The sequence below is a fragment of the Microcaecilia unicolor genome, chromosome 1 (genome assembly GCF_901765095.1).
Source record: "Microcaecilia unicolor chromosome 1, aMicUni1.1, whole genome shotgun sequence".
In the NCBI taxonomy this organism is placed as follows: domain Eukaryota; kingdom Metazoa; phylum Chordata; class Amphibia; order Gymnophiona; family Siphonopidae; genus Microcaecilia; species Microcaecilia unicolor.
Window position 1 is genome coordinate 389,256,585 of NC_044031.1, and position 288,358 is coordinate 389,544,942.

Consider the following 288,358-nt stretch of genomic DNA (forward strand, 5'->3'; position numbering starts at 1 on the left):
ATTAGGATAGGAAGTCATGAAATCTAACATATGGCCTTTTGCATGAGTTGCACCCTTGGAGAATGTAGTTAGTTCGCAGTCCTTCAGGAATTATTTGAAGTTGTGGACATTGGTGTCCACATCATTTTCCAAGTGTAGGTTTAAGTCTCCCAGGAAGATAATCCTAGAAAATTGGGACATGGCAGAGGAAGTAATCTCTACAAGTTGAGGTTCTGCCTTGGACCAAGCTCCTGGAGGTTGTTAAATGAGGAGCAGGGCGATTTGATTTGCCTCTTTTGAATCATCGCAGAATTTGCACAGCATATATTCCAGTTCAGGGAAAACCCCAGAACTAACTAAAGACACATGGAAAAAACTCTTAATTATAAGAGCAAGTCCGCCATCTTTTTTACTATGTCTTGGAGAGTGAAGAATACCATAACCGGGTGGATACGTGTGAGGCAATACTGGACTATCAGCTTCTGTGAGCCATGTTTCTGAGATAAACAGAAAGCCCAAATCTGAAGATTGTAGCAGATCCCTTAGTAAGAGAGCCTTGTTTCCCACAGACCTGGCATTGATATAAATGGCGGGGACAGGAGTGAGTTGAGACTTGTATTCCAAAGGGGAGACTTGTTTGGGTAATTTCAAAAGGTAACAAGTTTTTTTAGGCTGTCAAATATTAGCCATTTGGTTCTGGTCTGAAACCATAGTAGTGTTCTGATGGTATATATTGGCATTGTGTAGCAGGTATCTGACATTACAGTTAGGGTATACAGTGTTTTCTAGACGGATTGTAGAATACGGGGATAGGATTAGGCATTAGGTTATCTGGTAGGTTGCCACCTGACGAGCTCAAAAGGGCTAAGCAAATCCATGTGAGCCACTTTATGGTGATAGCTTTTGGAGCTAATTTAAGTGTCGGGTTTAGCGCTCTTTATCAGTCCTAAATGTGCGCTGTTAAAGACTTCAGAACAGAGTCCTCCCTGAGGGTAGAAGCCACCAATGGTGAGGAGAGGTCATGGTGTCTCAGGAGCTCATGAGGTGGGGAGGTGTGGATGTGCCGTTTTGGCAGACTCCAAAATGATGCTATGACTAGCTGCTGTTATTAGGTAAGGTTCCTCTTTCAAGCTGCCATTCTTCCATAGTCAGTCGTGCAGCGGTAAGGGAAACTTTAGAGTGTGCGAGAGGCCACAGTGTAGCTCTCATGTTATAGAATTGTCAATTTCCTTTGTTTGCTGTTTGAATTATGGCTACAAGTACAGAGCTGAGCAAGACAGGTATTTCTATGACAGAGGAGAGTAATTTACCTTAAGCACTCCTTGGGTTTCTCTTTCAGGCGGTGTGCTCAGAAAAGACCAATGTGGGTATATTCTGAACACCCATGGATTCAACACTCTTTGCCATTCATTCATTGCACACAGTGTCCATAGTCAACCCAGGACCTGTCTGAAGATACATTTTGGTTGTTTTGAAGTTTTATGCATTATTGTGGACTATTGATGCTGTGTTAATATTCTTTGTATAAAGTACAGTTTTTGAACTATGTTGACTATGGACAATGTGTGCAGTGACTGAATGGCGAAGAGCGTTGAATCCATGAGAGTTTAGCATATACCCGCATTGGTCTCTTCTTGAGTACACACATATGATATACAAAAATGTATTCATTACAATATACCATTAGGTGAATATATATGGACTGTGGTTTTTTTTTCTTTGTTGTGAGTAATGTAAATAAATAACCCTGGCAGTTTCCTTCTGCTCCTTTTTTGCTTCCAGCTCAACCAGAACCAGGGCTGGGAAATGGATCCAAGAGCCTTCATTTCCAGTTATGTGTGGATTCCTGCCCTGGTTTATTGTCTACCACTTCATTTTAGCTCACAGGCAGTTGATTGAAAGCCTTGCGCTGTTCCAAACAGCGCTCTAAATAGCACTGGAACAGTGTGGGGCTTTACTGTCCCTATGATCAGAGATAACAGCATGCAGATTTATGTGCACTATTATCTCTGATCATAAGGTAAAATGTGGGAGGATTGTGCTCTATCTTTGTAGCCAGGCTTCAGTGGTAAAAAACACAGGTGACAACAGGAACCAAGGTTTCTCAGATGGTAAAATGTCTGAAGTGTATTGCGGTTTGTGTTGTTATGCATGTTCATGCTATCAGAGTTTGTGTGGAATTTGGTTCTTGGTGAGATATGTTTTTTTTTTTTAAATCCTAGGGCTGCCAAATTTATTGAAACAAGTAGTCTTAGAAAAGGGTGTCTAGTATATGGGATTAACCTGAAAGCATAATCTAAACTAAGCGTCAGTCTCTTGCATACTCTAGAGTCCTTCTCAGAGATGCTTTCTCCCCTGCTACTGGGTTGGCTCTTCTTCACTGGTCGCCTGATGTCCTTCCATAAAGCCACTTTTCCCTTGTTCTGTTTGACTGATTGCAGTTGTTTCATTTTCATCATCTTGTAAATATAGAGGTGTACTTGATCCTTCTTGGCCACTTTCTTCAGACTTCTCTTCAACTAAGTATGCCTTTGTCTCTTCAACAAAATTTCCTTTGTGCTCTTCTAAAGTTTCTGTATTCAGCTTCGTCTCTTTCAAAGTAATTATTATTTCACCATCATCACTTAATTCATCTTTTTGTGTACTACTGGTTTCCAGTTCCTCTGGCTCTTCCACAGTGAATCCATGTTCAGTTAAAGTCTCTATATTGGCTTCAGGATATTTATCTTCTCGTTCCTCATCAGGTTCACTGGCACCATCTTGCTTCTCTGCTGTGCTTTTTCTCTGTCCTTCCATAACCCCTGTTACCATCATGTCCAGTCCCTCATATGCTGTCCCAACAGATACTTCTAGGTCAATTTCTTGATTGTCCTTAGAGACGTCTAGATAAACGTTTTGAGCCAATTTCATTTTCTTAATTTCTTTTCTTTCCAAGTGCCCTCTATATGCAGCCTGGATTATTGTGCTAGCCTTCATCTTAATTTGGTAATTTTGGCTTGTCTGGTCCTCTTTAAAACAGTAGTTGTTGTAAAAGCTATCTTCTAACTTAGTTCCCATTCTGTAGGATCAAAGCCTGTTTCCTGTCATTTTTTCAGCAGCTCTGCAAAATATTTGGCAGCAAAATCTGATATATCTTTAGGTTGTTCTCTTAAGACTTCTTTGGTCAGCCCTTCCAGAAGATTTCCAAAGCCTCTTGGAATATGATAATAGGTGTTTGAGAATGGAATGGCCATATTCTCTACTATCTGTTTTCTTTCTTACAATGCATTGTAATTACGGGAGGAGGGGGCGCGCAAAGATCCCAAGTCACACGCATTCGATGATTGGTCTCCCCTCCACATGGTCTACCATCTCTCCCTCTCTCTTGCGCTCTCCTCGGTTTACCGTCTCTCCCTGTCCGCGATCCGGCACCTCTACCTCAAATACTCCACCAACAAACTCAAACCTCAGGTTACTAACCTCTTTGTGAGATATCTAACTTTTCTACTTTTTGACATTGGGGATTGATTTAGGGAGACACTGGGGGCAAAGGGGGAATGGAAGTCATATTGGCAGGGGGGAGAAGGGAGAGCAAATCAGTATATTAGCAGCTGCCCACCCTAAAGAATACCAACAGTAGCTGAGTCACAATTTAATTTTTTCATAGATGTAAAGGGGAGCCACAGTGAAATGGGACAGCCAACTTGAAAAAATGTTAATAGTGACATTCAGCATGAGATAAGATGAAGGTTCAGACACAAAATAGATGGCCATCAAGCTGGGCCTAAGAGGCACTGCAGTATCATGTACTCCAGTCACCCATACGCAGTCTCCATGCAGTGTCGTACCTGGCGAGGCTGAAGGGCTGGAAGAAGCAGGCTACTGCAGAAGTAGGGCTGCAGAGCCAGGTATAGATTGCCTTGGATTCACAAGTAGGGTGAGTGATTCATAACTGTACAAAATAAATAAATAATACATAAGTACATACATCACAGCACTGGACTGCAGAGCCACACATAGAAGGGAAGGGATTTAGCTCACACCTTTCTCAGTTATTCAAGATGAGCAGGAAGGAGGCCAGATGAGCAGAGGTGCTGGAGGACATATCCCAGGAGTCTGTTGGTCCAGCAATGGTCTGTCTCCACTGCTATCATCATATACTGTCTGCAGTCAGCACACCCTGCAGTGGAACGATAGAGCCCTCCAAAGGTGTGTCCAATTTCCTGGCAACCAGAGGTCAACACCCCCTGGTCTTTTGTTTTGTTTTTGGTGGCTCTGCTTCAGGCTCTGCTCCCTACAATTGCCAGTTCAAGGCCAATCAGCCCTGATCCACTAATTCAAGTTTCTTCACTCTCCCATTGCAGTTCATTATGTGAATATGATTATTTTGTTTGTTTTATTTATGTTTGTGGATGATATTATTATTCCAAATGTTTTATTGTGCGCCACTTAGAACCTCTAGAGATGAATGCATCATACATATTTTCAATAACATAGATTAAATAATTCATGGTGGGTGTAGGAGCATAAGACCACACTACCACGCAACCTGAAAACGATCTACGAACTAACCAACTTCCGCAAATCATTGAAAACCCATCTCTTTGATAAAATTTACTGAAAGGATCAAAACACATGAAGTCCACACACACTGTTAGTCATGCAACAATACATTCTCTTCTGAATTCCCATCCCCCATAATTTTACTACATTTATACCTCTACTCACAGAAAAATGTTATACCGAATTGTTCTCCTACTATTGTTTAGTTGCCCTATCAGTTTCCCGTTGTTTCTTTCCATTGTTCTTCTCCATTGTTCTATTCCCTTAACGATACTTTGACTTTGTTTTCGCATAACTCCTCACAATGTAATCCATAACTGAGTTGTAACAAATTGTATTTCCACCATTCACAATGTATTGTAAGCCACACTGAACCCGCAAATAGGTGGGAAAATGTGGGATACAAATGCAATAAATAATAAATAATTGTCATGTTCTTTTATAATGCAAGATAACATCACCAACATAATGATTTCTGTGAGGCTCCCAAGCAGGATTGATTTTCTATTCTAAGCCATGACCCAAATGCAGATCAAAGTCAGCATCAAAGGCTTGGCTGCTGTTATATGTGACTCTCATCTTCTCTACCCTTACTAGTTGTTGGTACATAAAAATATCTCAGTCTACATCTATATTAATATATATGTGTATATATTTATATTTATATTCAGTGCTATTTAACCAGATAGGAGCGGCTCCTATCTGTTAAATAGCACTGACCCCTTCCCAGCGAGTGGCACTTAACTGGAGCATGCCGCTGAGTCTCAGCACAGACTGCTACAGTGCTATCCAGTTAGAGCAGGGGTGGTCCATGGGTAGTTCCAGTGCATAGATAACTATCTGGGCAAGTTGGACTGTATAAAAAGCTGCCTGTACTCATCCCGGTAGTAATCTGGGTCCCGGCAGTGAGTATCGGCATCGCCTGGATACCTTTTGGGGTTTGCCACAGACCTAGATATTCAGGGCTGGGAGCTGCATATGGTCTGGCACTGAATATCAGTGCTGCTCAAAAACGCTGACCGCCACACACCGAATATTGACCTGATCATTTTTCACCATGCCGATCCTTTCTTAAAGTGCCCCAAGCTTAGAGGAGCAGTTTGGTGCTGGAGGTGATTGGTAATCCAGGCAGGGGACAATCGCACATAGATTCAGACTAATCTGAAATTGGAAGGGAAAGAAAACAAACCCCAAAGCATTCTTTCTCCAAAATCAAAAGCTTCATCATCTTTATTTTCACCATTCAAGATTTACAAAAAGAACAAAAAAGACACATCGAGTTCACAGGTGTACAAAAAGCCACAGAGAAAAACAGAGCTTTGAAGAGCAAGCAAGAGGCTGGAAGAGAGAAAGTGAGGGGGGTGAATCAGAGGAGGCAATAAAGAGATTGGGGGGGGGGGGGGGGGGGAGGAGAGCTGGGGATTAGGAAAGAGAGCACGAGCTGTGAGCATTACTTCATTTACACCAGGGGCGTAGCCAGACAGCAGATTTTGGGTGGGCCCAGGCAAGAAGTGGGTGGGCACCAAGTGTTCTCCCCCTCCCCCCCCCCAAGAAAATATCTGAGCTAGTGGAAAAATGTTTCTCTCCACCTTGGCAGTCTGCAGCAGGCATGCGCTGAAACTGAGCATTCACAGGTGCCAGTAATGTGGAGCAGACCATTTTCATTACCATCAGGGGGAAGTCTTCAGCTGGTAGAGCTTGGAATCCCCATCAGCCACTGCTAAACATGTGCTACTGTTGGGTGGGCCTGAGTCCTAAGTGGGTGGGCCCTGGCCCACCCAGGCCCACCTGTGGCTACGCCACTGATTTACACTGTTCAAGAAGTCACTGGGAGAACACCAATGGTCTGGGAAATCCCACACAGCTCCTTGCTTATCCTGTGACACGTGCGAAAAGGAGGCAGTCAGTTTGGTGTGTAGTGCATTGTGTAAGTGCTAAGCATGGTGCACATGGCCCTAAGTAGAAATGAAACATGAAACAGGTTCCCCTGTCACACAGAAACCATGATCAGAGCACCAGAGAACAGAGCAGGAGATAGAAATCAGTTCACACTTTTGACACAGTCTGTGCCATCATCTGACCCGGCCAATAAAAATAATTTTTTTAAAATGTCACCTTCATTTAATTTGTACAGCAGCCTTTTTGCTTTGCTGTGCTTTGACTCATTCACCCTGCTGGGTTCCACCTGCCCACTTGCTGGGTCTACCTACCCACCTTTGTTTATCAAAAGTAGTTTTGTTTTTTTTATAAAGACTTCCCTTCTTTTTTTTTCTGCATTGTTTTGCTGGGTTTGGTTTGGGAGTTAGGTGGATGCATTTTGACTCTGTTCGAAGTGACTGGTGGAGTTGTCATTGAATGGGACATCTTTAGGTCACCATGTATAATCAGTTCAAATATCACAGTATAACAGCTGTGATACTCTTATGGGCCAAGACCAGAAGAAAGTGGCACAGAATAGTTTCCACTCCCTTCCAGAAGTGGGCTACATACATAGGTGAACCCAAGAGCGGGACTCCCACCATCACATCTGCATGGCAAGGGAGGGACTGTATATAAACACCCCCCCCCCCCCAACACACACTTTTCTCTCTAAGCTGAGCAGGAATCCTCTAGCTGCATTGTTGCCAGTGGGTGGTGGTGCTTCAATATCATGTTTTCAATTGCTAGAGACAGGCAGGTTCCCTGGAGTCCTCCAGGGCTTGCCTGGCCCTCACTATTGAAAATGTGATAGTGAAACAGCACCCCCAATGACAGGACTGTAGGTGGAGAATTCCAGCTCAGCTTAGAGGGAACAGTGCCCCTCCCCCCAAAAAAAGAGAAGGGAGAAGTATGAGGATGTAGTAGAATTGGCACAGACTTTCTACTATGCCAGTCTCCTTGTGTGGGCATCTGAATTGTACCTAGCCATACCAGACATGGGAAAGGAGAGGGAGATGAGAAAAAAAAGGAGGATTTTCTATCACAGTGTGGGGCTGGAGGAGAAGAACTGCAGAGACACCAAGGGTGGCCCATCCCAATGCTGAAGATTGAAGGCAAATGAGTGAGGGTTTTCCTGCGGGCCCCTGCCATGTCTAAAACTAGTTCTGGCAGATGCACATTCCAAAAACTGATATATTCCAATCAAACAGAAAATGCAATTCTTTTACTACCTTTGTTGTCTTGTTATTTTATTTTTGTTATAGTATTGGTCATAGTCTCTGGTTTCTGCTTTCCTCTAGCTTGCTAGAGTCTCCTTGTCCATTTGGCACTTCTTTTCTTTCCATATCCACCATCCATCTTCTCTCTGCATCCCTATCTATATGACCCAGCATTATCCCTCTCTTCCCGCCATATTGATCATCACCCATCTCTGTGAACCTATTCTTGCCCTGTCCAACATAACTGTTCTGTGTCCCTATTCGCCCCCCCCCCCCCCATCGTACCAGCATCTCTCTCTCTTTTCCTTCCCTCTTGTCTCCTGGCCAGCCTCTCCCTCTCTTCCCTCCCTCTGCCCCCCCCCCCCCAGGGGTCTTACAAGTGTTGTTCTTTCTCCCCTTGCTCCTGTTCCGTCTCCCCTTTGCAGGATCAGCACCTCTCCCTCTTCCTTCTTTCCCCGTTGGTCCTGGCATCTCTCTCTTTTCTTGTCCTACCCTCCCCCAAATCCTGCACCTATTTCCCTCTCTGTGCCCCCTCTCTTCCTCCCCCCACCTGAGGATTTCTCCCCTACCTGACCTCCCTGTCCAGCACCTCTCACCCTCCTTGCACCCACCCCTGATGCAGCACCTCTCTCCCTCTTGCCCCCTCCCAATGCAGCACCTCTCTCCCCTCTTTGTCCTCCCCCCACCCTCACACATTCTTCTCTTCTCCGCTTGCCTCAATTAAGCTGTATTTGTGCAGTGACGGCACCCTCAGCAATAGCAGGCTGCTTCAGCCAATCCCGAGGGCCTTTCTTCAGCAAGCTGAAGGAAGGCGCTCAGGATTGGCTAAAATGCGGGCACTGCACAAACAGATTAATCGCGGCAGGAGAAGAGGAGATGTACTGGAGTGTGTGGGGGCGGTGGAGTACAGAGAGGTGCTGCACTCGAGGGGGGGTGGGGTGGGAAGAGATGCCTGACCCACAGGAGGGGAGGGGAAGATGCCAGTGCGGGAGATCGGGCCCCTTAAGCATGTGAGCTGGAGATTGGGCCCATGTGTGTGTGTCACACGCCGAATGCACGTGACTTGGCACGTCTGGAACTGCCAAACTCTGATAGTCCTGATATGCAACCCAGACCAAAGGAAAGAACTTCCTACCTCATCAGTACATAACCAGAACAATTGTGGAACAGGGTGTCTGGTACGAGCCTATTCTGTAAAGGAAAGTAACGTAACCTGGTGTACACGTGTGAGCCAGCCATAGAGCAGGTGTAAATACTGGCACCTCAGTGCCAGAGGTATACTCATAAGTCACGTATATGTGGGAGTCCCACCCTGGCTCCACCCCTGCATATTCCCCCTTGCAAACAGGCACTGTCCAAGACGTGTATTTACCAAATAGTGCTTAGGTGGAATATTGGCATGTTAAGTGTTGTCACCTGCATGAACATCCACATAACTGTTAGTGCCTGTGTTATAGAACTGCACCCAATGTCCAAATCAGCCAAATGGAGAAATTAAGGGGCCGAAAGGGTGCATGCTCGGTTTTAGTGAAACCGAGCATGCGCAAAGTTGCGCATGCTCATTTTCACTAAATCAGAGCCTGCACGTGATGTGAGAGGAAGCAGGGCAGGCAATACGCAGAGAGAACAGCGCTGGAGAAAGGCTTCAGCTGGTGGGGGTTGAGGACCCCCAACAGCCAAACCAGGGGCCCCGGATCCCAAGACCCTGTGTAACTACGCCACTGGTTCAGGGGGTGGAGCCAGAACTTGTTCAGTGAAGTGCCACTATTCAGGATTTAACCAACCAGGTTAATCACATAGAAGTCAGTCCTATCTTTATGTGGTAACTCATAGCCGGTTAAGTGCTGAATATTGCACTTAATTGGCTATGCATTAGCCGGCTCCAGAAACCTGGAAATTCAATGCTGGCGCCCAGACATGGCCCAGCATTGAATTTCTGGGTTTAACACCAGCAGTGGTCAGCATAATGCTGAGCACCACTGACAGACTATCGGGCCCTAAGTGGCTGTTTCTCACTGTTTAGCATGGAGTCAGGCTTCACCCACATCCCTATGCCATTGTTCTTCCTTTTGGCAGGGCTGCCAAATGCCGAGAGCCAAAGCTAGGGGTGGGGCGTGGTTGCCCCCCTCTGGGCCGCCCCCCCCTCTGAGTCTACAAAATCAGAACTGCAATTTGACCGTCACTGCATCTGCTCTTCCTGTCTATCTCTCTCCTGCTCCTGTATGTTAAGACTCGGGTTATTGTGGCTGCTATAGGTTCTTCCTGCCATGTCCCCTCCTCCCTATGTGGAAAGAGGAAGCACTTCACACAGGAGGAAGGGGGATGAGGCAGGAAGAAGGACCTGGAATGGCAGAGCTGCTTTAACGTGATAACCTGGGTCCTGGCACGCAGGAGGAGGAAAGAGACAGACCAAGGGAGAGAGCAGATGCAATAAGTGATGGTCAAACTGCAGTCCAACCTTCTTCCTGTGTGCCTGCCTGCGTGCCACCCATGGTGCCGGGCCTCTCTTGGAGACCGGGCCCAGGGGAATCTTGCCCCTCCCCTCCCGGCAGCCTTGCATTTTGGACAAGAATATCATAATGATTCCCCTTTTCACTCTGTCTATTCACTGCTTATCCTTATCTTGTTGGGCTGTCAGCAGCCTCTGTTTAGCCCTGGCTCTACCAGATTCATGCAGAGGGTTCTAGTCCTACTGTCCTTAGGAAAATCAGAACTACATCTCCCTGCATGCAATATGCAACAAATAAGCTTACTGGGAATAAAAATGATGGTGACTGAGGATCTGCAGTGCAGGCAAGAATCACACTGATAGGTTGGATGTATGAGAGTTGCTCCAGGAAAAAAGTGTTTGAAAGTTCTGGGATATAGCTTGGAGAAATGCAAACCTTTTACTCCAAGAAGGTGTAAAATGATACATATGCTGGGGGGGGGGGGGGGGGGAGGAAGGAGGATTGGGCACAGAAAGCCAAAGATATTTTAAAGATTATAACTAGTACTGTGCTTTAAGAGAAGAGAAGGTTGAGGTTTTACTATAACCAGAAAGTGATGGTTAGTTCGCAGTCAGTTCAGTTTCCTTGAGGATCTGCACAAGTCACCTGAGTTCTCAAATGATGCGTCTTCTTCAGGCATAACATTTCGGCCTCAGTGACTTGCAGAAACCAGTGGGGCAATAGCTGGCTGTACAGAAAGAAAAAGCAGGTGGTGAAATCAGGCATTTGCTCAGGGCTGCCTGGGAAAGGTCGCTCTTGGCTTTCTGCTTCTTTGCAGTGCTACCTGGGATGTCAGTTACTAACAGCACCACACTCTTCCATATGGCCCATAGGAGTAAAATAGTCCCTGCAGCAGATAGTGCGTTAGTAAATGACTCCTATGAACTATTGGCAGCAGACCACTGCGTATGTGTTGCATTAATTAGTGATTCACAAATTCTCCCATAGAGCTTTATCCTTATCAGCCTCTATATATTCCCCTCTCTGGGTAAAATGACTACCTCAAGTCTATTTTGAAAGAAAAGGTAAAGAAAAAACATAATTTTCTGATCTGACAGAATTTCTACTTCTCTCTGTGGTCTTCACCACAGTAATGTCTTTACATGATGGCTGCTATTCTGGTCTTGGGGCGCAGACTAAACGCTAGGCCTTCAGGGTCACAATTGGGTCTGGCTTATGGGACATCCACTGTGAACAATGCAGTGGCTCAAGTACTTGGTCAGTTTATATGCTTTTGCTAAAAACCAGACCAACTTATGACCCCTCAAACAATGTTACCATTATATTCCGCCACCCAACAAGACCAAAATACTATTTTGAACAATTTGACTGGAGGAAGACCTGAGAGCAAAGCAGTTAAAAGTGTCAATGGCAGCTTCACTAGGTGTTAAATATCAAGTTGTTACTAAAAATATCATTTTTTTCCTGATAAACTGGATTTAGCAGTGTTTCCTGTACGTTGTTGTCCAGAGTAGTTACTTATCTGTGTAAGGGAAAGCATACAAAAAGCAGTGTGATGCATCTGTTGGCTTCATTGCAAGGGTTGAAAGTCGAGAAGGCCCCTGTTGCTGTCGCTCATGGCTTTGATCGCTCCTCGCAGCTCTTGAAGGGCCGTTTGCTGGCACCACCGAAGACCTCTACCTGCTTGTCGTCCCACTGGATCATGTTTCCAGAAAGGGGATGGGTGCAATTGGCAATGCCAAGGATTTCGGCAGGTGTCAGGATACGATCCCACATGTTCAACTGTGCAATTTCGCCTACAAAAGCCTGGGTGGCATCGAATCGGCCACCTAGTATATCCTGTGTAGTAGTGAGACAGAGAGGAGAGGAAGGAAAAAGACAGACAATCAAAGGAATTATGTGGTACATTTTGGAATGGGGTGGAGAGGCTGCAAGAGAATTAAGGTTGATTTGCATGGTAGAAACTTTAAAGTAAATAACTTAAAAGAATTCTGCAGCAAGGGCTCAGCATTGCATTAGAGGGCACTGCATTTTTGACAAGTGAGTATTTTAGCTAAGGTCCTGGCTACTCTATAGCAGGAATGGATCGCATGTTTGTGGGCTCCTGGCCCAGCTAACACATAGCCCCCCCCCTTCTCCTTCCTGGCCTGAACTGCCAAGTACATAGTGTTACTACCCATCACACAAGGAAAACAATATATGTGCCATTGTGCAAGTGTTTTAAATTTATACAAGCGCACGTATAACATCACGTTACTGATAGTGTTATAGGATATTAAAACAAGTGTTAATAGATGGTAAACATAAGGGTTTTGGAAGAGTTTATAAATAGATTTATCACATTCCTAAAAAATACAACTACTGGACTGTGCGGGTAGGCTGCTACTCAAAGCCCAACTTGATAATGAGAAGGGTCCTCCCAATTTATGTCAAATTAAAGAATGATAAAATTCACTTTCTATACAGTGCATACATTATAACACTGAATTGATAGAATTTGCGGTGCCCTCCACTTCAAAGAGCTTACAATGTAAGTTTTGAGAAAAAGGATGTTAATAGTAAATTTTCAGTGGCCTGCTTGATTGCAATGTTCCACATAAATGTAGGGATAAACCCCCTACAATGGCATTATGGAGCACTACATGTTACCATATAACAAAGTTATATGGGATTATAATACATGGCACAATTAAAATTTACTTTAAAAATACGAACTCTGGCTAACTTCATCTTTCATGCATAGGCCGATTGCTTTTTAGGCCTCAGACTTTATTCAGACACAGTCTACAGGCACTGAGCTAGATCAGCTAAGGACTATTGATAACAGGGCTGACACAATGGCTGGACAATTGGGACAACACCTGCATGTTGTTTGCAGGAACCAGGAATTCATGGTTAGAATGACCATGCTGTATTACGCATGTGGCACAGTGTTATGTTCCTCACATCACAACACTGGGAATCAGCAAACCTGTAGCTCCAGACTTTGAGTCTCCTTTTCACCCAAGAAATGCACATTGTTTACTGGAACAATTACTTCATGATTAAGGTGCCCCTTCACTGTGATGCAAATGGGATAGTACCATGGCTTCCACAGTCATAACATCTGAGACAAAGTTGTTATGATAAACATTGGAAGTTGTGCATTGATAGCAATGCACATAATGCATATCACCAAACTAGCTACAGCCTGCCATTTCTGCATAAAAGAGGCTCATACCTGAGGCAAAGGGCTGCTTGCATTACATTTGATCTGAAGTGCAGCCCCTGCTCTGCCTGTCTGACTGGTCTGCCTGAGGAACACTCTGCCACCTCCTAGACCTCTGGTGCCATCCACATCCAGGTTGTATAGTTGCCATGTAATTGCTGTGTTATTGCTATGGGGCTAGGATAGCTGGCTATATTAAAAGCCTTTGCTCTGAGTTATTCTAATGATAAAACTGTCTTTATCATTATTCTTGCCTTTTCATTTTGTTCTTGCTGCTATGTAAATAAATAAGCAATCAATTTTTATGATACCTTGGAGTGTTTGTCAGTATTTGTTAGCATATATTTGGGCATGAGGACTCAGGTCTATAGATAAAGGGAATGTCAGACAATACACTTTCTAATACCAAAGAGTCACTGTTTCATATTTTTCCATAATTCATAATAAGAGTCATGTTCCCCAGTTACTCTCAAAAAGAGTGTAATCTGTGTATGACCCACATGTATAGGTATAAGTATAGGTCATGCATTTGATATACCACCTTCCTGTGGTACAAATCGATACTTTTAAGCACGTGCCAAAAAGCACAATGTTGAAAAAGGAGGCATTTAAAGAACTGGGTTTGCATATCAGGTTTTTGTACAATAGCAAGTATGAATGGACCTTTACCCATTTCAGATCTATGTTATAACTTATGCATATTGCTGATGTGCTGGCGACATGCCTATATTTGAAAATTTAAGCTGTGCAGTCAGATTTGTAACACCATCCTAAAACCACCCCAAAAGAATGTCTCTTGTTTATGCAGCATGATGTATGCATATGAACCTAAACTTGTAGGGAGTTGAAAATCCACTTAAACACTTTCAGCCATTGTATGTTGTGATAAGTAAGAGGGTGTCCTATAGGGTGTAGGCCACTAGAGGGTGCTAGAAGAAGGTGGAGGTCGGTAGGACCGGGGAGAGCCCTGGGAGGTCCACAGGTGCAGGAGATTATGGGCTGGGTCCTGGGTGGCTAATTAACCACTTGATACCCCACCTGAGTTGTGAAAGGAGGGAAGTGAGCTAGCAGCAGCAGCAGAAGAAGAAGAAGAAGAAGAAGAGAGAGAGAGAGAGAGAGAGAGAGAGAGAGCCCCTGAAAGATACTGGCTAACCTTATGGATTGGGGGTGGACTGGGTGTCCAAAGGAGATCAGCAGGCTGAAAGTTCTGGGGTAAGAAGTCCCTAAAGCATTAGAGTTTGACTGTGTGTCTAGAACTGTGTGTTCAAAGAGGGACTGTGTGTCCAGGAAGAAAAGACTGTGTGTCTTCAACTGTGTGTTCAAAGGAGAGACTGTGTGTCTAAAGGACTGAGAGAAGCAGGCTGCAAAGCCTGGGGTTCAGAGTCCCCAAAGTATTGGTATAGTACTGAGCCCATGTATCTGTGTGGGGAGGCTCAGGGTGAAGACCTATGAAAGTATAAAGTGTTAAGCTAGAAGAAGTGTGCCCAGGGGCTGGAATAAAGAGTTGCCTGAGAAATATGCCGTTGGTGAGACCTGCTTAATTTGCTGAGTGGAAACCACCCTGAGTGAGAAGGGGTAGCACACTAATCTGCATATGATTTGCATATTGAGAACCAGGTCACCCTGAGTGAGAAGGGGGATATCACAATGTGTAGAGCTTCTTATTTTATGAGTGTGGGTTCTGACTAAGGGGGGTAGTTACTACGCTGTGGCAAATAATGGTGTATTTAAATAAGGTGTGTCAGTGGCATACGCACCCCCCCCCCCCCTGTCAGATCTGGCCCCTGCCTCCCCTTTAAAATCCTGTCTGCAATGCTGCAGTCTTCATCAGGGCAGTGGCACCCATAGGCTGCCCACGGCCTGCACTGGAACTTTCTTCCTGAACAGTCTGGACTGTTCAGGGAGGAAGTTCTGGTGCAGGCCGCAGGTGAAGACTACAGCACTGTAGACACGATTTTAAGGTACGAGGAGAGGGGAAGGCAGTGGCACAGCAAGACATGGGTGAAGACACACCCTGTAAAAATTTTCTGCCTACGCCCTTGGCAATAGCATATTTTACTGGAGGAGTCACTAAACTGCGGTACCTTTGTATCGCAGGTTAATAACTTATGTGCTAAATTTCTTTTTATGCTACTGTAGCCAGGAACATCACATACTCCTAGCTGCAGTAATGTAAAGATAGTGAGCCCTAAGTTGGGCCTGTTAGCTTTTAAAGAGACCAGCGATCTACTACATCACCTGCCCTCACTCTTAGAGTACCCCTCAAATCTGCCCATTAGACAACTCTCCACTGAATCCAGCCCCCAAACCCCAGCATCTACAGGGTCTCCCTGGTGTCTAATAGAGGTGGCAGGAACGATCCCCAGTTATTCCTACCCCATAGGCTCTTGTAATCAAAATGGTGTCTCTGAACCACTAACAGTAGTTTTGCATTAGTACTGCTGAAGGTCAAGCTGCCAAATAAGGGTGTGTGATACTGAGGTAACACAGATTAGTGGGTCCTGGAGGTAAATTTTCTTGTAGTAAAACACACAAATGTGCAATTGTGCTATGGGTTAGTAAACAGAGGCCTAAATTTGTTACGATGGGGGAATACCTCAAGGAGTTGTTAACTGGGTAGGAAAATCTAGGGGAAGTAGAAGAGCAGTGAGCAAAACTGAAATGAGATATTGTAAGTGGTTTATAAATTATGCAAGTAAATAAAGAGCAACAATGCTTTTTGTTAGGAATATAAATAAAGGGAAGAGGAAATAAAGAAGGCCATAATTCTCTAGTAACTCAAAAGAGGTTATCCTTCATAAACCAGATTAATTCACAGAAAGGGGAAGACAGGAAACAATATCTGGAAAAGCTAAGAGAAGCTGATAGAGTAGTCAGGAAAGCAAAGATGCAAATGGAAGAAAAATAGCCAATATGGTAAAATGGGGAGACAAGACATTTTTTAGATAGAAGGAAGTGCAAAAGTGGCATTGTGAGACTCAAAGGTGAAAGGGAGGACTATGTAGAAGCTGATAAAGATAATGTGGAATTACTTAACAAATATTTCTGTTCTTTGTTCACAGCTGAAGAGCTGGGAGCAGGATCGCAGAAGACAAAACACACATAGGAATGGAGGGGTGGTAGTCCCTGAATGATTTTCAGAGGACTGTGTTTGTGAGGAGCTGGCTAAAGGTGGGAAAAAGCGATGGGGCCAGATGGGATGGCATACATCTGAGGGCACTGAAGGACCTTAGGGAAGTTCTAGCAGCTCCGCTTGCTGACCTTTTCAATGCTTGTGTAGCGTTGGTAGTGGTCCTGGAGGATGGATAGAAGGGTGAATGTCCTCTCTCTCCAAAAAAACAGAAATAAAGAGGAGGTTGGGAACTCCAGGCTGGTTAATCTGACCTTTGTTGTAAGTAAATTAATTGAAACACTTCTAAAACAGAGAATAGTGAGATTTCTGGAATCCAATGGATTGCAGGACCTGAGGCAGCATAGCTTTACTAGAGCCAGGTCTCCTCAGACAAATCTGATTAATTTCTTTGACTGGGTGACCAGAGAAGTGGATCAGGGGAGAGCGGTGTATGTAGATTTCAGCAAGGTTTCTGACATGAATACTTATAACTGTGAACTTTTGCTGAAATGTAAAGTGACCTGACTGGGCTACAAACTGGTTGAGTGGGAAGTGATAAAGTGTAGTGATACAGGAATTTACTTCAAGGAAAATGGCATTGCTACAGAGCTGCCAAGAGGTCCCAATTTATGAGAGGGAGATTTTAGTACATGCCCCTTGCCCCACCTCCTCTGCCTTGGCCCCACGCATTGTACCTCATGGGTCCACCCCTGGCACTCCTCAATTCTACAGCCGTTCCAGAAAATATTTTATTTACACCAGTGACAGCAGGGATGGGTAAGAGGGAATGTTTCATTTCACTCTATTACACCCCCTATCCAGCATCTATTCCCCCCAGGGGTATAAGTGCAAGGGGGCCTCAGCCCCCCCAATTTGAGCTTAAGCCCACTCCAAAAGTTTTGCACAGGTTGAATCGTTGGCGGAGATACCCAAGAGTCCACTGCATAAGCCCCTTATCATGCTGTTTGATCAGTGCAGCAGTTGGCAGTGTGCTTCAGCCGCCAATGTTGGCTCTTCCGCATATGCTCAGTTCAGGCACTTGAAAAAGGAAAATAAAATACCTTTTTCAATTAGCTTTCAGAGGCCAAAACCTCCTTCCCCATTATCCTCTCCTGACTTGAGGAAAGAAGAGTTGGTCTACGAAGGCTAGTCAAAAATGTATTAAAATTAGCCCAATATAAAGGTATCACCTTATTTTCTACTAGTAAAACAGGCCCGTTTCTGACACAAATGAAACGGGCGCTAGCAAGGTTTTCCATGGAGAGTGTGTGTTTGAGAGAGTATGTGTGAGACTGACTGTGTGTGAGAGAGAGAGAGTGAATGTGTGTGTGTGTGTGACAGAGTGAGACTGCTGGGTGCGAGTGTGTCTCCTCTGTCCCCCCCTCCAACCACCCAGTGATTCTCCTCTCTCCCCTGCTCCCCCTCCAGCCACCCAGTGATTCTACTTTTCCCTTGCCTCCCTCCAGCCACCCAGCGATTCTCCTGTGTCCCCTGCCCCCCTCCAGCCACCCAGCGAATCTCCTCGCCCCCCTCCAGCCACTCTTCCACTTTAATCAGCATATATTAAATTCCCCCATGTGCTACAGAAAAGCACCGAGCACATCCTATATAATAAAATGCACCTCCAACGTTCTGAAGCCGAGAAAGTGAAGCCTTCAAGCCTTGAAGCATTCGTGCACTCTGTAAGGCTCCATCTCCTCAATTGACGACACGTAGTTCCGGAACGTTGCAGGAATGCTTCAAGGCTTGAAGGCTTCACTTTCTCGGCTTCAGAACATTGGAGGTGCGTTTTATTATATAGGATTATGTGTTTTAATTGTATTTAACCTTTATTAACACAGCTACCCCATTACTTTATCCTAAATTAAAAATAAATGATTTTCTCTACCTTTGTTGTCTGGCCATTTACTTTTTTCAATTGTTTTGGTCCTGTTCTCTTGTTTTTGCTTTCCTTCGTCTTCTGTTAATTCTCTTGCCAGGGTTTCCTGTCCATTTGTCATTTTTCTTTCTCCTTTTCTTCAATTTATTTTTCTGCCTCTCTGTCCAGATTTAATTCATTCTTACTATCCAGTCTTTAATTTCCCTCTTTATACTTTATCTACGTATAGCTTTTTATCTTTTCCTCACCCTTGTTCTTCCCTATGTCCCTTCCTCCTATTCTCCAGTTTTTTTACTAACTCTATCCTCTCCCTCTTTCCATCCAACATCTACCCTTTTTCTCGTCCTACCCTTCCTTCCAATGTCTCACTCTCTTTCTCCCTACATTCTTCTTCCAGCATTGCATCTGTTTCTCTAACTACCCTTCCACCCAGCATCTTCCCTCTTTCTCTCCCTTCCCTTCCACCCAACATCTCCCCTTTCTCCCAATCCTTCCATCCAGTGTCTCTCTCTCTACCCGTTTTCATTCAGTGTGTCCCCTCTCTCTCCCCATCATTCCAGTATCTCCCCTTTTTCTCTCTGCATCCTTCCAAGGCCCTGCAACCCTGACAGAGTGACCGACTACCAGCATGAGGAACAGTGGAATTGGAAAAGGTGCAGTGAAGGGTGACTAAAATTATAGCGGGGATGGGACGACTTCCTATGAAGAAAGACTAAGGAGGCTAGGGCTTTTCAGCTTGGAGAAGAGACGGCCGAGGGGAGACATGATAGAGGTATATAAAATAATGAGTGGAGTGGAACAGGTGGATGTGAAGCGTCTGTTCACGCTTTCCAAAAATACTAGGACTAGGGGGCATGCGATGAAACTACAGTGTAGTAAATTTAAAACAAATCAGAGAAAAATTTTCTTCACCCAACGCGTAATTAAACTCTGGAATTCGTTGCCAGAGAACTTGGTGGAGGCGGTTAGCTTGGCAGAGTTTAAAAAGGGGTTGGACGGTTTCCTAAAGGACAAGTCCATAAACCGCTACTAAATGGACTTGGGAAAAATCCATAATTCTAGGAATAACGTATAGAATGTTTGTACGTTTGGGAAGCTTGCCAGGTGCCCTTGGCCTGGATTGGCCACTGTCGTGGACAGGATGCTGGGCTCGATGGACCCTTGGTCTTTTCCCAGTGTGGCATTACTTATGTACTGAGCTGCCATCTTTCCACACAGTATGCCTGAGTATGCATGCGGAACTGCAGTTTTTAAACCTTGCCACTGAAGCCCATTCATTGATCAATATTCACTGACCGCTCTGGCAGAATTATTCCCAGATATTCAATGTCAGGCCATATCCAGGCACTACTACTACTACTATTTATCATTTCTATAGCGCTACAAGGCATACGCAGCGCTGTACACCATACATAAAAAGACAGTCCCTGCTCAAAGAGCTTACAATATAGATAAGACTGCCATTGAATATCTGGGACCATGCTGGCCGCTGAATCTTATACAAATTGGGGCTGATATTCAGCCAGGACCCACATAATGGGAAGCAGGTGCCCCTTCAAGTCCACCCTCCCTCCAACCCCGAAGACAAGCCCCTCACCAGGCCTCCACACTTTCCCCATCCCTTATAGGCCTCTTCTTTAGGCACTTTTTCTATCCCTGGTGGTTAAGGAGGTCCTAAGAGCAGCAGCAATATCCACTCACTCCTTCCCACTGCAGCTCTGGACTCAAAAACCATGAGACTGCCACTAGAGTTCACAGTGGCCATTTTGAGGCCGAAGCCTCAAAGGACAGGAGCAAGTGTGCATCACTCCAGCCCTTATGATCCTCTAGACCACCCAGGCTAGAAAAAGTAGGCCTGGGAGGGGGCTTATAGGAGGTGGACCTGGTCAGGGGCTTGTTCTCTTTGGGAGGAGGGAGGGGATGTGGCAGTTAACTGGCACCGGCTAATATTCAGACCGGTGTCTGGTTAGCTCTGCGGATAAAGTTAGGAATGCCTTTTTGCTCATGCTCTGCCTCTGCACTAGCTGGACAGTACAATGCTAGTTAGTGCTGATATTCAGCGGCACTGTCTGGTTAAGTGCCGCTGGATGTCAGTGGATAGGCAAGCACAAGTGATTTAACCAGGCAGGAGGCTCTCCCGCCTGCCCAAATCACTGAGAATAAATGGGCAATCGCTTACTCCATTATTGTTTTTCCTTTGTGCTTAGGATTCTTTTCTGCTAAAGGTGAATCTTCTGCCCAGACTGGAACAAGGTTTCTTCCAGGATCTGCCAGGACTCACACATGCTGTTTCCTTTGTAAAGCAGACACTTATTGAGAGGACAGGTTTCTTTATTATTTCCTTCAATTAAGCTGGTAAAGCATGTAAGACAGTTTTCATCTTCTCTCTTCCTTATGGAATTCTCTTCCCTTGTTTGTTTGTTATTTAACAAATTATTTGTTGCTTCATAAGCACCGTAAAGCTATTTTGTTTAAGAAATATGTGGGATGATGATATAAGGTTCATTGTGTGATTTAGTTTTTTTGTAAATTCCCAGCTGTATGTGCTTTTTTGTGATCTGCATGGATCTGTGGAGGACATTGCTGAATATAAGACTGAGTGTAATGTAATCCATCTTTCCCTCAAACGTTTACAAGCCTCCCTGACCCTAGTGCTGCAAAGTGTCCCCGCAACATAATGTTTATGCGACACGTGGAGGCAGATTTTAGGACAGGATCTGCCCCCATGAATGGTCATATATACGTCAGTTATGTGTGGCAGAAGCATCTGTTTTAGAAACATAAATGCCAGCACATACACATTTATGTTATGAAATAGTGACATAAGCACCGCCATACTGGGAAAAGACCAAGGGTCCATCAAGCCCAGCATCCTGTCTCTGACAGCGGCTAATCCAGGCTTCAAGAACTCAGCAAACCCCCTCCCCCCAAAAAATCTAATAATGTTCAATGGACTTTTCCTTCAGGAATCTGTCCAAATCCCCCTTAAACTCCATAAGGCCAGCTGCTGTCACTACATTCTCCGGCAACGAGTTTGAGTCCAACTACACGCTGAGTAAAGAAAAACTTTTGCCTATTTGTTTTAAGTCTACCATATTCTAGCTTCATTTATGTTAGCTATTTTAGAAACATACCACCCTATATTCAAAATGATTTAAGTTGGCAGAAGAGGCTACTACCAAAGTATCATGAGCCTTCTGCTACAGGTTGCAGCAACCATTTTGGATCGCAGCTTCTAGAGGCAGCAGAGAATGGGCTTCACTCCTGTCCCCATTGCCCTACTAGACCAACAGGGACTTGGGGGGGGGGGGGGGGTATCCTAAGTGGAGAGAGGGCCAGGAGGGGATGTCAACCATTGTGGGGGGCTATCCTTGTACGTTAGGGGGGTGCGAGATGGGGGGAGGAATTGGGAGGAGCACAGGGCACTTTTTTTAATGCAGGCCCTGGCTGAATATTGGTCGGGACCCGCATAAACTCTGGCTGCCAGCAGCTATGCAATTAGCCTCGGATATTCAGTGCCGGTGCCTGCACATTGCTCGGCACTGAATATCTGGGGCTAATTTAGCTGGTGACAGCGTTTTAAAAAAATGTTTATTTTTCCTGAAGCTGTAACAGAATCCAGTAGGCCTTTCTAGTTTTGTTTCTGGGGGTGAGGGTGGGACATCAACCACTGCAGGATTAAGGGGTGACCTTCCATTATCTCTCTAGTAGAGTGCAGGTCAGTATGAGCACTCTTCTGAAACCTACATATCCTGGTAGTAGCTGTAAATCCTGATCTGGGATTCTGCCAGGTACTTGTGATCTGAATTGGCTATTGTTGGAAGCAGGATACTGGACTAGATGGACCTTTGGTCTGACCAAGTATGGCAATTGTTATGTTCTCACATTGACTTGTCTGGACATAGACAAGTCTTCCCCTTCTGAAATGGGGGCATTTTTGGCTCAGTATCCCTCCACAACTGGAGAAGCCTTTGACTGGCTGGTGAGGATGCACAATCCTTGCCAGCTGATATCCACTGCCAGAACTGTCTCAGTGCTGTATTCAGTTGGAAGAAGTTGACGGCCTCCTTCCTGTTGCCAATATTGCCACTCCTCAAGCATGCTTGGTTTATGCATGAAATAAGCAAACACAAGGAGTGCTGATGTCGGAGGCAGTAAGGGAGGCAGCCAACTTCTTCCCTACTGGGGCAGTTCTAACAACGGATCTCATCGGCTGGCAGGCATTGAACATCTTCACCACCAAAGGTAAGGAATGCGGTGGGGGGGGGGGGGGGGGGGGGGAGAGGGGGAGAAAATGCACTCCCCTCCCCCAAGTCCACCCCTAAAAATCTAATGCTGGCTATGCCCTGATTTACCCTAATCCTAGCCCCACCCAACGAATGCCCATACCATGCCCCCTTGCCATGAATTTTAGATGTGTATATCTGGGCCCTGTAATATTAGGATTTAGATGTTTATGCAATATAAACTACTAAATGCAGATATACGCATGTCTAAAACCCAAACAGTGCTTCTAAAATAAGCACCATATTGTTAGCAACAAGACCAAAAAATATTATCAGACCAGAAGATTTTCTGCATGCATACACTTGCCCCCTAAATGTTTCTTTACAAATGTTTTGCAGCCCATGGCTTCCCTTTTACATCAAGTGCACGGCCTATTTTTATAAAGAATATTGTTCTATTTTTATATTGCTTGATTTTGTTAGGGATTTCTAAGAAGCTTTTCCTTTCCAATACTGAGCCCGTGGTAGTCAGTGAAACTAAAGGCACTGACCTCCATGGACCGAATATGACCCTGATATTCAATGCTGGGCACAATTTGGATCATAGTTGGCTGCTGGAATAACCTGGATGCCAGGTGATATTCAGACTGGTGCCAGTTTCAGGCTGCAATAACTTTATCCAGGCACTTTCCCAGCAGTGTACCTACCTTATATGACACCCGAAGGGGGGGGGGGGGAGTGTACGCACCCCCCTCTGGGCAGACAGTGCACCCCCCAGGGCAGCGTACACCCTTCTCCTCCAAGCAAGGGGGTGCACGGAGCAGGCACATGGCTGTCAGCTCGGTCGGTTCCCTGCCCTCTCTGAAATCAACTTTCTGTTCCAGGGCAGGGGACCGGCAGAGCCAACATCTTCGCAACTACTCCAAGCACCCCCCTCAATGCCGGCACCTGAGGTGGGCCACCCCCACTGCCCTGCCCTACTTATGCTAGAGCACTTACCTGGTTAGCAGACTGGAATATGCTGCAACCTGGTAAGTTTTGGCTCTGTCCTGACTCTGCCCCAAATCACCCCAGCACTAACTGGATTGTGCCCAGCAGCCAGAGCACATAGTCAGTGGCACTAGCCAGTTTACCTGTGGCGTATTTATTCCAGGTGTGTGTTATATACACCCCCCCTGTCAGACCCCTGCCCCCCTTCGCCTGTGCCTTAAAATCATCTCCCTCTGATCTTTGCCCAGGCAGCAGCCATGGCACTCATAGGCTGCCTGCGCCTGCACCAGGACTTTCTCTGTGAACCATCCCTCCCCTTCTGGCAGGGAAGTGACCCCTGGAGGCTCCTCCTGAAGACAAGACCAGCTTACCAGGAAGACAAGGGGACCCAGCAGCAGAACACACTCAGGGCAAGGAGATCCCTGGGAGCACACTCAAGGCAACGAGCCCTTGGGACTGCAATCGGCACTCAAAGGCTGGGCAGGCAAGGCCAGGGGCATAGCCAGACAACAGATTTTGGGTGGGCACCAAGTGTTCTCTCCCCCCCCCCCCCCACCCTCCAAAACAAATCTCAGCTGGTGGGAAAACGCTTCTTTCCACCTTGGCAGCAGGAATGCACTGAAAACTGAGCATGTCGTGGAGAGTAGTGTTTTTGTTACCATCAGGGGGAAATCTTCAGCTGGCAGAGCTTGGGATTCCCACCAGTTACCACTAAACATGTGCTACTGTTGGGTGGGCCTGAGTCATAAATGGGTGGGCCCCGGGCCACCCAAGCCTACCTGTAGCTACGCCACTGGGCCAGGCTAACTCAGATCATCCTTGGATGTCCAGCAGCCACCAGTCCAGAGTCCAGGACAGGGGGATAGACTCAGTGAAGGAACAGAGGGACATAGGCAATACTGCTATTTTTATTCAAAATATGTAAATGAAGGAACAGAGAGATATGTTTGAAGCTGTCACATTGGTAAAGAGACTGACCTGTGTAAAGGTTAGTTAATTGGTTGTTTATCAAATACTTTGCATCAAGAATGCTTAACGAGTTGCTTACCAAAATACTTTTCATAAAGCAGATGTCTTATAAAAGTTGTAAACAGTTAAATAAACTGTTTAATCAGTTCAGTTCTGCCAGCCTTGTTCACAGGGGTATTTGGGGGGGGGGGGGGGGGGGGTTCCCTGCAGGGAAAGGAGGGAATTCCCACCCACTAACACCTTTCTTCCTGGTGGAGGCGCCAGGCACCAAGGGAGACTCCTGTTAGGTCAGGCCCAGGCTTAGGGATGCACACAAGGGGGTGCTGCACTAGCATATGCTAGTATTCTACACATTTCTATATATCGTGCCTAGCGTTTGCGCCTAAATCTAAGCATATTCCTTAACAATGCACATAATTTAATTTGCATAACAGGCAAATTAGCATTGCTAATAGCACTTAAACAATAATAAGCACTAATTGGCAAAAATTTGAATTTACATGCATAACCCGCTAAGCATATACTGTAATGAACTGTGCCTAAATACTAAAGTGCGCAGTTCAAAAGGGGTGTGGCCATGGGCAGGGAAATTGGCATTTTATGGGCATTCCCAAATTTAGGTGTTTTGTTATAGAATATGGCCCAGTCCATGAAAATCTACATGCAGGGATTCACGCCATGTTTTCGTTGGTGTAAATGGATGCGCGTAGTTTTAGGCACTGGGATATCAACTAAGCATGTTCTGTATACTGCACCTACATCTTATAGAATACGCTTAGGCGGACATGGTTTTCTTGGCGTCATATTTTGAATCTACCCCATAATGGGGTGTTCGATATACGTCGCTGTTAAGGCACCTAAAAACTGGGCACTTAGCCAGTATTCTTTAACAGCAGAGTTCCACGCCAAGTTTGTTATAGGATGCTAGTGTAAGCCTGCAGTAACATGCCAAACTTTAGGTACGACCATGTATGCCATGGTGGTGCCTCATTATGGCAGTTGGACACGTAAATGCAATTATTCTATAAAGTGTATGCAAGAATCGTTGGAATGCCCCTGATGTGCTCAGGCCTCTCCCACGTTAACACCTCCTTTGCATTTGTGCGCAAGAGAAGTTAGGTGCACTATTTATAGAATAGGGGCATATGTCTGTTACCCCCACAATGGTAAATGTCGATTATTGGTGTTTATCACCAACTTAGTGCCAATTTGTTAATTATGTTATGTTCGTAACTGACCCTGATCTATAACTATACACAGGGGCGGCCCATCCATTAGGCCACCTGAGGCGGGGGCCTCAGGCGGCACTCTTCAGGGAGCGGCATCTCCCCACTCTTTAAGGAGCGGCATCTCCCCCATCCTTCCTCCACCCCGTTTGCGGCGTTTACCTGTTTTGTCACTTTCCAAACCTGGCAGCAGCAGCAATTCCCATACACTGCCTTCTGCCAGCACCCGCCTCTTCCTTTTACAGCGGCTGCCTCTCCGATGTAACTTCCTGTTTTGTCAGAGGCTCAGGCAGCTGCAGTAAGGGGAAGAGGCAGATGCCTGCAAGCAGGACAGCATATGGGAATCGCTGCTGGTTTTGGAACGTAATGAAACAGGCAAATGCCATGAATGGGCTGGAGGTAGGAAGGGGGGGAGCATCTCGGCTCTGGAAGGGGAGGCATGTCAGCGTGGGGGGGGGGGGGGCAGCATCTTGACCTGGGGGGACTGGCATCTCAGCCTGGGGGGGTGGCATCTTGCCTCCGTCTCAGGTGGCATCTTGCCTTGGGCCAGCACTGACTGTACGTCGTATTGTGTGCCTAACTTTGGGCACCATTTAAAGATTTGGGGAGAATGAGCCTGTATATGTTAGCACCTAGGTTGTAGAACTGCCCAACATGGCACCACTGAGTGGGAGTCCTCCAACTGCATTTTCACCAGTAGGGAGTGGTGCTTCAATATTGTGTTTTCAATCACCAGGAACAGTCAAGTTCCCTGGCGTCCTGCAGAACTATTACTATTGAAAATGTGATGGTTAAACAGCTCCCCCCACTGGCAGGACTGTAAGTGGAGGAATCCCATTCAGTTTATAGGGAACAGTACATGGCATGTCAAATTTTACAGTTCTCTCCTCTGACAGCTGCATTGCGCTTTCATAGTGTGTGGTAAAGCATAGATATAAGTCCTCTTTCTGTAGGAGAGTTACTCCTAGGACTGCTCTCTGGGACTCATTCTTTGGGATTTCTTGTTCAATGTTTCTAGATGTGAGATATTTTGGTATTTACCTGCTCCTGGCCCAGGATGATTACACCACCTGATTTGATGGGGTGCCATGCTGAGAGGTTCTCACTACTGCCACGCTTTTCACCGTCCTCGAAAGCCGCCCATATTCCATCGCGTGTGGTCCAGGAGACACAGATGTGATGCCACTGCCCATCCTTCAAGCTCAGTGGGAGCTGAGTGATCTAAATTATATTCAAACAGCCACATGAAAACAGGATGTCTGGATGAACACGGATCATTCTCTACCTAGTTCTGCATTTTATCTTTGTTCAAGTCATTCGTGGGTTTTTAGGAAATAGTGCTCAAGTCCTGGGTGTGTAACTCGCTTCCTGAAAGTACTTTGGGGGCAGTAGCCCCTGCCTTTCCTATTACGACAATAGGAGTTCAGATCCCAGAAGGCTCTGGGAACAGATTCTTGATCACTAAAATTAGATTAAATCTGCTGCACATCATTTGCTTGGGCTGGAGAATTATTTGTAACATTTTGTGCTTAGGACGGGAGGAGGGCGGAGGGGAAAAACCCAGATTGTACTGATGCTGGTCTTTCACCATGCCTTTCTCAAGTTTAGGATGAGTCATGTGTATTACTAGTGTTCAAGTGTATCATGGGACAAATGTATTACTTCATTCAGGCAATTTTTGGTGAACATAAGCACATCCTTTGAATCTTTGCAATTACATTACAGGCAATACTTCTATGCTGCAAGTAACCATAAGTGGATCAATGTGGCTTACGTTATATGAAATAGGACATACTCCTAGAAAGTACAATATTATTAAAAGGCCTAAAACAATTTAAACCTCAGAAACAAAATGGCAAGCTAGTTAAAACTGTAAACATTTACGAAAGGTGTCATGTACTATTGCCCAGACAATACCAATTTCTGAAACAACCAGGTTTTCAGGACTTTCTGGAAAGGTTCATAGTCATATTGATGACTAATATATTTCAGCAACTTATTCCACCATTTGGTTGCTTGGTAGGTGAAAGACGCCTCTAAATCAGATTTATATTTTACTCCTTGGGGTGAAGGGAATTGTAGGCACAAGTAATATCTCAAAGTAGATGTATAATTTTTACCCAATAAAATCAATGATAGCATGTATGATGGAGCTAAACTGTGCAAGAGATGAAAAATCAGACCACATGCGTAGCTTAAAAATTGAATGGGTTTCAACAGGTAAGCCAGTGAAGATTTACCAAGAGCGGTTTGGCACTTTTGAACCTGGATGCCCTAAAAATCAATTGAGCTGCTATATTTTGAAATACTTGTAGTTGCCTACGGATGACTGCAGAGCATCCTACATAAATGATGTTACAATAGTCTAAGGGGTGTGCATTTTCGATATGACATATATGTTGTGCTTTGGACATTTTGCGTTAAATGTCCCAAATAGGAAATATGGCCATTTTCGAAACTGCAAAATGTCTTATGTTTTGTGTTGTTTTTTTCAAAATGGCTACATGCAAGATGTTTATGTGCTCTGTGCATTTATCTTTTTGGTCCATTTTTGAAAAAAAAAAGTCCAAGTGCAAAACTCACAAAATCAAGCCATTGGGATGTAGGAGGAGCCAGTGCTTTTAGTAAACTGGCCACCCAGACATCTCAGAGAGCAGTGGGGCACCCTAGGGGCACTACTGTGGACTTCATATAAAAGTTCCCAGGTACACATCTCACCTTTATCCCCTTATCTTGTCTGCTGAGCCCTCCAAAACCCACCCAGAACCTACTGCCCCCAACTGTACACCACTACAATAGCCCTTATAGGTGAAGGGGTCACGTATATATGGGAACAGTAGGTTTTTGGTCAGTTTTGGAGGGCTCACACTTTCCACCACATGTATGACAGGTAGAGTGGGATATGGGCCTGGGTCCCCTTCTCTACAGTGCACTGCACCAACCACTACACTACTTCAGGGGCCTGCTTTCTGCTCTAATACAAGTGGCTATATCATCTGAAACTGTCATAGAGGCTGATAAGTACTATTTTATTCATGTCTTTGGGGTGTGGGGGGGGGGGGGGTCAGTGACCACTAGGGGAGTAAGGGGGGCCATCCCTGATTCTCTCCATCATCTGCTTATTTAGTTGTTAATCTGATCATGAGCCCTTGAGCCTAGGCCGAGGCTTAGGAAGGACCTTGGCCAAGGCCTAGGGTAGACCAAACAGACGCTAAGCAATACCATGGGTCACAAAGCCCCGCACACTCAGGACAATCAACAAACACCACCAGAAAAGGTGGGAAAATGTGGGGTACAAATGCAACAAATAAATAAGATAGACCACTTAGGCGGGCTGCAAGGCCGATCTGGAGCCCACTCGTACAGAGTCCAAGCATACGGGCCTCATGGCTGAACTGGAACTGAATCATACACTAGGGAAGGGAAAAGAGCAATGAGGGGTCCCCGAAGAGACTGGAGCTCAAGCAATGCATACGGCACTAGCCAGTGACACTAAGGGAAGGGCGACAGACAAAACTGGCAGATACAGCCTACAACCAGAGGGAGAGAATACAAACAAAGGCTATACAGAAACTCAGGTAGCGGAGGGCAAAGCCCACAGGGAAAAAGGGAAAGCCGGGGACAGAATGGGACACTATAGACATGGACTCTACAAAAGCGAAGCTCCACAGGAATGGCTAAACAGGGAAAAACAGGCTGAAGGAAAAGGCTGCTTTCAAATAAGGATAGGAAAGAAGCAGGCACACAAGAGCACAGAAAGGGATAAGGCAGACACCAGAGAACGGCTGCCTAACGGAGGCAGCGCTCACAGAAGACAAATACCTAGCACTGCACATAAAGGGTTAACACTGAGTAAAGGGAAACTTAAGCAAACAAGCAGGAACGAGCTTACCACGGATAGAAAGGCTGCCTAAGAGAGGCAGGGCTTACAGAAGGCAAATACCAAGCTCTGCACATAAAGGGTTAACACTGAGTAAAGGGAAACTTAAACAAACAGGAATGAGCTTACCACGGACAAAACAACACCAGAGCCAGGCAGGGAGAAACTAGGCAGAGGACAGAGCCAGGTGCAGTGCAGTGAAGCAATCAAGGACATGCTGGTAACAACCAGCACACACAGAAACCACAAGCAATGAGAAGCGCAAGCAAACTCCAAAGAGTACACACTGTGCCACAAGCACAGACTGAGTGAGGGAACCAGGCTCAGCTGACAGGAATTAACGCTAGAGCGTATGCTGTAGGGAGAGGTAAGTTTAAATAGGTCTGACTTCTGACATCTGCTGCTTCAGACGTCAGCTCAATCCCTGACGGGCCATTCAGAAGCGCACCATCAGTGCACCTTCTTATACCTTATTCGTTCTAAAAACAGGTCTAGATTAAAATGTTGAAGTTTTAGCCCTAGACGTTTTTGTTTTATTCCATTATGGCTATAAAATGTCCAAGTGTAAGAATGCCCTAAGCCTACTCTAATCCCACTCCCAACACATCTCCTTGTGATTTGGATGCACTGCAGATGAATTGTGTAGATAAACGTCTGCAAAATAGGTTTCAAAAATAACGATTTGGATGTTTTGAGAAGAAATTTATCCAAATACTGCTTTATGACGTTTTTTGGACATTTTTCTCTTTCAAAAATGAGAGCCCCTAAGACCTAACATGAGTGTCTGAACAAGCAAATGAAATACATCAGTTTTAAATACAACCATATATGTCTTGAGTTTCCAGAGAAGACGAAATACCTTAGTTGACAACATATAAACATGAGGTTCAAAAGAGAGTACTGTCTAAGGTTACCCCCAGTATTTTCAATTGTGATTCTAACTTGTAGGTAGTTCTGTCAATTGCAAAATTATCAGTTAAATTTGGTTTTTGAGGATGAGTGATTAGCAAAAACTTGGTCTTTTCTGAGTTCGTTTTCAGTTTGGTAGACCTTGCCCAAGATTGTAAACAATCCAACACATCTTTGATCTTAGTTGTTAAGTGGGCAAAAATTAATTCACTATATGCACTTGGGAACTGAAACCATCACCTGATGCCTCTCTCTGGAACCTCCTCTCTTCCCCGCTCCCCCCATTAAGTTCTCTCTGTCCCACCCTACTTCCTTTACCTTATCATTAATCAGAAGCTCCATGGGGTTGTGGCCCCACTCCAGCAGCACAATCTCATTAGGCTGACCAGTGACTGAGTATGAGAAAGGGGTCCCGACGCCAGATGAGGCCTTGGATTTCAGCCACATGCACATGGTGAAAGCATAGAGCTGCGGTAGGGTCTTCTTCATCCGGGCATACATATAGTTTGTGCGCACAGGAAATGTGACCTTGTATCCATCAGGAAGCGTATAAGATGGAACACCTACAATGGAAGACACCCAGTTTGTTACTCATTTGCAAAAGCTTATAAACTACGGGTCTGATTTTCATCAGGGACAGCCAGCATTTAAAGTTAAACCCTGCACCTGGAGCTTACCTTTATACATAACATTCAATGGCACTATCAGTTTAAATATAGGTGGTGACCATCCATTTAATTTAGGCATGCTTTTCAGCAGGACTAAATTATAGCAGATAATAAGTTATTCATTAGCAACTGAATATCACTACTAAATACAGAGCTGTTGGTTTCATCTCTGCTTCCCTCTTATTATCTGGCTAAAATCTGGTCATTTAAGAACCAGGTGATTCCACTTCTCCAGGACCCCTCCCAATAGCTATGTTCCGGTTTCATGCTGTGCATCATCATCTAATAAAACTCATACTTGAAGTGAGGACTTTCAGAGCAGGACAAATCTTCATTGGTCAGTTACAGTATTTGCTAGGAAATTGCTTTTAAACTTGGTAAAAGGTAGATTTAGAGTTAAATAGGTTATCTCAGTGTCTTTATTTTAAAGTTACTCTACTTATTTAGCAAAGATAGTTTAACCCATTATTGCCCATATGGGATTTTATTATGGGAACATTGGGCATTCATGGGTTAAGGAGTTTAGGGTTTTCTTTGTTTAGCATTTAAAGTCTCTATCACAGTTTCATAGACTAGCAGTTAAGGGACTATTCTAGAGTTTACAATAGCATCAGTATAGAGCAGAACTGATAGTCACAGGAAACCCCAATTTAGAAATTTAACTTTAGTTTTGCAGCATAGCTTAGTTTCCATAGTATAAAACCCTTTCCCCTATAACTTTAAAACTTGAACTTTCTGCCACAGCCTACAACATTAACAGATAGCCTCTAGAAGGCACAGCAGGGCCTAGTTTAGTTTTCAGTTCCACCCACCCTTCCCAGCTCCCACCCACCCCTAACAAAGCCCCACATTTGTAGTCAGTTATTCTAATTAGGATAACAAGGGACGAGTTGTCTTACAGAATTTTAATTACATTTCATTACTTTCTAAGAAGAAAATACTAAATAAATCATAAAATATAGCAAATAAGCTATATCTTTAGTACCTTAGCAAGTTTTAAAGTATTGAAAAACTCAAAAATACTAAGATGGAGATAGCAGTCCAGCAGCGAGAAGGGTGCTATCCAGTTTTTTGAATTGAGTGTCACATTTATGATTATCTTCCAGTGGGTGAGAGGTTATATGTGTGTGCCCAATGAAAAGAGCACAAAGAGTTCTTTTGAGGCTAGAGGAGCTGAGGGAGACAGAGAGGTACATAGAGGAGACCTAAAGGGACATTGTAGAGAAGTTCCATCTGCAGTCTGGCAGCCCCTGTGCTGCCTTGGAGGAGGGGTCTCCTAGAAGGACAACAGCACCCTGGTGAAGTAGGAGGTACTCCCGTAGAGAAGCCGCTCACCAGGAGATGCACTATCCTCTCACACCGAGGATATGTGTCCAAGAACTTCTGCCAAGGCGGAAAGGGTTAGAACAGCAGCTGTAGATAGTGATTCGATCATTAGGCATGTAGATAGCTGGGTGGATGATGGACGTGAGGATCTCCTGGTCACTTGCCTGCCTGGTGGGAAGGTGGAGGACCTCATGCGTCACCTAGAAATGATCTTAGATAGCCGGGAGCCAGTTGTCTTGCTACATGTGGTTACTATTGACATAGGAAAATGTGAAGGGGAGATTCTGGAAGCCAAATTTAGACTTAGGTAGAAAGCTGAAGTCCAGATCCTCCAGGGTAGCATTTTCAGAAATGCTCCCTGTTACACGCACAGAACCCAAAAGGCAGGCAGAGCTCCAAAGTCTCAATGTGTGGCTCAGTCAATGGTGCAGGGATGAGGGATTTAAATTTGTTAGGAACTGGGCAACATTCTGGGAAAGGGGGAGACTGTTCCGAAAGGATGGGCTCCACCTTAACTGAAATGGAACCAAGCTGCTGGTTCTAACTTTTAAAAAGGAGATAAAGCAGCTTTTAAGCTAGAATGGGAGGGGGGCATGGAAGCCGACAGTCGCCCAGGAACGTATAATTCGGTGTGGAGTATCCTTGAAGGATACTATTAGTACATAAGTACATAAGTATTGCCATACTGGGACAGACCGAAGATCCATCAAGCCCAGCATCCTGTTTCCAACAGTGGCCAATCCAGGTCACAAGTACCTGGCAAGATCCGAAAACAGTACAAAACATTTTATGCTGCTTATTCTAGAAATAAGCAGTGGTTTTTCTCCAAGTCCATTTTAATAATGGTCTAGGGACTTTTCCTTTAGGAAGCCATCTAAACCTTTTTTAAACCCCGCTAAGTGAACTGCTTTTACTACATTCTCTGGCAACAAATTCCAGAGTTTAATTACACGTTGAGTAAAGAAATATTTTCTCTGATTCATTTTAAATTTACTACTTTGTAGCTTCATTGTGTGCCTCCTAGACCTAGTATTTTTGGAAAGAGTAAACAAGTGATTCATGTCTACCCATTCCACTCCACTCATTATTTTATAAACCTATATCATATCTCCTCTCAGCCATCTTTTCTCCAAGCTGAAGAGCCCTAGCCACTTAGCCTTTCTTCATAGGGAAGTCGTCCCATCCCCTTTATCATTTTTGTCACCCTTCTCTTTACCGTTTCCAATTCCACTATATCTTTTTTGAGATGCGGTGACCAGAATTGTACACAATATTCAAGGTGCGGTTGCACCATGGAGCAATATAAAGGCATTATAACATTGCTCACATTAAACATCATCTACCATTTAGATGCCCAGATTCCAGGTCCTCTTGTAATTTGTCTCAATTCTCTTGTGATTTAATAACTTTGAATAACTTTGTGTCATCAGCAAATTTAATTACCTCACTAGTTACTCCCATCTCTAGATCATTTATAAATATGTTAAAAAGCAGAAGTCCCAGAACAGACCCCTGGGGAACTCCACTATCTACCCTTCTCCATTGAGAATACTGACCATTTAACCCTACTCTACGTTTTCTATCCTTTAACCAGTTTTTAATGCACAATAGGACACTACCTCCTATCCCATGACTCTCCAATTCCTTCTGGAGTCTTTCATGAGGTACTTTGCCAAACACCTTTTGAAAATCCAGATACACAATATCGACTGGCTCACCTTTATCCACATTTTTGTTCACCCCTTCATAGAAATGTAATAGATTGGTGAGGCAAGATTTCCCTTCACTAAATCCATGTTGGCTTTGTCTCATTAATCCATGCTTTTGAATATGCTCTGTAATTTTGTTCTTTATAATACTCTCTACCATTTTGCCTGGCACTGACATTAGGCTCACCGGTCTATAATTTCCTGGATCTCCTCTGGAACCTTTTAAAAAAGTTGGCATTACAGTGGCCACCCTCCAATCTTCTGGTATCATGCTTGATTTTAAAGATAAATTACATATTACTAACAATATTGACAGCAGCAATGACCCTAAGCCACTGATGCCAGCACCCCACACATGCTTAGCTGTCGATGACTCAAGGATGCTGTTGCCAGAGCTTGGTACAAGGGAGTTCTGGCTGCCTTTGGAGGAGGTCCTTAGCTGGGGATGCCTGGGAATCCTCACCAGCTATATAGCAAGGGTTAGGACTGGTGTTAGACCTGCTTGGGCCCAGGTCAGAAAATAAAGGAGGGCTCCCCTCCCCGATTCCCTCTCCTCTTTGCCTCCCCTCCAGTTTCCCACCTGCCATTACTATCACACCAACAGACCCCACCAAATACAGAACAAGGAATCACAAATTAGAAATAAAAATATTTAGAAAAAAATTGAAAGGGAACCCCAAGAAGTTAAACATAGCATTACTGCACTACTGGAAACATAAAACAGAAATGCATTTCCTTTTCTACAGAACACAATACAAAGGCATTTGCTATGCACATTTCCAAAAGCTAACATATTCCATTTAAAACATTGAAAATAAAATGCTTTGTTTCTACCTTTGTTGTCTGGACATTTTATTTTTCCATCTTGCTGGTTCCAATTTCTCTTTTCTGCTTTCCTCTCTGTCGTCTGCAATTTCTTCAAGTGGCTGCAGTCCATTTGTCTTTTCTCCTCTCTCCTGGCTGTTCCCTCACTTTTCCTGCCTCTGACATATTGATCATTCCTTTTTAGCTCTTTTCTGCCTCTCTCTCACCCTTCTTCGCCTCCTTTTTACTTTTCAACTACCTATCAAATTTCCATCTTCTTCTTTCACCCACTAACTCTCCCATTCCCCATCTTACTCCTCCTCATCCCTACTTTCTCTTTAATCTTCTACTACTACTATTTATCATTTCTATAGTGCTACAAGGCATACGCAGCACTGTACACCATACACAAAAAGAGACAGTCCCTGCTCAAACAGCTTACAATCTAGATAAGACAGGAATACAGAACAATTAAGGGTAAGGGAATAAAGAGGTGAGGATAAAGGGCAGGGCAAGTGAGTAATGGTTAGGAGTCAAAAGCAGTGGTAAAGAGGTGGGCTTTAAGTCTGGACTTGAAAACGGCCAAAGACGGGGCTAGACGTACAGGCTCGGGAAGTCTATTCCAGGCGTGAGGTTCAGCAAGATAAAAGGAACGGAGTCTAGAATTAGCAGTAGGAGAGAAGGGGACGGATAAGAGAGATTTTTCTACAGAACGGAGTACCCGAGGGGGGGCGTAGGGAGAGACGAGAGTGGAGAGGTACTGGGGATCGGCAGAGTGAATGCACTTATAGGTCAATAAGAGAAGCTTGAACTGAATACGGAAACGGATAGGGAGCCAGTGAAGTGAATTAAGGAGAGGGCTAATGTGAGCATAGCGACTTTGGCAGAAAATGAGCCCTGCAGCAGAGTTTTGGATTGATTGAAGAGGAGACAGATGGCTAAGAGGGAGGCCGGTGAGAAGCAGGTTACAATAATCAAGACGAGAGGTGATAAGAGTGTGGACGAGGGTCCTAGTAGAGTGCTCAGAGATGAAGGGATGAATTTTGCTAATGTTATAGAGACAGAAACGACAGGTTTTGGCAATCTGTTGAATATGAGCAGAGAAGGAGAGAGAGAAGTCAAAGATGACCCCAAGGTTACAAGCTGATGAGACAGGGAGAATGAGAGTGTTATCCACAGAAATAGGGAAAGGGGGGAGAGGAGAGGTAGGTTTAAGAGGAAAGATGAGAAGCTCGGTTTTGGCCATGTTAAGTTTCAGATGACGTTGAGACAACCAGGCAGCGATATCAGATAGGCAGGCTGAAACATTGGTCTGGATGCTGGTTGAGATTTCATGGGTAGAGAGGTAAATTTGGGAGTCATCAGCATAAAGATGGTATTGAAAGCCATGAGATGATATCAGAGAGCCAAGGGAAGAAGTGTAGATGGAGAACAGGAGAGGACCGAGAACAGAACCCTGAGATACACCAATAGGTAGAGAGATAGAAGTGGAAGAGGATCCACCAGAGTGTACACTAAAGGTACGAAGCGAGAGGTAGGAGGATAACCAGGAAAGAACAGAGCCATGGAATCCAAATGAAAACAGCATATCAAGGAGTAGGCTGTGATCAACAGTGTCAAAAGCGGCGGATAGATCGAGAAGGATGAGGATAGAATAGAGACCTTTGGATTTGGCCAGGAACAGGTCGTTGGGAACTTTTGCAAGTGCAGTTTCAATTGAATGAAGAGGGCGAAAGCCAGATTGGAGTGGGTCAAGAACAGGATCTACTCCCCATTACCATATTTCTACCCTCTGTAATCACTATCTCTCATTCATTTCCTTGCCACCTCTCCTCCCCCTCTTGGCCTCTCCCACAGGGTTCCACCATTTCCATCGTCTTTCTCCCTCCACCCTTCTAACCAGCATCTGATCCCCTCCCCACCCCACCTGGTAGCCTTATATTTTCCTGCCCCTTCTCTCTTCATTCCTGTCCTCTCCCCCATGGCCCAGCATTTTCCCTCTTTCTCCCCTCGCCGCCTACTGTGTACCTTTTCCTCTCTCTTATCCACCCCCATGTCCATCTCCCCCTCTCATTCCCACTGTCCACCATCTCTCTCTCCCTCTCCTTTGTGTTCTGGGTCCAACATCTCTCTCCCCTTCCCATGCAGCATCTCTCCCTCCCGTCTACCATCATGTCTAACATTTCTCCAGTGGCGTACCAAGGGGGGGGGGGGCGGTGGGGGCGGTCTGCCCCGGGTGCACGCCGCTGGAGGGGTTCCGCGCGCCGGTCAGCGTCGTTGGTTTCCATGCTCCCTCTGCCCCGGAACATTCCTGTTCCGGAGCAGAGGGAGCATGGAAACCAACGACGCTGACCGGTGCGCGGCACCCCCCCCAGCGGCGTGCACCCAGGGGGGGGTCTTTTGCCGGGGTGGGGGGTGTCCCTTCGCCGGGGAGGGGGGTCATGCTGCACGGAGGGGGGGGGGTGCTGCACCTGGGGGGGGGGGCGGGGTGCATCGGCGATCCGCCCTGGGTGTCAGCGCCCCTCGGAACTCCACTGCATTTCTCCCTTCCCTCCACCCCTATGCCCACCATTTCTCCATCCTCTCCACCCCTATGTTCAACATTTCTCACCCTCTCACCACCTGTCCCCTCTCTATGCAGCATGTCTGCCTTCCCTCCACCTCATATGCAGCCAAGACTTCTCTGTTCCTCACCCCTCCACCCCTTTGCTGCATCTCTCCCTTCTTCCCCGTGCAGCATCTCCCCCCTCCACATTGCCTCATCTTTCCATCTTCCCTCCCCCCTGTGCAGCATCTTTCCTTCCATCTTCCCTCCCCCATGCTACATCTTTTCCCCATCATCCCTTCCCCCGTGCAGCATCTTACCTCACCCCTGTGTAGAATCTTTCGTTCCCTTCCCTTCTTTTCTCCTTGTCGCTGGCAGCGCCAGCGATTTCCAGACACCGCCTACTGTTCAATGACCTCCTTGCAGCCGCTAAGCGCTAACCCGGAAGCCTCTCCTCTGCCGCATCTTCACTGGGCAGAAACTGGAAGTTGTGGCAGAGGAGAGGCTTCTCGGTTAGCGCTTAATAGCTGCAAGGAGATTGTTGAGCGGCAGGCAGCGTGTGGGAATCGCTGCGAGGTGAGCCTGCGACCATCACCAGTGGAACACTGCTGCTGGGTGGGCCTGAACCCAAATTGGGTGGGCCCAGGCCCACCCGTGGCTATGCCCCTGGGTGAAGGGCTCCCGCTCAGCTTAGAGGGACAGTGGCATTTACTGTCGTAAATGGTGGTGACTAAATGTGGCAGTTGGGCATGTAAATGAAACTATTCCATAAAGTACACACAAGGTTAGTCAGAATGCCCCCGATGCATCATTACCCTCGCAGAAAATGCTTCCTTTGCATTAGCACACAACAGAAGTTAGGTGCACTGTTTAAAGAATAGTGGCAGAAGTCTGTTATATATGCAACTACAAATTAGCTCTAATTAGTGCTTATCACCACAAATTATTTACCACGTTAGTGCCAATTAGTTAATTATTTTATGTGGGTAACTGGCCCTGTTCGATAATGCGTCCAATCATGTGCCTTTGTTTGGCCGCCATTTATAGAATTTGGGGGATAATGCACCACCCCTTCTGTTCCCACTTTTGAGTCCTGCACTCTTTCAGCACTTTTCTCCCGCTCCACCCACCCCCTTGCAGTGCTCACCCTTCTCCAGTTCAGTAATGCGATTCTGGAGGACGTTCAGGTCCTTCTCCATGCTCTGGTGCTGCTTGCTGTTGTCACTGGAGATGGACGATCGTTCCTTCTCCAGCTCCATGAGTTTTGCCAGCAGCTCACCTTCCAGCTCTTCCATCTTGGAATGCAGTGAGTCGCGGGCCGGAAAAGGAGTGGAGGTGGAGGAGTGTGAGGAGACATTGCGAATTCGCTGTTGGATTTCTTGCTGCATTTAGTATAGGTAACAGGAGAGATAAGGGGAGGGAAAGAAATATGTCAGTGCTATAAAAATAAACATGCAGTAATGCACACACAAACATACTTAATGCTGACATAGGCTCATTTCCAGATTAGATTTTCAGTTTTAAATATGAAAATTTGGATTCTTTTTTAGATTGGCAAGTTACAATTCTCTAGTTATATCCCTATCCTAGAGGGCTTACAATCTAAGTTGTACCTGAGGCAATGGAGTGGGAAGTGACCTTCCCAAGATCTGAAGCAATGGTGCTGTCTGGGTTTATAACCTGTTTCTCCAACCACTAGGCTACTCCTTTTCTGAAAATGAGCAGGGCCGCCGAGAGACAGAGCTGGGCCTGGGGCAGCCCCTCGGGCCGCCCCCACTCCCTCCCCACTTGGCCAGCTGCCACCCCCCCCCCCACCCCTTACCTTCCTGCATCTGCTGCTCCCTAGGTCTGTCACTCCTGCTCCTCTGTGGGATCTGGGCAATTGTGTTAATGTAATTACCTGGGTCCTGACACACTGGAGCAGGAGAGAGTTAGACCTCAGCTGGGCCCTCCTTGGATGTCAGGTCCAGGGAATCTTGCCCTCCCTGCCCCTCCCCCTTTCAGCAGCCCTGGTCTGAAAAAGAGATCAGCTTTTAAGAAATTCCAGGGCATGAGGACATCATGTAAAGAGCATCGATTTAAAAATATTACTTGACACTCCTAAGATTGTCTTGTGTGTGAATACCACTGTGCCAGGAACAGAAATGGTGATATCACACCTCTTTCAGCTATTTCTTCTCAGCTGCTTCCTGCAGCTCTGCCCCCCCCCCCCCCCCAGTGGATTCTTTTTGCTTCTGCTATTCTGTGCTTGCTGGGGAGGATGGAGGGGGCTGTACAGTAGCAGTGAATGTTTATATAACATGGCACATCTGTCAGGGTAAGGACTGTCCCAGGATACACTTGTGATCAGTTGAGGCATAGAGCCCGCCCTTGGAGAGCACCATCTTCAAATACCATCACCCAGGGAAATTCATTGTTTGAAAACTGTGATCTACGTGGTCCTGGAACTCAGGAGCATGCTTAGGGCAGGAAACAACATGCTTAGATTTAATTTTCAAATCTACAAGTTTTATTTCTAAAGGGAAAAAGTACATGTAGAAAAAGGCAGATGCAAATCATTGAATGATTTTCCTCAGGCAATTTTCAAAGGGAAAGGATGCTCATACTTTCATTTTGAAAACTGGTACAAATTCAGTGACTATGTTAGCTATTATTAAAATGATCCTTGTAAGCCTATATTTTAACATATCTTGTAACCCAAGGACGTTTGATAACAGGAGAAGGCAATGCATGAGCTTTATTTGGCCCATTATGTGGGCTGAAGCCAGTAGGTGGAGCTTGACACCCTATTAATTTCATTGTTTTGAGTGCAAGATGGCAATAGCTGTATTGGGGAGAATTAAAACCTCATTGGGTGGAGTGAGTGGAGACTGGCATCAGCCTTGTGACATCATGCTATCTCCTTGCTGTAACCTGAGGCAGGCTAGCACAGGGCACTTGACAGAAGAGAGGATCCAGGGACGATAGAGAACAAAAAGAGAAGGGATAGTAGCTCTTCTCTGATTGGCTGATTGGGGTTTGGTACCCAATAGGAGTGTGTACTGGTCTGCTAAAGTGGGTCTTTGTCAAAGGCAAGAAATATTGCAAGGGACTGTTTTGCTCTCGTTTGACTAGGTGGGAAGGATTACACAGTGTGAGCTCTTGTGTGTTGTACTGTCAAGCGCTGTGAATCTTGCACAAGAAATAGCTATACCACCAGCACCAAAAACAAAGGAGAACTGCTAAAAAAATCCAGAGAACCAGAGGCAACTATAGAAATTACACCAGATGTGACTATGTTTTGCCCAAATGGACTGCATCAGGGGTCATATAACATCAAAAAGGATACTGTTCACTCAAGCCATAGAAAAAAAACAGAAACCTAAGATACAACTGTCACTTCCTCAGAGCAACATTATCCTGCTGCTTTTCAGCGCTAGATGTAATCTACTTGGACTTCAGCAAAGCCTTTGACATGGTTCCTCATAGGAGGCTCTTGAAAAAAATTGACAGGCTGAAGTTAGGACCCAAAGTGGTGAACTGGATTTGAAACTGGTTGACAGATGCCACAGGGTGGTGGTCAATGGAATTCAATCGGAGGAAGGAAAGGTGAGTAGTGGACTGCCTCAAAGGATCTATGTTGGGGCCAGTTCTGTACAATAGAGCTTCCTGACTCAGAACTATTGAAAAGCACTGCACGACTAAAGCTAAATTTGTGTTCTGGATTGTTTGATAAATTCTAAACTGCTCTCTTCTCTGTGTGCCCCTTCCTTTAACCTTCCTTTCCTCTGACTTGGAGCTTTACTGGTTTCTAGTTTTATATTTCTGTCCTCTGACTTTATGGTCCCTCCCATCCACCCCTAGGCTAACTCTCTCTCTGTATAGGAAAACCAAGAGTCATCGAATGGCAGGCAGCAGTGATCGAGAGACACTGCTCTGCTGGCCATGGGTCCTTCTTTCTGCTGTGCCCCGTCTCCTGTGCAGTAACTTCTTATTTCCGCATAGGTGTGTGGGGGGTGGGGGGGGGGGGGGTGGGATGGAAGGAAAAACACTAGATCTCACCTGTGCTTCCCCTCAGTAGCCCTGTCCTAAATGGATGTGCCCAGTTGTAGAATTGCCCCCATAATTGTTATTAGAGATGTGTCTTCATTTGAAATAACCTGGGAAATGTTGTAAACTGTGCAATCTTCATGAAGACTGTACACCATTTACAATACTGCTCCTGAAATGCAAAAAACTGAAAAGCAAAATGAAAAAAATGACATGGGAAATGCAACCAAATGAAAAATAGTTGGGCTGCACACCTCTTATATTTATATAATATGTGAAAACAATACTAACCGAGAACAAAATTGAAGTCATAAAACAGCAGGGGAAGTTTTGTCAATACTAGCACAGGTATTTATAATATTTAGTGACAGAAGTATTGTAGGGGATATGAAGGTGCCTTGGAATGATATGGTTTGTGCTAATAGGAAGCAATTTAGGGAAAATGTTGACATGATAGATTTGTTGCAGTGGGTATAGATTACAACAGACAAGGCTGAACACATATTGGAACTGTCTGTGAGTCACAGTGCTTCGGGTGAGGCTCATTCATATCAGAGAAGCTTTGGTAGAAGACGTTCCCTGCTGGTCAGGTCACCCTGTGGTCTACTGTGATACAGTAGGGATGAGAGAGCCATCTTCTGCTTTGTGTGAACAGTGTGCAGTACTATCCTGTCCTATGTTGGACAGCAAGGAAGGAAGACTGTGTAAGGGCTGGTAGAGATATGGAAAAAGAAGGTGAGGAAAGGTGCAGGTACTGAAAGGGCGGAATGCCTCTTGAGTCATTGATGAGTTGAAGGCTTTAAAAAGAGGGTAAGGAAAAATGAGTCATGGCACCGACAAAAACTGTAGGAAAGTAAACATACATGTAAGGTTCAGGATACCTGTTACACAAGAAAGTAAAAAAAAAAAAAAAAGCAAGAGTAAAGTCTTTTCATCTCAAACAATTGTGCAAAATAGGAATAAAACCCAGAACCCTTTTAGAATGGTGGAGCTGTTGGAGGAAGTGACGTCATCGGGAGAGATGGCAGCCTAGCCTGAGAGCTCCGTCTCCTCGCGCTTGATTTACGCTTTAAACAGCTATAAAAAACGGCAGCGAGCGTGAGAACCTAGCGAAACCAGCTTATTAAACGCTCCCTTCAACAAAATCGGCGATGAGCAAAACTCCCGCTACGCGAAAAAAAGAGAGCGAGCGGTCTGAGCGAATCATGGCGGGAAAAAGCGCCAAACGCCACGAGTCACCAGAGCGGGCCTCGCGCTCCGACTCCGAATCGGCCCAGTCGCAGGCCGAGCAGCGACACCCGCCCTCCAAAAAAAGTATCCCAACTGAACTGCGGAGGTTTTTAGCGAACATTCAGGCGGAGATAAAGCAGTCGAAGGATGAAATCTTGGAACGCATGGATTCCTTGAGCACAGACCTCCGTGAGTTGGGGGGGCGGGTGGAAGACGCAGAACTTAAGCTAGAGGAACAGGCAGAGACACTGCTTAAGCATAATGAGAAGCTGCTTGCACTGGACAAACACCGATTGGACTTAGAATATAAGATAGATGACTTGGAAAACCGAGGGAGGCGGAACAACCTTAGGTTTCGAGGGGTGCCAGAAGGAGGAGAAACAGAGAATGTTACACAGATCGTGCAGACAATCTGTGCCTCTTTACTTGGCCCAGAAGCGGGAGAGAATACTGTGGAGCTGGACAGAGCACATAGAGCGCTTGGAGTTCGCAAAGAACAGCAGCAGCGAGATATTATTGTCCGCTTCCACAAATACGAAACCAAGGAATTGATCATGACTAAGGCGCGGAAGGCGCAGAACCTGGAGTTTGGAGGCGCAAAAGTACTGGTGTATCAAGATTTGTCGCAATATACCTTGCAGCAACGACGGCAAATGAAGCCAGCCCTAGACATACTAACAAAACATCAAGTGCAATACAGATGGGGTTTCCCGTTCTCTCTGAACTTTGCCCTGAAGGGTAGCAAATACCGTGTGAGATCCCTACAAGAAGCATGGGAGGCCCTACACGCAGCAGAGCTGGTGAACTCGGCTATCCCACCAGGTGAGCTGGCCTCATCCACCATGGCCAAGCTTCAGGGCTGGCAAAGAGCATCGGGGCCAGTGCGACGAGGCAGCAACAAGAGATGACTGGACAGACTCCAGGAGAGACAAGAGACATTTGGACTGAGTAACTGGACAAAGACATGTGCCACTATGTCAGATTACCATTGGTCCGCCAGGAACTGTTCTAACTGGCGACCAAGTTTGCTGTATGACCAGCTAATTCTTGATGTGAGGTGAGGCCTGTGGGACTGTAGGACTGATCGGATTGCATGAATGACACGACGCGGCTGGCTGAAGCTGGAAGTGTATAGATACACTTTACAGGAAATAACACTATGTTGAAGGGGGATGGGCAGGAGGGCATACAATAGCGGTTGAATGCTGGAAAGCACTTGGGCGGGGGGAGGGGATGTCTGGCTGAGGTGTCGGGAGTGTTGTGACTCACTTACTCGGATCCCATCTAGGGGTTTTATACTCCTGGCTGGTGTAACAGGGGGGAGATGTGGGGGGAGGGACTGGGATAGAGGGATAAGGGTGGGTTGTGGGAGGAGGGAAGATATAGGTAATAATTATTGCTCTACTGACCTGTGCTGCTCACAAGGGGGAGGTGCATTGCTTTTACACTTTGCAGATATTAGCTGTCTTTTACACGATAAGACATGTGTCCTGAGCTGAAGATAGTCTCCTATAATGTCAAGGGACTTAACATGCCTCAAAAAAGACAGAAGCTTTATGGAGAACTCCACCAGTTAAAACCACACATAGTTTTATTGCAAGAAACACACCTGCGTCGCAAACACGAGAAATTTCTCTCCTGCCCTGGTTACTCAGGAGTCTACTGCGCATCCGGGGCGGACTCCAGGAGGGGAGGAGTGGCGATACTGCTGCAATCTTCACTGGGGGCCCAGGTGATGCAGACTAAAAGGGACCCTGGGGGGCGTTTTTTATTTCTACAACTTAAGATAGACCAAGTAATCCTCACGGTGGCATCAATATATGCCCCAAATTCTGGACAAGGGGAATTTTTTAACAAAATACAAGCCTTATTGGGGACCTTCACTACAGGGGCGCTTATACTTGGGGGTGATTTCAATGCTGTTATGAGCCCAGGACAAGATCGCTCTGGGCCTGTCAGGACGGAGGGGCACAAAGAAGCACGATCGCTGGTCTCGTTGGCCTATTCCCTGGGGCTCTTAGATCTTTGGAGGTTGACACACCATACAGAAAGGGACTATACATATTACTCTCCAGTGCACGAAACATACTCCCGTATTGACTACATCTTCTTAGACACCACGCTAGTGGAATTAGGCCCAAATGCTGGAATTGGTAGTATGACGATATCTGATCACGCCCCAATATGGGTCACTCTCCCAAATATTCAAACTGAAGTGAAAGATAGACGCTGGTCTCTGAACACAAGCCTGTTGCAGGATGAGCAGGTGGTGGAGGGCTATAAACAGGTGTTTAAAGAATACCTTGAGCACAACCTAGCTTCTGGCCCACCGATGCATGTGGTGTGGGACGCTTTAAAAGCGGTGTCCAGAGGACATTTTTTGCAATTGGCTAGTACTCGAGCAAGAGCCCGTAGATCCCGCTTAAACACATGCATAGGGCGGATACAGGCATTGGAACAACAGCACAAAGCTGGTCCCACGCCGCAAATCTGGGATGCCCTGTGTAGGGAGAGAATGGCACTGAATCTGATGTACTCGGAACAACTCGAGTTAATAAGGGCGAGACAAGGGGTACAATCGTACGAATTAACTAATAAAGCTGGGCGCCTACTGGCAATGCGACTGCGAAGACAGAAAGTTGATAGAATGATTAAGCAGGTGAAAGACAGAGGGGGTGATTTGTTGCGTCATTCGGCTTTCATCCGTGAGCGCTTTAGAGAATATTATAAGAAGCTCTACGAGCAGGAGATCGATCCTCCTGGGGAAAAAATAGACAACTATCTGCAAGATAGTGATCTCATCCCTTTAGCTAGGCAACACCAGGAATTGTTGGAGAAGCCTGTTACACCTAAAGAGGTCCAGGAGGCGATTGGAGGTATGCCCTCAAATAAGTCTCCGGGGCTTGACGGCTTTCCCAACGAGTTTTATCGGACATTCGCCGTTGAATTGGCCCCCCTGCTTGCTGATATGTTCAACCAGGTGGGGGTGGGGGGAAATCTGCCGTGGACAATGTTGGAGGCCTGGATAGCGGTGATCCCAAAACCCGGCAAAGATACCACTGACTGTGGCTCTTATAGGCCCATATCTGTCCTAAATGCCGACGTCAAGATTCTGGCTAAGGTCCTTGCCAATAGGCTTGCACCGTTGATGCCAACCCTAGTGCACCCTGACCAAGTGGGCTTTGTTTCCTACCGAAAGGCGATGGACAACATCAGACGCACCTTAGATCTTATATATCTGGCCAAGCGAAATCAGAGACCATTATGCCTCTTAAGCCTAGATGCAGAAAAGGCCTTTGACAGGGTCCACTGGCCTTTTATGTATAGGACCTTGGAGATCTTGGGGTTTGGTACGCGGTTTAAGGGCTGGATACAAGCATTTTACTCCTCCCCTAGAGCCTGCATTAAGATCAATGGCAGTCACTCAGACTCTTTCTCCTTGCATAGGGGCACACGACAGGGCTGCCCTCTCTCCCCCCTTTTGTTTGCACTTGTTATGGAACCATTTGCCTCTAGGGTTCGGAAAGACCCGCTGATGGCAGGGCCTACTGTGGCAGGGAGAATGCATAAAATGGCACTCTTTGCGGATGATGTTTTGCTGTATATAACCCGTCCCCGTGACGCGTTCCCTAGACTTGCTCAGCTTATTGAGGAGTATTCTGTAGTATCGGGTTTTAAAGTCAATATGACAAAATCCGAGGCCCTAAATATCTCCCTACCGGAAGCTACAGTTGCAGAACTTAAAGTTGCTCATGCTTTTCGGTGGGCGGGTAGACACATTAGATATTTGGGGGTGAATCTCACTTCCAACCTGTCTGATCTATTCTCTGCCAACTATAGAGGCCTGGTTCGAGCCCTTGCAGCAGATATGGAACGATGGGGTGATTTAGAGGTCTCCTGGTTTGGCCGTATAGCAATTCTTAAGATGAACGTTTTACCTCGAATCTTATACTTATTCCAGGTGCTGCCTGTAATGATGCCCAGGCGATTTCTAGCCTCATTGCAAGATAAAATTGTGCGTTTCGTCTGGGCAGGAAAGCATCCTAGGTTGTCCCGTGCCCTGTTGTACCAAGGAAGACGCCGCGGGGGACTGGCGGTCCCGAATGTCTTCTGGTACTATCGGGCGGCCCAGGGAAAGGTAGCTTTGGAGTGGTATCAGGCATATCCAGACAGACAGTGGGTGCACTTGGAACAACATTCCGCAGGTACGACACCGCTGGGAGCGCTTATGTGGTTACCAAAGACATTTCGCAAGCTTGACGAGAGCGTTTGTCCCTCGGTGGAGGTTACCCTTCATTACTGGGACAAGTTGTTTCCGGGGGGTAAATGTACCTTGACTCGTTTGGCCCCTATAGCACACAACCCATTATTCCTGCCAGGGACGACGGAGGGTTTGGTCATGCGGTGGTACAGGGAAGGGCTACGAACATGGGACCAGCTGTTTGATGGGGACACTCTTCTTGAATTTGGAGAGCTGCAGTCACGAAACCCTGGGGTGTTGAGAGATGATTTTGCATACTACCAATTAACTCACTTCCTGCGCACCAAGGCCGTTGCCACGGTAATCCAGCGGACCAAGGGCTACTTAGAGGAGATATGTGATAAGTTAACCACTTCTAGAGGCCTGATAGGTACACTTTACAAGTACATTACTATGCAGCACCCTGTGTATGAATGTCATAGGAGAGGTTGGGAGAGGGAGCTGGGGTTGACACTGGATGTGCCGGGGAGGGAGAGAATAGAACGTGAAGCGACAAAGGTTTCCACACATGTCCCGCTAAAGGAAAATGCTGTGAAGGTGCTATACAGATGGTACCTTACCCCTGATCGCCTCCAGCGCATATACCCAAACACATCAGGTCTCTGCTGGAGGGGGTGCGGCATGAGGGGGACGATGGGGCACCTCTGGTGGAACTGCCATAAAGTGAGAGCTTTCTGGAAAGCGGTTCAAAACAGGTTGCAGAGCTGGTTACAAACGCCCATTCCGTGGGCCCCGACGGTGTTTCTTTTTGCTGCAAAAGTAGAGGGCATGCCGGCAGCGCAGCATAAGCTGCTGAGGCAGGCGGTGTGTGTTGCACGAGTAACCATTGCTCAGCACTGGAAGCACCACGGGGTCCCGTCGGTTAAGAGATGGCACAATAAACTGAAACATGTGTGTGAGATGGAAAGACTCTTGGCAGTCAGGAGACATCAACTGCACAAGTGGCATGATATATGGCAGTTTTTTGCTACTGCAGTAGGTAATTACTAGCATAGATGCACGGGAAAAATCTGTATGATGCAAAGTGAGACAGCCATGAAGGGCAGGGAAGAAAACAGGGGGAGGGAGGGATTAGGTAGGTCTTAATTTTGGAAAGGGCGACTGTTGAGAGGAGGGTTAGGGGGAGGGGAATGTTTCCTTATTAAAACATAATAATACAAAGTTGAAGTTTCTACAGTTATATTTTACTGTTGTACGGTAGCAGTTCATTGTTCTACTTGGACTTCACCTTGCTGAGACTATATTGTAAACACTCCAATGTAGAGCGATGATTATTGTACATTGTTTATTGCAAATTTTCAATAAAAGACTTCTTACAAATAAAAAAAAAAAAAGAATGGTGGAGCTGTTTACTGAGGATAGAAATTCAAGTTGGAGGGTGAACATGAGAAATGTGACAAGTTGGCATCTGAAGAGATGCTGAGAGAGGGACTGCTGAGGGGTTGAAACTTCACTGCTGTATCTTACCTGCTGGAAATTGCATTCAAACTTGGGGTTGAATAGGTAATCCCTTGAGATTCCCTGTGATAGTTGTGACCACTACATTTTATCTCTGTTTTACTGTTCTGTTCGTCTATCCTCTCTCTTTGTTAGAATGAATGTGCGCCTTTCCTGTCATTAATGGAGTTCTTTTCTTTTCTACATTTTTAGATTGTATACCGCTCTGCTCTGTCATGGCAGTTAGAACAGTATAGCAAGTTTTAATAAATCATAAACCATAATTTAATTTAATTTAATATTCAGAAGCATTTAACTAGCCAGGATTTTCACCTGGCTGGTTAAATGCCCCATAACTGGCTATCTGTGAATTTTCAGTGGGACATGGCCAGCCACTGAAAATTCACAGTTAGCAGATAGCCAGTTATACCACACAATTTAACCAGCTATCCACCGATTTTCAGCATATCGTCTGCTATGTTTGGTGGCCATATTTGGCCATGTGAATACCAGGCCTATCTTTGGCCAGTTCCAACTTAATCGGCCAGTGCTGAATATCGACTTGGCCGGTTAAGTTTGAACTAACCGAAAATAAATCGGATATTCAATGCTGGTCACTGGAAACGACCCGGCATTGAATATTTGGGCTCAGCGCTGACCATGGGAGTTAGCTGGGCTAACTCCTGCGGATTGAATATTGGGCCCGTTGTCTTTTTTTATTAAATTGCTCTACTTGTTTAGCAAAGCCAGTTTAGACAATAGTGTAGTGTAGCCTTTTAAGTCTCTGTTAAGGTTTTATATAAGTAGAGGCTGGTATTCATCCAACGGGAGGCAGCCCTCCTAAGTGCTGCGATCTACGCTGACCCTGGGTATTCAATGCCGGGCCATTTCCAGTGACCGGCATTGATTTTTCTTTTTTTTTTTGGCCAGCTCAAACAACCGGCTATGTCAATATTCAGCACTGGCCAGTTAAGCTTATAGTGGCAAAGATAGGACTGCTATTTAGGTGGTCCAATTTGGCCACTAAACTTTGCCGGTCAGTGCTGGATATTGCTGGCTATCGCGTGATATAGCAAGTTATCTTTCTAGAGTTAACCAGCAATATTCAGCAGAGATAACTGGTTATCTCATGCTCAATATTAGCAGTTAGGCACCTGAAAAGCTATTTAACTGGTCAGTGGCCATTTCTGGATGGTTAAAAAGTGCTGAATATCGAGGGGGGGGGGGGGGGGCGGATAGTGTTATAGAGTTGTAATGAGTGCTGTGCCTGATTTATTTATTTTAGAAATGGGTTTATTTGAATTCTAATTTTATATTGCTGGGAAAACTGTTGCTGTATTTTTTTTATCTTAGGATTTAGTTTAATTTTCTCATTAATGAGTGTCTTTGCTTGCTTGGTCCAGGATTTCATTTTTACCTCCATTTCAAAAGGAGAGGTGACCTAAATAATCTCTTTTGAAGTCCCCGCACTTCTGAGGGTTAAAATTTATACAAAAGAAGACAGCTGCTACTTTTAGCCTACTGGACAGCTGAGGAAAAGTTGGGTACTTAGGTAGAGCTGTTTTCTTTCTACAGGTGCAAATACTTCTGCAAATGCAGTATGGCTGTGAAACAACGTATCACCAAAGCTGTTGCCCCAATTACAGCTTCTACCTCTTTGCAGACAGAAAATGTGATCTCAGGAGAGGAGCTGGTTCCATGTGCACGATGCCTTCAGCCTGAATCACTCGTGAAAGAAGTGAAAGAACTGAGAGAGAAGGTGGCGAGGTTGAGAAGCATCTGTGAAAATGAGAAATACATTGATGAAATGCTTCATGAAGCATCAAAGATTTCCAGCATTGGGGAAAAAGAAGCTGTGCTGAAAGAGGACAACTGGATTCATATCACGAGACCCTGCAGGATCGATACCATGACTCCACCTGCCCTCGAACTGAAGAACCAATATGCAACCCTGGAAGTGGAGGCGGTGAGAGCATCCCAGAGAAAGGAGGCATAGGAGCTCAGAAGCCCTAAATATTGATGGATCAGTGGCCACTAAGAGGAGAAAGGTAGTGGTGCTTGGAGATTCTCTTCTGAGGGTACAGAGGTGTCCATCTGCAGACCAGACATGTTGTCCCGGGAGGTGTGCTGTCTGCCAGCTGCCAAAATTCAAGATATTACAGAGAGCTTGCCGAGACTCATCAAGTCTAATGGCTGACTATTATCCAAAGCTGCTCATCCATGTTGGCACAAATGATACTGCTAGGTACCCCTCCAAATGTATCAAAAGTGACTTCATGGTTTTGGGAGAGAGGGTGAAGCAGACAAGTGTACAGGCGATGTTCTCGATAATTCTCCCAGTTGAGGGTAAAGGCCAAGATGGAGATGAATATGTGGCTGTGCAGATAGTATCATCAAGAGCATTTTGGCTTCCTGGACCATGGGGTGCTTTTCCAATTCAGCAGAAATAGTGTCTATCTATTAAAGAAGGGAAGAAGTGTTTTCAGCAGCAGATTGGCTAACCTACTGAACAGAGATTTAAACTAGAATCATTGGGGCAGGGTGATCAAAGCTTTCAGGTAAGTGCAAGCCCTCAGGTAAGTGAAGCATTAAATACCTCTACACAAATGGGGAAAAAGGGCAACATCTGGAAAGCAGTATATACAGTACCCAAAGTATGGGACATAAGGTTTTAGATCTTGAAACTGTGATGGAATAGGCTGATTTGAATTTAGTGGTGATCACAGAGACATGGTTCACAGCGAACCATGACTGGGACATACTTATACCAGGCTATAATCTATTCAAGAAAGACAGGGTAGGAAGGAAGAAAGAAAGGGGGAATGGCATTATATGTTAAAGATAATATTAAAGCCACACAATTACAGGACCTACAGGGTAAGAAAGAGGCATTGTGGGTCAATCTGGAAAGAGAGAATGGCAAATGTAGTAACATTGATGTGATATACAGGCCTCCTTCACAGACAGAAGAAGTGGACAGAGATTTAATTGAACATATTCAAAAATTAGTTGTGAAAGGGGAAGTACTACTAGTAGGTGATTTTAATATGCCAGATGTTGATTGAGGTATCCCTATTGTGGGGTCTTTAGAAGCAGGGAGATCCTGGATTCTCTACAGGGTGAATTATTCTAGCAGTTGGTAATGGAACCCACATGGGATGGGGCCAAACTGGACTTGGTGCTTACTAATAGAGAGAGTGTTTCTCATGTTATAGGTGATCATCTGGCATCCAGTGATCACCAGATTGTGTGGTTTAATATTAAGATAGGTGTGTAGAGAGTTCATTCAAAAGTGAAGGTTCTAGACTTCAAAAAAACTAACTTTACTAAGATGGGGGATTACCTCAAGGAATTGTTGTCTGGATGGGAACATCTGGAAGAAGTTGGAAAGCAGTGGGCAAAATAGAAAGGAGCTATCTTAAGGGCAACAAACCTTTGTGTAAGGAAAGTAAACAAAAGTAAGAGGAAAAGGAGGCTGCTTTGGTTCTCAAAAGGTAAGGAAAAAGAAGTCAGCCTTTATAAACTACAAGAAATCACAGAAAGAGGAAGACAGGTGGCAATATCTGGAAAAACTAAGAGAAGCTGGTAAAGTAGTTAGGAAAGCAAAGATGTAAATGGAAGAAAAATAGCCAATACAGTAAAATGGGAGGACAAGACATTTTTTAGATATGTAGGTAAAAACTATTTTACCTTCTCTAGCAGCTTGTCAGTGTCTTTTTATTTTAAACCGCTCTGAAGCCATATTTTGGCATTTGGTGGTATATCAAGCCTTGCAAATTATAATAAATAAATCAATAGGAGGATGTGCAAAAGTGGCATTGTGAGACTCAAAGATGAAAGAGAAGAATATGTAGAAGCTGATAAAGATAAGGCGGAATTGCTTAACAAATATTTCTGTTCTGTGTTCACAGCTGAAGGGCCAGGAGTAGGCCCGCAGAAGACAAACACACATAGGAATGGAGAGGTGGTAGTCCCTGAACAATTTTCACAGGACTGTGTTCATGAGGAGCATGGTAAACTAAAGGTGGGCACAGGGCTGCTGAGATGGGGCTGGATAGTGTCAGTCTAGAAGGCGGCTATTATGTCGGGGTGCCTACTAAAATGGTTAATGGTCTTCGTCATAAAGCATATGGGGACAGACTTAAAGATCTCAATATATATTTTTTGGAAGAAATGTGGGAGAAAGGAGATATGATAGAGTCATTTAAATATCTATGTGGCATAATTGCTCAGGAGGCAAGTCTCTTTCAATTAAAAGGAAGCTGTGAAGCAAGTGGGCATAGGATGAAGGTGGAAGGGGATAGACTTAGAAGTAACCTGAGGAAATACTTCTTCATGGAAAGGATGGTGAATCGTGGAACGGCCTCCCAGTGGAAGTGGTGGAGAGAACAGTCTCTGAATTCAAGAGAGTTTGGGACAAGTATGTAAGATCTCTAAGGAAGTGCACGGGAGTAGATAGCATGGATGGCATGGATAGACCATATGAGCTTTATCTGCCTGCATTTGTAATGGGATGGGAGGTTGCTGGAGGAAGAAGAGTAGTTAGTGTGAGTATAGGTTAGGAAAGAAGCGGGAGGAAGAGGTTGATTACCTTGAATTTGTTGAGGGGATGGGTAAGGGCTGTAGTCAGGAAGAATGAAGGACAATTTCTTTGATTGCAGATATTGGAAGGAATCTTTATGAAATTGCATTCCTCATGTTGTAAGGAAGACTCCTGTCCTTGTTGAACCCTACTATAGAGGTTAGTGCTGTAGTGCACATGCCCCCTCAGGAAGGTGTATTTCCAGGAGTTTTAAAAAGATAACCATTAGGCCATTATTGAAGCAAATGGGACTGGATCAAGAACGGTCTGATTACTGGCATGTCTCTACAGTCATTTACTATGTTTAGGTAAACTTATTGAGAAGGTGCTACTGAATCAGCTGGTAGACTTTGTGATAGCAGATACTAAGTGACTATCAAACAGATTTTCAAAGATTGCAAGACACCGAGATGGTGATTGTCTCAGTGTTAGATGATCTTCATAGATGATCAGATTAAGATGAGGGAGTTGTGATTATTTTCTTAGACTTAACTTCTGTGTTTGATATGGCTAGCAATGGCACAGTTCTGAAAGATAGCTATTTAGAATAATGTACTTCTCTAGTTGGATTTGTGTTTGATACATGGCCTACAGTGAGTAGTATTACGATCATATTGCTCCTCTGAGTAAGAGATGGGATGCAGAGTACCAAAGCAATCTCTGTTATCATTCTATCTTTTTAATCTGTATGTACAGCTATAGTGGACAGTTCCTAACAAAGCAGGACTGAAATATTTTTTTCCATACCAGTGATATTTAGATCTTGGGTCTGGTGAATCAGGAGTAGAGTGGTAATCAATGACTGAATGTGCATATGGAAGAGGCACTATGTTGGCTGCATCAGGCTAGGTCAATGCTGAATGTGGCTAAATCAGAGGCCTTCTGAGTGGGTATGCAGGGGTCAAAACAGATAATGTTAGAAGGGGTCTCCTGACCATGGTCAGGAAGGTGAAAGATCTAGGAGTCTGATAAGACTCAGAACTGGAAATGTAATCTCAAGTCAATTCCGTTGTGCCAATTGAATTCTATTTATTTATTTATTTTAAAAACGTATTACCAGTTCTATCCACAGATCTAGGTGGGATACAATAAGAGAAACATAAAACAAGGCAAAGAGTACATACACGATGCCTTATTGTTCTTCAGTTCAGTAACTGGACATAGTAACAGCATAAGACCAAAAGCAGTAACTAAACTTCAAGATGTCATAAAACTGCTAAAAACCTTAAGAAACCAAAAAATTCTTCAGCTGCTTCTGAAAGCAACAATAGTTAGTCTGATTCCTAATTTCCGCAGGCAAGTTGTTCCACTCAAAAGGGCCCACCAATCATAAAGGAATGATTACCTATCTCCAAAAGACAATACAAATTAGCAGAAGAGGTCTACAACAACCTGTCCTTCCAAGACTGAAGTACTTAGTTACTTAGGGCCTCTTTTACCAAGCTGCGGCAAAAGGGGGCCTGCACTGACGTTGTTGCATGTTTTTCACATATGCCGAAGCCCCCTTTTACCGCAGTTGGTAAAAGGGAAGTCTCTCTTTCCTGCAGGAAATGGCTGTGCGGCAAGTAAAGCACTTGCCGTGCGGCCATTTTGGGGAGAGGGGGGGAGCCCTTACCACCACCCATTGAGGTGGTGGTAAGGGCTCCTGCGCTAACCTGGTGGTAACCGGGCAGTGTATGGCACTGCCCGATTACTGCCGGGTACACTCCGGTTCTACAAAAATAAATATATTTTTGTAGCATTGGATATGACGACGTGCTAGGGGTGGGAAGTACTGTTGGGCTGCTGTGGTACTTCCTATTCAGCGAGTGATAAGCCCGTTGCTTGGTTAATGATGTAAATGGTATAAAAATAAATAAATACCTCAGTGGCATTAATGTACAAGAGGTGGGTCTCAAATGAAGGAAAACTCTGGAATGAGAGGGCATATGATGAAGTTAAGAGGAAATAGGCTTAGGAGTAATCTGAGGAAATACTCTTTCACAGAAAGGGTGGTGAATGCATGGAATGGCTTCCTGGTGGAGGTCGTAGAGACAAGGACTGTGTCAGAATTTAAGAAAGTGCGGGACAGGCATGTGGGATCTCTTAGAAAAAGGAGGAAATACAGATTACTGAGGACTGGCAAACTGGATGGGCTATTTGGCCCTTATCTGCTGTCATGTTTCTATGTTTCTATCTATTATATTGGTTGCTTGTAGTTTGAGACTCCAATATGATGTAGTTATGCTCACATTTAAGATTCTACATGGCATGGGAACATGTTACTTGTGGGAGAGGTTAGAGGTTGACATCTGTGGGGTGAATCAAGGTCTCAGGGGCTAGAGCGTGGATGCTAGGCTGACCCTCATTTATGGAAGGGGTGGGGCTTGGGGGAGGGCTATAGAGAGCTTTATATAATTTTTCCTCCTACATTGGAGCTGTGGGATGAGTGTCAGGCTCCCTGGGTCACCAGGGAGGTCCATCCAGAAGAGGGAGTCAGGTGGTCCTCTGATTCAGACTGATGGGCCCTTTAAATGTTTGCTACTGTTGCCATGCAAAAGGTCACTTTTCCCCTTTGGCAGCTCTAGAAAAAGAGGTCAAAGCCTTTTATGCATGCTAGTGTTCACATTTCTTGCATTAATGACCAGCTTTGCATGATTTACGTCACAGAACCTCAGTAATGCAAAATTTACATAAATATTTGTGCAAAGTGGATTTTATGTGAAAGTTTACAGTTGCGAAGTATACTGTTGTGAAATGATTTCACACAAAAATAGTACAAGAAACTTAATATTGGTGATTTTGTAAGTCTCTAGGCATTTTGCACTATCTTTTAAATGTGAAGTGAATTTTTGCAAAGCAGGGCTGGCTCAAGGTTTTGTGGCACCCTGAGACAACTTTTGCATTGGTTTCCCCATTTTGGGGCTTGATCAGCCCCCCTCCTGCTTGCATCAAATCCCTTCCAGCCAGCTCCAGCCAGTGGTGTGCTGGTAAGTTTTTAACAATGGGCTCTCACTCCAGGCATAGCCAGCCCTTCAATTTTTTTTTTTTTGGGGGGGGGGGGGAGGCAGGGGGGCCAATGCATTCCTCTCTTTCCCCCCACCCCCCATGCTAGTGTGCTAGGCATACCTTTCTGACAGGGATGCCAAACCCCGCCAGCCAAATAAATGGACTGCCTCTGCTCCCCGCTGCTTGTTTCTGGCTCTGGGCAGCATGCCAGGACTTCTTGTGCATGCATGCTGCTCAGAGCCAGAAACAAGAAGTGGGGAATAGTGGCAGCTATTTATTCGGCTGGCAGGACTCGGCATTCCCGCCAGCAAAGTAAAAAGGAGTTCAGGAGGGGGCCCAAGCCCAAATTTTGGGAGCCGGTTATTAAAGTAGCCACCGGCACCTTCTTTAACAACGAGCTCCCAAAATTCTTTGTTAAGTTTTTTGGGAGCTGGTTGTTAAAGTTTGTTAATGTCTCTCATAAGCCAGCTCCAACACACCACTGGCTCCGGCGGCCCAATTGCCCATCAGCATGAATGCATGAGCTCTTTGCCTTATACGTTAAAGGGCAGCAAGGGTGTGTTGCTTTGCTGTCGCTTCTGTGCTCTCTTCGATGTACTGCCACCCGCTCCACTGGAGGTTTAAATACTTAGAGTATCTAAGCATAACTCACCTTGAGCGTCTATTGAAATGATGTGAGCTAAGTCCAAATAAATCCAAATATGCAGGGTAGTGTGGCAAATACAGGGAGTAGTTTTCGGGGATTGGGCAGTTTGTGGGGGTGGAATGTTTCACGGTCTTGCCTGCTCTGAGCATTTGGCACTAGCAGCAAGTGCAGGCACTAGTCCGGCGCTAATGGCATCTAGCACCCACATTTGCTTTTGAGCATCAGGGCATAAGTTAGCGCCTAACTGTCTGATGCTGAAAAGCAAATGTGGGTGCTGGAGGCCATTATTCATTGTTGGACCATGTCTGGACAGTGGCTTTGAATATCCAGTTCTATGTTGGCCGATAAGCCTTATGCAGTTGAGTGCAATATTCAGACCTTGACTGCATAAGCTGAACTGCTTAAGATAGGACTGCTATTTATGTGGCCCAATTTAAGTGGTTTTCTCAGTGGCATACTGAGGGCGAGGCAGTGGGGGCGGTCTGCCCCAGGTGCACGCTGCAGGAGGGGTGCTGGGAGCAGCTGCGCGGCTGTCAGCTCCACTGGTTCCCTGCTCCCTCTGCTGTTACTTCCTGTTCCAAGGCAGAGGGAGCAGGAAACCGGTGGAGCCAACAGCAGCGCGGCTGCTCCCAGCAACACCCCAGCAGGCAAGAAGAATGCACCCGGGGAGGGGGGGGCTTGGAGGTGATGCGCTGGGGGGGGGGGGTGTCATGCTGCATCCGGGGGGGGGGGGGGGGTGCACAGCAGCAGCGATCCACCTTGGGTGCCAACCAACCAAGGAATGCCACTGGGCAGGGGCGTAGCTACGGGTGGGCCTGGATGGGCCCAGGCCCACCCAGTTTAGCCTCAGGCCCGCCCCACCCAGAAGCAGAGTCCGTCAGCTCCCAGACCCCGACAACAGCTTGCAACCGCCGATCGCGATTCCGTCTACCCCCTCTCTTCCTCCCTTCCTCCGGCGCTGCAGTCTTTAATCTATCTAGGATCCCGGCAGCATTAGCGATGTATCCACGCTGCCTTCGCACTGCCCCGGAAGCCTTCTCTTAAAGAAAAACTGCACATGAATGAAGAAAATAGGCAGAAGCTGGATCCACTGGACAGTCAAGTCTGCGGAGGACCCAGCTTTTACTTACGGATATAGAGCAAGAAATGAAGAAGAAAGGCGGAAAGTAAAGAAATAAATGGAAAGGAAGCCCTGGAAACGGAGTTAAGAGGACAGATAGCAGCAGAATCGGATACTGGACCAGCATGATCAGAAAAAGTCACTAGACAACAAAGGTAGAAAAAATCATTTTATTTTCATTATAGTGTTTGGAATATGTCCATTTTGAGAATCAGGTGCTCAACGTTAAAAGTTTATATTTATTTACTTATTTATGGCATTTTATCCCACATTAAACATGAATTAGATTGGAACCTGGGCTCATTTAATGTTTTTTTTCCTGGAGAGAGTAATGCATTGCCTCCCCCCCCCCAAGGCTCTCTCCCCGGCTATAGCCAGCTCTGCAATTTTGAGGGGAGGTGGACGGGGGGGGGGGGGGGGGGGGGGCGGGGAGGTGGACCGGGGAGAGAGCCTGTTGTTAAACATTTACCAGCATACCACTGTTAAGTGCCCACCCATCCAACCTGTTGGCCCACCCAAAAATTGACTTCCTGCTACACCACTGCCACTGGGTTATCTTATGCAGTCAAGGACTGAATATCAGCACATAACCACATAAGTGCCAACTCTGCCCTCAGAACGCCTACAGGTTAGCTGGTTTTGTCTCAAGTGCTAACCGTGAATATTCAGCAGCACTAGCCTTTCTTGCCTGCTTAAATTGCTTTGAATAATGACCAGTTTGTGTACAATTCTTTCCAACTTCTGTTGGGTTGGAAAGAATAAAAATTATTTTCAATGACAAAGCTGAAAAGAATAGGATGAGAAAAGTCCTGACACAGCCACGTTTCAGGAAAGCACCTGCTTTAAAGGAAAATGCATTGAAAAATAAATATTTAAATCAAAGATCTACTCAGACTTGTGTTTCTTGAGCAAGTGCATACTTGTGTAAAGATTAATAAAACTAACAGTGACGTGCCATGTTGAGACAGCGGCTCCTGCTACGGAAGGACTGCTGAGAGACTTGGTGGATGTTAGCTTAGATCTGGTCTCGTAGAGCCCGGAACAGAGGCCGACCCTCTGCAACCTGGAAGTGTGCTCACGGTACCTTTGAGAACGAGTTCCCTTTCACTGAAAAACAAAAGGTCTTCTCAAAAAAGCAGTAAACACTTAAAGGGAAAGAACCTCAGAAATGACCGCTGTTGATCTTATGCAACATTGCTCATTCATCAGCATTCATTGTGGTTAGATCTCATTTATTGGTCCAAAAACCCTTTCAATTTTATTTATTTTATTTTCTTAAACTTCTGGATAACTTCTTTTCATAATGTGAATCATGAGAAGTTTAAGAAAATAAAAGACCTTTTGTTTTTCTGTTATTCGATCTTGTGGATCTTGGTAGCTCTACTTTGATTTGAGTATTAGTTAACGAGTTCCCTTTCCCAAGCAGTTTTTGGGAAAGTTTCCCAAGGAGGGAATGCCAAATTGGAGCCTGATAGAGCCTGTTCGGCAGTGGAGAGATCTGGTCCGCGAGAAGTTGGAGTGGAGGAGATCCCTTCTGGAAGTAACATACTGGGGGGGGGGAGCTTAAGAAATCGACTGTAGTGATTTTGGATACTCTTTGGCAGGCTATCAAAGTCATGGACACCAACCTGAAACAGACATTGTCAGAGATTAAGTTGGATTGTGGGGCTATGTCTTCCAAGATGGAGAAACAAGGATATTTGTTAACCTCACATGGAGAACAACTGAAAAAGCAGGTGGAACAATTGGCAGAAGTGAAACAACTTGATCTATCATTATTAAAAGAAAGATCTTTGATGGCCCTGGTTATCTCACCCATGGAAATGGTACGGAGATACTTTCAAGAGGTTCTGCTAATACCATCTGAAAATATATCTCCACTAGTAAGAACTCAATATTTGACTTTGGGAGGAAAACCTGATAGTTTGACTCCTGTTGGTGCAAGGGGTGAGAGGCCATAAGAATTAGATTTAACAGCTTTTCTGGAAAGCTCCTTGGAGGTTATAACAGTTAGAATGACTCTCCTAGTGACATTTTTCCTTGGAACATGATGGGGATTATGTCTTGAAGCTATATTTTCGACATTTAAATGAACAGTTTTTGGGTTCAAATATTTGTGTATTTTCTGATTTTTCACAAGCTCCGCAGAGGTGTAGGAAAGAATTTTTGATCCTTAGGCCAAAAGTATTGGCTTTGCGAGTCACATTTATTTTTAAATTTCCTGTTAAGTGTTGTATTTTTTTTTCAATCTAAGAATTTCCTTTTTTTTTTAACCCAAACAATTGAATGATTTTATAGTGGCCAAAGAAGGAATTGGTGTAGTAGTGGGATTGAGTGGCCCACCTTAGAGTTAATGTGAACCGGCTGCAGGAGTTTGCTTAAGTTGCTTCCTTTTGGGGAGGTTTTCTTTCCTTTTTCTTCTATTATTTTTCTTATTTGACCTCTAAATATTGTGGACTAAATAATAAATAGTTTTCTTTGTTTTTCTTATTTCTCTCTTTTTATCTTTTTATGAGGGTTCTATTTTTCTGATTCCTTTCAGGGTTATGGATTATTGAATACCTGATTAATAAATGTAAATATATATTAAAAAAATTAAAACAAATAATAAACCAAGGATCTGTAAAAGTTCTTATCATGTATAGGTCTGACACGTCAAGCAGTTTAAATTGTAAGCCACTTTGAACCAAAATTTGTTTTTGAATAGTAGTGGGATACAAGAATGCATAAATAAAAAATAAATCCAATACTGAAGATGCAGCTCACATTCAGCTAATCAAAATAGCAGGACATTTTCAAACTCTTAGAGGCTTCTAACCAGGTAAAAAATATTCTGTCAGCACCACTGTGACTGTACAGTACAGTTTCGATTATCTGACCTTCAGTAATCTGACCATCCAGAATATCTGACAGACCCCCCCACCCCGGTGTTGTCATTGCATTGCCATTAAGAAATGCGCAGGTTCTCTTCTTGTTTTCCAGCTTCACAATCTGCTGGTTAGTGTTGATAATCAATACTGTATTTTAAATACAGATACCCTATCCCCCCCCCTTTCCCGGTGACATCATTGCATTGCCATTAAGAAGTGCGCATGTTCTCTTCCTGTTTTCCAGCAACACATGCTATAATCAATACTGTATTTTAAATACAGATACCCTATGCCTATTGTTTATGCATAACGTTTTCTGTGCATTTTTTAAGGGGTTACCATTATTTTTCATATTATCTGACTTTTCAATTATCCTACAACAGCTCGGTCCTGTTTATGTCAGATAATCGAGACTGTACTGTATCTGAAAAATGCATTTAATATGTAGAGGAAAGCACAGTATGTTCCTATATGTGCAACTAAGCAGAAAGGGATGTAACAAATCATGTTTTCTCTGCTGTCTGCATTTTAGGTTTGTGCTCTGCCTGTGCTGTTCTCTGTATTTCACTGTGGATGCTCGTGCTTTTCCTGTTTTTGTCTGAGAAGTCCCCATTGTCCATGCAGTCGGAAAATTTTCATGTCAATTTCCCATGTCATGTATCGCATCAGTTTGTATCAGTATTTTACCAACAGGAACTCTCTGTGAGGGAGAGTGACAAAGCTAGGCCAATTATCCCTTGGCTGTTGGAATAGTGAAGCCATGTCAGGGACAGGCTACTGAAACTGGGATAAAGCTGTCTGCATATTGAAATGTGGAGCCATGTCAGGGACAAGCTATTGAAACTGGGACTGTGCTTGAAGAGACTTTATTAGAAGTACCAAGCCTGTGAGAAAACAAGCCTATATTTCCTTTGCGTACATAAATAAAGTGTTTTGAATTTTACCTGACTGCAGCCTATGTGTGAGTGTGCCACATTTGTGTGTGGTCCTGTATCCAGCCACTACTCACACTGCCACACCCTCCCTCTGATTTGTGAGAGCATACAGGCCCTCTGCTTCCTGCCTGCTTTCTACCTCACAACTGGAGGCTTAATGTAATCAAAAAGTTAAAATGTTGTTTTGTTTTTTTATCTGGGGGGGGGGGGGCAGGATTTGGAGGAGGCATCTGAAGTGCCCATGGGTGGGGGGCTGCGTGATTTGCGGTCCAGCTGCGGGTGGTCCCTATTTTGTCAGGGGGAGGGGGAGCTGTTCCTGAGCCACTGGGAGCTTGCTTGAAGTGGAGAAGGTCAGGCGGGAACAGCCCCAGTACAGCTGAAAATTGGAGTTGGGCCGGGGAGTCTCTATGCACGCACGTGACATCATCACACATGTGTGGCACTGATGTCATGGGCCGCACTTGCACAGAGATCCCGTTTTCAGCCTGGGAGCTGGCAAATAAAAATAAATGTTTGGGGGTCCGGAGACCCAAATTCGTAATTAAATAAAGGGGCCATGGGGCAGGTAATGGCCCAAATTAGAGGGGTTTCATGGTGCCCCAATTGCAGTCATGATCTTCGTGATTGTGTAATTGTGTGTGCACAGTGATGTGAATTTTTGTGGAAGATGGCTTAAATGCATGTTGAGAGCTTGGGGGAGGGGCTAAAGAGAGTCACAATCACCCCAAAATGGCACAAATTTTCAGTCATGCCCAGTTCTCTTAAAGTAGACTGGCAAGGACAACTTTATTTAAAAATAAGTTATTTAAAGTATTTGTAAGGCTTGGACAGTGTTGTAAATTAAAGGATTTAACCCCCCTGTTTACTAAGCCTCGCTAGTGGCTGCCATGCACTAATGCCGACATTGCTGTGTGGCTTAGTAAACGGGGGTAAGTGTCCAGAGGTGCCAGGAATGTGTTATGACCCTTTTTGATGAAGTTTTAACTGTGAAACGCTAAAAACCGCTAGGTTCTCATTGTGTGTTTAAAAGAGGTTTAAAAGTGCTGTTTTTCACATAAATCTACTTAAAACATGGTTGGTTGAAAGATAGTCCCGCCGCGGGAAAAGGAAATGACGTCAGAATGACGTCAAAAGGCGGGACTAAGGGCGCGAACTGAACTCCTAAGAAGCAAGCAGGGAAGGCAGCTGGAGATGGGCAGCAGGCAGGCCTTAAATAATGCGGCGCTTGGAGGCAGGTAATTGAAACTGACGGATGTGAGCGGCAGGGGAGGATGGGGGGCGAAGGACATCGCTACACATGGATGGGAGCGGGAGGTGTTAATAATAATGAACAGAAATATAATGAGAAACTGTTGAATAGTGTGAAGTTCCTATGGTCAAAGAATTAAGGCAAACGAGATATGAGTCACAGCCCTGTGAATACAATAAGGGAGTCATAGAATTAACCTTGAAGAGCAGCTTGTGTGAAGCAGAGACAGTCTTTGCTGGACAGAAAGAATGTGTTTGTAGATAAGAAATGTAATGTGAGAACGAGCTTCAAAGAGAGAGGGTTGATGACGTGTACATATTGGGTGCAGTGTGTTTGTAAGTGTATTTAAACTGAGGGAGACAATCAGTATCTCGAGCAAAGCAATATCAAAGCTGAGCAAATATATCTCTGTATTCCTGCTAAGCATATATATATCTTTGTATCCTTGATAAAAATAGTCTTTGCTCCCATCTGGGCGTTCCCCAGATGCTTCTGTCCAACGGGGGGCAGTCGATAAAAATAAAACTTTTTTGATTATTCTTTTTATAACAGGTGTCAGTTTCTTTATTTACACACATATAGGGTGTAAATCATCAAATTGGCGACCGCGGCAGGACACGGTTGCCGTCGTTTGGATTAAGTTTTTGGATTTTGTTATCGTGTGACTTTCTTTCCTATGATCTCCAGAAATGGCCAGCCTGGATTGAGTAGGTTATAGACTGTCAGTCAGCTGAACCGTGAGTATATCTTGGAGCAAAGTCTTTTGAAAAATTGCTTCTTTATTTTTATTCTTGTATCTTTCATTATTTATATTATTGTTTGCTGTGTATTTTGCTAGCTTAGGCATTGTTTGTTATTATATCATGAGACCTTTTCAGTCTAAGAACGAACTTTCCTCTCAACCCGCTGCAGAGGGTCAGGGAGAAACATCTATCACTCCTTATGTTTTGTATGTAGATAGCCGAAAGAATTGCTCACCCATTGTGCATGTTAAAGATACTTTTCCCTTTGAAGCTCCTGTTATTCAAAAGGTTTGTGAGAAATGGGCAGGATATGCAACTAAAGACCCATTCCTGGCATGGCCAGGCACGGGATCTTTTGCTCGTCCCCAAATATTGTCAGTTCAAAAGTACATTCAACAGCACAAAAAGGGTAAATCCCTTCAGAAACATCTGCATGTCCTTAATCTTTTTATGGTAACAGCAGATTTGTTTCACTCTGATAAAATGAAAATAGATACACAAGCACGTGAAACCGCATGCATGCAGGCAAACGAGGACAGCCATAAGCTGCCCCCACCTTATCAAACTTCGCTGACTTTGGGTTGATACTGCTGGACGCGTATGCCTCAGGGTTTTACTGATAGCCCTACTGTCTTTTCAAAACAGCTCATGTCTGATCTCACTGACTTCATTTCACTTTTACCTTCAAATGTTTCCCTGTTTGTAATATATTCTGACAGTTCTTATGTTATTAGCTCATTGCAGTACCATCTCCTGAAATGGCAACGTAGAGGTTTTATTACATCTAATGGTAAAACTTTACAGCACCTCCGTTATTGGGAATTGCTTTTTGATTTACTTCAGGCTCGTGAGGCTGTAGGGGTTAAGACAGCGTTTATTTGGGTCCCTGCACATACAGGAGCTAACAGTTTTGAAGCCCGTGGAAATTCAGCTTGCTGATACAGCGACTACGGAAGTTGTTAGTTCTCAGGCTATTCCCTAATGCATGGTTGTTACACGCACTGGTAAAAGTACCGCTCAGACTATTTTACCCCCCACACCATTGGAGCAAGCAATCTGGAAAAATACAGGGTGTATCTCTACTTCTACTGGCTGGATACATCCTTCTGGAAAAACTTGTTTGTCCACAGCTGAAGCCATTACTAAACTTACTGCAATACATAGTGAGCACCATGATTCTATTTCAGCTTTGGTAGATTCTTTATCTTTACTGTATTGGAACCCCAATCTTAGAGAATTGGCTGAATCTATTGTTAAAACATGTCTTTCTTGTGCTGTGACCATTCCCCGTAGAGGTCCAGCAATACCCACAGGATGTTTGCCTACCCCAACAGGACCAGGTATTGAATGGCATATTGACTTTACTGATATGATTCACCCCATCCAAGGTAAACGCTATATCCTTTTATGGGTCGATGCTTTTTCAAGATGGGTGGAAGCATTTCCCTGTACTAAGGAGACAGCTCATGTGGTTGTACAATCTTTAATTCGACATATCATGCCAGCACATGGTTGTCCACATAAAATTGTTTCAGATAATGGTTCACATTTTAACAATGTACTTATGCAGGAATTGCAGACTATCTTGAATATTACTCACCGCAAGGTGTCAGTATATAGCCCGACCTCTAATGGTCTGGTGGAACGATACAATGGTATACTGAAAACTAAATTGAGAACATTGTTGCATGACTTGGAGTCTGTGGCTCCACATAATAAGTACAATTGGTATGATCTACTTCCAGTGGCTCTCATGTCTATACGTAGCTCGCCACTGAGTAAATTAAAAATTTCACCTTTTCAATTACAAACAGGCAGACATATGAGAACGCCTGTTGTTACGCCGTTGCATACGCCGCAAGTCTACTGGCAGCAATTGCAACCTGTTATGGAACTGGTTCAGTCTTTAGCTAACCCAACTCAGAAACAGTCTCGTAGGGACAGAGGTGATGATCTCTCTCTTTCCTTTTCCATAGGACAGCAGGTCTTAAGAAAAAACTTCACTCACAAAACCTGGAAGGATCCAGTTTATGTGGGACCATTTACTATCACTGATTTAACTCACACAGCAGCAAAATTGTCAGACCACACCACCTGGATACATCTATCTGATTTACGCAAGGCTCCTGATCCAGGACCACCTGAGCAAATAGAAACCACCATTGTACCCCCAGAAGGCATTGATTAACAACATCATTAGTGCAAAAGAATTATGAAGGTTTTTGTAATCTGTCTGCTGGTAGGACTTACTTATGGACTCAATACATATGTTGAGAGAATTCAACATGCCTCAAAGACTCTTAATCAGACTAACTGTATTGTTTGCACTCCACTTGTCACTTCTGTAACTACCATTCCAGCACATGTTCACCCTTATACTATGATTAAGTTGCAAGGTATTCATAACTGTTTCAGTAATGGTACCTGTTATTTGGGTCTGGGTCATGAGCACAGGCAATATTGGACCAATGTTACTGCTCAACGCCTGCCTTCTTTGTTTGCTCATACTATTCCTGCATTAAACTATTGGTGTCTGATAAATTCTAGTTCACTTCAGGGTAAGAAACCTAATGTTTTATGTAATTACACTTATGACATACAATCCCGGAATTGGACTGTGTTACAGGGATCCTATGTCATAAATCAGACTGCAACATCTATAGCCTGTGCTAACAAAACAACTTGTCACCGGACACTGACAACCTCTTATGTGACCTCTACTAACCTTACTCTCACAAATTTGACTTTCTTCTTTTCATTATGTCAATTTAATGCCTCTTCCATGCAAGCTATTACTGCTGTACCTACTGCTTGTTCTTCAGTTAAGGAACCAAATAATCCTATTTTTCCTTTTTCTCAAACATATGCTTTATATCATAACCTAACTTCTCTACAGTCTTTACGGTTAGGGGATTATTTGTTATGTGATAATATCCTGTACACTTATCTTCCATCATGTTATAAGTTCTGCACTCTTGTTCAACTAAATTTATTTGATTTGATCATTCCCTTAAATGCCACATCACATGGTTCTAATAGTCAGAAACAAAGTAAAAGAGATGTTTCCAGTACCTCCTTTAATGCTTTAACAGGAGATGATCAAGCTTTACAATTAGCATTAGATTATATTAACAGTACATATCCTATGACCAAGAAACGTCTAGATGCCTTGTCAGCCACTGGATGGCTTCCATTTGCAGGATCTGCCATTGCAGCTGAAATGGGTATGTCAATCAGACGCTTACAATCACTATTACATGTTGTAACACATGAATAAATGCAATGCAGCGCATTCTTTCTCTAGCAAGAATTCAAGTAAGTGATTATGAAGGGATATTGGACACGTCATGGTGGGATACCATAAAAAAATTGGTTTGGAGGATTAGGCCCATGGTTAAGAGGGATTGTGACTGGATGTATTGTTTTCATATGTGTTGCAGGACTCTTATTATGTTGTTTGCCTTGTTTACTTAGTTGCTGGAGACGAACATGCCAAGATTCATTGAAAATGACCATGGTAACTCAGATACAAAATATAATACCTGATACCAGTGACTATGAACCAAACTGTCCTGGGTTACTGATGACTCCCAGAAATTCTGTGGTTTGATAGAAAATGTTTGTCATTGCCAGGACGGCCTGAGGTGTTACCTATTTATAGGATGATGCCCAGTCTAACAGTGATGAAAACTATAACCATGAAATTTTTGGTGAACCTTGTTCTGCAAGGTTCAAGGGAGGATTTGTTAATAATAATGAACAGAAATATAATGAGAAACTGTTGAATAGTGTGAAGTTCCTATGGTCAAAGAATTAAGGCAAACGAGATATGAGTCACAGCCCTGTGAATACAATAAGGGAGTCATAGAATTAACCTTGAAGAGCAGCTTGTGTGAAGCAGAGACAGTCTTTGCTGGACAGAAAGAATGTGTTTGTAGATAAGAAATGTAATGTGAGAACGAGCTTCAAAGAGAGAGGGTTGATGACGTGTACATATTGGGTGCAGTGTGTTTGTAAGTGTATTTAAACTGAGGGAGAAAATCAGTATCTCGAGCAAAGCAGAGCAAAGCAATATCAAAGCTGAGCAAATATATCTCTGTATTCCTGCTAAGCATATATATATCTTTGTATCCTTGATAAAAATAGTCTTTGCTCCCATCTGGGCGTTCCCCAGATGCTTCTGTCCAACGGGGGGCAGTCGATAAAAATAAAACTTTTTTGATTATTCTTTTTATAACAGGTGTCAGTTTCTTTATTTACACACATATAGGGTGTAAATCATCAGAGGGGAGGTAAGCATGGCGCCCTCCTGCCATGCTTACCTCGTGCAATGGAGCCGGCTCGCCCCGTACAACAACCGGCTCACAAGAGCTGTCAAAATTTAACAAGCGGCTCTTGCGAGCCGGTGCGAGCCGGCTCCAGCACACCACTGTGTGCAGGGCTCCGTTTTGGCAATTTATCTCCAAAGAGATTTACATAGCTTGGACCTGATTGGCTGTACAGCTCACAGAAGGAACCTGTTTTCTGGGGATTTTTCTAGAGTCTTGGGGGAGAAGACTGGTGGGGCTATGAAGAAGGAGGCTAACAGGCTTATTTTCGAAAGAGAAGGGCGCCCATCTTTCGACACAAATCGGGAGATAGGCGTCCTTCTCCCAGGGTCGCCTAAATCGGCATAATCGAAAGCCGATTTTGGGCGTCCTTAACTGCTTTCCGTCGCGGGGATGACCAAAGTTCATGGGGGCATGTCGGAAGCATAGCGAAGGCGGGACTGGGGCGTGCTTAACACATGGGCGTCCTCGGCCGATAATGGAAAAAAGAAGGGTGTCCCTGACGAACACTTGGCTGACTTTACTTGGTCCTTTTTTTTTTTACGACCAAGCCACAAAAATGTGCCCTAAATGACCAGATGACCACCGGAGGGAATCAGGAATGACCTCCCCCTATTCCCCCAGTGGTTACTAACCCCCTCCCACCCTTAAAAAAATTTTTTAAAATATTTTTCCAGCCTCTATGCCAGCCTCAAATATCATACCCAGCTCCATGACAGCAGTATGCAGGTCCCTGGAGCATTTTTAGTGGGTACTGCAGTGCACTTCAGGCAGGTGGATCCAGGCCCATCCCCCCCTACCTGTTACACTTGTGGTGGTAAATGTGAGCCCTCCAAAACCGACCACAAACTCACTGTACCCACACCTAGGTGCCCCCCTTCATCCCTATGGTAGTGGTGTACAGTTGTGGGGAGTGGGGTTTGGGGGGGTTGGGGGGCTCAGCACACAAGGTAAGGGAGCTATGCACCTGGGAGCTTTTTCTGAAGTCCACAGCAGTGTCCCCTAGGGTATCCCGGTTGGTGTCCTGGCATGTGAGGGGGACCAGTGCACTACGAATGCTGGCTCCTCCCATGACCAAATGGCTTGGATTTGGTAGTTCTTGGTTTCCATTATCGCCGAAAATCGGGGACGACCATCTCTAAGGTCGACCTAAATGTTGAGATTTGGGCGTCCCTGACCGTATTATCGAAACGAAAGATGGACGCCCATCTTGATTTGATAATACGAGTTTCCCCGCCCCTTCATGGGGACATCCTGCGAGGACGCCCTCAGGAAAACTTGGGCGCCCTGTTTGATTATGCCCCTCTAAGTGACTGTGGTCAGTATGATTTGTGGGAGAGAGAATTTGAGAAAAAGTAAATTTGAGATTTATAACATGAAAAGGATAAAGGAAAATTAATTCATATTTCAGGAAAGTGTTTTGGTAATAAATTTAGGTTCTTTCCTGAATTTGATAGGATTTTTCCTCTCCAAGATTGAGAGCCAAATTACTTCAGTGGAGTGAAGAAATTTCTGAGACTTTGATAAAATTTACTGATAGATTTGTCAGTGTCCAGATCATAGGTGGTTGTTTGTTTGGGGAGGCTAAAGGGGGTGGGGCCAGGGGCAAGCCCTATATCCATAACTGCCTGACAACAGCAGAAAAAAGGGTAAGTAAAAAGGGAGGGAAGGAAGATGCTGGACCAGAGTGCAAAGATGCTAAGGGTGGTCCATCCCAAATAGTGAAAAGTACCACCCTAATTAATGAGATTGAAGCCTAGCGAGTGAGGGTTTTCTCATAGTGCATTCTGTGTATATAATTTGTAATGGCAGAGAAGAGACTGAAAGTGTATACAATTTGTCATGTTGGAGAAGGGCTGTTGGTTACTGATAAGTAATGTTTTCATGTGCATTTAAAAATGGATTTATATATCATAAATGACATATATTTTAAATCTCAATTATTTCAAGCACTTACCAACACTAAACCACATACACATCTATGGAACAATTCAACATCAGATCCTGCAAAATATTATAAAACCACTAAAATTAAATTCGTGTTGATGTCACCTCAGTAAGGCCAACACACAACCCCTCCACTGCAAAACACTATACACAAACTTGTGCAAACACACACTCAGAACCTTACTGCACTATAACAGCACTAACTCCCAGGAATCAAAGAGCAGCAACCTTATGCATGAAAAGACAGCACTGTAAATATTACACTGGGCAGGCCCTAATACACCAATACACCACCACCCAATGAGAAAACAGAACAAACAGGACTGCAATAAGATCTCTACATAGATTACATGCTAGCAGAATACCGCACCTTGGTCACATAAGCAAAACATAAACAGATCCTCAACAATATGAAACAAGGAACCACAGATCAGTACTAGAGATATGAAGGCAAAAACACTGAACTGAAAACTTCATGAAATCACACTCTGCATATACTATAAATATAGAAACTGAAATCCAAAAGATTGGAATGCACATTTTCAAAGGCTAATATAACAAAACATCAAGGATGACCTAGAAAGAGTCAAAGTAATCCAAGAATGAGTGCTAAAAACTTGTAGTGGACATTAATAAAGCACATTTTTTTCAACTAGAAGTACATTTCAAAGTGCAAACATCCAACGATTGCAAGACAATGGTCTCAACAGGAGAGCAAAGACTCAACACGGCGAAGGCAGGGTCCAGCATCGTCATCATCCACACATTGTGTGCTCCCTGGCACAGGAACAGCTGCCAAACAGCGCAATTACCTTCATTTACTCTATTCAAGTTCATGAACGTGTGATATCAAGATTTTTGATTGGATTATATGAATCTTGATGCTGACGTTTTTGCTGAAATACAGTCATGTCAAGTCTTTGACCTCCAATTGAAACCCTGTTCTGCAGTCGTTGGATGTTTGTACTTTATTACTACATGACTGTGGCGGACTTGTCGTGTGCATTAATAAAGCACATTTTTTTAACAAAGTTTTTGACTCTGATCCTTGGATTACTCTGATTCTAAGTCATCCGCCCTGGTTTTTTTTTTAATATTGACTACTTTGTGAGGGCTTTCTTCTTTTTTTGTTTACATTTCCAAAAGCTAACATATTCCAATTAATACATTCTAAATAAAATACTTTTTTCTGCCTTTGTTGTCTGAGCATTTCATGTTTCTATTTGCTTTAGTCCCAGGGTCTCTTTCCTGCTTTTCTCTGTTTTTTTCCCCGTCTTTGCAGGGTCTTCTGTCCATTTGACATTTCCTCTCTCTCCATGTCAACCATTCATCTTCCCTCTGTGTCCCTATCTGTCCTGTCCAGTATCTCCACTCTGTGTCCCTGACCCTGTCCCTTCTTCCATGTTCAGAATCTCCTCCTAGTGTCCCTATCCTGTCCTATATTCAGCATCCCCTCTGTGTGCCTACCTTGACTTATCCTGCATTTCCCCCATGTCCCTATCTCCCTGTGATCAGCAATTTGCCCCTGTGTCCCTATTCCCCCTACATGTCCAGCATTGTTCCTGTATGGCCCTATCCCCTCTCTGACCCAGCATTGCCCTTCTGTGTCCCTGTCCTTATACTGCCTCCATGCCCAGCATCTCTTCTCTGTCTCTGTGACTCTACTCTTTCTCCTACATCCCTTATTCTAGGGGCAGTATCTCTTCTTCTCGAGTCCCACTACCCCTTCACAGTCCAATATTTCTCCCTCTTGTGTCCAGTGTCTCTCTCTCTTTTCCATCCAACATATTTTCCCCTCCCCCAGTCCAGTTATCTTTCTCTCTCTCTCCCCTCCTCCTCCCCTGCTGGTCCACCTGACTCCACTCTCCATCCTAAGTTCAGAACCTCTTCCTGTCTGTCCCTCCCCCCCTACTCTGGGGTCAGTGTCTGTCCCTCTCTTCTATTCCATCCAGCATCCTTCCCTCTCACTTCCCCCCTAGTCTAGCCATTTTTCCTGTCCCTTCCCCACCCTGGTCCATCAGAGCAGCACTTATATATCTCCCTCTCCCACTTCCTTCCTCCCCTCCAGGTCAGTGTCTATTCCATCCAGCATCTTTTCCTGTCCCCTGGTCCGTCACAGCAGCACTTGCATATCTGTCTCCCTCTTCCTCCCTCCCCCCCAAGGTTAGTGTCCATTCCATCTAGTATCTTTCTCTGTCATAACATAGTAACATAGTAAATGACGTCAGATAAAGAGCTGTATGGTCCATCCAGTCTACCCAACAAGATAAACTCATTTTACATGGTATGTGATACTTTATATGTATACTCTTCTCTTGCCCCCCCAGGCCTCCCCAGTTCCAGTCTCTCCCTAGTCGTACTCTTTCCCTCCCCCAAAGAAACAGTCCTGCACTTGCCTTGGATGTCTTCCTGCTGCAATGTGTAGTGCTACCGGTAGTGGTCTGCGCTCTAGCTATCACAGCAGACCTGCCTCTAGGACTCAGCCTTCTTCCTGTGATATGTCCCACCCTCATGGAAGCAGGAAGTTGTGTCAGAGGAGGCGGGACATGTCATGGGGAGAAGGCTGAATCACCGAGGCAGGCATGCTGCAATTGTTACAGTGCTGACCACTACAGTATGTGAGAGATGGCGGTGTAGAAATCCGAAGAATATGACAGGTCCCACAGGCTGCAGCACTAATGGATTCTTGCTTTGTCTTTCCTGTTGTGTTGTGCTGCGCAGCACTGCACGGTACTGTGAGGAGGCTTAGCCTCCGCAAGCCTCTTATACCGGGTGCCTATGGTCCAGATATAGAGATTTTCTGGCAATTCCTAGAAAAAGTTAGTCAGTGAGTGTGTAGACTTAAGCAGACATATTAAAGTCTTTGGTTTCTACATAAACATTTAAAGTATTTGTGATTCTAATCTGAAAAAGAAGAGGTTCTGCTATTGAATGTTGAAGGTTTTAGAACATTCTCTGAGGTAAATTTAATTCTTAGTTGAAGAATTTCAGTCCTTGAAAGAACTAGAAGTAAAAGTAAAAGGACTAGAAAAGAAATTTAAAGTGGCTAAATTACAAATCGTCTTGAACAAAATAAGGTGGCATTTAGAGTAATCTGTACAAGTAAGAGGCTTTGACCTGAGGAAATTTTGAACTGATAGTGATACAGTTATTACTGAGTGCTAAACAGAGATTTAATGGAAGACAATATTCCTTTGTGAGATAGTATGAAAATTTTATTATCCAGCTCTTATTTCTTTGGGGTTTTTTTTTTTTGAACTTACTGGTTATAAATTAATGAGAATTCAATGTGATGAGAGTGGGAGTTGAATGTGAAGAAACTTTTCTGTGAAGACAAATAGAATAGACTAGGGAATAAAAGATGAAAGGGATTTAAATAATTATCTTTTTATTTTAAGTTAGAATCTTCACACAGTACATGTATCTGGGTGCATCTGGCAGGAACACATAGATAGTATGTAGGTATCCAGAGTTTTTCTTATAGAACACAGAGATAGGCAGACAGCGTTTGTTCTTTTATTTCTTTAAAAATAGTCACAGGTATTGAAGATCGTCATCTGAAGAAAGAAGAACAAAGGCCAGCCCCAACCTGGAAGAAAAGAAAGAGAAACTGGAAGTCAGGTAAGTCTTCTTCATCAGTGCTCCCACATCACATGTAAAGACTGAATCAAAGTACTCTTCTAAGAGTGTTTTCACACAATTAAATGAAAGACTCTGAGTAAAAGAGAAATTAGATACTTGCCTGAGAGAAAAAAAAAGGTTAACCCTGAATATTTACTTGCATAGGGTTATTTGCTTGAAGGGAAGCTTGCCATTCTCCTGCAAAGAAAGCAGGACACATAAGAAAAAGAATTGATTTTTTTTTTTTTAAGGTAACATTATCTGGAGGGAAGAGATAAAATTTTCAGCTTTAACAAAATTGGTTATACTTAGCTGATATTTAGGTGTATTCCTTGTGGAAGAAATCTTCATAACTACATTGAGGATAAAAGCTGTTCTGTGAGAATTTAAAGTGAAAAGGTTTTGTAAGAGAGTTTCAATGCAGTTTCTGTAAAACTTCAGCTGAATTTATTTATATATCCTTTGATTGCTGAGGTTTACATTTTTGTCTGGTTTACCTTTAGATTCGGCTTTAACAGTTTACATATTTCAACTAGAGGCTCTGTTTACTAAGCTGCATTTTAGGCACGTTAGCATTTTTAGCGCACGTTAACCATGTACGTGCGTTAACCCTGTATGCGCCTACAATATCCCTATAGGTACCTACACAGTACGCACGATAATTGTAGGCGCATTAAAAACGCTTACGTGCCTTAGTAAACAGGGCCCTGGTTTGTTCTTCTGTGCACATATGTTCAGCAAACTTCTGTAGTTACTTAACATTTCAACTAGTTTATAATGATTAAACTACTTTGATTAGAATAAAAACTGGTCATTTAAAACACTCACTCGTCATCTTGCATTACTCTATATCCGAAATCTGTACAAATATTTATATTGATTGTTACATCTTTTCTCTTTGAGAAACTAATTTACTTATTTTTCCTCTCAAGTTTTTTAAAATGGACCTTGAGATGTGGTTAGTGTTTTAATGAAGCATCTCCCATATTTTAAAAAGAATACTCATGACATATTCAAATCATATTCAGGTAAAAGTAGGATAGAGTCTGTTCCTGTGAATGGGGGAATTACATTTCTTTGAATCTATTAATTAGGGACTCAAAGTATCTGAGAACATGTGCCAGAGAGGATTTTCATTCAGATCACCCCCTCCTCCACCACCTTCTTCCCAGACCTCTGCCCCAGAGACCCATTAGATTAAATGATTGACATCTCAGTCAGCAGAAAAGAACAAAAGTTCTCCTTTTCCTTTCCCTGGCCTGTTTTCAGTTTATCATTCTCCTGTCTACTCTATCAGAGACATGCTTAAACTTTAATCCCTTTGGGTTGAGATCACTTAGATGCTGATGCAGAAGCTACCGGAAGTGTGAGGTTCAGAATGGACATGTTATTGGACAAACAGTGCACAAAGGGGCTCAGTACAGAATCTAACACATGTGTAACCAGGCTTGTCCTGCAGTCTGGGCTGCTGGCTGAGCTCCCCAGGTCAGGTACCTGGGACCAGGGCTCACAAAACAGTTTAGACTTCAGCTGGGCGCAGGCCAGGACTGGACTAAATCGCAGTAGGCCGAAGGGTAATCTTTCTCTGGACACTTTAAGTCGACTGACATTCAAAAACAACCAGCAGTTGTTGAATTAAATTTCATCTGGCTTTATTTATTTATTTTATTTCTGCTCTTGTATCCCACATTTTCCCACCTGTTGGTAGGCTCAGTGTGGCTCAGCATAAGTTGGTTACAATAACAAGTTGGAAAACAGTTCAAAACCACAAATTGATATGTACAAGTCAGGGCATACGATATTTTCAGGTCAGCTTCAGATGCAATCTCCTTCAGTTGCCAAAAAAATACAGTTATCAACCATCCTCAAAGTAATTCCTCTTACGCCTTTGTTCCATCTTGGATCAGGATTCCTCCGAGCATCAATGAATATCCTGCCAGAAGTGAGGCTCCCCCCCCCCCCCCCCCCCCCCCCCCCCCCCCCCCCCCGCTTCCACTTCTCCTACCCAGGGTGTCTTTTCTCCTGGGAACTCCTTCTCATTCCAAAGTCAGGAACTCACAGCAGACACCCTATGCCCTGTGGCAGGGGCTTCATTCACTGCATGCTATAAATTCCTCCTCTTTAGGCCCAAGACTCTACTACTACTACTTATCATTTCTATAGCGCTACTAGACATAGGCAGCGCTGTACACTTGAACATGAAGAGACAGTCCCTGCTCGGCAGAGCTTACAATCTAATTAGGATGGACAAACACGAGATAAGGGAATATTAAAGTGAGGATGATAAAATAAGGATTCTGAACAAGTGAATAAGGGTTAGGAGTTAAAAAGCAGCATCCAAAAGGTGGGCTTTTAGCTTAGATTTGAAGACAGACAGAGATGGAGCTTGACGTACCGGCTCAGGAAGTCTATTCCAGGCATATGGTGCAGCAAGATAAAAAGAACGGAGCCTGGAGTTAGCAGTGGAGGAGAAGGGTGCAGATAAGAGAGATTTACCCAGTGAACATAGTTCCCGGGGAGGAATGTGGGGAGAGATGAGAGTGGAGAGGTATTCTCCCCTTGGTACTTGGGCCTTGGTGGGGGTGGGCAACCAAAGCCCACGGTTTTCTCAATGCCCAGGAGCGGGCTAGTGCCTCCCAAGACCACCCACCAGGTTGGCAATCCCAGCCCTTGTTGTCTTAATGATCTCCCTGAAAACCCTCCCTCCCACTGCTCTAAAGCAGGGACACTTTTCAGGGGATTCACACGTGGTACACATGAGTGCACGGTATATTAAAAATGGAGTTAATGAGTCCATTAGATGTTTTGTCACAATGCATGGAAATAAATGGGATTTTAAAGGATGCACAATGCGAGAAATTCACCGTCAGGTCCGAGGCAATGTAGAAGGGTTAATCGAGAGAATTTAAGGCCAGGTTTTGGGATTTAATGCAGGTTTTTTCTTTTTTTTTCTGTGACCATAACATGTGCCTGCAACTTGTTTTGAATAGTTTTGTGTGCACTTGTGTCTGAAAAAAGCGCAAGAGTTTTTTGTGAGGCTAATATCTGTCCAGAGAATGACCCTTCAGTTCATGCGCAGATGTGTGTTTTCTTCGGACATATGCTACTACTACTACTACTATTTAACATTTCTAAAGCGCTACTAGGATTATGCAGCGCTGTACAATTTAACATAGAAGGACAGTCCCTGCTCAAAGAGCTTACAATCTAAAGAATGTACAGTCAGACAAGTAGGGGTCGTCAAACTGGGGCAGTCTAGATTTCCTGAAAGGTATAAAGGTTAGGTGCCGAAAGCAACATTGAAGAGGTGGGCTTTGAGTAAGGATTTGAAGATGGGTAGGGAGGGGGCTTGGCGTAGGGGCTCAGGAAGTTTATTCCAAGCATAGGGTGAGGCGAGGCAGAATGGGCAGAGCCTGGAATTGGCGGTGGTGGAGAAGGGTACTGAGAGGAGGGATTTGTCCTGTGAGCGGAGGTTTCGGGCGGGAGATGAGGGTAGAGAGTTAATGAGGGGCTGCAGACTGAGTGCATTTGTAGGTAAGAAGGAGAAGCTTGAACTGTATGCGGTATGCACAGTGAAGGTGCTCTTACCGCAGGATCTTGTGCATATGTGTCTAACAGCCTTTCCCTGATTAGAGTACAAGTCCTACATGCTTTGAATTTGCATCTCATTAGCATACTGAATGGCTGTGGTTTCTTTTCTTGCTAATTTTGTGGTAGAAATCGTGCACTTAGCCATCAGCTACCAGGTGGCTTTCTGCTTCGACTCCTTAATGTCGGGGTTTACCCACTCTTTTCATACTGATGGTTGTGCATCTGTTGACTATCCAGCAGACATCGTCTTTGAGGAATGGATAGGTTTTCAGTCTAGAGGCTGTAAGCAAGCTTGAGAGCTTTTCCTTGCTCTTTACCTCTGCATGCTAGTTCACCCTGCTGTTGTTGGCTAACAGTAATGCACACAAAAGGGAGAGGCTTTGTGAATGTAGACTTGACATGTGGGGTTCACTCAATGCGCTCTGTAAAAGCCATTTCAGTTCAAGGACTCTGGAGAACAAGCCAGGAAAGTGCTGCATATCATTCACATTCTCTTCACTCTGAAACAAACATGCTTTGGTTGTTTTCAGCATTTATTGCTACACTATGAACAAAGCTGAACAGAAATCATATCCCATGACCTGCCATTAGGTGATTCCTTAGTGCAGGTACAGGTAGAGCTGGATTAACCATTAGGCAAGACTAGGTGGTTGCTAAACTGAGATTTAATTGAAGACAATATTCCTTGGAGGCCTGGGCCCGGGACAAAATTCCCCGGGCCCAGGCCTCCAAGGGGGGCCCGGCACTGCAGTCCCACCCGTCTTCCGTCGTCGACCGTCTGCCACTGGGCCAGGCCCCCTGCATTGAAATCACAGTGCCTCTCACCTCCGTGTGAAAGCGCTGCAGGCAGCAGGGCAGCAGATCGCCTCCCTTCGGGCCTTCTTCCCTCCCTGTGTCCCGCCCTCGTCTGACATAACTTCCGCGAGGGCGGGACTCAAGGAGGAAAGGAGGGCCGAAGGGAGGTGATCTGCTGCCCTGCTACTTGCAGCGCTTTCACACGGAGGTGAGAGGCGCTGTGATTTCAATGCAGGGGGCCTGACCTGGTGGCAGACGGAGGGGGGCGGGTGGAGGGGGGGAGCGGCGGGGACTTCGTGGGGGGGAGGCCTTACCCTGGGCCCGGCCCTGTCTCTCGGTGGCCCTGCAGCAGATCACTGGGGCACCCTAGGGGGCACTGCAATGGATTTGACATAAAAGGTCCTAGGTACACATCTCACCATTACCCAGTGCCCCAGCTCCCTCTGTCCCGGAACAGGTTACTTCCTGTTCCGGCCGGGGCAGAGGGAGGTGCAGCGAAGTTAGCGAACTCAGCTGACAGGCACGCGCCGCAGCACCCCCCCCCCCAGCGGCTTGCACCCAGGGGGGTGTCATTTCGCCTGGGGGGGGTGCGCTGCACCCGGGGGGGGGGGGCGCATCGGCGATCCGCCCCGGGTGTCATGCTAGCTGGGATCGCCACTGCCATTACCCCCTTATATTGTATGGTGAGCCCTTCAAACCCCACAAAAAACCTGTACCCAACTATATATCACTACAATAGCCCTTATAGCTGCAGGTTTCACCTATATTTATTTATTAGGATTTATTTACTGCCTGTTTGAAGGAATTCACTCAAGGTGGTGTACAGTAAGAATAGATCAAACATGAGCAATAGACAATTACAGCAGTAAAAAAATACTCAAATGACAATACAAAGTATGGCATGGTATACCACTTGCAAGGTCAACACAATACTTAATAGAACATTTTAATTGATAGTGAAGGGTAAAGCAAAGATGTAACATATAGATAGGTAAGAGTAAGAAGAGTTATAAAGTAAGGTGACTGATTTAAGAAAAGTTGCACACGAGGTCAGCGAGATGGTTAAATATTATCTCAGCTAGGGTAGGAGTGGATAAACATGTTCTGATGCAGTATGTGCAACCCCAGTCACTCCTTGTGTGTGTGAGTGAGACTAACAACTTAGTCACTTCTTCCATTAAAGGCCTGGTTGAAGAGCCAAGCTTCCACCTGTGTCCTGAAGTAGAAATAGTCTTACGTTAAGTGGAGCCTTTCAGGCAGTGCATTCCAGAGTGGGAGGGGGGGGGGGCTACTCCGTGGAAGGCTCGCTTGCGGGTATCACATCGTGTAATGTCTTTTGGAGAGGGTGTGGTTAGTGATAGTCCTTGAGAGGACCTTAGTGTCCTTGGCAGTGTGTGGAGGATAATCCTATTCTTCAGATACTTGGGGCCATTCCCTTTCAGGGCCTTGAAGATCAGACATAGAGTTTTAAAGTTAGCCCTGTATTGTACTGGTAGCCAATGAAGTTTGTGGGTACAGTAGGTTTTCGGTATTTTTTGGGGGGGGGGCTGACACTTTCCACCACAAGTGTAATAGTTAGAGTGGATTATGGGTCTCGGCCACCTTCTCTACAGTGCACTCAGTGGCGTACCAAGGGGGGGGGGCCGTGGGGGCGGTCCGCCCGGGTGTCAGTGGGTGGGGGGGTGATCCGCTTCGCTCCTGCTGCTCCCACCCTACCTTAAAAAAATTTTTTTTTGAATCGTCGTTGCAGGCAGAGCCTCGCGTCTGCCCTGCTTGTAAAAGAAGTAAATCTCTTCGCTTCGTCATCGTCGGGCCTTACTATGTCCCGCCCTCCTCTGAGGTAACTTCCTATTTCTGCGAGGGTGGGACATAGTGAGGCCCGACGACGATGAAGCGAAGAGATTTACTTCTTTTACAAGCAGGGCAGACGCGAGGCGCTGCCTGCAATGACGCTTCAAAAAATTTTTTTTAAAGGTAGGGTGGGAGCAGGAGATTCAGGGAGGGGAGGGGAGGGGTCCTCAGATGGGAAAGGGGTATTGTGGGGGTTCTCACTTGGGGAGGGGAGGGGGTTTTCATATGGGAGAAGGGGACTGAGTGGGGAGGGGTTCTCAGATGGGAGAGGGGTGTTGTGGGGGTTCTCACATGGGGAGGGGAGGGGGTTTTCATATGGGAGAAGGGGACTGGAGTGGAGAGGGGGCTCTCAGATGGGAGAGAGGTGTTGTGGGGGTTCTCACATGGGGAGTAGAAGGGGTTTTTATATGGGAGAAGGGGACTGGGGTGGGGAGGGGGTTCTCAGATGGGAGAGGGGTGTTGTGGGGGTTCTCATATGGGGAGGGGAAGGGGTTTTTATATGGGAGAAGGGGACTGAGGTGGGGAGGGAGTTCTCAGATGGGAGAGGGGTGTTGTGGGGGTTCTCACATGGGGAGGGGAAGGGGTTTTTATATGGCAGAAGGGGACTGGGGTGGGGAGGGGGTTCTCAGATAGGAGAGGGGTGTTGTGGGGGTTCTCACATGGGGAGGGGAGGGGGTTTTCATATGGAGGAAGGGGATTGGGGTGGGGAGGGGGTTCTCAGATGGGAGAGGGGTGTTGTGGGGGTTCTCATATGGGGAGGGGAAGGGGTTTTTATATGGGAGAAGGGGACTGAGGTGGGGAGGGAGTTCTCAGATGGGAGAGGGGTGTTGTGGGGGTTCTCACATGGGGAGGGGAGGGGGTTTTCATATGGGAGAAGGGGACTGGGGTGGGGAGGGGGTTCTCAGATGGGAGAGGGGTGTTGTGGGGGTTCTCACATGGGGAGGGGAGGGGTTTTTATATGGGAGAAGGGGACTGGGGTGGGGAGGGGGTTCTCAGATGGGAGAGGCGTGTTGTGGGGGTTCTTAGATGGGGAGGGAGTTTTCAGATGGGAGAAGGGGACTGGAGTGGGAAGGGGGTTTCCAGATGGGAAAAGGGGACTGGGGTGGGGAGGGGGTTCTCAGATGGGAGGACTGGGGTGGGGAAGGGGTTCTCAGATGGGAGAAGGGGACTGGGGTGGGGGTTCTCAGATGGGGAGGGGAGGGGTGGGTGGGGTTCTCAGATGGGAGGAGGGGGCTCTCAAATGGGAGAAGGGGCTGGAACTGGGGTCTGAGAAGGGGTCATGACGGAAAATGGGGCATGCCTGGGTCAGGTGGGAGAATGGGTCGGGCTGAAAAGGGGGGCAAGGCATGTGGATGAAGGGGGCTGAAACTGGGGGCTGAAAGGAGGGTAGGTGGGATAAGGGGGCTAGTACTGGGACTGGGGGCTGAAAGGCGGCAGGGGCTGAAATTGTAGGGACTGGGGGCTGAAAAGGAGACAGGGAGAAGTGGCTGGGGCTGAAGCTCAGGACTGGTGAGAGAAAAGGGCTGGGGTTGAAACTGGGGGCTAAAAAGGGGACAGGGAGAAGTGGCTGGGGGCTAAAGCTCGGGACTGGTGGGAGAAAAGGACTGGGGCTGAAACTGGGGACTGGTGGGATAGTGGGGCTGGAACTGGGGGCTGAAAAAAAGGGGCAGAGAGAGGGGACAGATCCTGGATGGAAGGGGGAGGAGAGGGAGGGCAGGCCCTGGATGGATGGGAGAGGGAAGGCAAATGGTGGATTGAAGGGGGCAGAGAGAAAGGGCAGACAGTGGATGGAAGGGATAGAAAGGGCAGACAGTGAATGGAAGGGGGGGAGAGAGAGGGCAGACAGGGGCAGATGTAGATGGAAGAAGCAGGGAGAGAGGGCAGACATTGGATGGAGGGGACAGCAGAGAGGGCAGACACTGGATGGCAGAGAGAGAACAAAGACAGATGCTGGATGGAAGGAAGACAGTGAAAAGAAGATGAAGAAAGCAGAAACCAGAGACAACAAACTGTAAATAAAATATATATTTTTATTTTTTTTGCTTTAGGATAAAGTAGTATTGTAGCTGTGTTAATGTTTATAATAGAATATGTAAACAAGGTAATCTTTTTATTGGACTAATTTTAATACATTTTGGCTAACCTTCGGAGAACAAAACCCCCTTCCTCAGGTCCGGATAGGATATTGTAACAGCACTATACTGTATTGACCTGAGGAAGGATGTTTTGGCCTCTGAAAGCTAAATGTATTAGTCCAATAAAATGGTATTTTATTTTCTATATTTGTTTTATTTCTATTTGTTAATTTGTAAAGTGGTGATTGGTACTTGTTAGTTTTTTCAAATTTACATCTGCTGTCTTTATGTTTTGCACAGTACTAGAGGACATTTTCTATTTCTGTGGTGTTGCATTGTATGCAGAGTCTGGCATCTTGGGGGTTCAGTTTAATTTTTGTCTAAATAGAAAGTTTATTATTGCTTATTCTATAGTGGATTAGGGTGTATCTGTGTTTGTGAAAAAGACATGGCTTTCGGTTGGCAATGACTGTGCAAGATGGACGATCTGTGTTATTCTGCCTGGTTTCGTTTTACAGTAGGTGAATTGATGTTCTAGTGCTCACTGTAGTGTTTAAGATGCTTCCTGGATGGTTTTGTTTTGTTCCATATGGCAGAAAAATGTCCAAATGTTAGGAACACCCAGATCCCACCCTTAACATGCCCCTGACCAGTGGCGTTGTCAGACAGCCAATTTTGTATGGGCCTAAGCCCAAAGTGGGTAGGCAAAATATTTGCTCTGCCCTACACTACCCTGACTGCAAAATATAAATACATTAGCTAATAAGGATCCTCAGGCTCTGTCAGCTGAAGACTTTCTCTGAAGGTGGCCAGAACTCCCTTTTACCAAGCTTGGCAGGCAGCACCAATGTCCCTAAGCCACTGATGCCAGCACCCTATGCATGCTTAGCTGTCGGTGACTCAAGGATGCTGTCACTGACTGCAGAGCTTGGTAGAAGGAAGTTCTGGCCGTCTTTGGAGGAGGTCCTCAGCCTGGGAGGCTTGGGATCCCTATCAGCTATACAGCAAGGGTCAGAACTGTTGTTAGACATGCTAGGCCCTCATCCCTGATCCCCTCTCCTCTCTGCCTTCCCTTCAATTTCCCCACCTGCCATTACTGTCACATTGACAGACCCTCACCTTTTCTCTTCCCTCCTGCCCTCACCCCCATGTTCCAACATTTCTCACTCTCACTTTCCGGCATCTCTCCATCACTCCCTTCTGCTTCTGGATCCAACATCTCCTCCTTTCTTCCCTCTCCACTTCCTGTGTATCTCTCTCTCTCTCTCATCCATCCCCAGGTCCAACATATCTCCCACTTTCTACCATCTCTCCCTTTATTGCGCCATGGGCCCAACACTTCTCTTCCCCCTCCCCCCATGCAGCATTCTCTCCCTTCCTTCCACTGCCATGTCCAACATTTCTGCCTCTCTCCCACTGTCCACCATGCCTCTCTCTCCCTCCCTTGTGCCCTGTCCAACATCTCTCGCTTCCACCCTACAGCATCTCTTCCTCCCCTCCACCATCATGTCCAACATTTCACCATATCCCCCTCCTTGCCACCCCATGTCCAACATTTACCATCTCTTCCTCCCCACTACCCCTATATCCCTTTCTCCCTCTCTCGTCCCTCTCCCCTCTCTATGCAACATGACCCTCTCCCCTCCTCTCCACCACAATATGCAAGATTTTTTTCCTTTCTTAACCTTCTCCACCCTATGTACCACAATTCTCTCTCTCTTGCCCCTCCCCACCTCATGCCCCCCCCCCCCATGCAGCATTTCTCTTTCGGAAAGAGACTTCCCCCCCAACTCTCCCTCTCACTTCAATGGGGCAGCACCCTTAACAGCACCAATATTGGAGGAAGCAGGCTGAGCTCCCTTGATCCTGCATCTGCCTCCCTCTCAGCGGTAGCAGTATTGATTCCCACACTCTGCCTACTGCCACTAACCCGGAAGCATCTTCTCTGCCACGTCCTGCCCCAGCAGAAACAGGAAGTTGCGAAAAAGGGGACAGGATGTAGCAGAGGATACGGTAGCGGCGGTAGGCAGCGTGTGGGAATCACTACCACTGCCACTGAGAGGGAGGCAGATGCAGGATCATGGGAGCTCAGCCTGCTCTCTCCACTGCTGGCACTGTTAAGGGTGCTCCACTGCTGGGTGGGCCTGAGTCAAATCTGGGTGGGCCTAGGCCCACCCAGACCCACCCGTGGCTATGCCCCTGCCCTTGACACGCATCCCTGTGATTTGGACACAGTTCTGATGAACTTCATAAAAAGAATCTAAAAATTGGTTTTGAAAATACCAATTTGGGCATTTTTGTGAGAAAAATGTCAAATGCAGATTTTTTGGATGTTTTTCTTTTTTGAAAATGAGCCCCCCAGTCTCTGGCAGTAGGTCTGTTGAACTCTCAACCGTGGGAAAGGTTTTTTACAGTAAGTTGTTGTTTTTTTTAATAGTCCCTGTCTCTCTTTCTGGACTCCAGTTCCAGAGAGGGGTTGCTATGAGGTTGGTTTCTTTCTCAGGGAGCTGGACTGTTTGAGCCTTCGGGTACAGAGTACTGATAGAGGATCCTTTCCCCAATGCAAGCACCCTACTGGGGTCTCCGTTCTGGTGCTTCTTCTGGATGTATGTTTCCACTGCTCTTCTCCTTATTTCTTCTGTGAAGGTAGTATTGGTGGTCTGGTCCCCATTTCAGACCCACCTGGAATCAGTGCTGCAATGATGTAGGTTCTGTTACTGTTTCCCTCACCCCTTCTCTCCCCTGTGCACTGGCTGTGTTAGTCACAAGCTCTCACCTACTTAATGGTGCAGAGGCCAAGTGAGAAAAAAGCCCAAAACAAAAACCCCCCACGAGGGCTTGGTATTTATAACACCTCAGAGATTTCCTTCAAAGGGTTTCTCTTCCCACTACTATCAGACTGAAGAAAACACCCTTTGGGGGATATGCATCAACCAAACGTTAAAAAATCTAAATCGTAAAAGTGCTTAACGAATTTGAAACAACGAAGAATGCACAAAAAAAACAACTCAGAAATGTTCGGTGCGGTATTGAAAAGTACAATGTATCATACGTTTGTAATCCCCGTCGGTAATTGGCCCCTTAAGCATGCGCAGAGCAGCCAAGCGTTATGCTGGCAGCCCTGCGCATGCCACAAACAGTTAAAACAAAAAAAACACGTGGCTCCCAAAATAAAAACAAAAATCAAAAAAGGATCGGGAGGGGGCAAAGGCACTCGTCGAGAGCGTCCTGTATGGACGGCCTTGCCCCCCCACCCTGCCCGAGGTCGCCGCTGCTCCCCTCTTCCCCCTGCATTATAAATTAAAAAGCAAAACAAAAATCAACAGCCCCGGCCGGCCCCCCTCCCTTCCTCTCTACTCTTTCGCCCCATAGCTCCGCCTCCCGACATCCTCTGCCCTGTGCCCCGCCCCCTCCACCCCCTCCTGGGGTCGTCGCCACCATTCCCCCCTCCACCGGGCCCCCCTCCCTCTTACCGGCCCGTGCAGCGCTGTGTGAAGGCGCTGCACGGGCAAGAAGAACAGCTGATGGCTCTGTCTGTGCCCAGTCTTCCTTCGCGTCTCTCTCCTCTTGGGCCCGCCCCCGTCTGACGTAAGTAACCAACATAGGTTACTTACGTCAGACAAGGGCGGGCCCAGGAGCAAAGGAGGATGTCCTTTCCTCTTGGGCCCGCCCTTGTCTGACGTAAGTAACCTACGTTGGTTACTTACGTCAGACGGGGGCGGGCCCAAGAGGAGAGAGACGCGAAGAAAGACCGACCGAACACATGGCATCAGCTGTTCTTCTTGCCCGTGCAGCGCCTTCACACAGGCGCTGCACTGGCCGGTAAGAGGGAGGGGGGCCCGGTGGAGGGGGGGAATGGCGGCGACAACCCCAGGAGGGGGCGGGGCACAGGGTGGAGGATGTCGGGAGGCGGAGCTGTGGGGCAAAAGAGTACAGAGGAAGGGAGGGGGGGCCAGCCGGGGCTGCTAAAGTAATGATTTTTGTTTTGCTTTTTAATTTATAATGCAGGGGGAAGCAGGGAGCAGCGGCGACCTCGGGCAGGGTGGGGGGGGGGGGGCAAGGCCGTCCATATAGGACGCTCCTGACGAGCACCTTTGCCCCCTCCTGATCCTTTTTTTTTTGTATTGCTGCATTTTTTTTTACATTTTAGTTTTTAGCCGGACAGCCCTAACGAGAGGTAGAGACCTCTCGTTAGATTTCTCGGCGTTTCGTTCGGTTTTCCTGCGTTAAACAAATCGGAAAAGGTTAGTGCATGTCATTTCAATAGGGTTTCTACACTAATTTCTCATCTGCATTCCGTTTTCGTTAGCTGCTACCATCGTCGGAAAATGGGCTTTAGTGCATGCAACGGTTTGAAAATTCTTCCTTAAAGGCTCATTTTTGGCTCGTTAAAGCTTAGTGCATCTGGCTCTTTGTTCTGGAAACTGTGAGGTCTTTCCAAGTCAAAAGTTTGCACACCTAACACTAGTAGAGGTGGTAGAGATCACTGCCCAGCTGTTTCTACCAGGCAGAATCTCTATGCCCTCAACATTTACAATAGGATTTGAGTTTGCTAGATCATTTACAGACAAAGGGGGGAAACTGAGCATGCTCTGACCTGGATGTCTCAGTTCACATCTCGATGACTTGTCTAAAATGAACCTCAAGGGAAGGAATGGGTTACACACCTTGTAAGTTTGTGTGTAGTACTGAACCCTTATTTCTAGCTTCTTTCTCTTTCTCATTTTCTTTGGTTTCTTTATGGAAAATGAGGGGGGGGGGGGGGGTTACAAGGCCTCTCCTTAAAACCCCCTCACCCCCATGAAACTGGTTTAAACAAAGTGACAGAGGAGAGAAATAGTTAACTGTTACTCATGCTGCCTTCAATTGCTTTGGATCCAGACACCTCTCACAGCTGCAACAGGCATCAGCCAGCTGCATCACACTGCCTTGCACATTTTTTTAAATGCCTTTGGGAGGAAAGATACTCAGTATATCATGTTCCCTGAAATGGAGGAGCTGCAGCAACAAACAATGTCTGATTTCTATAGGCTGGCACATTCCCCACTATCCTTCGGGCCATAGACTGCACACGTGTTCTGTCTTTCCATCAGACCACCTTCTGGAAAGAAGCATATATACAGAACTGAAAAGCATTCCATTCCTTAAACATGCAGGTCGTCTGCGACTCTGCAAATATCATAATGGATGTCTGTATGTGGTACCCAGACTTACGCAATGATTTATATATATTGTGTTAATCTGGAATATAAGACTGTTTTGATTGAGGCAAGATAACTGGTGGATGGCTGCTATAAAGGCTTACAACAACCATCTTCACCTAAACCAGTAGCATTGTTTCCCTCCCCCTCCCCCCCCCCCCCCCCCCCCCACAATATCTGTAGTAGGCAATTACTGTTGCTGCCAACCTCTGGAATAGAGGCTGACTGAATTGTGGTTTTGGTTTTGGATTTGGTGCCAAAACCAGCCCGAAATTCAAATTTGGCCTTGTTTCAGTTGTGGCCAAAAATGTCACTGCATTTTCAGCTGAAACCGAAACTCTCCCTCCCCCAACCAAAAGTGGGCCCTCTCCTGACCCCTCTGAATAAAATTGGCCCCCTACCCATAGGTCCCCTGGGCCTACTTTACAAATCCTGGTGGTCTAATGGTCTCATTGGGTCTGGAGTGAGCCCCAGCTTTACAGTCAAAATGGTTGCCATGGTTTCCCGTTGCAAAATGTCAGCCATTTTGAGATTGATGCTGGTATGGGCAGGAGCAACTTGGATCACTCCTACCAATGCTGGTTCCAATTCCAAAATGGCTGTTGCTATTGCTGCAGGACGTTGAGGCTACCATTTTGACTGCAGAGATTACATGAGTAGGAACAACTGGGGATCGCTCCTGCACTGACTAGACCATCAGGGTTTGTAAGGTAGGTCTGAGTCATACGGGTGGGGGCTCGCTTTGGTTTTGGGGGGAATGGGACCTGTTTTTGTTCAGGGGGATGGAGTGTAGGGTTACCATATGGTCCCCTGGGCCTACTTTACAAATCCTGGTGGTCTAATGGTCTCATTGGGTCTGGAGTGAGCCCCAGCTTTACAGTCAAAATGGCTGCCATGGTTTCCCGTTGCAAAATGTCAGCCATTTTGAGATTGATGCTGGTATGGGCAGGAGCAACTTGGATCACTCCTACCAATGCTGGTTCCAATTCCAAAATGGCTGTTGCTATTGCTGCAGGACGTTGAGGCTACCATTTTGACTGCAGAGCTTACATGAGTAGGAACAACTGGGGATCGCTCCTGCACTGACTAGACCATCAGGGTTTGTAAGGTAGGTCTGAGTCATACGGGTGGGGGCTCGCTTTGGTTTTGGGGGGAATGGGACCTGTTTTTGTTCAGGGGGATGGAGTGTAGGGTTACCATATGGCTCCAGAAAAAGGAGGACAGATTGAGCCAGTCTTACTTCCACAACTCACCAAACTAATAATCACCAAAACAAAGGAAGAATTCCTACATGGGGATACCACCAACCAACTGGAAAGACATGCCATAACAAACACACACCAGCCAGGGAACGGCAATTAACAAATATCAACATATCACTAATTATAGAAGCCCCATACCAAAATGTCCAAGTGGGCTACATCAATGCTAGATCCGTAGTAAACAAAATATCAATAATAACAGACTGGATCACGTCCGAAAACCTCGATCTACTTTTTATCAATGAAACCTGGATCCTTGATCAAAAGGATCCTATAATCCTCGACCTTTGCCCCCCAGGTTACAAAATTACTCATTGGACCAGGAAGGAAAAGAGAGGTGGCGGCATAACCCTAATTCAGCATTCCCATTTCACCACTGAAACTATTGCCGAGTCCATAACAACTCAGTTAGAAATTGCCTCAATCAGAATTTATAACAAATCCTTGCTTAATCACCTGAACTACGTCCTGTTCTACAGACCACCCAGAAACTGGAACGAATGCTAGTCTAACTTCATGGACTTCATTTCTGTTGCGTAACCAACACTAACATATTAATACTAGGTGACGTAAACCTCCACCTAGAAGACCTGAACTCTACTAATGCACAAGATTGCATGGATTTCCTCCACTCATGGGATCTTAAATGGCCACCAATGCAAGCTTACCCACATTAAAGGGCATACAGTGGACCTCCTATCTTACAACCTGTCCACAGATCACAACATATCAGTAACAGATACCAAATGGTCAGTGACACCTTGGACCGATCATTATAAACTTAACCTATCTCTATATTGGCAGAAGAAAGAATTATACCATACACAAAAACACACAACCTACACTACTCGAGGCCAAATAGACCCAATATAATTCTGGCAACAGATTTACGACCAGGAATGGCAAACACGTACTGACTCCATATATTACCTCTCTGATTGGGATGAAAGATGCAAAAGCATACTAGACGAAATTGCACTCATAAGAACAAGAGTAACAAGAAGACAAAACTCGATCCCATGGTTCAATGATGAACTAAAAAAACTCAAAACACAAACCAGGAAACTCGAACGAGCATGGAAAAAAACAAAAGATGAGCACTCACTTATCACGTGGAAACAAGCATAAAAAAAAACAAATATGCAATAAGACAGTCCAAGAGATCCTACTATAAAACTAAAATAGGACCAGATTATAAGGACTTGAAGAAACTATTTCAACTCGTTAACAAGATCCTAGACACCACCCCAATTACCACAACCAACTCAGACATTCCATCCGCACACAAACTTGCAAAATACTTCAAGGATAAAATAATAAAATTAAGCAATACACTTCCTCAGAACAATACTGACATCAAAGCTTCATCAATGAACTGGACCCAGCCCCTGGAGAATGCCCAGCAGACCGTAGTTGGACAAAATTCTCTCTTCTCACCATTGAATCAGTTACCCAAGCAACTCTTAGATTCTCCAAAACCCACTGCAAATTGGACATCTGTCCCAGCCATGTACTCTAATCCGCCCCCAATCGCTTCATAGAAGACCTCACATCCTACTGTGTATTTCCATCTCTTAGCCCCCCCAGGGAGGGAAAACACAGGTAAGAAAGAGAACTTAGACTCCATTAGGCGCAGTCAGGAAATTACCTTTATTAGCTTGTCACAGAGCCAAAAAATACAAATAATAGTTCTCTCTCTTGGAGCAGGTTGTCAGTCAGCAGTGCACATCCTGAAAAACAAACTGCCCCCCTAACACCTCCCGGACATCACATATATACTGTTGCAAATTCCATTTCTCATAAATCATGTGATTTCCCATAAACTAGCACCATTAGGTTGCCTTCTACCATATATGGATTGTTCCTGTATTCTATCAGTCTCTCCTGATGGGAGTTCACGTGCAAAATCGGTACCTATTGGCTAGTCAATTATCTGTTCTGCGTGCACAGTCAGAACAATACCCTTGTATCCTCTCTCTGTCTCTCTCCACAAATGCAACATACTGGTAGGCTTCACTGTGTCCTCAGTCCCTTAGCAACTATCAAGGTTACATCCACCTTATATGAAAAAACATACTCAGCTGCAAACAAATGTTATGAAGTATCAGTTCTCAGCTCCTTAGAAGGCAATGATTGTTACACAAGATACTGAGTTAGTAGGCTAACTTGTGAGAACCAAACTGACTGTACAGGCCTTAGGCCTAGCCCTTAGTCATAGGCCAAGCATAGGAAGGCATATACACTATCTAAATTACATGCTCCAACAAGGTCTTTTCCCTGAAGAACATGGCAATATCTTACTCACCCCTTTACCAAAGGATACAAAGAAAAAAAACAAATGATCTCACCAACTATCGCCCAGTCACATCTATCCCACTAGTAGTCAAACTAATGGAGAGCTTGGTGACCAAAACACAAAAAAAGGCGGAAGACAAACCAAAACAGACCAAAAACAAGGGAGTTAGAGTGCCAGAAAAGTTTAATAGGACCCTACACGGTCCGTGTTTCGGCCAGCAGGCCTTCCTCAGGGGTCCTGAATCTGACATTTACAGGTACACCTCCAAGATATTCATGAAACAAAAACCAAAAATACAAAAGGATCCCCGGCCACTCGCACCGGCCTCTTCCTGTCCAGATCGGAGAGGCTCCTTGCTTGGTGACCAAACAGCTCTTTGACTACGTGGACAAGTTCTCACTATTACATGAATCTCAATCAGGATTCTGCCCATCCCATAGTACCGAAACTGTATTGGTCACTCTCCTGGCCAAATTCAAGAATTAAATAACTATAGGTAAAAGCATACTTCTCCTCCAATTCGACATGTCGAGTGCATTCGATTTGGTAAACCACAATATACTTCTTTGACTTCTAAATCACTTTGGGATTGGTGGAAAGATACTTAGTTGGATCAAGAGTTTCCTAACTACCAGAACATACCAAGTAAAATCTAATACAAACTTATCTCCAACGTGGAAATGAGACTGCGGAGTACCTCAAGGTTCACCATTGTCACCAATACTTTTCAATATACTGATGATTCCTCTGGCCAAGTCCTTATCCAGCCAAGGTGGAGTGGACGAGTGGCCTTGTGGTTAGGGTGGTGGACGTTAGTCCTGGGGAACTGAGGAACTGAGTTCGATTCCCACTTCAGGCACAGGCAGCTCCTTGTAATTCTGGGCAAGTCACTTAACCCTCCATTGCCCCATGTAAGCTGCATTGAGCCTGCCATGAGTGGGAAAGTGTGGGGTACAAATGTAACAAAAAAAAAAAAAAAGGTCTCCACCTGTTCATCTATGCCAACAATGTCACTATCTACATCCTTTTCAAACATGATCTACTAGAAATCTCCAATGAAATCAAGCGTGTTTTGAACACCTTGGACTCATGGGCAAACTCATTTCAACTGAAATTGAACACTGATAAAACACACTGCCTCATCCTCTCATTCCAACATAATAATTACAAACCCACAACCTTAACCACCTCAGATCACAGCCTCCCCATCTCAGACAGTCTCAAAATATTAGGCGTTACAATTGACCGTAATCTTACACTTGAGACCCAAGTAAACTCAACTGTAAAGAAATTGTTTTATTTATCAATTCTTTATTGTCATTTTCAAGAATTTACAAAACATAATCCCTTGAAAAGGAAAAACAGTTTCAAAAAGTTTCAAAGTACTCCTCCATGTCCAGCGTCTTCTGTGATGTCAGTGGGAGGCTGAAAGCTGCCGGACGTGCTGCGGGTGAGGTTTCCAGTGAGGGCCTCAAGCCATTTCGAGGTATGCTACATGATATGACTCTAGGAGCAGCAGGAACTCTCTGCTGCACCCACGGAGGTGACACTGGCGACTATATGATCAATGCTTCAAAGATTAGACTCAATGCTTGTTAAATCGTCAGGAGAGGTAAGAGTTTTAGCTATCAAGTTTGAAGGTCTTTCTAAGACTTTTGAGACTGCTAAGGAAGATATCTCTGGGTTAGGCAGGTACAGGAAGATGTGAAACAAAGCCAAGAGTTTAAGACAGTAAGCCATAGAAAAATTCAGCAGATAGAGCATTTCAGTAGGTATTTAAATCTCCATCTCCAGAACTTTCCTAAAACTCCTGGGATTTTGCCAATGGATTTGTTTAAGAGATACCTGATGGACAATTTAAAAATGCCTCTGGACTCTACTCCTCCTGTTAACAAGGTTTATTATTTGCCAACTAAGAGTTCCCAGGGGAAAAGGGAAGGAGATAATAGGGTAGAGATGAATTTTGATGTGAATATGTGCTATATTGGAACAATCTGTTGAAGATACTACTGAGAGGGCTACGTTGCTTGTTTCTTTTGTGTTTGAGCAAGACTTAAATGTGATTTTAAGACTTTTCTTCAATCATTCGCATACTCCTTTTGGTGGACAAATATTTTGGATTTATCCTGATGTTACTAAATCAACCCAGGGACGGAGGAACATTTTCCTGTCGATGAGACAGGAAACTTTGAACCTTGGCACATCCTTTTTGCTGACTTAACCCTGTAAATGCCTGCTGTGGTATGGGGGGGGGGAGGGGGAACTAAATATGTTTTTTATGCCCCTAAGCAATTAAATGCCTTTTTGGATTTGAAAAAGATTACCTAAGAATTAGTTGGAATATAATGTACATGGTTTATGGGGTTTCGTGCTAAACCTTTATTTTGTTTCTTATTCGATGTGCTAATTTTTATTGGTGCTTATTTAGCTCCTATTTACTCTTTGCCACTTTCCCGCTTTGTTGTGGTCTAAGGAAGCTTATTACCTTTAGTTTCTATTTGATTCTATTTTTCCTTATTTGTTGTTTTGCTGAGCAACTTGTAACAAGAGTTTGTCCTGTGAATATATTGTTAAATTAAATAAAATAAAAATTAATACAAAATGTCTTTACTGAACCTCAACAATATGACAGTCAAAAGTGGTTTTAGGAAACAAATTTGTACAGTTTGGTTAGGGGCGTCCAGGTAGCATGAGTCATTATCAGACAGAACTGACAGAAAAAACTGTCCAAAATATACATGATATTGTTTGAAATGTACTTCTTCTCTTTGGTGTAAGCCATACATAGACACTTCTGTCTAACAGTTTTGATTTCTTTTTATTGCCTTGTGTTGCAGTTGAGTCAGAGCAGTGACATTAAGAGGTGTAACCAGCCCAGAGGGTAGTTTTGGTTACATGTTCTCTGTTCTGTAGGACAATAGAGCATCCTTCAAATACACGTTTGATTAATGGTTTCATTATCAGACAAGTAGCTCGCTTTCTCTTTGTCTGTCTTTCTGATCATTTTGTTAAAAAAGATACTTATATCTGTTGAACAACTTCAAAGAGGCAAGATGCCTCATTGGGGAGATTTTAGAATGTAGCTCATATTAGCAATGTGCTTTCACTGGAAATAGGGAATTTCAACATTTCCTATCTCATTTTCTTTAATTTTTAACATGAAATGAAAGAAAAAATTTTGATTTTTCTTTTTTTAGTTTCAAATAGTTCACCCATCCCCACTGTGAAACCTACCCCCCCCCCCCCAGACCCTCTACCCTTCCGACCTCTGCATCTTACCCTGAAACTTCGTTCATGGGGACTTTAGCTATGCATTCCTAATAAAATTGACAGGATTGTCCCCTCTGGAAGTCTGCAGTTCCTGCTTCTCTCTGTCTGAGCTGTGTCACCTACCCCTTATTGTATGGACGGAAGAGCTGCAGGTTTCTGTTTGTTCTTGAGCTGAATTAAGCCATTATTTTAACATAAAATAATAGGTCTATAATCTCCTAAGTGTCAAATACAGCTTCTTTTCTATCTGTCTTGATGTTTCTGTCTTTCTACTCTTCCTATTCAATTTTTCCCTTTTTGTAATCTCTGTCTTCCCATTTTCAGCAGAAATTGTGTATGCACTGCAGATATTTATCAGTGCGCTGGAGAAAAGATAGCTGAGGGGAGATATGATAGAGGTCTATAAAATAATGAGTGGAGTGGAATGGGTAGATGTGAAGCGTCTGTTTACACTTTCCAAAAATACAAGGACTAGGGGGCATGCGATGAAGCTACAAGTAGTAAATTTAAAACGAATCGGAGAAACTTTTTCTTCACTCAATGTATAATTCAACTCTGAAATTTGTTGCCAGAAAATGTGGTAAAGGTGGTTAGCTTAGCAGAGTTTTAAAAAGGTTTGGACGGCTTCCCAAAGGAAAAGTTCATAGACCATTATTAAATTGGACTTGGGGAAAATATTTCTGGGACAAGCAGCATAAAATGTTTTGTACTTTTTTGGGATCTTGCCAGGTATTTGTGACCTGCATTGGCCACTGTTGGAAACAGGATGCTGGGCTTGATGGACCTTTGGTCTGTCCCAGTATGGCATGTACTTATGCACTTATTTCATCTCTCCTTTTGATTTTTTATGCTTGTACTCCCTCTCCAACTACAGTTCTAACCAGTGGCATACCTAGGGTTTTTGACACCCAGGGCAAATCATCTTTTAATATCCCCTCCTCTATGCCCATGCTTTTGGCTCTGCTGATAATCTGCCCCGGAACAGGAAGTTGACATCAGAGGAGGCAGAGGATCAGCAGAGCTGACAGCGCTGTCATGGAGACTGGGGCCCCATGACTGCTTGATGCATCCCTTCATTGCCTGCACCCAGGCAGACCACTCTCCACTAGTTCTGTTCAGCATACACTACCTCTGTCCTCTCCTGTCCCCTTATTTCTCTCCCTCTCCTTCCCCCTACTTCTTCCTGTTCCCAGAGATACTTTGACGTGGTCTTCCATTTCTTTTCTCTTTCTCATATCTCCCTCTTTCCACTGTCACAGTGGATCCGGGGGAGGGGGGGGGGGTGGTGGTGGTAGTGGTGTTCTCTTGTGGGAGTTTCCATTTGGGGCGGGAGCTGGAAGGCCTTGCATACACCAGGGTTGTAAGGTAGGCCTGGGAGGGGTGTTCTCTTTATAATGGGGCCGGGATGGGAGTGAATAAGGGAAATTGCACTTAAAAGGAGTGATATTATAAAAAGAGTTGATCAAGGCATTCACTTAACCGGAGTATGCAATTATCGCCGGTGTGCTCAACCAGAGTAAGTTTACATCAGAATGAATGGAAAACATTTGGGACTGTAATAGGTGGAGTGCACTTATCTGATGTGCACTTAAGTGGAGTGCACTGTAATTCCTCATATTATTGTGAATTGTTTGTTTGTGAACTGCCTTGAACCTCAAGCTGGGAGTAGTGCGGTGTACAAATCTCAGATTCGATTTGATTCGATAAAGGTGGCACTTTAGCGTATAGCATGAATGTGCACATACCCCACCCACGTGAACATCTCCTTGGCATTTGCACACTTTCCAAGTTGCGCGCTAAGATTGTAGAATACAGATTAGCGCTCAACTAGCTCTTCAATGCAGATCTGAGACATTCATGTACATACGTGCTTGTATTCTAGAATCTAACGTTCAAAGTACCTGTACAATTGTATGTAAACTGCCTCGACTCGTTCTCGAAAGAGGCAGTATATCAAATTAATAAACGATAAACAGTGCTTATATTTAGGTACTAAGGGCCCGATATTCAGCAGGCAGCAATCATGATTTTGCTGACCAGCACTGTCATTACACTCAGAAATTAAATACTGGGCCATGTCTGGACTTCAGCATTGAATTTCTGGGTATCCGGAACCGGTGAAAACATAGCCGGTTAAGTGTGATATTTGGCACTTAACCAGCTATGGCAAACCGCATAACGATAGGACTGTGTTTTATGCGGTCCTATTTAGGCAGTTATCTTAGCTGGTTAAGTACTTAAAATCAGCACTTAACCGACTAAGAGCTTCTTTTACAAAGTGAATAAGCTGTGTCGGCATTACTGCACCAGCAGCCGCCAGCGCAGATTTGTAAAAGGGGGCCTAAGTGTTGACTCCATTCCCAGAATGCTTCCAAAATAGCCGGTTTTTGGGTTGGGCTCTAACACTGAAAAGCCCTCACCAAATATTGAACAAGAGGATATTAATTATAATCAGATATATGTGGAAAAAATTGTTTTTGTCCACTTTGTGCTCAACCCCCCCCCCCCCCCCCCCCACTCCTGTTTTCTGCAACCTAGAGGAAAGTAGGAAACAGGAAGGAGGGACTGGATTAGGAAGCATGAGTCTTCTGTACTTTCTGTCTACTGAATTCTCTGGTTCTGCCTTCCTTTCCTGCACATTGCTTGGGAGGGGAAGGTTGGAGTAGGAAGCAGAAGACTGCTCTCTGTTGCCTGAGATTTAGGCCACAGACTAATAGCCTCACTGGGTCACAACCATGTCTACTAATGCCTAGCAAAGCCCTGGGTGCTGCTTCCAAAACTGCTGTGCCCCAGGCAGGGGCAGTCTGCTACCTGAGGTGAGGGGTGCGATGGCAGCACCTTCCAAGGCACCTAAAAGGGAGGGCCCTCTCAGAATTCTAGTCATGGAGCAGGGTGAGGATCCCCTCATTTAAAACACTGGTCAGGTAGTTTCCCCAAGAAAAAAGAACACATCTTATGTTCTTAGTTTATATACTACCAAAATGCAGGGCCAGCCCTATCACTTACATGGACTAGGTATTTGCCTAGGGTAGCACAAATATGCTGTGTTCTGCCCCCTTTCTAATGCATAGAACTAGAACATTTCCCCATGTAATTCACCATATGAAAAAGTGCCTGATTCTGATTTCATCTTAGTAACAGCAACTTAAAACTTCTCCAGCACCAGGCATATTATGATATAATACAAGCCCTACAAATGTCACTCAGGACCTATAGAAAAAATCTACCATTCCATAACAGCACCTGCAAAGACCTACCTAGGAAAAGGCAGCACCATAAATATTGCAGTGAGCCCTAACATTAAGCAGAGTGAGGTGTTTTTTTTTGGCTCCTCAAGAGCAAACTGGAACAAGAACCATGCCCAGTTTTCAGCACATGCAGCCTGTGATAAATTTCTGAGATACCCCAAACAAACGTTTCCAAGGTAAGGGGAAGACAACATAGACACAGGGTCAAAAGTAAACCATTTTGGCACTTTAATCTCAAAATAATATGGAGGGTATCACAAGAAAACTGCAGTCTTACTGTTGGGCATGACCTAAATAAAAATAAATAAATAAATAGGTAAATGAACAAGTTGGAAGAAAATGTTTTCTGTATAGACCAGTAGTATTCACTTCCATCCTCGAGGATCACCAACAGGTCAGGGTTTCAGGATATCCTTTATAAATATGCATGAGAGGGATTTGCATATGGTGGAGTTATGCATGCAAATCTATCGCATACATATTCATTATATAAATTGTATTTGGGCTTATCATAAAAACTTATAAATCAACTAATAACTTCTCCAAAGATATTCCTCAAAATTCTGAGTACAAAAATTGCTCCTAGCCCACCGTCTCCTCTCATTGGTGGCGGTAAAGTGGGTGAGGCGAAAAGGCACCAGTGGACAAGTCACAGAGGGCACAGTTATATCTTGGAACGGTCCTGCCTGGAATCACAAAACCCATGAAGGAGACGAGGCTTGCTCAGGGCAGAAAGTGAGATTTCAGATGTGGAATGTGTCAGAAGTTTTCGTCAGATACTACCAAACCCATACTTTTCCTTCTTTGAATTCTGAATGCCAGAGAATATGCTATCTGTTCCTTTTATAAAGCCAATCCCAGGAATATTAATGGGACGGTTTTCAGTAGGCCACCCAGATGCAGGGTCTGCATGTGCAAAACTATCTGGGTAGTTTTTCTCTGAAAACTTAGCCATAAGTTATGTGGGAGAAAACGTGCCCCTGCATTCTGCACCTGCTATTTCTGTGGGCTGTCTACATACTGGAAAATACATGGGGAGGATTTAGAAATCAAATCTACAGGCATTCATTCTTTCCCCTAGCCTAAGTCTGCTTCCCAGAACCCCCGTGTTCTAAGCATCTAAACCAATACAGCTGTTATCCAGCTGCTGTGCCGGGACAAATATCTTAAACTGGATAGGTGGCAATCTGCATGATTTGGAGCCCCAACCCTTTGCAAATGGACCTCTTCATTTTTAAATTGGATTGCAAATGTTTTTTGGGAAAAAATGCTAAGTTACACATGTCTGAGTCATTCTCCCATCTTCTCAAATGTATTTATGGTAAAAAAAACATGTAAGACGTGAAAAGTTAATTGCTTTGTCTACTGATCTGTCAAAGCGTCCCATCTGTTCAAAATCCAAATCTCTCAGCTCTTTGCCCAAGACTTGGGCGTCATTTGGATTTATTTTATTTATTTATAAACTAGTAAAAAAGGCCCGTTTCTGACACAAATGAAACGGGCGCTAGCAAGGTTTTCCTCGGAGTGTGTATGTTTGAGAGAGTGTGTGTGAGAGTGACTGTGTGTGAGAGAGAGAGAGTGAATGTGCGAGTGTGTGTGTGTGACAGAGAGAGAGTGAGACTGGGTGCAAGTGTGTCTGTGAGAGAGAGAGTGTGTGTGTGGAATGAGAGTGTGTGCCAGGGGCCCCCCCTCCCTCCCTCCCTTCCTTCCTCTCAGTTCCAGGGTCCCTTCTCCCTCCCTCCGAGTTCTAGGGTCATCCCCCTCCCTCCCTCCGAGTTCCAAGGTCGTCCCCCTCCCTCCCTCCGAGTTCCAGGGTCATCCCCCCTCATCCCCCCTCCCCCCCTCTGAGTTCCAGGGTCGTCCCCCCTCCCTCCCTCCCTCCGTCTCCACAGTGCTGCCTGCACTGCCTGAAGTGAGGAGAAGGAGAACGTCATTGAGAGAGCCGAGCTCTCTCAACGGCGTTCTCCTTCTCCTCGCTTCAAGCAGTGCAGGCAGCACCGTGGGGGTGGGGGCCAAGGCCCAGGGCCCTCCTCAGCTCAAGCATGGCTGGCTCGGTGTGTGTGGTGCAGGCTGTTCAGCACTTGGCCTCCGCTGTTTGAGCTGTTCTTCTCTGACTGCTGGCTGTACTGGGGTAAGGGACCATTCCACGGCGCGTGCTGGCTGGCTCACTGACTGTGTGTATGTGCTGCTGGGGATGGAATTGGAACGGGTTCCGTGGCTTGTGTGCGGCTGCGGGGAGTGTCCATTGGGGGAGGAGGGTGAGTGAGGGGGGCTCTGGGCAGCAGACAGGTTGAGGAGAGGGAGGTTGGCGGGATGGCTTCTGTGTGGCTGCGGGGAGTGTCCATCGGGGAGGAGGGTGAGTGAGTGTGGCTCTGGGCGAGGTACGGGTTCCAGTGGCGACTCGGGAGGGGCGAGGGAGAGAGCAGCGCGTCCCCTTCACACTCAAGTGTTCAGCCCTCGACATCATAACGTTATGATGAGAGGGCGGGACAGTGAGACAGATGGTTACAGGCAGCACGAACCCATCAGTGCCACGGGGAATCAGCTTCAGAATGTTGGAGTTGGAAATTATTATTGTATAGACCGTCAATCTACAGTTCTAGGCGGTTCACAGTGTACAAACAAAAGTACTTTCCAATTCTTCACTCATGTTAACACTTCAAGTGACCACATTAAAAGCACTCTGATATAAATAGGTTTTTAAAGCTTTCTTAAATTGATCAAGCTTATCAATCACTCTTAGAGTCCTTTTTACTAAGTTGCTGTAAAAGGGGCCCTGCACTAGCGCTAGTACGAGTTTTTGCCATTCACAGAGTCCCCTTTCACCACAGCGGGTAAAAAGGCGGAAAAAAGAAATGGCTGTTTGGTATGTTCATACTTGTCGTGCGGCCATTTCGAGGACAGCATTTACCGCCACCCATTGAGGTGGTGGTAAGGGCTCCCGCACTATCCCGGCAGTAACAGGGCAGCACACGGCACTGCCAGATTACCGTCGAGTAACCCCTGCGCTAGAAAATCAGACTTGACTTTCTGTAGCACCAGAAATGACCTGCGCTGGGGGTGAAACTGCCACCAGCATCTGCAGCAACCCTTTAGTAAAAGGGCCCCTTAGTGACAAAGGGAGATCGTGCCATAAAATAGGTCCTATGACATCGAAAATGGCGCATCTATATTCCTCCAGTCAGATCTTCTTAAAGGAAGACACATCTAACATCTTCAATGTCTGCTCCAGCAAAACTGTTCTAGAGCCCCTTCCTCCCTGGCTCCACTTTAAGGCGGGGAAGGGTTATTTTAGAAAGGTTTTCTACATGTAAGTCCTGTAATAAATGCAGACAAAAGGCTTGTATAAAGCTGTTGAAACGTAGGCAAAGGGAAAGATGCCTTCTTTTAAGCGATCTGCACATAGGCATTCCCAGCCTGGCAGCACAGTTTGGATGGGGCAAAGGCAGTGGTGATGCACGTGCATACTTGTAAAACACACGGATACTTACCCGGAGTACAAAGACACATTTACACCTCTCTCAGAGCAGTGTAAATTTGTGTGTGTGTGTGTGGGGGGGGGGGGGGGGGGGTTGCACCCTATTGGAAGTGGACTCTAGGGATCTAATATATAGACACATTGGAGCCTATGTTGCAGTTATTTATTTATTAATGTATTTATACCCCCACATTTTCCCCACAGACATACAGGCTCAATGTGGCTTACATAAAGCAGAGAGAGAGAGAGAGAGATCTCCGGGTGATATCAGATACAAATGAGAATAATAGAGTAGAAGGGCAAGAAAGAAAGAATACTTTACATAGAACAGTACAGAAGAATAGGACTAAACAGGATCGCATGTGCCAGCTGGCAGAGGCCAGAGTCCCAGTGGCGTTCCTAGAGGGGCTGACACCCGGGGCGGATCGCCGATGCGCCCCGTCCCCTGGGTGCAGCGCCCCCCCTGGTGAAGCGTGACCCCCCCGGCGAAAGGACACCCCCCCACCCCAGCGAAAGAACCCCCCCCCGGGTGCACGCCGCTGGGGGGGGGTGCCGCGCGCCGGTCAGCATCGTTCGTTTCCATGCTCCCTCTGCCCCGGAACAGGTTCCTGTTCTGGGGCAGAGGGAGCATGGAAACGAACAACGCTGACCGGTGCGCGGCATCCCCCCCAGCGGCGTGCACCCGGGGCAGACCGCCCCCACTGCCCCCCCCCTTGGTACGCCACTGCAGAGTCCTACATTGTTCCCGGTCAAAATGCTTTGGTAAACAGATGTGTTTTCAGTGCCTTGCGAAAGGTAAGGTAGTCTCTCAGACTGGTGATGTCTCTAGGAAGTGCATTCCATAGTTGTGCGCTGATGAAGTGAAAGCTTGCACCTGAACAGATCGGTGCTTACAGCCTTTCCAACTGGGGTAGTGCAAGGTGAGAAGTAATCTTGAGGACGGGTCAGTATTTCTGGCTGGCATGTCAACCAGGTTCAGCATGTAACTTGGGACAACCCCGTGGAGGATTTTGTGAACCATGGTGCAAACCTTGAATTCAATGCGCTTTTTGATCGGAAGACAGTGAAGTTTTACAAGAAGCGATGTCGCGCTATCAAACCGGGCTTTATTGAAGACAAGCCTCACTGCCTTATTTTGTACAGTCTGCAGTTTTCGCAAGACAAAGCCCTTACATCCTGCCAATGTACCATTGCAGTTATAAAATAATGCAGCAACCTAATAAATTTATAGCAAAAATCACTTGTGCAATTTAGATCATTCACTTCAAACATATGTGCATTCTTGTGCGTCACCAGTTTTGTCAGACGTTATTGTGTATCTGTCGATAAGTGCATTTATAAATTATCCCAATTTGCCAGGTCGTTAAATATGGATTGGCCTTGAAAGCCGGAACCAGGCAAACAGTTGCAGGTGTGCAGCCCTGAGCCAGCACACATTTTATTCATTGTGCAAAAGCATCAGTATGCCCTGGGGTAAAAGATGTGCATAAAACACCAAGGGCTGGTGAAGGTTTTGTTTAATTTATTTATTGCAATACTGTTCCTTATTACTAGCAAACTAGAATGGTTTAAATACAAACACTAAATGATATAAAACAAATTAATTCAACTAAAAATTAAAAATAGAAATGCCATTAAATATAGAAAAGAACTGACAAAACTTGCATTTGAAGAACAATTACACCATACAAATCTCAATCTTACAACATATAGTATAGATATAATACCTCTTCTCCTGGCCAGAAACCTGCCATAGCTCTCTTAACGAAGAGTACCAGATCTAGATCTCGAAAGCATTTTGGAAAAAGTGTATTTTTAGTGCCGTTTGGAAAGAAGCATATGATGTTTCCAATCTGATCTGCTGTGGTAATGAATTCAATAATGCGGGAGATAAAAAATAAAATGCAGCTGCACGGGTAGATTCCCACCTAGCTCTGGTGGGCGAGGGAATTGTCAATCTATTGTCTTGAGTGAGCAGAGAGTACGGCCGGGTGTGTATTGAAAAGTTCGAGTTGCAAGATATACTGGAGTAGCACTATGAACTGCCTTACGTGTTAGAATGAGAACTTTGAATTTAATTCTATATTCAGTCGGGATTCAATAAAGACAATGTAGGAGCAGAGTAACCCTGTTGAATTTTAAGCTGTGCCTCAACCTATTGCCCTTAGTATCTGCGCCCTGCAGTCCTGTGGCTCCACACCAGAGCTGTCACGGCACTAGGGGTTCAATTGGCCCCTGCTCAGGACTGGGGTGCCTCCAGCACCGGGTTTAGGAATCACTGCCTTAGCGCATGGGAAAACCTCCCATAAGGGCCTGCTAAGACCAATGTTTGCCGCAGCTTAGTAAAAGGACCCCAAACTAAATGATAGCAGATGTAAACTTGTATGATCCATCCAGTCTGCCCAACAGCATAGCTCAAATTATGTATTTATTTATTAGGATTTATTTACCGCCTTTTTGAAGGAATTCACTCAAGGTGGTGTACAGTAAGAATAAATCAAACATGAGCAATAGATAATTACAGCAGTAAAAATATTCAAATAACAATACAAAGTATGGCGTGTTATACTACTTACAATGTCAACACAATACGTAATAGAACATTTTAATTGATAGTGAAGGGTAAAGCAAAGATGTAACATATAGATAGGTAAAAGAGTAAGAGGAGTTAGAAAGTAAGGTGACTGATTTAAAGAAAGTACATGAAGTCAGCATACAAAAGAGTGTGCCATTAAATCCATCCCTATACAATGCCTAACTGCAGGGTGGGCTAGCCTCAGAATCACACAGTTAAAATATCTGAAAGCTACAGACTTTTGAATTATTTTCCAGAATTAAAATATAAAAGCATTTGTATGGACCCTAGAAGTCTCTGTATGATGCCATCTTTTCACTTAACCAAGATTACCGTTAAAGCACTAGTCCCACAATCATGCCACTTATCCAAGTCTTCAACTGCCCCCCCCCCCCCCCCGCCATTCCTTCCAAGTCTGGGGGTCATTATATGCCTTTTTCCCACGCTCTGTCCTCAGTTGTCATCCATTAAAGATGTGGGCTGCGTATTCCACTGGCAAATTCCTGCAACTTTGTTGAGCATGGATTAGCCTCTAGATAAATGGCAATTTGCTCTAAGGAGCCTTTTTACTAAGCTGTGGTAAAACGCGGCCTGTGGTAGTGTAGGTGCGTGTATTGGGCGTGCGCTGGGCCAGTTTTTGCCGCATCTACAAAAAATGGGATGGGAAAACGGTCTGCGGTAAAAATGAAACCAACGTGCACCCAAAACCGGCTTCAGCCCTTAACGCCACCCATTGATCTAGTGGAATTCATTGCCGGAGAATGTGGTAAAGGCGGTTAGCTTAGCAGAGTTTTAAAAAGGTTTGGACGGCTTCCTAAAGGAAAAGTCCATAGACTATTATTAAATTGGACTTCGGGAAAATCCACTGTTTATGGGATAAGCAGTATAAAATATTTAGTACTTTTCTGGGATCTTGCCAGGTATTTGTGACCTGGATTGGCCACTGTTGGAAACAGGTTGCTGGGCTTGATGGACCTTTGCTCTGTCACAGTATGGCAATACTTATGGTAAAGGCTCACGTGCTACACATGTGGTGACTGGCCGGCGTGTGCCAAGTGCCGATCTTACTACCAGCGCGCGTAGGAGTAAGTAATTAAATAATTCATCCACACGTTTTGGGCACATGCCAAATCTGAAATTAATACCTTTCAAGTCTTTAAACTTCTGTATCTTATCTCCCCTGTCCCTCTTTTCCTGTAGGCCAGGGTGGGCAACCATGGTCCTTGAGGGCTGCAGCCCAGGCAGGTTTTCATGAGTTCCTCTTCTTGTGTTCTGTATTTCTTGAATGCCTCGTTTGCCTTTATTTTTTCAGCCACTTGTTTGGAAAACAATATCAGCTTCCTTTTTATCTTGCTTTTGTTTACTTTCCTTACATAAAGATTTGTTCTATTTTTATAGCTTCTTTAAGCTTGGGCTACTGTGCTTCCACTATTCTCATGTCTACCGATCCCATCAGCTCTTTCTTCAGATACTCTCCCATTCTGCTAAAGTCAGCATGCTGACTTTTTTGCGTGTCTGCACTCTGCTTTAGCTCTTATATCAAACTGTATTGTGTGATGATCACTACTGCCTAGGTCAGGGGTAGGCAACTCCAGTCCTCGAGAGCCGCAGGCAGGTCAGGTTTTCAGGATATCCACAATGAATATGCAGGAGATAGATTTGCAAGCACTGCCTCCATGGTATGCAAATCTATCTCCTGCATATTCATTGTGGATATCCTGAAAACCTGACCTGCCTGCGGCTCTCGAGGACCGGAGTTGCCCACCCCTGGCCTAGGTGAACACCCACTCGGATGCTAGAAACACCTTTTCCATTTGTGAGCGCAAGATCCAGCGTTACCCCTTCCCTTGTGAGTTCCATCACGCTTGCCTGAGCAAAGCACTTTGGCAGGCATCCACCATCTCGCTGCTTCTTTTTGATTCTGCAGATAAGAGGTTCCAATCCATATCTGGCAAGTCGAAAAACCCAGCAACAGCACCTCCCCTGTCATTTCCAGCTTTTGGATATCTATGTTCAGATCCTTGTCCGACTTCTCCATTTGTACTGGAGGTCTGTAGATAACACCCATGTGGATATAAGTTTCATCTTCTCTTTCCAAAACAATCCATATTGCTTCCTCCTTTCCCTGGTCCCCTGTATTTCAGCTGCTTTAATATTGTTTTTTTACACCCCTTTCTGCCATCCTCATCCTTCCTATAGAATTATAGCCTGGTATGGTTGTGTCCCATTCATGAGAATCATTGAACCATGTTTCGGTGATAGCATCAATATTCAAGTCTGCCTCAAACATCAAGGCTTGCAGATCCTGAACCTTGTTATTTAGTCTGTGAGCTCTTAAGCAGCCCTGCTCCTAGGGAACTGTGGAAAAAAAATCAGCATCAGTACACATAGAAAAGCTCTTCTCTGCTGCCAACAAAAAAATGAAACGCCGTAAGGAAGGCAGTCATGCATCCAGATGAAACAAACATCCCATTTTCCATCTGCACACTCTTCATTTTCTTTACCTGATTAAATGCTGTCCTCCTTATTAATGTGTAATAGTGGTTACTCTGATGGCAAAATCAATCTTTCCTTTACTTAGAAGATCTGCCTGCATCTGCAGGTGGTGCAAAACAGAGCAATAAGAATCATATGTCCTCCTACAAGATACAGTCATTCACTTTTCTCTTTTTCCAACACCATCAGCCACCTATTCCATATAGAATCCAATATAAGATCCTCACACTTACCCACAATGGCTCTTCTTCCTATCTTTTCTCTCTGCATATTGCACACTTCTTACAAAGAACACTGTGTTCACTTCATGATAGTCATCTTCAGGGCTGCCGTCGAGAGACAAAGCCAGGCCTGGGGCACATAATCTTAAGGGGCCGCCCCCCACCGTTGCCCCGCCCCCTGGTCCTCTACTTGCCTGAACTCATTGAATGGCAGACAGCAGTGATCAAGAGACACTGCTCTGCCGGCCACAGGTCCTTCTTCCTGCCATGTCCCGCCTCCTGTGAAGTAACTTCCTGTTTCTGCATAGGCAGGTCGCAGCAGGAAGAAGGGGATGTAGTGCTTTCTTTTTTTGCTGCTCCCTCATTTTGGAACTCAATCCTATGTCCATTTGAATGGAAGAGTCTTTCCCCAAATTTGAAACAGCCATAATTACTCTATCTTTAAGCTGGCCTACCCGAGCTTATGCCTGAACTCCTGGCTTATCTACTTTAGCCGATTACTGTGCCCTCTGTGGCAGTGCTCACATAGTTAGACATTGTCTATTTACAAATGTTTATACTTATTCTATTTATCATATCTGTCTTCTCTTTTCCTCTATTCTGTCAAACAAAATGGTGTTCCTTTGTAACTTACAACAATTGTTTTTTGTGAACCACCTTGTCATGTTGGCAGGAAGGGCAATGTATTTAAAACAATAATAAACCTAAATCTAATGGCCAACCATAGTCTGACATTCTCAGTCTGCCTTTAGGACACAATAGTTCCAGCCTACCTTAACATGGAGATAACAGGAAATCTAAAATAAAGGGCAGGGACCAGGGGGGAAGGAGTGACTGGAAATCACTCCTGTCCCTCTAATAGCCAACAGGGAGACCTGAAGTAGGTGTCAGAAGGACCAAGTGGTTGAGGCAAATAATCTTTTGAAGAAGGGAGTCAGGGTGGGTGGATTTTTAAGAAGGGGGATTTAAAAAGAAGCATCAGAGGTGGGGGTTACTTTTGTACAGGTCTGACTCTTTAAAAGAAAACAGGCCTAACTTGGGACCTGCTGTCTGTGTGCTGCTGCTGCATTAATGCAAAAGTCAATGTACTGCATGAGTTACTGTCTTGTGCTTCTAAGGTACTACATATCAGTGATTCATGTGGTAAATTTCACAGCAGTAAAATATAAGGAGCCTTCAAGATAGGGGTTGTCAACTTGAGTTGACGTCCCCTATCTTGAAGGCTCCTTGTGCTTTTGTTCCCTACTCTGGCATGAGTGTACCTTGGTTTCCCTCTCCTGCGTTTACAGCAGTAAAATATCACATTTTACCATAGCTTAGTGTTTATTAGGATTAGGATTTATTTACTGCCTTTTTGAAGGAATTCACTCAAGGTGGTGTACAAGGCTGATCAAACATGAGTAATACACAATTACAGCAGTAAAAATATTCAAAAACAATACAGAGTATGGCATGGTATACTATTTACAATGTCAACACAATACGTAATAGAACATTTTAATAGACAGTGAAGGGTATAAGCAAAGATGGAACATATAGAAGGGTAAGAAAGTAGGAAGAGTTAGAAAGTATGGTGACTGACTTAAAGAAATTTGCTCATGAGGTCAGAGAAATGGTTAAATGTTATCTCAGCTAGGGTAGGAGTGGATAAACATGCCCTGCTGCAGTATATGCAGCCTGAGTCACTCGTGTGTGTGAGTGAGACTAACGAGTTAGTTACTTCTTCCAGTAAAGGCCTGGTTGAAGAGCCATTGGTTGCTACCATGTACAACCAATCTTGAAACCCCCCCCCCCCCCCCCCAAAATCTGTAGGTAATTTTTTCAGTGGTGTTTCTTCCAATCCCCCACTTTCCTCCCCAATGATTTCAATCATCCCAGCAAGGTGCAATCATTAGGAACAGAACACAGTGGTCCTCATTCCCACTAAACTGTTATTACTACATATCTTATATAGCCCAAGTATAAATAAAACCTGAGTAACTACTCCTTTCAGACCGACCAGCCTTTACCACTGCTCCTGATCTGGGGGGTGTTACAGGGCATTTCCCTCCCTTTGTATGGGAAGGCTATTTGTAGACTCTGGGAGCCCCTGTTGTTAGAGATGAGCCCCAGGAGTATATTGGTTTGTCAGGTGAGTGCCATGATGAGATTTTATATTTCTTTATCTGCTAGATTCATAAATCACTCTATCAGGATAAGTCCAGAATACAGACCTGCATGGGAATGGGGTTAGCGGGAATCCCATGGTTCCAGTGGGACTCCTGCAGGGATCCCTTCCAGGTCCACAGGACTCCCGTGGGAATGGATGCAGGTCCTGTGGGGTTTCCGTGAAAGTGTACTACCAGTCTAGGCTACCTATTCTTTTTTTGTGCCATGGCAATTATAATAGCACTAAAAAAATGAATGGCTAAGGTTGATAGCACTGGAATCCCCATAAGCACTGAGAAGGGAAGTTATCAACACGGGCAACTGTTAAGTTGAATTATTTTACCACAAATCGGATTATTTAATCACAGGGGATGGGCTGGGATGAAGGAGATTCCAATGAAGATGGGCGGAGATGGGTTAGATTCCAGCGGGGATGGGCAGGAATGGGTGAAATTTCTGTCCCCGTCCAACTCTCTAGTCCAGAGGGATATATGTATGCCCTAGAATTAACCAGTCTGCTTTTCAGGACATCAGCATGAATATGCATGAGAAAATTTGGATACAATGGAAGTGATACATGCAAATCTCTCTCATGCATATTCATTGTGGAAATCTTGAAACCTGACTGGCTAGCGGTGTCACAAGGACCGACCTCCCAATTCTAGAAAATTCACCCAGAATTGTGTGCATGTAATCTAATTGAATAACGAGCTAATTAGTACCAATAATTGGCTTTTTAACATGCAATTATTGGCACTTAATTGGCATTTATGCGTATAAATTTAGGCATGGGATCTGCGCCTAAAATTTACACATGGTCTGAAAAAGGAGGCATGGAAATGGGAGGGTCCTGGGCAGAACAGGGGCGTTCCTAAAATTAACGCGCATTGTTATAGGATAATGGGGATATGCGCCTAATACAAGCATGTACATTTGCAACACGTGGCTGTGCCTGAAGTTAAAAGAGATTGTCAGGCATAAGTGCTGTTCTATAATCCACACCTAACTTTAAACTTGGCTCATAGAACAACGCTTTTTTCAGTGCTATATATACAATCTAGCTCTAAATGTGTATTTGCAGATATTGCCCCAATGTACTAAAGTGCAAACGTTTTTCACAAATGGGGCTTGACGCACTAAACAGCACAAAACTCTGGCAAATTGATACAAATGCATAAATGCAGGTGTTTAAAGGCTGTTTAACATTTTGCAAAAAAGGCTGCCACAGGAGTAAACTTCTGTATGAATTCTATTTTCCCAAAATGTACGCAGACTGCATATTAATGAGCTGCTGGGATGCAAATACATGCAAAGCTGCTTATTCATGTTTACTTTGACTAAAACGGGCACACAAGAAAGGCTTCAGAGGTACAGTTTTGGAAAAGGAATAATTATATTTCAGTGAGCCCCTGGTGTGCTTTTTCCATTACAAAAGCTCCATCATCACCATCATCAACTTTATTTGATAAACTGCAAAGTCAACAAGGTATCTAAGCAGTTCACAATGAAAGGCAAATAAAGGGAAAAAGACAAGTCCCCAAAAAGAGACAATAGGTATTAGAATATAATCAATGAAAAACAAAACAAACAAATAATGTTTTAAAACAACCTCTGCAAAGATCTTTAAAGGAGCCACTGATAGGGATGGGCTGTCCTTTGCAACGCCACAGGAAATAGCAACGACTTATCCTACATTGTTGCATGTCATTACCAAATGAAAATGAGCAGAAAAGCATGACATTTTCTGTTTTGTTGTTCATTGATAATAGGTGGAAAGAGGGCACATTCTTTCCCTATACTGGAACCACCACACATGCACAAACCATTGTGCAAACCAGCACAAGTGCACAAGCTTGTGTATGCTTGCACCTATCAGGAAAAGAGTGTGCCTTCTTTCTGAAACAGTGCACCCCTTTTCTGCCTAGTTTGCACTATTCCCAGAGTATACACTATAATCAGAAACTGGCAAAATGAAAGAATGGCCAGAAAAACCCAGATAAAATAAAAAGTCATGCAAACAATATAGGAAATGACATGAAAACACTTTTCTGGTTGCACCTACCTTGCCACTGACTGTGACTCTTTTGTGGGCCAGTAACCCACTCCCTGTCCCCAGCCCCTCTCCTGTAGCCTGTAAGTAAAAAAAATGTGCTCCCCTCCTGAGGTTGTTTACAGAACCATGGTTCCTAGGGGTCTTTAATTATTAACTCCCCTCTACCCTGTTCCACAGCTCAAAGTGGAAAAGTAAGTCCTCAAAGCCCCATTCTCCTTGAAAGCTCAGTCCTATGAAAGCCAAAACCTTTGGCCTGGATTCTCTTATCTCCCCCCCCCCCCCCCCTCCTATCCTTCCATTCACTCAAAAGCATCGCCCTCACTGCCTCCTGCCCCAAGATCCACCATGTTCAAAAATAGTTGTGTCTGTTCCATAGTGGAATGTGCCAGTAGGGGGTCAGTCTTCCAAATAAGCAAGCAGGGCTTGGAGGCCTATGTTTTTACTTTGAGTCCCTGAATGGGACTTAGGAAGGGAGATTAAGGGTCAATTAAATTCTGAGGAATTAGCAGTTGCTGGAGGATGAGCTACTAATGAGTGGAGGAGTGGCCTAGTGGTTAGCTTGGTGGCCTTTGGTCCTGGGGAACTGGGTTCAATTCCCAGTGCAGTCACAGGCAGCTCCTTGTGACTCTGGGCAAGTCACTTAACCCTCCATTGCCCCAGGTATAAATAAGTACCTGTATATAATATGCAAGCCACATTGAACGTACTATGAGTGAGAAAGCACGGGGTACAAATGTAACAAAAATAAATTTAAAATAATACAATCCTTGAGTTGGGGTATATGTTTTAATTAGACTCCCTGGAGCAGTGCAAGGGGGAGAGGGTGACTCACTGACTGATCAGGGAGTTGAAGCACTCCTGGGGGTGCTGCATTTGGAATCCGTTTCAATGACCCTTTTATACTGCTGCCATCACCATTTTACAATGGGGATCTTTTTTTTTTTTTTTTTTTTTTTTACAGATTTTTTCAAGCTAAGCCATGGCTGGGAATTTATGAAGTTCTTGGGCATGGCAAAGTACAAACGATTTCTTGCAAAATATGGCTACGAGTTGCAAATGAGAGTTCATTTTCGTTCTCTAGCTACATTTCACCCAAACAAAACAAGACAGCCACTAAACTCCAAATTGTTATGTGAGTTAGTACACTGGCCCATTTCTGTGCCTGTCAGGCCTGCTGGTGTGCTCAGTGCTCCTTAGAACTCTTTGATGCATCACAGTCTGACCTTATTAACTGCAGACCTGCTGTTTGCATCTTTCAAGTTTAGGTCTGCCGTAACAAGTATAGGAGCGTAGTTATCAACATGGGCAGCTGTTACAGACATGTTATTTTACCACTAATGTGTGCTATTTTATGCAATGAGACCTGATTACTAATAACTGGGGATAACAGTAGGAGGAGTGGCCTAGTGGTTAGGGTGGTGGACTTTGGTCCTGAGGAACTGAGTTCAATTCCTACTTCAGGCACAGGCAGTTCCTTGTGACTCTGGGCAAGTCACTTAACCCTCCATTGCCCCATGTAAGCCACATTGAGCCTGCCATGAGTGGGAAAGTGCAGGTACAAATGTAACAAAAAATAAAATAGCCCATCTTAACAGTAGCCTAAAGAGAACTTGCCCACATAAACCTCACTGTGAAGACTTTTATCTATTTTACAATTACAAATACTCTTGCATTCCGCAAACACCATGATGTTATACGTGGATTCCAATTAAGATGACCAAGTGGACCTTGAGAAGAAATATACTGATATAAAAAAATGATTATATCATGTCTGCAAAGATTTTATAAAGAAAAATGATTTCAAAGCTTTTCTAATTGACAAATAATTGTGTATCATCCTAATATTTAAAGGAAGTAAATTTCAAACCACAGGTGCTTGATAAACCAATCCTGAGGTAAACACACTCTTATAACGTAACCCTTTAGGATCTGGAAAATATATCTGCCTACTATTTTGCAATGTTTTGATTCTTTTCAGCAAACAAATTACATCTAACAGATAAGCCAGAGCCCTCCCATAGTATATTTTATATATCACTAGTAAAAAAGCCCCGTTTCTGATGCAAATGAAACAGGGGCTAGCAATGTTTTCTTCTGTGTGCATGTGGGAGTGTGTGTGTCCCTGCCCTCTGGCCTCTCTCCCCTCCCCCCTCTGAGTCCTTCACTGTTACAGAGGCAGCGATTTGATTTCGTGCTCTGCTGTTTTCCTTCACTGACTGTGTTACAGAGAGGGCGGGGCAGACACTCATAGGGAAACCGGATATCTCGCCCCCTTCACACTTCTGGCTGGAGGCTTCATAGAACGTTGGTTTTGCCTTTTATATAGAGAGATAGTACAAATTTTAAATTGGAATCAAGCCTCAATATGCAACCAGTGGAGGTCCATGAACAATGGGGTAATTCTAGCATGTCTATGAACAGAATATATTGAGCAGACTGCTGTGTTCTGAATAGTTTGCAATTTCTTTAGTAGTTAAGTATGACAGCCTGCATACAGAACATTACTGTGATCAAGTTGAGACTAGTTGGAAGACTATGATCTAAGAAACTGCAAATTCTCCTTAACTTTCTGTGACTTTAGGTGGTTTTCAACATACAGGGGCTTCTTTTAGAAGTGCTATTTGTGTTTTAGATGTGTGTAAGCCAGAACTTAAACATTTATATTGCATAAATGTCTAAATCCTGATTTTACAAAGCCGGGATACATATAAAACCAAAAAATGTGCACATGGCAAGGGGGCATGGTCTAGGCATGTTTTGTGTGGGACTAGGGTGGGGCTAGAAAATAAAGGTGCATTCCGCATTTCAGAAGGGAAATGTAGGTCTATGTCATGGAAAACTGTTCCAGTTGAGCAGCGCTCCACTGGAGGGAACAAAGGAGGTCACCCCCAAGTGATTAATATCTCCCCTGAGAGCAAAATTGACAAGAGATACTGGGATCCGTAACACCTTTAGGAAAAATGAATGTTTATGTTTCTAAAATGTTCCAGAAGGGCCTTCAAGATTAGGTTGTCAACTCAGAAAGTTTATTAATAAGACCCAATACAGTCTGTGTTTTGGCAAATCTGCCTGCGTCAGGGGTCTTACAGATGTAAACAGGTTCAATTATAGCAACCCTTCAAGGGAGAATGTCAATTTTTGGGTCACTAGAACACCAACAAAAAAGCACAAACACGCCAAATTGAAAATTCTCTTGTGGTACACACTCTGCTATGCATTTTTCTGCTTCTTTAGCGTGACGCAGGGATCAGCATTGGGACCTATTTAATGTATTTATAAATGATATGAAAATCAGAACGATGAGTGAGGTTATTAAATTTGCAGATGACACAAAATTATTCAAGATTGTTAAAACATGAGCGGACTGTGAAATATTGCAGGAAGACCTTAGGAAATTGGAAGGCTGGGCATCCAAATGGCAGATGAAATTTAATGTGGACAAATGCAAGGTGATGCATATTGGAAAGAATAATCCGAATCATAGTTACCTGATGCTAGAGTTCACCTTGGAGGTCAGCATGCAAGAAAAAGATCTAGGTGTCGTCGTAGATAATACGCTGAAATCTTCTGCTCAGTGTGTGGCGGCGGTGGCCAAAAAAGCAAATAGGATGCCAGGAATTATTAGGAAAGGGATGGTGAATTAGTCCAAAATTACTAATGCCTCTGTATCGCTCCATGGTGCGACCTCACCTTGAATATTGTGTTCAGTTCTGGTCGCCGTATCTCAAAAAAGATATAGCAAAATTAGAAAAGATTCAAAGAAGAGTGACCAAAATGATAAAGGAGTTGGAACTCCTCTCATATGAGGAAAGGCTAAAAAGGTTAGGGCTCTTCAGCTTGGAAAAGAGATGGTTGAGGGGAGATAAGATTGAGGTCTACAAAATCCTTAGTGGTGTAGAACGAGTAGAAGTAAATCAATTTTTTACTCGTTCCAAAGACTAGAGGACATGGAAATACTTTAAAACAAATAAGAGGAAATATTTTTTCACTCAACGAATAGTTAAGCTCTGGAACTCTTTGCTGGAGGATGTAGTAACAGCGGTCAGCGTATCTGGGTTTAAAAAAGATCCAAACAAGTTCCTGGAGGAAAAGTCTATAGTCTATTATTGAGATAGACATGGAGGAAGGCCCTGCTCGCCCTGGGATTGGTAGCATGGAATGTTGCCACGATTTGGGTTTCTGCCAGGTACTTGTGACCTGGATTGGCCACTGTTGGAAGCAGGATACTGGGCTAGATGGACCATTGCTCTGACCCAGTATAGCTACTCTTATGTTCTTATGTACCACCTAGAAAATAGGTGTCAGTATGTGCTCATCTGCTAATGGCCATGCGCTAATGTGAAAATTAACACGTGGCCATTAATGGGAATTATGGAAAATCAGCCACTTTACTGCTACACTAAAAGTGGCCTCAGCATGCGGGAAAGACCCACGCTGGTGATAGCCCTGTCCATTTTTTGTACAGGTTAGTAAAAAGTCCCCTTAACCTATTGCCCCATGTACAAACTAAATACCTGTATATAATATGTAAACCGCTTTGATTGTAACCACAGAAAAGCAGTTTATCACATCCCATCCCCTTCCTTACTATAAATACATAGTCAAAATAGCAAATTATAATAACAAGGAATAAAAACAATAAAGGTAGAAAGCTGTGCAATTAATCAAAGTCCAATACATATGAAATCTATTTCCAGATGTATTGCTAAGTGATACCTCATTCTGTAAACAGTTATCAGTTGGATGAATGCTTGATTAAATAATCAATCTTTACATAGTTTTCTAAGTGACAAATGCTATGTTCAGATGTACAGGTTTGATCTCGATCTCTTTTCCTTATGTGTGCTTTCTGTTTATCTTTTGCTTCTGTGTTTTGGGCATGGTGTACCACTGTTTGCAAAGGAAACTGTTTATTGTAGCACGATTGTTCTGAAATCAATAAAGCCTGTACTGTCTTTAGTTTATTTCTCTTGAGGTACCACCAAAGCAGCTAACAAATGGCAAACAAACTGTTCAAAACAAAAGAACTACAGTTAAAGATAAACAATACATCAGTTGTGGAAAAGAAGGAGGGCAGAGTTGCATGACATTTTGGAAGATCCAAAAGAGGGAAATTAGAAAAGAAAAGTCTATAAATCCTATTTTGCACAGATCGTTTAGGTAGGAAAAGGGACTTCAGAGTCTGGCTGTGCAGTTTCCTGAGTATTTTATAGAAGGCTCACCATACATGGAGCCTTTTGCAATGTAAGTATAAGAATACAAGAACATACGAACAGCCATACTAGGTCAGATCAACGGTCCATCTAGCCCAGTATCCTGCTTCTAACAGTGGCCATTCCAGGACACAAGTACCAGACGGAAACCCAATTAGTAGCTCCCATCCATGCTACCAATCCCAGGGTAAGCAGTGGCAGTGGCTTCCCCATGTCTGTCTCAATAGCAGAGTATGGACTTTTCCTCCAGAAACTTGTCCACACCTTTTTTAAACCCAGATACATTAACCGCTGTTACCACATGGACATGGTAAAAATACATGTAGGCTGCAGCACCTACTTAAAACAGCCATTTTTAGGAAGGAACATCTTCAAAAAACAGAGTAGCATTACTCCATGTTTGAAATGTGTAAGTGCTGGCCTTTATAGGCAGAAATGCCAGAGTTTCCAAATCTGGACATCCAAGGGGAGCTGAGCCAGTTAAGGAAATAACTCTTTTTAGTGAAGTTTTGATGGGGTTTAAACACCAGACAGGTAAAGCATGATTGCCCCCTCTGTCAGTCCTGCAAACCCTGGTCCAGAAGAGCAGTTTGCTGCCTTGGAGGAGGTGTAAACTTCTGGATTTTGTAGAGTACGCAGTCACAGAAGAGAGGGTAAAAACAGCATATAAGCATAAACAGAAGCAGTAAAACAGCAACAGTGGGCCTTCAGGATAGAGATAACGGTTGTCCTTTAATCTGAAAGTGACCCGACACGGGCCGTGTTTCGGCGTACAAACACCTGCCTCAGGGGTCAGAATGGTTCTTATGTGTTTAATATGGAATAATGGAAATGAACCACAAAGTTAGGGCATATTGCCCACTACGTTGTGATTGTCCTATTAATCAAACAGAACGCCGTGGTTTTCAGGATATCTAAAATGAATATGCATGAGCTTGATTTGCATACACTGCTTCCATTATATGCAAATCTCTTTCATACATATTCATTGTGGATATCCTAAAACCCTTACTGGCAAGAGCTGGAGTTGGGAAACACTGCTGTAAAGTATGCACCTATCTGGCATTTAGGCATCTCCATTTCCAACAGCTCATGGCTAAATATCGCAGGTATATCTACCCTGTTACAGTAGTATTCTCTAAAGCAGGGATTCTCAATCCAGTCCTCAGGACACACCCAGCCAGTCAGATTTTCAGGATACCCACAATGAATATGCATGAGATAAATTTGCACGCACTGCCTCCATTGTGTACAACCCTATCTCATAAATATGCATTGTGGATAGCTTTAAAACCTGACTGGCTGGGTGTGTCATGAGGGCTGGATTTAGAACCCCTGGTTTAAAGGAACAAAGCCGCCTATTTTCCTTTAGAGAATCAGCTCCTATCAAGTGCTTTGTCGTGGAATTGTCCTTTTGCGCATCCAGTCATATGGTATTCTTTCTATCTCTGTTTCCACTACTCTGCTTTTTCCTTGTTCTGTCATTTCTTTTGTTCAGCATAGACAGATTCAGCAGCGTACCTAACTTATATGGCACCCGGGTTAGAGCACACCCCTCTGGGCAGATTGCATGCGCACACCCTCCCTCTTCCAAGCAATGGGGTGCATGGAGCAGACACACACTGGCGGCTCTGCTGGTCCCCTGCCCCCTCAGATGTGAACTTCCTGTTCTGGGGCAGGGGACCGGCAGAGCTGACAGCGTGTGCCTGCTCCATGCACCACCTTGCTGCCAGCGCCTGGGATAGACCACTCCCACCGCCCCGCCCTATGCACGCTAGAGGACAGATCACACAGTTCCCCTGATAAAGGGATCACTTCCTCCAGTCCAAGGTTTGACAGCAGTGAGGAAGTGCATAACCTGGAATAAGATTACTGACCCTTTCGGATGTCAAGTTGTGTCTACTGGTTAACACGCTCGCTTTCTGTCTTCATCGTGATAGAAATCTGTAGAGGATAATTCCTACCTTGCCTTCTCTCCTTTTCAGCCCTACTTTGAAAGCTGGATAAAGGACACAAGTTGGAGGATTCCCTTTCCTAGGAAATGCCAAGATGGACTTGGGGGTTTCCAGCAAGGACACACCCTTTAAAAGGGTGAAAGGAAATAAAAGCAATTTTTAAAAATTGAGGGGCCCTTTTACAAAGGCACATAAGGGTCTAAGTGCATCTAGCATATGTCAAATTGGCATTACATTCTGGCTACCGTGTGTCCTGGCATGTGTCAAAAACATGCGGTAGAAAATATTTTCTATTTTCTACCATGGAGCGCCTACCCAGCAGTAAATGACAGTTGTCGTGCGCTGCATGCTTACCACCAGGGTAGTGCGTGAGACCTTACTGCTTGGTCAATGGGTGGTGGTAAGGTCTCAGGCTGAAAATGGGCACGTGATGGTTTCAATTTTAATGCATGTCCATTTTCCAGCCCCTTAAAAAGACCCTTTTTCCTAGACACAGTAAAAAATAGCCCAAAAGATGCACTTGCACTACCGCAGGCCACTTTTTACCGTGGCTTAGTAAAAGAACCTTTGAATAAATTTACAAAATAGATTTGCCTAAATATACTGCATTGCGGATGCTCCTAATTTTTAATATTCTAATTTCAATCAGCAACAGATGTTTACAGACTTGTTCACAGAAAACCAATTGAAGTGAACGCTGCAGTCTGTTTTGCAACTTCAGTTTCCATCATTTAGGTACAAAAAGTTGATGCCATCATCCCCCGGATTCTACAAATGGCACAGCAATTTCTGCACAATCCAGAGATGTGCTCACAACTAAATTGGCTAACGAGCCAATTAGTGCCAATAATTGGGTGCTAGCAATTAATTATTGGGAGCTAATTGGCAACAATTTGGATTTGTGCATGCATCTTGCTATGCCCTATTCTGCAAAGATCTGCATGCAAATTTTTACTGCACAACTCAAAAGGGAGTGTGGCCATGGGAGGGGCAAGGGCAGATCAGGGGCATTCACTAAAGATGCGCATTGTATTATAGAATACCAGGGATCTGCGCCTAACTTTCATGCCAGGATTTCTACCTGGTTTCATTTGTTGTAAATCCTGATGCCCAAAGCTGTATGCAGATTCCGACACCCTTTATAGAATACCATTCAGTGCCGATTTTTTTTTCCGTCATCGACTTTTGTGCACCATTTACTGAATCTAGTCCTATATGTGCTCTGATGCAAAGGAGGGTCAACACTTCAAAGAAAAAGAATGCAGGGTAAATTCTGTGGCAAGAGTTGGAAAATTCTGTGGTAAATGTCGGGCACATGTCCATAAATCTGAATATGACACATTAAATAATGTAAATGTTTTTATTAAAATAAACAAATCATTTTCTGAGATATCTTGTGTGTTCAGTTCATTTAGTGGGTTCCTTTCTTATAGAAAAAAGGGATCATCTTAATTGGTGCTGGGAAGGGAGGAGAGCGATAGAGAAAAGGGATAGGGGTCTGAGTGATGGGAGAGTGAGGGGGACCCAGAGGAGGGAAATGGAGAAGAAACCTCAGGCAGGAGGGTTAAAAAGACAGTGGATGGAGAAGCAGAGAAAAGGGAGGGGGAACAAGGAGGAGAGGGAAAAGGAATGAGGAGATCAGAGGGGGAGAGGAGAAATAAAAGATCCTGAATTGGAGAGGGGCTCCAGGATCAGGAGAGGGAGGAATGTACCACTTATATCCCACAGCCTCTCTGATCCCCTGCCTTATAACCATAACCCCTTGATCTTCTCAGTCATGCTCCACAGTTTGTCTCCCCCACACACACAACCAACTTTTCTAGTCCACTCATTCATTCTCGCCTCACAACTTCTCTGATGCACCCACTCTCTCCCATCCTGAATGAACTCCTCACTCAAGCACGCCTTCCTCTAATCCTCTCACACCCCACAGGTTGTTCAGTCCCCTTGCTCACTCTTCTCCTACATTCCCTCCAATCCTCTCATCACTCATATCCTCTCTCATCACTACCCTTTTTGTCCCCACATACCCTAACTCATTCTCCTTCTGATCTCCTCACTCATCCACCCAGCCTGGTATCATACTTAAGGTTGCATCTTCCTCATGCTCCTCTGTCCATGGAGGATGCCATAGTGTTGTGTGATTCAAATGTGATACACCAAACATAGCAGCAGAGAAGGAGTACCCACCCTGAGGCACCCCATTACTTCTGCCCTCCTCTCAACAAGCTGAGAATGGCATAAGATGAAGAGTGGGTTGAGATATGAATGCTGTCCCTGTCATCTGGTTCCTACTCTTCCGTGGCAATTCAATGGGGAATGGAGAACTGCAGAATTACAGTAGTCTAGGGTCTTGGCTATAAATGTTCAAGAAAAATTCTTGCTCATTTAAAACATCAAGGGAGGGCCTACCATAATAAAAACAAGGAAAACCTTGGAACTAATAATCCATTGAGTACTGTTCAGCCAAGCATAAAAACAACCTGACCCCCTCCCTCTCCCCGAAAAAAGACCTTCAGTCCCTCCCACTGTGAATGAATTATTAAAAGAAATAATCCCTACTCGTCCTGGTCTAGACATTCAGTAACCACTGAATCTGTAGCAAAATGTGGTGAGAAGCAAGCTTCAAACAGAAAGTCAAAAAGAAGAAAATGTCACAAAACCTGCAAGATGCCACTTTTTATTTATTTATTTGCTACATCTGTACCCCACATTTTCCCACCTATTTGCAGGCTCAATGTGGCTTACATTATATTGCAAAAGATATAGTTATGAACAGAGTAAGAAGTTTGTTCTAAATTAACATATTACTATGTAAGAATTAAGGAAGATATGTCTGTGGAATAATTTACATAACACATAATGAAAAAGAAACAAATATGATAATATGGCTAATATAATCAGTTGTTCTTTATATTATCCAGTGCAGAAAATGTGAAGAGGTATGCTAAATTAGTGAAACAGGTCACAAGACAAGAATAAACCATCACAGAGAAAAACAAGGCGATGATTCAATAGAACTGATTCAAATCGTTATGAATCTAGAAGAAGTGCCTAAAGCATACTGGATAATTAAATTGCAATAAATCTCTATGATCTGATAGTATTTGCCCCAGAATTCTGAAGTAAATCAGATATCAAGTTGGAGATCTGCTATTCATAATATGTAAACTGTCATTAAATCCGCCACTATATCTGAGAATTGGAAAGGATTCTGAGGTGATTCAGGACACTATAGACCCGTCATCTTGATACTGGTGCTGGGAAAATGGTGTCACAGTTGTTAGGAATAGAATAACAGGTCTTATGGGAAAACAAAGCTTAATAGGGAAGAGCTGACAAGTATATAACAAAGAAAATTCATATTTTCTAATCTATTAGAATTCTTGGAAGGTGTAAACTACTACTACTACTTATCATTTCTGTAAACACGTGGATAAAGAAGAGTTAGTTGATTTGGAGCCTTACTTCATGTAGAATGTTGAGACTGGAATGGAGATACCCAGGTTGGAATGAGGCCATTTCTGGTGTTATTTTAGAAAATACTCTATTGGCACAGCACCTTGTTTGTAAAGTACTCTCAGGAGTACGTGTATTTGTCAGCCCATGCCGCCTAAGCAGCCATTTTACAAACATACATGTTGAAAAAATGAACAGCATGGACCAAGCAGCTTCCAAGTAGATGTGTCAGAACGTATATACGGCGATGATAATTTTTAAGACCTTATATAAATGGGACCAGTTGAGTAGTGAAGTCACAAATTGAAAGTGGCAATAAATTACATGGGATTAAGGAGAATGACTCTCTTAATCCCTCATGTAAAGTTCTGTAATCCTTATATATGACTTTCAGCCAGTGTAAAACCTGATGGATAATTTTCCCCATGCCCATTTAGTCCCTCTATAAAATGGGGACGATACATATATAGATTTTAGAACTGCCTAGTCACACCCAAACTATGCCCAACCCATTCCCCCTTGAAATTTCTGTGTGGTGTAGATCTCCATGTGCAAATGACGGCTTTCTGAAATAAATATTTACACTTGTATGCAATATTCACATGCAAATGCCATTATTTACATATATGGACATCTTAAAATATCTAGATGGACATCCACGTACTTGAAATGTCCAAATCCCAATTTTGCAAAGGCAGAAAAGGGATGTCCAACACTGCAGTACATCCAAAGAGCAAGGGGGCATGTTGTAGGTGTGTTTTGGACGGGACTAGGGAGGCCCAAAATCAGGATGCCCAACAGTGATTACCTAACAGAAAGAAATGTCCAAGCCTATAAATAAGGGCGTCCTAAGTTAGATCTGTTTCAGCCATGTCCAGAATACAAAAAGGTGTTCTGATTGAGCAGCTCACCAAAGGAGGGATTAAGGCATGACACCTCCTTAATTCCCCAGTGATTGCATTCCCCCGCCCTCTCCCCTGAAAATGAAACTGAAAGGGGATACCAGATTCTATCAGAGCTTCAGGTATTATGGGCATTCTTAACAAAGCAAGAAACAAGTCTGAGGTGTGGTCTAGTGGCTAGTACAATGGACTATAAACCAGAGGACCCAAATTCAAATTCCACTTTAACTCTTTTAATTTTTTTTTTATTGTGAGCCCTCCAGAAACAGAAAAATACCTACTGTGCTTAAATATATAAGCCACCTGCAAGCCTGAAGGCTATTGATGTGGTGTATATCTCCCCTTAGCTGTCTCTTTTCCAAGCTGAAGAGTCCTTACCTCTTTAGTCTTTCCTCATATGAGAGGAGTTCCATCCCTTTTATTATTGTGGTCACTCTTTGAACCTTGTCTAATTCCGCTATTTCTTTTTTGAGATACGGCGACCAGAATTGAATGCAATACTCAAGGTGAGGTCGCATCATGGAGCAACACAGAGGCATTATAATATTCTTGTTCTTATTTTACATCCCATTCCTAATAATTATTAGCATCCTGTTTGCTTTTTTGGCCGCTGCTGCACACTGGGTGGAAGATTTCAGCATATTGTCTACAATGACATCTAGATCTTTTTGTTGAATGCTGACTCCTAAGGTGGACCCCAGCATCAGATAACTATGATTTGGATTATTCTTCCCAATGTGCATTACTTTGCATTTATTTACATTAATTTCATCTGCCATTTGGATGCCCAGTCTTCCAATTTCCTAAGGTTTTCCTACAATTTTTCACAGTCCACATGTATTTTTAAGAACCTTGAATAATTTTATGTCATCGGCAAATTTAATCATCTCACTTGTTGTTCGGATTTGCAGATCATTTATAAATATGTTAAATAGCATTGGTCCCAGTACTTATCTCTGTGACACTCCACTATTCACCCTCCTCCATTGAGAGAAATGGTCATTTAATCCTACCCTCTGCTTTCTGTCCAATAAACAATTCCTAATCCACAACAGAACATTGCCTCCTATTCCACTCATTTTCTCAGGAGTCTTTCATGAGGAACTTTGTTAAAAGCTTTCTGAAAATCTAGATACACTACATCAACTGGCTCACCTTTAGCCATATGTTTATTCACGCCTTCAAAGAAATGAAGCAAATTGGTGAGGCAAGATTTCCTTGGCTGTTCCATTAAACCATGTTTATTTATTTATTGCATTTGTATTCCACATTTTCCCACCTATTTGCAGGCTCAATGTGGCTTACATAGTGTTGTTAAACATGATTATTCCAGTATATCAGGTATAGTTAATATTGTGTGGCGATTAATTAAGGAAGAAAGAAGAAGGAAGGGGTTTATTAGAGAAATTATAGGAATTGAGTTTTCATAACTGAGTGGGTTGGTGAAGTGGGTTAGTGGGGCTCTAGGTTCTCATTGTAGGCCTTGTTGAAGAAGTATGTCTTCAGAGATTTGCGAAAGAGAGTTGTTTCGTCGATTGTCTTCAGGTCTGTGGGTAATAGTAACATAGTAAATGCATAGTAACATAGTAATGCATTCCATAAATGTGTGCTCATGTAAGAGAAGGTGGTGGCATGCATCATCTTGTATTTTAGTCCTTTACAGCTGGGGAAATGCAGGTTGAGAAATTTGCGAGATGATCTTGTGGCATTTCTGGGAGGTAGGTCCACGAGGTATAGCATGTAGGTTGGGGCATCTGCGTGAATGATTTTGTGTACAATCGTGCAGATCTTGAATGCAATACGTTCCTTAAGTGGGAGCCAGTGAAGTTTCTCTCTTAAGGGTCTTGCGCTTTCATATTTAGTTTTTCCAAATATGAGTCTGGCGGCAGTATTCTGGGCAGTTTGGAGTTTTTTGATAGTCTGTTCTTTGCAGCCAGCGTAGAGTGCGTTGCAGTAGTCCAGATGACTTATTACCATTGACTGTACCAGGGTACGGAAGATGTACCTCGGGAAGAAAGGTTTTACTCTTTTGAGTTTCCACATGGAGTAGAACACCTCTTTCGTAGTGTTTTTCACGTGGGTATCAAGAGTGAGGTTTCGGTCAATGGTGATTCCAAGAATCTTCAAGTTTTGTGAGACAGGAAGAGAGCAGTATGGTGTGATTATGGTGGAGTAGTTTTTTGTGTTATATTGTGAGGTAAGTACAAGACATTGAGTTTTTTCTGCATTAAATTTTAGTTGGAATGCATCTGCCCAGGTGTGCATTATTTGGAGGCTTTGGTTAATCTCGTTGGTGATTTCATTTAGATCATGTTTGAATGGGATGTAAATTGTGATGTCATCTGCATATATGTAGGGGTTGAGGTTTTGGTTGGCTAGAAGCTTGGCCAAAGGTATCATCATCAGGTTGAATAAGGTTGGTGAGAGGGGGGATCCTTGGGGTGCTCCACATTCAGGTGTCCATGGGAGTGATCTGTACACGTTCGTTGTTACTTGGTATGCTCTTGTGGTTAGGAATCCTTTGAACCATTTGAGAACTGTGCTTCCTACTCCGAAGTATTCTAGTATATGTAATAGTATTTCATGATTAACCATGGCGCTGGACATGTCAAATTGTAGGAGGAGTATGTTGTTACCAGTTGCAATTGTTTGTTTAAATGAGTTCATTGCGGACACTAGAACAGTTTCGGTGCTGTGATTTGACCGGAATCCTGATTGAGACTCGTGCAGGATTGAGTGTTTATTTAAGTATTCAGTGAGTTGTTTCGTCACTATGCCTTCCATGAGTTTGGTTATGAGTGGAATAGATGTGTTTAGTAATTTTATTCTTTATAATAGTTTCCACTATTTTACCCAGAACTGATGTCATGCTTACCAGTTTGTAAATTCCAGATCACCCCTGGAACCCTTTTAAAAAGATGGCGTCACATTGTCCACCCTCCTATCTTCAGGTATAGATGACTTTAATGACAGGTTACAGATTACCAACAGCAGATCAGCAATTTTATATTTGAGTTCTTTCAGTACCCTTGGATGCATGCCATCTGGTCCAGGTGATTTATTATTCTTTAATCTGTTGATTTGGCTCAGTACATCTTCCAGGTTCACCAAGATTTCTTTCAGTTCCTCCACATTATCACTCTTAAAAACCATTTCTGGTACAGGTAGATCTCTTACATCTTCTTCCATAAAGACCAAACAAAGAATTAATTCAGTTTCTCTGCTATGGTCTTCTCATCCTTGAGTGTCCCTTTTGCTCCTTCATGATCTAATGGTCCCATGGATGCCCTTACAGACTTTCTGTTTCTGATGTACCTGAAAAAGTTGTTATTGTGAGTTTTTGCCTCTGAGGCAAGTTTCTCTTCATATTATTTTTTAGCCTTCTTTATCAATGCTTTGCATCTAGCTTGACAGTACTTATGTTGCATCTTATTTTCTTCATTTGGGTCCTTTTTCCATTCTTTGAAGGACATGCTTTTGGCTCTAATAACCTCTTTCATTTCACCTTTTAACCATGCTGGCTGTCATTTTCTCTTCTTTCTACCTTTGTAAATACTTGGAATGCATCTGGTCTGGGCTTCCAAGATGGTATTTTAAAACAACACCCATGCCTGAATTAATGTCCTAACCTTTGCAGCTGATCCTTTTAGCTTCTTTTAAAACATTTTCCTCATTCTATCATAGTTACCATTTCAAAAATTAAAGCTGCTTCAGTTGATTTCCTTTGTGGCTTCATTCCAGATAGTAGCCCAAACTTGATCATATTATGATCACTGTTTCCCAGTGGACACAACACCATTACCTCTCATACTATGCCCTACATTACACTAAGGACTAGATATAAAATGGCTCCCACTCTTGTTGGTTCCTGGACCAGTTGCTCCAAGAAGCAGTCATTTATTAAATCTAGGAATTTTATCTCCCCGGTGTTCCCTTTTGTAACATTTATCCAGTCAATATTGGGGTAATTGAATTCATCCATTATTACTACTACTACTTATCACTTCTATAGCACTACTAGACTTATGCAGTGCTGGACACTGGACATGAAGAAACAGTCCCTGCTTGACAGAGCTTACAATCTAATTAGGACAGACAAACAGGACACATAAGGGATAAGAGAATTATTAAGGTGGGAATGATAAAACATGGGTACTGAACAAGTGAGTAAGGGTTAGGCGTTAAAAGCAGCACCAAAAAGGTGGGTTTTAGCCTAGATTTGAAGATGGCTAGAGATGGAGCTTGATGTACCGGCTCAGGAAGGCTATTCCAGGCATATGGTGCAGCAAGATAAAAGGAACAATATGGTGCAGCAAGATAAAAGGAACAGAGGAAGTTAGCAGAGGGGGAGAAGGGTGCAGATAAGAGAGATTTACCCAGTGAATAGAGTTTCCAGGGAGGAGTGTAGAGAGAGATAAGAGTAGAGAGGTACTGAGGAGCTGCAGAATGGATGCACTTGTAAGTCAATAAGAGGAGTTTGAACTGTATACATAAACAGATACGGGGCCAATGAAGTGACTTGAGGAGAGGGCTAATATGAGCATAGCGACACTGGTGGAATATAAGTTGAGCAGTAGAATTTTGAACAGAATGAAGGGGAGAGAGATGGCTAAGTTGGAGACCTGTGAGAAGCATGTTGCAGGTGATAAGAGTGTGGATAAGGGTTCTGGTAGTGTGCTCAAAAAAGACAGGATGGTGATATTATAGAGAAAGAAACGACAGGTTTTAGCAGTCTGTTGAATATGTGCAGAGAAGGAGAGAGAGGAACCAAAGATAACCCCAAGGTTACGAGCTGATGAGATAGGGAGGATGAGAGTGTTATCCACAGAGAAAGAGAATGGTGGAAGAGGAAAGGTTGGTTTAGGGGGGAAGATAAGAAGCTCAGTTGGTCATGTTTAGTTTCAGATGGCGGTGAGACATCCAGGCAGCAATGTCAGACAGGCAGACTGATACTTTGGCCTGGATTCCTGCTGCAATTTCTGGTGTGGAGAGGTAGATCTGCATAAAGGTGATACTGAAAACCATGGGATGGGATCAGAGTACCTAGGGAAGAAGTATAGATGGAGAAAAGAAGAGGTCCCAGGACAGATCCCTGAGATACAGTGGGGGAAATAAGTATTTGATCCCTTGCTGATTTTGTAAGTTTGCCCACTGACAAAGACATGAGCAGCCCATAATTGAAGGGTAGGTTATTGGTAACAGTGAGAGATAGCACATCACAAATTAAATCCGGAAAATCACATTGTGGAAAGTATATGAATTTATTTGCATTCTGCAGAGGGAAATAAGTATTTAATCCCTCTGGCAAACAAGACCTAATACTTGGTGGCAAAACCCTTGTTGGCAAGCACAGCGGTCAGACGTCTTCTGTAGTTGATGATGAGGTTTGCACACATGTCAGGAGGAATTTTGGTCCACTCCTCTTTGCAGATCATCTCTAAATCATTAAGAGTTCTGGGCTGTCGCTTGGCAACTCGCAGCTTCAGCTCCCTCCATAAGTTTTCAATGGGATTAAGGTCTGGTGACTGGCTAGGCCACTCCATGACCCTAATGTGCTTCTTCCTGAGCCACTCCTTTGTTGCCTTGGCTGTATGTTTTGGGTCATTGTCGTGCTGGAAGACCCAGCCACGACCCATTTTTAAGGCCCTGGCGGAGGGAAGGAGGTTGTCACTCAGAATTGTACGGTACATGGCCCCATCCATTCTCCCATTGATGCGGTGAAGTAGTCCTGTGCCCTTAGCAGAGAAACACCCCCAAAACATAACATTTCCACCTCCATGCTTGACAGTGGGGACGGTGTTCTTTGGGTCATAGGCAGCATTTCTCTTCCTCCAAACACGGCGAGTTGAGTTCATGCCAAAGAGCTCAATTTTTGTCTCATCTGACCACAGCACCTTCTCCCAATCACTCTCGGCATCATCCAGGTGTTCACTGGCAAACTTCAGACGGGCCGTCACATGTGCCTTCCGGAGCAGGGGGACCTTGCGGGCACTGCAGGATTGCAATCCGTTATGTCGTAATGTGTTACCAATGGTTTTCGTGGTGACAGTGGTCCCAGCTGCCTTGAGATCATTGACAAGTTCCCCCCTTGTAGTTGTAGGCTGATTTCTAACCTTCCTCATGATCAAGGATACCCCACGAGGTGAGATTTTGCGTGGAGCCCCAGATCTTTGTCGATTGACAGTCATTTTGTACTTCTTCCATTTTCTTACTATGGCACCAACAGTTGTCTCCTTCTCGCCCAGCGTCTTACTGATGGTTTTGTAGCCCATTCCAGCCTTGTGCAGGTGTATGATCTTGTCCCTGACATCCTTAGACAGCTCCTTGCTCTTGGCCATTTTGTAGAGGTTAGAGTCTGACTGATTCACTGAGTCTGTGGACAGGTGTCTTTCATACAGGTGACCATTGCCGACAGCTGTCTGTCATGCAGGTAATGAGTTGATTTGGAGCATCTACCTGGTCTGTAGGGGCCAGATCTCTTACTGGTTGGTGGGGGATCAAATACTTATTTCCCTCTGCAGAATGCAAATAAATTCATATACTTTCCACAATGTGATTTTCCGGATTTAATTTGTGATGTGCTATCTCTCACTGTTACCAATAACCTACCCTTCAATTATGGGCTGCTCATGTCTTTGTCAGTGGGCAAACTTACAAAATCAGCAAGGGATCAAATACTTATTTCCCCCACTGTATACCAACTTATAGTGGGTAGAAATGGAGGATGATCCACCATAATGTACACTAAAAGTAAGATGGGAGAGATAAGAAGAAAACCAGGAAAGAACAGATCCCTGAAATCCAAGTGAGGGCATCGTATCAAGGAGCAGGTGGTGATCAACAGTGTCAAAAGCAGCAGATAGATCGAGAAGGATGAGGATAGAATAGAGACCTTTGGATCTGGCCAGGAACAGGTCATTGGAGACTTTAGCAAGAGCTGTTTCAGTTGAATGAAGAGGGTGAAAGCCAGATTGAAGTGGATCAAGAATAGCTTGAGATGAAAGAAAGTCAAGACTACAGCCGTGAACAGCATGTTCAAGTATCTTGGATAGGAAAGGGAGGAGGGAGATGGGGTGATAGTTGGAAGGACAGATAGGGTCCAATGAAGGTTTTTTGAGGAGTGTGACTATGGCACGTTTGAAGGCATCAGGAACAGTTGCAGTGGACAGTGAAAGATTGAGGATTTGACAAATAAAAGGGATGGCAGTAGGAGAGATATTGCTAAGTAGATGGGTGGGAATGGGATCAGAGTTAACAGGTAGTTAGTTTTGAGGAGGAAATAAAATGTGCAGTTTCCTCTTCAGTGATTTCAGAAAAGGAGGCAGGGGTTGAAGGAGGGTTGAGAGAATGGACTAAAGGAAGGAAAGGTGGAGGTGACTTGGTTGAGAATTCAAGTTTAATCTTGTGAACCTTATCATGAAAGTAGCCAGAGTTTGGGGAGAAAGTAAAGAGGGAGTTGGAGGTGAAGGCACTTTGAGGAGAGAGTTCAGTGTGGCAAAGATACGTTGATGGGTTGAGCCAATTTGTCAGCTGGATGTAGTAGTCCTGTTTGGCAAGTGAAAAAGCAGACTGGAAGGAGGTCAGCAAGAATTTGAAATGTATGAAGTCATTATGGGCAAGGGATTTCAGCCAAAGGCGTTCAGCAGAGTGGGCACAGGAATATAGGTAGTAGATTCTGGAGGTCAGCCAAGGCTGAGGTTTGGTATGCCTTACAGAACAGAGAATGGGAGGATTGAGAGTATCCATAGCAAAGGAGAGAGTAGTATTATAGGAAGAGACAGCCTCATTGACAGACTTGGATAACACAGTGGTTGAGAAGAGATTAGAAACATTGGAGGACAGAGTAGAAGGGTCAGTAGCCTTTCTAAATGCATTGGATGGGACGGTGGGGGAGGGGGGGGGGTTGGATGTTTAAGTATGTGTAATGGAAGTGAATTTTAAAGATTGTTTTTCAACCCTGTCTGGACCAACCAGTGCACTCAGGGTCTGTATTGTTGATTAGAAGTAATTTTGTTTAAAAATGGTTATTTAACTTTGATTGTGTAAAAACAAGTTGGAATGCAGAAGATAAGACACAGCTCTAACTAATTTGGTATGCAAAGGGGAGGATGGCACTTATTTCCCAGGCCCATCTTGGCCACCTGGACTTGGGAAAGCATGTGACCACGTTCCTACAGACGTAAGCAGAAAAGCATTCTGTAATTTTTCATAGAAGCTTTCTGTAACTTTCCTTAGCTCCGGACATGGGCTCAGAGCCTAATAAAAGGGAGGGCTTGTCACAGTAGAGGTGGGGTTCATCTGTGAGTAATGTATGGACTACGCAGAGGATCTGTTGTTCCTGGTCTAAAGCTCCTAGCTCTCGCTGCGAATCGGGCTCCCACAGCTGATAATAAGAGCCTGGATGATGGAGACCAGTGATGATTGTATGTATATAATGTATTGCTTCTTTTCCTGGTCTAAGAGATGTAGAGGCCAGTGATGTAATGACTGTTTTTATAGCTAATCATTATGTTTGCTTCTTTTCCTGGTCTAAGAGATGTAGAGACCAGTGATGTAATGATTGTGTATAGAGTTAATCATGGTATATGTGCTAACCATTGTATATATATATATATATATATATATATATATATATATATATATATATATATATATATATATATATATTAATCATTGTAGAATTTAGCTTCCCTAATAAAGGTTTCATTTACTTATTACAAATCTAAAATAATCCACAGTAATTATTGAGCAGTCTGTGTTAGTGAGACAGGCTGTAAATCCAAAGCATTACAGTGTGAAAGTTATCAGATTATGGTCAGAGAGGGGAAGAGCTAAAGCACAGAAACTGGAGAGTGAGCAGTTGCAGAAGATAAGATCAAGACAGTGGCCATTCTGGTGAGTGGAGGTAGTGGAGCACAGTTGAAGATTGAATAGGATGTTAAAGTGAAAAACTGAGAAGCATAAGAGTCAGAGGGATCATTAGCATGAATGTTAAAATCCCCAAGAATGAGGGAAGGAGATGAAGGTTCATGAAAGAAAGAAAACCAGGCATCAAAGACAGTGAGAAAGGAAGAAAGGGACTTATCAGGGGGTCAATAAATGACTGCTACTCAGAGAGGCAGAGGAGTGAATAAATGGATGGAGTGGACTTCGAAGGAAGAAAAGCAGTGAGACTGAAGTGGAAGAAGAGGTTGAAATCTACAGGAGGGAGTAGTAGCACAACACCACTTTTGCAGCCAACTGGATGAGGAGTATGGGAGAAAAAATAACATCCATAACACAGAGCCGCGGCTGAAGTAGAGTCTTCAAGGCGATGCCAGGTCTCAGTTAGTGCAAGCAGATGGAGAGTATGAGAGGTAAAGAGGTCATGGATGTAGGAAAGTTTGTTGTACACAGAATAGGCATTCCACAGAGTATATGAGAAAGGCATGGAAGAGTGGGGGGGGGGGAGGGGGGGGAAGGAGAGGAACAGAAATTAGATTGGAGACATCATGGTGTGACCTGCACGAATAGGATGAGAGCTGATGTGGAGGACCAGGATTGGGATTGATATCCCCAGTGGAGTACAGGAGAAGGAGCAAGAGAGTATGGAGAAGAGTAGGAGAGGAATGACGATAGCAACAAAGGTGAGATGTACTCAGATAGAATGGAGATGGTTGAATGGAAGAAAGGAATTGTTGAAGGTTGAGAGCTGAGAAGGGAGAAGACAAAAGAGATGGTGAGGTGATGAAAGCAGAAGGTGGGCCATGTGTTCCTGCAGTATACAGTGATTTCAGATAGAAAAAGAGATTGGGGAAGGGACAGTACGAAGAAGAAAAGTGTACTGGAGCCATAAGAAGTAACTGGGAGAAAATACAAAGTGTATAGAGAAAATGCTTCGGCATGCAGCACATGGAGCGAAAGTCCTGGGAGGATCAGATGGACCCTGGGGAGTCTCCCTGGAGAACGCTGTGAGGATATGCAGATGAGCTGCAAGTCTTCCACAACACCTGGAAGGCAGCTGGTGTGAGCGCTGGACACCTGGAGCGAAGGCCCTGAGCGGATTGGAGTGGACCTGGGAGTCACCCTAGAGAAGTTTGTGAGGATATGCAGATGGGCTGCAAGTCCTCCACAGCACCTTGAAGGCAGCTGGTGGGAGCGCTGGGCACCTCCACCATGTACCTCCCAGTCAAGAAAAAGCTTACCAAGGGTTAGGCCAATGACAGCATTCCTCCCCCTGAGGGTCACCTGATCTTGGAAAGAATCTGATATTGTTATGCTGTTGCCCAATTTGCCAGCTTTCCTAATTTCTGTAAACATTTCTTCATCTGTCTGTTCATTCTGTCCTAGCAGACATTAGTACGGCCCTACAAAAATACTCCTTCCCTTCACACATGGAATTTCTATGCATAATGATTCCATGCTGCTATCTGTTCATGTTAATTTTGTTTGATTCAATTCCCTCTTTAACATATAGCACAACACCCCCCCCCCCCCCCACACACACACACACTTCCAATTTGGTCCCCTTTATCATTGCAATATATTTGTACCCTGTTAACATAGTGTCTCATTGGTTGTCCTCCTTCCACCAAGTCTCTGAAATGCCTATTACATCTACCTCTTCATTTAGTGCTATAATTCTCCCATCTTATTTTTTAGGCTTCTAGCATTTGTATATAGGCACTTCAAATTGTGTTTTTTCCTTGCATCTACAACCTGATTCGAAGTTGATGGGGATAATTTGCATCCTTTACTCTGTTCTCCGATTAGACACTCCTGACTTTCACCATTATTGAAACCTCTCTATTGGGATTCCCTAAAGATCCTGTTTCAACAGTATCATTCCAGAATACTCCACACTGAACCATGCGCACCTGGGTGACTATTAGCTCCCCCCCCCCATTATATTTTTTAGCATGTGGGAGTGTGCATCAATTCCAAAATTACTGCAGAATGCCGGAGCACATCCTGCAACAGTACCTTTTTAAACTTGTGGTAAGCATGCGCTAGTGCTTACCATAGCTTAGTAAAAGGACCCCTTGGCTTTATATACCGTGGATTTTTTAATGTGAGATTTTAATTGTATGGTATTCATTAATTGTAGTTAGTGGGGATGCATTGTAAAGAGATTAATTAAAAATGTGAACAATGTGTATTGATTGTAATGTCTCTGCATATTAATTATAAAGCCTTTCGTGATGTTATCTGCCTTGAACCTAATGCTGGATAGAAGCAGTTATAAATGTCTTTTTAAAGTTAAATTAAATTAAATTAAATTAAATAACTCTTTTTTTCAGTCAATACATAATTAAGCTGTGAAATTTGTTGCCAGAAGATGTGGCTAAGGCTAGTATCATAGCTGGGCTTTAAAAAGAGATTGAGCATGTTTTTGGAGAACAGATTCCTTAGCAGCTATGAACCAGGTAGACTTGGGGATCACCATGTCTGGGAATAAACAACAATGAATGGATTTCTACCTTAAGAACTACCAGAAAGTTACACATGATCTCAACTGGCCACTGTTGGAGAGAAGATGCTGGGCTCAGTGGGCCTCTGGTCTGACCCCAAATGACAGTTCATATGTTCTTAAAAACAGTTCTTGTGGGTCTGTCAATGACATTATGATCTGAATATCAAATAGTTTTTCAAACCTACCCAGAAATGTTAAGATATTTTCTAACAAATTGTAAAACATTTTAAAGGGCTTAACAAAGAGATTAACTTCTTTATGCATGAGATCTAGTCTTCCTGTAGTTGTTAAGTTCGCTGTTTGTCTCTGTCAGCTTTCTTACTCCTCTATAAACATATCAATTTCCCTTTCCATCACTACAACTCTTTACATCTTTGAAAACAAACATCATTTTTTCTAATCCAGTCTACAATTTACTCCTATATTAGGCCAGCATCATCCATAACTCACTATGCAGAAGTCCAATGGAAGGAATATAATTCTTAAATACTATTAAAACTGTTCTGTTAGTCCACTAAAAAGGTATTGACTACATTTTACTACACAACATTATGCACATGTGTACAGGGAAACCCACAATGGTATGTACAGACAAGCATGTATTCAAATATGCACACAGACATATGGAGCAAAGATTTCTCTGAGCACAGTTTTTTACCCATACACATACAAGATCACCAGTCATTCTCACACATACATTCTTAAGCACACAGTTTGTCACAATGAGATAAAGGGGTACACACATCTCAATGAGATGACTAGTTATCATAAGAACTGTCTTTTCAAAATCACATTGTGAGATTACAAGTGAATGTGGCTATTCTAGTGATGCTTGCCTAAAGATAAGTGCACCACTTTAGTGATATTTATTTGCTTCAGTTTGATGTCTTATTGTTGATAAGTTTGAAGGTTGGGCAAGTATGAGAAAAAGTCTGATATGCACAGATTTTTGCTGTAATAAGGATAAGGCTATTTTAAAGGACTTGAGCTTTCATGTCAATGAAAGGAATGACATAAGCATGTCTGATTTTTTAAAAATATAACGGACTCCTTTTACGAAGCAGCACTATGGATTAGCATGTGCTGAACACAAAGAAGCCCATGGGAATTAAATGGGATTCTTTGATTTCAGCACATGCCAGTTGGTGCTGCTTCATAAAAGGGGCCCAATATTTGTTAATAGTAATTTTAAGCATTTGAATAATGAAAAATACTATGGTGCAGTAGTGGGAACATCTTTGAAATTTTTTATATAGATCTTTGATGATATACAGTTTTGTAATCCTTATTTTATATATGTGCAAAAATGCAGATGGACAGATATTCAACTTGTCACACCCAAGCACTGCTTGTGTATACTTTCTTTATCTTTCCCTCATGCACACACATGCACACGCACATACACACACAAAGCTATGCCTCATAAAATATAAAAGTCCTATCTTGAATATCATTTTCCAATAAAATTATACTGTAATTTAATTAAAGGAATTATAAATCCATAGAAAATGTTCTCATAATTCCTATGATCTTATCTAGGAAAATAGACTAAAATACACAGAAAATGAAACTAGTTACAAAATAATTAAAATATTAATAAGCTAATTTAATCATCTATTAAATTAACACATTTGGATAGAACATGCTGCAAGAAAAATTGATACAAGTACTAAATGGTAAATGACAGGTAAATAAAGTGTAAGATTTATTTTATAATGCAGATATAATTGCTACAACAAAAATTAGAAAATTAAGTAATAAAACATGGACGCTAACCCACCCCCTCCCAGAAATTATGACACTCTAAATCTCACCTGGGGTGTCCTGGTATCAGATTGGGTTAAACTTACCTCTATCTTCTCTATCCTGTCTTTCAGGGTTCTCACTGACTCTTCCATTTCCAATACGCCTTCAGGGGAATCCACTGGCAGGTCTCCCATGTGGTCTTTTCTGGGTCCCCAGATATGAGTACTGTCCTGAAAACTCAGTTCCAAACCATTCTCACATTGGCTTAGCTTGCCTGTCAGTTCCCTGATGGCCTCTTGGTCAATGACTATCTGTTCCTTCTGCTGGAGTACGGTCTGTCTCAGTTGCTCAGCTGTTGTTTGGAGGAAGACAAGGTCTTCTCCTGGAGGGTGTGGGGCATCCTGTGGGCTGTCCGATGGGCACTCCAGGGTAAGAGGGCGGCACAGGAACTGGCTGAAGGTCTGTGGTGTGTGGGGTCTGGAGCTAGACAGGTCCACAAAGGCATCTTTGTGACCGTGCCGGCCGCCATACATTGTTTCAGCACCGTGGAGAGCTCCGTGCCCCTCGGCAGGTGAGGAGACAGACTCATTTTCAGTACCGTGGAGAGTTCCTCTGGTGGCAGGGTGGACGCTTGCGATGATGCAAATAATTGCACCAAGGAAAGCGAGCATCCCCGCTGCCAGTAAAACAGCTAGAAACTTCAGGGTGGCAGATTTCCGGAACGCCACACCAGTGAAAAATATAAGGAAGATCCTCTGAGAACCAATAAAACAGAAACCTTACAAAGAGACAGATACAGAGAAGCGGACAGAAGGAGGAAAAAAGATGAAATAAGCACTCAGCTCTGGGTTTTGCTTCTAGCTGCTGCTTGGAGCAGAGCTGTTCATCAGGTTCTCACTGGAGACAGTCAATAGAGAGCTCGCTATTAACGTCACTGGCCCTTCTCTCTTGTGATTTTACTCAGGCCTTGCCTCTTAAAGGAACATGTGCTATATCATCACAATTGTTAGGTTGCCTATTTTTCTGATTCTTCACAAAGTCTCCTCTACTTCAGAGCTTCCCAAATCTCTTCCAGACGATTTTGGATGTATTACTTAACATTATCCTTTCAAGCAAAATTTTTTAAATTCTTACCAACCCAAAGGAAATTGGAAAGAAATGTGGCCCAGATGTCTGTCTGTTTGTCTATCCATCCACCTATCTGAGGGGTGGAATAACTTTCTGAAAATTTAACATGATAGGATGAAAGTTAGTATGTGGGGAAAAAATCAATAAAAAGACACAAGTCTGAAAATGGGCCAGATCGGGATGGGGGATCCAGAGAAAAAAGCCTCTCAAAAATATGGTGCAATACATTTTTATAGAAAAAGGAGTTAAAGTTTCTGGAGCATAGAAACATACAGCAAGATATAGCAGATAGAGAATTCCTCTTCTCAACATTACCTGTTTCTGTTCGCTACCCTTCCAACCCCCCCCCCCAATTACCCCCACTCCCCAAAAATTATCCCACCATGGCTGCTCCATCATCCTCAAATTGTCCCACCCCAAAATATTCCCTCCAGGACTGCCCTTTCCACATAAAACTACCTCTGCAACAGACTCACCATCCTACAAACTTCACTATTCTCAAATCTATCCCCACAACAGTTCCACTACCCTACAAGCTGTTCCTACCACCCAACTACCCCATACAAATGTCTCACAACCAACAAACTGGCCCATCCCCAAAACTACCCCTCAAAATTGCCTCACATTCCACAAACTGCTCCAAAAACCCCTGCAAATAACTCCATCAAAAACTGTCCCCTCCCCCCCCAAAACTACCCTTTGCGATTGCCTCATAACTCTAGAAACTACCCTATTCCCAAAAGTTGCCTCCTGCAACTGCTGCCCCACTCTGTACACTGCCCAACTCACAAATGTTACCTCCTCAAAGTTATCCCACAATCTCCAACACTGCCTTCACCCTAAACTACATCCTGGAATTTCCCCACCACCCTGAAAACTGCTCTATTCCCAAAATACCCCTGCAAACTTCCCACCATTTGAGAAACTGCTCCATCCCAAAAGCTACCCTCTGCAACTGCCCTACCCCCCAAAACTAACCTGCAACTGCCCTATTATCCCAAAACCTGCTCCCACAATTTTCCCATCACTTTTAAACTACCCTCACCCCAGAAACTACCCTCCACAATTGCCCCACCACCCCAAAAATTACCCTTCAATTGCCCCAGCATTTACAAATTGCCCCACCCATAAACATACAAAACAGAGATATATAATGCATGTACACAAACCACATGTGCAGACATGCAGAGGGGTTGGAAAGAATTGCACAGGCCATGCTTCTCTGCTTGCTTTCTCCACTTTTTAAAAATTATATTTGCTTCCTCAAAAGAAATCTTTTTAATGTATCTTTTAAAAAAAAATTCCTAATCTTTTGTTCTGTTTTTTTTTTTAGTCCAGGCAGTTTCTTCCTGTACCTTTTCCAAATTGGAAAAGGCCTCTGTTAAACTATAGTTCCTTCAGCCTTCATTCATAATTACCTCATGGATTTTTCTAGGAGTTAAATTTGGTGTAGGCAGTGCAGACAACAGTATATAGTGCCAATTGTTTTGTTTTATTTTTTTTAATTGAATTTTTGAACATTTCACAACAAACCAGTAATTATTAATTTAATGTATTTATTCATTCATTCAGGAAGTGTGATATACCTCAAGGGACCTGTAATGGCATCTATGCAGTTAACAAGTGTAATAAACAGAGAAAGGGGAAAAAGAGAGAAAGAAAGGTGGGGGGGGGGGGGAGGCAAAGAAGGGAGAGCACAGGAGAATAAGTGGTTATGAAGATGGTGATCCTTGGGCCACAGAAAAGAGGTGTGACTTGAGGGCTGACTTGAATGCTAAGAGAGAGTATTCAGTGCAGATGTATGTGTGTGCGTGTGTGTGGGGGGGGGGGGGGGGGAGAGACTGTTCCATAACTTAGGGCCAAGGAAATTATAGAAATAAAGAAAACAATATAACTTCAAACAAAGAGTACAATCTCAATTTTTTAAGTACATCTAACCCACGTTAAAAGAAGGAAGAGAATAACTGTAACATAAACTATCTTAAGAGAAAGCCAGTTTTTGACAGTACCATTGGATTCTGCCTCTGGTTCCAGTCCCACAGCTGAAAACAGCATGATGGCTGGGATCTTGAGGTGGTACCACATACCCACAGCAGCAAGAGTAAGAAAAATCAGCATGGGGCTTCTGGGCTTGTAGGCACTCACTGGCTGTGCTACTGGTATGGGTTTCCTTGATAACAAATCTTGAGTAAAGTCATGTGGCAGCTGTGTTAGTCCACAATAAATAGAAATAAAAGAAAATATAGAAAAAGAAAATAAGATGATACCTTTTTTATTGGACAATCATTACATTCTTTGATTAGCTTTTGAAGGTAACCCTTCTTCTTCAGATCAGAAATGAGCAATTTGCTCATTTCTAATCGGAAGAAGAAAGGTTACCTTCAAAAGCTAATAAAAAATGTACTAAGTTAGTCCAATAAAAAAGGTATCATTGTTTTTTCATTTCTCTGTTTTCTTTATTTCTATTTATTTCCTTGATAACACATGACGGCTTACAGGTCTCATGCTGATTTTCCTTAATTGTTGCCACCTGAACATCTTCACTCGCCATAAATCAGCCAAATGAGGTGAGGCCATGTGGGTGGGGAAAGGGAAATTCAGAAGGAGGTGGACCTAGGCAAAGAAATCCTGAGGGAATACTGCCTTCTTCAATCTCTGGGGGATTTGCCTCCTCCCAGCACACACTGAGGTCATTCGTAAATATAGCGCCTTTAAGTGCCAAGCCCAGCTCAAATTTCCCCCCTATTTTATATGCCCCTATCAACTTTGCCCAGCTATCAAAGCAAGAGTTCTTACCCAGAGTCCACAAACCGTGGCTTACTCTGACCACTAGTTGTTGCTGTTGAGCAACAACCAAAAATCCCTCAGCCCACAGCCTCCACAGAATCCCCAATTGGTCTGGAGAACAGAAACTGGTTCCAGGTATTGAGTTCATGTTCTCCACCTGGCAATGTGCACCAGTGAGCTTGCCCTTCATTCTTCATTCTAATCAGGCCAAATTATTTGAATCATTCACCATAATGGTAGGAATGAACCAAACTAGAAGGTTAAATATGCATATTAATTAGGTTTTTGCTAGTTCCTTTAGGGCTCATTAGACTTTTTTTCAGTATAGCTATGTTGATCATTTTAGACCAGTGGTTCTCAGCCCAGTCCTCGGGGCATATACAGCCAGTCAAGTGTTCAGGTTACCCTCAGTGAATATGCATGAGAGGCAGTGAATGCAAATTTATCTCATGCACATTCATTGTGGATATCTTGAAAACCAGACTAGCTTGATGCGTCCTGAGGACTGGGTTGAGAACCCCTATGTTGGACCTATTAGCTATCTTTAACAATGTTTTTTATCATGTTGCAATTGTGGACAGATCAAGGAAATAAAGGGACAGTGGGGATACCAAGTATCTCTTTAGAGGACCAACTTTGGATTGGTAGAGATATTGAAATCCATTAAAATGTAAAAAGTGGAAAAGCTGCAGGTGAGGATGGCTTCCCCATGGAATTTTTCAAAGGTGTGGGAGAGCATATTGCCCCCTTCCTTTTCCAGCTCTTTAATGAGATCTTGCAGGGAGAACACTTTCTTGCCAGTATGTACAAAGCGCAGGTGGTGGTACTACCTAAACCTGATAAGAACCCAACTAAATGTGCCAGCTATAGATCCACTACTCTTCTTAATACAGATACAACATTTTTATCAAAACTGTTGGCAGACTGCCTTGAGCTACTTCTACCTAAAATAGTACATTGGGTTCAGATGGGATTCATCAAAGGGTGGGTCTTGGGGGACAACATAAGGAGAGCCATCAACCTGATAGAACATGTTCAAAGGGAAAAATTAAAGGCACTGTGTATGGCTATAGATGCTGAAAAAGCTTTTGATTGGGTAGAATGGGATTTCGTTTTTAGAATACTGCATAAAATGGGATTTAGGAGGACATTTTGGGAAGTGGGTCCAATCTGTGTACACTGCGGCAACTAGTCAAGTAATGGTCAATGGGATACTCTCAGAGACCTTTACCCTAGGGAGGGGGTGAGGCAGGGATGCCCCATGTCCTCTCTCCTCTTGGCTGTGACTATTGAGCCTCTGGCTAAAATATCAGAAAGAATATGCGTATAACGAATGGAACATAAGGTTTTACTATATGCAGATGACACGCTGCTATTTGTCCAAGAATCTAAACTACTACTACTTATCATTTCTATAGCGCTACTAGACGTACACAGCACTGTACACTTGAACATGAAGAGACAGTCCCTGCGCGACAGAGCTTACAATCTAATAGTAACATAGTAGATGACGGCAGAAAAAGACCTGCACGGTCCATCCAGTCTGCCCAACAAGATAAACTCACATGTGCTACTTTTTGTGTATACCTTACCTTGATTTGTACCTGTCCTTTTCAGGGCACAGACCGTATAAGTCGCCCAGCACTATCCCCGCCTCCCAACCACCAGCCCCGCCTCCCACCACCGGTTCTGGCACAGACCGTATAAGTCTGCCCAGCACTATCCCCGCCTCCCAACCACCAGTCCCGCCTCCCACCACCGGCTCTGGCACAGACCGTATAAGTCTGCCCAGCACCATCCCTGCCTCCCGCCATCGGCTCTGCCACCCAATCTCGGCTAAGCTCCTTAGGATCCATTCCTTCTGAACAGGATTCCGTTATATTTATCCCACGCATGTTTGAATTCTGTTACTGTTTTCGTTTCCACCACCTCCCGCGGGAGGGCATTCCAAGCATCCACTACTCTCTCCATGAAAAAATACTTCCTGACATTTTTCTTGAGTCTGCCCCCCTTCAATCTCATTTCATGTCCTCTCGTTCTACCGCCTTCGCATCGCCGGAAAAGGTTTGTTTGCAGATTAATACCTTTCAAATATTTGAACGTCTGTATCATATCACCCCTGTTTCTCCTTTCCTCCAGAGTATACATGTTCAGATCCGCAAGTCTCTCCTCATACGTCTTGTAAAGCAAATCCCATACCATTCTCGTAGCTTTTCTTTGCACCGCTTCAATTCTTTTTACATCCTTGACAAGATACGGACTCCAAAACTGAACACAATACTCCAGGTGGGGCCTCACCAACGACTTATACAGGGGCATCAACACCCCCTTTCTTCTGCTGGTCACACCTCTCTCTATACAGCCTAACAACCTTCTAGCTACGGCCACCGCCTTGTCACACTGTTTCGTCGCCTTCAAATCCTCAGATACTATCACCCCAAGATCCCTCTCCCCATCCGTACCTATCAGACTCTCCCCACCTAACACATATGTCTCCCATGGATTTCTACTCCCTAAGTGCATCACTTTGCATTTCTTCGCATTGAATTTTAATTGCCAAACCTTAGACCATTCTTCTAGCTTCCGTAGGTCCTTTTTCATGTTTTCCACTCCCTCCGGGGTGTCCACTTTGTTACAGATCTTAGTATCATCTGCAAATAGGCAAACTTTACCTTCTAACCCTTCGGCAATGTCACTCACAAATATATTGAACAGAATCGGCCCCAGCACCGATCCTTGAGGCACTCCACTACTCACCTTTCCCTCCTCCGAGCGAATTCCATTCACCACCACCCTCTGGCGTCTGTCCGTCAACCAGTTCCTAATCCAGTTCACCACTTCGGGTCCTATCTTCAGCCCATCTAGTTTATTTAAGAGCCTCCTGTGGGGAACCGTGTCAAAAGCTTTGCTGAAATCTAAGTAGATTACGTCCATAGCTCGTCCCTGATTCAATTCTCCTGTCACCCAATCAAAGAACTCAATGAGATTCGTTAATCCCTTGCCCCACTTTTAGCTGAATTAGATGTTTGTACTACATTTTCGGGGTACAACATAAATAAGGACAAAACGGAAGCTTTCTTATTAAACACCTCTCAAGCAGAGGGGTTACAAAACTTTCCATTTCAAATTAATATACAAGTGGTTTGATATTTATGAGTCAAGACTTCCGATTAAGTGCAAAATCTTTACAAGCTGAACTATATCCCCCTTGTACAATCTATTCAATCTAGTCTGCAGAACTGGCAACATCTCACTCTCTCATGGGGGGGGGGGGGGGGGGGGGGAGCAGAATAGCAGTATTTAACATGTTGATCCTCCCTAGATTCCTCTTTCTCTTTACCCAATTGCCAATCAATATTCCCATTAAGAAATTGAAAAAGATGATTAGAAGTTCAGAACACTTATCTGGGGAAGTGAAATTCTGGCTAGACTTACACTAGTGAAGGAGGGAGGTTGTATGGGTCTGCCTGACCTGTATAAATATAGAAAACTCTTCTTGCTCCTCAATCTATATTTGAATCTTGGACTGGAGACATTGTCTTGGGCTCTAGAGCTCACTCTTTCTTACCACCTCCTAAACAACACTGGGATCTTATAAAGGGGCAACTGGGCATTACTGGTGATCTGAATCCATATAGTTACTTGAGAGAATATATGCCACTCCATGGATTATTTGAGACCACTTAGGTGGTCTCGAAGAACAGATGGCACTTCGGTAAGGATTAGAGGACCTTGGTATGGCTAACTGCAGGGACCTACTAATGCAAGGCTCTCTATTATCAATGTAACAACTTCAAGAGTTGACAGGGCAGAAAATATATTTTTACTAATATTTCCAAATTCAAGATCTGATTCAGGGGAAAGATGCAAGAACTTTTTATTATTATGTACTTATTATTTATTAGGATTTATTTACCACCTTTTTGAAGAAATTCACTCAAGGTGGTGTATAGTAGGAATAAATCAAGCATAAACAATTGACAATTACAGCAGTAAAATATTCAAATAACAAGACAAAGTATGGCATGGTACACTACTTACAATGTCAACACAATACCCAATAAAACATTTTAATAGACAGCGTAGGGTATAAGCAAAGAAGGAAGATATAGATAGGTAAGAGAGTAAGAGAAGTTAGAAAGTAAAATGACTAATTTAAATAGAGTTGTACATGAGGTCAGAGAGGTGATTAAATATTATCTCAGCTAGAGTAGGAGTGGATAAACATGTCCTGCTGCAATATGTGAAGCCTGTGTTACTCCTTGTGTGTGTGTGTGTGTGTGTGTGTGTGTGTCTATGTGTGTGTGAGAGAGAGAGAGAAACTAACAAGTTAGTTACTTCTTCTATTAAAGGCTTGGTTGAAGAACCAAGCTTTCACCTGCTTCCTGAACTAGAGATTGTCTTGTGTTAAGTGGAGCCTTTCAGGAAGTCCATTCCAGAGTGAGGGGGCTACTCCAGAAAAGGCTCGCTGGCGAGTATCTCATCGTGTAATGTATTTGGAGATGGTATAGTTAGGGATACTGTAGAAAAGATCCAGCGGGCCCTCAGCTCAGATCCCTGTTTCTCTGTTGTCCCAATTCCTTAGGGATCTTTCAACTCAAAACCTGGCTCCCTGGGGAGACAGGCCGTTTCCAGCACCTTTCAATTTACAGCAAGGCTTTTACACCCAGTTCCAATTGCAGCAGGGCTTGTCCAAACTCAGCCCTAAATGTAGCCGGGCTTTTCAAACACAGTCTCACAAAGTAGCAAGGCCTTTAAACACAGTTCCACTTGCAGCAGGGCTTTCCCAACCACAGCCCTAAATGTAGCCTGGCTTTTCAAACACAGTCTCACCAAGTAGCAAGGCTTTTAAACACAGTTCCACGTGCAGAGGGCTTTCCCAACCACAGCCCTAAATGTAGCCTGGCTTTTCAAACACAGTCTCACCAAGTAGCAAGGCTTTTAAACACAGTTCCACTTGCAGCAGGGCTTGTCCAAACACAGCCCAAAATGTAGCCTGGCCTTTCAAACACAGTCTCAAAAAGTAGCAAGGCTTTTAAACACAGTTCCACTTGCAGCAGGGCTTTTCCAAACCCAGCCCAAAATGTTGCCTGGCTTTTCAAACACAGTCTCAAAAAGTAGCAAGGCTTTGCGTGGGCTCAAAGCCTCCGGGTCCCACCCTCTTGGTCAGCCTTTTCTCCTGACCTCCTCCCGCTTGACCCGGACAGCCCCCTATACCTCCTGCTCTGGCTGAGTCAGAGCCAACAGCTCCATCGGTTCCTCAGGGACCTCCTCTGGCTCTCCTTGTTCCATTTCCTCTGGCTCCTCTCCTCCTCTCTCCTCTGGAGCCCAGTCCATTTTCTCCTCTCCCCTCCCCTCCCCTCCTCCAGCTGATTCCCTTTTCCCTCATTAACCGGGTTCTGGGGTTGTTCTTTCTCCGCCCCTTTTTTCCACCACCACCTTTTCCACCAGGGTATGGCTTCAGCTTTCTCCCTTTTTGGTTGGCCCCCTTTTGGAGCCTCTGGGAGGTGCACCCTATTTCTCCCCCTTACCAGGTGCTCTCCCGGGGCTTTCTGGGACTTGTAGTGTTCTACTCTTATGTCCCTTTTGGGCAGGATCGGAACCCCCACCGTGCCTTCTTTCCCTTTTTGGTAGCTGGGGTTCCTCCCCATCCCCTTTCTTTCTCCAGACTCCTTACCATACTCCTTACAATACTCCTTGGGAGGACCTTAGTGTAAAGGGTGATCTTGTTCTTCAAGTATTCTGGGCCATTTCCTTTAAGGGCCTTGAAGATCAGACAGAGAGATTTAAATTTAGCACTGTATTGTACTGGTAGCCAGTGAAGTTTTTCAAAAATGGTGTGATGTGGTCATGTCGCTTGCAACCTTCTATTAGTCTTGCTGCAGCATTCTGAATCAATTGGAGTTGGTGCAGACCCTTTGTAGTTAGACCATTGTAGGGTGCATTATAGTAATCCAGCCTTGATGTTATCATGGCATGCACAACTGGGATAAGATTTACCTTCTCGATGTAAGGAGAGAGGCAGCGTAGCTGTCACAAATAGTAGCTCTTGAAGGGTGCTTGGATTTGGGGAATCAGAGTGAGTGTTGAATCTAACTATATTCCAAGGTTCCTGACTTGTGATTTGAGGGGGAGTCCATACTTTCCAAAAGAGATTTTGATGTCAGGTATGTGTCCACTTGTGTTAGGGACCCAGAGAAGCTTGGTTTTACTTGGGTTCTGTAGAGTTGAGTAAAAATCCTACAAAGATAGAGAGTGTACTCTTTAAATGACAGACTTCCAAAAATCTCTTCTCAAGGAGTTAACACAGGAAAAGATTCATGGGAAGCATGGGAAAGATGGATGGGGACAACATTAGAGCCAGAAGTCTGGATGCAGGTATATAGATATGGATGCTCACTCTGTAGTTACTAATTACCAACAAATGCAATATATGTTAGTGACATGGACTTATTGGTACCCTGTTAAAATACAAAACGGTTCTGCTACTAACACGGCGGGCAGTTCTTGTTGAAGAACTGTGGACAACTGGGTACATGTGAACATTGGTGGGAATTCTGGAAAAGTCAATCATTTTGGAAGGCAGTTTGGGACCAAATTCAACTTTGGAGAGGAAAGCAGGGGCCATTAGATCCCAAGATCTGTTTATTGGGTGTTTTCCCAGGGATTCCAGAATATGAAATTAAAGCTCATTTGATACCCACATTGCTTTTAGCCATCAAATATGAAATTTCCACAAACCTGGAGTGTCCCCCACACAAGACTTGTACTGAAGGGAGCAAAGAGCCAGTCACAGATGAATTAGGTTAGTCCAACAAAAAGGGATCACCTACAATGTGTTTGTTGACCGGGAATCTCAATGATTTTGTTTGACTCACAACTGAATTATCAAAAGAAAATGTTTGCTAGTACTTCCGATTTACCAGATTTATTCTGTTAAGACATTTCAGAGAGTCCTAACGCAAGGCTTGACGCTTCCGTTGTCACAGCCTGATTTTCACGGGGAAGGCTTATTATAACAGAGGGGATTCATGTGTAGGAAAGGCAGAGCAGATTGCTCTCAGTACTGAGCACAGAACATAAACAGCCAGTTCTTTCAGTTCCATTGGGAAGCTGTGAATAAGATGCTTACTGAATTTCTAATCAGAGAACAGAGCAGATGGCACTTCAGGTTAAAGTGACATCATTGTAAACAGCAGAAGGAATCATCAAAGGGAGGATTTATTGACAAATCTGTTAACAACCAGTGATCTTTCATGCTTTCAATCATCCCCCATTTTCTTAATGGTTTCTTTTTTTATTTCTAATGGGAAGAGAAATAGCTGAAAGGATGTGAACAGACTTCCTAGTCTGCAGCTCCACCATTCCTAACATCCAGGAGAGGTGTGGATACTGTCCCAGTGTCATCCTTGTGCATCCAATTGGGTTCTCCTTATCAGAGAAGTCTCTGTAGCAAGGGGTGTTTCTCTATAAGCAGTTGGTGTTCAAGAGCTTTCTTTACCAAGCAGATTGCTGGATGGAAGCTGCTGCCCACCTGATTGTGTGGGCCGAGTGTCCTTATCACATCACTGCCCACCCAATAGTGTGGACCAAGTAACTGTAGATCTCTCTCCTTCCAAGTTCAACACTGTCCCAGCTGAATCATCCAGCAAAAGTGGCCAGTCTGTGATCCTTTTATCAAAGTTCAAAGCAACTGCAAAAGTTCCAAAACAAATGCAGTAACCCAAGGCAAAAAGTTAGTCCATGATCCTTTTATAGTTCCTTGGTAATAGTCCAAACCAAAGGATAGAGAAAATAGACCAAAACAAGGGGTACTCTTCAATCATTTTGCCAAAATCCACCACCAACAGGCCATCTACTATTCCTTCCAGCAGACCAATCTCCCACTTTTAGCAAGGTGATAGAAACATCCCAAACTCCTTAGGTTCACCAGTTGTGGGATCTTGGATTGATTTTCCCCTTATAGTTAAGGTGATTTAGTGACCAGCCCGCAGTCCACCCCCAACTGGCCCCACAAAGTCTGATGGGGAAAAGAGACTCCCCTCTCTTGGAGTCTAACAGGGACCTCTCTGTCTTCTACAATGCTTTTAGCAAGAAATGCCCATAGCTTTACTTGCCTATGTAAATCATATGTTAATGAGCCTTTACTTCAATCACTGGTGCTTGCCTCTCACTTTGAGTGCTAAGGGAATTATCCTCCCAGATCCCAGAAGGGTTATCCCCACCTCCCTGTTGCCTCCCATGTAGCCTTCCCTGCTAAGCTACTACCTCCCACACAGGGGTCCCAGGTCTTTACCCTAACGGTATGTGTGGTTGCGGGACTAACTTCAAATCCAGATGGTTACTCTATAAGGTCTGGCTCTATCACACCTCTTGGGTATACAACCTTTTATAGTAATCCACATAGAATATTTCCTAACTAGTGGATTGCTATTATTGTGTTTCTCTGGTAATATGCTCATATGAAAAAAGAAAAGAAAAGAACAGAACATTCCATAGGTTTGAAAAGAATAAAAATATTTTATTCTTTTCAAACCTATGGAATGTTGGAAAGAAATTGTACATAAGGGGTTCACGATATTTTTCTCTTTGGTAGCAAAATAACTTTTAAAAATATATAACAGGACCAAATTTGTCATGAAGAAAAGACACATAATGGTCAATATGCCAAAGCACTTATACTTATTTATAATTTATTTTAGAAACTTATAGCCCACCTAAAACCTAGGTGGGTTACAATATTTAAAACACACACAAGAAAAATACATCAAACAAACCAATAGCAATAAGAAAAAATGCTGTAACTGACACATAATAAATCTTAACTAACTGCTACTATACACAACCATCCAGTCAAAAAAGGATGCATAAACAAATGTGTTTTTAGGAGTTTTTTAAAACTGTATCACATACACGCAAAGGCCCATTAAAAATATAACTGCCAGCACTACTAAATGAATGGGGCTACTGCTAATTCCTACAGACCATTTTGGCACTACACAACTAGGAGTGTAATTCTGTGAAACAGGTGCTAATATTTATGTACCAGCTACACGCACATAGGGGTATGGGGAAATAGGATTTGATATACCGCCTTTCTGTGGTACAATCAAAGCAGTTTTCAATTATTATGTGTGTGTGTGTGCCTAAGCACTATTATCTTATATAGTGCATGGATCGCAGGTGGTGTACACCAGTGGCGTAGCTACTATGGGGCCACGGGGGCCTGGGCCCCCCGTAGATTTAGTACTGGACCCTCCTGCTGCGGCCCTCTTGACCCTCCCTTCCTGCCGCTGACCCTCCCCCACCCACCGCCGTTGTGTACCTTTTCTGGTGTGGGACCCCAACCCCCACCAGCCGAAGTTCTCTCCTCGGCCGCGCGGCATTGCTTGCTGAATGATCTGATCAAGTTTCTGTGCGTGCGTTTGACGTCCTGCACGTTGTATGTGCAGGATGTCAGATGCACGCACAGAAACAGATTCAAACTTGATCAGATCATTCGGCAACGCCGCGTGGCCGAGAAGAGGACCTCAGCTGGCGGGGGTTGGGGTCTCCTGCCAGCAAAGATACACAGCGGGAGAGGGTTGGCGGCGGGAAGGGGGGTCGAGAGGGTCGCGGCAATGGTGGGCGGGGGGCAGCGGTGCCAGGGGAGGGGCTAAAATGTGCCCCCTCACCTCGGGCTCTGAACCCCCCTCCCGTCGAAGTACACACTGGAGTAGAGAGTTGCATGGGGACAGAAATTTCACCCATCCCTGCCTGTCCCCACTGGAATCTCCTCCATCCCCACCCATACCCGCAAGTAATCTCATCCATCCCCGCCTGTCCCCTGTGGTTAAATAACTCAACAGTAGCACATGTTGATAACTTCCCCTCTCAGTGCTTATGGAGATTTCAATGGTATCAACCATAGCCATTAATTTTTTCAGTGCTATCATAATTGCCATGGCACAAGGAAAGGATAGGTAGACTGGCCTGGCATACACTTCCATGGGAACCCTGTAGGACCTGCATCCATCCCTGCAGGATCCTCGCAGGAGTCCCACAGGAACCACAGAATTCCCACTAACTCTGTTCCCATGTGCACACACACACATACACCACTTGTATGGCTGGTCCAGCATGTAAGTAGGTGCCTACATTCCTATATAGAATAGGCTCCTACCAGGTATCCTCTGAGTGCCTAAATATAGAGACAGAGAAATGTAGAAAAATGAAAGCAGATAAAGGTCATAATGCCTACCCAGTCTGCCCATAATGCCGAGGTGGTGTGAGGGCAGAGCAGGAAGGTTCCACCCAACTATAGGATACCAGCAATCTTCAGCTGCTGTCCATACAAGTAAGCACTTTAATTAGTCCTAAATTAAACTCTCTAGCTGTACAGACAGTGACTGAATGTCACCACTATCCCTAGAGCTCAACAGTCATACATATATTCAGCATCACTGTCACAGTAGTGGGAAAAAGCCAACTATAGGTCCCAGAAGGCATTGGGATCACCAGCTCAGAATAGGGGGTTGAGGAAAACATGGGGAGGTGCCGCCTTATTGGAAGGGATTTTGCAGCTACCCTATGGTGAGGGAATGGAATCTGGCTGTAGCACTTCCAAAGAGTTCCTCTAGAGGGCAGGGACCCAGTAGAACAGCCCCTAGGAACAAGACTCCCAACCGTGAAACTAAAGGGAGAGAAGGAAGTACTGGAAGGGAGTCAGGGCTATATCCTCTCTGAGATAGTGTTGAAGCTACCCCATCTGGCATCCAGGGGGAGTCCAAGGGGTGAAGCCAAGTTCCTTTAGGTGAAAAAACCATATGGGATGCCCCCTCGCTGAAGAGGGTGGGGTGTGGCCATTCCCAGCCCAGCTGAAAGCAAGCTGAGCTGAACACAGTGGCCAACGTTGCTTTTTTCCCTGTGAGTTTGGGCGTATTTTTTTTTAGAACTGGCAAGTTTTTTTTTCTGAATTCAGGCTTAGTTTGTTTTTGGGCTTGTTGGCACTGGCAGCATATGTGAGCAGAAAGACTCACATAAGCTGCCAGTGGCCTGAGCCACTACTCTGGCATCTTGCAATCGGCTGAGCTGCAATCTCATGGGGCGGGACACCAGGTGCTAACAGTGCAGAGCTGGTGTCCAGAAGAGGGTGAGGGTAAGCACCTGTTACAGTAGTTGGAAAGGAAGTAGCCGGGTGAGTGTTTTAGTGTATGATTAACTTCATAGCATGTAAAAAAAAGGGCTTATTTTGGGGATTGTTTTTGAACTGATCTCTTGTTTGGGCTTTTTTTTTTTTTTTTTTTTAGGGAAAATGTACTTGTTTTTCTATGACTACCTGGCAATACTGCCTGAGCAACCAGAGAGGGAACCTGAGTGCAGCCCAAGAGACAGGAGGGGGAGCTCCTCCCTGAGCCTGTGGCCATGTACTGTAAGTAAGCAGGAGGTGAAGGGGATATGGAAGGGGAAGCTTGCTAAGGGTGGACTCTGCAGTACTGGAAAGGCAGCTGTGAGATGCCTCTCAGACAGGAGTAGGGCTGCTCAATGGGAGGTGAGCCGCCTGATCCTCGGTAATGGGGCAATCAGCATTTATTTATTTATTTTATTTATTACATTTGTATCCCGCATTTTCCCACCTGTTGGTAGGTTAAATGTGGCTTATATGCAACAATGGGGAAGGTAATAAGTGAGGTTAACAGTTGTCGGATGGGGTTCACAATTTGATAGGTATAGCGAGAGTTTCTAGAGGTCTCTCACAGAAGTAATGGGTTAGGCAATGACCTTAGGAGATTCAGTTCAGTTTGCATGATTCATTGTTGGAGAATTGCGAACAGAGTCAAATAGGATTGCAACAAGTTGAGTTGGGTTGACTTATTGGTCGACCAGTAGTTGTGAATAGGGATTGGCGAGTTAAGATAAGTGTTTGGGTCCAGGTTGGTTGCTGTGAGCTTGTGCCTTTTTTTGTTCCATCTGTCATTTATGGGTAGATCTGATTGGTCCAGTTGATCGTTAGGTTGGTTCAACGGGGATGTATTTTTTGAATAGGTGGGCCTTTAAGTGTTTTCAGAAAGTTAAATAGTTGTCTTTCAATTTTAGGTCCTTTATCTTAATAAGTGTCACTAAAAATGATTACAGATCACAATCTGGATAGTACCATGGCAAAGTGAGGGAGGAGGTTTGGCATTCCTTCAAATTATTTGGATAATTATGATCTTCAGAAAGGTTTTCCTAAAGTTATCCCAACATCCTATATTCAGCACTGGCCAGTATCTGTAAACCAGCACTGAATAAACAATCATAATTTAAGTGATAGGGCTTAACCAACCATGGTGTTGAAATATTAACCCAGGTGTCTGTTACTGACAGATATGCACAATGTAACTTGCAGAGCAGCTAAGTTACCCAAGAGGGACAGTTTTTGGTGGCCTTGGTTTTAAACTTACACCCCAAAGCAGTGTAGGTTGTGTAGTCCCTGATTCTAATTTCTACCCATTGAAATTAATGCAGCAGGTCCCATAATGCATCATAAGTAAAAGACTGTTCTGAAGCCTGAAACCTGAGCTGGATACTCTTTTGGGGAAGTGTCAAGGTGAAAGGACTCTTGGTATGGACTTTTGTTTATTGGAGCCATCCTAGTATTAATCTTTTTGTTTGCTGGAATTGGTTCTGTACATATGAGCATGATGAATAAAAGTGGAAAACCTGGACTGGATTAGTTTGTGGCCTTGGCTTGGAGTTAAGGGAATTGCTAAACTGGGAGTACTGGCAGCATCCTGGAGGTGTGGGAAGCGCTGAGCCCCAGGGTTTTGTCAAAATGTATAGGGGGCAATTCTACAAAAGTCACCCAAATTTGGGTGCTGAGCGCAAATTCAGCTCCTAAATGGTGGAATTCATTACCAGCTGAAATATGGATGCAGTGTAATTTTAAACTGTTCCGCAAAACAGTGGCGTACCAAGGGGGGGGGGGGCGGTGGGTGTGGTCTGCCCCGGGTGCATGCCATTGGGGGGGGGGGTGCCGCGCGCCTGTCCGCTACGTTCGTTCTGTGCTCCCTCTGCCCGGAACAGGTTACTTCCTGTTCTGGGGCAGAGGGAACATGGAAATGAACGAAGCGGACAGGCACGCGGCACCCCCCCCCCAGCGGCATGCACCCGGGGGTTCTTTCGCCGGGGGGGGTGTCCTTTCGCCAGGGGGGGTTGCGCTGCACCCAGGGGAGGCGCTGCACCTGGGGGGCGGGGCGCATCGGCGATCCGCCCCGGGTGTCAGCCCCCCTAGGAACGCCACTGCCGCAAAATGATAAAACCTCTTTGTTTAGGAAATTCTTGGTAAACTAATTTGTTTGGTTGCCGAAGTTGAAGGTTGCAGAGTGGTTCATATTTTCTTTTTGTATTATTTTGATGCTGTGTGTAAGCCACATTGAACTTGAGAGGTATAAGTGTCGTGGAGGGGCATTTTCGATATGACGTCTAAGTCTGACTTCGGACGTTTTGCAAAAAACATCCAAAATCTGAATAGAAAAGAAGGTCATTTTCAAAAAAGAAAAACGTCTATCTTTTGTTTTCGAAAATACTGTTTTGAACAAGGTTTTGTTATTTGGACATTTTGTTTTTTCGTCCATTTTCAAACAAACAACGTCCAAGTGCAAAACGCACAAAATCAAGCCATTGGGATGTAGGAGGAGCCATCATTTTTAGTAGACTGGTCCCTCACACATCCCATGAAAGAAATAGGGCACCATATGGGGCACTGCAGTGGACTTCATAAAATGCATCCAGGTACACATCTCACCACTGCTCCCTTATCTTGTCTGCTGAGCCCCCCAAAACCCACCGAGAACCCACTACCCCCAACTGTACATCACTATCATAGTCTTTATGGATTAAGGGAGCACCTATATGTGGTTACAGTGGGTTTCAGGTGAGTTTTGGAGGGCTCACAGTTTCCTCCACAAGTGTAACAGGTAGGAAGAGGTATGGACCTGGGTCCACCTGTCTGCAGTGCACTGCACCCACCACTAGACTATTCCAGGGATCTGCGTGCTGCTCTAATGGACCTGATTATAACATCTGAGGTTGGCATAGAGGCTGGCAAGTAATGTTTTTATTCATATTTTGGGGGTGGGGGTGGGGGTGGGAGGGACTGGGAGTTAGTGACCACTGGGGGAGCAAGGGGAAGTCACCTCTGATTCCCTCCAGTGGTAATCTGGTCATTTAGGGAACCTTTTTGTGCCTTATTCGTAATAAAAACAGGTCTAGCTCAAAACGTCATAGTGTTAGTTTTGGACGGTTTTGTTCTGCTCCATTATGGCTGAAAAACATCCAAGTGTTAGGAATGCCCAAATCCCGCCCTTGACATGCCCCCTTGTGATCTGAACACACTTCTGATGGTCTTCATAGAAAAATGTCTAAAAATTGGTTTTGAAAATACCAATTTGGACGTTTTTGTGAGAAAAAAAATGTCCAAATGCAGATTTATGCCACTTTTTGAATGTTTTTCTCTTTTGAAAATGATCCCTAAAGTAAAGAATTGTGTAACAGTATCTGACACCCAGATTCCATTCTAGAATCCAGGGTAAGTTTGCATTTGCAAACCAACATTTAGGCACTAACACTTAACAGGCATGTGAAAACATGAGTGTGTAAATGTTGCACTTATCCTATTCTATAAGTTACACACATAAGTGTGGGACCTGCCCATGTTTACACCCCCTTGCAGTTGTGCACCATGGGCCAGATTCCATATAAGGTGCCTAAAAAAATCCATACGGTAAACATGCCTAACTGTATTCTATAAGTGGTGCCTAGATGTAGGTGCAGTATATAGAATATACTTAGTTGATATCCCAGTGCCTCCATGTACACTAACGAAAACATGGCATACTTGCTGACTCTTATGTTATTAATGGAAAATTGTAGAAGATATCAGTATCGGCAAACATTAGTGAGGAGAAGAGGGTTGCTTTCCATTTAGTTCCTCTGCTCTGTGGATTGGAGAGAGAAACTGGCCATGACACCCACAGAATGTTCAGGCGGCTTCACGTCACATTTAGACTGCGTCATTCCTCCGTTCTGTTAGTTCTTAATCACACATTTTGGCACCTTCTAGAAGGACTGATGGCAGTCATACAGCTAGATAATTAGTCTAAGGAACTGGATGAGACACAATTGAACTGTGTAGCTGCAGTGAAGTTAGAGCTAATGAGGAACCCCTGAAACGAGAGCTGCCACTTTACCTTCTGTTCGTTTGGAGGATGAAGCAGCCACCCGGCTCACACTTCCAGCTCCAGGCTGATCCTGTCTAAATGGGGACAGTAGCAGTTTCCTGTGACTAACACCGAGCACAGGGAGATTTCTAGGACAGCAGTAGTTGAATCATTTTTCTCAACTAATATGGTTAAAAGTATCTCGGAGTGCCATTCAAGTCGGTTCCTGGATTTGACTCTGATACACTGCAAGGAAGATCCAGGATAGAGAGAGAAATTTGTGTCAGGGAGGGGGATGAGCCTTGAAGAAATGTTGAATAAGCAGCCACGTTCGTAGTGGGATTTCAGGGGCTCCTTCTCACGATGTCTCTCTAAGGGGAGTAGTTAGGAAGGTGCAGTGAGAGTTGGCCACTTGATTATCCAACATAAATGGGACTGAGTCGTTGTCGGATAAGTGAAAAGTTGGATAATACGGAAAACAACAGTAACCCCTTAAAAATACACAGAAAACATACTTTATGTATTTTTTTTTTTTTTAATTTAAGACTTTTATATCCCACATTATCCCAGACAAGTTTGGATTCAATGTGGCTAACAGGAAACAATTACTACAGTACAATGTAAGTAATGGGAGCATACAAAAGAAATGGACAATCCAAAAAATAATCGCCTCTGTACAGTAACCAAAACAAGATACCTAACATGCTCAGGAACTAACAAGCACTAGTGCAGGTGAAGGATTGATCATCAGAAATGCCTTCAGTAACCTACAAAATAATAGATAATCAGTAACATATCTCAATGCATTTGGCAAAGAGTTCCACATCTTAGAAGCCTGGTCGGTAAAACCAGCAGTATGAATAGATGTATAGTGAAGATTCTTAGAATTTGGATAACGAAGCATGAGATATTCCCTAGATGTAGGAAAAGCATTTCTTGAGAGCAGGTCTATCAGGTTCTGCCTGTAACTTGGCAATAGGCCATACAATTTGGTAAACAATTATGCAAAGCTTAAAGGTGATCCAAGAATTTATTGGAAGCCAATGCAATTTAACCAGGAGAGGGGTTGCCCTAGAATAGCATAAAGAACAGGCATCAGGTATCTGTATTTAAACTACAGTATTGTTTATTAACACTAACCAGCAGAGTGTGAAGCCGGAAAACAGGAAGAGATACTGCACAACGGCAACGCAATGATATCACCAAGGGGGGGGGGGGGGGTCTGTCGGATATGTCAGTCGGATTAGTGATTAGTGGAATGCGCTCCCAACTCACTTGAAATCGATCAACGAATTAAGTAACTTCCACAAATCTCTGAAAACCTACCTCTATCTCTCTATAAACGCTTGACCAGATCCTCTTGTCTTCCTTGACTGCTGTATAACATCAATTGTATTATCTACCCTGGGATGGCTATGCCACAACAGGTCTCTGTAAGCCACATTGAGCCTGCAAATAGGTGGGAAAATGTGGGATACAAGTGCAATAAATAAATAAAAATAATAATGGTCAGATAATCGAGACTGTGCTGTAGAAATAAAACATAACATAGAAAAGAAAATAAGATGGTACCTTTTTTATTGGACTAACAACACAATTTTTAAATTAGCTTTTGAAGTTAGTCCAATAAAAAAGTATCATCTTATTTTCTTTTCTATGTTATGTTATATTTTATTTCTATTTATTACCTTGAAAAGTGGACTAACACAGCTACCCACACCACTTATCTCAATTTAGTGACTCTGGTAGCACAGGAATCCAGAACCAGATATGCCCCTGAGTCAGAGTTGACTCCTGGCTACCACACAATGAGGAACTCCCCCGTGGGGGTTTTTTTTTTTTGCATGATACAGGAGTAGGTTGCCATTGCCTCCTCCTGAGGCATAGAGGGTTAATGATTTGCCCAAGGCCACAAGGAACTGCTGTGGCATTTGAACCTGTGCCTTCAAGTTTCCAGCCTGCTGCTCTAACTCCTCTGCTCCAGCACATAAATAATGCCATGCTATTCATCCTGGCTTATATGACAGCTTCACCCCTAACAGCAATACCATGAGACTACCATTAGGGGTTGCTAGGACTCTTTTGAGCCAAGCACAGGTAGGGATAGGAAAGACTGGGGATTGGTCCTGTCCAGAAGCATGGTATAGTGCCCTCACTCAGAGCAAAGGCAGCTTTTGAGAGACCAAATGGAAGGCTTGTCAGTCTAAAGCTCTGGAAATGGGATTAGGGATATGTACAGTGAACAATTCTCATTTTGTTTTTGGTTCATTTGGCCTTTCCCCTGAATTTTTGACTTTGGTTTTCGTTTCTTTCACACATTCATGTTTAAAATTTTTTTATTATTATAATTTTCAAATATTATAACAAAAATTAAAGTTTGTTATAGAAACATTATGAAGCTCAAGCAACTAACACTAAGGAAAACTGAAAACTTATCATATAGAAAACAATCCACCCTTGAGCTTCAAAGGCCAAGTCCACAAATATAAAGAAGAGGGCAACGATAACGTGAGAGATGTTGTTAAAAAAATAATACACCAGTAATATAACTAAAATAAAAAGAAAACTGACTATGTAAGAACATTACAAGTCTATACCATCAAACAATTCAAGCAACACCGAGATCTAATCATTCAGAAGGCTTAGATAAAACAGCATCTTTCTTTGATTCCAGAAATACTTTCAGTTGTTTAGGGTCCCAGAAAATATACATCTGATCATTTAGGGCCCTGTTTACTAAGCCTTAGTAAAAGATGCCCTTAACTCTCTTAGATACAAAAACCAAGAGTGTGTGAGGCCTGTAGAGATAGAGAAAGTACCTGCTTATAAGGTGTGTTTGTTGTGCCTTGAACTTGATGGTTAAGTAGATTATAAATGCCTAAATTAAAATTTCATTACTCTTAATATAAGAGCAGAAACAGTTTGGAGCAAAGCACCAATTTTCAGCATTAAGCTCATAAATCTAGATAAGTGAATGGCAGGCCTAATATATAAGCATATCCCCCCACACACACACCATATTTAGCCCTCAGCAGTCAGTAACCGCAGTGGGTTGAATCTAGCTTGGAAAGAGGCTACCCACTTAAGGTGCTTATAAGAGTCAATAAAAGAGCTATGTACTCTCATAGACCCTTGCTGTTTTTAACAAGACAAAAGGAAATCAGTAGACCTTTGGCATATGTACTTCCGTATTCCCATAGGGCCGCTCAAATTGCTCGTCTTATCCATAAGCATTGGCATGTTCTGGCGGTGTACCATGAGTTTGAGGAGCATCCCAAGGTGACGTATAGAAGAAGATCTAATTTGGGTGAATTGTTGAAATGGCCTACCTCGGCTTTTTCAGTAGGGGGACATTACCCATGTGGGAACTGCGTATATTGTAGGTATTCCTTGACTACCAGTAGTGTGACCATCCTGGGGTCATCCAAGCAATTTTACCTAAGAAATATCACTACGTGCATCAGTGACCTAGTGGTTTATTGTATAACTAGTAAAACAGGCCCGTTTCTGACACCAATGAAACGGGTGCTAGCAAGGTTTTCCTCGGAGTTTGTATGTTTGAGAGAGTGTGTGTGTGAGAGAGAAAGTGTGTGTGAGAGATGGAGTGTGTGTGTGTGTGAGAGAGAGAGATAGAGTGTGTGTGTGAGAGAGAGAGTGTGTGAGAGACAGAGTGTATGTGTGTGTGAGTGAGTGTGTGTGTGTGTGTGTGTGTGAGAGAGAGAGAGATAGAGTGTGTGTGTGAGAGAGAGAGTGTGTGAGAGAGAGTGTATGTGAGAGACAGAGAGTGAGTGTGTGTGTGTGGGGCTCCGAGTTCCATGACCCCCTCCTTTCCTCCCTCCTTCTCCTCCCCTCCGAGTTCCAGGCCCCCCTTCTGTCCGAGGTGCAGGCCTCCCTCCCTCTCTCTCCTCTCCTCTCCCTCTCTCTCCTCTCCTCCCTCCCTCTCTCTCCTCCCATCTGAGTTCTTGGCCCCTCTTTCCTCGGAGTGTGTATATTTGAGAGAGAGTGTGTAGGTGAGAGATGGAGTGTGTATGTGAGAGAGAATGAGTGAGAGAGAGACAGAGTGTGTGTGTGTGTGTGTGTGTGTTTGTGTCAGAGAGAGAGAGAGAGAGAGAGTGTGTGAGAGACAGTGTGTGTGTGAGTCTGTGTGTGTGTGAGAGAGTGTATGTGAGAGGCAGAGGGTGAGTGTGTGTGTGTGTGAGAAAGTGAAGCCTTCAAGCCTTGAAGCATTCGTGTGCTCTGTAAGGCTCCATCTCCTCAATTGACAACACGTAGCTCCGGAACGTTGCAGGAATGCTTCAAGGCTTGAAGTCTTCACTTTCTCGGCTTCAGAATGTTGGAGGTGCATTTTATTATATAGGATGTGTCCCTGTAACCTTTATTATATTGGGCACACAAAGCATCAGCTGAGACATAGACTGACAACCACTGGTCCGTGGTGTGCCTCTTCTTTTAGTCTTTACCTTAGTGGTGAATCTGTTGTAAGATATCATTTTGGTTATGTACAAAAGATTTTGTTGTCTAATACCTTGTGGGGGGTTTTAATTGTGCCTTTAAGTGTTTATTTACTATTCTTTTAGGGCTCCTTTTAGAAAGCCTCACTAGCAATTCCCGCGTGGCAAATGCGACAAAGCCCATAAGAATTGAATTGGCTTTGTTGTATTTACCATGACAGAATTGCTAGTGCAGCTTTGTAAAAGGAGCCCCTAGCCTCAAAGTTGGTTCACATATCTATTTCTATGTTTTAATGAGTGACACATATATTTTTATGTTTTAGACTCATTTTAATCTTCTTATGTGTATGTTTATATGTTTATATTTTGGATTATTGATGATTTGAGACTTTTGTGCCAGATTTATTTATTTATATGGTTCCTGGTATATTTTCTGTCTGTTTATAAGTTATTATGATTTTACTAACATTTTCTACTTGTTCTAAGAATTCTAATTGCCCCTGATGCAGACCTAGAGAAGGGAAAAATATGGCCGTGTCAGTCATTGATTTTTAATCCTTCTAGGTAATGTAGTTATCTAATACATTAATTTACAGATCACCTCTGTCTGGTCTACTATTTTGCTTACATCTTGGTATTTGTGGACCAACTACTTTGTTGTTTTCTTAGGTAATGGTTGGGCAGGCCCAAAATATCAACATGTATTCTTCATTTTACCAAGGGAATACACATGGACACCAAGTATTATTTACATGAACTTTTTCACCTGCTACGAGACAAGCATAAATGCCAGCTTGAGGGGCAACTGCAAAGGCTAACAGAACCTCCAGCCCAACACATCTGTTTGTGGTTGGGTGGGGGAAGCAGCAGCTTGACCCCTAGTGGTAGAAGCACAAAGTGAGTCAAAGGCATCATTTTGAACTCGGAGCCCAGTGGAGCAGAAGCATAGGAGATTCTTCCTGCTCTCCCCAGACCATAAGGGAGAGACCCCAATAGATGTCAGGGTGGAATAAGAGAGGGGGTCTTACACCGTGGGGGGCTTAGCAGATAGTGGACTGCTTTGGGGTTTCAGTAGGTTTGGGGCATACTAGTCTGCTTTGGGGCAGGGGTATTGGAATGCTTTAGGGAGGGTTGGGGGGTCTGGACGGGCAGGAGGTCTATAGTGGTGTGGAAGGAGAGCAAGGATGAGGGGATGCCTGGATGCTGGGAATATCAATTTTAAAAAGCTGCTCCCACACACTCTTTGACTCTTTGTCTGCATGCAGCTTTTTAAAATGTCTGCTCTCTCTGGTTGTGCTACCAAATACCATATGGTACTGTCCAGATCCCGACCTGATCGATTCAATTCCCCTGTCTACCACCTATCTAAAATGAGCCTTCACATGTGTAAAATGGCACCTTAAAATTACCCCCATGTAAAAAGTATATGCAGTGACAAGAACACACTTTAAAGCAATGCTGGAGTTGAGTGTTTGGGGCCGAGTTTGGATAGAGCACCGGTGGAGTCATGATTTACGGGCAAGCATTTATACCTGCTTCAGAAGTGGTGTAAATGTCCATGGCTTCATTTTAACCATGAATTCTGTACCTTTTCAAGGGTAATTTTATAAAGACACACAGGTGCTTACGGTTTTTTGTATGTTTTCTTTTTACAAAATAAGTCCAAAATGGGCATCTACTTGACTCCTCCAACCTAAGTAACATGTTATAAAATTACCCTCTATGTGTCTTTGTTAAATTTCAGTTTAGAACAAGAATTACAGTTAGCTGGGAATGTGCATTTATGGGATTTTCTGAATTTCCATTCGTATCATTTCTTTTTTGATGGCAAAGCATAGTTCATAGGGTCAGACACAGTGGAGCCACTTTGGAAGGGAGAGAAGGCAGAAGCATATGGTGCTTATAAGTACATAAGTATTGCCATACTGGGAAAGACCAAAGGTCCATCGAGCCCAGCATCCTGTTTCCAACAGTGGCCAATCCAGGTCACAAATACCCGGCAAGTTCCCAACAATGTACAAAACATTTTATACTGCTTATCCCAGAAATAGTGGATTTTCCCCAAGTTCATTTAATAATGGTCTATGGACTTTTCCTTTAGGAAGCCATCCAAACCTTTTTTAAACTCCGCTAAGCTAACCGCCTTTACCACATTCTCTGGCAACAAATTCCAGAGTTTAATTACACGTTGAGTGAAGAAATATTTTTGCCGATTCATTTTAAATTTACTACATTGTAGCTTCATCGCATGCCCCCTAGTCCTAGTATTTTTGAAAAGCGTGAACAGATGCTTCACATCTACCCGTTCAACTCCACTCATTATTTTATAGACCTCTATCATATCTCCTCACAGCCACCTTTTCTCCAAGCTGAAGAGCCCTAGCCGCTTTAGCCTTTCCTCATAGGGAAGTCATCCCATCCCCTTTATCATTTTCGTCGCCCTTTTCTAATTCCACTATATCTTTTTTGAGATGTGGCAACCAGAATTGAACACAATATTTGAGGTGCGGTCGCACCATGGGGAGATACAAAGGCATTATAACATCCCCATTTTTGTTTTCCATTCCTTTCCTAATAATACCTAACATTCTATTTGCTTTCTTAGCAGCAGCAGCAGCACACTGAGCAGAAGGTTTCAATGTATCATCAATGACGACACCCATAGGTGACCCTTTAAATGAGACTTGGGGATGCTAAGCCTCCCCAGCCCCAACTGCTAACTTCTCTTCCCAACCACTTCCTTCTCCAGTCCATAGCAGCCTGCAGGAACCGCGAGCTTCCCTTCCCTGCCTCTCGATGACTGGTTTGCCTCCCTGACTCAGCTGCAAACAAAAATGAAGCTGTGCCGCTGTGTGCAGGGCCGTAGCCCTATGTACTCCACTGCCAGTTTCCCTCCTCCACCCTCCCCCATGATGTAACTTCCTGTTTCAGGGAGGGAAGGAAACCAGCAGAGGCTGCACCAAGGAGGTCTCAACCTAACCTCTTTGGTGGCATGCACAGGGCTATAGCCCCGCCACAGGTTCATTTAGTTTACAATCGAGTTGGGGAGGTAGCAGCGCAAACCAGTCTGCAAGAGGCAGGGAAGGAAAGCTCACAGTTCCTCCAGGCTGCCGCAGACTGGAGAAGGCAGTGTTCTGGAGGAGGTGTCAGTTGGTGACCAGGAGGTGAGTCAGTTTGTCTTGAAATGTATGGAGAACTGTTGCTTCCGCCCCCCCCCCTCCCTACCCAAATTTGCATGTATAATTTAGTTGATGGAATAGGATCATTCTTGATATATTTCTTCAGCTGCCAGAACCAGAAAGCTATGTTTTTCCAGCGTATGATGAATCATATTTTCACTTGAGTCTGAGGTTTTTGAAATGCGTATAAGATTCCCATTCGAGGTCTTAAATGATAAACCAAAGTACTTAAGCTGTGTACATCTTTTGTGTGTGATGGCATTCTGGCTGTCCACATTTTGGAATCAAGCCTACCAGAGAACAGTGCTTAGCTTCTTGCATAGACCAAGAGACATTTTTACTGTTAGAATTTCGCTCGCACACACCTTTTCAGTAGTAGCTCAGGTGAATTACATTCAAATATTTTAGGAATTTCCTTGTCCCCAAAGGGCTTATAGTCTAACAGCTGCAGTTATTAATGTACAGTACCATATTAACACATGCTAAAATGGCTTACAGTTATCGTACCAAATGTTTCATTTTATGCAATGTAAACTAGTTACTATTAAGAACATTTAATGCAATGCAGTAGCACAATTCAGGTGAAAGCTTGGCTCTTTAACCAGTCTTTAATGGAAAAAGTGACTAATTTGCTAGTCACACACACACACAAGGAGTGACACCAGCTGCACATACTATAGCAGGACATGTTTATCCACTCCTACCCTAGCTAAGATAATATTCAAGCACCTTTCTGACCTCGTTTGCAACTCTCATTAAATTAGTCCTTTATTTTCTTACTCCTTTTACTCTATTTTGTCTATCTATATGTTCCATCGTTGCGTACACCCTATGATGTCAATTAAAATGTTTTCTTGCCTATTGTGTTGACATTGCAATGTAACATAAGTACATAAGTAATGCCATACTGGGAAAAGACCAAGGGTCCATCGAGCCCAGCATCTTGTCCACGACAGCGGCCAATCCAGGCCAAGGGCACCTGGCAAGCTTCCCAAAAGTATAAACATTCTATACACGTTATTCCTGGGATTTTGGATTTTTCCAAGTCCGTTTAGTAGCGGTTTATGGACTTGTCCTTTAGGAAACCGTCCAACCCCTTTTTAAACTCTGCTAAGCTAACCGCCTTCACCACATTTTCCGGCAATGAATTCCAGAGTTTAATTACACGTTGGGTGAAGAACATTTTTCCGATTTGTTTTAAATTTACTACACTGTAGTTTAATCGCATGCCCCCTAGTCCTAGTATTTTTGGAAAGCGTGAACAGACGCTTCACATCCACCTGTTCCACTCCACTCATTATTTTATATACCTCTATCATGTCTCCCCTCAGCCGTCTCTTCTCCAAGCTGAATAGCCCTAGCCTCCTTAGTCTTTCTTCATAGGGAAGTCGTCCCATCCCCGCTATCATTTTAGTCGCCCTTCGCTGCACCTTTTCCAATTCTACTATATCTTTCTTGAGATGCGGTGACCAGAATTGAACACAACAACTCGAGCATTCGGCATTCACTCCCAATATCCCCATGCACCACAATAACGCCAGAAGCCAGTTCTTCACTAAATTTGGAATTTATTAAGGCCGCAGCCAGGCACTTAACAGTCTATTAAAGATAATAACATGTTTCATTAGTAAATAACTTCTTACAACTTATCAACTCCAACTCATGAGGTACACAGCTTACTTCACATTACGCCCAAATACACTTCCGAGGGTGCCGTACAAGCATACCCCCGCCTATATGTGCTTCTCTTCTAGCACCCGATGACTAGGGTGTATCCCGTCTAAGGATATACCCCAGTAAGTTCATGGCCTCCTGGCCGTCCAAGCCAGGAGACAAGCCACATTCTCAATGAAATAACGTAACCTGCCCACATTCAGGCATAACATTTAACTTTGTATTGCAGTTAACATTTGGGCAATTATACATCAATCATGTACCACTCTTATGCACTCACTTGCTGTGTACCCACCATATTCGCAGAATAATCATCAATACTAACCGGTCCAGCTGCGACAACGACCTCCAGCGGGTGGGCGGGCGGGTCAGCTCCACTCACAAACCTATCTTCTCTGGCAAATGACGGACCTTGCTTGCGCCCCTCCCACCCTTATATTCCCCTATTCCTCCCCTTCCCCTTTACCTTTCCTTGCTCCCAAACCTCCCCTCCCACTTCACCCTCCCTTCTCCTTCCTCCTGCATTAACCCTCGCTTGCCTTCAGCTCAGTTGTGATCGGCCTCTCCTTAAGGGATTGGCCTCTTACTTACTCAAGGTGCGGTCGCACCATGGAGCGATACAACGGCATTATAACATCCTCACACCTGTTTTCCATACCTTTCCTAATAATACCCAACATTCTATTCACTTTCCGAGCCGCAGCAGCACACTGAGCAGAAGGTTTCAGTGTGTTATCGACGACGACACCCAGATCCCTTTCTTGGTCCGTAACTCCTAACGTGGAACCTTGCATGACGTAGCTATAATTCGGGTTCTTTTTTCCCACATGCATCACCTTGCACTTGCTCACATTAAACGTCATCTGCCATTTAGCCGCCCAGTCTCCCAGTCTCGTAAGGTCCTTCTGTAATTTTTCACAATCCTGTCGCGAGTTAACGACTTTGAATAACTTTGTGTCATCAGCAAATTTAATTGCCTCGCTAGTTACTCCCATCTCTAAATCATTTATAAATATATTAAAAAGCAGCGGTCCTAGCACAGACCCCTGAGGAACCCCACTAACTACCCTTCTCCATTGTGAATACTGTCCATTTAACCCCACTCTCTGTTTCCTATCCTTCAACCAGTTTTTAATCCACAATAGGACATTTCCTCCTATCCCATGACCCTCCAATTTCCTCTGTAGCCTTTCATGAGGTACCTTGTCAAACGCCTTTTGAAAATCCAGATACACAATATCAACCAGCTCCCCTTTGTCCACATGTTTGTTTACTCCTTCAAAGAATTGAAGTAAATTGGTCAGGCAAGATTTCCCCACACAAAAGCCATGCTGACTCGGTCTCAGTAATCCATGTCCTCGGATGTGCTCTGTAATTTTGTTTTTAATAATAGCCTCTACCATTTTCCCCGGCACCGACGTCAGACTCACCGGTCTATAATTTCCCGGATCTCCCCTGGAGCCTTTTTTAAAAATGGGCGTTACCTTGGTCACCCTCCAATCTTCCGGTACCACGCTCGATTTTAAGGATAAGTTGCATATCACTACAGTAGCTCCGCAAGCTCATTTTTCAGTTCTATCAGTACTCTAGGATGAATACCATCCGATCCAGGAGATTTGCTACTCTTCAGTTTGCCGAACTGCCCCATTACGTCCTCCAGGTTTACCGTGAAGTCAGTAAGTTTCTCCGACTCGTCCGCTTGAAATACCATTTCCGACACCGGTATCCCACCCAAATCTTCCTCGGTGAAGACCGAAGCAAAGAATTCATTCAGTCTCTCCGCTACGTCTTTGTCTTCCTTGATCGCCTCTTTTACCCCTCGGTCATCCAGCGGCCCAACCGATTCTTTTGCCGGCTTCCTGCTTTTAATATACCGAAAAAAAAATTTTACTATGTTTTTTTGCCTCTAATGCTATCTTTTTTTCGTAATCCCTCTTGGCCTTCTTTATCTGCGCCTTGCATTTGCTTTGACACTCCTTATGCTGCTTCTTGTTATTTTCATACTATTCCATACTTTGGTAGAGACTATTATAAATAACAAAATTACACAGCATATTCAAAACTTGGATTAATGAGACAAAGCCAACATGGATTTAGTGAAGGGAAATCTTGCCTCACCAATCTATTACATTTCTTTGAAGGGGTGAACAAACATGTGGATAAAGGTGAGCCGGTTGATATTGTGTATCTGGATTTTCAAAAGACGTTTGACAAACTACCTCATGAAAGACTCCAGAAGAAATTGGAGGGTCATGGGATAGGAGGTAGTTTCCTATTGTGGATTAAAAACTGGTTAAAGGATAGAAAACAGAGAGTAGGGTTAAATGGTTAGTATTCTCAATGGAGAAGGGTAGATAGTGGGGTTCCTCAGGGGTCTGTGCTGGGACCGCTGCTTTTTAACATATTTATAAATGACCTAGAGATGGGAGTAACTATTGAGGTAATTAAATTTGCTGATGACACAAAGTCATTCAAAGTTGTTAAATCGTGAGAGGATTGTGAAAAATTACAAGAGGACCTTACGAGACTGTCTTATCTAGATTGTATGCTCTTTGAGCAGGGACTGTCTTTTTGTGTTTGGTGTACAGCGCTGCGTATGCCTTGTAGCGCTATAGAAATGATAAGTAGTAGTAGTAGATGACGTTTAATGTGAGCAAGTGCAAAGTGATGCATGTGAGAAAGAGGAACCCAAACTATAGCTACGTAAATCAAGGTTCCACGTTAGGAGTCACTGACCAAGAAAGGGATCTTGATGTCATTGTTGATGATACATTGAAATGCTCTGCTCAGTGTGCTGCGGCGGCTAAGAAAGCAAATAGACTGTTAGGTATTATTAGGAAAGGAATGGAAAACAAGAACGAGGACATTATAATGTGTTACCCATGTTAGAGAACTTCGTTCTTACCTTGAATGTTGCTGAAAGAGGGCATTGTACACCATTCTGCCAGCTCTGACCTACTGCTAATCTCAGTACCAGGGAGATTCTTTGCCAGTGGGGCACAATCTCTGATCTGCAGTTAATTGTGAGTAAACATGTTTAATCAAATAAAGGACTTTTTCAAAAAGATTAGTCTTCAGGTGTCAACTGGTGTGCCAAGGTTATACAGCAGCAACAAGTCCTAGAGGCCTGCGTGTATGCAGGTCCCTGGAGCACTGTTAGTGGGCACCACAGTGCACTTAAGGCAGGCGCACCCATGCCCATCGCCCCCCTACCTGTAACACTTGTGCTGGTAATGGGAGCCCTCCAAAACCCACTGTACCCACATGTAGTTGCCCCTTTCACCCCTAAGAGCTATGGTAGTGTTGTGCATTTGTGGGTAGTGGGTTTGGGGGGGGGGGTTGGGGGGCTCAGCACACAAAGTAAGGGAGCTATGCATGTGGGAGTGTTTTCTGAAGTCCACTGCACTGACCCCTAGGGTGCCCAGTTAGTGTCCTGGCATGTGAGGGGGACCAGTGCACTACAAATGCTGGCTCCTCCCACGACCAAATGTCTTGGATGTCGCCGGGTTGGAGATCGCCGGCATTTTTTCCATTATCGCTGAAAAACAAAAGCGGCCATCTCAACCCCAGCGAACTCTGGCATTTGGCCGGGCTAAACTGTATTAGCGATAAAAAAGATGGCCGGCCATCTTTTTCGATAATACGGTTTCAGCCAGCTATAGCGCCACCGCCAAAATAGATCGCCGGCGACGTTCGATTATGCCCCTCAATGTTGTCAAGGCAAGTTTGCCACATGGTGACACAACAAACTGACAGCTTGTCATATGCTCCACAACCTCTTGATTTTGACTGAATCTCGTTTTTCTAGACAATGGAAAGCTGAACCAGCAACACAAGTCCCTGAAGAAGCCACACAGAGGTGAAACGGTGGCACCGTCGGACTCAAGCTAAGTGTTACTTAATACATTATTGGCGCTTTCCTTTAAGCCTGTTTGTTTAGATTTAAGTCAAACTTAAATGGTTTTGAAGTTTAGCATTGAGGACATAAAAAACAAAAAATAAGGAGAGTATATAAATCCCCATGATAGAAACTCATCAACGGTTCTTATATTTTCCGTTGGAAACCTAGGACTGAATGTCCGATAGGTTTCTGAGGGATTTTCTCCTTCTAAAATACATTAGTTTGATTAGCTATATTTTCTAGTGTCGATTATTGGTTTTGTATAGATTTACCGTATTTGTGACACTAGTTTTTCTGCATTTCCTGTTCAGTGTTGACTACATAGCTATACCTCTGAAAGTTTACTGCTGTGCCATCTATAACAGAGGTAATGTTAACACCAAAAGATGTAGTCTCCAGTCTTGGAGTTCAAATGAATGCAAAACTCTTTATGCAGAATCAGATCTAAGCAGTTGTTTGTACTGCTTTCTTTCATTTGTGCTAAGCTCATCAATTATGACCATTTTTAGACAGGAAGGATCTGGCAATAATTCATTCCTTAATTATTTATTTGGATTATTGCAATGCCTTGTACCAGGACATTATGAATACACTGTGCTTCAAAACTCCCCTGTAAAACTCCTAATGGGAACCGTAAAAAAAAGAAAGGTGATCATGTCACCCCACCCCCACCCATCTAATCTTGGCAGAATTGCACTAGCTTCCAGTAGAATTCATTTATGAAGTTTAAGATTTTAATGTTGGTATACAGAGGACTGTTCAGGGGTTGCTCAGGTATCTGGCAGAATTGTTTTTTGTAGACTGGTCATTTGCTCCTTACGGCAGGATCTCCTGGTATAGTGCATCCACTCTAGTGGTTGGACTGTTGTGCAGACATCACACTGTTTTACCTACGTGGTGGCAGAACTTTGGAATGAACTTCCATACAGTCTAGCTCAGGAAAAAGGTTATGACATGGCTTTATGTTTGGGCTACCAGGATTTCAGAAGACTGATTTTTAGAAAGTGCCTGTAATTTTGGGGTTATTGCAGATGAATATGTGATTAAATGGGGCAGGCCTGGGAAGATTTTATGTTCTCATTGTGTGATTTGTTATCCACCTTGATGGCTGAGGAAAGGTGAACAATCAAACAGAGAAACCAAGCCAAAGGCCTTGGGGCCTTTCTATGTTGTAATTGGGGGGAGAGGGTGGAACGGAGGAGGGCAGAATATACTGCAATAAGGGGTCTTTTTACTAAGCAGTGGGAAAAAGGGCCCAGTGGTAGTGGTGGGGGCTGTTTTCTTGTGCGCCAAGGCCCTTTTTATTGCAGCGGGTAAAATGCCCCCTCCCAAAAATGACCACACGGTAAGATAACCCTTACCTACATGGCCATGCAGCAGGGAGCTCTTACTGCCACCCATTGAGGTGGTGGTAAGGGCTCCCACGGTAACCAGGTGGTAATCGGGCAGTGTGCAACAATAATAAAACATTTTGGAGCGCTGGAAATGGCACACGCTCTAGCCAGAACTACTGCTGGCAGCCACATTGGGCCAGAAGTAGTTCCAGATTAGTGAGCGGTAAGCATTGGGCTTACCTCCGCTTTGTAAAAGACCCCCTAAAAGACCTGACAGTTCTCTCTGCTCTTATTTCTTCCAGCTGAATTGGAACCAGGTTGGGATCTGATCCCATAATCCCTTCAAGCGCAATACCCAGGAATTTTCCCTCCATGTTATATCACTGTCCCTTCCCCTGCCCCTCATATATACTTCAGCTGGGCTTTTACAATAACAGTCCTGGATTACAGCATATGTACTCTAGAAACCTTCAGCACCTGAAAATCATAAATTTCCCATCAGCCATCTAGGAGTCACTTCACACAATGGCCACAGCCCACTTCTTGGTAGGGAAAGCTGCCTCGGCAACATCCCCAGCTCTGGCCAATCTAGGAAGGGTGTTATACTGGGATCTTTCTCAAGGAAAAACACAGCGCTTATCATCTGAGCCCCAAGCTGACTCATCTTCATTTCCCTTTTGCTTCCTTTCTAAAATGAAATAAAAACAAATAGGACATGGTATTGATATTTCTTGTTTTGGTTTAAACCAAACCACCTTCAAGATCCGAAAGATTTGTCCAGTTAACTTTGGGAAGTATCTGGACAAATCTTTACTTTTAAATTTCCCATCCTGGTGGCCAGTTGTATATCGTCCACACAAAGGCAAAAGATAACTTGTTAAAAGGAGGAAGGATTAGATAATGCTATTGGGTTAAGGATAGCAGCTGTGACGCTCCATTTTACATAAAAAATAGAGATTGGAATTGAGACGTCCAGGTTGGGATGTGCTCATTTCTGGGGGTGTTTTAGAAAAGGATGTGCAGACACAGAACTTTATCTAAAATACTTGCAGGAGTGCACTTGTATTGGCTGGCATGTGCAACAGGAGCAGCCACTTTACGAAGATACACATGGAAAAAATTAAGGGAAGAAACTTGGCAATTTACACGTGTCATTTATTTTACAATCCTACACACCAGGGGCATAGCCAGACTTCAGCGGGAGGGGGCTCCAGAGCCTGAGGTGAGGGGGCACATTTTAGCCCCCCCCCCAGCGCTGCCAACCCCCCCCCCCCATTTTTGCCCCCCCCCTCCCGCCGCCACCACCACCACCTTTGATCCCCCCCCCCCCGGCGCCAACCCTTTCGATCCCCTCTTGCCACACGCGTGTTCAGGGGAAGACGAAAGGCCGGACACTCATTCATTCATAGCTACAACAAGCTGTTGAGAAGATAATATGAAAAAACAATACAGATAAGTGTTCATTGATTTTTTGCTAACAATTGACAAAGATTGTTACTGATGAGTATTGGGGTATGTTGCACCTCTATAATTGGTATATATAAGGCTGGTTTGGTATAAAGTTTGAGAAAAATTATACCAGCCTGTTAGCACTTATTTGGTGTTTTATCACGTAAAAAAACGAGCAACCTGATGAAAGAAGTGCTACACCACTAAGCAACAGAAATTTTCTGTGTGCTCTGTATAGTGCTCTAAACAAAATATCTTATAGAATTGCATTCCATTATATATATTTTGTGGCAATTTTGTGCAATTGTATCTGAAACAGGTTTCTCGCATCCTAACTCTGACTTGGACGTTTTTTCAAAAATGCCCCTCCATGTATCATGCTCACTCTCTGGCCCCACAAATGTCATCTTGCATAACTCTGATACCTATTATAGGAGGTATCTGAAGCAGTGAGTGACAGCAATGCAAACTGTGGTCTGAGAAAATGTACATGAAATCAGAAGTACAAGATGAAATGAGCTGTTCACTGAAACGTTCCAGTACCATTTGCTTTATCAGAAGTGCACAGTAAGGGTGGATCATAATCCATTAAAGTCTACTGGAAACAGCACATTTCTCGGCAGCAGCACAACATTGGGTGGCACAATTCACTCTAAACCTGGCAAAGCCTACCTGTCTAGATACTTTGCCCTGACTTCCTGCATGGGATAAATCAGAGGAAGCAAAGGGAGACTTTTTACATACTCCTGATTTAGCAGATTAAAAACCAGTCTAGTCTAGAAAGGAAAAAGTGTTCCAGGAATCAGTTCACACTTGCATTAGTTGAGGAAGATAATGCAGTCATGAGGCAAATGTAATGTCAATGTACAGCAGCAAGATCCTACAACGCTCTTTAACCGTCCAGGAGCCGTTACTGGCTGGTTAAATCATTTTGAATATCGGGCCCCTAGATTTTAGGTGCCCTGATGCCGGATTACATAAATACTTAAGTATTGCCATACTGAGAAAGACCAAAGGTCCATCGAGCCCAGCATCCTGTTTCCAACAGTGGCCAATCCAGGTCAAAAATACCCGGTAAGATCCCAAAAATATACAAAACATTTTATACTGCTTATCCCAGAAATAGTGGATTTTCCCCAACTCCATTTAATAACGGTCTATGGACTTTTCCTTTAGGAAGCCGTCCAAACCTTTTTAAAACTCCGCTAAGCTAACCGCCTTTACCACATTCTCTGGCAACAAATTTTTCTTTACCCAACGCATAATTGAACTCTGGAATTCGTTGCCAGAGAATGTGGTGAAGGCAGTTAGCTTAGCAGAGTTAAAAAGGGGTTAGACGGTTTCCTAAAGGACAAGTCCATAAACCACTACTAAATGGACTTGGGAAAAATCCACAATTACTGGAATAACATGTATAGAATGTTTGTATGTTTAAGAAGCTTGCCAGGTGCCCTTGGCCTGGATTGGACAGGATGCTGGGCTCGATGGACCCTTGGTCTTTTCCCAGTGTGGCATTACTTATGTACTTATGTAATTACACGTTGAGTGAAGAAACATTTTCTCCGATTCATTTTAAATTTACTACATTGTAGCTTCATCGCATGCCCCCTAGTCCTAGTATTTTTGGAAAGCGTGAACAGACGCTTCACATCTACCCGTTCAACTCCACTCATTATTTTATAGACCTCTATCATATCTCACCTCAGCCGGCTTTTCTCCAGGCTGAAGAGCCCTAGCCGCTTTAGCCTTTCCTCATAGGGAAGTCGTCCCATCCCCTTTATCATTTTTGTCGCCCTTCTCTGCACCTTTTCTAATTCCACTAAATCTTTTTTGAGATGCGGCGACCAGAATTGAACACAATATTCGAGGTGCGGTCGCATCATGGACCAATACAAAGGCATTATAACATCCTCATTTTTGTTTTCCATTCCTTTCCTAATAATACCTAACATTCTATTTGCTTTCTGAGCCGCAGCAGCACACTGAGCAGAAGGTTTCAACGTATCATCAACGACGACACCTAGATCCCTTTCTTGGTCCGTGACTCCTAACGTGGAACCTTGCATGACATAACTATAATTCGGGTTCCTCTTTCCCACATGCATCACTTTGCACTTGCTCACATTAAACGTCATCTGCCATTTAGACGCCCAGTCTCCCAGTCTCATAAGGTCTGCTTGTAATTTTTCACAATCCTCCGGCGATTTAACGACTTTGAATAACTTTGTGTCATCAGCAAATTTAATTACCTCACTAGTTACTCCCAACTCTAGGTCATTTATAAATATGTTAAAAAGCAGTGGTCCCAGCACAGAGCCCTGGGGAACCCCACTAACTACTCTTCTCCATTGAGAATACTGTCCATTTAACCCTACTCTCTGTTTTCTATCTTTTAACTAGTTTTTAATCCACAATAGAACACTACCTCCTATCCCATGACTCTCCAATTTCCTCTGGAGTCTTTCATGAGGTACTATGTCAAACGCCTTCTGAAAATCCAGATACACAATATCAACCGGCTCACCTTTATCCACGTTTGTTCACCTCTTCAAAGAAATGTAGTAGATTGGTGAGGCAAGATTTCCCTTCACTAAATCCATGTTGACTTTGTCTCATTAATCCATGCTTTTGAATATGCTCTGAAATTTTGTTGTTAATAATAGTCTCTACCATTTTGCCCAGCACCGACGTCAGACTCACCGGTCTATAATTTCCCGGATCTCCTCTGGCACCTTTTTAAAAAATCGACGTTACATTGGCCACCCTCCAGTCTTCTGGTACCACACTCGATTTTAAGGATAAATTACATATTTCTTACAATAGCTCTGCAAGCTCATTTTTCAGTTCTATCAGTACTCTGGGATGAATACCATCCGGTCCAGGAGATTTGCTACTCTTCAGTTTGTAGAACTGCCCCATTACATCCTTCAGGTTTACAGAGAATTCATTAAGTTTCTCCGACTCATCAACTTCGAATACCATTTCCGGCACCGGTATCCCACCCAAATCTTCCTCGGTGAAGACCGAAGCAAAGAATTCATTTAATCTCTCCGCTACGGCTTTGTCTTCCCTGATCGCCCCTTTTGCTCCTTGGTCATCTAGCGGTCCAACTGATTCTTTTCCCGGCTTCCTGCTTTTAATATACCTAAAAAAAAATTTTACTATGTGTTTTTGCCTCCAACGCAATCTTTTTTTCGAAGTCCCTCTTAGCTTTTCTTATCAGCGCTTTGCATTTGACTTGACATTCCTTATGCCGTTTCTTATTATTTTCAGTTGGTTCCTTCTTCCATTTTCTGAAGGATTTTCTTTTAGCTCTAATAGCTTCCTTCACCTCACTATTTAACCACACCGGCTGTCGTTTGGTCTTCCATCCTCCTTTTTTAATACGCGGAATATATTTGGCCTGGGCTTCCAGGACGGTGTTTTTGAACAGCATCCACACCTGATGTAAATTTTTGACCCTCACAGTCGCTCCTCTAAGTTTTCTTTTCACCATTCTTCTCATTTTATCATAGTCTCAGTTAAACGCTAATGTATTTGATTTCCTATGTATACTTACTTCAAAGCTAATATCAAATCCGATCATATTATGATCACTGTTATCAAGCGGCCCCAGCACCATTACCTCCTGCACCAGATCATGTGCTCCACTAAAGACTAGGTCTAGAATTTTTCCTTCTCTCGTCGGTTCCTGTACCAGCTGCTCTATAAAGCTGTCCTTGGACTTCCGGTTGGGGAATGGAGTAGCGAGGCGGAAGGCGAAGCTGCTCCGGGACACTAACTGACCTGCACTCGTAAAAGGCGTCCTAAACAGAAAATAAACATCGGCTCCAGAACGGGAGTGAGTCCTGCACAGACCGGAGACAAGGAGCGGCGAACTAAAAGATATGGCGACGAAATCGGGGCGGAAGGAGCCCAAAGACCGCATACGTCTGGGAGACGGCAAGATGGCGGACAAAGGAGCGCCCGACTCACCTTCGCCCAGCTCACTATGGGCCGCTGAGATCACGGAAGAAGTGAAGGCGGCAGTGGAGCAGACGGTCGGACAGAAACTGCAGCTGATTTTGGACAAGTTGGACGGCATGGAAGAGAGGCAGGCCACGCTGATGGCGGAACTCCACGAGGTGCAGCAGCGAGTGGGGCAGGCGGAGGAGGAGGTCCGGAAGGTAGCAGAAGAGCAGCCGAAACTAACTCGCAGGATGGAGGAATTTGAATCGCGGCTAGAGGATCTCGAAAACCGCTCAAGACGGAACAATCTGCGACTTGTGGGTCTCCCAGAAAGCGTGGGGGAAAAAAATCTGAGTGCATTCCTGGAAAAATGGCTGCCAGGAGCGTTGGAGCATCCGAGCCTTGGAGGGAAGCTGAGAATTGAGCGGGCGCATCGTTTGGGCCCAAGGCGAGATAATATGGACAGGCCACGGGTAACCATATTAAGGATCTTGAATTATGCCCACAAGGCAGAGATTCTGCAATGCTTGAGAGCGGGGAAGAAGTTGGATTACCAAGGGAAGAACATATTATGCTTTCAAGACTACTCGCAGAAAGTTTCCGCAGCAAGAAGGGATTTTGCCCCTGTCTGCTCTACTTTGTTTGGTCTCAAATACAAGTTTAGCCTCCTTTACCCAGCGCGGCTGAAGGTGATCAACAATGGCCAAGCGGTCTTTTTTGAGAGGGTGAAGGAGGCGAAGGATTATGTCAGCAAACTGCAAGCAGCAGACGGAGGTGTGCATGGAGGGAATAATGGCTGAAAGGACAACTTCTTAAAGACTTGGCCAAGTCTGATGTGGTAATTATGACCGCAGGAGTCTGGAAGAGATTTCAAGTTGATTGTTACAAATGTTTGTGCGGACTCATCGTTGTGAGTCGCAACTGTTTATAGTTGGGGCTGTGGGCAGCCTGCAGTTTGACATGGATACCAGAGGGTTGTAACCCTCAGAGGAGTAAGAAAGTGTCCTAATCCTGGGGACACGGAAGCTCATTTGCCTTCGGGCATGGTGGGGGTACAGTATGGTGGGGGGGAGATAGGGGGGGAGGGGCTGGGAGGGGGTTGGGAAGGGGAAGGAGGAGTAGGGTCGGGGGGGGTAGGACAAAGGAGGGTTACTGGAGAGAGACGAATGTGGATGTGTGTGGAATGTGAGAGTGAGATCTGGCTGACTGGGAGAGAGGGAACGGGGTGTGAGGTGGAAGATAAAGAAGATTACCCGGGAGGTGGTGGCTGGGACATCTCCTGGGTGCATATAACTGGGAGACAGAGGATGGGAAGGCACACTAGCATTTGGGGATGATAAATTTAAAGATTGTGACCTGGAATGTGGGGGGTATACACTCCCCAATAAAGAGGCAGAAAATCTTGAAAGTTCTGAATGATCAGAAAGCAACAATAGCTCTCCTGCAAGAAACACACTTAACACAAGTAGAACACGAGAAGCTGAAGAGATGGTGGGTGGGAGAGTTTATGGATTCCCCTGCAGTAGACGGGAAAGGCGGAGTGATAATACTGATCCGCAAAGGTCTGCATGTGAAAGTACAGAAAACTATAAAGGACACTAGAGGGCGGTATGTCCTGGTGGCTCTAGAGATAGAGAGACAGCCATTGCTGTTATGTAATATATACGCGCCCAATAAATTTGAGAAGGTGTTCTATAAGCAGCTTCTGCGGCGGTTACAGGACATGGGAGAAGGCCCTGTTGTGATGGGCGGGGACTTTAATGAAGTCAGAGAACCGCAATTAGATAGATCTAAGCCAACGGGAAGGGAGCTGTCCAGAAGCCAGAGGGGTTTGGGGATGCTGGAGGAGGCGTTAGATGTGATAGATGTTTGGAGAACCCTAAATCCATTAGAGAGAGATTATACGCACCTATCCCGAGCCCACTCCACGCTATCCCGCATTGATTATATAATGATTGCAAGGGAGATGTTAACACAAGTACAGGGGACTAAGATTGGTCCAATAGTGGTCTCTGATCATGCTTGGGTCTCCCTGGACATGCAATTGAACAGAGATGCGCAGAGGACCTCTTCCTGGCGCTTCCCGACATACCTTTACCGAGACAAGCAATTCCACCTGCAGCTGAGAAATAGATGGGAGCAATATCAGAAGGAAAATGAAGCCCATAGGAGTGACCCGGTGCTTTTCTGGGAGGCCGCGAAAGCGGTGCTCCGAGGGGAGACAATAGCCTACAATAGCTTTCAGAGGAAGGTGAGGCAACGAGAAGTGCAGAGGTGGGAGAGGAGGGTAACAGCTTTGAGGAGACTATATGGACACACTCAGACACCAGAAGTGCGGGCCCGGTTGTTGGAGGCGCAGCAAGCTTTAAATGAACTTCTGCAGCAAACAGCGCAAAAATCTGCACTGTATTATAAGTATCACCTTTATAAATTCGCTAACAAAGGGGGAAAATTTTTAGCTCGATTATTGCACAAGCAGGTGGGCTCCAGGAAAGTTCTTTCGCTAGTTAATAAACAAAAGGAGCTAAAGCATAAGGATAGAGAAATAGCGGAGATCTTTAGGCAATTCTATGAAGCGCTGTACAAACCGCAGCTGGAGATAGCAACTCCGAGTGAGGCATATCTTGGGAGCGTTGATGTGCCGAAGCTGCACAATGATGACCTACAGAACTTAAATGCAGCAATAACGGAGGATGAGGTAGACTGGGTTGTAAAGCAGAGCTCGCTGGGTAAGACACCTGGGCCGGATGGTCTCAGCAATAAATTCTATAAACTACTTAGGCCGGGAATAGGACGACAATTATCGGAGGTTTTTAACGAAGTGATCAGTAGGGGACAGATGCCCAGCCATTTGAACCAGGCTAATATTACGGTCATACTGAAGCCGAACAAGCAAGCGCACCTGCCGGAGGCCTATAGGCCTATATCTCTGTTGAATTCAGAGACAAAATTTATAGCTAAGATACTGGCAAATAGACTAGCTCGGTTCTTACCGACATTGCTGGAGCAGTCACAGGTGGGCTTTGTGAAAGGCCGGAAAGTAGTCAAGAATCTAAGGCGAATACTTGGTGCCCTGGAGCGAGTGCGGAATGAAGGTTTGCAAGCTATGTTAATCAGCTTTGATGCTGAAAAAGCCTTCGACAGGGTGGACTGGGGCTTTATGTTTGAGACCTTAAAGGCCTATGGCATAACGGGATTTTTTGGGAAGGCTTTACAGACTTTGTATACGGAGCCTAGGGCGCGAGTAAGTGTCAATGGGCTATATTCTGGCTGGTTTACTATAGGGAGGGGAACCCGGCAGGGCTGCCCGCTCTCGCCGCTTTTGTTCGTATTGACCCTGGACCCGCTAATACGGGAAATTGGAAATAATGTAGGAATTAAGGGTGTACGGATCCGGGATCAGGAGTTTAAAACAGCGGCATTTGCGGATGACTTGTTGGTACTGATCACAGACCCACAGAGTTTGTTGGACCAACTGATGGACAGTTTGCGGGAATATGGGGACTTTTCAGGGTTTAAACTGAATCTGGAGAAATCGGAGGCACTAGTTAGCGCGGGGGTGGATCCGGTGATTTGGAATCGGACACAGCTCCGTCAAACACATAGGGAGTTTAGGTACTTGGGAGTGCAGCTCCCAATGGATCCAGCGCAGCTGTATAAGGTTAACGTCCCTCGTTTGATTGGGGAATCTAAAGCACAGCTGGCGGCGTGGATTTCCATGCCACTGTCCTTTCTTGGAAGAATACATTTATATCGCATGATAATATTCCCAAAATGGTTGTATATGCTGCAGATCTTGCCTATTAGGCTGTTGGCTAAAGATCTGAAAGCCCTGCAGAGGCATGTAGCGTGGTTCTGTTGGGCGGGGAAAAAATCGAAAATGCAATGGAAACATGTATATGGGGCGCAGTGTAAGGGAGGCTTGGGCATGCCTGATTTGAAGGATTATAATTGGACGTGCTTGGCTAGACACTTGCGGGATTGGCTCCTTAATAAGACAACCTATACCGATATATGTTGGGAACAAGCTTTCTTCAGGCCATGGTCCTTAAATTGTTTGTTACACGCTAACAGAAGGGGGATACCAAACCCGTTTAAAGATAGTGTTTCATAAGGCACTGGAAGAACTGAAGCCTAAAAAAGATATTGGTGAGGTAGTGGGGAGATGGGAGCAAGAAGTGGGGGGTTCCTTTGCAATCGAGAAGGTAATGGCTGCCTTAAAAGGGATGACAGGGGTGGTGCATAGTGCGGAACTGCAGGAATGTCATTTTAGATCAATCCATAGGGCATATTTCTCGGGTAAGCAAGCGTGGCATGCCGGGATAGTGGGGGCAGATAAATGCGGGAAGTGCGGAGTGGGCATGCCTTCTCTGGCACATGGGATGTGGCAATGTCGGCTCATTCAAGGATTCTGGGCGGCTCTCGCCCGGTTCGTATCAGAGCTATTGGGAAGTAGGATACACTTTACATTTGAACGGGTAATGTTTAGCTCCCCAAGAGTATGGATGGTGGGAACAAGGGAAGAAAAATTGTTCCTGAGCAAGTCCTGCATTCTGGGGAAGAAATGCATAATGAACCACTGGCTAATGGACATACCGCCCTCATACTGGTACTGGAGGAACAAGTTGCATGCTCTCATGTTATGGGAGGCTAGGGGTGCCCGTTACACACCGAAAAGGAGACAACACTTTGTTCGAACATGGACTGCATATTTGAATGTAGTAGCCCCTAGAGCTAGAAGTCAGGTGCTGAATGAACTGGGTTGGGAGGGGATGAATGTGGAGTGACTGATGGGAAGCAGTGTGGGGGGGTGGGTGAGGCGGGAAGGACTGAGGTAATACTGAGGAGAGCAGACAAGGACAATCCACAATGTAGAGATGACTCACTCCTTGAATATGGGGGTTCCTATTACTAAGTTTGCACGACTTCTAAAGAGGTGTTGGCATAGGATGAAGGGCTGTAAGATATAAGTCCATGTGGGGCAGATTATGTCGTATGGTCGACTCCTCCTGTGTTTCGATGTTGGCTGTTCTGTGGGGTTGTATTGAGCAGGGTGGTATGCACCCTTTTGGAATATGCAAGGGTGATTCGCATTAATAAACATAAGGCGAGAGATGGAATAGGGAGGGATGGGGGGGGGAAGGGGGGGGATAAAATGTAAAAGTGTATGGTGACTTAAGTGATATCATTGATAATTTGCGTTTGTCTCATTTTCTGAGCAACTTGTACAAGCTCTGTTACCACTAATAAAAAGATTTAAACATAAAGCTGTCCTTGATTTCATCAAGGAATTTTACCTCCCTAGCGTGTCCCGATGTTACATTTATGCAGTCAATATCAGGGTAATTGAAATCACCTATTATTATTGTGTTGCCCAGTTTGTTTGCGTCCCTAAATTCCTTTAACATTTCTGCATCCGTCTGTTCATCCTGGCCAGGAGGACGGTAGTACACTTCTATCATTATCCTTTTCCCCTTTACACATGGAATTTCAATCCACAGTGATTCCAAGAAGTGTTTTGTTTCCTGCAGAATTTTCAATCTATTTGATTCAAGGCTCTCGTTAATATACAATGCTACCCCTCCACAAATTCGATCCACCCTATCACTACGATATAATTTGTACCCCAGTATGACAGTGTCCCTCCTTCCACCAGGTCTCAGAGATGCCTATTATATCTAATTTTTCATTTAGTGCAATATATTCTAACTCTCCCATCTTATTTCTTAGGCTCCTGGCATTCGCATATATACAAATCAAACTGTGTTTGTTGCTCCTATTTACATCATGCTTAATACTTGACAATACTAATTTGCAATCTTTTGTCTGATTTTTATTTTTATTTAGGGACACCTGATCTACTACGGTCTCTTTTGCAACCTCACTATCAGGATACCCTATCTTCCCTGTTTTGGTGATATCTTTGAAAGATACCTTATCCCGAACCATGCGCTTTTGAGCGACTGTCGGCCTTCCCCCCATTTCTAGTTTAAAAGCTGCTCTATCTCCTTTTTAAATGCCAATGCCAGCAGCCTGGTCCCACCCTGGTTAAGGTGGAACCACTCCTTTCAGAATAGGCTCCCCCTTCCCCAGAATGTTGCCCAGTTCCTAACAAATCTAAAACCCTCCTCCCTGCACCATCGTCTCATCCACGCATTGAGACTCCGGAGCTCTGACTGTCTCTTGGGCCCTGCGCGTGGAACAGGTAGCATTTCGGAAAATGCAACCCTAGAGGATCTGGATTTGAGCTTTCTACCTAAGAGCCTAAATTTGGCTTCCAGAACCTCTCTCCCACATTTTCCTATGTTATTGGTACCCACATTGCTCCTCCCCAGCACTATCTAAAATCCTATCTAGGTGACGCGTGAGGTCCAGTGTATCTAGTCGGTCTTTGATGATTATGTAGTATGGCTATGATGTTGCTTTCTGCGAGTGGGTGGTTAGTGTTAGGTGGATCAGGGATACGGAGTAGATTGCTATGAGTAGTTTGACTGTGTTCATTATGGTATCAATTCACTTTGGGCTGCTAGTAGGTCATGTTTGATAGGGTGTATGATAGGACTTTGTTCTTTGGGATGGAATCTTGTGTTCTGGTCTTGTGTGTTTTATGTATTTTCGGCTTGCTTTTGGGTTATTAAGATCAGTAGTGGCTCTGGGTCCTGTGTAATGTGAGCAGTGGAGGTGGGAGGGGGGGAATGGTTCTGGAATAGGGTTCTACTTTGATTTGTCTCCTGTTAGATAATTGCTTCACTGTGAAGTCTCAGTATCTTGGAGTGATCCTTGGCGTACCAGAACACAACTGAAGTCTCTTTCTTTTCTGAGATTTCAATTATTGATTAAATATAGGTAATTTACTCACAGTTAGTTGTTCAGATGTGTTGCCCCAGGGTGCAGAGACTCCATAGTTCTGAGAGTTGTGTTGTTGGTTGGAGGTAGGAATCTGAGGGGAAACAACTGTGTGGTAGAGGTGAGAGAATAGTCGAACATGTAGTAGTCGCTCGGGCTGGGTGATTATCTCTATGTTGCCCAGTGTGTGCACTAGACCTGTAGCTATCGTGAAGCCAGTGTGAATCAGAGTTCTCTCAATTCTGGTTCCCACGTGGCTTGTGGTACTGGCAGGAACCCGGAGTCCCCTTCGATGCTACTTCCCTGAGTAACTTTGTCCACAATTTTAGATCCAAGTAAATCCGAAGGTTGGTGGCGTTGTCCTGGTCTTAGGGATTCCACAGCTCTGGGAGCTGTATGAGCAATTGGGGTGGGATCAGAGGGGAGGCTGTAGGCTCCGTTTCTTCCGTTGTCCTGCTCTGAGCCTCCTGGAGCCAGTCACCGAGTCGCTTTCGACGGGTAGCTCCTGCAGCTCTTGCCGCCTCGATCGAATCACTTTTGACGGGCAGCTCTTGCCGCCTCGATCGTTCGCCTCAGCAACCCTCGCTGAGGGTGTCCTCTCGTCTCCTGGGCTCCTGTACCTCTGGGGCAGTTCGGTAGCATGTGTCTGGTCAGATGCCCATTGGGCTTAGAAAACTCGGGTCACTCCCCGGGTGGATGCGGTCGCTTCTGCCACTGGGGCCGGCATGTGGAGCGTGGGCTGGTCTCGAGCCGATCTGTCCCATGCGTTGCGCATCGGAAGTCACCGCCGAGGCTGCTCTTTTCGCCCACTCTCACGACTCCGTGGTCGCATGCACGGAGTTTGTTGTTCTCCTCCTCTCCCTGCCGCCTTGCTGTGCGTCCGGCCGCCCGGCACTCCCTCGGTGTGCAGCGGAGGCTGGGGGTTTCGCTGTCCAGCTGGCGATTCCAGAGGTAGGGATTGGCGTTGAGGCCCGGCTGGGCAGTGCTATGCTCCCAAGACAGGGAGGAGGCCGCGGTGAGTTCGCGGCGGCCCTCAGCGGCTCGTCTGCAGAGGATGCACGTGAGAAGGCTCGACTCAACTGCATATTCGGCCCTCCACTCTACCCTCCAGGTGACTCCCTGCAGCCGATTGTCAGATCTGGCAGCTGATTGTCAGTCTGCCGATCTCCGTGGTCTCCCGTGGGTCACATAGCCCGCTTTCTCGCTGACCACCAGCCAGGATCACCAGAGCTAGCTGCTCCCGTGATCTTTAGGTAGCAGCCATCTTTCTTGGATCTTTTAATGTTAGATTTTCCATCTTTGAAGAAAATTAATTGCAAATCTACCAGTGAACATTCTATTGATTTCCAAAGTATTAGGCTTTGGAATAACATTCCAGCTATTTTGCATCAGACAGACTCATATTGTTTGTTTAAGAAGCTCTTGAAAACTTATCTATTTGCTAGTCAGAATTTGTAATTTTTAAATTGTAACTCTGTATACTTTATTGAGTAACTGGGTCAATCTTCTTTTGTCTGTGATGGGTAGATTGGCTGTCTTTCATAGGATGATTCTGCCCAAATGGCTTTATGTATTCCAAACTATCCCTTTCTGTTCGCATTGAAGAGATAAACTACAGTTGCAGCGCTATGTCCACGCTTTTTAATGGCATGGGCATTGTGTGCATTTTGCCTATCATCAACTGACTCGTATGCCCAGGCATGGTGGTTTGGGACTTCCCGAATTTGGATCTGTACTGTAAAGCTGGTCACCTTCGTCAAATTATAGATTGGCTTAAGCAAATGGATTGTTATACACCCTTGCTGTTTGAGCAGGGTTTGTTCGCTCCTTTGACTCTCATCTATGTGTTACATGCTGCATCTAAGATGCTACCCAAGTATGTCAAGCGTAGCTGTCTGGTGGCTCCTTTGCGCAAAGTTTGGTCCTGGCTCTTGGCGCAAACTTTTGGTCCTGGCTCTGCAAGTTGAAGTCTCAAAGAGGGGCATAATCGAAAGGGGAGCCCAAGTTTTCCTGAGGACGTCCTCGCAGGATGTCCCAGCAAAGGGGCAGGGAAACCCATATTATTGACACAAGATGGGCGTCCATCTTTTATTTCGATAATACGGTCAGGGACGCCTAAATCTTGACAATTAGGTCATCCCTAGAGATGGTCGTCCTTAGACTTGGTTGTTTCTGATTTTCAGCGATAATGAAAACTAAGGATGCCCATCTCAGAAACGACCAAATGCAAGCCCTTTGGTTGTGGGAGGAGCCAGCATTCGTAGTGCACTGGTCCCCACTGACATGCCAGGACACCAACTGGGCACCCTAGGGGGCACTGCAGTGGACTTCAGAAAAAGCTCCCAGGTACATACAGTAACTCCCTTACCTTGTGTGCTGAGCCCCCCAAAACCCACTACCCACAACTGTACACCACTACCATAGCCCTTCGGGTGAAGGGGGGCACCTAGATGTGGGTACAGTGGGTTTGTGGTGGGTTTTGGAGGTCTCACATTTATCACCCCAAGTGTAACAGGTAGGGAGGGATGGGCCCTCGGTCCGCCTGCCTGAAGTGCACTGCAGTACCCACTAAAACTGCTCCAGGGACCTGCATACTACTGCGATGTACCTGAGTATGACATTTGAGGCTGGCATAGAGGCTGGCACAAAATATTTTTAAAGTTCTTTTATGAGGGTGGAAGGGGGTTAGTGACCACTGGGGGAGTAAGGGGTGGTCATCCCCGATTCCCTCCAGTGGTCATCTAGTCAGTTCGGGCACCTTTTGTGTCTTGGTAGTAAGAAAAACTGGACCAGGTAAAGCCGTCCAAATGCTCATCAGGGACGCTCTTTTGTTTCCATTATGGGTTGATGACGCCCATGTGTTAGGCATGCCCAAGTCCCGCCTTCACTGCGCCTCCGACATGCTCCCAGGAACTTTGGTCGTCCCCGCGATGGAAAGCAGTTGGGGATGCCCAAAATCGGCTTTCGATTATGTCAATTTGGGTGACCCTATAAGAAGGACACCCATCTTCCAATTTGTGTCGAAAAATGGGCATCCTTCTCTTTCGAAAATAAGTCTGTTAATGTTCATGTTTCCACTTGACTACCCTTGTTGGGCAATCAGGATTTTCCAGTGGGGTTATCAAGTTGTGTGTTTCACCATACAACTTTGATTATTTCCATGCTTAAGCACTGTATTGATGATGCAACAGCAATATGGAGTTCCTCCTGCAGATGGATTCTCTTACATGCAGTTGTGTCATTATCTTCAGACCTTGCCCGCTGAGTCTTTAGCAGAGGATGCAGTTGAGATGCGGGAGAAGATCTTTTTGCTGAATGGTGACACTCCTGGTGTTTCCTTTTATTATAAGTGTTGCAAGTGGACCTACCCCCGTTGAACTTTCAAAAAGGGGCTTCAGACTGGACAGCAGATCTGGGAGCCACAATTGAGGAGAAGGTACTAAAGAAACTCATTTGTAGTCCTTTAGTTAAGCTTACCTCTATGGTGCATCGAGAATAACAATATATATTTTTGTTTTGGGCCTATATTTCACCAAAAAGAACTTTTCAGATGGGTATTGCACTTCATAGTACTTGTCCAAAGTGCTCTGTCTCAGATTCCACTCTTGGCCATATGATCTGGACCTGTCAGCCTGTTGTGCATTTTTGGATGCAAGTTCATTTGCAAGTGCAGCGCATCTTTCAGCTCTGTCTTCCTTTGCGGCCTCAAGTATACTTGTTTGATCACTATGCTGGCCTTGCAATTAAGCCTAATAAGAAACGGATCTTGTTGCACTATTTATTTTTGCTGGCTTGCCGATTCTTCTGCAGTGGTTGATGCCTCATCTGCCCAATATGACTCAGTGGCTGAACTTGGTCTATGCTTTTATGATCTTAGAACATTATAAAGCAGGCTGGGACCATCCTGGTCACTGGAGGCAGTTTCAATCCATCTGGGAACCGTTTTGGACTGTTATGACTCACCGATTGCGTAGTTGGGTCTTGAAGTGTTGACTGTCTTCACTCATCTCATGTTTCTTTCCTTTTTCTTGCCTGGGCCTGGATAAGAGTACACCAGGTCTGGTTTGTATTGATTGTGGGGGGTGGGTGGGTTGGGGGACAGGGAAGGGGGAGGGGGTCTTAGGGTTGATAATTGATAAAATGTTTATTCTGTTGCTTTTTCTGTGTGGTTTCTCAATAAAGATGATTTTTCAAAAAATTTTAACTGTATTTTTTATAGATCTCATGGTATTGATTATATGTCGAGTTGTAAATTCCTTCTGACTAGACATACCAAAATACAATACAATAATATAAATTTTGAAGACTAAAGTTTATTTGTAGGTTTTAGAATAATTTTTGATATTTATCATTTGTTGCAGATATATTATGGAGAGCACTTGCTGTGATGCACAGCCGTGAGCTCAAAATGTGCTCACATTAGCGTTTATTTTCTCCTGGTTTCAACCTAAGTATTGTTTTGAAAAAACTTTCTTTATGCAAAACTTTTTCAAAGACTTATGCTGTTGAAAACTGGAAGTGATTTTGGACTGATGATTAAACTACGGGTAGTGGTTAGAAGCAGTGGCGTAGACAGATGGCCAGTTCTGGGTGGGCCTTAGTCTAAGATGGGTGAGCATGCAATTCTCTCTCCTCCACCCACGACACTGGTCTCCGCCCTCAGCTCCTCAAAATACAAATATCTGAGCTGGCAGGGTTGCCAAGCCCTGCCAGCCGAAGACCTCTCCTGCCTAAGTCGCGCCTGCAACAGCAGTTATTCAGCAGGCTTGCTTCATCAGTAATACCGGCTCTCCCACCCTGAACCTCACTCCAAATAGTTCTCTCCCCTGTGCCCCTCCATAGACTTCACTATTTCCCTGGGCTATCCCAGCTTATCTTTCTTCAAACGGTCTAGACCAGAGAAGACTTATCTCCTGTCTTTCTCCTGCCTCTCTTCCCCCTTTTCTCAAGCTACTTTCACTCTTCTTTCTCTCCAGCCTCTTATTCCTCCATCCTTTTTTTTTTGTTACATTTGTACCCCGCGCTTTCCCACTCATGGCAGGCTGAATACGGCTTACATGGGGCAATGGAGGGTTAAGTGAGTTGCCCAGAGTCACAAGGAGCTGCCTGTGCCTAAAGTGGAAATCGAACTCAGTTCCTCAGTTCCCCAGGACCAAAGTCCACCACCCTAACCACTAGGCCACTCCTAGAAATCTTTCCCCTCCAACTGACTGAGTCATCACTCTGAGTCTGTACTGAGAAAGAGGCATAAGGTAAGCTCTTCCACACAAAGGGAGGTGTCTAGTGGCATGTGGAGTAAATCTTTTGATACTCTAACCCACATATGTGCGTCATCTTTTTAAACTCACTTAACACTCCATTGCCTCAGGTACAAACTCAGATTGTAAGCCCCACATGATCAGGAAAATACCTAAGATACCTGAAAGTACACAGCTTATCACTTACTTACTAAACAGACATAATAAATTCTGCTATCTCCTCTCTATACCAGCCTAGGAGCCTCCCAGAATTACATCCCTGTTATTTTTTCTTCTGCTCGAAGCTTGCAGGTTAGAGTGTAGTTGAGCCTCTGCTTAGCAAGGTTTCCTGCAATATAACTATTCATAAAATCAGGGTCTCTGCTTTTATCTTCCAAAGGTGAAGAATATTAGACCATGAATGGTCTAGCTAGTAAAATAGAAGGGTTTCATTTAATAGGTGCCATGATACCATGCATTATAAATATGCAGTGACAATGTAGAATGCACTATGCACCTCATATTCCCTCTTTGCCCCTCTCTCGCTCTCACCCTTTCAGACAAGAGTTTCTGGATACTTCTTTCTAACTGCCCAGTAATATACTGGGCTTAACCATGTAAGGGTAATTCTATGAAGTAGGTGGTAACATTTACAAGTTGAAATGTTCCAAATATTAGCCCGTTACACAGCTATACGCTGCTCTGTAAATACACATATACAGTGGTGGAAATAAGTATTTGATCCCTTGCTGATTTTGTAAGTTTGCCCACTGACAAAGACATGAGCAGCCCATAATTGAAGGGTAGGTTATTGGTAACAGTGAGAGATAGCACATCACAAATTAAATCCGGAAAATCACATTGTGGAAAGTATATGAATTTATTTGCATTCTGCAGAGGGAAATAAGTATTTAATCCCTCTGGCAAACAAGACCTAATACTTGGTGGCAAAACCCTTGTTGGCAAGCACAGCGGTCAGACATCTTCTGTAGTTGATGATGAGGTTTGCACACATGTCAGGAGGAATTTTGGTCCACTCCTCTTTGCAGATCATCTCTAAATCATTAAGAGTTCTGGGCTGTCGCTTGGCAACTCGCAGCTTCAGCTCCCTCCATAAGTTTTCAATGGGATTAAGGTCTGGTGACTGGCTAGGCCACTCCATGACCCTAATGTGCTTCTTCCTGAGCCACTCCTTTGTTGCCTTGGCTGTATGTTTTGGGTCATTGTCGTGCTGGAAGACCCAGCCACGACCCATTTTTAAGGCCCTGGCGGAGGGAAGGAGGTTGTCACTCAGAATTGTACGGTACATGGCCCCATCCATTCTCCCATTGATGCGGTGAAGTAGTCCTGTGCCCTTAGCAGAGAAACACCCCCAAAACATAACATTTCCACCTCCATGCTTGACAGTGGGGACGGTGTTCTTTGGGTCATAGGCAGCATTTCTCTTCCTCCAAACACGGCGAGTTGAGTTCATGCCAAAGAGCTCAATTTTTGTCTCATCTGACCACAGCACCTTCTCCCAATCACTCTCGGCATCATCCAGGTGTTCACTGGCAAACTTCAGACGGGCCGTCACATATGCCTTCCGGAGCAGGGGGACCTTGCGGGCACTGCAGGATTGCAATCCGTTATGTCGTAATGTGTTACCAATGGTTTTCGTGGTGACAGTGGTCCCAGCTGCCTTGAGATCATTGACAAGTTCCCCCCTTGTAGTTGTAGGCTGATTTCTAACCTTCCTCATGATCAAGGATACCCCACGAGGTGAGATTTTGCGTGGAGCCCCAGATCTTTGTCGATTGACAGTCATTTTGTACTTCTTCCATTTTCTTACTATGGCACCAACAGTTGTCTCCTTCTCGCCCAGCGTCTTACTGATGGTTTTGTAGCCCATTCCAGCCTTGTGCAGGTGTATGATCTTGTCCCTGACATCCTTAGACAGCTCCTTGCTCTTGGCCATTTTGTAGAGGTTAGAGTCTGACTGATTCACTGAGTCTGTGGACAGGTGTCTTTCATACAGGTGACCATTGCCGACAGCTGTCTGTCATGCAGGTAATGAGTTGATTTGGAGCATCTACCTGGTCTGTAGGGGCCAGATCTCTTACTGGTTGGTGGGGGATCAAATACTTATTTCCCTCTGCAGAATGCAAATAAATTCATATACTTTCCACAATGTGATTTTCCGGATTTAATTTGTGATGTGCTGTCTCTCACTGTTACCAATAACCTACCCTTCAATTATGGGCTGCTCATGTCTTTGTCAGTGGGCAAACTTACAAAATCAGCAAGGGATCAAATACTTATTTCCACCACTGTATCTGCATAGTGCATTTTAGAGGAGGTGTTAACGTGGACAGACTGTGGCTAGAGTTTGGGCAGGGTTCACATTTGTGTGTGTAACTTTAGAGTACTATGAGTTAATGGCGTATCACCAGCACTTAGGCACATATACTTTTGTCAGCTCTATTGCACCTAAGCACCTGCTTACACTCGTATTCTATACAGAAAAGGTGTCAGCTTTCCATTATAGAATATCCCCTGGATTCTATATAGTGTGACTTAAATTGCTGCGCAAATCTGGTCATAGTCTGGATTTGTGCACACAATCAGCACCAATAATTGCCAATTGTAAGTGGAGGAGTGGTAGTGGTTAGGGTGGTGGACTTTGGTCCTGGGGAACTGAGGAACTGAGTTCAATTCCCACTTCAGGCATAGGCAGCTCCTTGTGACTCTGGGCAAGTCACTTAACCCTTGTAGCTGGGTCACCCTTCCAGGACCCAGCCAGGCTCAACCCTGCTTAGCTGCCTTCTTCTTCACACAGCTGCTGCCTCACTCCACAGCAATCTGGCTGCTTTGAGCCTCAGCTCCAGGCCCTGAGAACTTCCAGGACTCCTTCCTCCCGCCGTTCCTTTCACAGAGGCACATTCAAAGCACAACGTTTATAAGTAAGGACTTTTATTTTCTTGCTTCAGGTCAACATAAACGCCCAGGCACACCTTAACTCCAGGTTGTTTAGGGCTTGCTACCCAAAGCACAAGTCAGGTTCAAAACAGTCCATATAACTTCACTTCACTTGACCTAAGATTACTTCTCTTAGGGAACAGTACATTATCAGAAAGAAAACACAGTAGCTTGGTAGGTTGCAGCCCAGACCTTTTCAGTAGGAAACAGTTTACACAGTCTTTCTTGCACCTCCTTACAGCACAGCTACACAGCTTGGTTCCCACCTGGTTCAGGCTGGGGTTTCAATTGTGCCCAGCCCTCTTTCTCTCCCAGGGCTGCACCTGTTCCATCTTTAGTAGAGATCTTCCCCAGCGCCTCAGTCTCTCCAAGGCACAGCTAGCCACCCTCTTACAGCAGCTTTTCGGGTTTGAGCCAGAGCTCCAATCTCCCTCTGTTCCTCCTCTAGCCCTTCAGTAATCTCCATTTTATCCTCCTCTTCAACTTCCCCCACCCCCAATCTCTCCAGCTGGCCCTCATCACCTTCATCAGAGACCATTTCCCAATCTTCTAACTCCTCCCCTAACTCTTGCACAGCCGGGTAGGGAAGAGAAGGATTCTGGGACTGGTAGTTCCTCCCCTTCTTCCTTAACCCAGCCAACCTCTCTGCCTCCGGTAGCCCAGCTTTCTGAATGTGGGTGTTGTGCACATGAAATCTGCCCCATTGGGATTCCCTGGCTCCCTGCACCCCCTTTCTTCGTGCCTTCCCGGATCCCCTTTCACCTGCACTCTCACACCCTCCATTGCCCCAGGTACAAATAAGTACCTGTATACAATATGTAAGCCGCATTGAGCCTGCCATGAGTGGGAAAGCGCGGGGTACAAATGTAACAAAAATAAAAATAAAATAAAATTAATAAGCAAAGTTTTGAATAGCCCAGGGGAGCCCTTCCCTCCCAGATTCCAATAAATGCTACTACTACTACTACTACTTAACATTTCTAGAGCGCTACTAGGGTTACGCAGCACTGTACAAATTAATAACTAAGGACGGTCCCTGCTCAGAAGAGCTTACAATCTAAAGGACGAAATGTCAAGTTGGGTAGTCTAGATTTCCTGAGTAGAGGTGTTGTGATTAGGTGCCGAAAGCGACATTGAAGAGGTGGGTTTTGAGCAATGATTTGAAGATGGGTAGGGAGGGGGCCTGGCATATGGGCTCAGGGAAAAAAGACCCCAAACATTAAAAAAAAAAAATCCAATTGCCAAACCTTGGAAGAAACAAGAGGAGCGAACCCAAGCTATGGGAAACACAGGAGGTTCGTGGGCGTCTGTAGGCAGGGACGCAGGCATGGATTTTTGGAGCTATGGGGGAGGTGTGATGTGCAGTATCACAGCACAGGAGGTAAGGAGGAGGCAGTGGGCAAAGCCACAATGCTCTGTAAGGTCTGTGACAGGACTCCTGGGCTTAACTGTGTATATATTATCACTGCAGAAACTGTGAAGGAGGATGATGGAGAAGTTAAAGACAAAAATAAACCTACACAGACACAAGATGACACATCACAAAGAAGAACATGGCAACTAAGGGGGTCATTTTATATCATGTGTATATGATTGTATAATGCACATAAAATGCAGCTTATAAAATTATTCGCTGCATAAAACACTTCTACTTTTATGCAACTTGGAAGAAGGCACGTTGAAGATCAGAATTTGGGCATTATTGTGATTAATTCATGCTTTTCGCAAAATGCATTCCTTCGTGTGCATATTCACACCGGTGCCTGAGCTGCTGGACATGCACACAGCTTCATTAATAGTTGAGATTTCGGCTGCTCTTGTGGGGACATTTTATAAAGACATGTCCTAGGTGCCTATGTGTTTGTGTATAATAGGATTAAAATAGGTACCTACTTCCTTTCCCAACTGCATATAAAATTACCTTCCACAAGCTAAATTCAGAACAATCCAGGAACATAAGACAAATGAAATTAAATGCTTTGGAACTGAAAGGGACCTAACAGAGCTAGGTCCTTTAAACTCACTGTCAGATATAATTTTACTGCCTATCAGGCTTATTTTCGAAAGAGAAGGGCATCCATCTTTCAACACAAATCGGGAGATGGGCGTCCTTCTCCCAGGGTCGCCCAAATCGGCATAATTGAAAGCCGATTTTGGGCGTCCTCAACTGCTTTCTGTCGCGGGGATGACCAAAGTTCATGGGGACATCTCTGAAGCATAGCGAAGGTGGGACTGGGGCGTGCCTAACACATGGGTGTCCATGGCCGATAATGGAAAAAAAGAAAGGCATCCCTGATGAACACTTGGCCGACTTTACTTGGTCCTTTTTTTTTATGACCAAGCCTCAAAAATGTGCACTAAATGACCAGATGACCACTGGAGGGAATCGGGGATGACCTCCCCCGACTCCCCCAGTGGTCACTAACCCCCTCTCACCCTAAAAGAAAAAAAATTAATACTTTTTCCAGCCTCTATGCCAGCCTCAAATATCATACCCAGCTCCATGACAGCAGTATGCAAGTCCCTGGAGCAGTTTTAGTGGGTACTGCAGTGCACTTCAGGCAGGCGGACCCAGGCCCATCCCCCCCACCCGTTAAACTTGTAGTGGTAAATGTGAGTCCTCCAAAACCCACCACAAACCCACTGTACCCACATCTAGGTGCCCCCCCTTCATCACTAAGGGCTATGTTAGTGGTGTACAGTTGTGGGTAGTGGGTTTTGGGGGGGCTCAGCACACAAGGTAAGGGAGCTATGCACCTGGGAGCTTTTTCTGAAGTCCACTGCAGTGCCCCTAGGGTGCCCAGTTGGTGTCCTGGCATGTCAGGGGAACCAGCACTACGAATGCTGGCTCCTCCCATGACCAAATGGCTTGGATTTGGTCGTTTTTGAGATGGGCATCCTCGGTTTCCTTTATCGCCGAAAACCGGGGACAACCATCTCTAAGGACGACCATCTCTAAGGTCGACCTAAATGTTGAGATTTGGGTGTCCCCAACAGTATTATCGAAACAAAAGATGGCCGCCCAGCTTGTTTCAATAATGCGGGTTTCCCTGCCCCTTCGCAGGGATGTCCTGCGAGGACACCCTCAGGAAAACTTGGGCACCCCGTTCGATTATACCCCTCCACATCACTTTCTAATCACTCTAAGACATCAAACCCTCTCCTTTTACCCCGGCTTTCCTTCATCTTACCTTCACAATGTGTTTTATATCCCACTTTTTTGGTACCTTTTACCCTGACCTGGTCAAGAAATGTATTGTTACTTTTATTTTTTGTTTGCTTTGCTAACCTTTATTTCTATGCATTCAATATGGTCTAATACGACAGACACATTATAAGTATGCCAGTGTTCCAGCTTAGTCTCCTTTCTGTCTCCATATCCACATTAGGTAGCTGTGGAGTTTTGAAAATGTGAGAACTCCCTTCCACTTGCTGTTCCTGCTTGTTTCGCTTTCTAGAACATCTTATAAAACTGTCACAAATGGGCTTAGCAGGAAAGTCCATAAACTCTCTGCACCATGATGTCACCAGAAGCACAATAGCGCTGTTCTCATTTGGTGGATTGCATGTACATGGGTGGCATGCAATCCAAAAAGCTGGAATCTCTTTGGGGTTTACTGTTGCTGGGATTTTGTTTTTTTTTACAATAGTTTCCTGCCCTCATCTTCCAATGTGTCTGTGACAGCTCAAAGAGACAGCTTTCTCCTTTAAGATGAATAAGTCCTGTGCCAGGGCTGCAGATGGTTGGCTCGGGTGCCTGTCAGAGCTGCTCTGCTGCTATTGGCTGGTATAGAGCCAGATATGCAAATCCTATCTGTGATGTATGGTAATGGTGAGGCCGAAAGCTCTCATAAATTGCGTCGACTTATCCATTGCAGAATATTTCCCTTATTCACACCAACCATGAGATTCAGATCCATAAAAAAACTGAAATATAGTCATTACCATACCAGTAAAACAGGAAATTTATAAATAGAGAGAACAAACGTGGCAGCTTAATCTATGCCTTGCTTCTGTCAGCTGTAAGTATGACAGGGTGCCAGGGTACATAATAAAGACACACAGTCCTTAAACCAAACAGATTAAAATGAATCATGTTCCAAAGTGCCTCCTTGGTGGTAAGTTCTGGGAACTATCATGGTGAAGGACTTGGGTTTTAATTCAAATTTCAGGTCTTTCGCTCTGCACACTGGCAGATATGACATTCGCAGGCCTGGAGGAGGGAGGGGAATAGTCCCCACTTATCATTCAACTGTGACCCTTGATTGAAAGGAGCTAGGTAGAGCTCTGGTGCTTGGCTCTCAATCGTCTTTGTAATCAGTGTACTAAGTTACTTCTGGGGTAATTTTAAATGAAGGTTCATAATGCCGGATCCCAGTCCTGGTTCTGATGGATCTGGAAGCCCAAAGAAAAAAATTAAAATATAGTAACAATCAAAAAGCATGTGTATTTCCCCCAGCACAGTTGAAACAATGTATTTGGGGAGCATTAGTGTCCTTCAAATGGATGGGGGAGAGGGTTGAGCTGGCTTGGGGGGGTGTGACGGAGTGAAATGAAATGAGGGAGAAAGAGAAAAGGGATATTGCAATCCATTGTGTAAGCTGATTGTGTGCAATTGCTCTGAAGACAAACTTTATTAGGAGCAGAGGAGTAGCCTAGTGATTAGACCAGTGGGCTGAGGCCAAGGGAGGTCAGGGTTCAAGTCAGGGAAATACCTACTATTCCTGAATATAACTGGCATTGAGCTATTACTCAAAAGGCATGAGTTGAATTTAAACTGTATTGCATAGGCCCTTCAGTGGTATTTAACATGCACACTAATTAGCTCACATCCATTGACATAGAAAACACAGACATATCAAGTCACACACATTAGGCATGTGATACATGTTCAGCCCTGTTCTGTAGCTCACACCAATGGGTCCTACTCTTGCACATTTTGAACTGTCCTTGACTCACTGCCCTTCGCTGCGGTTTTTCACTATGGGGCACTCCACCCCTCCAAGGTGGCACCTTTTCTAGCTAGGCCATGGCAGTAAGAAGGAGAATGGTAAAAGAAACTTTAAAGCACCTCACGGAGCCTTTCAGTGCCTGTGCTCAGCAGAGCTCTGCCAGAGTCCCACATCCAATGCACCAGGAAGTATGCGTCATGGGGCGGGACAACGCAGAAGCCTGCTGAGCACAGGTGCTAGAAACCTCTGTGGGGTCCTTAATGTTTCTTTTAGTGCTGTCCAGTGGTGTGCTGGAGCCGGCTCGCAAGAGCCGGTTGTTAAATTTTTTACAATTTTGAGAGCTGGTTGTTATTCAGGGTGAGGCGGCTCTCCTCCCTCCTGCCCACTACAGGGTCCCATACCTGAAGAAGGCAACTGGTTGTCCAGTGGATGCTTCGGGGTAGGCAGGAAAAATCCCCAGTCTTGCCTGCCCGCTGCCAGATTGCTCTTTAAAAATGGCCACCGAGTCTTCCAGCGGCGGCCTCGTGAGACTTCTGCTGAAGAGCGATCCGGCAGCGCTGTGGGAGAGTCAGCGCCGGCAGTGGGTAGGAAAGACTGGGGATCTTTCCTGCCTGCCCCGAAGCATCCACTGGAGAACCTGGGTGGCTGGAGGGGAGGGGAGGGCAGAGGGAGAGGCGGGTTGCTTCTGGGCACGGGTGGAGGGAGGGGAGGGGAGAGGAGGGTTGCTGGACATGGGTGGCTGGAGGGGGGCAGGAGAGAGAAGAGAATCGCTGGGCATGGGTGGCTGGAGGGGGGCAGGGGAGAGAAGAGAATCACTGGGTATGGGTGGATGGAGGGGGGGCAGGGGGAGAGGAGGGTTCCTGGACATGGGTGGCTGGAGGGGGACAGAAGAGAGAAGAGAATTGCTGGGCATGGGTGGCTGGAGGGGGGCAGGAGAGAGAAGAGAATCGCTGGGCATGAGTGGATGGAGGGGGGCAGGGGAGAGAAGAGAATCACTGGGTATGGGTGGCTGGAGGGGGCAGGGGAGAGAAGAGAATCGCTGGGTATGGGTGGATAGAGGGGAGGGCAGGGGGGAGAGGAGGGTTGCTGGACATGGGTGGATGGAGGGGAGGAAAGAGAGAGGAAGGAGATGAGATGAGAGGGAAAAGGAAGAGAGGAGAAAAACTGCACATGGATGAAGAAAATAGGCAGAAGCTGGATCCACTGGACAGTCAAGTCTGCGGAGGACCCAGCTTTTACTTACGGATGTAGGGCAAGAAATGAAGAAGAAAGGCGGAAAGTAAAGAAATAAATGGAAAGGAAGCCCTGGAAACAGAGTTAAGAGGACAGATAGCAGCAGAATCAGATACTGGGCCAGCATGATCAGAAAAACAAAGTCACCAGACAACAAAGATAGAAAAAATCATTTTATTTTCATTATAGTATTTGGAATATGTCTACTTTGAGAATCAGGTGCTCAACATTAAAAGTTTATATTTATTTATTTACTTATTTATGGCATTTTATCCCACATTAAACATGAATTAGATTGGAACCAGGGATAATTTTTTTTTTCCTGGAATAATGCATTGCCCCCCCCCCCAGGCTCTCTCCCCAGCTATAGCTAGCTCTGCAATTTGGGGGGGGGGGCGCAGAGGTGGACCAGGGAGAGAGCCAGTTGTTAAACATTTACCAGCACACCACTGGTGCTGTCCTTCTTGCTACCCTAGCCTAGCTAGATAAGGAGCTACTGTGGGGGGGGGGGGGGGGTGGGGGGGGGGTGGAGGAGGGGAGTGGTTAGGCTTAACTTTTTTATCTATAACTATAATCCATTAGAAAGTATTCAAATGTGTAGGTTGTCTAGGCACTCTTACAAATAAAACTTTCAATTTCAGTAACAGTCATATTACAGAAGGGTGGAGCACTAATGCAGACTGAGAGGTCATCTACAAAACATATTGCTCTCAGTAGGAAACCCGATAATTCCCCATTATTCTAGGGCACTGTGAAGCTAAAGAGTCCTGAGGGAGGCCTGGAAGTGACACGTTTACTTTAAAATAAGCAATTCCTCTAGCTCAGGATCTTCTCCTTAGGTGTATAAAGTGTCAGACCATGGGATTTTACTAGAGAAGTATTGATTGATGTGTTAAACTTTATGGCTGTGTAATAGTAACTTAAAATAAGTGGGGGAGCAATCCTGAGCAATCCTGTCTCACGGCTGGCTCTGGGGTGGATGGGGCCTAGGCAGTGGTGTTGATGGTGGGCACCCCCTTCCCTGGATAGGGGGGATATCAATGGTGCCCCCTTTGACAGAGGGGGTGAGTTATATTGGTAGGGGACTGTGCCACTGTGAGACACTTTTGGTTTGTGTGTGCTCAGGGCAGGTTGGATTGGCAGAAGACCACACAAGGCTCCTGGCTTTTGTGCCCTCAGGGTTGACTGCATTGGTAGGGGACGTTTGATGCTCCTGGTTTACTCATCTGCTCAAGGCTCCTTGAATCACCTTGCTCCCCACACCCTACATTTGGGTCTGTTGTCTCTCAACACCTTTCTAAGCCTCTCCTATAAAATCATCTTTCAGCTCCTCACCTTCTCTTATACAATGAATTGTAAATTCTTCTCTTAGAACCATACTAAGCTGTAGTTGTACCTTGTGGAACTCAATCACTAGCGCTCCCCATCCCCCCCCCCCCCCCACACACACACTTTGTTGCTGCAACTGAGATGAGACAGGCTGGGTGCAATCTTTAGACCCCTCCATGTTTGCTCATGTGACAACCCTTGGTACGGCACTATTCTCTTTCATACACTCTTGCCCACTGAAATTGCTTTGAATATTGACCCTCTATTTTTTTTAATGTTTAATGATGAAAACTATTGGTATTATTACCATTTCCAGATACCAATAAGGTACAGTATAATATTTGTCCTATTTGCATAGGATATTTTTTGTGATTGTTTTGGGATATTAACATTTTTTTTAAATTTCATTTCCTTATTATATCACTAGTAAAAAAGGCCCGTTTCTGACAAAAAGGAAACGGGCGCTAGCAAGGTTTTCCTCGGCTCCCCTGCAGCCACCCGTGTCCAGCGACCCTCCTCTCCCCCTGCAGCCACCCATGTCCAGCGACCCTCCTCTCCCCCTGCGCCCACTGCAGCCACCCATGTCCAGCGAACCTCCTCTCTCCCCTGCCCCCCCTCCTGCCACCCATATCCAGCGACCCTTCTCTCTCTCCTGCCCCCCTCCAGCCACCCATGTCCAGCGACCCTCCTCTCTCCCCTGCCCCCCTCTAGCCACCCATGTCCAGCGACCCTCCTCTAGACATGGATCAGCTGTGAGTTTTTTTTCTCCCGGTTCTGAAGTTGACATCATAATGGCTACGGTGATGTCAGCCTGATCTATGGAGCCTAGCAGACCAACTCGGAATGAGCCACGGTCCCAGGCAGCAAGTCAGAATGTTGGAGGTGAGAATTATTATATAGGATGTGTTTGGATTTACAAACATGTACCTAAGAACTTTTTTTTTTTTTGCCTTGTATTTTATAGGGTGCAACCCTGGATGCAGATTTTATGAATTATGGCTATGTCAGATGTCTTTTATGTCTGATTTAGTAAAGCTCTATTTGGATTGTTGGTCCTTTTATGTGGTTTACTGCCGTGTGCTCTGTTTTACTGTGAACCTTTGCTTTACATCTGTATGTCAAAGGGTTGAGTTAGGTAAGAGAATGAATGGGCAGCTATCTGGAAACCATTAATTACAGAAAAACAGACACATGCAGAGCAATCTTTTATTTATTTTTTTAAGTTTCTCTTTATGTAATTTTACAATACAGCACATGACAATACAATTTCCCAATTCTATAGTACAAGTCAAATACACATCCATAGAAATGCAAGGAAAAAAGACATCTTAGACCACTAGATCCAAAAATATACATCTCAAAAAGATATATTTAAACCAGAAAAAGAAAACCAAAGAAAGAACTGCCTTTTACCCTAGACATGAACTAAACCACCTAGCTATAATAACACATGGAGTAACATTTTTTGATATGACATCTAAGTCCAAATCGAGATATTTTGAAGAAAATGTGTAAAAAAAAAAAAGTTTAGCTTACAGCTATAATTGAACCAGAAAAACATCTAAATTTGATTATGATTTGAGCTAGATGTTTTCATGCTCAACACATCCATCTTTAAGTACCACTTTTGAGAAATTAAAAAGTCCCAAGGAGAAATGTAGAAAATCAAGCCATAGAAACATCTGTCTGGCAACGTTCCTAGTAAATTGGCCACACAGACATCCCAGCAGTGCAGAGGGGCAGCCTAGTGGTCAGTGCAGTGGACCTTGTATAAAGGGACCCAGGTACAAATCCCACCTAATCCCCTTCATATTGTAGGGACAGAGAAAACCTACTGTACCTAAAAGTCCACCACTACAACAGCCCTCGGGCTTGCAGATCACTTATATATTCAGGTACAGCAGGTATTTCTATGTCCTAGGAGGGCCCACATATTTGTACTGAAATGAAAGAGTTAAAATAGGAATTGAACCTGGTCCCATAGTTCACTGAACTGACCACTAGGCTACCCCATCCTCTTGCTGCTTTCTTAGGAATGGGAATAATATTCAGTCAAGGCTAACACTGTATTTGCATTCAATTATAAATCAGGAACATGCAATGTAAACCTCTCATTTTCTCAAGACCACAGTGGTAACTCGTTTCACATAGGGTCACAGTCCTATGACTTACCCACTTCCTCATTGGTCTTGTATAATTTTTAATTATACTTGAAAAATTTTGGTTAAGCATTTTTGGATTTAGAATAAAATAGCTTTACTTAACTTTATTTAACTTGCACAGAGCCCATTTCCATGCCAAAAGTTGGCCTTCGGTACCAGCTAAAACCTGTGGTACATGCCAGTACTCTAAGGCTGGTATAAGTGCTCATTGCCTAAATTATAGGCATCTTTTTGCTCTTATGCTAGTGTTCTATAAAGGAAAGTCAGCACCTGTTTCCTTTATAAAATAGGCCCTTACCAGGTGCCCAGTTATAGAATTGTTCCCTCAAAACACTTGTACCAGTAAAACCTACAAGGAGCTCTGTGGAGGGAGAGGAAAACTTAAAACGTTTTGCATATAGAGCAAATGGATCAGGCACTCCGGTATATTAACCAAAGGTTTTATAAAGGGTAATTCCTTGATTGCTTGCAATAATTAAGCACAAATGTGCTAGAACAACCATGGGAGGTATGAAGGACAAAGCAGGGACCCTCAACACCAGTAGCCAATGTATTTAGGGATTTTTTATCTGCTTGATTTATAGCACCACCTGGTGTCCTAGGGATGGAAGTTTTTCCATTTTTAGATAAATTGAATCTACTTAGTGCCTAGGTGAGCAACTTACAGCATTCTATAAGGGGGTCTTTTACTAAAGATTAGCTTGAGTTATCTGCTGCAGAACCTATTTTATTCCCATGGGCCCTGCTGCAGATAACTCGAGCTAATCTTTAGTAAAAGAGGCTTGCAGGCTGGGTCTCTCACAGGTACATGTTGTAAAGAGACAGAAGGGGTGGGTCTTCCTGGTAATGGTGTTGCAAGAGATGGCAGGGTGGTGGAGTGTGTATGTGAGGGGGGAGGGAGGTCAGATCGCAGATCTTTAATCTCCTTGAGCAGCGTCACAATCTAATGTGAGAGACCAGATCATACTCACCATCAGCTCATTAACTTCTACCTGTCTCTCTTATAACTCCAGCATTTCCTATTCTGCAGGCTGAGCAGTTGTAGGCTTTGCTCCAGAAGATGCTCACCAGCCAGTTTTGATTTTGTCACCCTGCATGGCGACAATCCTCCTATTCTACAGCAGGGGCACCTTCAGCTGGCTCAGCTTGCTCATTGAAGGGTGATGGGGTAGAGGGGCATATATCAGCTTCCTCATCTTCTGCTCTCATCAACTGATGGGAGAAGCTGCAGCCTCCACTTCCTGATGCTCCTCTGGTGGCTCATGAATGGACTTTCCTTATTGCATGCTCCCTTCTGGTGTCCTTGGATGCCTGACCACCACCTCTCCTGACTTGACTGTGTTTGGGCCTGTTGGTGCTGGGCCTCAGAACCAAAAACCTAATACCATATCCAGACAAATTCCCCAACTGATTTCTTAGCACCACCAGCCTAATATTATTATTATTATTAACATTTGTATAGCGCTACCAGACGCACGCAGCGCTGAACACCTGACATAGAGAGACAGTCCCTGCTCAATAGAGCTTACAATCTAAAAATAATACAGACAGACAAGACAAGGGCGAGGGAAGTACTGGGTGAGAAGGAACAAGGGGAGGCAGTACTAAAAAAAACAACTATAAACAAAAGAAGCTTCTCACGTTATTAAAGTTTATTCTTACCCAAGAATATGAAAAATAAGAAATTAGTAGCAGCAAATAAAAAGTAGGTTAATAAGGGAACATAAACAAAAGGGATTTGCCATTGAAATGGTTGCCTATTCCTTAGTGAGACAAATTGAGGAAGACTGTCCGCATTCCATCCTGCCTTTCAGACCAGGCACTTATATATTTATTTTATTTATTGCATTTGTATCCCACATTTTCCCACCTATTTGCGGGCTCAGTGTGGCTTACAATACATAGAGTTTCTCAGCCCAAAGACAAAGAACTATTTTTTTTTCCTTCATCTAGGATATGACATTTGTTTGTCATAATTACCAAAAGGTACATAAAAAATTACATTTTCTTAAAAGATACATTTCAGTCCTTTTGTTAATTAAGCACATCCTTAGTAAAAGAATCTTTACCTCACGTCAAAGGGTCAGGATCCAGTTCTCACAGAGTCCCCCACCCTCATAATATCTCTTTTCCTTCCCTTGCTTTAAGGCTACAAGAATTCTGTCCCTCTTCCCCCATGTCCATCTCCTAGCTCCCTTCAAATGGTAATTAGTTCTCAACAGATGAAAACCTGCTGCATCCAAGTAGTCTCCAAATGGCGCCTTTGAACACACCCATTGAAAACAGTGAATTGCATGACTCATTGTATTTCAATTACCTGGTCAGAAGAGAGAAGGAAAAGGGGTGCTTGCAGGCACCAAATGGCCTTGTTTGGTTATTTTTTGTAATCTACAGAAGAAAAAAAAATGTGTCCACACTTCACCATCTGTAGATCATGGTTATTCTTTATATTAAACATTACCAGCACTGGAACTGCATGGTCTAGGCCTTCATAATTGCACCCCCACCAACAGCTGCTCTGGCCTTCTTCACTATCTGAAGCCGTGGCCTCATCTGCAGGTAAGCAAACAGTTGCACACCATCATTTTCTGATTGCCATAAGTAGCTAAACACAAAAAGGGTGTAAACCCTGGTCACTATGGGGTAACTCTAGGCAGTCACCTAGTGTTCTCTTCAGAGCATGAGAGGGGCCCGGGAGCATATTTGTTTTTTCTGAGGTGTAAGCCAGCCCTGGAGACATCTCCAGGAGGCTGAAAATGGCTGTAACAATTCACACACTCCTTCTTGAATAACTGCATGCTAGATGTGCATGCTAGATGTGCTCTAAACCACTTTTTTTGTTTTTCTGATATACTTCAATTCAAGTCAAACAGGTATTTATTCAGCAGAGGCAGGCAATAAAGATATTTACAAATAGAAAAGTTCTAGCTCCTCAATGCAGACAATCTCCTTAACTCCTAAATACATGTAGTAGCAGGGCTGATTATAATAAGGGAAGCATATATGACTTTGATGATCGCTCTTGTACCTGGGACTCTGTAGGTGGTAAGTCTCCTGATGACTGGGAGATATGCTGCTGTCCTCTAGGATCTGCCAGGGCATTGCCATTGTAGTGGGAGGGTTGACCGGATGCCAAGCCAATAAAAATGGTAAAATAAAGCAGCTTTCTTCCTCTCCTCCTAATTTTATTAAGTGAGTAGGGACTCCCCGATGATCCTGATTTACCCAGACCGCAGGACAGTATCTTTGTGATGACTAGAGAGGTGTGGTAGCCGTGTTAGTCCACTTTTAAAGGTAATCAATAGAAATAAAACAAAATAAAACATGGAAAAGAAAATAAGATGATACCTTTTTTATTGGACAACTTTAATACATTTCTTGATTAGCTTTTGAAGGTTGCCCTTCTTCGTCAGATCGGAAATAAGCAAATGTTGGTAGATGACAGTAAATATAAGTGAAACATCAAAGCATTTCAGTGACAGTCTAACAGGATGGGGGTGGATAGGTGAGAGACAGGAAGAGTCGGGTGGATGAGGGACAGGGAGATATGCACGGAGACAGGAGGGTGACAAAGCAGTACAATTTTATGGTTTATAATGGGCTAGAAAACCCAGATCTTTGTTAAGTCCTGTCTGGTGGGAGTCAAAATATTTAATCATTCTGACTTCAAAGGTCTTACGTTCCTGTATTGTTTTAAAGTTCCCTTTTAAGATTCTTACCATGAAATCACTGGTACAGTGTTCTGGTTTTGTAAAGTGCTGCCCCACAGGTGTGACATCTTTATTGTACTAGCATTTTTCATATGGTGTCTATGTAAATTAAATCTCTTCTTTAGTATCTGACTTGTTTCTCCAATGTAGCAGCCTTCGTTGTGATGACTGAAACCTGACTGGCTTAATTTTATTGTCAGCTATTTTTAAGATTTACCATGCAAGGTAGAACCCAGCTCAAAATTGTGTTGCTGCTGGCAATTAAGGCATTAGGTCTGAGGACCTCCCTAGCTGTGAGCTTGTCAAGAAACAAAAGATTTGAATTTTGTTCCAGGTTTTATAGCCCTGCAACATCCCTCCCAGAAAGAACTCCTCCTTTAATAACTGAGGCCCAGATGCACTAAGATCCCCATTAAGAATCCATTTGTATTTTCAAATCGGTAAAAATTACTAATTTGCAAATAAAGATGGATTCACAAAGAGAATCGCATGCAAATGGGCTGCTCGCTGCTTTTGTGACCCAGCTCATTTGCATGCGATATGGGGGTAGCCAGTCGGCCAGCTGAGCATGCGCAGAGCAACCCATCGCTAACAGTAGCTGATCTGCGCATGCTACATACGGCTCTCATACATGCAGACAAGCTGCGTGTATGAGAGCCGGCATAGTTTTCTTTTTTTTCTTTCTTCAAAATCAAACATTAGATGAAAAATATGGATGCCTCTGATGTCACTGTGCCAAAATGCTGTTCAAATGGATGTATGACACTCCCTGGGCTTAATACTGCTTTCTATGTTTCTGTATCAGCGCTATAGAACAAATCATTTGTCACCAGTAGGGTTAAAGCAGACCAACAATTCAAACCTACAATTAGCCTTTTAATAAGTGGTTTCATCTTCCACTGTTCTACTACATGGAAACAAAAGTACGGCCAATATGCAGTTCAGATATGCGCATGCTACGTACAGCTCTCATGCACACAGACAAGCTGCGTGTAGAAGAGCCGGCGTAGCTTTATTAAAGTAAGGTAGAAAAATATGGATGCCTCTGATATCACTGGCAAGGGTGCAAGACAGCAGGCAGCTGCCATTGCGGGAGGACCTGCAACAGGATCCCCTCCTCAAAAAAGCCAGAATAAAATTGCCCATTTCTCCATTCACTGGCAGAAGTATTTATTGGATACAAGCAGACGTATCTATTTAACCTCACGCAAAGCAACATCACCCACTGCTCAACTGCCAATAATTTCCATGCAGGTTTCTCTCTGGAGCACAGATCCTTGCCTTTAATGGGTTCTTGTGCATATTGCATCGTAAGCAGAAAGCATTGGATGAAACAAGAAGCCGAACGGAGCTTCTTAACATCAGGGAGGGAATTTGACATGGCCATATTAATGTCACTCCACCTGTTCCTTCTTTATACTGAAATGATAATGTGCTTGGCTCCTGATGGTTGCAATGTTGGAATTCAAATTTAAGGCAGCAGATGTGGTAATTTCAAGCACGCTGCTGGTGTTGTCTTCATCTAATTTAACGGGAGGTCTGGAGCTGTCAGGACTGACAGTTCCAGACCTCCCGTTAACTTATCCACGGTAAAGGTAGGGACTGCTTCTGTTCATCATGTCGGAAAACGACTGTGCATCGCCTTGCATACACATTATAATAGTAACTAGCTCATTATAATAGCTTTGCATTCCGTTTTCGTTATCTGCTACCTTGACAGAAAAATGGTTTGGAGAACCCTTTTGTGCGTGTCTCGTTTTACTACTTGCTCGGTAATCCGGCTAGAACTAGTTTAAAAACCACATTGCTGGCTTGTTAGGTTTAGTGCATCTGGGCCTGATTCCTTAACTCCTCCCTCATAATAGTGAAAGGAAAGGGAAGAGAAATCCTCAGAGCTGTAATTCTGCCAGTGACAGGTGGTCACTGCATACACAATTTGTTCTCTAATTGGCTGTGTCTGTGAGGATTTTTCCACCACCAAGAATGGTGTAGTTAAATCCTACAGGCTATAAGGGCAATTCTATAAACTGTGTTACCTACCCATTATGCACATAAATGTTTAGAATACTAGCCCTTACACATGTATATGTGAACATAGCAATGTAAGTGCTAACTGGGTGCTTAAGCACTATTCTGCAAATATCCACCATCCCCTCCTATGGGTTCAGCCAACACCTTTCTCCATTTCTGTCCTCTTCTCTGCAGGTCTGGTATCTCTTTCTACCTGCTGCTGGAAGCTTACATTCTCCTGCAGCCCAGCAGTGATTCACACAGGCACCTAGGTTCTGTTATAGAATAAACTCCATTTAGGTGCCCTGGGGCACCTAAATGGAGATATCCAATTATAGAATTGGCCTCCTATGACTAGACATGTGCTCTCTTGTAGACACCATCCCTTTTCCCATATGTGCTGAATATGTGACTCACGAAGCATTAACCATATCATGTAATGCCTAAGCCGATTGTATGCTGCTGCCTTCAAATAAAAATATCATCTTGCAGTCCCATGATATCCTACACTCTCCACGTGCCGAAAGGTCAGTTACCGTAGTCTGTGGGCAATGCTCTGGAATTCTTTGCATTAGGATGTGTCACTTTCCAATTGGATTGCCTATATAGCCCTCAAACAGTTTACCACATGCTGCAGTGCTAACCAGGTCAGACATTAGTAATGTTGCCATTCCAGCCCATCTTTTTGTATCATATTTATAGGACTCTAGTCAGGCCACAAGAGTTTCAGGTGGAAGTCAGGATGAACTTTCACCTGTGCACAGCCTTCATGGATCACCAGTTGGTGGCATGACATGTGATATGCATGCCAACACTGCAGTCCCATGGAAAGGCCTGAAAATCGTAGAGTGTGCTAACCAAGTCAACCAACGCGGGCCAACTGTCCAACTATCACTAGATAGCATATACTGTGAAGAGGGGGTAAACCCTGCATATGCAAAAACCTCAGGAGACATGTCAGCAGCAGTCCATAAATGAGGAAAGCAATATCACCTTTCCTGGGGCTATGCTGAAGAACAAGTCCCTGTGAGTGATATCAGAGAGCAATATAGGAGGATGGCTATGAGATAGGTGTAAGAGGAGCAGAGGTGTGTAAGATATACTTACTGGTGGTCTTCATATAGTGAGATGTGTCCAGCTGGCTGACCCTGCAAGAACACCTCAACTGTCTCCAGCACCTGACACTCAGTGAGTACATTTCCTTGGCTAGGTAGGGGGTCTGCCATTTGCCTTCCTCTTAGCATTGTACCCTAGTCCTCTCCATTTTCTTTTCAGATTTTCTACATCCCTACTGCAGTGGAAGATAGAGTTCACATTGGGGCAGATACTCACCCTGAGTATTTGCTTTAAGTGCTTATTCTCTGACCAGGATGGTCTTGCAATGCTTAAGGACCTCTCACTCTATCACATCCACCTCTGTAGGTCTAAAATTAAACTTTTTGGTCCAGTGATAGTCTGGGTGAAGCCAGCACTTCTATGGACACTGGTGATATTCAGTGCCAGTGCCCGGATGGCAAACTGGGCAGATTGGACCTTATACAAAGGAATCCTATCTTTTCCCAGTTAGATGATATCCAGGCACTGTTATTGAATATCAACAAGTACAACTTCCAGGTGGCAGCATGGAATGTCAATGACCCCCTCTCTCTCAAACCCCCCCAACAGCAAGGACCCCCTCCCTTCCAATTCCCCCTTCCCAACACTGAGGTCCCTTCCATCATGGATTCAGCCCCCCACCCCCTGTAGGCATCCTTGGCCTACCTTTACAATCCCTGGTGGTCTTGGGACCATCATGGCTCCGCCTTCAAAAAGGCTGCTTCCATAGTTCTACCAAGTATTGTGAGATTGCAAGTGGGGACCTACAGGAGTGTGAGAGGGACCATGTTGGGAGGAAGCTTGCTCTTGGGGAGGGGTGATTAGAATCTCAGGAGAGGGCTACATGACCAGATAACCTTATGTGGGTCCTAGCTGATATTCAGCCGGGCACCCGTCTATGTACTAACGCCCCCAAAATGTCTGGTGAGACCTGGATATTCAATGCTGGTCCCTGGACATGGCCCAGTATTGAATATCTGAGTCTAATTTAGCAGGTGACGGTCAGTGCATAAAAAATGCTGACCATATCTGGCTGAATACTGACCAGCTGATTTTCACATTTTGAAGCTAAATATATTTTTTTCTATTTTGAAATTGCACAATGATTTTTTTGTAAATGTATTTTGAATTGCACTTGATATATAAATATTTATTAAGACATTTTAGACTGATGATGATACTTAAGATGAAGCAGAAAGATATGTTATGAACTGTAGGTTGTAAGCTTCTTGGTTTTGATGTTATATATTATTGAGATATATATTTTTTGTGTGTGTGGCTTGAGAAAATGGGCTTGTTTTTAGAAATTATGTTAGGCTCACTCTAAAGACACCACATATGCATGGAAAAAAAGGTGCATGAAAAAATAGTGTGACTATTTTTATGTGATAAATGCGTATGTATTCCCAAGGGTGTAAATAGGCAGAGTGGAGGCAGAATTGTGATGTACATGTTGTCACCACATAAGACACCTGCCATGGCTCTTGCACCCAGCTCTTGTTCAGAAGGGGTACACCCAGTGGTGTGCTGGAGCGGGCTCTCAAGGGCTCGCGAGAGCCGTTTGTTAAGTTTTTAAGAATTTTGGGAGCTGGTTGTTAAAGTAGGCCTCCCCATGGCTACTTTAACAACTGACTCCCAAAATGTGGGCTTGGGCCCCCTCCTGAATTCTCTTTTACATTGCTGGCAGTGAGGCTGGCCCCACCAGCCAAGTAAATAGACTGCTGCTGCTCCCTGCTCCTTGTTTCTGATTCTGATCATCAGGCTGGGACTTTTCATACAAGTGCAAGAAGGTTCCATCATGTTGCTCAGAGACAGAAACAAGCAGCAGAGAATGGTGGCAGTCCATTTATTGTCTGGTGGGGCTCGGCAACGGTACGCCTAGCGTGCCCGCACAAGGGAGAAGAGAGAGAGGCATGTATTCCCACACCCCACCCCACCCCCAAAATTTCAGGGCCAGCAATGCCCAGAGAGAGAGCCCGTTGTTAAAAATTTACCAGCACACCCCTGGGTACACCAGCGTCCATGTGCACCAAGCCTAGACTGAAACCTGTTAACTTCAGGATGAAATGCACAGAAGAAAAAGCTTTGACAACAGAATTTATCCAGTGCTCAGTGTTTCACCCAAAAGAAAGAAAAATCATGTGCTTTTATTTCATGCAGACTGTTTTCCAACACAGCCTTTGTTTCATAGGAATGCATGAGATGGAGTCCTTTGCCATTCTTCAATTACCTTTTTCAGTTCCACAGCTCCAAGAGTGCTCTAAATTAAAAGAAAAGAAAAATGTTGTCCTGGATTTAGTAGGACTGTTTGAAGTTTTCCTGCTCACACTTTGCAGCCAGTTTCTTTACTAGCCAATTATCCTTAGCTACAATAGCTTTACTGCAAGAGTAAAAGAATATATGGTTCGATATCCAAAAGATTTATGGTCTATGCTCATAAATTGACCTCTTTGAAAATTTACTAGGGCTGAGTGCGTAAATGTTTACTCAAAATTTCACTAAAACTCCTACATTTAGGAGCATAAAAAGTGGGTGACAACAGGAACAGATTTAGGGCCTTTTTTACCAAACTGCGCTAGTGATTCCCATGCGGCAATACTGACAAAGCCCATTGAAAGTGAATGGGCTTTGTTGGCATTGCTGCGCCAGGAGCCGCTAGCACGGTTTAGTAAAAGAGGCCCTTAGGATGGAGAAAAGGAGCTTAGCAATAAAATATATGAACATTATTTTTATTTCTTATATAATATGCTTATTTTATTGTATTACTAGTAAAAAACGCCCGTTTCTTGGAGAGATGAAACGGGCGCTAGCAAGGTTTTGGGGCACGGGGAGATCGGGTTTTCAGCATCGACGTACCGTCAGCGAGGCAGCTGTCCTGCAACCCCTCTGTGATGCAGGTTCGGTGTGAGGCATGGCCGCCGAGTCGCTGAGGGCCGGGCACGGGGAGCTAGCATTTGCAGCGTCGCTGTCCCAGCCGGGAGATTGAGTTTGTGTCCTGCTCCTGCAGTGTGCTCCGCCCTCGTCGTCATGACGTTCTGACGCGAGGGCGGGGCATACGGCGCTTCAGAGTTCTGAGTTCCGGTTTGGAGGCCTGGGCAAACAGGATATCTCTGAGGCCTCACACTTCTGGTTTGGAGCAATTTGGAGGCTTCATTTAGAACGTTGGGGTTGCGAACTATGTCCGGAAGGGGCGTGGCTGGGGGGCGGGTCTATGAGTTGTTGGAATGTATTGTATTTTTACATGCATTGCCTGTCACCTATTATTTCTCTGTGATTACTCTGTGACCTCTGATGTGAATTACTTAGAGAGGTCACACAGCTATGCAACTTCCTGTGGGGGATAGATGCAACAGATGCAACAGATGCAGCACATGGAGCACATGGAGCTCATGATCTCTCCTAACCTGAGAGGATCTATGGTGGTGTGAGCATCCATTACCATCTAAGCACATGGAAGGAGCTGATAATACAAATGTATAGTAATATGTATATATAAGCCTGTCTGATTATAATCTAACTACAAACTGTGAGTAAACAGATGTTTTGTTACTTCAACTTTAAAGTGACTCAGCAGTGAATTATTCTGGGGTGAATGAGAGAGAGATGAAGAAAGAAATTAACATTTCTAAAGCTGAAGCTGTGTGTACTAAAATCTGCTAATTATTTACTACAAATAATCCAACAAAAGGGTTATGGGCCCAGGGCCAGGAATTGAAAAAGAAGAGAAATATTACCAGGCAGAAAAAAAGGCCACATTTTTCTCTTAAGTTTTAAAGGAAAGATTCAGTCTGTCTCTCTCTCCCCCCACACAGCAGACAGAAGGCTAAGAAAATGGCTGAGGGAAGAAATTCACCATTTTTCTATTCTCTCAAGGTGCCTAAATTAACTGAGTTTAATTATCGGCAGTGGGAACTAAGATTCATATGTCTCCTTCGAGCAAAAAGATTAGATATATGCTTAGACCAAGACAGAACAGCTGAAAATATGGCTGAATGGGACAATGCAAACTATTATGTGAAGTGCATGCTTTTGGAAGCTCTCTCAGAGAAACAAGCCATATTAGTAGAGGGAAAAGATACACCAAAGGACATTTTATATAAACTGAGAACTATGTATGCAACTACATATGCAAAGCAGCAACCAATTTGGTTGGCAGAGTTGAATGAAACCAAATTAAGGGATAAAAGTAAATGTAATGATCACATTATGCATCTTATGTCTTCATTTCAAAAGCTAGAACTTTCTGGAATTCCCATGTGTGATGCATTGAAAAGAGCATTTCTTTTTACCTCACTATCAAAGAAGTTTGATGTTTTTAGGTCTGTAAATGAGGCCATTGAAGGGCAATCTTTTGAACAGGCAACATCAAAACTAAGGCAGGAATGCATAATAAATGATTCTGAGGAGATGTGTTCTCAAAGTCAGTCAGAGAGAAATGAAACAAATTTCTTGGCAAAGAACAGAGGAAGGCGGAGCTATGGGAAAACTCCACCCAAGGGCAAGCTGATTTGCTACTCATGTGGAAAGGAGGGACATGTATCTAAATGGTGTAAGGAAACACAAAACACTCCCTCTAGCTCACCTAAGCCAATGGAACTAAAGAATTTTCAAACCAGGAAATGTATGAAGGACAAAGATAAACACAAGGGCTTTCTAATGGCAGAAAAATCTTTGACTATGGTAAATAATAATTCAAATGAAAGTACTTGGATTTTGGATTCAGGGAGCACATGCCATTTAACCAATTGTAAGGATTTCTTTCAGGAAATGTGTCCAGAGGAAGGTATTCTTAAAACTGCAAACGCAGGGACTGCTAAGATCCAAGCAAAAGGTATTGGATTCTTAAAATGCAAAGTGTCTAATGAAGTTAAAGAAATTCCTGTAAGTGATGTCTTGTATATTCCCCAAGCAGTTTGCAATATGCTTAGTGTATCTACATTAGATAAGAAGGGATTTGTGATTCATTTTGAAAACAGTAAGTGCACAATCTCTAAAAATGATGAAGTGTATGCTGAAGCTTTTATGCATAATGATGTTTATAAGCTGAACATTTCAGGTGAAGCCTCACATCTGGCGCAAGTAAGGAAGAATGATGGTAAATGTAGTCTGGAAATCTGGCACCGCCGCCTGGGACATCGTGATTCTAAGGTGATCCAGGATCTTTACAGTAAGCAACTAGCCACCGGCATTCAGATAAGTGCAGATGCTGGTAAAATGGAGAAATGCATAGACTGTGTTACTCAAAAAGGTGTAAGACCCTCATTTCCTGCATACACAGGAAATAGGAGTAATAAAGTGCTGGACTTAATACACAGTGACTTATGTGGACCGTTTAATATCCCATCATTGGGAAATAACAGATTTGTGCTAATATTCTTGGATGATTTCTCTAGATATTGTGTGGCCTATTTGCTGAAAGAAAAAAGTCAAGTCACAGACATGCTGAAGAAATACGTAGCCATGGTGAGCAATAAATTTGAAAGAAAACCAAAGGTTCTTCAGACCGACAATGGTGGTGAGTTCACTTCACAAAGCATGCGCACATTTCTAGAACAAGAAGGCATTCAACATATCACAACAGTAGCTTATACACCAGAGCAAAATTCTGTTGCAGAGAGAAAATTTAGGTCACTTGTGGAAATGACCAGATGTATGCTGTCAGATAGCAATCTCCCTAAAAGACTATGGGGGGAAGCAATTCTCACAGCAGTGTACCTACAAAACAGAATGCCAACTAAAGGCGCTGAGCGCACACCACATGAGACATGGCATGGTAGGAAGCCAAACCTGTCACACATAAGAACATTTGGAAGTACAGCATATGCTCATGTACCAAAGCAAAGAAGGCATAAGCTGGATTCCACAACAGAAAGGGGCATTTTAGTTGGCTATGCTCCAGGACACAAAGGATATAGAATTTTGAATCTGAAAACTGGCATTGTTGGCATAAGACATGTTACATATTTTGATGAAAACAAAAGGGTTGATAAAGGCTGGATTATCCCAGATGAGCCTTATCATCCAGAATATGAAACTAGAACCATAATAGACATGCCAGTGTATATAAATGCCATACCAAGGCAGATGTCTGAAAGCAACTCACCTGTATCTAACGAGGAACAGGCAGAGGAAACAGACACAGAAAGGATCATTGAAGAAGACAGTACAGTTGGAGAAGGGGAATCAATTGGAGAAGGACTCTCAGATTTAGAGGATGCAGAAAGGTCAGACCAACCTGTTGTCAGACGCTCATCCAGGGAAAACAAAGGTGTTCCACCCCCAAGACTGTCTTACCTAACAAAGTCAGCAGAAGCTCAAGAGCCCTTAACATGGGATGAGATTGAGAAAATGCCAGCAGAAGAAGCTGCTGAATGGCATAAAGCTGCACAAGAAGAAATTGATGCATTGGATAAAAATAATACTTGGATTCTTACAAAATTACCTCCTGGCAAGAAAGCTATAGGATGCAAATGGGTATTCAAGTTAAAAAGGAATGCACAAGGAAAAGTGGAAAGGTATAAAGCCAGATTAGTGGCAAAGGGATATCTTCAAAAATATGGAGAAGATTTTGATGAAGTGTTTGCACCTGTAGTGAAACACACGACAATTAGAACACTTCTGAGCATTGCAGTCTCAAAAGGCATGCAAGTCAACCACATTGATGTGAAAACAGCGTTCCTTCATGGAGAAATAACTGAAGACTTGTACATGGAACAGCCAACAGGTTTCATAAATACAAAACAAAGACAGCTAGTGTGTAAATTAAACAAAGGTCTTTATGGATTAAAGCAAAGTGCAGAATGTTGGAATGACAAATTGCATGAAATATTGACAAATTTAGGATTTAAGCAAGGTGAAGCAGATAAATGTTTGTACACTAGGTGCACAAATGGACAATATGCATACATTTTAGCTTTTGTTGATGATCTGCTCATTGCAAGCAAAAGTGAGCAAGAGTACAAGGACATTGTAAAGTGTTTAAACCACAATGTTGAGATAAAAGAACTTGGTAATGTGTCATACTATCTTGGTATAGAAATTGAGAAACAAAATGATGGTTCTTATCTTCTAAGCCAGAAGCAGAAAATAAATGAGCTTATTGAAAGTTTAGGTATGCAAGATGCCCAAGTTGTAAGCACTCCCATGATCACTGATTTTCTGAAGGATGAAACAGTAAGAGAACCTTTACCAGATAACATCCAATATAGATCAGCCATAGGTAAGCTTTTATATCTAGCTACCACATACAGGGCTGATATAGCAAATGCAGTAGGAATTTTGAGCAGAAGGGTCAGCTCACCTACCAAATCAGATTGGACTGCAGTTAAAAGGATGGTAAGGTATTTAAAGGGTACCATTGATTGTAAATTAAAGATTTCAGCCAATAGTAATCCAAAACTAATATGTTACTGTGATTCAGATTGGGCAGGGGATCATTCTGATTATAAATCCACAAGTGGATATGTGTTTATGTATGGAAATGTACAAATTTCATGGGCCAGTCATAAACAAAGTATTGTGAGTTTGTCTTCTACAGAAGCTGAATACGTGGCTGTATCGGAAGCGTGCAGAGAACTGATGTGGATTGAAAAACTTATGCTGGATTTCGGAATAGCTGAAAAGAGACCAATCCAGATAATGGAAGATAATCAGAGCTGCATCCGACTGTCACAGAATGACAAGGTTCAGTCACGCACCAAGCACATCGCAACGAAATACCACAACGTGCGAGAGTTGGCAAAAGAAGGGGTCATCAGTCTACACTATTGTCACACCAGTGAGATGACAGCTGACATCATGACCAAACCGTTACCCAGAGAACATTTTGTGAATCTGCGTATAAAGCTTGGACTTTGTATGAATAAATAATTGCATGACAGTTATGCATGAGAAGGGGTTTGTTGGAATGTATTGTATTTTTACATGCATTGCCTGTCACCTATTATTTCTCTGTGATTACTCTGTGACCTCTGATGTGAATTACTTAGAGAGGTCACACAGCTATGCAACTTCCTGTGGGGGATAGATGCAACAGATGCAACAGATGCAGCACATGGAGCACATGGAGCTCATGATCTCTCCTAACCTGAGAGGATCTATGGTGGTGTGAGCATCCATTACCATCTAAGCACATGGAAGGAGCTGATAATACAAATGTATAGTAATATGTATATATAAGCCTGTCTGATTATAATCTAACTACAAACTGTGAGTAAACAGATGTTTTGTTACTTCAACTTTAAAGTGACTCAGCAGTGAATTATTCTGGGGTGAATGAGAGAGAGATGAAGAAAGAAATTAACATTTCTAAAGCTGAAGCTGTGTGTACTAAAATCTGCTAATTATTTACTACAAATAATCCAACATGAGTGACAGTGGTGCATGAGTGTGAGAGTGAGTGTTGTGTTTGCCTCCCACAGAGTGAGCTTCAGCACAGATTGAGCTTCAGCAGATGAGAGAGAAGGTGAGAATTATTTATATAGATGTTTGTTTTGTAATTATTTTTACTCATTCTATTGTTTTAATATGATTCATTGTTATTGTAGCCCCTGAGGCAGCCCTTTCTGGGCGAAACACGGCCAGTGTTGGGCGATGTGAGAAGATTGCTTTTTGCATGAATAAAGTTCATATATTTTATTGATTTGCTTTTATGTTTTCTGTCTTGGAGTTTGCGGATCGATTGCCTTTTTGTTTCTTGAAAAGTAGTTTAATACAGATTTTCAAAACTAGGCTCATAAATCTAGGTCAACAAATGGCAGGCCTAACTTTGGGCCTCCTTTACAAAGCCACACTACTGATTCCTGGTGCGGCAAATGAGAGGAAGCCTATTAAATTCCTTTGGGATTCCTCTTATTTGCCATGCGGGAAGTGCTAGCATGGCTTTGTAAAAGAAGCCCTTTATGAGCATAACTTTTAAGTTCCTAAATTAAGATGAATTTTCAGCTGAAAAGTTATGCTCCTAAGTTTTGCTGAAAATAGGGAACAAATTTAGCAGGCTAACTTAGGAGCTCAGCATTTTTTATTTATTTATTTATTTATTTATTTATTATTTGTTACTTTTGTACCCCACATTTTCCCACCTATTTGCAGGCTCAATGTGGCTTACATGGTACTGTACAGGCATTCGCCAGTTGGTTGATAACAAATAAAGGTTATATTGTGGTCGAAGTGTGGTAGGTATGTATCAGGCACCATGAAGATGGAAGGGATGAAGATTGTATATTGTCCAGTACGATTATTGGTTGTGTTATGTTGCTGGGTGTGGGGATTTACGATGGATCGGTGGGGTAAGCCTTTTTGAAGAGGGTGGTTTTTAGTGATTTCCTGAAGTTTAGATTGTCATGGATTATTTTCACAGCTTTTGGGAGTCCATTCCATAGTTGTGCGCTTAAGTAGGAGAAGCTGGATGCATAAATTGTTTTGTATTTCAGTTTCTCTAAATATGGGAAACCAATCTCTAGCAGCGCAAGTCTACTCTGAGTCTCCTAGTCCAGCAAGCTATCGCCAAAGCACTCATTTTTTTAAGCAGATGGACATCTTAAAATGCCCCAAAAATGTCCATCTGCTAAAAACGTCCAAACTGCAATTTTCAAAAGGCAGAATTTGGACGTCCTACACTGCAGTTCGTCCAAATAGCGAGGAGGCATGTTGTGGGCATGTTTAGGGCGGGACTACTGAGGGCCATATTTAGGACATCCAACAACAATAATTAACTACTACTACTACTACTTATCATTTCTATAGTGCTACTAGACGTATGCAGCGCTGTACACTTCAACATGAAGAGACAGTTCCTGCTCGACAGAGCTTACAATCTAATTAGGACAGACCAACTAGAGATAAGGGAACATTAAAGTGAGGATGATAAAATAAGGGTTCTGAACAAGTGAACAAGGGTTAGGAGTTAAAAGCAGCATCAAAAAGGTGGGCTTTTAGCTTAGATTTGAAGACGGTCAGAGATGGAGCTTGACGTACCGGCTCAGGAAGTCTATTCCAGGCATATGGTGCAGCAAGATAAAAGGAACGGAGTCTGGAGTTAGCAGTGGAGGAGAAGGGTGCAGATCAAAGAGATTTACCCAGTGAACGGAGTTCCCGGGGAGGAATGTAGGGAGAGATGAGAGTGGAGAGGTACTGAGGAGCTACAGAGTGAATGCACTTATAGGTCAATAAGAGGAGTTTGAACTGTATGCGGAAACAGATAGGAAGCCAGTGAAGTGACTTGAGGAGAGGGCTAATATGAGCAATAAGACACTGGCGGAATATTAGTCGTGCAGCAGAATTTTGAACAGATTGAAGAGGAGAGAGATGGCTAAGTGGGAGACCTGTGAGAAGCAAGTTGCAATAGTCTAAGCAAGAGGTGATAAGAGCGTGGATGAGGGTTCTGGTAGTGTGCTCAGAAAGGAAAGGGCGAATTTTGCTGATATTATAGAGAAAGAAATGACAGGTTTTAGAAGTCTGTTGAATATGTGCAGAGAAGGAGAGGGAGGAGTCGAAGATGACCCCAAGGTTACGAGCTGATGAGACAGGAAGGATGAGAGTGTTATCCATAGAAATAGAGAATGGGGGAGGAGGAGAGGTTGGTTTAGGGGGAAAGATAAGAAGCTCAGTCTTGGTCATGTTTAGTTTCAGATGGCCCTGAGATATCCAGGCAGCAATGTCAGACAGTCAGGCTGATACTTTGGCCTGGATTTCGGCTGAGATTTCTGGTGTGGAGAGGTAGATCTGGGAGTCATCAGCGTAAAGATGATACTGAAAACCATGGGATGAGATCAGAGTACCAAGGGAAGAAGTATAGATGGAGAAAAGAAGAGGTCCCAGGACAGATCCCTGAGGTACACCAACTGACAGTGGGATAGAAGTATAAGAGGATCCACTAGAGTATACACTAAAGGTACGCTGAGAGAGATAAGAAGAAAACCAGGAAAGAACAGAGCCCTGAAATCCAAGTGAGGACAGCGTATCAAGGAGTAGGCTGTGATCAACAGTGTCAAAAGCAGCAGATAGATCGAGAAGGATGAGGATAGAATAGAGACCTTTGGTTCTGGCCATGAACAGATCATTGGAGACTTTAGCAAGCGCTGTTTTAGTTGAATGAAGGGGGAGAAAGCCAGATTGAAGTGGATCAAGAATAGCTTGAGATGAAAGAAAGTCAAGGCATCCAGAGTGTTGTAAGTTAGAAACATCCAGAGTGTTGTAAGTTAGACCTGTTTCAATCATGTCCAGGTTACAAAAAGATGCTCTGATTGAGCAGCAGACCACTGCACTGGGAGATTAAGGCATTACCTCTCATGAATCCCCCAGTGGTTGCTGTAAAACCCCATCCTTTCCCAGAAACCCACCAACATACCTCCCCCCCCCCCCCCCCGGCAGTGAAGACAAGGGGGAGGCTGGTGAGCCAAGGGAAAAGGAGGAGGCCGCACCCTGGGAGACCAGGCATCTAATGGGATAAGGATGGTGGGCCCAGCTGGGGGCACAAATCAAGGACACAACTGAACAGGGCAAGGACCATTACTGCCAAGCTACTCAGGGTGGCTAATGCTGGGGCTCTCGCTCTTACCTCATGAGACAGGATAAACCGGAGCCGTGGCGCACTCACACCACTTTCCCCTCGCTACGTTTCTCTCTCTCTTCCCTTTCATCCACCTGTCATGCAGCACAAGATTCCTCCTGTTACACCTCACCGGGTCCGTGCTAATAAACAACAAAGGCAGAGGTGCAGGACCGCGGCTCTCTGCCTGTCGCTACTGTTTCCTGTGCCGGTCCTGCCTCTTCTGAGGTAAACTTCCGGGCTGGTACAGGAAGCAGTAGCGGCAGGCTGAAAGCCGGGGTCCCGCACTTCTGCCTTGGTTGTTTATTAGCGCGGACCCAGCGAGGTGCAATGGGAGGGATCTCGTGCTGCATGGTGGGTGGATGACAAGAGTCACAAAAGACTGGGTGAGCCTGAGCCAAGATGGGTGGGCCTGGGCCCACCCATGCCCACCCGTATCTATGCCCCTGGTACAGTGGACTGTAAATAAGGGGAACCAGGTCCAACAAATCCCTCTCTAACTAGTTCTGTTTTGGTGGAAATTGTGAGTCCTCTAAATACAACAAAATACCTACTGTACCTACAGACACCTGCAAGCTTGAATGCCATTGTAGTGGTGTACAGTTAGGTACAGAAGGGTTTTTTTTTCTGTCTGTTCCTAGAGGGTTCATAGTAACATAGTAACATAGTAAATGACGGCAGATAAAGACCTGTGTGGTCCATCCAGTCTGCCCAACAAGATACACTCATTTTACATGATATGTGATACTTTATATATGTATACCCGAGTTTGATTTTCCTTGCCTTTCACAGGGCACACACCGTAGAAGTCTGCCCAGTAATCTTCTTGTACTAAGTTCTGAAGCTAACATCGAAGCCTGTTAAAATTTACACTCCAGCCCATCCCTAACTAATCAGTCACGATCAGGGCGTAGACCGGCTCCCATTTTGTTTCCCAATTACTGGCGTCGCCACCCAATCTCCGCTAAGATTCCACAGAACCATTCCTTCTAAACAGGATTCCTTTGTGTTTACCCCACGCATGTTTGAATTCCATTACCACGGGAGGGCATTCCACATATCCACCACCCTCTCCATGAAAAAATACTTCCTGACATTAGTCCTGAGTCTGCCCCCCCTTCAACCTCAATTCATGTCCTCTAGTTCTACTGCCTTCCCGTCTCTGGAAAAGGTTCATTTGCGGATTAATACTTTTCAAATATTTGAACGTCTGTATCATATTTCCCCTGTTTCTCATTTCCTCAAAGGTATACATGTTGAGGTTGGCAAGTCTCTCCTCGTACGGTTTGCAACGCAAATCCCATACCATTTTTGTAGCTTTTCTTTGCACCGCTTCCAGTCTTTTTACATCTTTAGCAAGATACGGCCTCCAAAACTGAATACAGTATTCCAAGTAGGGACTCACCAACGACTTGTAGAGAGGCATCAACACCTCCTTTCTTCTGCTGGTTACGCCCCTCTCTATGCAGCCTAGCATCCTTCTGGCCATGGCCATCACCTTGTCGAATTGTTTCTTCACCTTCAGATCCTCTGACACCAACACCCCAAGGTCTCTCTCCTGAGTCGAGCTTACTAATCTCTCCCCTCCTATCCGGTATCTCGCTTTTGGGTTTCCGTACCCCAGGTGCATCACTCTACACTTCTTGGCATTAAATTTTAACTCTATGTTGACTCTGACCAACTTTCCTGGTTTCAATTTATGCTGTCATATATTTCTTGTAGAAACCATTGTTTTAAATTACCTTTCTTTTTTTTAAAGTTTTTATATATGCTATTAATCTAGTGAATATAATCCACTATGTGTGTAATGTTTTTAGTGCTCAGTAAAACTCATATTGCTCCGGCTGGTCTACCTATTAGCAATATCCAGTGCTCAACATCATAGCACTACAGCCCTCCCTCTCCTTATATAGGCATCTCTTAAAGTATGTAAGAATGATCACTTAGCGTCTCAATTTGCAAAAGGATGATCACTTAGCTTAGGGTTGGAATTTTATTGCTTCTGGCTTCCGCTGAGTGCGTCTAGGTAGACCTCTGGGGCAATGTTGAAAATATAATTGTGCTCGTGATGTAAGTAAATTCTTTGCTTCTTTTCTCTTTCACGTCTGCTTTTTATTCTCGTCAGCTTTTTGTTCTCAACACAAGCTGTATTTCGCTTGTTATCGCGTCATCAGGAGAACTTAATTGGCTCAGAGCCCTGCTCCCGTCTTCTTGTAGCAATCTATGATATAGTTATTCAAAGTTATTATTTTTATGTACTCTATCAAGGTCTTAAATTATATAATTACACTAACTCAATTATCTCACTCAATGTTGTTCATTGTTTTTTTAAATCTTAAATCAATCTCATATCTCCGTGGCATACCTGAAAAGTGGAACACCTTTCTCTCCCAGGGCTAACCATTTAGAAAACACCGGCGCACGCACTTTGTTTAAATGCGACTTGCCTAATGACGTATCCAGCTGTTCATTATTCATGTAGCCACTCAATTTCCAAGTTATACAGTAGAGGAGTGTGGTAGCCGTGTTAGTCCACTCTTAAGGTTATCAATAGAAATCAAACAAAATAAAACATGGAAAAGAAAATAAGATGATACCTTTTTTATTGGACATAACTTAATACATTTCTTGATTAGCTTTCGAAGGTTGCCCTTCTTCGTCAGATCGGAAATAAGCAAATGTGCTAGCTGACAGTGTATATAAGTGAAAACATTCAAGCATTACTATGACAGTCTGACAGGGTGGGAGGATGGGGGTGGGTCGGAGGTATGCATGGGGACATCAAAGCATATCATTGATATTCTAACAGGATGGGTGTGGATAGGTGAGGAGTGGGGTGATCAACAGAGACATACAGCTTTATGGTTTATAATGGGTTAGGAACCCCAGATCCTTGTTAAGTCCTTTCTGTTGGGTGTTAAAATATTCAATCATTCTGACTTCAAAGGTCTTACGTTCTTGTATGGTTTTAAAGTTACCTTTCAGTATTCTCACTGTGAAATCACTGGTACAGTGTCCTGGTTCTGTGAAGTGCTGTCCCACCGGGGTGGGGGCCCTACTGGCTGTATTGTTCATGTGATTTCTATGTAAATTGAATCTTGTCTTAAGCATCTGGCCTGTTTCTCCAATATAGAATCCTTTGTTACATTTTTTACACTGAATGATATATACCACATTGGAAGATGAGCAAGTGAAAGATCCCTTTATGTTGAATATCTTTCCTTTGTGGATGACTTTGGGGTCCTGTGAAATATTTTGGCATAGTTTTCAACTGGATAAATTACAGGGAAGTGTGCCCTTCTGTTCCTTTTCAGTCTGTGATGGAAGTTTACTTCTGATTAGCTTGTGTTTTAAGTTGGGTGGCTGTCGGAAGGCCAGTACTGGTGGGGATGGGAATATCTCTTTCAGTAATTCATCCTCCTGGAGTATAGGTTGTAGATCTCTTATGATTTTCCTCAGTTTTTCCAGCTCTGGATTGTATGTCACTACAAGGGGGTTTCTGTCTGTGGATTTTTTCTCCTTGTACTGTAGCAGATTCTCCCTGGGTGTTTTGAGGGAGGAGGCAATATTCTTGGAGATTATTTTGGGGTTGTAGCCTTTCTGTTTGAAGGATGCAGTCAGACTTTTAAGGTGTCTGTCTCTGTCCCCTGGGTCAGAGCAGATACGGTGGTATCTTGTGGCTTGGCTGTAAATGATGGATCTTTTTGTATATGAAGGATGGAAGCTGGAGTTGTGGAGGTAGCTGCATCTGTCTGTGGGTTTCTTGTATATAGATGTTTGTATACAGCCATCACTGATTGAGACCGTGGTGTCCAAAAAATTGACTTTTTCTGGGGAGTAGTCAATTTTGAATCTGATTGTAGGATGGTATGTATTGAAGGCAGAATAAAATTGTTTCAGAGTTTCTTCACCCTCCGTCCAAATCATAAAAATGTCATCGATGTACCGGTAGTATTTTAGAGGTTTGGTCTGGTGTGTATTCAGAAATGTCTCTTCCAGCTCAGCCATAAAAAGGTTGGCATATTGGGGTGCTGTCCTGGTGCCCATCGCAGTGCCCATTATTTGCAGATAGATATCATTGTTAAAGCGGAAGTAGTTGTGAGTTAAAATGAATTTGATTAATTTTGTAATAGTTTCTGGTGAGTATTGATGGTCCAGTGTGGATTTTTTTAGGAGTCTTCCACATGCAGCTATGCCATCCGCATGTGGAATGTTGCTGTATAGTGATTCTACATCCATCGTGACCAGAAGGGTGTTAGGTGGTAGTTGCTTGATATTTTTCAATTTATTCAGAAAGTCTGTGGTGTCTTGTATGAAGCTGTTAGTTTTGTGTACGAGAGGTTTCAGAATTCCCTCTATGAATCCAGATATTTCTTCCGTGAGTGTGCCAATACCTGATATGATTGGTCTGCCAGGGTTTCCCGGTTTGTGGATCTTGGGTAGCATGTAGAATGTGCCCACAGCAGGCTGGTTTGGTATGAGTTTCTTCAGGCTAGGTTGCGCTTGTGTAGGAAATGTTTTGATAAGGTCTTTCAGCTGTTTTGTGTAATCCTGTGTGGGGTCCTCAGTTAGTTTCCTGTAGTATTTATTGTCTGAGAGCTGTCTGTGCCCCTCTTCAATGTATTTTTGTTTGTCCATAATTACCACTGCGCCTCCTTTGTCTGCGGGTTTGATGATAATGCGTTCGTTAGTTTGTAGGGTTCTTATGGCCGCTCTTTCTGGTGGGGTAAGATTGTACAGGATTCTCTTTTGTTTGTTGGAAAGTTGGGATTTCACCCTATGTCTAAACTTTCTATGTAATTATGCAGCTTGTAGTTTTGTCCCTCCTGTGGGGTGAAATAAGTGTTCTTTTGTTTAAGACTGTATTCCGGTCTGTTTGGTGTCCCTTCAAACCCGCAGACAAAGGAGGCACAGTGGTAATTATGGACATACAAAAATACATTGAAGAGTGGCACAGACAGCTCTCAGACAATTATCTGCATTACCCAGGCAGGAAGGAAATATTACCACCCTTAAAAGGTTTCTGGTAAACAGTTAAAGCTTGTCAAAAAGAAGAAAATAAAGTCAGAGCTTTAATCCTGATGTAGCCTAGAACATAAGAATAGCCATACTGGGTCAGACCAAAGGTTCATGTAGTCCAGTATCCTGTTTCCAACTGTGGCCAATTCAGGTTACAAGTACCTGGCAGAGTCCCAACAAGTGACAAGATTCATGGTACGTAATCCCAGGGATAAGCAATGGTTTTCCCCAGGTCTGGATTAGCAGTTTATGGACTTTATCCTCCAGGAATTTGTCCAAACCTTTTTAAAACCCAGCTATATTAACTGGTTTACCACTTACTCCGGCAAAGAGTTCTAGGGTTTAACTATACGCTGAGTGAAAATATATTTTCTCCTATTTGTTTTGAATATGCTACTGTTTGCACTGAAACCAAGTGGGTGCAGCTTGAAACATAATCATGTTGGCTTTCAGACCTTGTTTTTCCTCTCTCCAAAAGGCATCCTTTCTCAGGATAAATTGAGAGAATAAAGGCCCTGTTTAGTAAGCTGCACTAAGGACAAGCTAGTGTTTGTTTAGCGCGTGCTAAACGCTAAAGACACCCATATATTCCTATGGGTATTTCTAGCGTTTAGCGTGCTAATTTTAGCAGGCATTAATAAACACTAGCAAGCCTTAGAAAACAGGGCCTTAAGTTTGGAAGGTACTTACCCACTGAACCATCACAGTAAATTCCTGTTGTGAGGAGGTGGCCAAAACAGCAAATAGGATGCTAGGAATTATTAGTAAAGGGATAGAAAATAAGACAAAGAGGGGCATTTTCGAAAGAAATGTCCAAGTTGCAATTTGGACGTCTTTGCAAAACATTGAAATCCAGAGGCGGGGAAAACCATATTTTCGAAAAAAGATGGACGTCCATCTTTTGTTTCGAAAATACCATCAGAGACGTCCAAATCCTTAAATTTGGACATCTCTACATTTGGATGTCTTTGGATTTGGACGTTTCTGACTTTCGGCGATTTTCGAAACCAAAGACGTCCATGTCTAAAACGTCCAAATGCAAGCCATTTGGACGTGGGAGGAGCCAGCATTTGTAGTGCACTTTTCCCCCTGACATGCCAGGACACCAACCGGGCACCCTAGGGGGCACTGTAGTGGACTTTATAAAATGCTCCCAGGAATATAGCTCCCTTACCTTGTGAGCTGAGCCCCCCAAAACCCACTACCCACAACTGTACACCACTACCATAGCCCTTACAGGTGAAGGGGGGCACCTATATATGGATACAGTGGGTTTGTGGTGGGTTTTGGAGAGCTCGCTGATTCCTCCACAAATGTAACAGGTAGGGGGGGTATGGGCCTGGGTCCGCCTGTCTGAAATGCACTGCTCCACTAAAACTGCTCCTGGGACCTTCATGCGCTGTCATAGACCTGAGTATGACATCTGAGGCTGGCATAAAGGCTGGCACGAAATATTTTTAAAGATGTTTTTTGCGGGAGGGAGGGGGTTAGTGACCACTGGGGGAGTAACGGGAGGTCATCCCTGATTCTCTCCGGTGGTCATCTGGTCATTTTGAGCACCTTTTTGTGCCTTATTCATAAAAAACACGTCTGGGTGAAAATGTCCAAGTGTTCATCAGGGACATCCTTGCTTTTTTCGATTATGGGTTAAAGATGTCCAAGTGTTAGGCACACCCAAGTCCCGCCTTCGCTATGCCTCCGACATGCCCCCTTGAAATTTGGACATCCTTGCGACGGACTGCAGTTGGAGATGTCCAAAATCGGTTTTCGATTATACTGATTTGGACGTCTCTGGGAGAAGGTCGTCCATCTTCCATTTTATGTCGAAAGATGGAAGTCCTTCTCTTTCAAAAATGAGCCTGAAAGAATATTATAATGCCTCTGTATTGCTCCATGGTGCGACCTCACCTTGAGTATTGCATTCAATTCTGGTTGCCATATCTTAAAAAGCTATATCAGAATTAGACAAGGTTTAAAGAAGGTCAACCAAAATGATTAAGGAGATGAAACTCCTCTCAAATGAGGAAAGGCTGAAGAGGTTAGGGCTCTTCAGCTTGGAAAAGAGACAGCTAAAGGAGGATATGGGGTTTGGTTATCAGCTTTATGGTGATGATTTGCAATTTTATTTTTCCATGCCTCCTATTGTGGAAGATGGTGTAAAATTGGTGGAGAGTTAAGACAATACTAGGCTTAAATGTGACCAAAATGCAGGTTTTTGTGATTGACTCGATCTGGTGAGCAGTGCCCTTATGCTGGGTTTCAGTTTGATTCTGTTTTTGTTCCTGTTTTGCCCTGTATTCATAGTTTGGGAGCATTTCTGGATACTATTTTGACTTTTTGACAGCAGGTGGCTGTGTTTTTTTAAAGTTTTGGCTGGTATCTATGCTCAAGAATTTTCTTTCTTTTGAGAATTTCTATACCGTGCTGCAGAGTTATGTGCTACCACATTTTGATTACTGTAATGCCCTTTTTTGTGGTCTTCCATGTACAACTTTTCGGGAATTACAGGTTGCACAGAACTCTGCAGTCCGGTTGCTTACAGGTGTTAATATGGTGGAACACATTACACCTCAGTAGCAGGGTTTGCATTGGTTGCCTGTCATGTGGCGCATTGAGTTTAAGATCCTTATGTTGATTTTTAAGTCATTAAGCCTGGCCTTCGCACAGAGTTTGTAGGCATATTGTCCTTTGCGTGCTTTGAGATCCCAGGGACAGGGTATGTTGGTTGTTTCTTCATTTCATCAGGTTCAGCTTGAAGAAATTTGTTTGCAGGTGTTCCTTCTTGCAGGACCTAGTCTGTGGAATGCTCTTCCCCTTGCCTTGTGCCAAGCACCCTCGCTATCTGTGTTTAAAAACCACCTTGTTGTTCTGTAAGGCTTTTTCTTGAAGAATTAGGAGTTTGATTGGGATATCAGTTGGGTAATGGGGGTGGTGTTGTATTGTTTGTGACAGTGATTTTATGTATATTTTTTATTGTACTCAGCCCAGATGTTTGGATATGCAGATTATAAATCTGTTTAAATAAATAAATATGATAGAAGTCTACAAAATACTTAGAGGCATATTTTCAAAGCACTTAGCCTTCCAAAGTTCCATAGGTTTCTATGGAACTTTGGAAGGCTAAGTGCTTTGAAAATGTGCCTCTTAGTGGTGTAGAACAGGTAAATATAAGTTGATTTTTTACTCTTTCAAAAAGTAGGGGAACACTCAATGAAGTTATATGGTACTACTTTTAAAATGAACAGGAGGAGATATTTTTTCACCCAATGAATAGTTAAATTCCAGATCTTGTTGCCAGAGGATATGGCAGTTTCATATCCTGGGCCCCTCCCAAATTGGATTCAGGCCCTCCAATGTCTGGTGGTTTGGCTGGTGGGGGTCTCCATGCCCCGCTAGCAGAAGACATCCCCCAGCACTGATTGTCGCCATGTTATTTGCCCTGTTTCCCCAACCCCCCACATGCATGCTCGGTTTTAGTGAAATTGAGCATGCATGAGGCTTCGCGCATGATCAATTCATTACAACTGTGCATGTGTGCCACGGAGGGAAGCAGGGCAGGTGGCATGGCAGCAAACAGCGCTGAAGGAAGGCTTTGGATGGTGGGGCTTGGGAACCCCGCCAGCCCAGGTATGTGGGGTTGTGGTGGGGGATGCAGAGCAGCAGGGAGGTGGGGCAAAATGTGTCTCCACCACTTTGGGCTCAGTCTCCCCCCAAAAAACTGAGGTCTTGCTATGTACCTGGGATATGGTATCAGCAGTTAGTGTATCTGGGTTTTGCTGCATTTTATCCCACATTTTCCCACCTATTTTAAAAAAGGTTTGAATAAGTTCCTGGAGGAAAAGTCCATAGTCTGTTATTGAGTTAGACATGGGGAAAGCAATTGCTTATCCCTGGAATCAGTAGCATGAATACTATTTGGGATTCTGCTTGTGACCTAAATTGGCCACTGCTGGAAGCAGGATACTGGACTAGATGGACCATTGGTCTGACCCACTATGGCTATTCTTATGTTCAATGCCTCCCTTTCTGGCTCCCTATGCCTAAACATTTTTTTTGTTACATTTGTACCCTGCGCTTTCCCACTCATGGCAGGCTCAATGCGGCTTACATGGGGCAATGGAGGGTTAAGTGACTTGCCCAGAGTCATAAGGAGCTGCCTGTGCCGGGAATCGAACTCAGTTCCTCAGGACCAAAGTCCACCACCCTAACCACTAGGCCACTCCTCCACTCCATTCTGAGGAAAAACTAAGTTACTTTAATCACATGCTTCAAAAAAATTCCATGACCTCAACAGGACGATCAGGCTTATTTTTTTTCACAGGGTCTATCTCCATACACTCACTGTTCTTCGGAGGAGTATTAGTTGAAGTGGAGAAAAGCTTCAGACAGTCTGCTCTCTCCCTTTACTAATCCCAAAGCACAAGTTATGAGTTCCCCTGGAAATCCAGTAGTTCCACTCTTCTCCCCTGCTTTGGGGCAAACTGCTAAATCAGGCTCCATTGATTGGACTCAAGGTTCTCTTAGCTTTAGGGACAGTTCCCTGTTCTAAGCTTCAGAGTTATCCTGACTCCTGAAGGGGTCATCTCAAAACCCCAACCTCCTGGGAAAGTGCATGGCTTTAATTGGGGAAAATTCTTTACTTGGGTTTTGTCTGCATTATGCTTATCATGCTCGCCACAGTGGGGGTAATTCTCTATAGAATTCCTAAAGTTAGATGCCGGGATGCATGCTAGGCATGGATTCTATATTGGCCTAAGTATAGGCAGTTAGGTGTGTAAATGCTGCTATTCTATAAGAACATAAGAATAGCCATACTGGGTCAGACCACTGGCCCATCTAGCCCAGTATCCTGCTTCCAACACTGTCCAATCCAGGTCACAAATATCTGGCAGAAACCCAATTAGTAGCAACATTTCATGCTACCAATCCCAGGGCAAGCAGTGGCTTCCCCATGTCCATTTCAATAACAGACTATGGACTTTTCCTTGTTTAAACCCAGATACACTAACCGCTGTTACCACATCCTCCAGCAGTGAGTTCCAGAGCTTAACTATCCCTTGAGTGAAAAAATATTTCCTCCTATTTGTTTTAAAAGTATTTCCATGTAACTTCATTGAGTGTCCCCTGGTCTTTGTACTTTTTGAAAGAATGAAAAGTTGATTTACTTCTACCCGTTCTACACTACTTAGGATTTTGTAGGTCGCAATCATATCCCCCCTCAGCCATCTCTTTTCCAAGCTGAATAGGCCTAATCTCTTTAGCCTTTCTAGAGGAGTTCCATCCCCTTTATCATTTCTGTCACTCTTCTTTGAACCTTTTTTAATTCCACTATATCTTTTTGAGATACGGCAACCAGAATTGAATGCAATATTCAAGGTGAGGTCGCACCATGGAACAATACAGAGGCATTATAATATTCTTGATGTGCATAAGTATTAGGCCTGTCCCTGCCTCTCCCAGGTTCACTCCCCCTTGCAGTTGTGCGCTATGGATTTTACACACACAGGTTACAGTATCCTAAGGACAGTTGCACAATTAGCACCAATTAACATTACTTATAACCAATTTAGTCTATGTGGGGAGGAGTCGACGCCCTATATGGGTACATTTGACTGAACACATATCTCATATAGTTACTGAAAATCTTAAGGCCCCCTTGGTAGTCCATTGGAAGGAATATCATCATTAAGTAAAAGATATTTGATGGAGGATAGTAGGTTCAGTAATTGAAGGGAGGGAGAGTGGTACTGTCAATAGAATATTGAACTATAGAGAATAGCATATGATTTTCCAGTTGAAATTGGTGATACCGGGAGATTTAAATTTAGAATTAGAGCAGATATCCCTGATATGAGTTTGACTGGGGGGGGGGGGGGGGGGGGCAGGGCTTGATGATACTGTGAATATGAGTGATATAAATAGTTTCATAAACACACCGCCACCATCTTCGCAGGAGAAATCCTTTACACATTCAGTTGATCTGGCACTAGCAGTATTGTAGGCAAGAATAAATAATGGGGAACCTTTGTGGGGGGTATGATACCGGACTCATAAGGGCTTTTGTTATGTATTTGCAGGGGATGGTCCTTGAGATAGCCCTTGTCGGGCGAAACATGATCATGTCAGACGCAGGTCCCCTTCATCTGACAGGAGTTAAAAATCTTTAAGCTATGTATTTGTGATAATCATTTAATGGCCAAGACTAAAGTAGTGCTAGCTTGAAGTTATATTATTATATTTAAAGTTTTTCAAAGAGGTCACGTGATGCTAGGCGACAGGGAGGATGCCGCTCGTTAGAGCTCTGGGTCCCCTCGGATAACAACTTCCCCTAGTGCCATCTAAAACCACTGAAAACCCCACAAAAAGTAAGGGAAGAGACCGGAACGCTCACGCAGTAAGCAGCTGTAACGCCAATCTGCAATACGGTCGGAATGGCCACAAAAACAAATCGGAAAGAGGGAGCCCGGAGCCGCGTGGGAGAGAGCAAGATGGCGGAGGCTAGCGTGACTGGCGAGTCCGTGAGTTCTGCCTGGGCGGCAGAGATAGCAGCAGAGGTCTCAGCCCTGCTAGAAGTATCAGTAGACCGAAAGCTTCAGAAAATATCCGATCAGATTGGGCAGATGGACGAAAAGTTGGAAAGTCTGCGCACCGATTTGACGGGATTTCAACAGAGGATGTCAGATGTAGAGGACCATTGTCAGCAATACGAAACCCAGCAAAAGGATTTGAAAGACCGGCTGGAAAAGTTAGAAGCAAAAGTCGAGGATCTGGAAAACAGATCGCGACGGAATAATCTCAGGCTGATCGGTTTGCCAGAGTCGATACGAGAAGTGGAGTTAGCAGGGTTTCTAGAATCATGGCTGCCCAAAGTGTTGAATATACCGAAGCTGGAGAAGGCGCTGAAGATAGAGCGGGCACACAGATTGGGGAGAGCAGGACAGAACATGGAGAGACCAAGAGTGGTAATTTGTAAAATACTCAATTATGCACACAAGCAAGAAATATTGAGGGAATGGAGACTAAAAGGCAAGATATTATATGAAGCCCGTAGCGTGCTCTGTTTTCAGGACTTTTCAGCCACAGTGGCAGCCCAGCGTCGACAATTTGCTGAAGTCTGCAAACGCCTCTTTGAAAAGAAAGCTCGATTTGCTTTGATGTTTCCAGCAAAACTAAGAATACAGCATGAGGCAGATCGCATGTTTTTAGCTCACATGTAGAAGCTTTAAAGTTTGTCAATCAAATGCTGGAGTGCGGGGGAGAAGAGAGTGAGCAAGTACAATCAAGGGGTCAGAGGAGTCCATAAGGAGAGCAGTTTGCCAAGAAAGGCTGAAATAACAGAAGAAGACGGCAGCGGGCGATAAAGTGGAATACCCAGAGTCAAAGGGAACTTGGACTAACATCAGAAGCTAGTTGCTAAAAACTCTGAGTTACACAGGGATATTTGAGAAATATATGCTGAGAACTTAGGGTCCTAAGTTGGGTAAAGTATAAAGAGGAGTTGAAAGTTTGAATTTGTTTATCATGTTTGTTATATCAGTTATAAGCAAATGAGATATAAAAATATTTTAGTAGCGAGGAATAGCAGCATAACATGGAAGATGGTGCTGGGGGGACGAGGGGGGACAGGGGCGTGACCTGTTCTCTTGCGAGAACGGCAGTCTGGTCCTTTGGGAGCAGCATGAAGGAAGGGGAACAGGGAAGGGGAGGAGGGGAGGGAGGGGGAAGGGGGGAAGCAGGGGTCTTTTGTTTTTTTGTGATTAATTTTTCTTTTCATTTATTTATTCTTTCTGTTCTGGTAACACTGAGAGGGTGGAGGCAGGAAGCAGGTGGATGTGGCGCAGGGGGAGGCACCCAGGGGCTGGGGGGTGTGTCCTCACTTATAAGATATGTGGAAGGAAGACATGCCGATAAGAATGTGGCCTGGGAACGATTAAGCTAATTTCTTGGAACGTGGGGGGGATTTCGTCACCCATTAAACGCACCAAAGTCCTGCAGGCCATGCAGCGGCATAAAGCGGATGTGGTCTTTCTCCAAGAAACACACTTAACAGCAGAGGAACATAGTAAATTTCAGAAAGGTTGGGTGGGGGAGGTGGTGGGGTCCCCGGCGAAGGGGAAAAAAGGGGGTGTGTTAATGTTGTTTAGAAAAGGGCTGCAGTTACAAATAAAGTCGGTTAAAAGAAGTGAGGAGGGTAGGTATGTGCTGGCTGAGGTGGAATGCGGAAGTACCAAGTACATTTTTTGCAATGTATATGCACCGAACGTCTTTGACCATAAATTTTACAAAACTTTAATAGAACTGCTGAGCCCCTTCCAGGAGAGCAATATTGTACTTGGAGGAGATTTTAACTTGGTATATAACCCCCAGATGGATAAATGTAGTTCCACAGCTGCTCCATTAAGCAGTTGTGAAAGAGGCCTGCCCTTTCTCTGCTCGACTCTGGATTTAATAGATATATGGAGAGTACTCCATCCGACACACAGAGATTACACGCATGTATCCAGGGCACATTTGACACAATCCCGTATTGACTACTTCTTGATTTCTAGTGGCCTGTTTGCAAACATACCAACAGCAGAAATAGGGCCATGTGAAATATCAGACCACTCAATCATATATATACAGCTGCAGGTGTCTAGAAATGGGGGTGGAAGGGGTAGTTGGAGATTTCCTTTTGAATTATACCGGGATCCGCATTTTAAGGAATATATAAGGGGAAAATGGAAGGAATTTGAGGAGCATAATAGGGGCCACCAACAGCAAACAAGTTTATATTGGGAAACAGCAAAGGTGGTAATGCGGGGGGAGATAATTGCCTACAGGGCTCGAGCTAGGAAAATGAGGGACAAAGAAATCCTCCGTCTGGAAAAAGAAATTAGAGCTAGGAGGGTGCGATTTGGTGAGACCATAACGGAAGAACAGAAAAGAGCACTATTGGCATCTCAAAGGGAGCTGAATGAATTATTACACCAGAGGGCTAGGAAGTCACAAATTATTACCAACACCAACTCTTTCAGTATGGGAATAAGGCGGGCACTTTGTTGAGTAGGTTAGTGAAGGGGCAGAAGGGGCCTTCTAGGATCCTGCAAATCAAAGATGGAGGAGGGCAGATAGTCCGGGAGACTGGAGGGATCATAGGAAGATTTCGGGACTATTATAAGGCATTATATGAGGAGCCGTCAGATATCATTCCGGATAGCGAGGTATACTTGACCAATCAAGAGTTACCTAGGATTTCAGAGAAGCAATCGGTAATACTGAATAGCCCTATAGAGGAGGGGGAGTTGATGTTGGCATTGCAGCAAAGCAAAATCCATAAAGCGCCGGGACCAGACGGGTTTAGTATGGCTTTTTATAAGCTGTTGCAGGAGCAAGTGACAAGTCCTTTGATCAACCTGTTCAATGATATGATAACATCAGGAACCTTGTCAGATCGGCTAAATGAGGCGAAAGTAATAGTATTATTAAAACCCAGTAGGGATGAGAGGGAAGTGGGGTCCTACAGGCCAATATCCCTGTTGAACTGTAATATAAAAATTTATGCGAAGATATTGGCCAATAGGTTAGCTAGGGTGCTCCCGGATTTGGTAGCCTCCCCTCAGGTAGGATTTGTAAAAGGCAGGTCAGTGGCGAGTAATATAAGAGCTCTACTGGCTTCCCTGGAGACAGTGGAGGCACAGAAAAGGCCTTCTGTGCTGGTCAGCTTTGACGCAGAGAAGGCCTTTGATCGAGTAGTTTGGAACTTTATGTTTGAGGTCTTGAAGAAAGTGGGGATAGAGGGGGCATTTAGGAACGCGGTGGGAGCATTGTATTCTAACCCACAGGCATATATGTGGATAAATGGGGAGAAGTCAGACTTATTCCCAATCAGGAGAGGTACAAGACAGGGATGTCCTCTGTCTCCTCTGCTCTTTGTCCTGGTCTTAGATCCCCTGATCAGAGAGATTAGTGCCCATCCTGAAGTGACAGGGGTAAAGTGGGGTCCGCTATCGTTTAAAGTCTCTGCTTTCGCAGATGACATTTTAGTGCACCTTACTCAGCCCAAACGTTCTTTAGAGGCTTTATTGGAACTCTTCCAGGAGTATGGAGATTTCTCAGGATTTAAGATCAATTACTCAAAATCCTTGGCATTGACGACTAATGACAGTGTGAGACGGCTATGGGGAGGCACATTTCCTTTGAAATGGGCTGTGGAGTCTCTTCGATACCTAGGAGTGCGGATCACCATGCACACTACGGCCTTATATCAGACCAACATCACCAGGCTGGTAGACACAATGAAGGGGCAACTGGGGAGGTGGAAAGCTTTACCAATTACTTTACATGGGAGGATACACCTATTCAGAATGGTAGAATTCCCAAGGTGGCTCTATACTTTTCAGGTGCTGCCCTTGAAGTTAAAGAATAAGGACATAAATCGGATTTATAAGTATGTGAGGAAGTTCGTCTGGAGGGATTCCAAACCTAAGCTTCCTTTGAAAATATTAATGGGCTCTTGGAGGGAGGGGGGATGGGTCTTCCGGACCTCCGTCGCTACAACCAAGCTTGCTTGTTGAGACACTTGGGAGACTGGCTATTGGACAGGCAGGACTTCACGCCTAGGAGACTGGAACAGGAATACTTTAAGCCCTATCATCTATATTATCTGCTGCAGTGCCCAGGGACTGCTCTTCCTGGTCCGGTGGGCAACAGCGTGTTGCTGAGGCCCATTAGAGAGACTTGGAAAGATTTAAATAAGAGCTGGGGGCTAGAGGCGGAGATGTCAGATCTTTTACCATTACAGGGCAATCCTCAATTTAAACCGGGCTCAGAAAATAAAGTGTTTCTTAGATGGGCAGAACTAGGTATCACAAGGTTAGAGCATGTCCTTGATTCCCGGGGACAGTTATTAGGCTTGGGAGCCTTGGGAGTAGGTATAGATTATAGCCATACATTTGCATATGGACAGCTAGCTCACTATGTTCGCTCCTTGGACCCGGCACGGTTGGGAGGTAGACATGGGCGTAGAGTTAGGGAATTCTATGGTTCCATGCCAGGGGAGAGGCTATCAGTCTCAGGGCTGCAGAAAGCCTTGTGGGAGCTGGGAGAAGGAAAGGAGATGGGGAAAATTCAGCTGAGGTGGGCTCAAGATTTGAAACAGCCTAATTTGCAAATTAACTTCCGGAGGCTGGTGTCACGAATACCCTCCATATCAGGGAATGCTAGTTTGAGAGAATGTCAGTATAGAATCTTACACAGAGCATACATGGCCAAATCTCAGGTGTTCCATATGGGAGGAGTCCCGGACCCGTTGTGTTCTAAGTGTCGGCAGGGGGAGGGCACGTTGTTTCATTATCTATGGGACTGTTACAAGATACAGACTTTTTGGAGGCAAATAGCTCAATACTTGGAAAAGGTGTTGAAACATAAAATTCAGTTTTCCCATTTGGGGGTATTGCTCAATCAATATGAAATGTTAGCAGTTCCGCAAAAAGGGGCTCGGCAGTTCATCCGCAAGGCCAGCTTACTGGGGAAGAAACTTATTCTGAATAGTTGGATGGCAGCGGAGCCGCCAGATTATTGGAATTGGAGGAACCGCCTATACGATCTGCTTCTGCAGGAGAGGAGGGTGGTGGGATCCTCCCCAAAGAGAAGGAAGGCTTTCTTGGGAATTTGGGGAATGTACATACAATCGTTGTCATCCAGAACCCGCAGTTTTCTGCTGAATAGACTATGATGATTTTTTTTTTTTTTTTTTTTTATTATTATTTTAATATTCTCTCCCTTGGGATCATTAGATAGTGGAATGTGGATGCTATTGATAGGATGGTGGATATGAGGAGACATAAGAAGGAAGTACAGCGTCCACAGAGGAGGAGTCATATGTGGAGCAAGAGGAAGGGGGAGAGGGGGGAGGGGAGGAGGGAACTCCCCTGGTAGTAGGCACATAATGGGAGGGGGAAGGGGGGAGAGGAACATACATAATTGGTAACAAAGTTTGAATTTGGGAGTTATACTATGTGGGGAGTTAATACTACAGGGGAGGAGCCTTTAAAACTTATTATTGCATAACAAGGGAAGGGAAGAGGTGTAAGGTAAAAGTTGGATGACAACCGTTTGTTTGTAAAGGAGAACATGTTAAGATTGGAGCAGAGTTCCTTATACCAGTAGATATCTGGATATGTAGTATTCCCAATAAAATAATTGACGAGATGGAATTGAGGGGTGGGGCGGGGAGAAAATATGAAAAGATGGTTGACAGATAGTATTCTTCAGTTTTAAAGAAGTGCATGTTTAGTTGAATATGTAAATGGATAATGTTGGACATGTGGTGTTTTACGTTTTGTCACCAATAAAAATGTTGAACTATATAAAGTTTTTCAAAAAATGACAAAAGTCAGTTAAATCATCCATATCTGTGACACTGATGAGGAGGTGGGTGCTGTAAATCTCGCAACCATTAAAGGAGGTCAGCGAGTTGCACCGCTGAGGTGTTTTGGATTGAATATCTACATTTGTGGACGATAGGACGGATTTGAATTATTGGATGCAACAAAAAACAGTGACAGCTCACATTTATTCCATACCGAATTCTACTTAGCATCAGAAAAGATGGCGACTGAGTTTTTTTTTTACCGCAGCCTAAGTAGTGAACAGCTGATCAAAAACATAATACTGATTGGTCAGTGTAGCAGCCTTTCAACCAATCACGTTAAAGACCACCACTCTAATTCCACATTCAGCCTTTGGCGGTATACAGTTTTTAAAGAAAATAATCCAACATTGTTCTTTATAGTTCAGTAATTGTTCAACAGATGTGTTATAAGTTGTAGTACATGGTAACAGAAGAACTGTTTTGGTTGCTGGAAAGACATGTATAAATAAAGTTAGGCACGAAACTGTGGACTTATGCTAGTATCTTAAAATGGCAATTACATGTGGAACTACCATTATAGAATTTATGCTTAGTTTGCATCATCCCACCATTTAAATTTTGGTGCTCTTGCTTAAATCTACCCCATTTGGGTCAATATTCAGCTGGCATAATTTTTTTTAAATGCTGACCATCGCCGGCCAAATTAGCACCATATATTTAGTGCTGTGCCATGTCTGGGCACTGGCACTGACTATCCGGTGCTAATTTAAGTGGGGCTGGTCACCGGAGCTTTTATGGGTCCCAGCCGCTATTCAACCGGAGCACACATAAGACAGCTATACGGGCCCCTGCTGAAAATCAGCCAGGACCTGCACAACTTTAAGTAGTCAGCCCTTCCGATCCCCCCCCCATAATGTCCTTCTTTTCGATCCCCCTCCCACCCTCCCAAAACAGCCACCCTCCATCTCATCCCCCTCCCCCAATCCTCCCGGCAAGAAAGAAAACTTTTCTTCTAGTCCCCTAGTCCCAATAGGCCCCCTCCCCCAGGTTTACCTGGGTTCCCTGGTGCTCCAGTGGTCTCACTGACTCCTGCCCCTAGTGGCTAATGCAATAAATGCCTGCCCTGACCTCTTGCAGTACTCCCATGTAGGCCTGGAGGGAAGCCTATCGGGACTAAGGGGTTGGTGGGAGGAGGGTTTCCATCCTCACTGGGGGGAGAGGGGATCAGGGAGGGGGGATCGGAAGGAGGGTGGCTGCTTTGGGTCAGCGAAAGGGGGGAAGTTCGGAAGGAGGGGAAGGATAGAAGGGGCATACTACTTTAAAAAGTGATGTTTGCTGGGGCCTGCATAGCTGATAGGCTGACTCTAGGGCAGCTTTGAAGCTGTCCTATATTCGCCCAGTTAGCTACACGGGTGCCGGTACTGAATATTGCCAGCACCTGCATAAGTGCTGGCTCCTCCCCCAGTACTGTCCCTGCCCTGCCCACTTTAAATGTGACAAATCAGAGTGGATATTCATCAGCACTGCCCAGTTAAGTGCCTTTGAATATCTACGGTTGGGAGCCTAAATTGCTTTGAATATCAGCCTGTATATGGCTAATTTATATGTTTGCCCTAGATGTACCTAAACCAGATATAACCTGTAGCATAGAAGCCAAACATATAAGCTAGATATATAGGTGCTAAATACGTACAAGTACATGTGTAGCACCACTGAAGATACACGGTACATGTGTACCTTGGCAAATACTGGGGCAACCTGTTTGAAAACTAACCTGATATATTTACATCTTTTTCAGAACACATGTTAATTTGTGGATAAGCATTTGTGCACCACTGAAGCTGTTCAGCGAGTATATTTTGTACAAGTTAATAGGCATTTACGTTGTCTTTATAAAATATTAAGCAGTGGATTAAATTGACCCACCAATAATTTAGCTAAATGCCTAATTTGATGGAGGAAAGACTTCAGAAGTCTGTATTACTGCAGCATAATTGTCCTTAAATTTGACCTCCAGGCAAAGTTGCTGCTGTTGCTCCAGACGCAAGCTCAGTCATCGGTCAGAAACCTCCATGATACTGTATCAACTTTTCTCTCATAGCACACTCTTCAATTAGCTAAATTATTGGTGGGTCAATTTAATCCACTGTTTGATATTTTGTCATTGACACTTTTTTGTTGCGGATTTTTTTCACTTTGATTTTGGTTTGAGCCTTTATACAGTAGACTTCAAATAGGTGGGTTTTTGGACTTCTCCTATAGCCCTATTGTCATGACATTATTCTCTCCCCACATACAGTTGTCAAAGTTATTGGACTCTGAAAGCTGGTTTAAGAAGCAGAGTAGCTATTCTCTGCTCTGTCCTTCAGTGTCTTGCCCCCTCCCTTCCTGTTCCTTACTCAGAGTCAGGACAGGAAAAGAAAGGATATGACAATAGGGAAGGGGATGGAAAAAAACAGGATAAGTCTTCTTAGCTTTACTCCAGACCGGCCCCTTGTCTCCTATTCCCTGTATATTGTTTGGGATGGAAGGGGCTGGAACAGAAAAAGAATGGGGGTCAATATTCAAAGGCACTTATCTGAAATGGAATAGCTCCTACCTGGATGTGCCCATGGTAGCTCTGCAGTAGCCTGGTATTGAGCATGTAGACTGTGCTTGCTTGTGATCCCACTGCAGCCTCTTTTAACCCCCATGGCACACATTCCAGCTGTAAACAGGAAGCCTGTAGGATTTGCTGTCCACACTGTCAATCTGTCTCGCCTCAAAATTTGTACTCAACAAGAGACTGCAGTTGATGATTCTCAAGAGGTGGCTGGCCACACAAGCACTGCAGCTACTTGATCCAATGACAGTGCAGTTGGCTGGAACTTTGCATGGAGACACAAACCCTGTGATCCTGCTGGTATCGGCAATGACATTTGGAGTGATCTATTTTGATTCTGTGTGGAACCACAAAGGAACAGAAACTGAATGTGTTCAAACTGACATGCCACTCTGAACTCCGGCTTTTTCACTTACTCTAATAGCAGCAGATCACAAAGGAATAGAGAAGTAGAGGCATGAAAGCATTTTCTTTATTTTCACTTCCTACATGCCAGGCTGCCACACAATACTTACAGCAGTTGTCACAGCAAGGGTGAAAGAGGATCAAAAACGCAGCTGACCACTAGTATAAAAGTGAAAAATCATCATCTGAACATTGTTTACACTGCGCCGGAAGGAGGTGTAGCAACCGTGGAATTAATAATCAGTCATGGGCTACTCTGCCTGGTCTCTACTGTTTCTTAGTTGCCTCATTAACTTGGTCAGTGGCTACACTTATAGGAACTGTATTCGCTACTACAACTTCAGTTCCACAGTCTCCTGCAGAAATGTGACTGATGATGGGCTGCATGAGGCTCTCGCTGACCTGCCCAACAACATCCATATTCTGATACTCTCCAGGAACAACATTCAACATCTGCCTGTTGGAAGTTTTGTCAGACTGAACTACCTGGTCCATCTGCAGATGGATTGCAACTGGATCAGCAGCATAAAAGCTGGTGCATTCCAGGACTTGGGAAGCCTATCCATCTTAAACTTGTCCAGTAATGTCCTGAAATCCTTGCAGCCAGATGTTTTCCGAGGCTTGGCAAACTTAAGTACGTTAATTCTCTCCCACAACTTCTTGGCTTCTTTTTCAGCAGATGTTATGCGACCTCTTGTCCAGCTGCAACTTCTGGATTTCTCCTCGAACAATCTGACCAATTTCTCCTCAGTGGTAGAAGCAGTGGCAGGCCTTCACACTCTCAATACTCTGAATATTAAACAGAACCACATTCATTGCCTTACAGCTTCCACTCTCTTGCCTCATGGACTCTCTTATTTGTCCTTGGCCAACAACTCCATTTCACAGCTTCAGCTTCCTTTGGAATTTCTGTCCATGGTTCAAAAATTGGATATGTCCAATACTAGTCTTCAGGATACCCAGAACTTGACCTCTTTGAACCTTTCAAGTCTGCTGTACCTAGATATGAAAGGCAACCCAATGAGTTTCAAAGAAGTGGAAAATCTCCTCAGGTATCTGAAAGCCCCTGTGCAGAACCTTAGCCTCTCCTTTATGAATATGTCTCAGCCAGAATACTTCAAGAAGCTATGCCAGCTTCTTCAAGGAAAGTCAGTGCGGTATCTCATGGTAAAGCGCAACAATTTCCAAAATGTCACAGGGTCTATGGATAGTTGTGGGATTGTAGAACACCTTGATTTGTCCTACAATAACATCAAGGTGCCAAACCTCTTTTCTAATGCCCACCTTTCCAAAACTTTGAAGAGACTGGATCTAGTCCATAACAAAATTCATACCATCAAGTTTTGTAAAGGCAAACAGTTTTCTAACTGTCTGCCCAATCTTTGGTATCTGTCACTGCAGTACAATCGGCTGTCAGCAGTCCCAAGCAATGCTTTCTACAGTCTTACCAGCCTCACCCACCTGTCTTTGGCTGTGAATGAGATTAACTATATTAGCAAGACAGCTTTTCAGGGACTTACAAAACTCCAGTATCTGACACTGAGCAACAATGCCATAGGAGAGGTCTTCGATACAACTTTTTCCTACATTCATGCATTAAAGATTCTCAAACTACGGAACAACCGTATTGCAGTCCTCTACAATTCTACTTTTTCCAGTCTCTGGGTCCTTGAAGTTCTTGATTTGGGTAAGAACAACATCAAACGGATTGAAGAAGCAACTTTCAAAGGCCTAAAATTCCTTCAGGATTTGTATCTGGATCAGAACCAGCTGGAGAGCATCAGTTCAACCCTTTTTCAGGATTTGAAAGCTCTGCAGGTTCTGGATTTGGCCAACAATCGACTGAAATTTACTACTGGGGACCTTTCAGATCCCCCTTTTGTGTACCTGGGGAACCTGAGGGTGCTGAAGCTACAGAAGCAGCAAATGCATGGGCTCAAAATGTTACCTCAAAACCTCTTCTCTAAATTACACGCTCTGAAGCAACTTATCATTTCAGACAACTTCTTTCATACTCTGGGCAATTCACCCTTTCAGGAACTGAAGAACCTCACTGAACTGGACATGAGGGACACATCAATTGCCAATCATGCATTTTACAACCAGACTTTCACTGGCCTGTCCAACTTGAAGATACTCCACCTGGAAAATGTAGGCTTAGGGGCTCTGGAGAAAGGCCTCTTCCAAGAGCTGAAGAACCTTAGTATCCTGATACTGAAGAATAACTTTATTCACTCTGTAGAAGAGGGAGATATTCCTGACTTGCCCAGGCTGCAGTACCTAGACCTTAGTTTCAACTCAATGCTGTGCACCTGTACAAATGCCTGGTTTCAAGACTGGGCACGATCTTCCCCAGTTCAAGTGGTTTTTTTCCAGCAATACCGATGCTTACCACCCAGCCAGCGAGCTACATATTTAGTCGATTTTGACAAGTCCATTTGTGACATTGACCTGGGGCTCCTGGCCTTCTGCTGCTCTGTGCCTGTGGTGCTCACCTGTCTATTTGTCAGCATTGGCCATGTGAAGGGAAAGTGGTACTTTGTATATGGATTCTATGTCCTCCGAATCTGGCTGCAGGAAGTCTGGCTTCGCCGACGCAAAGAAAAGCCACATAGGTAACTAGCATTTTGTCAACACACCTATGCGATTCTCAAAATAAATCACATATTAAGAATATGCCTTCATTTGAAACAAAACAGTAAATGAAAGAAAACAAATGATTTTTTTTTTTTTAAATTAAGCCTTTCCTCTGCCTTGACAAAAATAAAACCCTTCTAGACTATACCCATCCCTTCCAGCCTCCACCAGAATCCCCCCTCCCATCACTACCACCACAACCTTCTCACATGAGCCATAAACCTTTCATGTGACAGCTGTGATCCCCAGTTGCTCCTAATACAAATCATTCTGAATATCTGCTGGGCAAGAATTTTCAAGTTTATTTAAATCTTGATATATCGCTCAGGAGCGAACTATCTGAGCGGATCACAAGTATAAAATATCAATATGGAGAATGGAAAGGAACTGGTATTGTCTCCTTTTTGGTCAGTTGACACTATTTTGTATTCAAAATATTGCCACTCTCGGGTTGACCAGCAATATTTGTATTAACATGTCGGCAAGTCAGGAGAAATTTGGGGTTGTTCCTTCCCCATAAGGAGTTTACAGGCTCATGGATAGGGTAAGATTTTCTGAAAAATGAGATCTAGAATTGATGCCTGGGAGAGTACTGATTGCCCTGGGATTGGTGGCATGGAATGTTGCTACTATTTGGGTTTCTCTCAGGTACTTGTGACCTGGCTTGGCCACTGTTAGAAACAGGATACTGGGCTAGATAGACCATTGGTCTAACCCAGTATGGCTATTCTTATGTTATGTTCTTTTGAGGGCTAGGAAAGTGGGCTTTAGAGGGTTTTTAAAACTTCTGTCAAGGCAGGAGCTTGGGGGAGGGGGGAGGGAGGGAAACATCTGGGAACTGACATTTTTGTTTTGAAATCCAAAACAAAATTAAAAATATCTGCACACACCCAGATCACATGATGTTGTGGATTTAGTTTAACTGTAGATGTTTGTGACCCCTAAGTGATAAGGTTCCAAAAGTGGGGTTACAAAAAAGAGATAAAGACTATAGAAGCAGCTTCGCCTGGAGGTCAAATTTAAGGACAATTATGCTGCATTAATACAGACTTCTGAAGTCTTTCCTCCATCAAATTAGACATTTAGCTAAATTATTGGAGGGTCAATTTAATCCACTGTTTGAAAGTTGTGTGTACTATAGGGTCAGTAAAATGGGACTATACTATTGTTTTCACAACTTTGATGTTTTTCAGGTTCTACAGTCTAAAAACAACAGGTATCTAAAGTGGTATGTGATTTCTGGGGTTAATTACTTTTTTTTATTGATAAACGTTTCTCATTTCCATACCTGAGGCTGACATTTTGCAGGATGATGCAGCTGATATCCTTCTATCTTGTGGTATAAATAAGTCACACATCCCACTTCTGGTACATTTTCGCTCAGCAGATCAAATTTGTTGCTCTTCCCTTTTCATTTGTGCCTGCTTTTTTCCCCTAATGTCTCCACCACTGCTTTACGCTCTATCACTGTGTCATCTGTTCTGATAGATTTCCCTCTACTACTTGGGTAAAGACACCCATTTCCCCTCTTCTGATAAACCAGAAACAGAAAACCAATGCAAAAATTGATTTGGAAAATCAAAACAAAAGTAAACTAACAACCCCCCCCCCCCCCCCCCACCAACACTTTACAGCTTTCACAGTTTCAAAAGTGATACCAGCATTTTCAATTAATCTCTGCTTTGAGTCTCCAGAGAATCCAGTTATTGGGTTGAAATCAAGTCTTTGAATATGTTTTAGAAGGCTGCCCTCCGCTCCCCAGGAATTCCCAGACTGTAGCACCTGAATATTGCTATTTATTGCCAGGCAGCTGAAAGAAATATTTAACTAAAGGGGGGGAGGGGGGATAGCAATATTGTACAACTTCTGTTCCTACAGGGGGGGGGGGGGGGGGGAATGGCAAGTTTATATCATGGCAGATAAAACTTTCTGTTTCTCAGCAGAATAAGTGAGGTTTTTTTTTTTTTGCTTCTACATTATTATGGAGGGGTAACCTAATGGTTACTGTAGTGGGTTGAGATCCTGGGGAAGTGGGTTCACTTCTCACTATAGCTCCATGTGACTCTGAGCAAGTCACTTCACCTCAGCTACAAAAAACACCACTAAGGACAGAGAAAATACCTGCATAAACCTCCGGAATCTATACATGGAGCCCAAAGTTGTATATCACAATTTGAGCGAGCACAACATAATTGATCAACAAGCCTTTAGCTAGCAATAATTGAGTGGTAACAACCAATTATTGCAGTTAATTGGTGTCAATTAGACTTTGCACATACAATTGGCTGCATGCTATTCTATAAGGCTCAGCACCTAACTCTCTTAGTAGATATCTGAAAAGGGGGCATGCTGGGGATGTTTCAAACAGTTGCAAGCAGAATTACAGAATTTGTCCAAAGTGCAGCTAAGTTGGACACTGGCATTTACACATCCTATATAATAATTCTCACCTCCAACGTTCTGAAGCTGCCTGGGACCGTGGCTTCCGCCGAAGGTGGTCTGCTTCATGCAGTAACATAGCATAGTAGTTGACGGCAGATAAAGACCTTTACGGTCCATATAGTCTGCCCAAGTACATAAACTCATTACTTAAAGGTATGAGGTGCTATATGTATACCTGATCTTGATTTGTTCATGCTATTTTCAGGGCATAGACCATAGAGGTCTGCCCAGCTCTGTCCTTGTTCTAAAACTTCTGAATCCATCATCGAAGCCCTTGAAAAGCTCCAGTCCAGCTTATCCATATCTATCCAAGACACGATCAGGGTACAGACCGTAGAAGTCCACCTAGCGCTGGCTTTGCTTCCCAGTTACCAGTGTTGCCACCTAGTTTCAACTAGAACTCATTTCCTTGGATTTTAGTTCTGCTTTCAATTTACTAGATCATAAGTTACTTCTTCATAGGCTTTATGCCTTAGGAATTGGAGGATGTGTGTTAGACTGGTTGAAATTATTTATGTCCAATCGTACCTTTAGGGTGGTTTGCAGTGATAAATCTTCAAAGAATAAGGTTTTGGACTGTAGAGTTCCCCAGGGTTCAGTGTTCTCTCCAATTATGTTCAATATAATTTTGAGCCCATTAGCCACTCTGATCGAAGAAGCTGGGATGAGTGTGTATACTTATGAAGATGACATAACACTGACGTCACTGGCCTGGAAGCATTGAAGAGCGAGCAGGCTCAGCGAGTCTGCTGCCTTCCCTTCTGTTCGCTCTGAGCTCTGACTCTGGTCCCGCCCTTGCGGAAACATGAAATGAGGGCAGGACCAGAGTCACAGCTCGGAGCGAACAGAAGGGAAGGCAGCAGACTCGCTGAGCCTGCTCTTCAATGCTGCCGCCGGGACTCTGGTAAGAGAGGGGGAGAGGGGGGTTGGCGATTTTGGAGGGGGGGTGACGTGCACGTTGGGGGATGGGGGAGGGAGGGGGGACTAGAACTCGGAGGGAGGACAGAGTGAAGGACAGTGACAGAGGGAGGGAGGAAGCCATGGAAATCGGAGGGGAGGAAAGGGGGCCGTGGGACTTGGAGGGGACACAGGGAGAGAGCGAGGGAGAGAGCAAGGGGGGAGGAAAACTTTGCTAGCGCCCGTTTCCTTTCATACAGAAACGGGCCTTTTTTACTAGTCCTACAGTGGTGGAAATAAGTATTTGATCCCTTGCTGATTTTGTAAGTTTGCCCACTGACAAAGACATGAGCAGCCCATAATTGAAGGGTAGGTTATTGGTAACAGTGAGAGATAGCACATCACAAATTAAATCCGGAAAATCACATTGTGGAAAGTATATGAATTTATTTGCATTCTGCAGAGGGAAATAAGTATTTGATCCCCCACCAACCAGTAAGAGATCTGGCCCCTACAGACCAGGTAGATGCTCCAAATCAACTCGTTACCTGCATGACAGACAGCTGTCGGCAATGGTCACCTGTATGAAAGACACCTGTCCACAGACTCAGTGAATCAGTCAGACTCTAACCTCTACAAAATGGCCAAGAGCAAGGAGCTGTCTAAGGATGTCAGGGACAAGATCATACACCTGCACAAGGCTGGAATGGGCTACAAAACCATCAGTAAGACGCTGGGCGAGAAGGAGACAACTGTTGGTGCCATAGTAAGAAAATGGAAGAAGTACAAAATGACTGTCAATCGACAAAGATCTGGGGCTCCACGCAAAATCTCACCTCGTGGGGTATCCTTGATCATGAGGAAGGTTAGAAATCAGCCTACAACTACAAGGGGGGAACTTGTCAATGATCTCAAGGCAGCTGGGACCACTGTCACCACGAAAACCATTGGTAACACATTACGACATAACGGATTGCAATCCTGCAGTGCCCGCAAGGTCCCCCTGCTCCGGAAGGCACATGTGACGGCTCGTCTGAAGTTTGCCAGTGAACACCTGGATGATGCCGAGAGTGATTGGGAGAAGGTGCTGTGGTCAGATGAGACAAAAATTGAGCTCTTTGGCATGAACTCAACTCGCCGTGTTTGGAGGAAGAGAAATGCTGCCTATGACCCAAAGAACACCGTCCCCACTGTCAAGCATGGAGGTGGAAATGTTATGTTTTGGGGGTGTTTCTCTGCTAAGGGCACAGGACTACTTCACCGCATCAATGGGAGAATGGATGGGGCCATGTACCGTACAATTCTGAGTGACAACCTCCTTCCCTCCGCCAGGGCCTTAAAAATGGGTCGTGGCTGGGTCTTCCAGCACGACAATGACCCAAAACATACAGCCAAGGCAACAAAGGAGTGGCTCAGGAAGAAGCACATTAGGGTCATGGAGTGGCCTAGCCAGTCACCAGACCTTAATCCCATTGAAAACTTATGGAGGGAGCTGAAGCTGCGAGTTGCCAAGCGACAGCCCAGAACTCTTAATGATTTAGAGATGATCTGCAAAGAGGAGTGGACCAAAATTCCTCCTGACATGTGTGCAAACCTCATCATCAACTACAGAAGACGTCTGACCGCTGTGCTTGCCAACAAGGGTTTTGCCACCAAGTATTAGGTCTTGTTTGCCAGAGGGATTAAATACTTATTTCCCTCTGCAGAATGCAAATAAATTCATATACTTTCCACAATGTGATTTTCCGGATTTAATTTGTGATGTGCTATCTCTCACTGTTACCAATAACCTACCCTTCAATTATGGGCTGCTCATGTCTTTGTCAGTGGGCAAACTTACAAAATCAGCAAGGGATCAAATACTTATTTCCACCACTGTAACAAAATCTAGGAACATATTGCAGTAGTATATGTCAAACATTATCTACTACCATACATATAGTTACAGCAGTCACTACGCTAGCCCATAGGTCCATTTGTATAATACAGATATCTCCCATTTATATTTAAAAGGGGTAGTGTAAAATATCCAAAAATAATAAATAAAAATGCCATAGGAGAAACTGTAAACAAGGCAGCCTATGGGTATTCCATATAACATATCTAGACAATCAAGGGGAAGGAGAGAAAAACAAAAGAAGAAGAAAAATATAAAGATATCAGAAATGCTGAACACTCATATTCACTCAGATGCCAAATTTGAACTACTGAACCAAAAATAAAACGGTTCTTTTTTTCTTCTCCTTTTTCCTCCTTTACTATGCAAAATACAAAGATATCAGAAATGCTGAATGTTCAAATTCTCACAGCTGACAAATTCTACTGGCACTTCTTTTTACTGATTGTATGATGCACAAGATTAGCAGCCAAGAAATGTTGACCTGAAAGTTTTGAAAATTCTCATAGTGCTTTTGCAGGGAACCTGCTGCAGTAAAAAAAAAAAAAAAAAATTCCCCTTATACGTGCTTTGCTGTTATTTATTTTATTATTAAACTTCTGTATTGTATTAATTCTCAGACCCAATGTGATTTACAACTGACATAAACATAAAAGCAAAGATAAATAATACCCACAGATAGGGTACAGTCAACACCCCAGGTCAATCAGCCCTGATATACCCTATGCCGCTACTACTTCTTGGGCCTGCCATCTGTCTGACTTCTGTTCTGTCTTCCTTCCGGATATTTAAGTCACTAAAGTGCCATTTACACATGTATAAAACTGATTTACACATGGAAAGAAGCATACACATATAAGCAGGAATTTTAGTGAAGCAATTTCAGTGGGCTGAAAACATGGGTACAATTCTCACTGCAGCTCCTTGTGACCCTGGGAAGTCAAGTGGAGGGGCATAATCGAACGGTGGCGGCCATCTATTTGGCCGGCACCGCAAAGAACAGACACGAACCGTATTATCGAAAAAGATGGCCGGCCATCTTTCGTTTCGATAATACGGTTGGGGCTTTCCAAATGTCAGAGATGGCCAGGTTTCAGATGGCCGACATCAGTTTTCACCGATAATGGAAACCGAAGCCGGCGATCTCAAACCCGGCCAAATCCAAGGCATTTGGTCACGGGAGAAGCCAGCATTTGTAGTGCACTGGTCCCCCTGACATGCCAGGACACCAACCGGGCACCCTAAGGGACACTTCTAAAAATTTAAAATAAAATAACTCCCAGGTGCATAGCTGCCTTACCTTAGGTGCTGAGACCCCCAAATCCCCCCCAAAACCCACTCCCCACATCTCTACACCACTACCATAGCCCTTATGGGTGAAGGGGGGCACCTACATGTGGGTACAGTGGGTTTTGGGGGGGGGGGGTTGGAGGGCTCCCATTTACCACCACAAGGGTAACAGGTGGGGGGATGGACCTGGGTCCACCTGCCTGAAGTGCACTGCACCCACTAAAAACTGCTCCAGGGACCTGCATACTGCTGTCAGGGAGCTGGGTATGACATTTGAGTTGGTGACCACTGGGGGAGTAAGGGGAGGTCATCCCTGATTCCCTCCGGTGGTCATTTGGTCAGTTGAGGCACCTTTTTGAAGCTTGGTCATGAAGAAAAAGGGACCAAGTAAAGCCGGCGAAATGCTCATCAAGACCGGCTTTCTTTTTTCCATTATCGGGCGAAGCTGGCCATCTCAAAGCATGCCCCTGTCCTGTCTTCACTATCCTACCGAAACGCCCCCTTGAAGTTTGGCTGGCTCCGCAACGGAAAGCCTTCGATTATACCAATTTGGCCAGTTTCAGGAGATCGCCGTGCACCCGGGGCGGACCGCCCCCACCGCCCCGACCTCAGTATGCCACTGATTGAAAACACAACATTGAAGCACTACCCCCTACCAGTAGCAATGCAGATGGAGGACACCCACTCAGCTTAGAAGGTACAGTGCACTTAACCTTTCATTGCCCCAGGTACAAAATCTTTCATTATGAACCCACTAGGTACAAGTACCTGCCAGGGGCGTAGCCATGGGTGGGCCTGGGTGGGCCCAGGCCCACCCATTTCCACCCAAGGCCCACCCAAAAATAGTGGATCACAACCGCAACCGCGATCGCAACCAGGTCCGCAGCTTCAGATGAGTCTTCTTTCCTCTCCCTCACCCCTGCCGTAAGCATCTGGTTTAAATTAAGGGCGGGGCCAGCAGTGATTCGCTGAGCACTCCAGAGCCTTCCCTCTGCCACGATCTGCCCTGGAAACAAGAAGTTGTGCTGAAGAGAGCTGATCTTGTGGAGGGAAGGCTCTGGAGCAGGTTTCTTCATCTGTGATCAGCGAAGCGATAGTGAGGGAGGAAAACGGAGTGAGTGGCTGTACCTGTAGGGTGGGAGAGGGATAGGCTGGGAGACAGTGGCTTCACCTGCGTGGGGTGGGGGGGGGCTTGAGGCCATAGGGAAGGGATTGGAGAGAGATTCTGGACCTGCAAAAGGGGGGAGATGGCTGGCTGGAGGGAAGGGAGAGAGGTTTGGGACCTGCAAGGGTGGGGGGGTTGGCTGGCTAGAGGGAAGGGAGCCAAGTTTGGGCCCTGCAAGGGGAGAGGTTGCTGGCAGGAGGGAAGGGAGAGAGTTTTGGATCTGCAAAGGGGGGTGGTGGCTAGCTGGAAGGAAGGGAGGTTCTGGACCTGCAATGGGGGGGGGGGGGGGGTGGCTGGCTGGCTGGCTGGAGGCAAGGGAAAAAGGCAAGGGAGAGAGGTGCTGGACCTGAAAGGGGGGAGGAAGATGGAGGGAAGGATGAGAGGTGCTGGACCTGCAAGGGAGAGAGGCTGGGGGCTGGAGGAAAGGAAGAGAGTTGTTAGACCTGCAAGGGGGCAGGCTGGAAGGAAGGGAGAGAGGTGCTGGACCTGTGGGAAGGGGGGGATAGAGGCTGGAGGGAAGGCCTGCAGGGGAGGCTTGAGGGAAGGGAGAGAGGTGCTGTACCAGGAGAAGAGATTAGAGGGAAGGGAGAGAGATGGCGCCGGGAATAGAGAGGCTATGCTGGACACTGGGAGGGAGGGGTATATGGTCACAGGGGAGAGATACTAGACATAGGGGACAATAGGAACTCAAAAGGGAGATACTGGGCATGTGAGGGCATAAGGACACAAGGGGTGATGCTGGACACAGGGGTAGGGGATAGAAGGGTGGTGATGGATGCAGGAATTTGAACATAGTGGAGATACTGGACAAGGAACTATAGGGACACAGAGATGAGAGATGGATGGTGGACATGGAGAGAGAAGAAATGACAAATAGACAGGAGACCCTGGTAAGTGAATTAAGACAGAAGAAAGCAGAAACCAGAGATTAGAACCAAGCTGATTTGAAAAATAAAATAACCAGACATCAAAAGGTAGAAAAAAAATCATTTTTTTTTTCAATTTTGTGATTAGAATATGTCACATTTGGAATGTACATCTTGCCAGAGCTGGTGTGGCCAGGGGACCAAGAGCAATTGCTCTAGTTGCACTCCAACACCATCCCTGGCAAGTACTACGCTTATATTTTGCACAGGAGGAAATGCATTTCTTTCTGTATCTCTGGTATTGTATTACATGCAAGGTTTGGCTTTTTGGGGTTTTGGTCATATTTATGTTTAAACTTTTTAGTCAATTATTCTATATTTGGCATTTTTATTCCATGTGTGTGATCGAGGTATTCCGTTAGCATGAATTTTCTATGTAGCCTTCTGTAGTAAGTTTGGTTTGTTTAGTTTTCCCAATAGATGTATTGATATTTTACAGCCCCACTGTAATATGTAGGGCAATGCCTTTTTCATAGGTAGGATCCTTCTTTTGGAAGTTAGTGCTGGCATTGTAGATTTGCACTAGGTTATGAGTGACATTTTGTTTTAAAGATTGTTTTAATTACTATATGGCGGCTGTTGATATTACGGTGAGTTTTATGGGGAAATGTCCTAACTCTGCTCTGGACCCATTGGGGGAGGGACAGGGGGTTCTGTGGATGCAGAATTTATTTGCCTTTAATACTATACTTTCTGGGATCATTTCTATAGCATGTAACTGGAAAGATATGTTGAAAAGTGTTTGGTCTTGCTATACAGGCTAAGTATGTGTGTTAGGGAACCGTGGCTCAATGGAGGTGGAAGAGTGCATGCAATCTCTTGTACTTCCCCCTGAAGACTGCACTGCTACTCTTATTGAAGTTATTGGGAGTGGGGTAGAGCTGGAGCATGGGGTGGGGTATCAGGTGGCAAGTTTTTCAATTTCAAAAAAGTTGGCAACCCTGGTGCCCACCCATCTGACCTGTTGGCCCACCCAAAAATTGCTTTCTGGCTACGCCACTGGTACCTGCATATGTAAACCACAGAAAGGTGGTATATCAAAACCATAATCCTTTAACCTTTTTCCAACAGAATGCACATTTTGAAGTAGGTGTATTTTGGTTTAGGTAGGCCGTAAAAGTATACATGTATTCTCTATTTTGCAATGGAAATACGTGTATCCTTCAAAATATTTCACTGTTAGCATTTATACCTGTTCCAGATCATACATAACTCTCGGCTACCTGCTCATTTGGACCAGGGTTTGGTGTAGCGATTCAGGGGAGAATTGTGGGTACATCTTAAAAGTTAACAACCACTTGAAATTGAGGGGCCAATGCAGAAAGCTGTGTGCTGATCACCGAGCACATGGTTTCTAATGCAAACTAATGAAAAAATATTCTGCACCAGTGCAGTAAGCTAATCATATGCAGATTTCAAGCTTGCAGAACTTGTGTGCTAATTGGGGTAAGCCTGCTGGATTCTACACTGTGCACATATCTGAGCACATTGAAAGTGGCAGAACATCTGCAAATGTGCTGGAATGTTTTTCTATGGCTAAATTTCAGTCTTGCAGGAATTTCTTACTCATAAAATATTTGCGAGGCTGATATTTATGAGAAAAACAACATCCCAGTTGTTGTACGGATATAATGTTTTTCTGCTCAGATGTGTGAGCGAAACAATCACCTCCTATTCTGTCTTAAAAGTCATAGGCACTGTTATGCTTGCAACAAAAAGAAAAAAAAACTATAATTAAATCCCAAAACCTGGCATTAAATCCTCTCAACTAACCCTTCTATGCCTCCTCAGATCTGGCGGTCAACTTCTCGCGGTACCTTGAAGTTTTCTGCATGCTTCTATGCTTGGTGACAGAATAACTAATAGCCTCATTAGCATTCATTTTAATATGCTGTGTGCTGATGTCTATTGATGTCTATGTAAAAGCCCTGTCTGCATCATGCACCCAGAAACTCACACATAGACCTATCAGTAACTGCACACTTCTGCCTGAGGTAGCTTTCTGCATTGGCCCTCAGTTTTGTAGGTTAACTCCTTAAATGACTTCCCTTGGACTTGCAGTTTTGTAAAATCCACATCTTTTTTTTTGGCCTTCCTCTGAGCCTCTTCCTCTGAGTCTGCACTTTCAGTGTATCTTTCATCTCAAACTACATCAGTCTTCTTTCCCTCATTTTCTTTTCAACTTCAGCCACCTTCAAACTTTCCTAACTTCTTTGTGCCTACCTTCTTACTTCCTGTCAACACAAGCATCATGTATAGTGTCTTCATCTCTGTCAGATGCAATTCTTGGGTTGTACAGTATGGAAATAATTTCAGAATACTACTTGGGTAACCTTATCTAGCATACTTCATGCCTTGTGTCTCTTCAAAAGTTGGCAAGTGCAAGGTATACAAGATAAAACCATCTATCTACGTTGCACTGTTATTTGCATGGGTGAAACTGAATATGTCTAAGACTGAACTTATTGTTTTCCCACCCAAACCCACTTCCCCTCTCCCTTCACTCTCTATCTCAGTTGATAACACCCTCATCGTCCCCGTCTCATGTGCCCGCAACCTCGGTGTCATTTTCAACTCCTCCCTCTCCTTTTCTGCGCATATCCAGCAGATAGCCAAGACCTGTCGCTTCTTCCTCTAGAACATTAGCAAAATTCGCCCCTTCCTCTCTGAGCACACCACCCGAACTCTCATCCACTCTCTCATTACCTCTCGCCTCGACTACTGCAACCTACTCCTGACCGGCCTCCCACGTAGCCATCTATCCCCCCTTCAGTCCATCCAGAACTCTGCCGCACGTCTTATCTTCCGCCTTAACCGATATACTCATATCACCCCTCTCCTCAAGTCACTCCACTGGCTCCCAATCAGATACCGCATACAGTTCAAGCTTCTCTTACTCACCTACAAATGCACTCGATCTGCGGCCCTCCTTACCTCTCTACCCTCATCTCCCCTTACGTCCCTACCCGTAACCTCCGCTCTCAAGACAAATCCCTCCTTTCAGTGCCCTTCTCCACCACCTCCAACTCCAGGCTCCGCCCCTTCTGTCTCGCCTCACCCCATGCCTGGAACAAACTCCCTGAGCCCATACGCCGTGCCCCCTCCCTACCCATCTTCAAATCAATGCTCAAAGCCCACCTCTTCAATGTCGCCTTCGGCACCTAATCATTACACCTCTTATCAGGAAATCTTAACTACCCCAACTTGACATTTCGTCCTTTAGATTGTAAGCTCTTCCGAGCAGGGACCGTCTTTAATTGTTAATTTGTACAGCGCTGCGTAGCCCTAGTAGCGCTCTAGAAATGTTAAGTAGTAGTAGTAGTAGTAGTGTTCGAAGGAGTGTTTATATAGGACACTCCCTTCTCGCCTCTAAAAGGAAGATGAACAAAAAAGACTAGAAAATGCAAGTCTTTCTGACAAAGGGGAAACACTTGCGTTCAGTTTGTCTCTTTTATAATAATTCTAAAATTTATTAGAGTAAATAAATGGTTACAATAAAAATTCTTTTATCTCAGTATTGCAGAAAAATGAATTCTTATTTATATCAGTCCAAATTTCAGTATAAGGAAGATAAAATCAATCTCTCTCTCTCTCTGTGTTTTCTCTTCGGAAGCTGTCAGACTACTGCAGCTTAGTTTTGTCCAATCACTTATATTTTCTCTCTTTTGCCCTTTGCCCTCTTTACCTATCACTCTTTATGGTCCTTCACTGAAAATGTCCCTATATTATATTTAAAGCTTGTTTGACACAAGCAAACAGACATTTGTTAAAGTTTATAGCCCATTACGAGGGTTAAGCAAGCCTGTCTATAGTCTGTGAGAAAACCAAGACACAAACTAGCTAATTGCCCTACTAAATAAGAAAAAGGAATGTTATACAACGCTGACTGATTTGAAAAAACACACAGCTCTATACAGGAGGAAAAAAAACAATCTGCATATTTGAAAATAAAATGAATGTGCTTTGTTTTCCTCCTCTGGCCTAAAGAAACTCACAGGAGAGTCTCTTTTCTTGTATGCACCCCCGGGTTGCATGTCTATAGAACAGCTAGGCGGATGCCTAGTATAAGCCCAGTAAGCTGGAAACAGGGGCACACTCTCTTATTTCTTTGTTGAAGGACCAGAGCCAGGACTAGGATTTTTCCACACCACACACAGTCATTTATGTCTGAGCCAACCTTTACTGTCCTTTAACTGACTAAGGCATAGCACAAGGGTAATTTGCCAGACATGTTGCAACTATGTACAGTCTTTCTCCTGTCCTCCAGCAATAGCATTAGTTCCATTAGTTGGTTATTTTATTTCTCTTAATTATCCAGACCAGCTCACTGGGTAGGTGAGAGTCCTACAGAGACACAGTCCACACCTGCTGTTCAGATTTAGAGATGGTACAGATTTATCAGTGCTCCTTATAGATGGTACACTTACAGGTTTCTCCAGCATCTGGATAGTAGACACTTGGCTCCTGTGGATGTGATAGTATTATTTAATAGAAGAGGTTAACCCTTCTGCCCTAGAGACAGATATATGATAGGGTGTCTGGCTGTTACAGCAGAAAGTCTTGAATGCAATGACTTCCTTCTCCTCTCTTAGGATTTTGCAGGGGTGTAGTGGTTCCCCATTCCACCAAACTAAAACTAGGCAGCAACTGTGTTAGCTTTGGTTCTTGTTCCTAATCCCTTTGAATCCCTGCTCTGGGGCAAGTGTCTCTGTGTTGCCAACCCTTGGGGGTATGGCATGCTGCTTCCTCAGGATGCTGCTACAGGCATTGCAGAAAGGATCTTCCTGTGGGTGAAGGTCAGAGGCAGGAGATGGGACCTAAGACAATTTAGGATGGCATGGAATGAGTTTATATACTCAGAGAGGGCTACTGCTGCCACCATGCCCTTTCCTCTGATTTTAATAAGGTACTCCTTCTTTCTACCTGCTTCCAGAAATCCTTCAATTGTTCTATATATTCTACTCCTCTCTTAAAACTTCTGGTACCATACTGGTTCCTTCCTGACAGGTGCAGGAAATACCGGACTTCAGCAAGAGGCCACAGCTAGGATGGGCCTCAGGGATAATGCTAGTGCAAAATGCAGGCAGCTTACTCCTATCGGCTGGCTGACTTCTCACTCTAGAAAGGCCAGCAGTGAGAATACTGACACCAAAATGAATTAGGGAACAGAGATGAATTCAGGCAGCTTTAACCAGCTGAATTTCTCATGATGTGACACAAGAATTTTCAGTCTGGTTGTTTTACCCAGGTATATACACCTCTTTACTCTCAGTAAGAGTGTTTGAAAATTGTTCTCAAATAATTTGAATTAAAATCTTTCCAAAGTCACTTTAAGAAAAAGATACTTTTTCAATTTAGACATTTGACTTGCTTTGTCGTCCCTCAAATTTTCATCAGCTGCATAATTGTTTCTTCTCTAGGTATGATGCTTTCGTGTCATACAGCATCAAAGATGAAGACTGGGTGCTCACCCACCTGCTCCCCAACCTGGAAGAGAAGGAGCCCCCTCAGTTTAAGCTCTGCCTCCATCAACGGGATTTTGAGGTTGGAAAGCCTATCGTTTCTAACATTGTGGATGCCATTTACAACAGCAGGAAGACCTTATGCATTGTCTCTCGCAACTACTTGGTGAGTGACTGGTGCTCCATGGAGGTGCAAGTTGCCCTCTATAGGCTCTTCGATGAGCATCATGATGTCCTTGTGCTCATCTTTCTGGATGAAATTCCTGACTGTGAACTCTCAGACTACACCAGAGTGAGGAAGATCATGAAGAAGAAAACGTACCTCAAGTGGCCAAAAGAGCCTGAAGCCCAAATGCTCTTCTGGGCCAAGCTGCGGGAGGCCCTGAAACACATAACAACTGATTCAGAAAAAAGGAGATCCCCATTGCTAGCAGAAGCTTAGATCTTTGCTAGTGGATGGTTTCCTATTTCAGTATAGCAATCAAATCCATCTTAAAATGCTTTGCCACCAGAGGAAAGTTCTAGACTGGAACTGAAATGTTGGTTGTAAAAGGTTTCCCATAAAGAAGATACACACAGCTTTTCAGGTGTTAAAGGCTCCTTTGAATCTGAAACATAGTGGTGGGAAAGCCAGTGATTTGCAATGCAATAGGCAAACCTGTTTTTAAAGGCAACTGCTGACTGCCTCTGTCTAAGATACTGTTGGGGTGAGGATGGGGTGAGAGTCAAGATAATTACTTTCTCAGATAAGTGAATGAAAGAGACTCTTATTTTACATCTACTAGCTTCAGTTACTAGGTTCTGTTTTGTTATGCGTTCAGTTCTATAGTACATGAAACAACTTTCCCATATGATCAACTGAAAATCAGCAATTTGTAAATCCTACCTCAGCTGGGCTAATTTTTGTTCTAATAATCGTTTCTATTCTAGAAGTCCTAGATACAATGGGTTTTGTATGTTGTATTCTTGCTGAAAACATTTTAATAGGAAAGCATACAGGAAATAAACTTGACTTGATTTTGTCAATTATATTTTTTAATGAGAAAATAAATTGGAGAAAAAAATTACACATTTGTCTGGTATTGATCAAACAGGTTGAAGATACCATGCAAACGTCTGCTACATTTGACATATATGTAGTGGATCTGTAAGTGGTTGGGCTGTGGGTCACCCTGGAGGCAGATACATAATCAATTTATAATGTCTGTGGCCAGATTTACTCTTCTCCCCTCTCAAATTTAATTTATGGCACACAAATTGAAAAGAGTTCCCCTCCAACAGTGAGCTCACTATAATAAATAGTAAAAAAATATTACGCACAGAACAATAACAGGCAAAAAGGATCAATGGAGACTGGGCTGGCTGTAAGTAAAAGACCCTTTAATGAGCACTCCAATTTTGTTATTTTGATATACATATTTGTTATATGGTAGCTTGACTAATTTTCAGTTGTTACGGTGTAAATCATCCCGTTTGAATTCCAAATTCAGCTGGGGTGGGAGGTAGCTATTCATAGTGGAAAAGATAAGACCTTAGCATTTACTAGTTTTAAAAGATAATGGGTGTCTAATAGCTCTGTGGCAGTGTAGAAAATATCTGAAGATACTACCATCCTAATCTCACCAGTCTACCCCCTTTCCTGTGCTTCTTTCATTGCTTAGTCCTAGAACAATGATTCACCTTCAAACTGATTCACTAATTAGGTCCAGTGGTGACTCCTTATAGTTTTATTCAGTTCAAGCTGCCCCTCCTCATAAATTAATCCTACCTACAACCTACCTGATGCATTTCTTTCCTATCGTGGCCTCCTACTGAGCTCTAGACTGGGGAGGGCAGTGCTACTTTCTAGGACAGAACTGGGATGATGTTCTATGCTGATGTAACATTGTGCAGGAAAAATACTAAAATGCAATAACTTGTAAAAACAGAATTCTCCTTGAAACATTTCCAGCCTCAAAAGTCCATATTTGATGACACTCAATGAAATGTTTTCCCTCCTCAATGAATTTCCCAAGCACAGTACATTTTCTCAGCTATCTTAACTCAAAGCCTCTTACTTGTTTTCATTTTTTGCAACGTCTGTCTGTTATCTTGTCTACATTAAAAGCTCCTGGGAGCAGGGAATGTCCATTATGAGAATAATTTTATAACAAGAGAAAAAAGGGGGGGGGGGTCCACTCCTTCACAGTAACACAAGCGAACCAAACACAGGGTGGAAGAAAACAAGTCAAAGTGGCCAGCCAAAAACACAGGAGTAAGAGCTCCTAAACAAAGTTTATTGGAACCCTACACGGTCCGTATTTCGGCAATAGCTTTCTTCAGGGGTCTAAAAACACACAAAGTTTAAAATCAATATACAGAAAAGTAAAATAATAGTAAGCATAAACACATAGATAAATAGGCATACAATAATATAAACTGAGGAAATTATACACTCAATAAAAAATGAATGTGCACATGAACAATGTATATATAAAAAAAAAATAAAAATAAAAAAAAATATATATATATATATATATAAACTACACACAATTTTACAATCCAGAAAGCATATATAAAAGATAACAGTAAAGTGTGAAAGTGATGCATAGAGTTTAAAAAAAATTTTTTATAGATGCACTAAAAGTGCATATAACTGAATGCATAATATCGTGATGATAAAATAATAAGAAAAATTATATATATATATATATATATATATATATAAAGGAAAAAATGAAAGGGATTGAAAGATAAAAATAAGAATAATAGGTCCAACCCATTTCCATAATGAAGTAATCCTATATAATAATTCTCACCTCCAACGTTCTGACTTGCCTGGGACCGTGGCTCATTCCAAGTTGGTCTGCTAGGCTCCATAGATCAGGCTGACATCACCGTAGCCATTATGATGTCAACTTCAGAACCCGGGGGGAAAAAAACATGCCTCACAGATGATCCATGTCCAGAGGAGGGTCGCTGGACATGGGTGACTGGAGGAGGGGCAGGGGAGAGAGGAGGGTCGCTGGACATGGGTGGCTGCAGGGGGGGCAGGGGGTCGCTGGACATGGGTGGCTGCAGGGGGGCAGGGGAGAGAGGAGGGTCGCTGGACATAGGTGGCTGCAGGAGAGCCGAGGAAAACCTTGCTTGCGCCCGTTTCATTTGTGTCAGAAACGGGCCTTTTTTACTAGTTATATATATTTTTAAAATATTTTTTTTAAACAAAATGTTTTGGGGTGTATATTTGCACACATATAATATGTACTGCTATGATGTTGTTGGGTTAAGGTGATATGGTAATATAATGATAAAAATGGAAAGCTGAACAGGCTAAAAATGCATAAAAAAGAAATAAGAGTAATAAAAGTGAGATATACCGATAAATCCTCTGCTCAACGTCCCCTCAACTTTGGGTGCTAGGGAAGCACCAGTATAATAATGCTAAAAGTAAAATTTAAAACGCTAAAGGTCGCTGGACATGGGTGGCTGACTCTTTTGTGTTGGATGAGCCATCCTTACCCCTACTGTACTAGAACTGTTTTTCCACATTCATAGTGGTTCCTGTTCCTCCACCTCGGTGGTTTCTTTATCCCATCAACCAATTCTTTAATAGGCTACTTCCCTGGGAAAAGCATTGTTCTGCACATGGAAATGTTTTTGAAAAATACCTTTCCTGCATATATCTGGTATATATTATATAGATCATGATAATAATAATAATAATAATAAATGTAAACATGATAAACATAAACCATAAACATAATAAAAACCTTTCAAGTTGATATTCAAAAGGACATATCCTACAGTGAATGCCATTATATGGGTGCATCCTCTACCTGTGACTTTTCAGCTGCATTATCTGTGCAGTGCAGCTGGAACTTCTTACAGTCTGGTGAAGTACTGGTAGGTGTAAATGTGTATGTGTTTACCTATGGCAGTAATTCTCTATAGATCACCTAAAGTTAAGCAGTGGGATGATGCAATACTAGTGTGTCTGCAGTTATGCACCTAACTTTAGGCGCAAACACGCTAGCTCTGCACAGTGACTGGTATAAATGCTCACGCCTAACTGCTGTCAGTTATTATTTCCTTATTTATTTATTGGGATTTATTAACCGCCTTCATGAAGGGATTCATCCAAGGCAGTGTACAGCAGGTACAGTTTAACATTTATTAACAGCATAACAATAGAAAATAACCAAGAATAAACATAAATATAATAAACGAGGTAAACTTGAAAACAGTAAATTAAAACCTAATAATAACTCTACCATGAAACAGGATCAAAAATATACACATTTAACAGTACTGAAATTCAAATAACAGAGATATAATACGATGCAAGCAGAATAGTGATGGAATACCTAATAAATACACAATTAGAACATTCAAATATGATTGCTATGATACTAATGTTTTTTCTACAATACAGCTTACTATATAGCTGAGGGGCCAAGTGCAGATATATACATGGGGACAAGATACATGGTACAGAGTTACTTGGGATAAATAAATGGGTGGTTAAACTAAACGCAGGTTCTTTGTACAGTTAATCAAAATATAAGGAACAGGTCTAAGTTACAGTGTGTGTAGCAAGGTAGTGAAGTGGGCATAACTGCTAGTATTCTAGAACCTGCTGGGTCCGCTCCTATCCCATCCATCCAGGCCCCTCCCAGGCCCACCCCACCCCTTGCAGTTGTACGCTTCGAATTTTGCCACACAGTTTATAGAATACCAATTTAGGGTAGTTATGCATATAACTGCTAATTAGTGCCAATTTATACCAATTATAACCAATAATTAGTTAATGCCAATTAGCAGCTAATTATTAAATTAACATATGTATAAAACTGACAGTATCCAATACCTTGCACATGCAACTTTGTGTGCTACGCATGAAGTTATGTGTGTAGATTTATAGAATTAGGGACTCTCTAGATACTTGTGCATTTTATGTGTACATACACTGTAACTCCACCCCTGCTCCTCTCCCCAGGAAAACCTACTCCTGGCATGTGAACATAGACATCCATATACCAACAAACAATTTTATATAAGGCCATTTCTGTGTATTAAAAATTCCATATGCTGATACAGGGATTTTTTTAAATACATTTTTTTAATGCTATAGCTTCCCTCTTTCCCTTTAATAATTCCATTCTGGGAAATAGCTTGGCTGTGCTTGAGAGATGGATGAATATTAGCCATGTCCATTTCTACTTTAGGCTGCTATGCTGCTTTCCTCTGCAAAAGTGTTTGCAGAATTTGCAGCTATCCACCCACGTTGAAAACTGCCCCTCTTAAGAAGAAGCCATTTTGCGTTATTCTGACTAGTTCTGTAATCTGGAAAATGAGCAGGCTCTAATGCTAGTTCTAAGAAATGTGTTACAATTTTGTAGTTTCATTTAGCTTTTTCTAAGAAGGTACCAGTATACCATTTGCATATCACAGTTTTATGAGCAATGCTTCCCACTCAGTGACCTTTGATTTGAGAATTACAGCAACCAGAAATAGTAAATGTTTGTTGCAGTTGTAAAGAGGAAGGGGAAAGCAGACATCCCTTTAATGGAAAATAGTATGAGATCACTGTTGATTTATATGTACAGTGGCCACTAGTTTTACATAAATAATCCCACTTCTTCATTTACCACCAAAACCACATTTACAAAGGGCAAAGTCCAGACAGGCAAAGGCTTGTTCTGCATTGTCAATGGTGTGGATGATTAAAGTGTTGGTTCTGTCTTGTTATGCGTTCAGTTCTATAGTACATGAAACAACTTTCCCATATGATCAACTGAAAATCAACAATTTGTAAATCCTACCTCAGCTGGGCTAATTTTTGTTCTAATAATCGTTTCTATTCTAGATGTTGTATTCTTGCTGAAAACATTTTAATAGAAAAGCATACAGGAAATAAACTTGACTTGATTTTGTCAATTATGTTTTTTTAATGAGAAAATCTTTAAATTGGAGCAAAAAGTACACATTTGTCTGGTATTGATCAAACAGGTTGAAGATACTGTGCAAACATCTGCTACATTTGACATATATGTAGTGGATCTGTAAGTGGTTGGGCTGTGGGTCACCCTGGAGGCAGATACATAATCGATTTATAATGTCTGTGGCCAGATTTACTCTTCTCCCCTCTCAAATTTAATTTATGGCACACAAATTGAAAAGAGTTCCCCTCCAACAGTGAGCTCACTATAATAAATAGCAAAAAAAATATTACGCGCAGAACAGTAACAGGCAAAAAGGATCAATGGAGACTTGTCTGGCTGTAAGTAAAAGTCCCTTTAATAGGCAATCCAATATTTAGCCTATAGGTACAGTAAAAGAATGATGAAAAATAAAAGCTAATTGTCCATAGCATTGAAGGAAAATAGTTGCAACACTGATGATATCACTTCATTAAAAAACATGGAAAGGTATTCTTGGTGTAACATCACTCACTTCCAACTACTGCATCTTTCATACATAAAGCAGCAGCAGAGATGATAAAAGCAAACTTCTTGCTCCTTATGGTGGTTTATCAAAGTTTCTAAATTTACTCTTCCCAAAACAGTGGATAGAGCAGATTATAAATGTTTTTAAATAAAGAAATATTTGAAATCCTGTATCCTTTTTTCTCTCGTCTTGGATGATATGGTTATACTAGTAAAACAGGCCCCTTTCTGACACCAATGAAACAGGCGCTAGCAAGGTTTTCCTCGGAGTGTGTATGTTTGAGAGAGTATGTGTGAGATTGACTGGTTGTGTGAGAGAGAGAATGAATGTGCGAGTGTGTGTGTGTGACAGAGAGAGAGAGACTGCTGGGTGCGAGTGTGTCTCCTCTGTCCCCCCTCCAGCCACACAGCAATTCTACTTTTTCCCTTGCCCCCCTCCAGCCACCCACCGAGTCTCCTGTGTCCCCTGCCCCCCCCCCCTCCAGCCACCTAGCGATTCTCCTTTTTCCCTTGCCCCCCCTCCAGCCACCTAGCGATTCTCCTTTTTCCCTTGCCCCCTCCAGCCAACCAGTGAATCTCCTTTCTCCCCTGCCCCCCTCCAGCCACCCAGCGATTCTCCTTTTTCCCTTGCCCCCCTCCAGCCAACCAGCGAATCTCCTTTCTCCCCTGCCCCCCTCCAGCCACCCTGCCCCCCCTCCAGCCACCCAGCGATTGTCCTATCTCCCCCCCTCCAGCCACTCCTCCACTTTAATCAGCATATATTAAATTCCCCCCATGTGCTACAGAAAAGCACTGAGCACATCCAATATAATAAAACGCACCTCCAACGTTCTGAAGCCGTAGATCCGGAATGTTGCAGGAATGCTTCAAGGCTTGAAGGCTTCACTTTCTCGGCTTCAGAATGTTGGAGGTGCGTTTTATTATATAGGATGATAAGGATTATTGAACCTCCAGTATCTCTCTTAGGGACCAATCGAGAAAACTACCACAAGCCTAACTGTGAGGTTAACAAGCCGTCTAAGTGCTCCTTACTGACTGCAGGTTGCAGGAAGTGTCTCAGCCTGATGATGATTCATGCGGTAGACACCAGCATATTAAAATGGTTGGTAAGCAGGTTTTTTAGTAATACACAGTGATGTAAAGATGCGTTCTGATGTCTACCGCACCAGCACATTGCTAAAAAAAATATCGCCTGGTCTGAGACAAGGTATAGGACCCATCAACCTGACTGCTTGGCAGTTTTCTGCATCAGCCCCCACTGACATGAGACAACCTGAGCGCCAGCTGACTCCTTCCCCACGTGACCCGACCTTACTGCTGAAACCCCCTGATAAGATCCGACCAGACCACGTCCCTACCTGCCATCACAAGACCTGACCACCTCCCTCACTCCCCCACAACTGTACCTGACCCCTCCCTGAAGAGTAGCCGGCATGAGCCCTCCCCTGAAAATCCCTGGTAGTCTAGTGGCCCTCACCCCAATCCCCACATCCTTATTCCAGCATTTAAAAAAAAGGCATCCCTTCAACTGTTCCCTATCCCTGATATGTCCTGTCTGTCCTAACCCTTATCCCTTACTTGTCCTGTCTGTCTGTCATAATTAGATTGTAAGCTCTATCGAGCAGGGACTGTCTCTCCATGTTCAAGTGTGAAGCGCTGCGTACGTCTGGTAGCGCTATAGAAATTATAAGTAGTAGTGGTCTAGTGAACTCCCTCCCTCCCTTTTGCAACTCAAATCTGCTCAGATAGGAGGGGTGCCCACTCCTGCCTCCAGCACTGCCAGGATCCAAAATGGCAGTGCCTGACCCCTAGCGATGTATTACCCTGCACCCCCTAGGGATCAGTCTACCAAATAAGGCATTGCAATCATTTCAATGCAATGCACCGCTTGGGGGTCAGGTGCTGCCATTTTGGATCATAGCAGCATTGGAGGCAGGAGCGATTCGGTATCACTCCTACCAGACCAGATTTGAGCTGTGAGGGGCAGGTGTGAGCAGGTTCGGTGAGGGGTTGGGATCCAATAGACTCTCAGGGATGGTTTTTTTAAGTCAGGGTCAGGGTATGGTGAAAAGATCAGGGATAGGGCCACTAAACTAAGAAGGATTACCAGAAGGGGAAGGTGTCATATTAGCTACTCTACAGGGAGGGGTTGGGCCAGACCTTCTCATAGAAATATGGGTGGGGGTGGAGATCAGCTACCTTTGGGTCGGCGGGGGGAGGACCTAGAGCCAAAGCAGCCCCACAACTTATTTTTTTAATGTCATCCTTCTTGTGAATGCATGAACCAATCACCGCTCACACACCAACACAAAGGATGACATTTTACAATGAGCTGAAGAATACTGCAGTGATTTTAACATAGCAGTAATTTGATGCTCATCAATTACTACATCCTGTGGTAAAGTTTTTATGGGAACCATGTGTTAGAAGCCATGTGGCCAGCAGCCCTAATGCACAGATTTCTGCATCAGCCCCTTGGGTAGCAACAAGGTTACTGTGCTCTTATCCCAATGGTGTTTTTAGTTAATTCTCCTTTAGATGTTATTTGTGTTCCCTGAGTGCTAAAAGATTGCCTTATGAACAAGTTATGGATAAACTTTTGAATGAGTGAGTTATTCACTGATACTTGAGATACTTGGCACTCACGAGTTTCAGTGCTTCGGCCTGCCCCAGTATATCCCAGGATGTACCGGGCAGGAGCTGGGCACTGCCATTTTAGAAGCGGACGGGCCTGAGATATGAGGCAGTCCTCCTGCCTCCTACAAAGATATAGGAGAAAGAAATGGGGGGGGGGGGGATCCTCTACACCACCAGGGCTAGTGGTCACCAGGGCCTTCTGGGTCAGGTCAGGAGTCTACCGGACCACCATGGCTGGGGTCGGGAAGTTTTTTAAGGTCTTGGGGGGGGGGGGGGGGGGATCGGGTCAAGGATCAAACTGGGGTCTGCTGGACTACCAGGGAAAGTTTTGGGGGTGGTGGGGGTCCATGCATTGTGAGTGCCTACTTTATGGGGAGCAGTCTTCTTGCACTGTATAGTGCAAGCAGACTGCTCCCCATAAGGAGAGGTCCAGACTTTCTGTAAAATTTTGCTCGTTAAAGGTAGGTGCTCAGGTCTGTGCATTGCTATGAATGCTCATTTTAATACTAATAAGCTCATTGTAATGCATTTGCATAGGGTTGTCGGTAGCTGCTACAGGGAACTGTAAAAGGGACACAAAACTGTTTTGTGCATTAAACACTAAATAATGTTTGCTTTAGATGCTACAACTTGTCTAAAGCAAAAGTTGCAAGCACAGTAAGCTTTGTGCATTGGGCCCTTAGTCCACAGACCAGACTCTGGTATGCCCCAGGTGGGGTTCACCACTTAATACTCTACATCCTTCTTAGCTGGACTTCCACTAGGAGAAAAGACATGGTTTCTCTCTTGTTCTTAGATTTTATAGTTCTCTCCAAAAGCTTCAGGCTCTCTGAATGTGCATCTTAACTGTTATATTTTGATTGACACCTCTTCTCTGGAGCAGGGGCCATAATGACAAAACATTGTTACATATACATTCAGGTAAAGTCTTTGGGTCTGATATTCAAAGTGAGTGAGTTGTGTTGAATACATAATTATCTTAGTCCTTGAAATTTGGCTCTTATACAGATAAATTTGAGCCATTTAACTTGCTAAGGGCCAAAATTACTAAGCTGGAGGAGTGGCCTAGTGGTTAGGGTGGTGGACTTTGGTCCTGAGGAACTGAGTTCAATTCCCACTTCAGGCACAGGCAGCTCCTTGTGACTCTGGGCAAGTCACTTAACCCTCCATTGCCCCATGTAAGCCCCATTGAGCCTGCCAAGAGTGGGAAAGCATGAGGTACAAATGTAACAAAAAAAAAAAAAAGCTGTGGTAAAATGTGCTATTTTACTGCAGCAAAGTTTACAATGCCATTCACTAACCTGTGGTACCTCAGAGCTCAGGTTAGTGAATGGAACAAAAAGTTTAAATTTGCATTGCCGTAAATGGGAATAATGTGTATTCCTAGTTGCTGCAATGCAAAGATAGCAGCCCCTAGTCATGCCTGTATCTTTTAAAGGGCCAAGCTGGCGCATTACAAAAACACATCCATTCCTGATCCCTTTCTCAAAGATCCCCCCAGCCCACTTTCACTGTAACCTATTCTCCCCACTCCCAATCCCTCTGCAAACTCTATCCAACCCTGATTGCATTACTAAATTACGCCACATCTCCCCCCCCCAAAGTACCTTCTGAGGGTCTCTTTGATGATTAGTTTGGGGGAGGCAGGTGCAATCTTTAGATGCTTCTGCCCTGGCAGCTGCTGGCTTCAAAAAGGGAGCTTCAACCCCCTTCTCCCCCCAGGGCCGCCAAGAGGGGGGGCAGGGGGGACAAAATTCCCCGGGCCCGGGCCTCCAAGGGGGGCCGGCGCCGGGGTCAGGCCACCGGTGCTGCAGTTCCTGGTCTCACCTGCCTGCCTCCTCAGCTCCGGGTCCCCTGCTTTCGAAGCGGCAAACACAGATCGCCTCCCTTCCAGCCTACCCTCCCTGTGTCCCGCCCTCGTGGAAACCAGAAGTTACATCAGACGAGGGCGGAACACAGGGAGGGAAGGCCAGAAAAGAGGCGATCTGCGACTGCCGCCTTGAATGCAGGGGGCCCGGAGCCATGGAGGCAGGCAGGTGAGACCGCGGACTGCAGCGGCAGGAGGAGCGATGGGGGGCGGCAGCAATGGGGGGGGGCGGAGGCGGGGCGGAGGCGGGGCGGCCTTGCCCCAGGCCTGGCCGAGTCTCTCAGCGGCCCTGTCCCCCCCCATGTGGTCTTGCAATACTGCTGCCATAGGGTTGCAAAATAAGGGAGTGCTACAGTTTAACCGATTTCAAGATGTCTCACTTTAAGTCCATATTAATGGAATGGGGGAGCAGAAAAAAGGACATTTCAAAAAAGCACATTTAAATCATAACAAACTAAGCAGTGTTGGAATAAACTTAATTATGTCCCAACCTGAACAAGTGCAGGACATAGAAACATCATCATAATCACTTATTTTTACAAAAATATCTAATTAAATATGGTCAACGGAAGGAAGTGACGTCACCCACGAAGATGGCGGTCTAGCGCTTTCGCTCCTGCTCATCGCAGCATAAAGAGCACAAGGTCTCCCGACAGGGGCAGCACCGCTGCAGATTTTTGATCCCCGGAGACAGCTAAAAAGCGGGTGCACCGAGACATGACGAGCACGCAAGCGGAACTAAGCCAATTCGGCTTTAAAAGCGGAACATCGGCGAACCGCGAGGCAGGAGCAGGCGACCCTCCCCCACACGCCGGAAAACCAACGGACGAGGCAACCCAGAACAGCCCATGTCTCTTCGGGGAGGAACCGGAGCCGACAGCGGTGGACCCCCTAGCGGAGTTGAAAGAATGGCTGCAAGAGATTCGAACGGATGTAAAAGCGGTCCGGGAGGAATTGGAGACGCTGGGATCCGACCTCCGAGGTGAAATTAGAGATCTGGGAGGTCGCGTGGAAGAGGTGGAAACCCGGATAGAAGAACATTCTGAGGAGCTTGGGGCCCTGGATCGGGCGGTCACAGATGTTCGTCTGGGCCAGCAACAACTGACAGATAAGTTGGAGGACTTGGAGAATAGAAGTCGACGGCACAATCTACGCTTCAGGGGTGTACCTGAAACCCCGGAATACACTGACTGTGAAGTAGTGGTCCAGAAAGTGGTGAGCGCCATCTTGGAAGAGGCGGGAACTCCGCTGGGGGCTGAGGGAGTAGGCCTAGAGCGCTCTCACAGGTCCCTGGGCCCAGGGAGAAACAATCTACCCCGCGATATTATTGCCTGCTTTCAAGACTACAAGCTGAAAGAGCGGGTGCTCCAGGCGGCAAGACGCCTCCAAAGTTTCAAATGGGACACATACCCAATAGAAATCTATCAGGATTTGGCGGCTGCTACCTTAAAACGCCGAGCGGAGCTGAAACCAGTTACAAGGCGGATGCAGGAACTTGGTATCCGATACCGCTGGAAACACCCTTTTGCTCTAGTATTTTACAAAGATGGACGGATGCATCAGGTGAGATCACTGGCTGAAGCTCGAGCAGTGTTACCAGAGGCACAGCAGGAAGCTCCCGCGGAGACCTTCGGGAGAGTTAGTAAGAACAAGACCCAGACGCCCCACTCGAAGTGGCAGCGGGTGGGCAAAGGACACAAGCGCTTACAACGCCAGCAATCTGCTGGTCACCTTACATGACTGCGGGTAAGGGGGGCCAATGCTATGCTAATGTATGTCGGGCGGAGACCCGACATTTGTTCAGAGGTAACAGCCTTTTAGATCTTGTCAGTTAAGTTCACAATGGTTTGGATAATTGTTGGCGGGAGACCTGTAATGAAGTTATAAAGTTATAATACTGCGGTGAAGGGGGAGGGGAGACGATTCCTCCACTAGATACTTCTTCATACATGAGGGAGGATCAAGGTGCAGTTGGGGGAGGAGGGTGGGTGGGAGGGGGGGAACATTTGGAGGGGGGTTACAGGGTAGGGGTTTGAATAGCAGCGTGGCATGGGTGGATGATAAAAGACACAAATGTGCAGGGGTGGGCTCTGGGCGCCTGAAGATGATGAAGGGATGCAAGATGTAACACTGGCGCTCCTGAATGTCAGAGGCTTAAATGTGCCTATGAAGCGGCAGCTTCTGTTTAGGGAGCTAACTCGCTTAAAAATAGACATAGCCCTGATACAGGAGACCCATTTAAAGAAGCAATATGAGGGGTTGTGCAAACATCGCCAGTATCCACATATTTTCTATGCATCAAACACACTGGGCTCTAAAAGCAAGGGGGTCATGGTGGCACTCAATGATTCTCGCCCATGGCAGTTTCAAAAGGTCATTAGGGACAAGGGTGGTCGATTTCTCTTGATAACTATGCAACTGGGGACACAAAAATACACTATACTGAATGTATATGGGCCCAACAAAGATCATGGGGAATTTTTCCAGCACCTAGACCGGGTACTGTTGACACACGGGGAGGGGAATTTACTAGTAGGTGGTGATTTTAATATTACCCCTGATCCACAGTTGGACAATTCCTCTCCATCAGTAAAATATGCCCGCCGGGGACGAGAGGCACTCCAAACTTTTTTGGCTAGATGGCACTTGGGGGATACCTGGAGGCAGGCTCACCCCACCCAACGAGATTACATATATTTCTCCTCGGTCCACAACTCGTTTTCTCGTATTGATTTTTGGCTGGGGGATACGACTGTCACGGGAAATATCAGGGACCAGCGCATTGAGCCACGTACGTGGTCGGACCATAGTCCGGTAATTCTTGTGCTGAGGACCTCAGAGAGGTGACAGACTGCTCCACAGTGGAGGCTGGATGATGCGTTGCTGGCTGAGGTGACTCAGGTGCTCCAATTTGAAAGGCTTATTAAAGAATATTTCCAATTTAATGACAACGGGGAGGTCTCACCAGGGGTGCTTTGGGAGGGCTTCAAGGCAGTCATGAGGGGCCACTTTATTGCGTTAAAAGCTCATATCCGCAGAGAAAAAACCCAGGCAGAGGAAACTGGACGTAGGAGACTAGCGCAGGTGGAGAAATTAATTTTCAGGCAGGGCCTGGGAGTCCCCGCACAAAATCTACTAGACCAAGCTCATAAGCTTAGACAAGAGATTTGCGAGCTTCAGTTGGCAGACATCTCAGAGCAGCTACAAAGGGCACGCCAATCACATTTTGAGTTTGGCAATAAAACCAGTAGGCTCTTAGCATATAAATTAAAACAACAGGCACTTAGAACGCATGTTCTCCGTTTAAAAGATGAAAAAGGTGATTGTACCACAGATCCGGGGTCCATACAAGCAATCTTCAAGCGTTATTATGAGAAACTTTATACCCCGGACATTAATCCAGAGGAGGGGGAGATCACTGCTTTCTTAGATCGGGTTCATCTGCCAATTCTTACGGAAGGCGCACAAGCTAGGCTCTCCAGGCCAATTGAGCTAGAGGAGGTAATACGTGCTATTAAAGAGCTGGCGCCCAGCAAGGCCCCAGGTCCCGACGGGTTTACTAACAAGTTCTACAAAACCTTTGGATCTCTCGTGGCTCCTGTGCTGCGGAGGGTATTTAATGACCTAGGCAGGAGAGGATCTCTGCCAGAGACTTGGCATCTAGCGAATATTATAGTTTTGCCCAAACCAGGCAGGGATCCCCAGTTGAGCAGCTCTTATAGGCCTATCTCCCTATTGGGGGTGGACTATAAAATTTTCACCTCTATATTGGCAGCTCGCCTGCAGCAGTACCTCCCACAGTTAATTCACGAAGATCAAGTGGGCTTTGTACGGGAGCGTCAGACGTTTGATAATATCCGCTAATCTCAAGAAACTCCCACTTTGTATAATCTCCCTAGATGCAGAAAAGGCATTCGACAGGGTGCATTGGCCATTCTTATTTGCAACCTTGAAGAGAGCAGGTATTTCAGGGGACTATCTGCATTGGCTATCCCTGTTGTATAGGGCACCCGCAGCATCGGTTAGGGTCAATGGGAGTCAGTCATCCACATTCCTACTGGGACGAGGAACACGACAGGGCTGTGCCCTGTCGCCTCTCCTCTTCGCCTTGGCGGTGGAACCATTAGCAGCATACATTAGATGACACCCGGATATCAGGGGATTGAGGTTGGGACCAATAGAGACTCGGATTTTGTTGTTTGCTGATGATATTCTTCTCACACTAACAGACCCCGTCAAGTCACTTCCAATTGTAGGGGCGGCCCTGCGGGATTATGGCTGGGTGGCTGGATTTAAAGTCAACATGGAAAAATCAGAAGCCTTAAATATTACTATACCAGCAGATCAAGTGGAGGAGATGCAAGCTCACCTTCCCTATCGATGGGCGCCTAAATCAATTAAATACCTAGGAGTAAATATAACGAAACGGTGGGAGGGCCTCTATGAGGCCAACTTCCCAGGAAAAATATGGGAGCTTTTTCTGGAGCTGGATAAATGGGAGGGCTTAACAATTTCGTGGATGGGATGGATTAGTGCGGTTAAAATGATTTTACTGCCCAAAATATTATATTTATTCATAGCGCTACCTATCCGAAAAATTCTTCAGAGGCCTGCAGCGGAGAGTTTTCTCCTTCATTTGGAACCGGAAGCCACCACGGGTGCGTAGGTCAGTAATGCATCAGCCACGGGCACATGGGAGGATGGGAGTACCTTTATTTTTGCTTTATTACAGAGCGGCCCACCTCCGCATACTAGCTGAGTGGCATAATGGGAAAGCGAAGGCTTGGAAAGTTATGGAACAGTCCTGGTGCGAGTTCCATCCGCTGAAAGCTATACCCTGGCTACCTGATAGGGAGCTAAAAGAGATAATAAAGGTGGCAGTGGGGGGGGGGCCACTTACCACATGGAGTAAAATTCGCACTAGCCTTTTTCGTGGGCGCACTTTTTTCCTGCATATGACGATTAGATATGCGCCAGGATTCGGCCCGGGATCCTCAGACCATTGTTTTAAGAAGTGGGAGCAGAGGGGACTGTGGGAGCTGGGTCAGGTGTGGGAAGATGGGGAACTTCTTACTTTCGAGGAAGTGCAGGAGGAATATGGGATTCCTGCCTCCAACGCCTTTCAGTTCCGCCAATTAAGAGATTTTATTTTGCGACGTACAAAAGAAGAGCTGTGCTTGGAGGAAACACAATTAGAGCGGGCACTGGCTGGAGGAGGAGGAAAAGGAGGGATATCTAGATTGTATAAAGCACTCCTATTATAGTCACAGCCCATCCTGCACTACACACAAAAGTGGGAAAAATTATTGGGGGTGTCTTATGAATACCATATGTGGGAAAGGGTGTTTACATCTTTACTTAAAGTGTCAATCTCTAATGCATTGGTAGAAAATGGCTATCAAATATTATACTGTTGGTATTACACACCGCAGAGACTAGCCAAGATGTTTAAGGGGGGGGGGGTCTGCTCTCTGCTGGCGTCAATGTGGTATGGAGGGTGACATGGTCCATATCTGGTGGGCTTGCCCACAGGCTCAACAGTATTGGACGAAGGTTCTGAAATTGATTGCGAGTATAACAAAAATTGTTTTTCCCATGAAAATGGACCATTGCTTGTTACACATACGACTTCAGGACAGCAAAAAACACGCGCACCAACTGGCCACTCAGATATTGGTGGCCAGCAAATTGGTGCTGGCGGCGGCATGGAAGCAGCAGACTCTGCAGGGACTGAAGTCGATTCTGTGAAAATTAGACTATATTCAGCTGATGTCCAAGCTGACTGCGATGCGTCTGGGTCGCTTGCTGCCATATCACCGAATTTGGGACCCATACACAGAGTGGTTGGCACGACCGGACTCTACCCTGATAATTCAGTAGGAGGGAAGGAGGGAGGGGAGGGGGGATGGTGGGAAAGGGGGACATAAACAGTTGGTTAAAGATATATTGAAGATGTTACATTGTTATGTTGGAGGGTGTCCGACTGTGTATTTGAATTTATGGTTGTATGTTGGAGCTTTATTCAATAAAAACTGGAAAAAAAATATGGTCAACGAAAGTGCATCTGTTCCCTATATAATTAATTACACATGTAAAAGGAAAAAAAAATAAAGCTGCTCCTACAGCCAACACCCACTGTTTAAACTGGAGAAAAGCCTTCCAATTTATGTTTCACAAGGAACATCAGGTAACAGGTTCATCCTCTGACCACAAAACATAACCGGGTCAATATTGAAAAGCACTTATCAACATGGTGTCCAGAAAAAATGGGACCCCCAACATGTTTCCAAACAACCCAAAAATGCCCTACTGCAGCAAAAACTTCTGTCTGAAATTTGAGACATTTCTGAGTACAGTACTTTATTTTTCAATGGGATGGAGCTCCAGCACATCGAGCTTGCAAAACAGTTGAGCTCTTAATTTATGAAACCCCAGAATTCATTGAGCCAACAGATCAGTGGTGTTGAATACTTTGTGAATGTATCAAATTTGAAGGAGGACACTCTGAACACAAATTATGAATTTACTAAGGAAAAAAAAACATTGCAATTGTTTAAATGTTTAGTATGACCTTTGAATGTGTAAAGTATTTGGAAACTATGTAAGGGTTCCAGACACCATCCTCCCAATATTCAGCCAGTGGCGGACAGTGTTTTTTTTGTCTGCCACCGGTGCTGAAACCAGAAATTCAATGCTGGGCCCTGTGCAGACTTCAGCATTGAATTTCTGGGGGGTTTTCAAGCCAGCTAGCGCATGCCCAGTTAAGTCAATATTCAACTGGCCATAGGTTAATGGATAAAGATTAACGTTTAATGGGCAGCTATTTATGTGGTTCTATTTATCTGCTAGGCCTGACCAGTTAAGTTCTGAATATCGGAACTTAACCGGTCATGCCCCCAGAACATCTCCAATGTTCCAATGCTTAAAGAATGGCACTAACCAGTCATTTTCAATGGCAATAACTGGTTAAGTGCCGCTGAAAATGACTGGTTAAGCACTGACAAGGAAGTTAACCGGTTGGCTGCCATTCCCACCCAGTTAACTTATTTTGAATATCAGCCAGTGTGTATACAGCAGTTCCTGGTATCCGAATAAATGTTGCTAACCATTATATTTAGAGGAGTTATCTGAATAGTGCCTCTGAATATCTGTATAGTGTTGGGGCAGAGCCAGGGCAGTCCTAGAACATATCCCGATCATAGATTAACCAATGCTTCAAATATTTCTAAAGAGCTTTTTGTCATTTACCGATCCCTCACTTCAGCTCCCTCTCCTCCTCAGATTTCAGCTCAGCCTTCGGCTAATGATCTAGCAGCTTACTTCTGTTCATAGACCATTACCTTACAGAACAGGTTTCTATCTCAGACTTTCCCCATTAGTCTGTCCCCTGCTGCACTGTGCTGCTCTATCTCATCTTCCTTTCAATTGCAATCCATTTCTTCTCTTTCAGTTATTCTCCGACATATGAAACCCTCTTTTTGTTCCCTTGATCCCATTCCCTCTTCTTGGTTAGGTAAGTGTTATTCTGGATGTGAGCCCTTGAGCCCAGGCCGAGGCCTAGTATAGGATTTTGGCCAAGGCCAGGGTAGACCGAACAGGCCCTGTGCACCACCCCAGCCACCAAGCCCCGCACACTCACAACAGCCAACAGGCACCACCAGAAAGGGGGAGATAGGCTGTGAGGCCCACCTGAATGCTGTATCGGGAACCCACTCATGCAGAGACCAAGTGGGCCTCACGGCCGACCGGGAACCGAGTCACACTCTGGGAAGGGAGAAAGAACAACAAGGGTTCCACACGGAACTGTAGCTCACACAGTGCAGGGTAAAAGCCACAAAGGAAAGGGTGAGAGGCAGAAGCCTCTACAGGAAAACAAAGCTGTGCCACAGGCGAACAAGAATACAGGAAGCCCCAGAAAGAAACACTCTAGGCTTAAACAACACAGCACTCAAGGAAAAAGAAAACCAACTATAGGAATACACTCTAGGCTGAACCAATCAGCACACAAGGGAACAAGGCTGTACCTACAGCATGCAAAGAGAAGGGGAGAACTACCTAAGGAATACACAGACTGGCCCCACAACCCCCAAGGGAAAAAGGAACTGCTAAAGGGAATGAACAGGGCAGAGCTACTCTGCAGACAAACCCACCTCCCCGCTCCCGCCGTTTTCTATTTCTGTTGATGGCTCTCTCATTCTCCCTGTCTCCTCAGCTCGAAACCTTGGGGTCATCTTTGACTCTTCTCTCTCCTTCTCTGCTCATATCCAGCAGATTGCCAAGACCTGTCGTTTCTTTCTTTACAACATCCGTAAAATCCGCCCCTTTCTTTCCGAGCACTCTACCAAAACCCTCATCCACACCCTTGTCACCTCTCGTTTAGACTACTGCAATCTGCTTCTTGCTGGCCTCCCACTTAGTCACCTCTCCCCTCTCCAGTCGGTTCAAAACTCTGCTGCCCGTCTCGTCTTCCGCCAGGGTCGTTTTACTCATACTACCCCTCTCCTCAAATCGTTTCACTGGCTCCCTATCTGTTTTCGCATCCTGTTCAAACTTCTTCTACTAACCTATAAATGTACTCACTCTGCTGCTCCCCAGTATCTCTCCACACTCGTCTTTCCCTACATAGGAGCCAACTTTTCAAAATTATTGGGGGTGCTAAGCCCAATGGAAATTACCCCTCCCTGGACACATACAAGGAATTTTCTCAATACTGGGGGTGCTCAAGCACCCACAGCACCCATGTAGTTGGCTCCAATGCTTCCCTACACCCCTTCCTGTGCACTCCGCTCCATGGATAAATCCTTCTTATCTGTTCCCTTCTCCACTACTGCCAACTCCAGACTTCGCGCCTTCTGTCTCGCTGCACCCTACGCCTGGAATAAACTTCCTGAGCCCCTACATCTTGCCCCATCCTCGGCTACCTTTAAATCTAGACTGAAAGCCCACCTCTTTAACATTGCTTTTGACTCATAACCACTTGTAACCACTCGCCTCCACCTACCCTCCTCTCTTCCTTCGCGTACACATTAATTGATTTAATTTGCTTACTTTATTTTTTGTCTATTAGATTTTAAGCTCTTTGAGCAGGGACTGTCTTTCTTCTATGTTTGTGCAGTGCTGCGTATGCCTTGTAACGCTATAGAAATGCTAAATAGTAGTAGTAGTAGTAGTAGTAAACAAACAAACAGAGGAAGCTGCCTTGACACACAGAACAGTGATGCTGCTCTCCCTACATATGAGACAGCCACAGCAAACAAAAGAGAACTAAAACAATTTTACTTAGTGGAAGGAATTTAGTGAACACCTCAGTCAGTGCTTATGTTACCTAGTACTGAGAGGTGTCAATGGATGACTTAAACTTCTCAGCTTGCCAAACTAACAGTTATTTAGTTTGATTTATTAAGCTTTTAAGTTTCTAACATCACAACTTAATTAAGCAGCTGGCATTCAGTCACCATGACAGTCACTACTATAAAGCCACTAAAAACGCGGATGGCTTTTAAAATTAAGCAATTAATTTTAGTTCACACTCCTCACACACAACAACTTTAAAAGATACCCAAAATCCGTTTTTTAAACAGATTTTATACTATAGCTGTTCACAGACCACTGACATACGTCTGTACAGCTTCTCTCTTACCTCCCAACTGACAAATTACAACATTTAGAATCTTAAGTATGTCATTCATGGCACAAGCCCAGAACGAGCCTCTGCACTAACACAACACTCTGCAATCACCTATAAACATACATTTTACATTAATTTCTGACAGTTTCAGCACTATACAGCACTTCCAACTAATTTAAATAAACTTTCCATACCTCATTAAGCATCTGAAGGTGTTTATTTTTAAGTTTTCACTCTGCACGTGACTGCTGCACTTCCCCAGCACAGGTACGTTTTTATTTTACTTTTAAACCCCTTCGGGGTTACAGGATTATCAATAGATGAGATCCAGTTGCAATTTTTGACAAAAGCAATTAAATTAGGCGAATGTGTTTCCTGGAGAAAGATAATCTCCAGTTTCAGCTTTTTAAGATATAGGAGCACCATTTTCCTCTTAATGGGATGCTGCAAACCGTTTACATTCCAGGAAACTATGGTCAGTGGAAGAGCTAAACCAGACTGAGTCATGTTAGAAGATACACTGAGAAGAATAATCTAGGATACCTTTGTTTTGACAGGTATAAATGACATAGGATAAAAGGAAATATTGCAGCATATCTGTAGAAGATAGAACCTAACAGCATAAAGAACTAAGGGATCTGCAGTAGAGCCCATAGGAATAAAATCTCCCCTTCTTGGATGGGGAATGTTGCATAGAGCACGATTCCGGCTCTGTAAGGACCTGAGCCATTGATGAACTGATCACAACAATAAAGCCAGATTCAATGCTGTAATGTGTTTCTGAGGTGTGCCTAGGAGACATGGCATAACATGTCAGCAGCATTTGATATGCTGAATTGCTTGCTATTAGATAAATTCTTCGACGTAGGTGTGAGAAGCCAAGCATTAGACTGGATAAGGTCGTTCCCACTAGATAGACTCAGGAAGGTGTGTTAAAAAGCATCCAATTTCTTCTATTTAGGCACACAAATGTGGAATGCACTACCAAAGACTGTGAAAATGATTTACGAACATCTTAACTTCAGGAGATCATTAAAGACTTACCTGTTTTGCAAGGCCTATCCCAATGACCCTACTTAAATGCTTCAACTTTGCAACAGAACATAACCTTAGATCGTATTGGACATTATATATTCCTTATTATTGTTGACCCATATTGTACCTTATACTCTAACCTTACCCGACCCCTATTTCAATCTATATTTGTTTACTCCTACCGGACTTGGCGTTCGCCTTTACGGTATTTTGTAAGCCACATTGAGCCTGCTAATGGATGGGAAAATGTGGGATACAAATGTTACAAATAAATAAATATCTATAGAAGATAGAACCTAACAGCATAAAGAACTAAGGGTGTCTTTTATGAAAGCTTAGCTTGAGTTGTCTGCAGTAGAGCCTATAGGAATAAAATGGGCCGTACTGCAGATAACTCGAGCTAAGTTTTAGTAAAAGGCCCCTTAAAACAAGTTCAACCAACAGTATGCCTAAGTTAATGGAGCTATTCAGTGAAGGCAAGAGAACCCTCGAAGATCCCTCCCACAATAAATCATTAATGATTTAGGGAATCCAAGAGATCCTATATTTAATAGATGTATTAAGAGGTCACAAAAATTTGTCTTGAAAAAAATATAAACATTACAACTAAGTAGCAGGTCTAATATTAATCACAGTTTAAACAGAGTGACACAGGAATAGTACAAGTATATCAACAGGCTCATTTTCAAAAGAGATAGACATCCAAAAAGTGACATAAGTCCGCATTTGGACATTTATCTCACAGAAAAGTTCCAAATCAGTATTATCAAAACCTCTTTTTGGACGTCTTTCTCTGAAGTCCATCAGTAGGACATCCAAATCTCAATGGGGCATGCTAGGGTGTGTTCAAGGTGAGACTTGGGCGTTCCTAAGACATGGACGTCTTTCAACAATAATGGAACAAAACAAAGACTAAAACTTAGATGTTTTGAGCTAGACCTGTTTTTGTAACAAATGGCTGTGGTGGGAATGGAGCCCACTGCCCTGGGATCAAGGTCTTCTGCACTAACCACCAGGCTACTCCTCTACTCCACACAAGAGGTGCCCCAAATGATCAGATGACCACTGGAGGGACTAGGGGATCACCTTCCCTTGCTCCCCCAAATCACAAAACATTTTTCCAAACAGCACTTTCAATAGGAAAAGAGAGACTTTTTTTGTAGAAAATGACCTTTCCTGTTCTGATTTTGGACATTTTACAAAAAATGTCCAAATTCAGACTTAGATGTCATATCCAAAAATGCCCCTTGTGCCTTTGACTTGCCCAAAGTCACAAGGAGCAGCAGTAGGCATTGAACCCATGTTGCCAGGAGCAAAGCTTGCTGCACTAACCATTAAGCCATTCCTCCTCTGTTTTGGAAGTCTTGCATTTGGACGTCTTTGTGTTCGAAAATGGCCAAAAATCAAAGATGTCCAAATGCAAGGACATCCATGGCATTTTCGAAAACAAAGATGGATGTCCATCTTTTTTCGAAAATGACCATTCCCCCTGTGATAAACCCAGGACTGCCCTGCCCTGAGGAGGCCGCCAGAGGGCACTCTCATAATAGGAGATGGAAAGGTGGAGAGAGTTCTGGTCCTGGACCTTTCTGGAACTAGGGGGAGGGGCCTAAAGAGGTGGGGAGGATTATTAGCCACCCTATAAAGAGCACCCTCCAAGAAGAGAAAGGGAGGCGAAGGGGACCTGAAGCCTGCTAGAGGACAGCCCCTGGAAGCGGAGTATCACGTCTGTGGCCGTGCCCCCTCTCAGACTCACCTTATTTCCTGTGGTCAGCTTCTGAGCTGGCTTCTGTCTGTTCTTTGTGAGTTAGTTCTGTCTCTGTCTCTGTGTGCTGGCTGTATTAGATTGTCTGTGTGCTGTCACCCTTTCCAGATTTCAGCCCAGTCCGGTCCGGATCTTCCAGACTGCCAGACCTGCTTGTTTTGTTTGAACCTGCAAAGCACCCTTAGTTGCCTGGTGATTGTTGCAGCTGAGTTTCAGCTGCTGCTGGGCTTATTAGCCATTTTGAAACCTTTCTGCTTTGCCTTTGCATTGCATCTAAGGCCCTGGTATGTTGGTGCTTGTTGCACTTCAGCCTGAGTTTGTTTCCTTGCTCTTGTTCTTGCCTGAAGTCTTGCCTGTTCTAGTTAGTCTATATTTAGTTTAGGGTATTGCTTGTTTCCCAGTCTTGTGTCTTGTTTGTAGGTCTTTGTCTAGTTCTGGGTTTATCTGTGTTTGTTCCCTGCTTCAGTGGCTGCTTGCAGCTTTCAGTTCAGTCTCCTGTCTAGCTGTGTTTGTTCTCTGCTTCAGTGGCTGCTCGCAGCTTTCCCTGCCTTGCTGTCCCTGTGCTACCTAGCTGTTATCTAGTCCAGTAAGTCCTGCCAGCCACCTGAAGCCTGGAGCTCAACTCTTGGTGAAAAGTGGCCAGGTGCAGGTGAAGCCTAACTGTTTGTCAGAGATCTGCCCTGTCTCTAGCGTGGGGTGGTTTTGCCTGCCACTGCCGCTCCTCAGCACACACGCACAGAGACTTCAACACATGCTCATTCATAAAGCCACACCCCGCAGCCCACAACAGAACTTCAGTTCGGTGAGCAGAGGTACGCGACGGCTTCAGGGGAGGTATTTCAGAGGAGAGGGTGTGCGGTGGAATGGTGAGCGAGCGGCTGCGGGAGGGTGGGTCAGGGGTCTGTGGGCGGGAGGAAGGGGTGCAGTGGCAATGTTTTTTGGTTTGAGTGTATGGGAATGACGGCTGCGTTGTGGAGTGGAAACAGAGATTAACCAATGGGCTTCCTTGATTCGTTAGTGTACTAATCGTCCTGGTGCATGGGCAGAGTCGGACAGGAGAGGGGGTGCGGCGGAACGGTGAACGAGCGACTGCAGGTCAGGATGGTGGGTGAGGGGGACTGTGGGTGGGGGGACGGGGTGCAGCGGCGATTTTGTTTGGTTTGAGTGTATGGAAATGACGGCAGTGTTGTGGAGTGGAAACAGATTAACCAATGGGCTTCCTTGATTCGTTGAGTGTCAGTGCTCCGCCCTCAACATCATCACGTTTGACGCGAGGGCGGGGCAGACACACTGCGATCTAGAAACTACAACTTTGGGAGATTTCTGAGGCTTCATTAGATCATTGGGGTAGCGATTTATATGTCCGGAAGGGACGTGGCTGAGGGCAGGTCTATGAGTGACAGTGAGTGGTGCTGACACTTCAGTGTTTCCCTGCCACAGAGTGAGCTTTAGAATGTTGGAGGTGAGAATTATTTATATAGATATGGCCCTTTGTACTTCCAAGAGGACTGTGCATAAAATCCCTCATTATGTATTCTTTATTGGCTTATTCGGTGATAGTCTGGCTTTCTAGGCCAGTTTTGTTTCAAATTTTGCTTGGCACATAAGCAATTCAGCAGACACTTTTGAATGATTATTCACCACAGCTTTCTTTTTGACTCCCAAATGTGGGAATTGGCCCATGTATTTGTTCAGCTTCTTTTTTTTTTGTCACTTATGTAATTTGTCTCTTCGAGTGATGATTCCAGTCCTTTTGTATGCTGTTGCCTCTGTCTTGATATAAAGAGCTGTTCATTTCCAGGGAGCTCTATTCTAGGACTTTGTTGAATTTTTTTTCAGGAGCATCACAGGAAATATTTTTACCCTATATTAGGCCTGAAAAGCAGCAGGGATTGTGCGTTTTTGTTCTCTGTCAAAAATCGTTTTTGCCTCATTAAATTTTACTCCTTTGAGCTGTGGATCCTTGAAAGAAAATAAAAGCTATGTGACTTTTCCATGTTGCTGTGCCTTACGATCTTGCAGCATGCAAGTCTTTTTTTATTCTGACAGTGGAAGAATGAACTAAAACACCTTGATTTTCAAACAGCTGCAGGATGAGGATGAAGGGCTTTTTCGGTTTTGAAAAATTCTTCTTTGAAGTTTAGAACTGATGGCATGATACAATACCTAAACTAATCCTTTCCAATCTCTTGTCCCAGGCTGCCAATTATACAAACATTTTTCTCTGGGTCATCTAATTTTTCAGCCCTATCTTTCATTTTGTTTTTGCTCAGTTCACATAGGGTATGCATCCTTCACTTTTATCTTCTCTGTATATTGGTAGGAAACAACTGAGTTACAGACCCATAAATGGTTCTGACCAGGTTTGTTTTATTTGTACCCCACACTTTTTCCCACTCATGGCAGGCTCAATGCAGCAGGCAATGGAGGGTTAAGTGACTTGCCCAAAGTCACAAGGAGCTGCCTGGGCCGGGAATCAAACTCAGTTCCTCAGGACCAAAGTCCACCACCCTAACCACTAGGCCACTCCTTCACATGTTTACCCCAGGAGTCCTGAAAGGTTGTCCACCCCTGTTCTAGCAGTTTGAGCACTCCATCACTCCGTCAAGCCCAACAGAGGTTCATCTTGAAGCTAGAGTATGGAACGATTTAAAGTAAGGATACTAAAGACACTTCCACAAATGGAAAAAAAAGGGTGATTATTTGATTACTCATTCTATTTTGATGAACACCTACAGCAGGTTTTTCCAACCCTCTCATTGTGGTAATTCTAAAAACTGAACTGTCAGTTTTCAGCATTACCACAATGAACATACATGATATTTATTTAAACAGATTAGAAATCTAGTATATTACATTACATTACACTGCACACTTGTGTCCCACACAAAAGAAATGAAGCTGGACATACCAAGGATCCATACAATAGACAGTTTAAAATCATATTTTATCAGTGATTTTGACCCAAAATAAATTTTTCAAATAGGAACTTTTTTTTTGCTTTTTTATTTTTTGTTCAAGTAATCTTTATTAATTTTTATCAAGAAATTATAATACTTACAAACAAGAACAAACAAGAAAAATCAGAAACCAGCAAAAAGAAAAACAGCATCACATTGTCAGTATTATATCATCATTGAAGGAGCAGGAGGTACCACTAGATACATTTATCAGCAATAATAACAACAACACAAAGACAATGGAACTCATTTTTGAAAGGGAAAAATATTTAAAAAGTGGCATAAACCAGCAGATGAATTTTTCTTACCAAAACATCCAAATTGGTATTTTTAAATCCCATTTTCTAGAAGTTTTTCTATGCTGTTTGTCTGCAGTGCATCCAAATCTCAAGGGGGTGTGTTGGGGTAGGATCTGGGCGTTCCTAAGACTTGGATGTTTGGTAGCCATAGAGGGGCATAATCGAACACGAACGCCCATCTCCATGGGCGTCTATGTCTGAGAACGGGTACGTGAAGGGGCGGGACAGACCATATTTTCGAAAAAAATGGCCGTCCATCTTTTTTTTCGATAATACGGTTTGTGCCCGGCAAATGCATCGGATATGTGCAGATTTGAGCTGGGTGGTTTCGTTTTTCAGCGATAATGGAAATCGAAGGCGCCCAGCTCAAAAACGAACAAATCCAAGGCATTGGGTCATGGGAGGGGCCAGGATTCATAGTGCAGTGGTCCCCCTCACATGCCAGGACACCAACCGGGCACACTAGGGGGCACTTGTAAAAAGTAAAAAAAAAAAAAAAGTTAAATACCTCCCATGTCCAGTGGTGAGCCCCCCAATCCCCTCCAAAACCCACTACCCACAACTCTACACCATTACCATAGCACTTATGGCTGAAGGGGGACACCTAGATGTGGGTACAGTGGGTTTTGGGGTTTTTTGGAGGGCTCAACATTAACCACCACAAGTGTAACAGGTAGGGGGGGGGATGGGCCTGGGTCCACCTGCCTGAAGTCCACTGCACCCACTAACAACTGCTCCAGGGACCTGCATACTGCTGTGATGGAGCTGGGTATGGCATTTGAGGCTGGCATAGAGGCTGGAAAAAAAGTTGTTAAAGTTTTTTTTTTTTGGTGGGAGGGGGTTAGTTACCACTGGGGGAGTCAGGGGTGGTCATCCCCGATTCCCTCCGGTGGTCATCTGGTCATTTAGGGCACTTTTTTGGGACTTGTTCGTGAAAACAAAAGGTCCAAAAAAGTGACCTAAATTCGTGCTAAAAATGGCCATTTTTTCGATTATCGGCCGAAGGCGCCCATCTCTGCTTGGCCGATAAACACGCCCCAGTCCCGCCTTCACCACGCCTCCAACACGCCCCCGTCAACTTTGTTCGTTCCCGCGACGGAGTGCAGTTGCAGGTGCCTAAAATCGGCTTTCGATTATACTGATTTGGGCGCCTTTGCAAGATGGGTGCCCATCTCCCGATTTGGGTCGAAATCTGGGCACCCATCACTTTCGAAAATAAGGCTGATAATGTATCAAAACGAAAATGTCCAGGACTAAAACTAAGATGTTTTGAGGTAGACCACCTGTTTAATAATGACTAAGCCACAAAAAAGTGCCCTAAAAGACCACTGGAGGAATAAAAGAATGACCCCTCCTTATTCACCCAGTGGTCACTGACCCCCTAACACCCCCCAAAGATGTGAAAGAAACAGTATATACCAGCCTCTATGGAAGCCTCAGATGTTACAGCCAGTCATATTAAGAGCAGCAAGCAGGTCCCTGGAGCACCCTAGTGGTTGGTGCAGTGCACTGTAGAGAAGGGGACACAGGCAAATAATCCACTCTAACTGTTATACTTGTGGTTTAAAGTGTGAGCCCTCCTAAACCCACCTAAAACCTACTGTACCCTCATATAGGTGACACCTGCAGCCATAAGGGCTATTAGAGTGGTGTACAGTTAGGTACTGTAGGTTTTTGGTGGATTTTAGAGGGCTCACTATACAATATAAGGGGGATAATGGTGAGATGTACACCTGGGAGCTTTTAGGGTATTTTTAGGGAGCTTCTAGGGTGCCACTCTGCTCTGCTAGGATGTCTGTGTGGCCAGTCTACTAAGAATGCTGGCTCCTCCTACATCCTAATGGCTTACTTTTGTGTGTTTTTAACTTGAACTTTTTTTTTTAATGGACCAAAAAGATAAATACACAGAGCACAATAGCATCTAGAAAGTGGTCAATTAAACAAAAAAGGCGTTTTGCTGTTATAGAAATCACTATGGGGCTGTTTTACTAAACCGCAGTATGCTCTACATGCATGCAGTATGTACCCAAATGAGACAACCACCAGGCCAGCGCGCCCTCCTGGCAGTAATTTCAGATTTGGCGCACACTCATAACGCATGGATGAATTATTTATTTCCTCCTACATGTGCCAGTTCCGGCAGTATTCGGCACTTGAAGGACTTCAACTGGTCACCGCATATATAGCGCATGAGCCTCTACTGCTAGATCAATAGGTGGTGTTAAGGGCTCAGGTTGGTTTTGGGCGCGCACTGGTTTCATTTTTACTGCAGGCTCTTTTCCCGTCCCATTAAACAAAGCCCTTTTTTGTAGATGCAGTAAAAACTGGCCTGGCATGCATCCAATACACACGCCTACACTACCGTGGCTTAGTAAAAAGGCCCCTATATTCGCAATTTGGATTCTGAATGTTTAGAGCAAAGTGTCCAAAATCAGGCTTAGACATCATATTGAAAATGCCCCTCCACATCTTATAGTAGTCTATAATTGGCTACCAAACCTTTTACGATGTTAATAAGGATTCCTTCCTTTCTGCAATTTCTTTTCATAGCATGCCATGAAACAGACTGGGTTCCACCAAAAAGAGAAAGATACCAAGGTGTTGTTTTTCAATTCTCTACAGTTAGCAGCGCAATGACAACCGTAATATCAAACAATCATTTAAGATCAGATGAAACAGATTCTGGGAGGTAAAGAGATCGATACACTACATACAGTGGGGGAAATAAGTATTTGATCCCTTGCTGATTTTGTAAGTTTGCCCACTGACAAAGACATGAGCAGCCCATAATTGAAGGGTAGGTTATTGGTAACAGTGAGAGATAGCACATCACAAATTAAATCCGGAAAATCACATTGTGGAAAGTATATGAATTTATTTGCATTCTGCAGAGGGAAATAAGTATTTAATCCCTCTGGCAAACAAGACCTAATACTTGGTGGCAAAACCCTTGTTGGCAAGCACAGCGGTCAGACGTCTTCTGTAGTTGATGATGAGGTTTGCACACATGTCAGGAGGAATTTTGGTCCACTCCTCTTTGCAGATCATCTCTAAATCATTAAGAGTTCTGGGCTGTCGCTTGGCAACTCGCATCTTCAGCTCCCTCCATAAGTTTTCAATGGGATTAAGGTCTGGTGACTGGCTAGGCCACTCCATGACCCTAATGTGCTTCTTCCTGAGCCACTCCTTTGTTGCCTTGGCTGTATGTTTTGGGTCATTGTCGTGCTGGAAGACCCAGCCACGACCCATTTTTAAGGCCCTGGCGGAGGGAAGGAGGTTGTCACTCAGAATTGTACGGTACATGGCCCCATCCATTCTCCCATTGATGCGGTGAAGTAGTCCTGTGCCCTTAGCAGAGAAACACCCCCAAAACATAACATTTCCACCTCCATGCTTGACAGTGGGGACGGTGTTCTTTGGGTCATAGGCAGCATTTCTCTTCCTCCAAACACGGCGAGTTGAGTTCATGCCAAAGAGCTCAATTTTTGTCTCATCTGACCACAGCACCTTCTCCCAATCACTCTCGGCATCATCCAGGTGTTCACTGGCAAACTTCAGACGGGCCGTCACATGTGCCTTCCGGAGCAGGGGGACCTTGCGGGCACTGCAGGATTGCAATCCGTTATGTCGTAATGTGTTACCAATGGTTTTCGTGGTGACAGTGGTCCCAGCTGCCTTGAGATCATTGACAAGTTCCCCCCTTGTAGTTGTAGGCTGATTTCTAACCTTCCTCATGATCAAGGATACCCCACGAGGTGAGATTTTGCGTGGAGCCCCAGATCTTTGTCGATTGACAGTCATTTTGTACTTCTTCCATTTTCTTACTATGGCACCAACAGTTGTCTCCTTCTCGCCCAGCGTCTTACTGATGGTTTTGTAGCCCATTCCAGCCTTGTGCAGGTGTATGATCTTGTCCCTGACATCCTTAGACAGCTCCTTGCTCTTGGCCATTTTGTAGAAGTTAGAGTCTGACTGATTCACTGAGTCTGTGGACAGGTGTCTTTCATACAGGTGACCATTGCCGACAGCTGTCTGTCATGCAGGTAACGAGTTGATTTGGAGCATCTACCTGGTCTGTAGGGGCCAGATCTCTTACTGGTTGGTGGGGGATCAAATACTTATTTCCCTCTGCAGAATGCAAATAAATTCATATACTTTCCACAATGTGATTTTCCGGATTTAATTTGTGATGTGCTATCTCTCACTGTTACCAATAACCTACCCTTCAATTATGGGCTGCTCATGTCTTTGTCAGTGGGCAAACTTACAAAATCAGCAAGGGATCAAATACTTATTTCCCCCACTGTATTTGTCGGACCAATCTGGTCAGTATTGTATAACAGTGGCAATGCAGTCCCAGACTTGAAGGTTAGGATAAGATATGATCATATGTTGAAAAGTGCCAATGGTCTCTCCACAGGACCAGCAAAATACTAGATTTCGGTTTTCTTCATCTTACTCAGTTTGATTGATGTCCATAGAGCTTTATGCAGAAAGAAGACAGTCTAGATGAGGCCGAGATAAGAGGTCTATTAGCTCTCATCCAAAGATATCCCATTGAGCCAGCTTCTGTGACTGAAGTCTGAGTATTGGCCTCCCAAGAAATTGCTTTAACATTTTACAAAATATGCACATTCATTGTGGTAAGAAGATTTGATATACCACCTCTCTGTGGTTAATCCCAAAGCAGTTATACTTATTATATACAGGTGCTTTCTCTGTCCCTAGTGGCTCATAATCTAATTTTTTTTTTTTTTTGCTTAGTGTCACAAGGAGTTGCAGTGGGAATCAAACCCAGTACTCCAGGTCCTCAGACTACCACACCAACCATTAGTCTACTCCCCCTCTCTAGTAATTGTGAAAACCCGACTGGCTAGGTATGCCTCCATGAGAGGGTTGGAAAACAGTGACAGAAGACAATTTTAAAAGGTGTTCATGGAAGCAAAGTGACCTGTCTGAAAATTTTTCTGCTCTGCCTGGTAAATGTACATGCAGGCTTCCATTATACAGGTACTTTTAGCTGGGTTTAAAATAGGTATTCCCATCAGAGGCTACAACAGTGCACAAAACTTTGATTTTTTTAATGTGTGCATAGTATTTTGCCCTTGTCCATCTACCCATATACAGTAAATAGCAATGCATGTGGCCACTTTTAGTGCAGATACTCTGTGGCTGCTGATTTGCAAAGGAAAATTTAGGAGGCTTCCCTTTAAAAACTGGCAACAAAGAGTATGATTTAAATGTGCGTAGGTACCCTGCAAATAAGCTAGATTAACTAACAAGTGCTATACCACCTTAGCACATGCTAACATACATGAATATACATTATTCACTATAGGTCTTATAATGGGACCTATTTACCAGCAACATACTAACTACTCCTGATAATCTGATTTTATGTAACCCGTCTGGATACTAAAGTAATGAATGGAGAGGGAGAGGATCTTGCTGTGACATTACTTCCCTAAATTATTACAAAGGGTCCCCCCCCCCCCCCCCCCCCCCAGCAGAAGGGAAGCTCTGTCTACAGAAGCCATTGTTTTTTTTGGTATATTGGTGTACTAGTAAAATCACAGGGTAATTCATCTGAGGTTTGTTGAGTGCATTAAATTACGCATATAAAACCTCTTAAATGAGTCTCCTCCCCACCCCCACCCTGTTCCATCTTACTCACCCATCTTTCTCTTGCACAAGATAAATCACATGCTGCAATTAACAATACTTTTACCTATTAAAAAAAAAAAGGTAACGAGTCAGTATTCAGTGGTGGGGGTGGTGATCATCTCTGTCACCTGACCTGGGGTCTCTCCAGGGATGTACCTGGAGTTTATATTATATTCATTATTCAACCAAACTTCCAAGCGTTTAGAATTTAGCCAGAACAAAAGCAGTGTGCATTTGTGGCTTTTGCACTGCACAGTGGGAAATAGCAGAAAAACAGTGAATCTCTGCTCTGTTCCTTTTATCCTCTGGTCTCAAGGCAGCCCAATAAACTTGCAAGAAATCCTCAGTAGGTCACACCTAAGCTCTGTGGAGGAGGAACAGGGTATCACAAGACTGATGTTCTCCCAGAAGTCCAGCATTGATCTGGTACACTGCAAGATCTCACTCTTCTGTTACACTTGCAGCTCTTTAGAACAGATTCCTCCGCAAACCTCAGCTCTCTGTGTTGACTCTGCTGATTAGCTTAGGCAATAGGCCACTTCTAATTGGCTCAGTTAGGACCCTTTTTACATAAGTGCAGTAGGGCTATCGCACGCCAAATGAGGCCTACTGCCGGGTAGTGCAAGAGTCTGGCAGTAGTTCTGAAGTTGGTGTGCACCGTTTCCTGTGGTAGAAAATAAGTCTATTTTCTACTGCAGGGGACGTTCCCAGTGGTAATTGGCAGCACGCCCACATTGTCGCCCACTGCCCAATTACCACAGATTTAGCGCGTGAGCCCTTACTGCCAAGTAAATAGGAGGCGCAAGGGCTCACACGGTAAATGGCTAGGCGTTAATTATGGACTTAGCGCCTGGCCATTATTGCCGAAAATAGAAATTTGGCTTTTTGGCAGATGCGCTAAGAGGAGGCCTGAGCACGCTGGAAAATCATCTGCTAAAAGTAGCACAGGCCACTTTTTAGTGCGCCTTTGGAAAAGGGGCCCTTAGGAAGCGGAGTTCTTGCAGCCATAAGTTATTTTGGCATGCTTGCTCTATTGAGAAAAGCATGACACTTTTATCAGTTAGTTCTGTTGTTTATTATTCATTATTCACTTTCCGTTTGCTCTTCTGATGCTGTCATGTATCACATGCATCTCTCTAAGTTCATCACTATATGCTTCCTAGATCCTGGGACATAGTACCTTTAACGGTATGCTATCAGTAGGTTTAGTTTTTACATTTCTTTATTATTCATTTTTATTTTTCATATTATTTTAGTTCTGTCTTTATTTTGATGATCCTACGTTTTCATAAACATTGACATCCAACACTATTGTGGTAAGCAGAGCAATTGCTCTTTATTTGATTTTTTGTTTAGCATTACTGATTACTGTACGTTACTTTTCATTTCTATAGTTGATTAATCACACCATGATACATTCTCTATGTAACTTAAATTAAGAAATTAAGGAATTCACCAATGCAATCTTGTCATATATATATTTATAGGTTTTTGCAATATTTTCTTATCTATATATTCTTTTATACATTTTTAATATATGTATTCATTTTATACAATGACATATTTATATTTTAAAATATTTAATTTGCATATATATGTTTTTCACAAGACCCCTGACGCAGGCGCCTGGTCACCAAAACACAGACCGTCTCAGGTCCACTTGTGCTTCTCGTTTTGTTTTGGTCTTGGACTGTACTCGTTACCCTGTCTTTTCTGCCTTAGGAAAACAATATCCTGTCAGATCTAAACCAGGAGAAGGGGCAGGCCTGGATTTAGAAAAGCAATGTAAGAAACTGTTTCAGTTACTAAATTTTCATTGGCACCAGAGAGTCACTACTAATGTCGTGATTCCCTTGCACTACTTATCTTGTAGAGCAAAAACAGGCCAAAGTAGAAGCAACTCCAGCTGTACAATTCAGAAAAGGATCTCTGAAGCCCCATGTGCTCAAGGAGATTTAATGGCAGGAGACTGCATGAGCCTATCTGGCCCGAGCTTGCTGCCATATTGGTCACAGCAAAACAATAGCAAACTTGTGAGG

At 44.1% G+C, this 288,358-nt stretch overlaps 2 protein-coding genes and 1 pseudogene across 2 annotated transcripts; 1 reads left to right on the forward strand and 2 right to left on the reverse strand.

Moving 5' to 3' along the window:
• Nucleotides 1-2,337: 2,337 nt before the first annotated feature.
• Nucleotides 2,338-8,105, reverse strand: LOC115481734 (annotated as a pseudogene).
• Nucleotides 8,106-10,627: 2,522 nt separating this feature from the next.
• Nucleotides 10,628-135,503, reverse strand: NPTXR (neuronal pentraxin receptor). The gene is made up of 5 exons (XM_030210872.1): nucleotides 134,937-135,503; nucleotides 38,686-38,941; nucleotides 30,826-31,070; nucleotides 26,760-26,939; nucleotides 10,628-11,947 (listed from the first exon to the last, which is right to left on the reverse strand). Exons 1-5 carry the CDS (start codon nucleotides 135,501-135,503, stop codon nucleotides 11,723-11,725), a joined length of 1,473 nt encoding a protein of 490 aa, XP_030066732.1. The 3' UTR covers nucleotides 10,628-11,722.
• A 95,802-nt stretch (nucleotides 135,504-231,305) lies between these two features.
• Nucleotides 231,306-255,033, forward strand: LOC115481882 (toll-like receptor 13). Its single transcript, XM_030221368.1, has 4 exons — nucleotides 231,306-232,258; nucleotides 237,605-239,938; nucleotides 252,896-252,908; nucleotides 253,936-255,033. The coding sequence occupies exons 1-4, from the start codon at nucleotides 231,306-231,308 to the stop codon at nucleotides 254,479-254,481; spliced, it is 3,846 nt and encodes a 1,281-aa protein (XP_030077228.1). The 3' UTR covers nucleotides 254,482-255,033.
• Nucleotides 255,034-288,358: the final 33,325 nt, after the last annotated feature.

What these genes read in the sequence shown, in the direction of transcription:
- NPTXR (XM_030210872.1), bottom strand. Translation starts at nt 135,503, where the DNA reads ATGCTCGCTTTCCTTGGTGCAATTATTTGCATCATCGCAAGCGTCCAC. An exon ending in ACAGGATAGAGAAGATAGAG is followed by an intron (nt 38,942 to 134,936) that starts GTAAGTTTAACC and finishes TACTAAATGCAG; the next exon opens with CAAGAAATCCAACAGCGAAT. An exon ending in TCATCCTGGGCCAGGAGCAG is followed by an intron (nt 11,948 to 26,759) that starts GTAAATACCAAA and finishes ACTACTACACAG; the next exon opens with GATATACTAGGTGGCCGATT.
- LOC115481882 (XM_030221368.1), top strand. Translation starts at nt 231,306, where the DNA reads ATGGCTTTTTATAAGCTGTTGCAGGAGCAAGTGACAAGTCCTTTGATC. An exon ending in ATGAAGGGGCAACTGGGGAG is followed by an intron (nt 232,259 to 237,604) that starts GTGGAAAGCTTT and finishes ACTGTTTCTTAG; the next exon opens with TTGCCTCATTAACTTGGTCA.